The following is a 252,005-nucleotide window of genomic DNA, read 5'->3' on the forward strand; positions in this document are numbered from 1 at the left end:
CCCTTGTCTGAGGTATCATTGGAAAATATGTTTTCCCATACAGTTGGTTCTCTTTTTATTTTGATACTGTTTTCCTTAGCTCTGCAAAAGCTTTTAATTTTGATGAGGTCCCATTTGTTTATTCTTTCCTTTATGTCCCTTGCTCTAGGAGACAAGTCAGTAAAAAAGTTTCTGCATGAAATATCTGATTTTCCTACCTACTTTCTCTTCTAGGACTTTAATGGTGTCACGCTTTATATTTAAGTCTTTTATCCACCTTGAATCTATTTTTGTATAAGGTGTAAGTTGGTGCTTGAGTTTCATTTTTTTGCATGTAGCTGTCCAGTTCTCCCAACACCATTTGTTGAAGAGGCTATTTTTATTCCATTTTATGTTGCTGCTTCCTTTGTCAAATATTAATTGACCGTAGAGGCTTGGGTTTATTTCTGGGCTCTCTGTTCTGTTCCATTGGTCCATGTGCCTGTTTTTATGCCAGTACCAGGCTGTTTTGATTACAGTGGCCTTGTAGTATAGTTTAGTGTCAGGTATTGTGATCCCTCCTACTTTACTCTTCTTTCTCAAAATTGCAGCAGCAAGTTGGGGTTGTTTATGGTTCCATACAAATGTTTGAAGTGTTTGTTCTATGTCTGTGAAATATATCATTGGTACTTTAATAGGTATTGCATTGAATGTGTAAATTGCTTTTGGTAGTATGGACATTTTGATGATGTTAATTCTTCCAATCCATGAACACGGTATATGTTTCCATTTGTTTGTGTCTTCCTTGATTTCTTTCCTCAGTGTTATATAGTTTTCTGAATACAGGTCTTTTACCTGTTTGGTTAGGTTTATTCCTAGGTATTTTATTTTTCTTTTTGCTATATCAAATGGGATTTTTTTCTTGATTTCTGCTTCTGCTGTTTCATTGTTGATGTACAGAAATGCCTTTCATTTGTGGATATTGAGTTTATACCCCACTGTTTTGCCAAACTCACTTATTATGTGAAGCAGTTTTTTTTTGCCAATTCTATAGGATTTTCTATGGACACTATGATGTCATCTGCAAACAGTGACAGTTTTGTTTCCTCCTTTCTGATTTGGATGCCTTTTATTTCTTTTTCTTGTCTGATTGCTGTGGCTAGAACTTCCAGTACTATATTGAATAGAAGTGGTGAAAGTGTACAATCTTGTCTTGTTCCTGATCTTAGTGGAAAAGATTTTAGTTTTTTTTCCATTGAGTATGAGGTTGGCTGTAGTTGTCTCATATATGCCCTTTTTATGTTGAGGAATGCTCCCTCTATTCCCACTTTGCTGAGTGTTTTTATCATAAATTGGTGCTGTACCTTATCAAATGCTTTTTCTGCATCTATTGATATGATCATGTGAATTTTATGTTTGCTTTTGATTATGTGATGTACTACAATTATTTATTTGTGAATATAGTACCATCCTTGCATCCCTGGGATGAATCCAACTTGGTCATGGTGTATGATCATTTTAATGTATTGTTGGATGCGATTTGACAATATTTTGTTGAGGATTTTAGTGTCTATGTTCATCAGCAATATTGGCCTGAAGTTTTCTTTCTTTGATGTGTCTTTATCTGGTTTTGGGAGTAGAATGATGTTGGCCTCATAGAAAGAGTTTGGGAGTCTTCCATGTGTTTGGATTTTTTGGAATAGTCTGTGAAGGATAGTGGTTAGGCCTTCCTTAAATGATTTATAGAATTGTTCTGTAAAACCATCCAGATCCAGGCTTTTGTGTGTCAGGAGCTTTTTTGATTACTGCTTCAAATTTATTTGCTGTTATTGGTCTGTTCAGGCTTTCTGCTTCTTCTTCATTCAGTTCTGGAAGATTATATTTTTCTAGAAATTTGTCCATTTCACCTAGATTCTTAAATTACATGGCATATAGTTCTTCATAGTAATTTTGTACAATTCTTTGTAATCTGTGGTATGAGTTGTAATCTCTCCTCTTTTGTTTCCGATTTTGTTTATTTGGTTCTTCTCCTTTTTTTCTTGATGAGTCTGCTTAAAGGCTTGTCAATTTTGTTTATCTTTTCAAAGAACCAGTTCCTGGATTCATTGATCCTTAGAATTGTGCTTTTAGTCTCTATGTCATCTAATTCTGCTCTGATCTTGGTTACTTACTTCCTTCTCCTTGCTCTTGGCTGTCTTTGTTGTTGTTCCTTGGGTTCTTTTAGGTGTAGGGTTAGGTTGTTTGTGTGAAACGTTTCTATCTTCTTTAGGTAGGCCTGTATTTGTATGAACTGCCCTCTCAGAACTGCATTCACGGTGTCCCATAAATTTTAGGTTGTTGTGAGTTCATTTTTATTTGTTTCCAGAATCTGTTTGATTTCTTCCCTAATTTCTTTCTGTACTCATTAATTGTTTAATAGCATGCTATTTAATCTCCATGATTTTGAGTGTTTTGGGTTTTTTTCTTTGGGGTTGGTTTCTAGCTTCAGTCCCCTGTGATCTGAGAAAATGCTTGGTATGATTTCAATTTTCTTGATATCGTTGAGGCTTGTTTTATGTTCTGTCATGTGGTCTATCTTTGAAAATGTTTCATGTTTATTTGAGAAGAATGTGTATTTAGCTTCTTTGGGGTGGAGAGCTCTATATATATCAGTTAAGTCCATCTGACCTAGGGCATTGCTCAATGCCACAATATCTTTGTTGATATTTTGTTTGGAAGATCTGTCCATTTTTGACAGTGGGGTGTTAACATCCCCTCCTATAATTGTGTTGTTGTCAATACCTTTCTTGAAGTCCTCCAAGATTTTCTTTATGTATTTTGGTGCTCCTATGTTGGGTGCATGTATATTTACAATGTTTATATCTTCTTGGTGGATTCTTCCCTTGAGTAGTAAGAAGTGACCTCCTGGGTCTCTCTTTATGGCCTGTTTTTTGAAGTGTATTTTATCTGATATGAGTATTGCTACCCTGTCTTTTTTTTCCCCTGTCTGTTTGCATGGAAAATTTGTTTCCAGCCCTTCACTTTCAGCTGTGTAGGTCTTTTGTTCGGAGTTGGGTCTATATAAGGCAGCATATGTGTGGTTCATGCTTTCTTACCAATTCAGCTATTCTCTGTCTTTTAATTGGAGCATTTAATGCACTTATGTTTATGGTTATTATTGATAGGTACTTATTCATTGACATTTATTTGTCTGTTTTCCTCTCTCTCTCTTTCTCTCTCTCTCTCTTTCCTTCCTTTCCTTAAAGCAGTCCCTTTAGCATCTCTTGCAGAGCTGGTTTGGTGGAGGTGTATTCTTTCAGACTTCTTTTGTCCGGAAAGCTCCTTTTTTTGGCCTTGTATCTTGGTTGAGAGCCTTGCTGGGTAAAGTAGCCTTGGCTGCAGACCTGTGATTCTCATTACTTGGAATATTTCTTGCCATTCTCTTCTGGCATGGAGCGTTTCCCTTGAGAAATCAGCTGCTAGGCTTATTGGGGCTCCCTTGTATGTTACTTCCTGTTTCTCCCTTGCTGCCTTTAAGATTCTCTCTTTGTCTTGAAATTTTGTCATTTTAATTATGATGTGTCTTGAGGTGGGCCTCTTTGGATTCGTTTTGATTGGAACTCTGTGTTTCCTGGATTTGTGTGACTTTTTCTCTCATCACATTAGGGAAGTTTTCCATCATTACTTTTTCAAATAGGTTTTCTATCCCTTGCTCTTCTTCTTCTCTTTCTGGTATCCCTATTATATAGATATTATTACATTTCATATTGTCTTGCATTTCTCTTAATCCCTCTTCATTCTTTCTGAGCCTCTTTTCCTTTTCTTGCTCTGTCTGGGTGTTTTCTTCTACTTTGTCCTCTAGCTTGCCGATCCAATCTTCTGCTTTATCAGTTCTGCTTTTCATTTCTTCTACTGTGTTCTTCAGTTCAAAAATTGTATCCTTTATTTCTTCTTGGCCCTTGTTGATAGTTTCTGTTTTCTTTTTCATGCTGATATAGTTTTCAGTGAGTTCATTGTAGCTTCCTTGTAGTTTCTGGTAGCTCATTGTGATCTCACTGAGCTTCCTGACAATCATTGCTTTGAATTCAATAACTGATAGTTGAGTTGCCTGTATTTCATTTAGCATTCCTTCTGAGGCTTCCTCCTTTTCTTTCATTTGGGGATTGTTTCTTTGTCTTCCCATTATTCATAGACTCTTCTTGTTAGCCTCTGATTCTTAAATTGACCTGTTCTGGCTCCCTGGGTTTATGGTGTGAACTTCTGTGGTAGAATACCTGTGAGATTCTGTGGTGCAGTCTCCTTCATGTATCCTGGTGTTCATAGCTTCCACCTACTCTTTTTTGTGATCAGTTGGAGGGGTAAGGCAAAATGGTTTAAGACAGCAAGAGAGTATTCTTTTATATTTACAGTAACATCTAGTAGAGAAAAGATAGGAGATCTTTTCAGTATCTATTGTGTTAACTGTTATCTTCCACCCCACTAGCCACTTTTTAGAAAGGATAGAAAGAAGATAAGACTCTTGTTGGGGAAGAAAGGATTGTGAGTTGGATGTAGAAAGCAGTGAGGCAGATTCTGAGGTACGGTGAGAGTAAAGAATAGGAAATAGGTGTAGTGTGTGAGAGAATAGAGTTAACCACTACAGTAATAAAGTTGGGGAAACCTCGAAGTGCGCTGAGATCTGGGAGGAATGTTGTGTAGTATTTACAATTGTTTGGAATAGGTCTTATTTACAGTAATATTAGAGCAACAATCATATGACAGATCTATGAGATCTAGATAACAAGAATAGGGAATATAGAACCTTGAGTAGTATACTGATGGAACACAAATGAAGGACAGTAAATTAGCAATACACTATGAGTGAAATAACAGGGGAAACCTATCAAATGATACAGTATAACCAGCCAAGCATAGAAGACTATACAGGCCGAAGAGGAATACCAAAATACTATTAAAATAAAAAATGTAAGAATAATGAAAAAAGATAAAACAAATATGCAATAATTTGCAGGTTCAAAGAAATAGAAAGAAAAAGCAAAAGGTGTAATGAAGAAGATATAAATTTGGAAAGGAAGAAATAACACTAGAGGGAAAGAAAGAGAAGCATAAGAAATTGAGAAATATAAAAATAATAAAAATTAAAAAATAAAAAGTTACTTAAAAAAAGATAAAATCAAACACACAAACAAACAAACAAACAAACAAACAAAAAAAACTCTTGTTGGTTCCTAACTGGCCAAACCAGTTTTTTTTGGTCTTGCTGGCTTTAGTAGGCATTGGAATCCCTTCCCAGTCAGAACACAGTCTCTTGCGTACTGACCCACATAAGGGCTAGCCTTGTGTTCTCCCAGGAGCCAGTCTGGTGCCTCTCCACAGGTCCCTGTGTGGGGGTCTAGGTGCTCCTAAGCATCCTCTCTGGAGCTCACCTTCGCAGACTCCAGGATCCTGCGCGGAGCCCCCATGCTTTTCTGGGTTCACGGTGTAAGTTCCAGGGATCCCAAGAGGCGCGCACTTCTTTGATTTCTTGGCCATGGGCACTGGGGAAACTGCGGAGTGCCAGTGCCTTTTCTGTGTCCAGGGTTGTGGGGTCTGGTTCTTCCACTAAACCACACTCTCTCTGGGTTGGGGGTGCGAGAGCACGGTCAGGCTGCCCTTGATCGCACAGGCTGGGGTGCACACTCTTCCCAGGGCTGTGTGTGGGTGCTCACAGCCCCTGTGTGATTGTCTCTCAGTTCTCACTCCCCTCTCTGTGCCTTCAAGCAACAAAACCTACGGCCCTGTGCTGCTCAATCCTTGTTTGGCTGGGGAGGGAGCCCTTGACCCAGCTCTCTCCTGAGTGCCCTGAGGCAAACCCGGGAGCACCAGGCCTAGTCCCCTCGCTGATCCCTGGACCCTTATTGTCCTGCAGCAATCTCCTTACCGTCTGGTTTTTCATGTCCACCATAATGTTTGACCTCCTACTTTCATAAATGTTGTGATATTCTTGGCTTTTTGCTCTGTTTCTCTGTACATTGGTTAGTTTTTCAACCATGTGTAGGGGAAAGTAGAATCTGCTCCCTCCTACCATGCTGCCATCTTCCTCCTCTGATTCAGCCCCAGAGTTTTTCCCTCAGCCATTGGCACCAACCATACTATATTATTATTGTCTGATCCCTTGACTGTCTTCTGTATTAGCCAGGGAATTGTTTGAGGACACAGATTGATTGGCTTTTAAATCCATGGTCCTCAATAACCTTTGGCCTAGATGAATGTTTAAGTATAATAATAACCATGTATTGAGCACCATGCCATGTATTTTACATAAATAATTTTATTAATCCTTCTAATAATACTACAAGATGGGTACAATTATTGTGTACCTTTTTTAAAGAGGAAAGAGAGTCTCAGGGAGGTTAAGCAACTTGCCAAAGCCCACATAGCTAAGAAAGAGGCAGAGCTTAGGTTTGAACTCAGCCCTAACTTTTGATACTTTTCCCTTAATCACAATTCTTACTTTTTCCCCAGTAAGTTAATAAATGAATAGATGAGAAGAATGATGGGGGTGCCTCCTTCAGTCTCCAGCTGGTACAGAAAGATCTTCTGGGGTTCCTCATGTTTGGGAGAGGTTTGAGTACCAAGCCTGACACTTCTGTGTCTCCATAAGCATGATGGTTAGCACTGAGCTACCTAGAAGCCAAGGCACAAAGGAACTGCATGAATATCAGCATTTTAGGTTGCAGATCAGTGCTTAGTCCACTGAGCCACACCAGCCAGAGGGATATCAGCATTTTAGTTCATGAAACCTGACCATAGATATTAATGAAAGTGTCTTCAATAAGCAGTTCCTCAGGAAATATAGTGTTTTCACTCCAACATAGTGAGGTCCATGTTGTATTTTTGGGTCTCTCCAGCTGTCCTTGGCAGCAATAATGTGCTAGGGGATCAGAGTATAGTAAGCCCATCACAGGGGCTACTATCCTTGGATTGCCCTTACTAATTCAGGCAATTTGAGAGATGGGTTAAGGGTTTTTTTTTTTAAATATTTTATTTATTTGTTTTTAGAGAGAGTGGAAGGGAAGGAGAAAGAGAGGGAAACATCATTGTATGGTTGACTCTTGAGTGCCCCTCACTGGGGACCTGGCTTGCAACCCAGGCATGTTCCCTGACTGGAAATCAAACCGGCAAACCTTTGGTTCACAGACAAGCACTCAGTCCACTGAGCCAAACCAGCCAGGGCTAAGCTAAGACTTTGCCATGGGCCCAAGGAGTGACCAGGTAGCTCTGATTCCTCAGAGATCACTGCATCTCCATCTACCCCAGCAGCCTGCCTTCCCTCCCCAATCCCAATTTTGACAACACATGGACTGTGAGCCTTTAGCCTAGGAATTCCTGAAGGTGGGGGCAAGTCCCCCCAAAGACCCATCCTTGGGTCCTGGACTTAGGCTGCAAAAGCCCAGTTAAAGCTGTGTCTTCAACCTAAGGCTATACAGCTTTTGTTATGATTGGGAGGTACCAGACCTAAGAGTCAGGGGCTTGTGCTATGAGAATGGTCTATAGCCTAAGGACAATCATGTGTGGGAGGGAAGGTTCCCCCCTCTATAGCAACATCTGTCTGATATTGCTATGGAAAATAGCTATGTCTTGTCCAGAGGCCCTGAAATATTATTGGGGGAGATAATTTTACCTCAAGCCTAAGCTACATATTCCCTGCAATTGCAAATAAGCATTATGGTTAGCACTGAGCTCCCTAGAAGCCAAGGCATAAGGGAACTGCACAGATATCAGCATTTTAGGTTGCAGGTCATTGCTCATTCCACTGAACCACACCAGCCAGAGGGATATCAGCATTTTAGTTCATGAAACCTGATCATAGGTGTTAATAAAAGTGTCTTCAATAAGCAGTTCCTGAGTCAAATACACCTGAGAACACTTCTTATACTACTCCCCACATACTGTTTGAAGATTCTTAAAGGCATTCAATATTGAAGGCACAGAGGCATCTTGCAACAAAATTCTTTTTAATTAGAATTTCCCAAGTTTAACTGATCGTGGAGACCCTATTTCATAGAAAATTTATTAACACTTTGCAAGAAATCAGCGTTTTTTGGTAGATTAGTTTGGGAAATGCTATTTATACAGTTTTGCAGGTCAGGCAAGCATTCTTTCCTGTTCACAGGAAATTCTGTGTTCATGTTAAATTCTAAGGATGGACCAAGTATATCTGTTTCCCTGACAGTTTGTAACTGTCCATCTGTCTGAACCTCTATCAGTGACCATGACTCTTTATCAGTATCGATGTTCTCAAAATTGTAGGTTTTGGGGCCCAGGGGAAATATCCCTGGTGAACATCCACCTATGGTGATTGAACAAGGTTAGCCAGGTGAAGCCAAATCAAAGCTTTGGAGGTGAGCACAACTTCTTCAAGGGTTGTCTGGGAAGTACAATGAAAAGGCATTAGAAAGTGTAGCAAGGTCTTGAGAGCCTTACCTGAGTCCAAGGTGGGTTTATACTCAGAGACAGCCATGGGTTTAGCCAGCTGCCTTTAGTGACCTCCTTCCACATTTCCCTGTTCAGTGCTCTGGGGAAGATGGGCTTGAGGAGCAGAAAGGATTATGCCAAGAGATGCAAAGATTAAAGGCCTGCAGGTCATCCTGGACATGGGTTTAGCCTCTACCTTTTCAGGGCTGAACAGCTGGGTCCTGGGAACAGGCTAATGGTAACAGCAGGTGTTTCCTTGACTCCTCCAGGCACACAGTCCCCATCCCATTCCATCCATATTTGCCTGAAGCATGACAGTCTCTCCCATGAGAATGGAGCTCCTCAAGGGCAGGGGGCAGGGTCAGTTTCTTGTATCTTCCCTTCTAGCACCCAGCATGGTGGGGAAGGGGCATCAGAAAGTGCTTGGCCATTAACACTTGTGGTGTAGCTCAGTTTTCTAAAACTTCCACAGGTGTGATTTCATTTGGAATACACAGCAATAGTGTGAAACATGGCAGGGATCATCACCCCATTTTATTGCCAAGGAAACAGGCTCAGAGAGGTGCTGATGTATCCAACCTCCATGTGGCTGATGAATGGCCATCTACATGCTACAATGTACTGCAGGGATTCCCACTGAGGCTAGTGTTTTCCCACTGTGGGACACTCTGCATGGGGGTGTTTCTGCCCTGGGTGTGTAGACAGGGAGCTCTGTCTGGTCTAGCATCCTGTGAATCTCTTCCAGTGGTCTCTGCCTATTTTAGCCAGCAAGGGAAAAATCGAAATACAGAACTTTGTAAAGCCCAGGACTCATTTGGGTTCACCCTCACTTTACACCAGAGCCTCAGAAGAGTTCCAGCAAATTTAATGACCACCATTTACTGAATACCAACTGTGTGCCACAATTATTTTTATTTTTAATGTTTAAAACAACTGTGCATGGAAGTGATGGCTGTCTATCCCCATTTTCCAGCCAGAGAAACTAGGTCATTTGCTTGAAGGCATGGAGTTAGTAAATGGTATATTAGGGATTTGAACCAGGTCTGCTGGTTCCAAAGGATTGGTGCATCAACCTTAGCAGATCCAGGACAAATATCAGCAGAATGAACTTGTTGAGTGAAGTCAAGGCACATACCCTTGGTCTTTGTGTTGGTTTTAAGTGTGTCTGCAAATTCTGTGATACTCTTCTTATCAAGGAGTCTAACTCCCCTCCCCACACCTTGTGAGCAGGAATTAGTGATTCATTCCTGGTAAACAGAATGAGGTGGAGGTGATGCTGCTGGGAACCTGAGGCTGGATCCTACAAGATCTTGGCATTTCTGTCAGGCTCCCTCTCTGGAAGCTTGGTTTTGGAAGGGAGCTGCTGTGTTGTGAGGAGGCCCAGGCCACTCACAGAGGCTATGTGCCATGTTTTGCCAGCAGCCCCAGCTGAAGTCCAAGGGTCATGTGAATGGCATGTGAATGAAGAAGCCCTTGAGAGGACTCGAACCCCAGCTACTGCCCGACTGCCACCACTCTATGTCCCGGGAGTGCTGTCCTCTTTCTTGGCTGCTTGGTTCCACACATATCATTGTCCTTCCTTCTTCAGACTCATGCAGCACCACAAGTATGAGGCTAGTGTGTGGGGGGGCAAGGGAGGTGATGTTGAAGATCAGGAGCCGCAGAGGGAAGCTGCATCAAACCAGACAAATGAGGACTTAAACTTGAGTAGTATTGAACTCACTTTGGCCAATTTCACAGGTATTCCATACCACAGGAGATTTTTGCTGGTCCTACACACCCTTGGCCTGAAGCTTCCTGCCATCATCTTGGGCCTTTCTGTCTGCCCCAACCCCGTTCTCCTCACCCTCTTTATTTATATTAATTCTTGTTTTCATAAGAGCCACCCAACAAAGAGATGAAATGTTATTTCCCTACATTTAAAGTTATTTACTTTTTCCAACATTCTTCCCACAGGAGGCAGAAATGTACTCACCTCAGTCACTTCAGGGTCTCCTTGCTCCCTCTGCCAGGTGTGTGCCAAGTCTATGAGTCACTGTAATGCTACTGAGGCTAGGTGTGGGGGGTCTGTCCTCAGGGCCATGCCTGGAGCTGTTAGTGGCTCTGTTTCACACTTACTGTGAGAACATGGGTTTGGCTACTCTGTTTTCCTCACTACCAACCATAAGTTCTCTCCAGGATCAACTCCCTCCCAGCCACACCTGAACCCCACCTGGGTGTGCAGAACACTCATTTGCTCCTGTGCTATGAGGGTGTGAAGACCCATCAGCCCAGAAGCATCATGCTGCTCCTTCTTCACCAACTTTCCAGAGCCACATGGGTGTTGTTGCTTTCTTGAGCTTGACCCTGGGGAGCACATATCCTTTTTCAGCTCTCTGGGTCCTCAGCACAGGTAACAGGAGGACCTTTGTCAGGGACTTGTCAGAATCATATTTTTCCCATGACTTTGTTCCTCATTCAGTTCAGTTCTGATCTCAGCTGTGGGAAAGTCGCCCTGGTTGATCATGTGTTTCTTCAAAGCTATTTTTAATGTTATAGAGGGTATGCTCCAAATCCTTCAGGGATTTTTGAGCCCAACTTTTGGAACTCAAGGTCTGGGCTTTTGAATCCCCAAATCAAGAATTTAACTCTGATTGCTAAGAGCTGCAGGTCTAGCTTCCTGAGTGTGGACTGGGAAGGGAGGAGACCCAGAGGGAAAGGAGAGCAGTGCACAGAGATAGCAGAGTACTGGGAAGTAGCATCTTACACAGAGATTTTTTTTTAAAGATTTTATTTATTTTGAGAGAGGGAAGGGAGGGAGAGAGAGGTCAATGTGCAGTTGCTGGGGGCCATGGCCTACAACCCACGCATGTACCCTGGCTGGGAATTGAACCTGCGACACTTTGGTTCACAGCCCGCACTCAATCCACTGAGCTACACCAGCCAGGGCTTACAAAGAGATTTAAAGTGTCTTTGTCCACTCAGCTTGCATCTAACCTGTATCTAGGAGAATTTCATCAAAGGATGCTTTTTATTGTCTTTCTCCAATCTAAAATATGTTCTTTCCTTGACAACTCTTTTACCTTTTTCCTAAGCCAAGATTGCAGATAACTTTTTAAAATAGCACTTTCCCCTTCCTGTTATATAATTATAAAACTGTGTAACCAGAGCTATGGTGGAAGCCAGCACTGGAGACCTAGGGCAGAGTATAGAAAGAGACTAGTTGCAGGGTGCACTATGGAAAACTTCCCAGAAGTGACATGTGAGCTAGCAAGAGCATTCCAAGAAGAGAGAACAACACAAGAAGCTACACAGGTTGTCCTGGGGACGATGAGCATGGGATGTGGAGGGACCTACAGGGTGCAGGCAGGAAGGGAACACCAGAGTGACTTGCAGGAATCAGCTTGTGCCAGGCCTGGGTAGCCAAGGGTTTGGCTTTCAACCTGAGGTTAAGAGGTGCAATTTCATTGCTAGCTTCTAGATAAAGTAGTGCCATGATTCAAATAGTTTTCTCTCTGTTCCTTCTCCTGTTATTTGCTCATTCCACTCTCTGCATCTGAAGGAGCCAGTGCCATTCTCTTCCTTGTATGTGGTGGGTTTCTGGTCTTGTTCAGTCCCTACATTCTATCTGTTTCCCCTTTACTCCTAAACCCTGCCTCTCCTGGGAGCTTCATTACACCTACCCTGAACTTGCAACTTGTGAATAGCACCTTTATTCTTCTACCTTTAGGTCTTTGGTTTTCTGTTCCCTCAGCCTGAAACACCCTTCTCTGACCCCTCTCTGTTTGGTTATCTTCTACTTATCCTTCAGGCCTCGGCTCTGTAGCTGCCTCCCTAGACTGAATCAAACCTTCTTCCCACAGATGTTTCTGATCTGTGTCTTCTCTGGTGCCTCAGAGGGGAGCCTGGCCTAATGCTTGGCCTGTAGGCTCAGTCCCAGCCCATGTCTGTCTGGGCAAGGTGGCTGAGTTGTTTCCTGGGGTGGATTTCTTTGGCAGAGGGAGCAGGGAGGTGGGGGTGGACAGTGTTCTCAGGCCCTGAAGAAAGTTTCTGCCCCAAGTTCAGGGCACATAGTATACAATAATTGATGTTTTTCTATCACATTGATGTTTCTCTCTCTCTCCTCTCACTCCTTTCTCTCTCTCTCTCTCAAAGAAATAAACATATCCTGTGTTGTGGATTAAAAATAAAATCAACATGTCTAAAGAACTTGGTGCTCCATGCATTGTTGAAGGAATTGCAATTATCAAGAGAGGCCTGTGGGAGGTCTCAGAAGGGAGGGATTCACTCTGCTAGGAATGAGCAGGTCCTCCCAGTGGACCAGTGCTGGCCACAGGACCCAGTTTTCTACCCAAGCTGGCATAGTCCTCACTGACTCTGCCCCCCCTGCTCTGACCAGATCTGCTCTCCTTCAGCTCCCCCAGTATGCTGGGTCCCAGCCCTGCCCCAAGTCCCTTCTGACTGCTCCCATGACTCTCTGGAAGGCCACCATTTCCTACTGAACTCTCTTACTTGGGGCAGCTGCCTCTCTGCCCTCAAACTCTCCTGCCTGAGGAGGATCCAGCAGTGTCCCCCTCTGCATCCCAACCCCACTTCATGACCCTTCTCCCCTGGGCATGGCCAAACCTGCACTGAAATTCTCTCTTCCTACATGCATGGCACCTGGGTCCACCTCTTACGCCCCCTCTGTTTTGCATTCTTAACCTTGTTCTCTACCAGCATCTTCCCTTCAGGATTAAAAATTCTCAGTCTCCCCACCTTAAAAGCCAAATACTCTCAGGGGTTCACTGTTAACTTTCACTGTTTACATTCCCCACCTCCCACTCCCTCCTCCATCCACTGTGTTCTGTGCTCTGGCCTCTGAGTCATTTCTCTGAAGTGTCTCTGGCCCAGGTTAGCAAGGCACTGTCCACTCTCCATCCCTGCTCAATCCACAGCATATTTGTCCGAGCACATCTTTTTTCTTCAAACTATTTAGCTCCAAATCAGAAGGCCTGAGTGTCCCTCTGTGTTTGCTGGCCCCAGAAATAGAAACTTTCCCAGGTCAGGGCAGGAGGCTGAGCAGGTAGCCAAGGTACTGACTGAGTGAGCTCTCAAACATTATGGAAGCTGTCCTAACCCTAAGTACTCTCTAATTGTTTTAACCCATGCACAGGGTGGTGTTACTGTAACCTGACCCAGGCCACTTGATCACTTGCTCTGACCGGCACCTGCCCAACATCCTTGGTTGTCCTTGCTTGAGAAGGGGCCACCCTTGGACCTATTGTGCTGAAGTGAAGCTCTGTTCCCTGAATTAGAGAGGAAGGAGTTTCTGAGGACATTGATTCAACCCCTCTTCCTTTACCCCAATGTCTGGAACCCCAGCTCTGCTTGCTCAGTTCCTGTTATGGGGAGCTCACCATCTCATAGCTCAGAGGTATCTACCCAGTAGGCTGGTTGTATAATGGGCCTGGCATGGTAAGAGCTCTGTAACAGTGAGTTCCTGTTCTCTTGTTTCTTCCATCTCTCCAAGCAGTGCTTGCTGCATGTTGGAGAGGTTTTCCTTGCAGTGTGTCTGATACCATGCCTTTTTTAAAAAATTTTATTTTAGTCATTATTCAAGTACAGTCTTTTGTCCTTACTTCCATTCCAGCCCACCCACCCATCCCTCCCCACCTCCCTCCCATTTCCATGCCTTTTTGATGAGTCCCTGGAGTTGACTTCCATAAAGCCCAAGAGAAACCCAATGAAAGATCCATTCAGCTTCCTGGAGCACCTTCTTTCTATGCATATGCAAATAAAATCTTAGCATCTGATCTTCACAGGCACACTGGCTGGAATGGGTGATATGTTTTGGAGGTTGAGTGGGGATATGTAGAGTGCTTGTTTTGTGCACTTACATAACAAGTACTTTACTTTTCACTTACTTGTACTTTTGAAGGACATGTTTGTAGGAGACTCTTGGAGACTATTCAGCAATGGGGGTGGGCTAAGATGCCCTAATTGCTTCTTGGGCACTGTCACCAAAAGTGTCTTCAGTGTGCACTGAATTGTTCCCCACACTCCCCTGCTCAGCCATCTCCTGGAAGGTGCAACACTGCCCCCTCCAGTGCCCTCCCCCATGGGGTCATATCATCTTTCTTCCATTTTGTTTAGTGCTTTCTAGTCTTTATTTCTATAAAAGATGTGTTTTCTCAGTTTTTCTATGTTTATTTTTATTTTCATTTTTGCTATTATTTAGATTAATTGAACATTTCCTCTGATTTTCCAGCTACAAGTTTAAAATTTGTTAAATTATATTCTTAAGTGGCTCCCTACACATTTTAATATGTATACTTTACATATCAAAGTTCACAGTTAAAGTAAAATTAAGACTTTCCCATCCCAAATAATTCAAGGTCCTTTGAACACTTACTTTCTCCTTCTGTCCACATTACTAGCAGTTAGTTTAGTCATATATATTTTTTAACATTTCACAAGGCCTTATGATTGTTATTTTACACAGCCAATGTTTATTTAGATTTAGCCATGTGTCTGCCACTTTCTACTCACTATTGCTACTCAGAGCTTCCTTGTGGGATTTACCTTCCTCAGCTGTGAAGTGTATTTTTTCAACTTTTCTTCAGGTAGAGTCTGCTGGTGACAAACCCTCAGCTTCTCCTTGTCTGAAAACGTCTTTATTTCCTCCTCATATTTGGAAGATCATTTGTCATGGCATACAAATCTAGGTTGAAAGTTGTTTTTTCTTAGGCTTTGAAGGTATTAACCTACATCTTCTGGCTTCAAGGTTGCTGTAGATAAGAAAGTCTTTAATTGAATTTCTTTCTTGGTCATCACCTTTGTCTTTGCTATTCTGTAGACTCACCATGACGTTTTGAGATGTGGATTTTTTTCACTTATCCCACATAGAATTTATTACCTTCTTCATCCTAAAAAATTATTGTCTTTCATCAGCTCTACAAATTTCTACTTAGTAATAATAAAAAAATAATTTCCTCAAATTGTCTCTCCTCTGAGCTCTCTTTCTTCCTATTGTAGATTCGAATCAAGTATAGGTTAGAGCTTTTCACTAATTTCTCCCTGTTTGTATAGCTTATATTTTTAATCTTTAAAAAGTTTGTTTAATCTTAATGGATTCATGTAGGTAAGGAGCCCATTGCAGGGAGATGGCAGGGACCAGGAACCCTCAGCGCCATCTATCCCAGGGTTAGCCTCCACAGTGTTTGCTCTTAGTTCCATTTCATGAGGTGCCAATATTTTTTTTTAAAGGAGTGATTTCATATAAAAGGAAAATGTGACTGTGTGTTTAAAATTCCAGAGATCTGGCAGCCCAGGTTGCAGGGAACTGAGAGAGTGATCATTGGCCATAGAGCTGGGAGTCAGGATGGGGCATTCTCCCGTGCTACTGGAGGCAGAGCACACTGGTGGAGGGTTCTTCCATCCTGAAGAACACTGCCAGGGCTTCATGGCTGAGACAGCTGTCTTTGCTTCTTAGCGCTGACCTGTCAACTCTAGTCAACAATCCCTCCCCAATGAAAAACTGGAACCTTTCTGATTCTGGGAACTGTAGGTTGCTGGGTACTTGATGAGCTTGCAGCAGTGAGTCAGCTGGGAGCCAGGACTCTGAGCTCTATTCCCAGCTCTGCCCAGGCACCTCTGGGTTATCTCAGCCTGAGAAAGTGGTTCTCAGCCAGGGGCCCTGAATCCAGGAGTGGGATCTTCCAAGAAATTTCCACTCAAACAGCCAAGTAGAAGTAACATTACTCTCTTTATATCTCCTTGAATATTTCAATGAATGGCAGGACTAACTTCTTAGTCTCTGAGAATGCCCTTTGCTAGTCTCTGGGCTTCCTGCTACTGTGACCATCTCAGGAAATCCCCAGGAGCTGGCTGGGGTCAAAAGATCACGTCTGGTTGAGTTTAGCTCAGGTGGGCCACTCCTGGAGCCAGGACGACACCATAATTATCATCAGAAGCTCAAGGGAACACCTGCTGCTGCCATCGCCCGCACCAGGAACACCTGTTTCTGAACCTGTCAGGGCATCGAGTCCCATCTGAGGCTGCTCTTGCAGGGCCACAGCCCTGCTACAGAGCTAGTGCACACATCATCCCTGCCAAGGTGACTCTTTCAATTTAGTTTTGAAATTATGAGACCAAGGTTCAAAGTGGAAATACAGAAAAGAATAGAACAGAACTGTGGAAGATACCGGCCAGCAATATCCACCTTGGCTGTGGATGTTCATCAAAATGTGCTAAAAACGTACACAGAGACAACCAGGTCCTGTGCGGGAATAGGAACAGAAGGGCCACTCCTCACATGAGGAGCGCCTTTGGCCACCCTCTCTCTGGTGGGGAGAGCCCACATGGCCCTCTCCAGAGAGGCTTATGATTGGTTTCGTTTGCATAGGAATTCAGGTAAAGCTCATTAAACATTGCCGGGAAGTAAGGATCAAGCAATAGATTGCAAGGAAGTCTGAGGGCCTATTTTGAGTAGGATCAAAGAGCTGTAAAACTTTAAAGAACAAACTTACTTCTTCCTTGGACCCTTATCATTCAACTGAGAGCATTCTAAACAAAGCAGGTTTCACAGGATTTTACATATTCTTTCTTAGGCCTGATCACCCAGGGAACCTGCCGGTTTTTCAGCACAGGGCTGCACCACCCTGGCATTGTTTCAGGCTTTCAAGCAAGGAAAGTAAGGCAGCCAAGGGATAAGGAGATTTTCTCCCAGACAATGAGGAATCAGGCTATATCACAGCCAAGGAGCAAGGGCTCATCACCCGCTTTTGCTGTAGCCCCCAATGTTGGGAACCGCCCTGCCTGGTATCAGAAGCTGAAACCCCCGCCTAGGCTAAGGCTAAGGGAATGCCCTTGGAACCATAAGCCAGCAAGGAGACAAAAGCTTATCTCCCTGGCAGGAATGCTGGTTCTGCTGCTTTATTCATAAATGAACCCCAAAAAGCTTGGTCAGTTAGCCAAAGATGGGTAAGATTCCCCAAGGGGGGAATGACCTAAGACAGGCACGATCACTTGGGAGGCCCCCCAAATAAAGGACTTGGGGGGCTGCAGCAAAAGGGGGTGATGGACCCTCGCTCCTCGGCTTTGACATAGCCTGAGTTCTCATCGTCTGGGAGAAAATCTCCTTATCTCTTGGTTGCCTTTATTCCCTTGCTCCACCTAAGCCTGAAACAATGACAGGGTGGTGCAGCTCTGTGCTGAAAAGGGCGGATTCCCTGGGTGATCAGGCCTAAGAAAGAACATGTAAATTACTGTGAAACCTTCTTTGTTTAGAATGCTCTCAGTTGAATGAGAGGGGTCCAAGGAGGAAGTTAGTTTGTTCCTCAAAGTCTTACAGCTCTTTGACCTCGACTCAAAATACACCCTCCGACTTCCTTGTTTTCTATGGTTCCTTACTTCCCCCTAATGAGTACTGTACTTTACCTGAATTATTATACAAAATAAGCCCAATAAAAGCAGGTATGGACGGTAAATTGGCACGTTCCTCACTAGAGGGGGTGGCCATTTCGTCCCTACTTCTCCACAGAAACTAGTTTGTCTCTGTGCATGTTTTTTCTTGCGTGTTTTCGTCGAGCCATCTGCAGTGTTCCGTGATCACTGCTGGCCGGTGGCCCACACATCACCCCAAAGTCCTTTCTTGGGGGCCTCCCACGGGATCATGCCTGTCTTAAGTCATTCCCCCCTTGGGGAATCTTACCCATCATTGGCTAACCGATCAAGCATTGGGGTTCAGTTATGAATGAAGCAGGAGAAGCAGCCCTTCTGCCAGGGAGATAAGCTTTTGTCTCCTGGCTGGCTTATGGTTCAAGGCCACTCCCTCAGCCTTAGCCTTGGCGGGGGTTACAGCTTCTGATACCAGGCAGGGCAGTTCCCAACACAAAACCTATGTACCTACCTCCCAGATTTGATGTAACAAATGTGAATATTTTGCCATAATTGTTTCAGATGATTTTTTTCTCTTTTAAAAGCAATTAAATATTAGATACAGCTAAAATTCTACCCTGATCATCCCTCTCCCTTTTCTTTCTCCACAACAGCCTAACCTGAAATGAGCGTGCTTCCATGCAGGTTTTATAGTCTTTAGAAATATGGTGTGTGTGTAAAACTTACCATTGCTTTTCATGTTTCAGCAATATTGAAATGCCATAGATGATAATAGCAGAATTACAAATCCATAGGGATAAATGAAATATTTAGATGGTGATGTGACTATTGACTGTCCACGTGGAAAAGGGAAAATTAAGCCCTGGCTGGCATAGCTCAGTGGATTGAGTGGGAGCTGCGAACCAAAGTGTTTCAGGTTTGATTCTCAGTCAGGGCACGTGCCTGGGTTGCAGGCCACAGACCCCAGCAACCACACATTGATGTTTCTCTCTCTCTCTCTTCCTCCCATCCCTCTCTAAAAATAAATAAATAAATAAATCTTAAAAAAAAAAAGAAAAGGGAAAATTAGGCCTCCACCTTATTTCCTGCACCAAATTTCAAATGTATCAAAGACCTGCCCTCCTCAAACTGCTTCTTCCAGGACCTGCTCCTGACCCCTCAGCTAAAGGCCCTCAGGACACCTGAGGCAGAAGTTTGGCTTGCCTTTCTGGGTAGTTCCTGAATGGAACAAATTTGCCTTATGGGCCTCCTGATCCCACATTACCCAGCCAGAGCCTCCTCTCTCCATTGTACATACCCAGGCTGAGGTACAATATGAGCCAGAGGCAGCTGGGATTATTCTAAAGCAACTGTATTTCAGTGAGGCAGGTTATTTGGAAAAGAAAGAAACCCCAGAATCTAGGCTAGAGGTTATCTCACCCATTCTCCTCTTATTGCTCATTGCTCATCCAAAAATAGCTACGTGACTATTTAGTTCAATTGTGATGAACATCCCATGTGGAAGCTGGGTGCTTTACACATATTAATTCATTTAATTTTCTGAACATCCTTATGATATAGATACTAATATAGCCTGTGTTGGACAGGTTATCAGCAGAGATTCAGAGAGGTTAAGCAACTTGTCCTGAATTAAGCGTGTATCTCAGGACAGTTATGTCCAATTACCATTTCCTAGGCTAGCCTTAGTCTCTTCCCAAGTGAATTCTCAATGGTTTTTGCCAGGAGCCATGGCTCCTTCGTCAGGTAGGAACTCCCTCAGGATCTCCCTGAACATTCCATGATTCCATCAGGCTGAGTCGACACTAAAAAATAAACTTACCATAAACTATGAAAGTCTTCTGATAGCAGTTCCTGCAGCCTTACTCTCTGACATCAATGACTTGCATTTTTTTTATTGATTTTTGTTTTTTTGGAGGGAGAGAGAGTGCCATTGATTTGTTGTCCCACTTATTTATGCATTCATTGGTTGTCTCTTTTATGCGCCCTGCCTTGGTATCAAAACCCAGACCTTCGTGTATTAGCATGACCCTTTAACCACCTGGGGTACTGGACCAGGGCCTTGCATAATTTGCACATTAAGTGGAGGACTCCATGATGTGATCCAATGCACAGAAACACAAATGTGCAATTTCAGAACTCTCTAGGGTTTCCTTTATTGTACTGCCACCTTGCTTTCCCTGCCTCAGGGAGGACTGGGTAGGGTATTTCCCCAGCATAGGATTTGGAGGCCATGTTGGCATTGTAACACTCTCTGAGTCAGCACCTGCAATCTGAATTCAGAGATCAGAGTTCCAGTTCCTTCTGTTTTCTGGTTTTCCCCCTGCCATCTCCATGCCAGACCCAGCCTTTGCTCTTCTCTGCCCTGCTGGCAGGCTGATTGCTGCATGCTGACTCCCCCAGGCTCCCTTGCCATCTAGCTTGTGCTTGGGTTTGGCTGAAAGGAGACACCACTGGGAGTTTGGAGGGTGGGAGGGGAAAGGGGCTGGGGCATTTCTTCTCTGCTCCTTCCCTTCCAGCATCATTTCTCTGGCAATATTTGCCCCTCCCAGGCTTCCAGATGCTGTCTTCTCCCATTTGTCCTTCAGCTTAGTAATGTCAGTGGGTTTTCCACTGTTGCCAGTCTCTGGAAGCCATACCATTTGACTCCTTAATTCTGTTGTCTCTCTAGAAAGAGCTGTGCATGCATATCTCTTCATCTGAAACATCTGCAGTGAATTGTTTCCTGTGGGACCCTGAGTGTTACAACCCAGGACAAGAGGGAGGAATAGACTCTTCCCAGGCAAGGCTGGGGCCTGGGCAAACCTGGTTCTTTCAGAGAACTTGGGCTGTGCAATTGAGGGCTACACCTGCCACGCTGTGAGGCTTTGGACAATTCCTGACATTCTCTGGGCCCAAGTGGCTTGTTCCATGAATCCAGGAGGAACTGAATTTGATGATCCTCCTCATCACCCTGAAAGTAGTATTGTATATTGTTTAGCGTCAAGTTTGTACTAAGGTCCTGGGGTGAAGTTGGCCCCTTTCTGACCCAGGATGTCCCTTCTGGGGCTAGAACCTTGTTTGTGACAGTGCCTATCAAAAAGGACTCAAAGCATCATGTGCCTGATATAAGTGGAAGCCTCCCGCCTGTATTGAAAGGGAAAGTGGAAATCTCAGGCAAAACTGAGCCTCAGTTTCATGATGTGGAACATGGTATAAAGTGAGTATCTATGACCGCTTCGTTTGGGTTAAATGAGACAGTGTGTTGAAGCCTCCTGAAACAAGAAGATACTTACAGGAAAAGACAGATGTTATTCCAGTGATTATACCAAGGATTGCCTGTGTTTGTTCCTTTAGGGAACCAAGGCATGATACCATTTTTTGATTTCTGTGAAGCCCAAAACCTGGTTTCTCTCCAGCTCGTTGGGATGAGTGAGCCAGGCTGTGTCTGCTGTAGTTTGTGACTTTTGGGGCTGCTGTCTCTGCCTTATGAAGCTCTGCCCAGTCTGTGCTGTTGCTGCTGGTTTGGCTGGGGGAAGGATCAGGCAAGGTGCCAGCATGTAGAGTATAAGTGAGCCAGAAAGCAGCAGGAGGAGCCTGGGTGGCTGCAACTCCAGCCATGGGGCCTGTCTTACTTTCCCTGAGCCTCCCCACCTGGGTCTGTGGGCTTCTGGACTGATCTTGGTCTTAGGCTTCCTGAAGCTCATTGGTCTGCTGATGCGGAGGCAGTTTCTCACCAGGGCTGTGGACAGCTTCCCAGGGCCCCCTACCCACTAGCTCTTTTGGCATGCCCTCGAGGTATGTGGTGGGTGGTATGCAGAGTGAGTGATTGAGAAAGAAAATGGCCTGTTTTTCTTTAGATATCCATCCAGTCTTCTGGGGTCCAAGGAAGGAGACTCTATTAGGGCAGGGAAATGATATCCTGGAAGCCACGGTTTCCATACAACTTCGCCACCCGATCTGCCCTTCAGTCCATCTTCTGAGCTGGCCTGGGTGGGGACAATTTAAAGTTGGAGCCCAAGCATGCCACAGACTCCTTCCCATTGTTTTGAGGTCCAAGGTTCAGCCAAAGGCTCTGCTAAGGGCTTGGCGATAGTAACAGAGCAAAAATCCTGGACAGTCTGATAAAATCAGACAATTTCATTTAAAGCTTAATCAACATTCTCTTTGTTTTGTGCAGTGTAAAAATTTCAAATTTAAGGCAGAAAATGAAAGTGAAGGCAGAGATGAGTACTGTCACCCAGAGACCACCCAGGCCATCTGAGCTGTTTGTGCCCCCAAAGTTGGGGATCTCCTGGCCATGCCTAAGGGCTGGCTCAGGAATTGTGGCATCTTTGTTTCAGATCCTCACTTGCTCTGCCCAGTTACCTCAGGGTGGGGAGACCTCCTTAACACCCATTGTCAGGAACACCTCTTAGCTCCCTACCTTCATGGGGATCTAGACCAGAAGTTTATGATTTAGACCAGAAATTTATGATCTAAACCAGAGAGAGTAGTTTCCTTGGCCGAAAGCCCCTAGACATCCTACTTAGCATATTGCAAGTAGAAGCCTGAATTAAAAAACTTCTATGATAGTACTGCTCTGCAGCCAGGTTTCAGAGCCCAGGTGTAGATGCCAGAGATTAAGGCTCAGAGAGAGGCATAGTTACTTCTTCTACCTCCTGAGTACCTTCCCTGATTCACAGCCTGGGGAATTGCTTCTCCTCCATGATTGATGCTAGAAATGAACTTGACCTTCAGATGAGGATTTCTCTGACTAATCTTGCCCCTATATAAACTCCTCTCTGAAGAAGGCTAAGTAACCTGTGTGCACCTTGAGGCACCCAGAAAAAGAAAGGGTGCATCAGAAAGGTGAATCAGACCCAGGCCCGGTTCTCATGCTCTCAAGAAGCTTACTGTGTAGAGGGGAAAGCTGAGACCAGAGCCTTCCCTCCCTAGGCTCGGTTTGGTGCCTAACCAGGAGTTCGCATCAGCCTCTTGCTCTGTATCTCAGCAGTTGTTTCATGGGGGTGTCATTTTCTGTTTATTTGTTCATCTTTCCCAATATTGACTATGACCCCTGTACCCTCAAGGTCTAGTACAAAACCTGGCACATAGTACGCATCACTGAATGAACAAAGAGTGGACGGTGGAGCGTAGGGACGGGTATTGGTAGAGGAAAGAGAGTGATGGAGAGGATAAGTGGAGGAACCAGGAGGGGTTTGAGAGAGGCTTTGCTAAGTACAGAAGGAGGTAATGGAAAAGTTGAGGTTGGACCCTAATGGTGGTATGTGAGGCTTTTGGGAGACCTTCAATCCCTATTCTTTCACAGCTCCTCTACTTTCTCTTGCCTCCAGTGTGAAGCTGAGTATTCTAGGATGAGCACCTTGCTCCCCTACCCTCACATCAGAGTTTGCTCTTTTTCATCCCCAAATTCTACCTTCCCACTCTCCCTCCAGCCACTGTGACCCACTTTGAAAGTATGTGGAAGGCCTAAAACATGGCTTAGCTCTGGCTATTGCCTCCAACACAAATATGTGAAGGGTCTTCACACCAAGAGGGATATGCAGGGGTAGATGATCTCTGGCACTACTAAGGTTTCCTGAGGAACTGTGGCAGGCTCAACAACTCTGCACTCCCCTAGAGCTTGGCACTTCTGCTCTGGTTTGATCCATGCCACAACTTGAGAAGCAGGAAGGAGAGGGGAGGGATTATTTTCCCTAATGTGTATATGAGAAAATTGAGGCTCAGAGAGGGCAAGGAATTTGCCTATGTTTGTGTTGTAGCTCAGGAATTGAGTTGAGGGTAGACTCATGACTCTTGCCTTTTGATTCAGGATAAAATCAAGCCATAAAACGTGAATACAGCCCTGGCCCCATTGTTTGGAGCATTGGACCATACACCTAAAACTGTTTCAGGTTTGATTCCTGCTCAAGGCACATACCTAGGTTCAAGAGTTCAGTCCCCTGGTCAGGACATGTATAGGAGGCAACCAATTAATGTTTCTGTCTAACATCAATGTTTCTCTCTCTGTATAAAAATCAATAAATGTATTCTTGGGTGAGGTTAAAAAACAGTGATTCCTAGGCCATGTGATAATGGGATTAAGAAAGGAGGAGAAGGACTGTGGTGGAAGGAAGGGCCAGCTGCCTGCCCAGAAAAGACCATCCCTTGAAACTGCCTCTCCTAACCTCAGCCCAGTGGAGAAGGGCATGAAGGTGGCATCTGGCCATGTTCTTAGTGCAACAGCACAGGTAGTCAAAATGTGAGAGGACAGGCCTTACTTAAAAACCTGCCCGTTCCAGGGGGAGGGGGGTCTCCACAGGATCCCATTAGACTTGTGGGCCCAGGGATAGGGTACTGTGTGGTTGGACCACACTGCATTTTTTTATGAGGGCATAGGTGTGCAGAGGGAGTAGGCTGCCTGTGGGTAGACCAAAGGGTGGGTGACCAGTTGTGTAACTTAGAGGAGCTGATGAGGCAGCCATGTGAACCCCCAGACAGAGGACACACCAGGGCTTTGAATGGGACTGCAGTTCCACTAGTGGAGCCAGGTGCTGGGAACCCTCCTCACTCCTACCAGGCTCCTGGGGCACTCAAAATCACATAGGAGAAAGCTGGGCATGGGAGGCAGGGGCTGGATCAAGCTGTGGACATGGTCAGCATGAGGTCAGGGCCTCCTGTCCTGGGTAGGCATGCTGCAGAGGGGCAGACTCATGACTGAGGAGGAAGGGAGTGGGCTGAGATGAGCCAGACCAGCCCAGGCCACCTTCCACCCTTGAGATTCTGTGAGTCTGGTTTCTCTGTGACTTAAGTCTCTCCCTGCACCTGTCCAGTTGGGCTCCCTGCCCCTGTCCTGCTGGACTTGGGAGGGATGGAGAGGAGCAGAGTGGTCATGGTGATTAGAAGTTAAGTTGGCAAGGAAAACCCAGGAGATCAGGTGGAAAACTGAGTGACACTCAAGATGAAGAGAGCACTTCTAGGAATGCCAACCAGCAGGGAGGAAGATAAGGGGTCAAGGACAGCAGAAGTTCCCTCTTACTGGTAGATAGAAATGATGTTTATCACTTTGTGTAGTGATAAGCATTTTGACATTGTGTGCACCAGGGCAGTAAGACACTTACAACAACCCTACCTCAGCCTCTGGGTTAAACTCATGGTGGTAATTCCAAGGCAATGAGTGAGAAGATCAATGGAGAGATTTCACTGGACTGTGCAGAGGGCCTAGGAAGAGAAGAGCCCCAGGGAAGGCAAAAGATAGGTGGTTGGAGGACAAAGTAGCCAGGTTCCATGTCCAGGGCCCTTGGGGAAAGTGGCTTGGGTGAGACATTATCAGATTTTCAGTGTCCTTCTTCAAGGCTGTTTCCTGGAAGACACATGGATTTTTTGCATGGGTAAGGATCATGCAAGGGAACTTTACTTGAAGGAAAAGCTGGGCCAGTACTTGCACAGATCTCAACATGGTTGTGCATAAATCTAGGGGATTATGCTCCTGAACGTAGCAGCCCTGACAGACTTCAATGTGCAGTAGGATGGGTGGGAGCTCTCACCTGAGTCAGAGCAGTAGTAACCTACAAGCAATAGACAAGTCTGTTAATAGCTCTGAGCCTCAGTTTTCTCATCTGTAAAATGGGAATAATTATCTGTTCTGCATGAGGCAATCTATGAATTTACTTACATAACACCTGATGTATATGAAGTACTGAATACATATCTGTTCCCTTCATTTCCTATGTCAAGTGATAGAATGCAACTATAACTGGTGAGGCTCATTTGCTGGGCATGGTCCTACAAAGGAAAAGGTGAACAGTTCAATTCCTGGTCTAGGTACCTGAGTGGGTTGGCTGGTCCTTGTTTGAGGTGCATATGACAGGCAAGAAATCAATGTTTTCCCCTCACATCAATGTATCTCTCCTTCTCTTTCTCTTCCTTCTCCCCTCTCTCTAACATAAATAAATCTAAAATTAAAAAAAAGAGAGCCCTGGGTGGTATGATCAGTAGATTGAGGGCTGACCTGTGAACCAAAGGGTCTTTGGTTTGATTCCCAGTCAGGCCATATGCCAGGTCCCCAAAAAGGGGCACATGAGAGGCAACTGTACATTGATGTTTCTCTCCTTCTCTCTCCCCTTCCCTTATGCTCTCTAAAATAAATAAATGAAATATTTTAAAAAGAGAGAGATAGAATATAGAAATGAGCAGCAAATGTGGATTAGCCAGAGCAGGCATTTAGAGCCAGCTGGGGCAAACAAATAAACATCTGCAATGCTGTTTGAGGAAGACTTCAGTCTGGTGCCTCATGAGACTTACTATCCCTGGCCAGTGTTTTCAATAGCCAGATGCTTTGTGTGCTCTCTCCCTTCCTTTCTTGTCTTCCTTGTTTTCATTTCCTGTATTCAGTCCATTTGTTCCATGCACACTTTATGAAGTACATAGTGTTTCTGAGGCCCTGTTCTGAGCTCCACAGTGACCTGAACATGCCGCAGATGTGATCTATGTGCTTGGAACTCATGGCCCAGAGGGGAGTCAGGGGTCCTGGGTGTGAATCCCACTTTTATTGCTAACATTGCTAATGTTACAGGGTTTTCCTGCCTCATCTATGAAGTGGGAATTATGATAGTGTCTGTCTTATAGGATTTTCTGAGGATTAAGTGAAAGAATTTGTATACCAGCATTAGTGCAGTGTCTGATGACATTAAATGCTTAATGAATACCAATATTAACATTATTAATAGTTTTGGTCATCTAAGCAAGCAATTATAACACCAAGAAGAGCATGGATAAGGTACTAACAGTACTGGAGAGGCCTGGAAGAGGCAGATTTCACTCAGTTGAAGATAGAGAGTTTCCTGGAGTGGGGCATTCAGGCTGAATGTCCTATAACAGGCAGTACTCAGCTAGAGGGTGTATGGGGAACAAGGAATGGTATCATCAAAGGTACAGACATTGTGCCACACCCCAGGAGACCATCTTAGTTTCAGACATTCACACACACAAGGCTGCCATAGACACAGTTAGCATCAGACATCTCCAAGGATATGGGCAGCTTTCCAGCAAGGGCTCTTCAGGCATTCCTCATAACATCCACATCAGCCATCTACCTGCTCCTAAGGGGCTGGCCAAGGGCAGGGAAATGAGACCCACTTTAGCAGGTATGTGTCCACCTTGTCTTAGAATCCCCAAATCCCATGGAGTCTCACTGACTGTCCCAGGGTTTCTGCAAGAGCCATGCACTCACACTCAAGAACCCAAAGCCTATGATACTATCAAGTATTTATTGTTCACTCATGGTTCTTCCTAGTCTGGATTTTATTTACCAACCAAAGTTCATTTTTGTTATAGCCATGTTGCCTAGAAACACAGTTGACATATTACAGGTATCAAGTGTCTAATAAAACAAAATTAGAGAGTAAGACAAAGTCAGCTTTCATGTGACAGGGGAGAAGTTTTGGTTAGTCCTTTACTCATAGGTATAAGTATGTTAGGGCATGTTCAGAGCATGTTCTTCAGTGTCGTTGGCACATTTGGGAGTAGGATGTGTCAGGAGATGCAGGGAGGAGGCTTGAAGGAAGAATTTGGGGAGAGGTAGGCTTGAAGGGGAGGAAACTATTTGTCAAGGGCTCAGCTTGTGCAGAATCCTGCTCTAGGTCCTTTCATGCATATTTTATCCCTTAAGGGCCTTGAATGCCACCTGACAAACCTAGTAACACACACACCCTGCATGATTTCTCTAATACCAAAGCAATCCTGTAAGCTAAATATTTTGTCCCCCATTTTACAGATGAGGAGAGTAAGATTCAGAAAGCCTAGAGAACTTGCTGAAGTTCATACATCTAAACAACAGGGGAAATTTATATTCAAACCAGTTTGTCAAACTCTGATGGTTGCTGACCATAGGGTAAACTTTCCTGGTTCCCATCCCACTTTTCTTAAAAGCTATGTGGTCCTTGGCAAGGAACCTCAGATCTCTGTACTTTAGGCTCCTCTTCCCTAAAAAGGGGCTTCATAGAGTTGTTGTAACCATTGGATGAGCTCAAGGTGTAAGGTGCTGAGAAGAAGGCCTGACACACAGCAAGCACTTAATAAGTGTTAGGTGTTCTTCCTCACAAATGATGAAGCTCAGGCTTCATTCTGAGACCCATGGGGAGGTCACTGAAGGGTATTAAAGACCCTGTCAAAATAGAGAAAAATGGATAAATACACAATGGTATGTCCATATAGTGGAATGGTATGTAATTGTTAAAAAATATTGAAAGTTAAATGCACTAGTTTGAAAAATAATACAAGATTTCAGGAAAAAAGGGGAAGGGTTTACAAAAAGAAGTATAAAGGACACATGGATAAAAACTAGGGGTGGGTGTAAATGGGAGGGAGGAGGAGAGGGCTGGGTGGGTGCGTTGGGATGGGAGTGAAAGATAGAAACTTGTACTGCAACAATAATTAAAATAAAAAAATGTATAAAGATATGTTAATTTGTTAAAAGGCAGGTTTGGAAAGGTATTTATAGTGTACTATAGTTTTATATGAACCTCTCTAGGTGTGTAGGTGTGGTTTAAAAAACTCCCAGAGGGCACACACCACCCCTGGAATGATCTCTCCAACCTCAACTCAGGCCACTGTCCCACCATGAGGCCTTTCCTGGAAGACCCAATACTGTTTCCCACCCCAGAGCCTCTGTACCTGCTATTGCCTCCACCCAGAATGCCCTTCTCTTACTCTTCACATGACCAGACTCATCATCCTTCAGGTTTCACCTTAAATGTTACCCCCAACAAGAAGCCATGTGGATCACTCTTATCTAGGCAGGTTCCCCTGTTAGTCTCTCATAGCACAGTGCTTATTTCCTTCTTAGAACTTACTATGGTCTCAATGATTTTACTTAAGTGTTTGTGTGTCTTATCATCTTCCCCATAGAATGAAAGGGCAGGACCATGTCTGTTTCATTGTCTTGAGATATCAAATAATGCCCTGCACATAGTAAGTCATCAAAAAAATGTGTCAAATGATTTAACAAGATGGAATCATAGTGGTTTTCCTTTTAAAGAATAAGCTGGGACTATCCTTCTAATGAACAGTTTAATGCTGAAAAGAAATCTTTTTTTTTGGCTACAGTGTAGATAGAGGGTTAGTGGCAGGAACCAGAAGGCAGCAGGTTAACAATTTGGGGGTTGTTGAGCCAACTCAGGTGCAATAAGAGAGTGGCTTGGATGCAAGGCAGTGGCTCTGTGACTGGAGAGGGGACTGAACCAAAGATGGATAGGACTGGGTGATAGGCTGGGAATGGGGTGTAGGAGAAAGGATGTATCCCTCTTGGGCCTTCCTGGGCAGGCTGAGGGACTCACTGTGGCTGGTAATGCTGGGTTCCTGACTGGTTTGCCCTTCTGTCACAATTACAGATCCAACAGACAGGGAGCCTGGACAAGATAGTGTCCTGGGCCCACCAGTTCTCCTACGCCCACCTACTCTGGTTTGCACAGCCACTTGGATTCCTGAACATCTATGAACCTGAATATGTGAAAGCCATTTACAGCAGAGGTGGTGAGCATTCTTCAGAGAGGGCAGGACATACTGAGAGCGAAGGGATCGTACTGCCATGTGGGGAGGTGTCCTGGGCCTGTACCTTATGTAGGGCAGCAGAGGTTCACATCCTACTTATCAATGAGCCTTTTTTGGAAATCCTCCAATCCTGTCTGAATCAGATCTTCTGTTTCCTACAGACCCCAAGGCCTCAGATGTGTATGACTTTTCCCTCCCATGGATTGGTGAGTGGTCACCTTCGTGCTCCTGGTTCTGGGTGATAGGATCCTTCCCTGGCCTGTCCACACTCAGTCAGTTATCCAGGGAAGTGGGGCCCTGGTACCTTCTCCTGCTGGGTGTGTCTTCAGCCCAGGACAGGTAGGGCAAGGGGTGTGGAAAATGTGTGAGTGTGAGGAGTAGCTTGTTGGAGGAGTTGGCTCTAGAATTGATCCTAGGAGATATTACAGGTGGTGCTGCCCAGGGCAAGGGCTTAAGCAAAGGTATGGTCATGGGCTCAAGGCTGGTGTCACCAGAGGCTGTGTGGCTGGAAGGTAGAGGTGGGATGGGATGTGATGCTGGGTGGGGAGTTCTAGGGTAGGGTTGGTTAAGACGGGCCTACTTAACCTTGGACTTCCAGAGATGGGGCAGAACTTTGTGTACTGACTAGTCCTCCCTGTCCCATCCCTTCCCAGGTAAAGGCCTGTTGGTCCTCTAAGGACCCAAGTGGTTCCAGCACTGCAAGCTTCCATTACGATGTGCTAAAGCCCTACATAATGGTGTTTGCTGAATCCACAAATGCCATGCTTGTGAGCTCCCAGTGCCAAGATCTTGGAGGCCATGGCTACTGGCCAGCCCCTCTCTGCCCAGTTTTCCCACAGGGAGGGCAGTGAAGGGATCGCTGAGGCCTTGAAGTCCTTCCTGCCATAGCAATGCCAAGCCTTGCTATGCCTGATACCTGCTGCCTGCTGGGAGCTGACTAGGTGTGGAGCTCCAAGTCGCCAGGCATCCTTGGCCCTTGTCTGCCCCAGGAGACCCAGGCATTTCCCACAGAACAATGGGCCTCTTGGGGCCCAATAAGGCTCCTACTGGAGCAGATTTGAGGGATGCTTATATTTGAGAATATGAGGAAGGCCATTCATGTCTAGAAAGTGTCTCTTCACTATCTACAACAACTGCCAAAACAGTGCCATTGGCAACTCTTCCTCTAAAAGGGTTGCCAGGGGTCAGGGTCAGGCTCCACATCTCAGGCCCAGATAATCTCCACAGTTTATTCAGGGTGGTCTTTGCCCTTGCAGGGCACTCTTCTGCCTCATTATTGCAGGCCTGACTTACACACACAGTGTGCTGGGCAGCTCACTACCTCTTGGCCCATCAATTTCCTTATATACAGGCAGCCCTGACAGGGAGGAAGTGTCTGTGAGTGCTGTGGAAGGCCTGCCTCCTCATCCTGCCCTCTGATCCTGAAGTCCTGCCTGCCCCCACCCCACAGTCCAGCAGGACAGAGGTCAGGCCAGGGACTGGGTGCCTGGGACAGGTTGCCTCTTGGCCCTGCCACATTACTCACCCTCTCTGGGCTCTAGGACAAGTGGGAGGAAAAGGCTTGTGAGAATAAGAACTTTGACATCTTTGGTGATGTGGGTCACATGGCACTGGACACACTCATGAAGTGCACCTTTGGCAAAGGACACAGCGGCCTGAGCCACAGGTCAGGAGGAATTTGGGGCTGATGGTAGTCTCAACCCAGGCTAGCTCAGAAGGGACACTTGGCAGGACTCCTGGGACCTGGTCTGAAAGGAGACAGGGTCTTGCCCCAGAAAACCCCTGCTGAGGGGAGCTGGACTTGTCCAAGTTGGGGAGACAGATTCTTGCTTAATGGCAGAGAGAGGAAAGGAGAAAGAGCTGACTTGAGGCTGGATTCCTGATATGAAGGAGAGAGGGGCTGTGCTGTGGGTCAGGGTCTGAGTGCCCCTCGCCCTCCATCTCTGTGCAGGGACAGTGACTACTATGAGGGGGTCAAGGATCTCACTCTGCTGATGCAGCAGCGCATAGAGTCCTTCCAGTACCATAATGACTTCATCTACTTCATAATGACTCCATGTACCTTACTGCACATGGCTGCTGCTTCCTGCGAGCCTGCCAGGTGGCCCATGACCTCACAGGTGGGCCTTTCCCACGCTGCCCACCCGCAGGACGTCAGGGCTCTAATGCCACTCCTTTGGACCAGTCTGGTTCATTGCCATTGTAGAACTTCTGTTCCCCTGTGGGCAGATATTGGGCCAGTGGGGAGTGATACCCTGTTCCCCTGGCCTAGACGAAGTCACCTGGGAATGGAAGGCAGTCCTGTAAGATGAGAAGGAATAGGAGAAAATCCAGAATCGAAGGCACCTGGATTTCCTGGGCATTCTCCTGGGGGCTCAGGTGAATGCACAGTTGCCCACTACCTCCTGAGAACTGGTTCAAACGTGATCCTCAAACTGCCCTTTAGGGGTAGGGATCACTGCACAGCAGCAGGGTGGTTAAGAATTTCTCTTTCTTTCTCCAGCAAATATGGTCTGTTCTTTATCCATGACACATTAGCAAAGGGTTGTAGGTGGGATGGTGCAAGGTGTGGCTGGCTGTGGCTGTGGAGAGAGATATAGTAGGAGGAATCCTGGTAACAAGCCAGACAGCCATAGAACAATTCCAGATGTCTAAGACTCTGAAGAGTCTCAGTGCCCTAAATTTTAGAATCACAGACTTCATTCATTTATTTATTCATTCATTTACTCACATAGCCCATAGACTGACAGAGCACTTCCCTGGGTTAGTTCCTGTGGTAGGGATGCAGAAGAGGAGAAAGACCTGGCACTGCCCTCCAGATGCTTACAGTCTAGTAGACAGAACAGGAGGTGGATTCTGACAAAATCTCTCCCTGTGCCTGGGGGCATTCTGTGTGTCATAAATGAGCAGAATCAAGAGTCCATTCTGGGAAATGTCATAGGTCACTTGGTCAGAGGATCAGGGAAGAGTTTTTGGAGTAGGAGGCATCCAAGCTGAGTTTGGGAGATCAGATAGGAATCTGGGGGAAGGTCCTAACCTCCCATCTGAAACAGAGCTTTCTCTACCTCCCTCGGACCTTCATTTTACAATTGCTGTTATTAGCACTTCTTCACCCCTACCCTGAATGCCTTAGCTTGCTCCATTATGCCTACCCTAACCCAGGATGAAAGTGGGATCAAGCTGTCTGACAGAGACCTCCGGGCTGAGGTGGACACATTCATGTTTGAAGGATATGACACCACCACCAGTGGCATCTCCTGGTTCCTCTACTGCATGGCCCTGTACCCGGAGCACCAGCATTGTTGCCGGGAGGAAATCTGTCAGATCCTTGGGGGCAGGGACTCCTTCCAGTGGTGAGTGAGGCTGTGGGTAGCCCAGGCTGTCCTGCTCAGCTGTGGGGACAGGCTGTGCCCATGTTGTCTTGTGTCATCCCTGATGACACAGTGCCATGCTGGAAACAGGTGAGGACAGCAACTGCTGTCCTGTTACCTCCAGTGTAACAGGATGCACCCCCGAGCCCATTCTCCCACAACAGAACATTTTCAGGTGCCAGTAACATAGAAAAGCTCTTGAACAGATGGCTGATTTCCTGTGTTTTGACTCTAATAGTAGAACCTGACCACCCTTCTTACCTCCTGGACAGAGCAGGGAATGCTGGCAGACAAAGAAGTGGAAACTGAGTATGAGCAGATTTGGCAAAGCCAAAGGAGCTGATCCCTTCCCACCTGCCTTTGGGTGGTCATGTGCAGCTCCCAGACCCCTCTGGAGAAGGAGAAAAGGCCTTTTTCCAAACTCCATCACTCAGAAACTTTGAATTATTCTGTCTCTCAGTTCACGTTTAACTCATTATCACAACACCACTGATGGTGACCTTTCTTTGCAACAGGCTCTCTAGCAACCTCCCACAGCTCTGCCCTGACATCCCTGTCTCCCTGCCTTCTCTCATATTGGCAGTATCCGGGCCAGGCACCTGGCCGGGGTGCAGAAAATGTTCAGTTGGTGGCAGGAAGCTTAGATTCATTTGAAAGAGACACGCATAATTCCAGGGTCCTAGACTTGGAAGATGAAGTCTCCCTAACTTATTTTTAAGGTTTGGATGTTGGAAGTCTTCTGGAGTGTCCAGCCAGCTGTCAGATGCTATTGGGTATATGGGTGGGAATTTGAGGAGGAGGAGCCAATTTGCTGCCCTGGGAGTTTTTAGAGAGATTAACTCACATAATTAAGAAGCTAGAGAAAACTAAAGAGTGAGAAATCCCAGGATGGAGGCAGAGAAATCAGAAGGAGTGGGTCTTAAGTTGGCTTTCTAAGGAGAGGTAAAAGTCAGGTGAAGGGAGAGAAAGCCAGACATTCTAGGTTGGGTAATAATTTAAACAGAACCTGGAGGTAAGGAGTTGAAATTTTAATTTTCATTTCATTCTATCTAGAATGTGAAGCATCTTAATGGATATTTATTCAATAAAACAATAAACCAACATGAAAAATGAGGACCTGGGGCAAACCTAGGGGCTATGGATTAAGGTATTGCCCAGTCGTTATAGTTGAATCTCACTTTTGGGTCTGAGCTTCCTAGTGGCAAATGAGAATAGAGGGGGAAAAATTATATATATGTATATATATAATTATATATATAATATTATATATATTATATATTATGTATAATATTATATTATATACAAATATATATTATATAGTTATATATAAATATATATTTAATATTATATATATAATTATATATATATAAATATATATATTTACCTGAGCTTGTCATTGCTCATGCATTTATTACTGCATTCAGCAATGAATATTAGCCCCTGATCCTTTCCATCCACTCTACAGGGGAAACAGAGCAGAACTCAAGGGACTGTCTCTTGCAGGGCTTCTGTGGGGCTCTCAGAGACACAGGAGTGACCTTGTTTCTGATGTCTGGGTGCACTCACACCTCTAGGGTCCTATGCTTTCCCTTCCTAGCAGTGAGGAGGGAAGGATGGAGAAAAGAGGAGTCAGAGTCCCTGGTCTGAGTGAACACCTTAGTCCAGTGTGTCCTGAACACTTGGTGCATTTGTGTTTCTATGAGCCTTGGGTGTGTGATGGTGGTGAAAGGGAATATGGGGCTGGAGCCTGTCCTCCCACAGCACCCTGTTGCTGCCCATCTTCAGAAAAGGCTGATTGTGTTACTGGCAGGGATGATCTAGCCAAGATGACCTGCTTGACCATGTGCATCAAGGAGAGCCTCCTCCTCTACCCGCCTGTGCCTCAGGTGTCCCACCACCTCATCAAGCCTGTCACCTTTGTGGATGGCCACACTCTACCTGCAGGTGGGAGAGGGTGCATTTGGGGCTGAAACCTGGGTCTTTGAGGATGCTTCTCTGACACTCTCTGTGCCTTTGGCTGAATCTTTGCACCCATGGCAAAGAACTCATGCTTTGTGCTGGCCTGGGTCCAATCCTGGCTCTACAACATGGGTAAACCCCTCTACCCCTAAATTCTTTTTCCTCTTCTTTAAAATGACGTTGAGGAAAGACCTGCCTTACAAGGTTGCTGCCAGGAGTAAATCATTAGGACTGTCCTGTATCACTATGCAAGTTGTTCCCTGAAAAACTTCAGGGGGCATCATTCATATAGACTATGGTGTGTGCAGTGTCAACCTGTACAACTCTTCTTGCGGGCTTCATAAAGAAAGTTCAGCTCTGGGCACATGGTCCACACACAATGACTGGTAGCTGTCACTATTGATAGCATAATGCTTTGAATAACTTGCCTCGAGAATCAGTTCACTGAGAGCTGAAAGCATGTAATGGCCCTTGCATGTCCTGCCTTTTGGTGGGGTGGATTCAGTGTCTTCTTGTTCCATTTCACAAATGTCTGTGTCAGGTGCTGTGCCCAGTGCTGGCCTACAGGAAGTAGGCATGGTGATGATCAAAAGCACTTGATGTGTTGAGAGTTGTCACGAACCTTCTGTCACTAGCAGTGTTGAGGCAGAGGCTGGTGTCTAGTTAGGCAGACACGATGGGATCCTGGGCAGCCAGGGCCACCTGGTCACCTTCCCTCTGCTCTGCCCACAGGCAGCCTGATCTCTATGCACATCTATGCCCTCCATAGGAACAGTGCTGTGTGGCCTGACCCTGAGGTATCCTATTCCTGGGCCTGGAGCTCAGAGGGGGAGGGAGGCTGTGGGGAGTCACCCTGCTCTGGACCTGGCATGTATTTAAGCCTGGCCTGTCCCCCAAGTCTTTGATCCCCTGTGCTTTTCCCCTGAGAATGTGGTGGGATGCCATCCCCTTGCTTTCATACTCTTCTCTGCTGGACCCAGATAAGTGGAAGCCCCACATTTCCAGTCCCTGAGGTCTGGGGAGGTGGGGTGGAGTCTGTTGTGGGGGAATCATCACTTTGGGGAACTCTGTGATGAGGGGGACCTTGCTGGGCTGTGGTGATTCTAACACAGGGTAAGTTCCAAGGACTTTCTGCAATTATCACATTCATGTCCCTAGTAGGGGTTTGGTTTGGTGAGTCATTGCAAGAGGGACCCCCAAGCCTGAATCCTCAATGGGAATCTACTTACCAGTAGTCTGGGACCCTACCTTATGATCTGTTTCTTAAGCCCTGGTCGATCACTCAATTAGCCAATTAGTCTTGCAGAAATAGTTATTGATTTTTCTTGGCCACTGACAGCACTGGATTTCACCACTTCTGACATCCCATTCCTGATGTCTCTTTGTGTTGCTCACTGCAGGAACTGCATTGGTCAGCAGTTTGCAATGAATGAGATGAAGATGGTCACAGCCCTCTGCTTGCTCCACTTTTAGTTTGCCCTGGACCCCTTGTGGCCACCCATCAAGCTGCCACAGCCAGTCCTGTGCTCCAGGTAGAATGGCATCTACTTTCACCTGAGGCCACTGGGGCCAGGCTCTGGGAAGTAGCTCTGCCAAGAGTAGGGCCCCAGACAGCCAAGGCTGTGGCCTGTCCTTGGGCACAGCCCCCTCCAAGATGGGTTGTGGAGCAGCTGTGGCTCCCTGTCCTTGGGAGGCTTGTATGATAGAAGGGGAGTTGGTATCCCCTAGACAGTCACCTTGAGGATGGTGCCAGAAAACAGGTGTGTCTATGAATGCTTACTGTGCATGTATCCTAGAGCTGACTCATTCACTCAGCAAACATGTGGTGAGAACCCACTTGCTTCTAGTCTCCTCCTTTTCTTTTTGTAATAGACAATCTTTTTAAAATGTAAAAGAAACTTACATTCCAGTCTCAGTGATACAGTGAAGACAATGGAAGCTGTGCCTTGGGATTCCTGTTTATGACAAGGCACTTGCCCAGTCCACATGACAGAGGGGTGGCTTTGGGGCTTGGCCCTTCACTGAGATGGGTATCTCTTTTAACTTTGCATATGTGTTTGGAAAATAGCATAAAAATATTTACCTAAAGCAAAAGTGTACAAAACAATGAATTTCTAAAGCACACACCCAGGTAACCACTGTCAAGGTGAAGGATCATGGAATATGAACTCACAGATATCATTTCTACCCTCCCAAGATGGGACTCTGTGGCTCTACTGCCATCATCCATGTCTGTGTAAGAGCCACCCAGTGCCCTGGGTGTATTGGTTTTGGCTGGGAAGGTGGCAGAATGACACTAGAGGGGAGCTTTAGGGAAGGGTGGTGCCTGAGTCACACCTTGAGGCAGGGTGTGGCATGAGGTACAAAAGAGTTTTGGGGCAAAGTTCAGCTTAGGCCCACATGATGAAACAGGGGTCCTTATCCAGTCGACTCTGCATCATCTCTTTGATGGGTACCTATACGAGTAGGGTTCAAGGTCTGTGGGAGGAACTGTGGTTGCAGAATCCTCCTGTCTGCCACGGATGGTGAATAAGTCATCCAGGAAACATTGTTGCTTCTCCAGCGGGAAAAGGGGTGGCGATTCCCTCTAGTGGAGAATGCTCCAAGTCCAAATGGCTTTTATTGGGAATTTCATGTGTAGGTGTATACAGCATACATGGGTAGCTCACGTATCAATGTGAAAAGGCTATAGTCATACAAAACAGGTAGTATTTACAGAGAACAATTGAAGGAACACAGAGATCTGTCATAGGTCACGGTCTATTGGTACTATTGACTCGTGAGCTAAAGAATTTATTCCTTATGCCTTGAACTTAAACATCTGGTTTGTATCCACAGGGCTATACAAAGCAGAACAAGCTTCAAAGAATACAATGTATTTATCAGGCCCGAACCCACAGTGACCCTCAGTGTTAGAGTCACGACATATCTGCCACCTGCATTTTTACTTGATTTTCCAGGGAGGCTTACTAGCCTCTTTCAGGCCTTGCTATAGCATGGCTACAGTCTTGGGAACCACACAGCGTGGTCTCTGACAAATGTCTAAGGCAATTAGTGAGCTGCAGTCCGGGAATGAGACAGGCACAGAGGGAGGGCACCAGACATCAGGGGAGGGTCAAGAGAGGAGAATTCCAGCCCTGGGACATGGGGACATTTCTATGTTGCTCTGAGGAGGAACCACCTGTAGATACATCCTTCTCCCTCTTGATTCCATGGCCCTGGAAGCTTGGCCCTGGGCCCCTGCTCACTTCTACAAAGTCCTGTTAAGACCTAGAACTCACTGCCCACCTAAGTCTGGGATTTGGAAACCTTAGTCAGAGTGTTCACCATGCCACCAACATTCCCTTATGTCCTGACCCTGGACAGACCTCTCTGCACAAGTGAAGAAATTGGTTCAACAGCTCTTACCTGGGAACTGAGTCCAGTCATCATAACTAACTTTGGCCCATGGGTTGTGCCCAAGTCTCCTTTTTGGACTGTCAGGAGGCCTGTAAGGCAGAATTGGAGGAGGCCATTATCCCTCTTCAACAATAAGGGAAGGAACCTGCCAAGATGCTCATCAGGGAGGAGCCTGAGTGATCTCCTGATTCTGGGCCCTTTTGACCAAGGCTCCATAGGTAGTATTGACTCTGTCTGAGGGCTTGTGTTGCTGAGAAACAGAGCTGACAGGTCTGGAGCCTGAGGGAATGGGGAGGCTCCATGTGGGAGGGGAGGACAGAGGCTGGGGACCTGAGATGAGTCCACTTCAATCTTCCAGCTCTCTAGCACACCCTTCTGTCTCCCCTGATCCTAAGCTCCGGTGCATGTGTGTGGTACAGTGTGGTGTTGTGACCCAACCTGTGGGGTGGGTCCTTCTGCTCACTGTCTATGAGGCAAAACTGCAGACAGAGTTTGGTGGGAAAGAAAGGAATCTTTTATTTAACAATTAAGAAAAGGCTATTTAAATATTTGTCATGGCAACTGCTACATAAACAATAATGGAAAATAACTCAAGAACAAGAATCTGTACAACTAAAGAAGGCATATTAACTCTTGTCTAAGTCACACTAAGAAAAAACTCCCTGTCACCCTCTTCCAGCTCAGTTTTTGGTTGTGTCAGGAACCTCTTCTTCCACCCAATCCATCATAAATGTAGGTGGGTTAGCTGGTCTCTAGTCACTGCTTACCTTCAGGCATCTTTCAGAGTGTGTGCCTCTGGGTTTCCCACTCCTGGTGTGCATGCCACTTCCTGCTGCCATTGAAAGGGCTTGAACAGGCAACTCTTGCCAGGCACTGGACAACTCCCCACCCACCTACCCCACTACAGGACTGGTGTTGGGCCTGAAGCCTTTGATGAGGGAGGGGTGGTGAGTTGGTTTGTGAGGCTGAAGGTCTGCCCTTGACAGTACTGTGCTGTGTTGTAATGAGCTATAAATGTTGAATTTGGGGGTCTGAGGTCCTGCTCCTAATAGGTGGAGACTCTTCCCCTCCTCTCCTACAGTCCCTAAGGTCCAGGGCCCAGGACTTCCTCCCTGTCCAGGAAGGAGGAGAGATGAAAGGAGGAAGCTGGGTTTCTGGGCCCTGCCCCTTATTAAAAATGAATCTCCAGCAAGCACCAGCATGCAACTCCCATGTTGCCAGGGCAACACAAGTGTGTGCAACTCAATCCATCCCCTATTTCTGGAATGGGGTCCCAGTTACCCCCTTTATCTCATTACAGTGTGCAAGGGCACATACAGGAGTAACTGCACAGGAGTGTATGTAAGCATCAGGCATCTGTGCATGTGAGTTCAGCCTGGGGTTTTCCCCTTGCCTCAAGCCAGTAGGGTCACTCCCTGGCCCTTCTCACCCCCCTGGAGTGCTGTGGTGAGGGCCCGTGCACATGGCTGACCAACCAGTGTTCCAAGTTCCTATTGTCTTGTGCTCTCTGATCATGGCCACCAAGCCCTTCTGTACCACCTGATATCAGGGGACCTGCCAAACATCCTACTCAGGATGTTCCCAGCTCCCTTTCCTGCTCTAAATCTCTGTCAAGAACTTATGCCCACCATGCCCACACCTTAAAGCAGAGCTAAAGTAGCCCAGGAAGCCAGGGGACTGGGGTGTGAGATCATGGCTGCAGGTACAGGGTTGGGGAGAAGCCCTTTGGGGAGGCAGAAGGAGGTGCCTCCACAATAGGCAGAGGGGTGCCTGGAGAGGTCTGTGTATGCATCCAGGACCCTAAGTTAGGAATGGCTAGGCTTGGACAGGAGGAGAACCAGTGTTTGGAGTCAGCAAGAGGACAGGGCTGGGCTGAGAGAGGCTGGTGGAGGAACACAAAAAGAACAGAGTCCAGAGTCAGAGGACCAGGACCCACTTAGTCACCAAATGTGGCAGGATTGAAGAACCCCCCCTGCCCTTAGGATAGCTGGCCAGAGATGCAGGGAACTACCAGGGCCAGTCCTGTGGGGAAGGCATTGCCAGCTGTTTGCTGGCATCCTCTCTGATGGGCCATATGTGTCTGCCCACCTGAGCTCCCCCTATCCTTCCTGGACAGCTGTCTCCTCTGTGGCCTCTGTGGTGATGGGTCCTGGCATCTCACAGCAGATATTATCTCCCTGCTTTGTCTCACCTCTCTTCCCCACACCATCTCCCTCACTTCCTAGCTCCTTTCAAGGCACATGACATTGTGGACTGTATTCCAGGAAGGAAGAAAGAGCTGAAAGGGTGTGAGGTTGACAAATGGGTGTACAGGAACACACAGAAGGGAACTGGGAATATGGACCGATGGAAGTCACTAGGGACCCATCAGGCAGAATGACAGCTCACAAGATGTCCACAGTCTAATCCCTGCAAGATGTGACTATGTTCCCTTTTATCTGAGTGAATCCATGTAATTACAAGTGTCCTCATAAAACAGAAGGTAATGTGACATTGAAGGTGCTGCTATATTTGTACATAGAGGAAGGGTCCAGGAGACAAGGGATGTGATAAGGCAGCTCTAGATGCTGGAAAGACCAGGACAGGGATTTTCTCCTAGAGCCCTGGAGGTGGCATGTCCATGTCAACACCTCAGTGGTGATCCTGTGTAACCCATTTCAGACTTATGAATCCAGATGCTAAGAGAAAATTTGTGGTGTGTTCTGTCACTGAGGCTATAGTAATTTATTCTAGCATGTAAGGGAAACTATACAGGGAAGACGAGCAGGCATAGGGTGAAGATGACAGGCTAGAGGGGCAGTCAGAGGACCAGAGGGAGAGGTCAGGTAGAATGGCATGTGGGAAGCAGGACTTGGTTAGATAGACAGAAGATGGCCCCACATAACAGGGAGACAGGATGGCAGGAAGGAGATCTTCAGAGCTTGCTCTTGTCCCAAAATGGATTAGAGCAACTTCCTCAGCTGCAGGTGGATTCCGTTCTTGGAACTCAAAACAATTTTTGATACTGGGATGGGGACTCTAAATGGATCCACAGCCAGCTCAAAGCGAAGCAGGGTCAATGCCACGGCCACCTTTAGCTCCATCATGGCAAAATTCTTCCCAATGCAGTTCCTGGGTCAGGGAGGAGAAATGACATGAGAAGTGGCCTCAAACCCTGTTTTGAGTTGGGCAGCCTTTGACCATACAGTCCTTGCTAGGAACAGGACATTTGTTTTTAGGACATGCACACTTCTATCCCTCTGGTCTTGTTTCACATTCTGTACTTGAACTTTCACAAAGCCTCTCTATGAGGAGTAGTTTCTAACTCCTACTTCTGTACTCAGTAGGTATGAAATTCTAGTACGGGAAGGTCATTGCACTAACTCACCAAGTGAAGTTAAGTGAATAATTGAAAAGTTATTAATTTGTTTTCTCCTACCACAACCAGTTTATGATTTCACAATTTGGAGGCCAGGTCAGGGTGTGATATGGAGTGGGGTGGGTCACACTCTTAGGTCCTCACTATATAGTTGGACATCAGTGACCACCATCCTCACAGAGAAGGAGAGATGGGTTTGCATAATGAAATCAAAATGGCAACGAGGAAGCTGCAGGGACAACCAGGGATTAGCGACATTCAACCAGTTGTACCACCTGCCTCCCAATGAATGTTCCAGACTCCTGCCACTCCCTCATCTCTTCAGTCCACCAGATTCTGTAGCCTTTTAGTCCTACTGCAGAAATGTCCCTCCTTGACATTTTTCAGTCTCTACACCTGGACTTCTCTGTCTCCTGACTCCCCTCCCCTCTGCTCTGAAGCCCCTTCCCTGCCCCCATCATAGGTAGAACATGTCCAAATGCTTCAGCTGGCATCTAACCCCAATGGGTTGTTGCTTCACTCACCTCTCACCTGTCTGGCTCCACTTCCTAAGTGAGCTCATATTGTTGAATCACAGAGAGGCCTTCCCTCCACCCCTGCCTACCACATGCTCAAGGTTAAGTCCAAGGACATCCTGACCTCACACCCTCGCTGCCTGTACCTCTTCTTCTCCAGACTCCCAAGGAGCCATCAGTGATTTATTCAAGTCCAATGCCCAGGTCAGTGCAGGAAACATAGAACATTCAACACTCTGCTCACTGAGTGAATAAGTGAGTGAAGGAAAGAAGGAATGAATGAAGTGTCTTCAGTAGAAGATTTGTTTCTTGACTGGGAACACCTGGAGGCAGGGACGGTGTCTTTCCCATCTCCTGGTACAAGACTTTGCACACAGAGACATACTTAAGAAAAACATTTATATTCAAATGAAGTTAATTGAATTGTAAAAGTAAATGAAAATTGGGGCGGGGGGGAATACAAGTTCTGAACTGGGAATTGACCAGCCTTATTCTCTCCTTCCCTTTAGTGGCAGGCATATGACTTGCAGCCATGGTCTAGGGGGAAAAGACTCAATTCTGGGAGAAACCAAAGGCTAGAGCCAATCAAATCTTGGAAGAATGATTTGTTTAGAGCCTATTCTGTGCAAGTTGATTCAGCATTTGAAGAATTACAAAAAAGCTTGTTGCTGAGCAAGTACAAAAAGGTTAAGGACCTTACTACTCTACAGGAAGATTTCTTTAGTCAGCAGATTTTCCAACAGCAGCCCTTCTGGGGTATAATTGTCCAGCTGAACAGCTATTTCAAGGATGCTTTATATTTTACACACCAGGAACCTTTCAAATGCTGTGTGTCATATACAAAATCATGGATTTTCTCTCAAAAGGAGTCATTGTCCTTAGTTTTATGCTTTTTGCTAATGTTGGACTGTGTAGATGTTGGAGTTCTGTAAATAATCCCACTGTGCATAAACAATTTTTCAACTGGAAGCAGTCATGCTTATGTGAATATTAATGTTCAGTACATTTTTTATGAGGGTAGATTGTAAAAGCAATGAGGCATATGTTGGTGTAAAACACTTTGCTGTGCACCATTCATGAACAGGGCTCGAACCATGGAGACAGAGAGGTGGCTGGAAATCTGAACACAAGCAAATATCACAGACACAGTGAGTGGCAGATCAGTGATGTAAGCAAGGCAGTGGCTGCCCTGCCCTGTGAGAAGAGAGGGAAAATTCTCTTTTTAATGCTACTGGTAATCGAAAAATACACGTGGAAATTTAATTTTTATAAAAAAATTTACCCTTGAGAAGTTGTATTCCTGAACTGAGAAAGACACCAGAATAACTGAAGTTTAGAAGAACCACTGACACTGAATTGTGGGTGGCAAGTAGGGAAAGGAACTGTTTGAAGATTTTCTGACCAATATAAGCCTCTGTGTTTTTGCAGTCTATCCCAGCAAAGGTTTGACTGCATATTAATATTCACATAACCTTTGTATGGAACTGCTTCACCAGATGTAGAAATATAGCTCAGCACCCACATGGAAAACCAGTGGGGGGCATGTCAGCATGCAGGACCATGCCTGTGTAGAAGTTCTCCTGTGGGAAATCAGGCCTACATTATACCTAGGCTGCTTTGTGACTTGCTCTTGCTAAAACTCTCTCACCCCGAGTTCAGGCAGCAAACGTTTGCTGCATATCTTTGAAGTAACTTTCTGAGGTCTGTGCTAATTCTCTCAAGGATTGAAGTGTAACCAGACCTGTTACTTTTATCATTCCCTTGCATTTGCAACATTTTTTCCTTGCTAATCCATAAGATGTAATCAGTAACATCCCTTCCATTGCTATCTGTAAAAAGTAATTACCTAAAGCAAACCTGAGTATAATGAATGAAAACCTTCTTTGTTGTATGCTATTAGAAAGCCAATAAAAGCTTGTCAAGGCAAGGGTCCGGGCACTCTCCCCTGGAGAGAGTAGCCGTGCCATTCCTTTTCTTCCACAGGACTTGGTAGTCTGTGTGAACATCTTATCTCATTCATAACACCATGGACACTGTGAGCCGGTGTCCACATCAAAGTTGGCAAAATTCTTTGTATGAAGTGGGATATTTATACCATAGGTGCACTGTCTACATAGTCCAACATTGGCAAAAATCATAAAATTAAAGACAATGAACTGCTTGGGAGAAAATCAGCGAGTAAAGTGTCTGTGTGGTGGCCTGAAATGTCACCTTTCTTTTGTACATATAGACAAGTGCCACCTTCACAACACACCAGCATACAAAGGTATATGTATGGGCACCACATATGAAAGTAGGAAGTCACAAACATCGGGCTTTGCATGTGCTGGTGAGCCCTCCCCAAGTACAGGATGCCTCACCTTGGTCCTCCTGAGAAGGGCAGGAAAGCATGGCTGTGTAGATCAGAACCTGGTGCAAAACGGGAAGGGTCAAACACCTGCAGAAAGAGCACCAGGGTCAGGACAGGTAGGGTAAGACCCTCCTTCCAATGCAAGAGGGCACAGGACTCCTGGGGCTGGAAACTGGAGGAGGTGTTGGTCTAGAGAAATCATCCCATCCTCCCTCCCACAGCCATCCTACCTCTGGGTTGGGCCACACCTTCGGATTGTGGTGAAGACCATAAAAAGAAAGTGAGAGTTTGATTCCTGCAGGACAGGGAGAAGAGGGAAGACTGATCATATACATGACACTAGGGGGCATGTGATTGCCTCAAAAGTCGGGAGCTGTAATGAGTGTCAGAGTGGAATGATCCTATAGCAATACTGCAGGGTGGACTTGGCAAAGCACACATGCACATATTAAGAGTAGATAACCATGTCCTAGGACTAAGAAGCAAGAGAGAATTGAACGCTTACTTTCTGAAGCAACTCAAGATAAAACTCACATTTTTTAGGTGCCCTTAATGGGTCTTTGGGGATTATCCATGAACTCATTCAGTCCTTACAACAGCCCTCCAAGGTGGGCATTCATGTTCCTGTTGTTCAGATAAGGCACCTGAGCTTCAGAGAGGCTGAGCACATTGCCTATGATCACACAGCTAGGATGTGGCAAGGTTGGGATTCAGACCAAAGGTGAACCATGAGGTGGCCTCCACCATGGCAGGGTCTCAGATCTGATCAACATCCACTCTCTGTCATCAATGTGAGGGCTCTGGGGAGATTGGACCATCTGACTCATGGGAGTGGATTTGCTGATTTTCCCCCTCTGCCTAGATCCCAGAGGAAAGAAACCATATGTACCCCTTCCCTGTGTCTGGTTATTGGGCCAAATCTCATGCTTCAGAAAACTAGAGTTTTAAAGTGAAATTCTGGAAGCTGCATCCAGAGTCCAACATCTCCTTGTGAAGAACATGCCATGGACTGAGTCATTATTATGTTATCTGGTATGTCTAGAGTGATTTGCATTTGTTACAGAAGAATTATGCACACATTACATCAAATACAGAGGATATTCAAATAGACATGATAATGCAGACAAAATTGCCCCTAGAGTCTTATAACTTGGAGATGGGACTGAAGAATGAAGTGTTAGGACCATAGAACATCAATGTTATCAAATGGAATTACTGTGGTATCATCAAACCATGGATTCTAAATGTGATGGAATACTAGACTAGAGAATGATAGCAGCTTGGGATTCCATTCATGTGAGATGTCAGATTGAGATGGACGCTATTGAGGTAAATGTACTGATGTGATTCATGCTCTATGATTAGAAAGGGGGACTGATGTGGTCAAACTGTGTAATAGGCATTTCATATTCCTAATATAAACAACAAAGTAAATTTATACTTAATGATGAAGAAACAAGACCAGAGAGGTCAGGACTACTCTAGGACATGTGGATCTGATCTGCCATGTGTTCTTGCAGAGTGCCCAGGTTAGTGAGTGTGGTGAAGTAAAGACCTCTGGGTAAGGAGCGTCCATCAGGGAAGGTGACTGGCTTGCTGAGCTCTCTTCTAATAACTGGTATAGGTGGATAGAATCGCAGTGCCTCCTTGATGCACATGGTGGTGTAGGGCATCTGATCCAGCTGATCCCTGAAATGAAAGCAGCCCAACCTGAGGGCAGGCAGGGCCCAGGCAGTCCCAAGGGTCTTGTCTAGCTGAGTGGGCAGGGCACTCCCATGTCTTGAATGCTCACCAGGTGATGGAGGTGCCATCCCCCAGGAGGCTTTGGATCTCCTTACGGCACCTATGCTGATGCTCAGGGTGTACAGCCAGAGAGTAGAGGATCCAGGAGATGCCACTGGCTGTGGTGTCATGGCCCCCAAACATGAATGTGTCCACCTCGGCACGGATGTCCTTGCCAGACAAGCAGCTCCCATCCTCCATCTGGGGAAGGCACAGTGAGAATGCAGGGTTTGTTCCTTCTTCTGCCCCTCTGGGTGAAGCCTCAGGGCCCTCCCACACACACTCACTCTGGCAAAGAGGAGGATGTCCAGGAAGTCCAGGTGCCTCTTTCTCCTGACCTCCTCCATCTCTCCCTCCTCTTGAAGATGTACCTTCCTCAACTCGATCACTCGGTCTGTCCCAGCAAACAGTGGACCCCAGACAGAGCTCAGGGCTTTGGGAATCCAGAAACAGCAATTCACAGAGGACCCACCTGCTCTCAACCCTGTTTCAGTCTGGGTGCCATGAATCAGAATGAGTGTGGGAGTTGGGGTACACATCAGGAGGGAGAGCTCCAACACCATCTGATTGGAGGTCAGGCCTCTGCTCAATAGCATACCCATGGAGGAGATTCTGCCTGAATTTCACTTGCAGGAGGTGACATCACCAGTATGGTGACACACGTCAATCCCAGCACAAGCCGTGGTACCCCAACATCTTGGCTCCCAAGCCCTGCACCAGGAGAGTACCCAGTGTGGGTGTGTTATATCTCCCAAAGAGCACCAGGGGGTCTTTCTGAGGGTCAGGGTCAGTTTCCTCAAGATGTGCCTGATGAGGGACAGGAGCAGCCCAGGAGGTGGATCTAACCTGTGTGCTGATGGGCAAGCTGGCAGGCCCAGCGGTTCCTGCGGCCCTCAGGAGTCAGCCCATAGATGATGTCGTTCTGGTAGAAGAAACTCCTGACTCGAGAAAAAGTGAGTTTTTTCATATCCCCGATGGCCTGAAGATAGGACTGGGAGTTCCTGAAAGAGAGATACAGAAAAGACTAGGGCATTGAGAGGCCTCTGTCCTTGGGGTTGTAGGTGGGAGTGTCCACAAACCATGGGGACACGGGGCACTTAGGCATTCACTTCTTGAGTCTTATGGTCCTTGAGACCCTCAGTCCTTTAGAGGTGATATGAACAAGGAGGAAAGATGGCAGTGAGATAGGTGGGAGCACAGTCCACTTCCCCCTGTACATGGGTGGAACACCTAGCTGATGTTCTGAGGAACAGACTGAACAGCCACCAGTATCCCAGCATAGATGAAGATTGGAGGCCAAAGCTGTAGAGAACATTGAAAAACCAGATGATAAGGAGAGTGCTTTGGGTAATAAGGTTTCTGGGACCTGCATGGGGACCAAGGCAGCTTCAGGTGCAGGCCCGGTGCCCGCCAGGCCTGCCATAGGATTCTTGGGAGAGAACCAAGTTAATGGCTCCCTCTCCTGTCAAACAAGGTTTGAGCAGCACCAGGATGGACCTGGATACTTAAAGTTGCAAGGGGGAATAGGAACGAAATGGCAAACACACAGGGGCAGTGTGCACCCACTGAAACTCTGGATGCCAGCAGGGAAGAGGTGGCCCATGGTGACCCCTGACCTGGATAGTCCCTAGTATGGTTGGAGAGTTGGGCTGTGTGAATAGCCAGGTGCTTGTTTAGAGTGGCAGACTTGAATAGGAGGAAATTTTCTAAAAGAAAAAGAAAACAGGAGGCACTCAGCAGCTGCTTAAGGAATTATCCCACAGCAGCCATCACCACCCCCCTTGGCTGTACCCCTGTGGCCTCTGCAGCCTCACATGTGGGCCCACCTGTGCTGTCAGGATGCTGGCTGCATCCCTATCCCCGGCTGAAGTGGTGAAGGGTGCCCAACTGTGCCTGCGAACCCAGTGGTGTGCCACTGATCCAGACACCCCCCCACATCCCCGTAGCTGCCACCTTAGCAGTGGAGACTGACGTGTGGCCAACATTGCCACCAGTGGACTATGCTCCTGCTGGAGAAGCGGAGGCTGAGACCTCATGCCCAAGCTCAGGAATGGGCACGCCTGACCCTGCTGCCTGCCCAGAGGCATCTTGTGCCTGACCCCACCACTCTGTGTCAGCATCCTCAATGGCAGCTATGACCAGAACCCCCACCCTGCAGGGTCAACTGTTCTCTAAGAGGAAGGTGGAGACACTTCTGCCCAGGAGAGTAACAGGGCTCAGGGAGTCAGCTGTCTCCAAAAAGAATTAACCTAGTGTGGGGGCTGAACTACCTTGAAGAGTCTCTGAGAGTTCCTAGCATTTAGGACAGCAAAGAGTGAGAAGGTGGTGTATGAGTAGCCCCTAAATGGTACACCTCAAGGGTAGCACAACTGGTGGACTGTAGGCATAGGCCTGGCTCAGATAGACACTGGGGGCCCAGCAGCAAACTGAGGAATTAAGCTGGAGGCTGGACAACTGTGAAGAATGTGGCTCAGGCCTGGCCACCATCCCTGCAAAAACACAGGTAGGGAGAAAAGGGAAATCAATCCTCCTTAGCCTGCTGTAGTCAGGAAGACCAGGAGAACTAGTTTGGCTTGTTTAAAGCCAGCAGGAGGCTTTTTAAAAAAATTCTTTCTTTTTTTCTTCCCTTCTTTTTTTTTTAAATCCTTCCTTCCTTCTTTCCTTCCTTCTTCTTTCCTTTTTTCTTTTATTCTCACAAGTGAGACAGTAAAACCAGGAGTTGTGAAAGAACCAGAGTTAGACACAAAGAAGGGACATCTCAACAACTGAGACAGTGAGACTAATTTCACTTTGCTACTCCAGAGAAGTTGCAAGTTATTGTATATTTGTATTATTATTATTCCTTTGTACATCTTTTATTCTATTAATATTTTTTAATTTGTCCTCTGTTTAGTTTTCTTTACTTGGTTTGTTAATTTGCATGGTTTGACTGATTTCCCTTTTTGCTCTTTCACAGTGTATTTTTAATTTTCTGTCTTTCGCTTCATGTGTGTTCCAATATCACACTACTCTAGGTCCAGTACATCCTATTCTTGTTATTCAGATCACATAGATTCTGTTGTATGATTGTTGATCCATTAGTATTGTAAATAATTGCTGTTCTATACAGTTATAAATACCACACAGCACCCCTCCTGGATCTCAGCTCACTTCACTGTTTCTGGAACTTTATTACTGTTGTGGTTAACTCTATTCTCTCACCCACTACACCTGTTCTCTATTCTTTACTCTCACTTTACCTCATAATCTGAGCTCCCACAACCACACTGAATTCTAGATCAACCTCGCAATCCTCCCCCCACACCCTAAGAAGAATCTCATCTTTTTTCCACCCTTTCTAAAAAGTGGCTAATTGGGGGAAATTTCATGGTTAACACTATACATACCGAAAGGATCTGCTATCTCTGTTCTAGGGGTTGGTTTCTTAAACGCCATGGAATACACATTCACTGTCTTAACCACTTTGCCTTCCCCATCCAAGTGATCACAAAGAAGAGTAGGCTGGGGTGTGAACAACAGTATACTGGCTAGAAGAGGAAACACACCAACAAAGGAACCACCAACAGATAACAATGAAAGAAAGTGAAGGAGGGAGTGGAAGACACATTAAACTCAACCCAGGAACAATCTGGAAATACAACTAAATGGTGGAGAAATTCTCCTGAACAAACAACTGAACAAGAACAAGACAGAAGCCTCAAAACCTCATACACACAGAAGAACCAGTTTCAATACAACCTGTCCACATCTCCACAACATAATACAAGATGTGGTGGATGGAGTGACCCTCAGTTCACCCCAGCTGGAGGGAAGAGCCCACCAAAGAGGCACCCAGCAACAATCAAACCCTAAAGACATACAGAGAGCCAACATAAACACAAGCCCAAGACCAGTGAGCTCATGAGATCAAGCAGACTGTACCACTGAATCCCACAGGTCTTCTATGACAGAAGTTCACACCATAAACCCAGGGAGCCAGAACAGATCAATTTAAAAAGCAGAGGCTAACAAGATGAGTCTCAAAAACAATGGAAGACAAAGAAACAATCCCCAAATGAAAGTAAATGCAGAAGCCTCAGAAAGAATGCTAAATGAAATAGAGGCAACTCAACTATCAGATATTGAGTTCAAAGGAATGGTTATCAGGAAGCTCAATGAGCTCATAGAGAATTACCAAAAACTACAGGGAAACTACAATGCACTCACTGAAAACTATATCAACATGAAAAAGGAAATATAAACTATCAACAGGGCAAAGAGGAAATGAAGAATACAATTTCTGAACTAAAGAATACAGTAAAAGGAATGAAAAACAGGCTCGATAAAGCAGAGGATCCGATCAGTGAGCTGGAGGACAAGGTAGAAAAAAACACCCAGAAAGAGCAAGAAAAGGAAAAGAGACTCAGAAAGAATGAGGAGGGGTTAAGGGAAATCCAGGACAACATTAAAAATAATACTATCCATATAATAGGGATACTAGAAGGAGAAGAAGAAGAGCAAGGAATAGAAAACCTCTTTGAAAATGTAATGCTGGAAAACTTTCCTGATTTAATGAGAGAAAAAGTCACAAAAATCCAGGAAATTCAGTCTCAATCAAGACGAACCCAAAGAGGCCCACTTCAAGACACATCATAATTAAAATGGTAAAATTCCAAAACAAAGAGAGAATCTTAAAGGCAACAAGGAAGAAACAGGAAGTAACATACAAGGGAGCCCCAATAAGGCTAGCAGCTGACTTCTCAATGGAAACCAACAAGTCAGAAAGGAATGACAGGAAATATTCAAAGTAATGAAAACCAAGGACCTGCAACTGAGACTACCTTTTCCAGAAAGGCTCTCAATTAAAATAAAAGGCCAAATAAGGAGCTTCCCAGACAAAAGAAGCCTCAAGGAATATACCACCTCCAAACCAGCTCTGCAAGAGATGCTATGGGGTCTGCTTGAAGAACAGGAAGAAAAACAGTGACAGAGAGAGGAACACAGGTACAAAAAACTGGCTATGAATACATACCTATCATAATACCTTAAATGAAATGGAAATTCCCCAATCAAAAGATATAGAATAGCTGAATGGTTAAGAAATCATCACCCACATATATGCTGTCTACAAGAGACCCACCTCAGAACAAAGGACATACATAGACTGAAGTGAAGGGCTGGAAACAAATATTCCAAGCAAATAGACAGGGAAAAAAAGCTGGGGTAGCACTACTCATATCTGACAAAATAGACTTCCAAAAAATAGCCATAAAACAAGACACAGAAGGTCATTTCATAATACTCAAGGGAAGAATCCATCAAGAAGTCATAAACATTGTAAATATATATGCACCCAACATAGGAGCACCCAAATACATAAAGAAAATTTTGGAGGACTTCAAGAAAGATACTGACAGCAACACAATTACAATAGGGGATTTTAACACCCCACTGTCAAAAACAAACAGATCTTCCAAACAAAATATCATCAGAGACATTGTGGCATTGAACAATGCCCTAGATCAAAGGGACTTAACTGATATATATATCCTTTCATCCCAATGAAGTAAAATACACATTTTTTAAATGCACATGGAATATTTTCAAAGATAGACCACATGATAGGACACAAAACAAGTCTCAAGAATTTCAAGAAAACTGAAATCATACAAAGCATTTTCTCAGATCACAAGGGACTGAAACTAGAAACAAACCTCAAGGAAAAAAAAAACAAAACACTCAAACTCATGGACATAGAATAGCATGCTATTAAACAATAAATGGGTCAATAACGAGATTAAGGAAGAAATCAGGAAGTTTTGGGAAAGAAATGAAAATAAACTCAAAATAATAAAAAACTTATGGGACACAGTGAAGGCAATTCTGAGAGGGAAGTTCATAGTGATACAGGCCTTCCCCCAAAAGATGGAAACATTTCAAATAAATGACTTAATTCTATGCCTACAAGAACCTGAGGAACAGCAACAAAGACAGCCCAGAGCAAGCAGAAGGAAAGAAATAACCATGATCAGAGCAGAATTAAATGACATACAGTTTATTTTTTTTTAACTTTGTGAGTATTTTTCTTTTATTTATTTGTTCTATTTTGGTTTTTGATTAGCAAACCTTTTAGAAACTGGCCTTAGTAACTTTTCTTTTTTTTTCTTTTTTTAAAATTTTATTTTAATCATTGTTTTTTAATATATTTTATTGATTATGCTATTACAGTTGTCCCCTTCCCCTCTTCTCTCCCCCCCACCCTGTACTCCCTCTCCCACCCACATTCCTCCCGCTTTAGTTCATGTCCATGTGTCATACTTATGAGTTCTTTAGCTTCTACATTTCCTGTACTATTCTTGCCCTCTCCCTATCTATTTTCAACCTACATTCTATGCTACTTATTCTCTATACCTTTTCCCCCTCTCTCCTCCTCCCACCCCCCCTGTTGCTAACCTTCCATGTGACCCCCATTTCTGTGGTTCTGTTCCTGTTCTAGTTGTTTGCTTAGTTTCTTTTGGTTTTGCTTTAGGTGTGGTTGTTAATAATTGTGAGTTTGCTGTCTTTTACTATACATGTTTTTTCTTTATCTTCTTTTCTTAGATAAGTCCCTTTAGCATTTCATAAAATAAGGGCTTGGTGATGATGAACTCCTTTAACTTGACCTTATCTGAAAAGCACTTTATCTGCCCTTCCATTCTAAATGAGAGCTTTGCTGGATAGAGCAATCTGGGATGTAGGTCCTTGTCTTTCATGACTTGGAATATTTCTTTCCAGCCCCTTCTTGCCTGTAAGGTTTCTTTTGAGAAATCAGCTGACAGTCTGATGGGAACTCCTTTGTAGGTTACTGTCCCCTTATCTCTTGCTTTTGTAGGATTCTCTCCTTTGTTTTTTACCTTGGCTAATGTAATTATGATGTGCCTTGGTGTGTTTCTTCTTGGGTCCAACTTCTTTGGGGCTCTCTGAGCTTCCTGGATTTTTTGGAAGACTATTTCTTTTGCCAGATTGGGGAAGTTCTCCTTTATTATTTGTTCAAATACGTGCTCAATTTGTTGCTTTTCCCCTTCCCCTTCTGGTACCCCTATAATTTGGATGTTGGAATGTTTAAAGATGTCCTGGAGGTCCCTAAGCTTCTCCTCATTTTTTTGAATTCTTATATCATCATGCTTTCCTACTTGGTTGATTCTATCTTCCTTCTGGTCCACTGTATTGTTTTGAGACCCAGTTTCCTTCCCTTCACTATTGGCTCTCCTCCATATATCTTCCTGAATCTCTTTTATGGTAACCTGCATCTTTTCATCTAATTTGCGCCTAAAATCAATCAATTCCGTGAGCTTTCTGATCACCAGTGGTTTGAACTGTGCATCTGATAGGTTAGCTATTTCTTGGTTGCTCAAAAGGATGAGTTCTGGGGCACTGATTTGTTCTTCTATTTGAGCCATTGCTCCCCCTTTTATTTTTTTTTTTTGGTCTGGTCGCTCTTGTTACGGTGAGGGGCGGAGCCTTAGGTGTGCACCAGGGCTGGGCACCCCAGTAGCTAGATTGTGACATTATATGTGGGGGCGAGGGTGGGAGTGGCAATGGGAGGAAACACTGATGGTAGTTCCGTTCTCCTGGGATCTCAGTCGCTTCTCTGTGACCCTGGGATGCGAGCTCTGCCCTGGTCCACAATCACAGCTTCAATGGATCCACCAGCTGCAGCTTGCTTACTCAGGGACCCCCGCTGCATTCTTGCATGTTGAATGGCTTTCGCGCCGATTTCATGCCAAGTTTTCCCCAACCTCCGCGCGCCGCTGACATGCGCCCACCCTGTCCTCTCCTACCAGTCTGGATGAACTGAACGGGTCTACTTCAACTTCTTGGCTGTCCGACTTCCATTCAGATAAATCCTCTGTCAGTTCTGAGTGTTATTCTAGTTGTAAATTGTTGTTGTTCTAATCTTAGTTGTGTGAGGAGCTATGGTGCGTCCACCTATTCCTCCATCTTGCCGGAAGTCCGACATACAGTTTAAAAGCACAATTCTAAGGATCAATGAATCCAGGAGCAGGTTCTTTGTGAGGATAAACAAAATTGACAAGTCTTTAAGCAGACTCATCAAGAAAAAAAGAGAGGGGACCCAAATAAAAACAATCAGAAATGAAAGAGGAAAGATCACAACTAATACCACAGAAATATAAAGGATTGTAAGAAATTACTATGAAGAACTATATGCCAAGAAATTGAAAACCTAGGTGAAATGGTCAAATTTCTACAAAAATATAATCTTCCAAAACTGAATGAAGAACAAGCAGAAAGCCTGAACAGACCAATACCAGGTGACAAAATTGAAGCAGTAATCAAAAACTTCCAACAGAGAAAAGTCCTGAAAAGGACAGTTTCACAGGAGAATTTTACAAAGCATTTAAGGAAGAGCTAACCCCTATCCTTCACATATTATTACAAAAAAATTTCAAGAAGATGGAAGACTCCCAAACTCTTGTTATGAAGCCAGAATCATCCTAACCCCAAAACCAGATAAAGATATAACAAAGAAAGAAAACTTCAGGTGAATATCGCTGATGAACATAGACACTAAAATCCTCAACAACATATTGGCAAACTGCATCCAGCAATACGCTGTAGAGATCACACACCATGATCAAGTGGGGTTCATCCCAGGGATGCAAGCATGATACAATATTTGCAAACCAATAAATGTAATACATCCCACAAACAAAATGAAAGAAATATCACATGATCATATCAATAGATGTGGAAAAAGCATTTGATAAGGTACAGCACCTATTTATGTTAAAAACACTTAGCAAAGTGGGAATAGAGTGAGAATTCCTTGATATAATAAAGTCCTTATATGAGAGAACTACAGCCAACATTAAACTCAATGGGCACAAATTTAGAGCTTTCCCACTAAGATCAGGAAGAAGATAAGGATGCCCACTTTCACCACTCCTAATCAACATAGTATTGGAAGTCCTAGCCACAGCAATCTGACAAGAAAAAGAAATAAAAGGCATTGAAACATGATAGTGTACATAGAAAATCCTATAGACCCCACCAAAAAATTACGTGTCCTAATAAGTGAATTTGGCAAAACAGCAGGATACAAAGTCAATATTCATAAATCAAAGGCATTTTTGTACATGAACAATGAAATATCAGAAATAGAAACCAGGAAAAAAATCCCATTTGATATAGCAACAAGAAAAATAAAGTACCTAAGAATAAACCTAACCAAGGAGGTAAAAGACTGGTACTCAGAAAACTTAACAACACTGAAGAAAGCAATTAAGGAAGACACAAACAAATGGAAGCATGTACCATGCTCATAGACTAGAAGAATTAACATCATCAAAATGGCCATACTACCCAAAGTAATTTATAGATTCAATGCAATCCCTATTAAAGTACCAATGACATATTTTACAGATACAGAACAAACATTTCATAAATTTATATGGAACCATAAACAACCCTAAGTAGCTGAAGCAATTTTGAGAAAGAGGAGCAAAGTAGGAGGGATTACAATACCTGACATCAAAGTGTATCCCAAGGCCACTGTAATGAAAACAGCCTGGTGCTGGCATAAGAACAGACACATAGACTAATGGAAAAGAACAGAGAGCCCAGAAATAAACCCAAGTCTGGACAGTCAATTAATATTTCACAAAGGGGGAAGAAGCATAAAATGGAGTAAAAATAGCTCCTTCAACAAATGGTGTTAGGAGAACTGGACACATACATACAAAAAAATGAAACTTGATCACCAACTTACACCATACACAAAAATAAATTCAAGGTGGATAAAAGACTTAAATATAAGTTCTGGCACCAGGAAAGTCCTAGACAAAAACAACAACAGGGATATCTCAGACATTCAATGCAGCAACATCTTCATTGATATGTTCCTTAAAGCAAGGGACATAAAGGAAAGAATAAACAAATGGGACCTCATCAAATTAAAAAGCTTCTGCATGGCTAAAGAAAACAGCATTAAAATGAAAATACAACCAACTATGTGGGAAAACATATCTGCCAATGATGCCACAGACAAGGGTTTGATCTCCAAAATATATAAACAACTCACATGACTCCATTCCAGGAAGACAAAATATCCAATTAAAAATCGGGGAAAAGATTTGAACAGACACTTCTCCAAGGAGGACATACAGAGGGCCCAGAGACATATGAAAAGATGCTCAGCATCACGAGCCATCAGAGAGATGCGAATTAAAACCACAATGAGACACCACTTCACACAGGTCAGAATAGTGACCATAAACAAGTCAACAAACAAGTGTTGGAGAGCATGAGAAGAAAAGGGAACCCTAGTGCACTGTTAGTGGGAATGCAGACTGGTGCAGCCACTGTGGAAAACAGTATGGAATTTCTTCAGAAAACTAAAAATGGAACTGCCTTTTGACCCAGCAATTCTACTGCTGGTATTATATCCTAAGAACCCTGAAACGCCAATCCAGAAAGACCTATGCACCCCAATGTTCATAGCAGCAGAATTTACAATAGCCAAGGGGTGGAAGCAACCTAAGTGCCTATCAGTAAATGAGTGGATCAAACCATGGTACATTTACACATTGGAATACTACACAGAAGAAAGGAAGAAGGAGCTCCTACGTCTTACAACAGCATGGATAGAACTGGAGAGCATTGTGCTAAGTGAAATAAGCCAGGTGTTGAGAGACAAATATCGTATGATCTCACCTTTGACTGCAATATCAACAAAAGAGAAAAGCAAGCAAAATATAACCAGAGACATTGAAATTAAGAATAATCTGATAGTAAACAGAGGGGAGGGTGGAGGGTATAAAGGGGGTAAGGGGTTTTAGGAACTACTATAAGGGACACACAGACAAAACCGAAGCGGAGGGTGGAAGCAAGGGAGGGAGATGGGTTTGGCTATGGTGGTGGGGAGTGGTGGGGGGAAAATGCAGGCAACTGTAATTAAACAACAATAATATAATTAAAAATAAACGAAGAAAGAAGTGATATGAACAACCGGGAATGAGCCTTTGCCAGGTGTCAGGGATATGTGGTTGAGTCAAGCATTGGTCTGGACCGAAATTTGTCCATGGTCAGCAGCTCTGCACAGATTCTTGCTTTTTGAGCTGGTGAGCATTGTACCTGCCTAAACTGCCTCCCACTGAGTCCATATCAGTTGACAGAAACAAAAAGCCTGCAGCTCAAGGATCATGACAGACCTGTTTGTCTGGATGCTGCCTTGCTGGCTGAAGGCGCACTTCATGATGGTGTCCAGGGTCATCAAGGAGACGTGTTCAAATATCTCCAGATGGGAGTCCTGGCTGATGAGCTCCTCCCATTTGTCCTGTAGTGTAAGGGAGACATTGATCCAAGTCTACTGCTCCAGAGGGCCTCAGCTGACATAGCTAGTTTGTCTCTCTGTCTCTTCAGACACCTGTTTGGAACCCTTCACTTTCCAGAACAGAGGCATTATAGCACTTTTAGACTGTAATGCAAACAATGATAAAGTTAGAGCTATATTCTCACAACCTTTTATTATAAAATTAAAGATGTTTTCTCATAATGACGTGAAGTATTTTTGAAACTTAGAAATTAGTTATGGTAATCACTTTTAAGCAGACCAGAAAACATTGTTTCTCAGGGGACAAAGAGGGAATTTTTTGTGGGGTTAAGCTAGACTCAAGGGACACCTGGTGCCCTTTAGCTCTAGGTAGCAAATATGTCAAGGCAAGAGGACACCTAAGTGACCAGTACTAGGGCTCCTGAGGAAGGGACACCAGGGACTTTTTAATTCTTTTCCTTCATGAAATGAGCATAGCTGTTGAGATCAGAGACTAGGTAACATGTGATGCAATGGCAGGACCTGGCTCTGTGAGTGAGGATGTAATCTCCATTTTCTTCCACACAGTGACTCAATTTCATGTTGAAGCCTGTGCTCCAAGCCAGAGTCCCCCTGAATGTCATCCTGGGATGTCCACCCTGTCACTGAAGCTTTCACTGCTCAGGTGTGCTAGTGGAAGTCTGTCTTATTGTGAAGAGGAAGAACTGTTCCTCTAGTCCACTGTGCTGAAGATATGCAGATGAGTGGTGAGTGCACCCTGGTCCTTCCATGGCCCTCCTTTCCCTCGGCAGTAACCAAAGTCATGTGGATTCAAGCTGCTGCCTAGGTACTTCCTGTCCCATCCACTTTGGGAAGCTCTGTCACATGGTAAGTTCTGATTGGCTGATTTATTCTGCTTGGCTCTATCTGGTGGATGTCTGAAGGATCCATATATCCTAGAGTGAACCACATGTGTTGTGCTGAGATTGGGTGTGTGCAGATAAAAAAGGGATGGACTTACCAGCATCACTCGGACAGAGTTGGCCATAATACCCACATAAGGCTTCAGGATGTCATAGTGGAAGGCTGGGGTCAGCATCCTCCGGTGCTGGAACCATGTCTGTCCATTCAACAGGAGCAAACCATACCCTGGCCACAGATAGGAGTATGGGGTGGGGATATGGAAGCAGAAGGATGACAGGGGACAATTTGTAAGGAACCAGGGATCTCAGAAGAAGGTACATCATGGGCAAAGGAAGGAAAGGCCACTGTATTTCAGGAATGTGAATTTCCCAAAGTGAAAGCTACATGGAATATTACTATGACAGCTGTGAGTTAAAGGGTGAGATAGAGTAGGGGGACTGGTAATAGAAGGTTGTAAGTAAATGTCACTCTGAAAACATTGAAGAGCACTGAGAGGTGATGGGAAGAAGCTGAGTTTCAGAGGAGCTCTTACCATGACCTAGAAGCAGTGAGGTTTTATTAGAAGAGAAATAAGGCTTGATTCATTGATGATGGCAGTGATATGGTGCTGGTTACCTGTTGTTCTCTGTGAGTCAAAGAGACAGCTGTTGGTAAGGCAGGTGGACCTCACAGTACTGGTTAGACATACTTACCAATCCACGGAGCCAGGAACCTGCAGTCATCATGAACCTTTGGGTCTGAAAGTTAATAGAAAGGCATTATAGTAAACTGGGGGTGTTCAAACAAGGGAGGGAATCCCCAAGAGGCAGCTGTTGTCCAGACCATAGGCTGTCATCCCTTCCTGAGATTGTAGCTGGAAGTTTGTCTCAGGTTTGTCTCCAACATGCCTCCCATCTCCAAGTCTCTCTTTCCCAACAGTTGCTGTGGGCTCAGGAAGGCAGACTCAGTGTCCCAGCAGCAGAATGTCCACAGGATTAGAATGGTCAATCAGCAAGAAACATAGGCACTGTATTCAGTGCTACAGAAAATGCAGCAGTCTGTGGTCTTCCTGCAGTTTGTGGGAGCTTCACGTCTCCAGGACAGGCAACAATTAGAAGTGAGACACCAAAGTCAGGGTTGGTAGAAATTGTTTTTAAGATCTGGGGACTTTATATAACATACCATCACAATCTGATTAAAAGAGAAAGGAAGAAATTGAAGGAAGGAAGGAAAGGAAACAACAAATAAAGAAGATAGAAAAAATATTGGCCCAGCAGGATGTTTCAGCATTCAGTTACAGCAGATATTGTTGACCTTAAGCTGGCTTGTGGTCTGGGACAGTGGTTGGTAGAGGGTTCAGGGAATGCTGGCAGAACTAAAGTCTCCACTGAAATGTCATAACACAGAGGAAAGAGCTGCTCCAGATGAAATTCAGGGTTCACTCTCACCTGATCTTCCTAGAATTATCTTCATGTAGTCAGGGTCATAAACCAGGAATGTGGCCTCACACCCCCACAGCCAGCGAGGACAGGCACATGGAAATTTCTCTACCCTTTTTTGAAGCTGTTGTAGCTCCTGGTCATTCTGGAACTATAAGCAAGGGAAAGACAAATCAACAAAACCTTTCTCTTTAGGTCTAGTGCTTGGAATGGTGGTGAAGGTTAAGATAGCTAGAGGGAGATAATTCTGGATCTAAGTAGTGATCAGGAGCTTAGAACTGGTTTTGATGAACCAGGTTGTGATCTGGATTCTTGCTCTTCATCAAAACTTGATCTAAAGTCAGATTCTGGCTTCTGGTTGAGCCCTCACTCAGAACTGCCCTCAGAAACTTTCACTTAGTACGTGTTTGATAAATGTTCAGTTACAGATTGAATGGTGCACATGCCTTTTTCATAGACTTATGTTTGAGGTATTTGTTAAATTTTGTCCCTTTAAAATTCATATGTTGAAAGGTTTAATCCCTAGTATATCAGAATGTGACTTTCTTTCCAGATAGAACCTTTATAGTAGTAATTAAGTTAAAAAGATGTCATTAGAGTGAGTCCTAATCTACTATAACTGTGTTTATGAAAAAGGGGAAGTGTGGACAGAGAAACCATCACTCACAGACAGAAGATGATATGAAGAGACATGTGGAGAAGATTGTGGTTTACTAGCCAAGGAGAGAAGACTTGAGCATATGGTTCTTTCACAGTCTTCAGGAAGAGCCAACCCTACCAACACCTTGATTTTGATTTTCTAGTCTCCAGAACTGTGAGACAATTAATCTTGCTATTTTAGCCACCCTTTTTCTTAAGCACCCTAACAAGTAGTGCAATTGTGTAATAAACAAGGCACATCTGTGAGTGGGGATGGATTATTACATTCTCCTATTTCACTGAAGAATGAGGAAACCTTGAAAGGCTATGCTCAGGTGAGCCAATTTTCATCCAAGCCTGCTGACCTCAGTGTTCCCACAGCAACCTGGGTGTCTCCTTTATCATATCTTAACTCAGTGTTCTAATTGCAGGGTCCTGTGTTGGCAAACTTACCTTTAATATCTGTAATCTCTGTATTCTTAGAGCATGGCTTTTAGAAATTATGCCTTATTTTTATAAGAATAAAGAATTGTGAGAAGGAATGAATGAGCATGTGTAGGAGAGTGAATGAGTGAGTCTTGTTAAAAATTCTTGTTGCAATTGACAGATATCATCTGGAGCTAATGTAAGAAAGAGAAAAGGGACAATGAGAAGGCTGTGGGCTCCATGGTGTTTCACAGGGCATAGGCCAAGAGTCAATCAGGGTGTGGAAGGGGCAGAACCAGGGACCGGAGGGCAGTTAGGGCTGAGTCTCTCATTCTTCTTCTCTGCACATAAATGTTTTCATTCTCTTAGCAAGTGTTTACTGGGGTCTATGCAAAAATTTTCTATAAGCTGGCAATATGGTCATAGATAAACAGACAATAGTCCCTGACTTCACAGAGCTGAGGGCATGTGGAGGAAAGAACACTTATACCCTTCCGAATTGGAACTATTCTACCACATGTCATGTCTGAGGGGTACTGGGAATCCTGTTGGAGATGGACTGTAATATGGCCAAGGTGTTCACCTGCTACAACCAACTGTGACTGGAGTTGTATAGGGTATTCAGGGGCCCACCCTTTGTGGGGAAAGAAATCTCAGAGCAGATGGGCTGCAAAGACATCCCAAAAGGTTTTCTTCATAGTGATGAGCAAATACACAAGTGAGTAGATGAGTAGATGGATTCAGTCATTCACTTATTTCATAACTGTGTATTGAGCTCTTTGTGTCAGTCATCATCCTAGTTGCTGGAGGTCCCTGCTCTCATGGAGCTTATGTTCAACAGGTGGTGCAGATGTGGAGACAATCTGTCAGCACAGTAGCGTGACTTCTTTCCGACTGCTTGGTGCCCAAGCCTCCTGAAAATTCTGCTCCTGGGCACTCTCCTTAGATCCCTCTGGGACAGAGAGGAGCTACACTTTGTTGTGCCTTTCCATTCTTCTCTCTAGCCCATTTGGGCATCCACTAGTGTGTCTGCCCTCCTGACCACCAGTTGGGACTCCCAGGTGTCCCTGAGTGTCTGTGGCCAGAGCCAGTAGAGACTGTTGTAGAGGGGATGTTGCCCATGGTGGCAGGGGTTACAAACCTGTAGGCAAATACCCAGTGTCCATCTGACCCCTGCGCTTCAGCCACTCCACACAGGTGGTGCTGCCCTGGAGTTGTCCTCACCTGGCTGATCCTGGGAACTGCAACCACAAAGCAATTTCCCCAAAGGGAGATACAAAAAGTGTAGATGGACAGATAATGGTTTGGCCACACAAGCAATAGTCAGATGTGGGCTCTGCTGAAATGGCAGGTATGCCTGTATTGGTGAGAGGACAAGGAAGGAAATGGCACAATTTGGGTTATGTGAATCCCTAAGACATTAGTTCCCTTTTCTATAGTCCCCATTGGATTCTACTTAATGCAGAGAGGTTGTACCTTCCACATGGTTGTCCTTCTTAGGCATTAAAATTATTTTAAATTCAGAGTGAGTGTAATGGTGGCCCTTGGTCTGTGTCCACAAGCTGCAGAGGAGGAGTGATAGAGAAGGCATTTGAAGTATGTAGTAGAGCTGGGATATGAATCTAGGTATCTCAGCAATAGAGCCCATAGGTTAACTGCCCACCTTGTCAGTCGTCATGTAGTCTGAAAGATTATCTTCAATGTGAATGGAACATCTGGCATTCAATTCATGACTTAGCCAATAACAGAGGTATTGTATATGTGAAAATCTCAGGCAGTATTATAAAAGCAATAAAATTTGGCTGCATGAAGTTTATTTGTTATATAAATATATAAACATTCTGTTTCTGAGTCTATATGTCATCTAAGGGCCTCAGTATAATGGGTAAGTCACAGGAGTAAAGTGTAGTTGTGCCCTCCATCAAATCCTATCTCACAACAGTGAGAACTGCATCAACACAAGTCACAATTTCTCCAAATCACCAAATAATCTGGAAGTCATTAGTACCACATTTGCATGAACAAACTGGGCTTTGGCTGTCTCTCTGTGGTTGACCTGAAGAGTTCCAATTTTTGGCTCCACTCTGTTGATAATCACTTGTCCTCCTTTTCTTTTCAGGCTTGTTCAATCCACAAACCCTAGGGTAGTCTCCCTCCAAGCAAGCCCCTCACCTTGCTCTGCACCCTTCCCCTAAGGACTAGTGCTAACAGAGCTGGCAGGGTAGCGCTGTTTGTCACCCAACCTGCAAGCTGCTCCTTTCCTGTTAGTCTGCATACCTGAGTCAAGCATCCCTTTGTGTCAGGCACTGTGCCGGGTCTGAGGATACAGAAAGAAGTATGATATCCTCAGCCAAAAGGAGCTCACAGGGCAGGAGTTTGGGGTATGAGAGCTGGGAGGGAAAGACATTCTTTTTACTGGTGTAACTCCAATGCCAGTACTCCTTACCTTGGACCATCCTGGAAGCATTCCTGATCATATGTGCCAGTACCTTGTCAGGGATTTAGCACTGCCATCACCAGTCTGAAAAATCCCATAGTCGCAGGCCTACCTAGCTGGTGTGTCCCCTACACCTGAGCTTATCCACAGCCACCCTGTGAGTGAGCCTCTCTTCCTATGACCTGACACCTTCTTTAAATCCCTGTCCATCTTCTCCGCAGATTGTGAACCCCCACAGGCAGGGATCCATGAGACCCATGTTTAAGTCCCAGGAAGCTTAGGACCTGGCAGAGGGGATAGAAATGAGTGGACATAGGCAGGGAAGCATCTAGAAGCTCTGTTCTGTGATCCTGCAGCAGGGAGACTCAGGAACAGCCATTGTTCTCACAGTGCTGGGCTGCCAATATACCCTGCAGATCTCCCTAAGGAAGGGGGATCTGACAGATTGAGCACACCAGCACATTGGATGAGGAGCCATCCCCTGAGGGGTAAACTGGGTTTTGTCCCCAATACCATGTGCTTCTCATACAACAAGGCTTTGTCCCACAGACCTGTTAACCATGACCCTGTTGGCGATCCCCTACCCTCCTTGCTTGCCCACTCCCCTGTCTCACTTGCTTTTACCTCCTGTTGGTGCCCAAGCAGCCAGTGGGAAGGAGGACACGGGAACTGCTGGAGGGCTTTGAGCAGCCACTTTCTGCGCAGGTAGAGCTGGGCTGCCTTCAGTAGCAGCAGCAGAACCAGACAGAGCAGGGAGGCCACCTGCAGAATCCCAGAGATGCTCCCCAGGGCTCTGGTGGAGCTCAGCACAGACACACTCATGGTGCAGTGGCTTCTGGATGGTTGACTGTCTCTGACCACATAAGGCCAGTCTGGAAATATTGTCCCTCCCACCTGTGGGGAGGGTGGAGAATGAGGGTAGAGCTTAGAGCCACCAGAGCTGATTAACTGTGTTTGCTCCACCTTGGGGAATACGAAGAAAAGGTTTTTTAGCTGACAGTGACAATGGTTGTGTACATTTCAACTTTCTACTCATTAGTTTCCTTAAAAATGTACAATGAGCACCTTTTATGTGCCAGCCAGCATGCTAGGTGTCATGTCACAGCTGCAAGCAAAACACACATGAATCCCGAGTTTCAGAAATCACAGTTAGTTCACCAAATGTTCTGTAGGTGTGGTTATTTCCTTATTATTTTTATTGCAGATACAAAGTAGTTACAGATAGGGAAGGTGGTCATTGAGAGTTTGGGCTGGGGTTAGGATCCTTCTCTGTTTTCTCTAAAACTGCCTGCCTAACTGCCTTGGAAGTTTCCCCACACTTGTCCTAGTCCACCTTTCAGTTATGATGCACGGTGAATGTGCTGGTCCGCAGAGCGCTAAACTTGCACTCAGGAGGTTCAGCCCCAGGTATGTCCCACTGCATATGAAATCAGCAACTTATACTCACTCAGCCTCAGTTTCTCCTTTAGTAGGTGGAAAAATAATCTTTTTCCCAAGAATGTCATAGGAATGCTCATTCTTTCATTCATTCAGTCACTCAACAAATACTTTTTACAGTACACATTTAGCACGTAAGGTCAGAAAACAGTACAATAAAATATGATAAGGTCTTTACTGGAGGAATGAACGGTGGTATGTGTCTACTCAGATGAGGAGAAAACTAAAGGAAGAGAATGGGGTCTTCAGGAATGAGTAGGAATTCATCAGGTGGAGAGTGCCAGAGAGGGGGATGGGCACTGAAGCAATCATGGAGATTATGTATACAAGAGAAAGGCGTTGGGCAAGTTAACCTGTTACCCTCACTGTTTTTATAATTCTCTCCCTCAATATCAAATCCAAGACCCACAATTGGGGTAGTAAAACAAAATATATTTGGAAAATTCCTTGGCAGCCAGCCTCCTAAAGGGCGTCATTTCCTCCTGACCAGCTCCTTTACATGTCTACACTCTTACTCCCAACACCCGCCTCCCCTGCCCTACCTTGTGACAGGTGACTCTTCACACAACACAAGTTGTTTACTTTCTCCCCTAAATCCTGGGCTCTTATCCAGACCCAAGGGCCCATGTATGTAACCTTTTACACCCATTCCTCCCAATCTTCCCCCAATTCTGTGGTTATTTTCTGCCCCTCTGGTTACAACCTCAGGGACCCTTGTACCCCAAATCTCTCTTACTTGGCTCACTACGGGCTTTTCACCATCAGCATGAGGGGCAGAAGTGGCATTCAGAGTCAGAAAGCCTGGGTGTAAATTTTGTTTGTAACTCTTTCTATTTCGGTCTGAGTCCTCTGTTTCTTCTATATAGGTGGCCTGATAATGCTTGGTAATAGCTAACATTTACTGAGCACTTACCATGTTCTTGGCACTGAGCAAAGGATTTGTGTTTTCTCCTATAACAATCCCATAAAATATTTTTTAAATCCCACTACTCCAGGTGAGCAAAAAGGGCACAGAGAGGTCAGCTGCCTGCCCAAGGTCACCCAGTTGGTAAGGGGTGGAGTCAGTATTCACAGCCAGGCAGCCTGACTTCAGAGATTTGCTGTCAACCATTAACATAAAGAGATGATTTGGGGGTTGAGATATCAGACCATACTGGTGGTCCCCAAACTTTCCAGGATGCATGTCATGTTTGATGTGTTTTATCCAGTGTTTCTGAGTAGCAGATGAGTATTTCATGAACTCCACATAGTGGCATAAATGCAAGCCTTACTATCCAGGGCAGCTTTTGTGGGAAAGGGTTGGGGAAACCATGTGGCTAGTTGTAGCAGTCATCAAAATGGTATTCATGGAGAATTTTTAATAATGCGAGAGAAGCTTATAACAAAGTGATCAAAGCGGAATGCACAACTGTCTGTTGATTGTCAGCTTTCCTCTTAGAAAGTTGTGCTTGCCTTGGTTCTTATTTATTAACTAATAAATATCTTTTTCACTCATTTGATATCCTGCCACTCTGACCAAGGTCTCCATGAAAGTGGTAACTAGGTATTTTATGTCCTCATGCTTCCCATAGCCTGGACCAGAGGACTGTGCCCACTCACAAGGCCTGATGAACACTGACTAATGAATGAAGGAAGGAGGGACCAAGGAAAACCTTGGACTGGATAAGTCACCACATTAAACAGACTAGAGACAGTTTTGGCTGCCATATTTTGAAGGACAGTACTATTTTTATTTGTACATTTTTTTCTGGTTCAGCTTATAGGCAACAGAAAAGCAGAGGAGGTGGTGTGGTGTCAATCTCCCCAGCAGCCTCTTGAAGCATTAGTTCTGTGGGTCAGTGGCGCTAAGAACCCCTTGTTTTCTGCATTTGATAAACTTGGGTTTGATGCTGATGCAATTTATTATGTTTATTTTGCTTCTCCATAAAGACTGTATCTACCAAGGAAAAGCTTTTTACACCTAAATATTTCCCTTTTTTTTTCCATGTAAGGGATCACACAAAACTATCAGGTTTATTTTCAGTTGGCAATGTTCTGTGTCACTACCTTCCGCCTGAAATGAAGTATACAGACAACTTTGAGTAAGTACTCAGGCCCCTGCACAGTGCTATCCTACAGCTGAACTTTCAAGAAATATCTCCCTAATATTTGCCTAATGCTTATACGTTTCCAAAGCACAATCACAACTACTCCTCACTCTACCAAGTGGTATTAACCTTATTTTACAGAAAGAAAGTTGAGCCCTAGTGAAGCTGGTTGGCTTTTTCAAGGTCACAAAGCAAGTAAGAGCTATAGTTAGGACCATCACCTCAAATTTCTAACTCCAGATTTCCTGCAATTTGACTATCATTTATTTCTATAATATTTACTATGTGCTGACATGGTGCCAAGAGCTTTCATATATTATCTACTTTCATCTTTACAATAACCCTGTCAAAGTGTCATAGCACACATCACCCTCTGAATGATTTCCCCAGCATCCTCTCAGGCCACTGTCCTACCATGAGGCAGCTCCTGGAAGACACCATACTGTTTCCCATCCCAGAGCCTCCGTACTTTCTGTTTCCTCGACCTAGAATGTTCTTCCCTTACTCTTCACATAACCAGCTCCTTATTATTCTTTGGGTTTCATATTAAAAGTCATCTCCAACAAGAGGCCATGTAGATCACTCTTATCCAAGCAGGTCTTCCCTGTTAGTGTCTCTTATAAAACAGAGTTTATTTCCTTTGTAGAACTTACTAGCATTATTTTACTTAACTGTTTACTTGTTTCTTATCAGTCTTCTCCACAGAATGAAAGGGCAGGCTAATGTCTGTCTCACTCCCTTGAGACATGTAGATAATAAATTGCACTTATTAGGTCTTCAATAAACACGTGTGGAATGACTTAACTGTGGTAGAATTGAGGTGTTTTATAAAATTTCACAACAAGTTGTTATTACCTTTTTAACAAAACATTTTAATTCCAAAAAGGAATTTTTTTTTGGCTAAAGCGTAGATAGAGGGCCATTGGCAGGCACTAGGTGGCTGCAGGCTGGCCAGTTTGGGGTTGTTGAGCTAACCCAGGTGCAGTGAGGGTGGCTTGTACATAAAGCAGTGACTCTGTGGCTGGAGAGGGAACTGAGCCCAGAGATGGATAGGACTGGCTGACAGGCTGGGATGGAGAAGTAGGAGGAGGGAGGTTCCCTGGGTCTTTCTGGGCAGCCTGAGGGACTCAGGGCATGGCTGGTAATGTTAGGTTACTGAGTGGTCTGGCTATCTGTCACCATTACAGATCCAGAGAACAGGGAGTCTGGACAAGACAGTAACCTGGGCCCACCAGTTCCCCTATGCTCACCCACTGTGGTATGGACAGTTCCTTGGCTTCCTGAACATCTATGAGTCTGATTTTCCCAAGCAGTGTACAGCCGAGTGGTAAGCATTCTTGGGAGTGGGCTGGCCCTCTAGAGAACAAAGGGCTCAGAGCACTATGTCAGGAGGGGTCCTGGGCTTGCACCATAAATCTGGGTAGCTGATGCCCACACCCCATTTATCTGTAAGTGTCTTCTGGGAATCCCATAGTCTGTGCTTAACAAAATGTTCTCTTCTTTGTGAAGATCTGAAGGTTCCAAAAGTGCATGACGTTTTCCTCCAGTAAATTGGTGAGTAGACACCTGCCTCTCCTCCCCTTTTCATTCCAGACCTTTGCTGGGAATCCTTTTCAGCTCTGTTCTACTCAGTCAGCTTCTCAATCACCTGCACTGCCTGACTTACATGTGCGCCTCCTAAGCTTAGCTGTTCCAAGGGGAGATAACTGATGAGGTAGGAGAGCTGCCAGCTGGCTCAATGAGCACCCCCTTCTGGGTGTGTCTTTTTCCCTCCACCAGTATATATTCTGCTGCTTCTGTTTTTCTGATAGGACCCTGACAAAAAAAATGCAAGCAAAATATAACCAGAGACATTGAAATTAAGAACAATCTGACAGCAACCAGAGGGAAGGTGGGAGAGGATAATGGGGAGAAGGGTTTTCAGAAACAACTACAAAGGACACATGGACAAAACCAAGGTGGAGAGGTGGAAGCAAGGAAGGGAGGTGGGTTTGGCTGGGTTGGGGGGGACAGTGGTGAGCAGTAAATGCAGACAACTATAATTGAACAATAATAAAATAAATAAAAAGAAAAGAGTACTTTACCCAGTTTCCTTATCTTTTCTAAACCAAGGGTAAGAGTCTGAAATTCCTGCAAGGAGAGAGCCTGTCTGTTGAGCATTTTAACATTAACATGAAATCTATGTGGATGTTTTCCTTCAAATAGTAACTATAGTGCCTACATGTGTACATTTTCTGAATCGTGTTTTTATTAAATGAATCCTTAAAAAATAGCCATAGTGGTAATTATAGAAAATATCAGGGAGAAACTGTGTATATAATTCAGACCCTGTTCTTTTTCAAAGGAACAAATAAAATGTATCTTGGGAGTATATTTGAAAAAAGAGAAGAAGGGAACAAATTGACAGTAATCAGAGGGGAGAGGGGAGGGGACAATGGGGGGAAAGGGGAAAGGGTTTTCAGGAACATCTATAAAGGACACATGCACAAAACCAGGGGGGTGTGGGATGCGGGGGAAGGTGGGGATGACTGGGGTAGGGGGAGTGGTGGGGGGAAATGGAGGCAACTGTACTTGAACAACAACAGAAAGGAAAAGAAAAAGAAAGAGAAGAAAAAAGAAATTGAGCCTCACATAGCTGTTTAAGCATCCAGTTTATTAAATATTGGTAGTTTTGTGTTGGTTTGTGGGGTTGGTAGAGAGTTCAGGTAATGATGGCAGAACTGTATCTCTTCCAGAATTTCACAACTCAAGGGCATGTACCTAGGAGAAAAGAGCTTCCCCTGCCAGGGATTTATGATTCTGGTTTAGCTATCACCTAATCTTCCCAGGATCATCTTCATGTAGTCAGGGTCAAGTATGACCCTTCTCCCCACAGGGGAACTTCTCTATGCTTTTCTCAAGCTGTTGTTGCTCCTTGTCCTTTTGGAACTGTTTAGAACTGTTTCTGATGAGCCAGGCTCTGATCTGGATTCTTGGCTCTCTTGTCAAGGCTTGGTTTAAGGAAAGAAGGAAGAGCAAAGACAAAGAGCTTGAAGTATGGTATTTTAGGGAATGGTGACAAGTTCAGTGTAGATGAGGAGTAAAATGAAAGGTGAATGGTGAAAGGCAAAAATGATAGTAAAGGGAGGTTTGTAAACTTCTAGTGAGCAGTGCATTCCATAAGGAGCAAGAGGATGTTTTAAGGCAGTGCCTATTTAAAACCCATGGTAGTTTTGAAGCAAGTTATTGACATTATCCCACAGGCCACCTAGTGAGATTTTTTGGTGGCAGAGTGACTAGCTAGAATGTGTGACTCATAACTGTGGCAGCAGCATGACTTAGGAGAAGGGATCAGATGTGAAACAGGTTTCAAAGGTAGAGTCAGTACTTTGTTAGGCAAACAAGAAGCATAAGGACCTGTCAACACTTCAGAGAAGTTGCCAGCAACTTCTCAGGGACCATAGTGTCAGTTAAATCTAGGCACCACTAGACTCATTAAAATGTCTGAGTCAGTTCATGTGTAGAGCCTAAGTTTCTTTAAAAATACCAAGTCCTTTATAGGAAGTATCTATATTGGGGTGGGGCAGGGGAAGAATAATGCATTCTGAGCCCCCAAAATAAACAGGATTGACTTAGGAATTTCCATCTGGAATTTAAAATATGGGTTAATGACAGGACTTTGGAACATGCAAATTCCATTTCTACGTGTCTATTGCACCCTGGAACGTGGGAGACTGAGGTCTACCTTCATCACAACATCCTAACTTTCTGCACTGGCCCTTGATTCACACCCTGACCGTGACTCCCTCTTCTGGGCCCAGATGTCAGCACCCTTTGTGCTTCTTCAGCTGGGTCTCTCTGACTTGTGTGACTTAGCCCCTATCCCAGACATTGAAGTTTTTCTTGTTTCTCAGCTTAGTCCACTTAAGACCAGCTGGTCATTTGATCTCCACTCTCTCCTTTCCAATACCCTCCTTTTTTTTGGCAGCTCCCACATGCCATACAACCAGTTCTGAGAAAATTCTGGCCAGAAAGGGCTGGCACAAATGTGAAACAATACTATTGACCTTAAACAATTGCAATTTTGGATATGTGGTCTAATGGTGAACCACACACAAGTCCTGGAAACAAAGGAAACTTTTTCAAAAAGAAGAGGAAGTCAGGAGAGTCATTAGAAACACAGAGTTCTTCCTGTTGGGCTCCAGAATCCATGTACTGCATACAGCTCCCTCTTCTGGCTTCCTGAATTCATTTCATGTGAGAATTTTGTTTATACATTTTTACAACCTGCATGCCAGTCCTTTTGTAATGACTGCCAAGAGACCCAGCTGAGACCAGGGACATGAATTTAATCTCACTTTCATGTTTGGTTCACTCTGGGAGCTCTCTGTATCTCCATGTCCTTATCTGTGAAATAAATCTGTTGCCCTACATTTCAGAATGGTCAGTAGGATCAAGCAAGGGACTATTTCTGAAAGTGATGTATTCCTGCCAGCTCTTATTATTTCTACTTCCTTGTGTACCAGTTGTGGGTTATTCATTTTTTAAATATTTTTTATTTTTCATACAACATTATGTTAATTTCAGGTATACAATCCAGTGATTAGACATTTATATAACTTAATAAGTAATCATTCCAATAAATCTAGTACCCATCTAACCCCATACATAGTTATTACAATATCATTGACTATATTTTCTGTGCTGCACTGTACATCCCCATGACTATTCTGTCACTACCAATTTGTACTTCTTAATCCTTCACTTTCTTCTCCCAGCCCCCATCCTCTTCCCACCTTGCAACCATCAAAATGTTCTCTGTATCTCCGAGTCCATTTGTGTTCTGTTGTTCATTTATTTTGTGTTTTATGTTCCAAACAGGAGTGAAGTCATGTGGCATTTTCCTTTTTGTATATGACTTATTTCACTAAGTACAGTAACCTCTAGGTCCATCCATGTTGTTGTAGATGGCAATATTTCATTCTTTTTAATGGCTGAGTCATATTCCATTGTATATAGGCACCATTTATTTTTTATCCATTAATCTATTAATAGACTCATTGCTTCCATATCTTGGCTATTTTATTGTTTTTCTTTTTTAATTATATTTTATTGACTATGATAAAAGTTTGTCCTAATTTTCCCCACTTAGACCCACTCTCCCCAGTACCCCCTACCCCCTCAGACAATCCTCCCACCATTTTTCATGTCTTTGGAATATGTGTACATGTTCTTTGGCTACTCCATTTCCTATGCTGTACTTTATATCCCCATGGCTATTCTGTAACTCCCTATTTGTACTACTTAGTCCACTCCCTTGTTCACCCATTTCCCCAAACCCCCATCCCATCTAGCAATCAACAAAATGCTCTCTGTATTGATGATTCTGTCTCTGTCTTCTTGTTGGTCTAGTTTGTTTTTTTAGATTCAATTGTTGATAGATATGTATTTTTGTCATTTTCTTGTTCATAGTTTTGATTTTTCCTTAAATTAGTCCTTTTAACATTCCATATACTAGTGGTTTGGTGATAATGAACTCCTTTACTTTTTTCTTGTCTGGGAAGCTTTTTATCTGCCCTTCAATTCTAAATGATAGCTTTGCTGGGTAGAGCAATTTTGGCTGTAGGTCTCTGCATTTCATGACTTTGAATATTTCTTGCCAATCCCTTCTAGCCTGCAAAGTTTCTTTTGAGAAATCAGCTGACAGTCTTATAAGAACTCCCCTGTAGGTAAATAACTTATCTTCTCTTGCTGCTTCTTAGATTCTCTCTTTATCTTGAAACTTTGGCATTTAATTATGATGTATTTTGCAGTGGGCCTCTTTGGATCCATCTTGTTTGGGACTCTCTGTGCTTCCTGGACTTGCATGTCTATTTCCTTTACCAAATTAGGGAAGTTTCTTTCCATTATTTTTTTTAAATAGACTTCCAATTTCTTGCTCTTTCTCTTCTTCTTCTGGGACCCCTGTGATGTGAATTTTGGACCTCTTGATGTTGTCCAGAGGCTGCCTATATTATCCTCATTTTTGGGATTCTCTTTTCTTCTTGTTCTGATTGGTTGCTTTTGCTTCCTTATATCCCAAATCATTGATTTGATTCTCAGCTTCATCCACTCTACAGTTGTTTCCCTGAAAATTGATCTTTATTTCCATTAGTATACCCTTTGATTCTGACTGGATGTTTTTTAAGCTGTTGAGGTCCTTACCAAATTCCTTGAGCATCTTTATAACCAGTGTTTTGAACTCTATATCTGATAGATTGCTTGTGTCCATTTCATTTAGCTCTTTTTCTGGAAGTTTGATCTGTTCTTTCATTTGGGCCATATTGCTTTATGTCTTTGTTTTGGCAGCCTCTCTGTATTTGTTTCTATGTATTAGGTGGAGCTACTATGACTCTGTGTCTTGGTAGTGTGGCCTAATGTAGTAGGTGTCCTGTAGGGTCCAGTGGCACAGCCTCTGCTATCACCCAAGCTGGGTACTTCAGGTACACCCTTAGTGTGGGCTGAGTACACCTTGCCCTTGTAGTTGAGATTTGATTTCTGTTGGCAGGTCAATGGGAGGGATTTACTCAGGCCAGTCAGCTACAAGGATTGGCAGTGATCACTTACCACCAACATCCATCCTGTGTCTCTACACCATCTTGATCCACCATCTTGATGGATCAGCTATGCAGGAGCTGGGTGTTGGTGCTTCAACATGGTCTGTAGTTGTCCACTGGGTGTGTGGGCCCTGGAGTTTCCTGGGTGGTGCAGGCCATGGTTATGCCCCATCTGTATTTTGTGTGGGACCACCGTACCTGAGCTCTAAAGCAATCTGAGATGGGGGCTACTTGTGCTGGGACTAGAGAATCCCAGGCAAAGCCAAGCTGTGAATCTAGACTGACTGCTGTTAGTGCTCCCTGAAGCCAGTTGTTGCTTGTTTGAGAGAATTTAGAAAGTGGTGAAGTGTGAATCAAAACAGTCATTCATATTGAAAAGCAGCTTGGGTGGGCCTGTAAGTTGGGTAGGGTGAAGTCTCTGGAGATTTCCAAGGCAGGTCAAAAAGTGTTATTGGGCTGATGGAATTTCAGATATGGCACCAGCTTGCTGGCTTTGTGGCTCCGTGGCTCTGTGGAAATGGGAGGGTTTAGAAAAGGAACAAGGGCCTCATCTTACCTTGATGCTAGACACTTCAGTTTCTCCCTGTGTGCCACTGGTACCTTTCAAGCTGCCACCCCAGTGCTTGAGCTCAGAGGGAGTGAGTCTGAATAGGTGAATTCATGTGTGAGTTCTTTAAGAGGAACTCCTTGGATCTCCAGAAGTTTCTTCCACTGACTCAATCCCCACTGGTTTTTGCAGCCAGAAGTTGTGGGGACTTACCTTCCTGGCACTGGAACCCTGAGCTGGGGGCGGGGGGGGGGGGCATGGCTGGTGTAGGACTGGGACTCCTCACTCCCAAGGTATACTTCCTAAATTTTATCCACCACACATGGGTGAGGGATAAGCCCTTTCCACATCTGTGCCCTTCCTATCAGTGTGGGTGTGTTTTTTAAAATTCCATAGTTGTCAGACTTCCATTCAACTCAATTTCTGACAGTTCTGAGTGATGGTTGTTCTATATTTTAGTTGTAATTTTGATGTGGTTGTGCAAAGAGGCAAGCTATGTCTGCCTATGTCACCATCTTGACTGGAAGTCTCTTGGTTATTTTAAATAATACTGCAATGAGTATATAAATGTTTATGTCTTTTTAATTTAGTTTTTGGGTTTTTTAAAGAAAATATTCCAAAATGGAATTGCTGGGTCCTTCTTTATCTCTTGTTATTTCCTTAGTTTTAAATTCTGTTTTATCTGGCACAAGTATTGCTACCCCAGGCTTTCTTTTGTTTCCATATTCATAAAATATTTTTTCCATTCCTTTACCTTCAGTCTGCATGTGTCTTTCAATCTGAAATGAATATCTTGCCAACACCATACATAAAGGTCTTGTTTTGTTATCCCTTCAGCAACCATATGTGTTTTTTTAAAAATTTTTATATTGTATTTTTCCCATTATCACTTCTGTATGTCTTTTGATTAGAGCACTTAATCCTTATGTATTTAAACTAATTGTTCATAGATAAGTTTTTATTATTCACATTTTTAATCTTTCTTGTTTTTCTTAAAGAAGACCTTGTAACATTACTTGTAATACAGATTTGGTGATGATGAATGCTTTTACCTTTTCCTCATCTGGGAAACTTGTTGTCCTATGATTGTAAATGATAGCTTTGCTTGGTAATCTTGGTTATATGCCCTTGCTTTACATTACATTGTATTTTTGTGTGTGTGCCAGTCCCTTCTAATGGCAAAGTTTCTGTTGAAAATCAGCTCACAGTCTTGTGGGAGCTATCTCATAGGTGACTAACTGCTGCTTTCAAGAATCTTTCTTTGTCTTTAACCTTTGGCCTTTTAATTATGATGTGTTTTGGTGTGAGCCTTCTTGGGTTCATCTTGTCTGAGAATCTCTTCACATCCTTGGCTGTATGTCTATTTCCTTCACCAGGTTAAGGAAGATTTCCATCATCATGTTTCAAATAGGTTTTCAATGCTTTGCTCTCTCTGTTCTCTTTCTAGTACAGCATGATGGGAATGTTGGTGTGCTTGAAGTTTTCCCAGAGAGTCCATCAACTATGGTCATTTTTTTGCTTTCTTTTTTCTTTTTCCTGTTTGGATTGGGTATTTTCTGCTTCCTTATCTTCTAAATCACTGTTTCAGTCCTCTGCTTTGTCTCCTTGACTGTTGACCCCTGTAATGTATTCTTCATTTCAGTTAGCATATTCTTCATTTCTGAATACACTCTGTCTTCTATCTTCATTTTTATGTTTCCTATCTCTTTGTTGAAGTTCTCACTGTTTATGTTCTCTTCATCTAAGTTCATTGAGCATCATTATAACCATTGTTTTGAACTTTGCATCTGGTAGATTACTGATGTGGACACCGACCTGCAGTGTCCACAGTGTTATGGATGAGACGAGATAAATTCACATGGACTACCGAGTCCTGTGGAGGAAAAGGGATGGCATGGCTACTCTCTCAAGGGGAAAACACCCCGACCCTTGCCTTGACAGCCTTTTATTGGCTTTCTAATAGCATACAACAAGGAAGGTTTTCATTCATTATACTTAGGTTTGCTTTAGGTAATTACTTTTTACAAATAGCAACAGAAGGGATGTTACTGATTACTTCTTACAGATTAACAAAGAAAAAATGTTGCAAATGCAAGGGAATGATAAGAATAACAGGTCTGATTACACTTTAACCCTTGGGAGAATTAGCATAGACTTCAGGAAGTTACTTTAAAGATATGCAGCAAGCATTTGCTGCCTGAACTTGGGGTGAGAGAGTTTTAGCAAGAGCAAGTCACAAAGCAGCCTGGGTATAGTGGAGGCCTGATTTTTCACAGGAGAACTTCTTCAAGGGTGTGGTGCTGTGTGCCAACTTGAACCCCCACTGGTTTTCCATGTGGGTGCTGAGCTACATTTCTACGCTTTGCAAAGGGGTTCCCTAAAGATTAGTCTCCCTTCTGTTTAGTTATTTCCTAAAGTTGTCCTGTTCTTTCATTTGGAACATGTTTCTTTGTCTCCACATTTTGTATGCCTCCTTGCGTCTGCTTCTATATATTAGGTAAGGTAGAGTTGCTTTAGGTAGAGTTTCTATGTCTTTTGGTTTTAGTAGCATGGCCTAATGTAGTAGGTGTTCTATAGGGCCCAGTGATACAGTTTCATTGGTCACATGAGCTGAGCACTCCAGGTTCATCTTTGTATAATCTGTGTGCACCTACTTGTTATAGTTGAGACTCGATTGTTCTTGGCAAATTAATGGAAGGAATTTTTGCCCAAGCTGATCAGCTTCAAGCACTGGCCAAGACCAAAGTGGAGGATCTGCTGTGCAGTACTGATACCTAGAAAAGGACTTGCTTCAGAAGTGCTCTTCATCCCAATGAATCTACTCCTTGAGTGTGTCACTTGTGAAGGTTGTTGGTGATGCTCAGGTGTCGTGTGAAGTTTTCCATTGTGTGTGTGTGCTGCCTCAGGAGTCTCCCAAAAGTTGTAGGCCAAGGTCAGCCACTGCCTGTGTACTGCCCAGAGCAACCAGGCATGAGCTACAGAGTGATGTGCTGATAGCTGCTATGTGTGCTGGGCTTGGAGGTGCCCAGGAGAGGCCTAGCTTGGAATCAAGGCCAGCTGCCAATAGCGTGATGTGTTGGACCACATAGCAAAATGTACAGGACACACCAAGGCCAGATGCTGCTTGTATGGGGTGTGTGAACTTTTGAGAGATTTTAGGAAAGTTCACAGCTTGAGGCAAGACATTATATGTATATGAAAAGCCACTGGTGAGTCCTCAATTTAGCAAGGTGAGGTTTTAGGGTATTACTAAGGTGAGGTGAACAGTGTTAGCCAGGTTGATGGGTGCTCAGATGTGGCACCTATCTGCTGGTTCTGTCAATGTAGGGCTCAGCAAAGAAACAGTGACCTCTGCTAGAACTTCTGTCTTGGAGAAAACTGTGCCTCCAGCTTATACCCTGGAGCCGGACCACTAAGTTTCTCCCCATATATACCTAAAGCCTTTCAAACTGCTGCACCAACCTGGAGCTCAGAGTGAGTGAGGTCAAGTAAGTCCAGGCATCGGCCCTTTAAGTGGGACTGCCTAAGACTCCAGTGGACCTCCATCTCACTCACCCACTATCCTCACTCATTTTCACAGTGAAAACTTATGGGGGATTCTCTTCCCAGCACTGAAAACCTGGGGTGGGGGCCTGGTGTGGAGCTGGGACCCTTTGTTCCTCATGGGGGCACTCCTCAGCCAAGATATCCCTTCCCATTTTTACCACCACAGGTGGGTGTGGGGCCAGCTCATTCTGCATCTCTGCCCCCTCATACCAGTTTGGATGTGGCTTCTTATGTATATCTTGAGTCACAAGACTTCTGTTTAGCTAGAATTTAGGCAGTTCTGAATGATGGTTCTTCTGTAGTTTAACTGTAATTTTGTTGTAGTTATGAAAGGGTATGAGTACCATTTTACCTACTTAGTCATTTTGACCAGATGCCCCCCAGGTATGGATTTTTAAAAAAATTGCAACAGTCTGAAAGTCCATTTGTTCCCAAAGTAAGTCACTTCGTCTGAAACAAAAAGTAATTAAAGCCTTTACTCGTTCTGTTTCTTAACCCACTTTTGTACCTTTGAACATCTTTCTTTCTGTCAAAAAGATTTTGACTATAACTTTTAGTTCTTTAGAAGCACATAAAATAATTTCAAGCTTTCAGCTTCCTTCTGGAGGGAAAGCCACCTTGTCATTTTCTCAATGGTGGTTTGTTGTAGCTGGTTCATTCAGAGTTTTGGAAAATGTAGAGAGGAAGGCATTTAAGGAAAGACTTTGAACCATAGTTAATCATTCACTTAATATACACTCACGTGGTGGGAAATATGTGGTAGATAGTAAGCTGTGTGACAGTGTCTCTAGCTCTTTACACATATGGTTTTTTGATGGAATATAGTTGTTTAGTATACATATTATTTGTTTAATGTATGTTTGTTTGTGACTGAATGGGTGAATGACATACCCCTCATTTCACTTCCCCAAGTGTTCCTGGCTGGAGCACTTGTTTCTCTGATAATTACAGTATTGAAAAACATGTGTGCACTCACTGTTTCAGCACAGCGCTCAGTGTTATGCATTTTTTTACCTCATTTAATTCTCACAATAACTGATGGTGGTAGGTGCTATTGTCATTTCCATTTTTTGGAACTGAGTGAACTGGGCTTTAGAGAAGTTATCACTTGCTTAAATACCACAAGTCCAGGACTTATGTTCTATTCACAAAGGCAGCACATGTCAGAAAATTGACCACAGGTTTGATCTGTGAGTTGATCCAAAACAAAGAAGGATAATTTTTGCAGATATTAATCCACACTTTTTCCTGCTCTGATTATTGGCTCAGTGATCTCTTGTCTTGGGAAGAGTTAATGCAGAACAGGGGTAGGGCAGAAAGGCCATTTCTCCCACTGGATGAGCATTTCCAGATTGATATGCTCCCAACCCATAGCAGGTTATTGGCAAAAAGATTTTAAACATCATTTTTGTCATGCAGTTGACAGAGAGATTACTTAGCAGTTAAAGCATTTCAAAACTAAACTACAGATGCTGACATACTTGCATTTCTTCCTCCAAACCAGTTATTTCAAGTGGGTGAAAATCTGTTGTAAAAAATATATAAAAGTTGTGAAAAAATCAAGTGACCATCAGAACTATTACCAATGCAATTAATTATTTGAATAAATAAATATAAAATTGAACAATTAATACTTCTGCAAATATGCTGAGATCATTATCATAAATACAATCAATATACATGTAAGTTTTGCAAAACTGGTTCTTCACTCATTTTGTTTTTATAATCCCCATTTTTATTGTTATAGTAGAATATCTTTCTTCATAGTAATAATTTAAAAAATTGAAGTAACATGACCATGATTAACAGAGCTAGTGCTATTAACCATGGAAATTCAAGCAACTGAAGAAATGGAATTATTTATAATTTGGCTAATATCAAATCACAAAGAGGAATATATTAAGTTTATTAAAAATTTTTAAATGTGCCTGGAAATACAGAGCATTTCCTTTCTTTTATTTTTGTCAAGTTTCATCTTAAAGTTTTAAGGTTCCATATTTGTTTACACATGGTTTGGGTTTGTCAGAATGGATACTATTTTATTATTAAAGTTATGTGGTATTTGCATTTAGAAAAATAGTGTCTTTTGTTGTCCACAGAGAAGTTTGGGTCCTGTTTCACAAAAATGTTGGGACTTGGGTATATTTCTTAAATTTTGAGTAATGTCCAGAATTTGTTTTAGCTGGAGCAGGTAACTCTATTCTAAGCTTCAGAAGTTTAAGTCATTTAAAGAAATATGAATAGTGGTCATGTGCAAAACTACTTAGAAATAGATGATCTAAATTTGGTAATAGTGAACACTTCAAAATGCATAATTCAGGCTTATTTCCCTTTTGCATTTCTTCAGGGAAAGATGTTTATATTTAGTCAATAATGAATGTAGATTCATACTATCAAGTTTTGGTAAATTTATGACTCACTTGTGTGTCTGTGTAGTGAGAAGGACTGGTGGGAGAGGGGATGTATGATAGCTTAGAAATACCATGAGGTACAGAGGACAGACCTAGGCCAAGTTACTTAGCTTCCTTAGGCTTCAATATGTTTATCTATAACATGGGTCTAGTAATGCCTACCTGGGAAAGTGAAGATATATATCTATTGGCTCAATATTATTTTGATGTCATTATTATTATTCCTAATGAGAGTGTAGCTTAGCAAAGGCCATTATACCCAATGGTTATGTTACTTATTGCTACTCAAGTAAAACTATCATTTTCTGCATTGCACCCAATACAAACAAATATAATGGATGAATGAAGACATTTATTTAACTTATTGAGATTTACTTAACTTAATATTATACAAGTTGAGAAATAAAGTGCAGAAATAAAGGGAAGTCACTGTTTAGTCAAGCTACTAAATTACTAAAATCAAGTAGGTTAAGGCATAAAGAAATAATTCTGTTCCTGCTTTAGCTTGACTAGGAACTTAAACTTTTGAACTCTGTATATCCATATCCATATCATTATATCTATCCATATCTATACCTGTAATATCCATATGCCCTATATATAACCCTCTGATTACCCTCTGAAGGATTAAGAAAAGAATGTTTATAACTCCAGATCACCTAACATCCATTATCCAGACCATTGGACAACCAAAAATCTGTTGTCTCAGAAAATCCAAAGGCTAAGAATGCAAGACTGATTCTTCCCAAAAATGTATTTTGGAACACAGTAGGTATTGTCTATTTGCAATTCTGCTTTGCAAACCCTGTGACCCTTGAATTAATTTTTGTAGAAATCATTATTTCTAGCCAAAACCTAATGATTAATTTATGCTCCATCAGCAAAGTATGTTCTTGATCAGATAACTTCAATGTACTTTAAAAAATTTATTTGTATTATATGTTATTGAATATGCTATTACAGTTGTTTCAATTTTCCCCCCTTCACCTGCCTCCACCCAGATGCTTCACTCCACTCCCTCAGGCAATCTCCACATTTTTGTCAATGTCCACATGTCATGCATATATGTCCTTTGGCCACTCTCTTTCCTATGCTGTACTTTACATCCCCATGACTATTCTGTAACTACCAATTAGTACTTAATCCCATCATAATTTTCACCCCCTCATCTGCGAACCATCAAAATGTTCTCTGTATCTATGATTCTGTTTCTGTTCTACTTGAGTTTTCATTTTGGTTTTTAAGTATTATACATTTAAAAGATTTTATTTATTTATTTATTTATTTATTTATTTATTTATTTATTTATGTTTAGACAGAGGGGAAGGGAGGGAGAAAGAGAGTGAGAGAAGCATCAATGTGTGATTGCCTCTCATGTACCCCTCACTGGGAACCTGGCCCACAACTCAAGCATGTGCCCCAACCGGGAATTGAACCGACAACCCTTTGGTTAGAGGCCAACACTCAATCTACTGAGCCACAGAGGTCAGTGTTATTTTATTTTATTATTTTATTTTATATTTTAATTGTAGTTCTAATACAGTTTTCTGCCTTTTACCCCCATTCCAGCCCACCCCAGAGCCCTCCCCACCTCCCTCCCACTTCCACCCACGCCTTGTTATTTTACATGTGGCCTTCATACTTGTACCTGTAAACCCTTCCCCTTTTCCCTTGAAATTCCCTTCCCTCTCCCCTCTGGTCACTGTGAGCCTGTTTTCAATTTCAGTGTCTTTGGTTATATTTTGCTTGTTTGTTTGTTTTGTTGATTAGGTTCCTGTTAAAGGTGAGATCATATGGTATTTGTCTTTCACTGCCTGGCTTATTTTGCTTAGCATAATACTTTCCAGTTCTATCCATGCTGTCACAAAGGGTAGGAACTCCTTCTTTCTTTCTGCTGTATAGAATTCCATTGTGTAAATGGACCACAGTTTTTTGATCCACTCATTTACTGATGGGCACCTGGGTTGCTTCCAACACTTGGATATTGTAAATTGTGCTACTATGAACATTGGGGTGCCTATGTTCTTTTGGACTGATGTTTCAGTGTTCTTAGGATATAATCCTAGCAGTGGAATTGCTGGGTAAAAAGGCTGTTTTGGTTTTTAGATTCAATTGTTGATTGATATGTATTTGTTGCCATTTTATTCTTTATATTTTTGATCATCTTCTTCTTAAAGAAGACCCTTTAGCATTTGATATAACACCAGTTTAATGGTGGTGAACTCCTTTACCTTTTTCTTGTCTGGGAAGCTCTTTATCTGCCCTTCTATTCTAAGTGACAGCTTTGCTGGGTAGCATTCTTGTTGGTAAGTCCTTGCTTTTCATCATCTGAATATTTCTTGTCAGTCCTTGCTAGGCTGCAAAGTTTCTTTTGAGAATTCTGATGACAGTATTATGGGAACTCACAAGGAAACTAATTGCTTTTCTTTTCCTGCTTTTAAGGTTCTCTCTTTGTGTTTAATATTTGGCATTTTAATTATGATTGTCTTGGTGTGGGCATCCTTGTGTTCAACTTGTTTAGGATTATCTACACCATCAGGACTTGTATGTCTATTTCCTATACCAAGTTAGGGAAGTTTTCTGTCATTATGTTTTCAAACAGGTTTTCATTTTTGCTCTCTCTTTTCTCCTTCCATCAACCCCATGATGTAATTGTTGGTTCACCTGAACTTGTCCCAGAGGCTCCCTCATTTTTCTATACATTTTTCTTTTTGAGAATCTGATTGGTTTTTTGTTTCTGTATATTACAGATGGCTGATTTGTTTCTTGATTTTATCCACTCTATTGTTGAATCCCTGCAAAGTGTCATTTATTTTGATTAGTGTATCCTTAGTTCCTGACTGGATCTTTTTTATGCTATTGAGGTTCTCACTAAGTTCCTTGAGCAACCTTATAACATTGTTTTGAACTATGTATCTAGTATGATCCTTGTCTCTATTTTTGTTTATATCTTTTTCTGGAGTTTTGTTCTGTTAATTAATTTGTGCCACATTTCTTTGCCTGCTCATTTTGGCAGTTTCCCTGTGTTTGTTTCTATGTATTAGGTAGAGCTCCTACATCTCCTGGGCTTGGTAGAGTGGCCTAATGTAGTAGGTTTCCTGTAAGGTTCAGTGACACAGCCTCCCAAATCTCCCTGGCAGGATACACATTACTGTGTGGGCTGTGCACACTCTCTTATTGTAGTTGAGCCTTGACCGCTGTTGGTACACCCAAGGTCAGGCACCACCTGAGTTCTCTCCAAAGTCACACAGCATAAACTACAAAGTGATCTGCAGATGACTGCTGCTTGGGCAGAGGAAGAGCAAAAAGTCACACAATAAAAAAAAATACTCACTTTTTAGCCATAGCTTTAAGTCCTACAGCACCTCAAGGTCACTCAGCCCCCAGATTACAACAAACATTAAAAGGGCAATGTAATTCCTGCAGACAAAGACACATAAAGAAGGACAGCCCACAACTGACTTGTGCTCAACTGCATTTGGAACCATGCCCCTTCTGCAAGAGGGAAGGCCATTGCAAAAGTGAGTGTCCTAGGCTCTGAAGGGAACCTAGTGGCTCCAAACCAATGATAGCTGAAACACCTGAGAATTGATGGGGACTGCGGCCTCCTATTGCCTCCCACTGATCATCTGACCATTATGCCAGAGGAACCTCATATAATCCTTGATGTGGCAAGTAAGCCCATTACATTTTTATTACAAATGAAACTATTTACTCTGCTCTGACTCACTCACCAGGGCCACTTTCTTCCAAAGTCTGTTTGATCACTGGAGTAAATGGGCATCTTCAACACTATCATTTCACTCAAGCCCTTGACTGCAGTCACAGAAATCTGACTTTTAGTCATGCCTTTTTTGTAGTTCCAGGGTGCCACATCCCCTTGTTAGTGAGGAACAGCTTGTCTAGTCTAGGTACTACCATAGACCTAGGAGCGAGCATTTGCCATGGGAGATAATGAACCCTCATTATTATTCTTGGTGGCCAATCTAACTTCTCACCCTGAACCAGAAAATAATATTAATAATTCAGAATCTGTCCTCTTCACATCAACCTTGAGGCATTAGAAACTAGAATACTGGCAGGGCATCAAATATACCCCCTGTCAAGATATCTCTAAAATCAGGGGTAGGGAGCTAACAAAAGACAATACCTCTAAAACCTGAGGCCATAAAAAGGGGTTGAGCTTCTCATCAAAAAATATTTAAAGCATGGGCTCTTCAGGACCTGCCAGTCAGTCCCCATGCAGTACCCATATTCTCCCAATACAAAAGCCAAATGGAGAATGCCAGTTAGCACAAGACCTAAGGGCAGTGAATAAGGCTCTATCTAGTACATCCTGTAGTTTCAAACCCCTACACTATCTTAACTTACATTCCAGGAGGAGCCAAATATTTTACTGTGTTAGAGTTAAAGGATGATTTTCTGTATCCCCCTTCATCCTGACTTCTAGTACTGGCTCGTACTTGAATGGACTAACCCCCAAACTAGGAAAACTTGCAGTATACATGTCTGTGCTCCCTTGGGGCTTTAGGGAGAGTCCCCACTTGTTTAGAAATGCTTCAGCCAAGGGTTTAAGAGAACTGTAGTTAACCAATGGGACCCTTCTACCATATGTTGACGACATTAATTTCTACTACTAACAAAGAGTACGCAGATAAAAATTCTATTCTGGTTTTAAACTTCCTCACAGATAGTGGATATAAAGTGTCTTCCAAAACAACCTCCCAGCAGGTACAATAGCTATCACACTTAGGTACCACAGGAGCCTAGACTCTGTCACCAAAAAAACAATGGGCCACACTGGCTCTCAGAGTCCCACAGAGTAAATGACAACTTGAGGATTTTTAGGAAAAGCCTGCTTCTGCCAACAATGGATACCAGGTTTTGGGATAATTGCTAAATCTCTATATGAGGCTTTAAAGAGAGCTGACAAAGGACCTATAGCCTGGATCCCTGAATACCACCATGCATTTGAGGGATTAAAAGTCAAGCTCAGCAGTGCACCTACATTGGGGCTGCCAAATCTACAGAAAAAAAATCAACTCTACATATAGCAGGAAAACAAGAAATAGCACTGGGAATTTTCACCAGAAATTAGCCCTGACTTCAAGGCCAGAGCTTACTTTCAAAACAATTAGCTCCTATAGGAGCCAACTGCCCACATTATTTAAAAGCCAGAGATGCCACTGCTCTCCTTGCAGGAGGGGTCAATAGTCTTACCCTGGGGCATCCATGAGAATACAAATCCCCCATCAACTACAAGCTCTGTTAGAAATAGAGGGACATCAATGGCTCACAGGGTGAAGGCTAAGTAAAAACTAGGCTCTCCTCCCCAACTCTCCTGAATTAACCCGGAAGGTTTGTCAACTCTCAATCCTGGCACCCAACTACCAACAAACACACAAATCCAGGCCACATGCCAGTGCATGGGAACTATTGAACAAGTATATTTAAGCAGGCCTGACCTAAAAGATGAAACTTTACTTAACCCTGCAGCAAAAGGATAATGAATGGTAGCTGTTTCATACAAGGTGGGGCCAGAAAGGCCAGGTACCTCACAGTTAGTCTTCAGGAAGTAATAGAGGTAAAACTCCTACCCCTACTACTTCAACCCCAAAAGCTGAACTCATAGCACTCACTAGGGCCTTATAATTATGAAAAAACCTCAGAGTTAATATCTACACTAACTCAAACTATGGGTATCTAATATGTGCTCATGCTGCTACTTAGAGAGATAGAGGACTTTTAGCCCTGGCTGGCGTAGCTCAGTGGATTGAGTGCAGGCTGCGAACCAAAGTGTCGCAGGTTCAATTTCCAGTCAGGGTCCATGCCTGGGGTGTAGGCCATGACCTCCAGCAACCCCACATTGATGTTTCTCTCTCTCTCTCTCTCTGTCTCCCTCCCTTCTCTCTCTAAAAATAAAAATAAATGAAATCTTAAAAAAAAAAAGAAAGAGGACTTTTAACAGCAAAAAAGTTCCTCCATAAAAGATCATAAAGAAATTTTAGAACTCCTGACAGCTGTGCACTCCCCCAAGAAGTACCAGTAGTACACTCTCAAGGCCACCAAGAGGGGAATGAAGATAGAATCCCAGGCAATACTCTGGCAATTCAGGCAACTAAGATAGTGGCTCAGTCTTCATCAATCATCCTAGAGACAGCTCTGTTCCCCAACCTCCCCCAGCCCCTCGAAGGCCCCTCTACCCCACTGAGGTCACATGGGCCTTAGAGAATGGGTTTTCTAGAGCATGGGATCTCTAGAGACAAGGCAGGCTGATGTCAAAGAATACACTTTTATTAACATGGAAATACATCAAAATGCTCCACAATGACATCCACTTGGGGAGAGATGCTCTGAATACCCTTGTCTCCTGGCTGTTTGTGACACAAAATTTCATAAAACCATAAAGAAAGTAACCCTAGGGTGTATGCTCTGCTCTAAAAATAATCCACAGAGTGACCTCCCTTCCTCTTCCCCCTCAGACATCAATAGAACTGCCAGGGACATACCCTGGAGAGAATAAGCAAATTGGTTTCACCCAAATGTCACCTGAAGCTGGATTTAAATATTTGCTAGTATTTGCAGACACTTTCACCAGATGGACTGAAGCCTTTCTTACCAGGACAGAAAGAGCTACTGAGGTGGCCAACTACTTAGTAAAAGAACTCTCACCTAGGCTGGTCTACCAAGAAGCTTATGAAATGACAATGGAACTCCTGTAGTACCCAAGGTTATACAAGAGCCAGCTGAAGCTTTAGGAATCAACTATCACACTCATCATGGACACCTCAATCCTTAGATAAGGTAGAAAGAGCTAATCAAACCTGAAAAAGGACTCTAGTCTAGCTATGCCAAGAAACCTCAAAGTCATCAGTGTCTGTGTCACCTTTAGGTCTCATGAGAATGAAAGCTGCACCTAAAGGAAAGTTTCAGGTTAGCCCCTTTGAACTCACCCATGGCAGGCTCTTTCTCAGATCTGGCCTGCTAATAGATGAGGAAATCCTCCAGTTGTGGTCTTACACCACGAATCTAAGATGGGTGCAAAAACATTACAGGAATATGGAAATGAAATTCTGCCTGCCCCCAATAAAGACTATCAACACAAACAATTTAAACCTGGAGACATGATCTACTTAAAAACTGGGAAGGAAAACTGTCCTGAGTCCCAACTACAACTCAGATGGAAAGTCAATATTAGGTCCTAATAAGCACCCAACTGCAATAAAGCTCAAAGGGATAACCAGGTGGGTTCACTTATCTCAACTTAAACCTGGTTCTGGTGAGGCCCCATAGAAACCATAATCTGAGAACTATTCTTGTGAACCCATTCAGGACCTCAGACTCCTCTTTGAAAACAACAATCTGCCCAGGCCAGTGTGGCTCAATTGGTTGGAGCACCATCCCATACCTGAAAGGGTGTGGATTCAATTCCTGGTCAGGGCACATGCTTAGACTGCAGGCTTGATCCAGGTGTGTATAATCCCCAGTTTGGGCACATACTGGAGGCAACCAATCATGCTTCTCTCTCACATCAATGTTTCTTTCCCTTTCTATCTCTCTAAAGAGCAATGAAAAAATGTCCTTGGGTGAGGATTAAAAAAAAAAAAAAACACCCTGTTACCGATAAGTAATTTAATAGATAGGTCTTAATATAATTGTCTTTCTCATATTTCTGATACTCTTCCTATTAGCCTGTTCATACATTCAGCCTCCTCTCCCAGGAAAGAATTCTTTCTGTCCATGTTAGATTTAATGCTTATCACATAAAATCCCAGGTATTCCGCTCCACTAACTACCTTGTCAAATTTGTCACCTCTAGGATACAACAAATCCAAGTCAAGATGGTGACACTTCAGGGATTCCAGCCCATCCCTGCTTTAGAAGAGTCAGCCAATAGCCTCTCTGCTCCAGTCTCAGATCCCATTCCCTTGTCCCCCTTGGATCAGGCAGGGAGAGACGTCCATATCCTACATAAGAGGAAGCCATGACCTTGTTAGCATAAATCAGTTGCTGAAGTCAAACTGTCCTCCCTCATCAACTCTAAAAGATTTTAGGGATTGAAGTCTCTAATGGGGCAATGAAGCAGGATAGTAAGACGGTAGGGAAATTCGTTGAGAAATGAAATAAGGGACACAGAGAAAAAAATAATTAAACAAGGCCAAATAATTTGAGCAATTTATAGCCAGTGAATGGATCACAAGGCTTCATTTTCCCTGACAAAGGACACTTAGGAACAAATGGCTTACACAATTCAGACCCTCCTGGGAGGCCCAGCCTTGGTCCTGGTCCCTCTTCAAAGATGTTCTTTGAAAGTGCAGCTGACCAAAATAACCCCTGACCCCTCTATACCCATTGTGATAAACAGTATATTGAAGGAAATATCTGAAAATCTGATGAATATTCTGTTAAAACCCTCCTGAGACCTGTGCTAGAAACCCTGTTGGCCAAAGAAAGATAAAAAGCCTCAACACAAAGCAGCCATGCTGCACTCTCTCTGGAGCACACCCATTCCTGATATTTCTGCTGTCTTTCCCCTGAATTCTAAGTGACCCCATGAGACTTGCAACCAGAGGAGCAGTGGGTAGCAGCAGTTCTTACTGGGCTAGCCCCCTAAACCTGTCTCCAGGGCCCCCTTTTCTCTGACTGTCTCTCTCCTGTTGCTTCTTCTACCTTAAGTCCTTCCTTTGTTTCACTGTCCCCAGCTTTAATAAACAACTCTCAAAATAAGCTGAACTTATGTTGTGAAATGTTTCCTACATGAGGTCAGGAACCCAAAACTACCTGTGGGCCTGAGGCACACAGCACATCCAGTCTGGACCCACAACCCATCCAGTGACAGTGACATGAAGAAAGGAGAAAGGACCTTAGAATTCTCAGTCTGGAGGGAAGGGGCTTCCCTCCAGACTGAGACAAAGAGATAGCTTGCTCTCTGTCCCCTCCACCAGATTGTGAACCTCCCAAGGAAAGGCTTACCCTGGATCCTTGTTTGCTTCCTGGCAGGGCCCAGCACTGGCCAGTGTCCAGGATGCAGCAGTGAGAGTAGAGACTGGCTCTATGCCTCCTTCCTGAACATTTACATTCTCTTTCCTCCAGGCTATCAAGGAAGAAAATAAAGGAACTATAGGCTCTTGGACCTCTGCAATGAACTCTGCTTTGCAAATTTCACAGTTCCTCATATTTTAAAAAATTTCTTTGCCAGTGTCCTGTGCATTAATTGTATAAACAATTATTTTGAGTTGCTATCAAATAACTTCTAGCTGATGGATGGAGGCAGAAAGAGGTGGAACAGTCTAGGGAAAAAAGGACTGAAGCAAGGGGTGGCACAAAATGGAACATTCAAGGGGCCAGTACTTGTTCCAGAAAAATCATCACCATTTAATTCTGTCTTAAGCATTAACCTGACAAATAAAATCTGGTCCAGAGACTGGGACAGGTGCCTGAGGAGTGGGAGCCAGTGACAGGGAGGGGAACAGGAAATAGTAACAGGAATTGGATTTATTTTTCATGCCTGAACCTATGTTAGCATAAATAAGTGAATGAATGAATGAATTTTGGACAATTCCTATAAAGAAGGTTGGGAGTGAGGGATAGCAGCTTAGGGGGCCGAGTTTGTTGGATCCTACTTCACTGCTGAGTAAGTAATTTAAAAAAACTCGAAATAAACTCTAACTACTTTACTACATTTACTATTACCTATGCTCTTGAAGTCATGTCTCTTGTGTCCAGGGCTGAGTTCATGAGTGTGGAACCTGAGCAGTAACACAGGATCTTGCACTGAGACTCTGAGCCACTACAGGGAGGGATCCATGAAACCCATGTTTTTCTCCCAGGAAGCTTAGGGCCTGGCAGAGGGGATGGAAATGAGTGGACACAGGCTGGGAAGCATCTAGAAGCTCTGTTCTGTAATCCTGTAGCAAGGATACTCAAAACAGCCATTGTCCTCAAAGTGCTAGGCTACCAAAATAGCCTACAGAGCTACCTAAGGAAGGGGGATCTGACAGAATGAGCACATCAGCACATTGGATGAGGAGCCATCACCTGAGGGGTAAACTGGGTTTTGTCCCCATGACCACATGCTTCTCACACAAGACTTTGTTTCACAGACTTGCTGACCATGACCGAGCTTGGAGACCCCCCACCCTCCTGGCCTTCCCACTCCTCTGTCTTGCTTGCTTTTACCTCTTCTGGTGCCTGAACAGCCAGTGGGAAGGAGGGCATGGGAATTGCTGGAGGGCTTTGAGCAGCCACTGTCTGTGCAGGTAAAGCTGGGCTGCCTTGAGCAGCAGCAGAACCAGACAGAGCATGGAGGCCACCTGCAGGAGCCCAGAGATGCTGCCCAGGGCTCTGGTGAGGCTCAGCACAGACCCACTCATGGTACAGTGGCTTCTGGATGGCTGACTGTCTCTGACCACATTAGGCCAGTCTGGAAGTATTGTCCTTCCTATCTGTCTGGAGGGTAGAAACTAAGGGCAGAGATTAGAGTTTAGCTACCAGAGCTGATTAACTGGGCTGGTTCCACCTTGGAGAATAGGAAGAAAAGCTTTTTAGCTGACAGTGACAATGGTTGTGTACACTTCAACTTTCTCCTCATCAGTTTCCTAACAAACATGTAAAAGCATCTATTATGAGCCAGCCAGTATGCTGGGTTTCAGGACACAGCTGCAGGCAAAACACACACAAACCCTGAGTTCTAGATGTCACAGTTAGTGTACCAAATGTTCTGTAGGTGTGATTGTTTCATTATTATTTTCATTTCAGAGATGTGAACAAAATACAGATAGGTAAGTGGCTATTGAAAGTTTGAGGTGGGGTTAGAATCCTTCTCTATTGTTTCCAAAACTACCTGCCTACATGCATCACAAGTTTTCCCCAGTACTTTTTCCAGTCCACCATTCAGTTATGATGCAAGGTGAATGTGCTGGTCAGCACAGCACTGAACTTGCACTCAGGAGGTTCAGCCCCAGGTCTGGCCCACTGCACATGAAGTCAGCAACTGATACTCTTTCAGCCTGAGTTTCTCCTTTTGTAGGTGGAAAAATAATCTTTTTCCCAAGAGTGTCATAGGAATGTTCATTCTTTTATTCATTCATTCAGTCACTGAACAAATATTTTGTAGAGTACACAACCTAGTACGTAAGGTCAGAAAATAGTACAATAAAACATGATTTAAGACCTTTATTGGAGGAATGAGTGGTGGTCTGGGTCTACCCAGAGCAGGAGAAAACTAAAGGAAGAGAATGTGGTCTTCATTGATGAAAAGGAGTTCATCAGAAGTTGGAGAGTGTCAGAAAGGAGGTTGGGCACTGAAACTGTCAGGGAGACATCTGTCAAGAGAAAGGCGTGGGGGCAAGTTAACCTGTTTTCCTCACTTACAATTCTCTCCCTCAATATGAAATCCAAGGCCCACAATTTGGGTACTAAAACAAAATATATTTGGAAAAATTCCTTGGCAGCCAGTATCCCAGAGGGCCCCATTATCTCCTGACCTGCTCCTTCACCCATTTACACTCTTACTCCCTACACCTTCCTCCCCTGCCCTACCTCGTGAGAGGTGACTCCACACAACACAAGTTGTTCACTTTTTGCCCTAAATCCTGGGCCCCTGTCCAGATTGAGACCAGGGCTTGTAATCTTTTACACTCATTCCTCCCAACCTCCCCCCAATTCTGTGGTTATTTTCCACCCCTCTGGCTCTAATCCCAGGGAACCTTGGACCCTGACTCTCCCTTACTTGGCTCAGCACTGGCTTTTCACCATCAGCATGAGGGGGCAGTAGTGGACTTTGGAGTCACAAAGTCTGGGTGTAAATTTTGGTGGTAATTCTTTCTTTCTCAGTCTCAGTCCCCTGTTTCTTCTACATAGGTGGGCTCATAATGCTTGGTGATAGCTAACATTTATTGAGCACTTACTGTGTTCTTGGCACTGAGCAAAGGATTTATGTTTTCCCCTATAACAATTCCATAAAATACTTTTTTAAAATCCCACAACTCCAGGTGAGCAAAGAAGGGCACAGAGAGGTCAGCTGCCTGCCCAAGGTCACCCAGTTGGTAAGGGTGGAGTCAGTATTCACAGCCAGGCAGCCTGACTTCAGAGATTTGCTGTCAACCATTACCATAAAGAGATGATTTGGGGGTTGAGATATCAGACCATACTGGTGGTCCCCAAACTTCCCAGAATGCATTTCATGTTTGATGTGCTTTATCCAGTGTTTCTGAGTAGCAAATGAGTATTTCATGAACTCCACATAGTGGCATAAATGCAAGCCTTACTATCGAGGGCAGCTTTTGTGGGAAAGGGTTGGGTAAACCATGTGACTAGATGTAAGAGTCATTGAAATGGTATTCATGGAGAATTTTTAATAATGCGAGAGAAGCTTATAACAAAGTGATCAAAGCGGAATGCACAACTGTCTGTTGATTGTCAGCTTACCTCGTAGAAAGTTGTGCTTGCCTTGGTTCTTATTTATTAACTAATAAATATCTTTTTCACTCATTTGATATCCTGCCACTCTGACCAAGGTCTCCATGAAAGTGATAACTAGGTATTCTATGTCCTCATGCTTCCCATAGCCTGGACCAGAGGACTGTGCCCACTCATGAGGCCTGATGAACAATGACTAATGAATGAAGGAAGGAGGGACTAAGGAAAACCTTAGACTGGATAAGTCACCCCATTAAACTGACTAGAGACAGTTTTGGCTGTCATATTTTAGAAGCACATTACTATTTTTATTCCTAGATTTTTTCTGATTCAGCTTATAGGCAACAGAAAGGCAGAGGAGATGGTGTGGTGTCAATTCACACAGCGACCTCTTGAAGCATTAGTCCTGTAGGTTAGTGGCCCTAGGAACCCCTTGATTTTTATGTTTGATAAACTTGGGTTTGATGCTGATGCAACTTATCATGTTTATTTTTGCTCCTCCAGAAAGACTCTATCTACCAAGGAAACACCTTTTAAAATTAAATATTTGGTTGTTTTTTTCCATCTAAGGGATCACACAAAACTATTGTATTTATTTTTGGCTGAGGATGTTCTGTATCACTACCTTCTACCTGAAGTGAAATATACAGACAACCTTGAGAAAATACTCAGGACTCTGCACAGTGTTATTCTGTAGCTAAACTTTTAAGGAATGTCTCCTTAACATTTGCATAATGCATATACTTTTCCAAAGCATGATCACAACTACTTTTCACTCCACCAAGTGGTATTAACCTTATTTTACAGACAGAACATTGAGCCCCAGTGAAGTTGGTTAACTTTATCAAGGTCACAAAGCAAGTAAGTGTTATAGTTAAGACCATCACCTCAAGTTTCTAACTCCAGACTTCCTACAATTTGACTATCATGTATTTCTATAATATTTACTAAGTGTTGACATGGTGCCAAGTGCTTTCATGTATCATCTACGTTTATCCTTAGAATAACCCTGTCAAAGTGTCATAGCACACACCACCCTCTGAATGATCTCTCCAATGTCCTCCCAGGCCACTCTCCTACCATGAGGCAGCTCCTGGAAGATATCACATTGTTTCTCACCCCAGAGCCTCTGTACTTGCTGTTGCCTCAACCTGGGATGCTCTTCCCTTACTCTTCATATAACTAGCTCCTCCTCATCTTTCAGGTTTTACCTTAAAAGTCATCTCCAACAAGAGACTATCTGCATTACTATTATTCCAGCAGGTCTTCCCTGTTAGTGTCTCTTGTAAAACAGTGCTTATTTCCTCCTTAGCACTCACTGTTGTCTGAATCATTTTACTTAACTGTTTGTTTCTTATCAGTCTTCCCATAGAATGAAAGGGTAGGCTAATGTCTGTCTCATTCTCTTGAGATATGTAGATAGTGCCTTGCATTTTAGTAGGTCCTCAACAAAAATGTGTAGAATAACTTAACAGAGGTGGAATTGAGGTGTTTTTTAATTGCACAACAAATTGGTATTATCTTTCTAGTGAACAGATTTAATGCTGAAAAGAAATTTCTTTCTTCTGGCAGTGTAGATAGAGGGTTGGTGGCAGACACCAGAGGGCTACAGGTTGGCCTATTTGGGGTTGTTGAGTCAACTGAAGTGCAATAGAAAAGTTATTTAGACTTAGGACACTGAAACCAAAGCTGGAGAGATGACTGAATTGGAGATGGATAGGACTGGGTGACAGGCTGGCAATGGGGTGTAAGAGTAGAGACTGATGTTCTCAGGGCTTTCCTGTGCAGACTGAGAGACTCAGGGCATGACTGGTAATGCTGGGTTCCTGAGTGGCCTGGCCTTCTTCATTATTACAGATCCAGCAGACAGGGAGTATGGACAAGGTGTTGTCCTGGGCCCATGACCCTACACCCACCCACTGTGGTTTGGAGAGTTTCTTTGCTTCCTGAGCATCTATGAGCCTGACTATGCCAAAGCCATGGACATCCAAAGAGGTGAGCATTCTCAGGAGAGGGCTAGACCTACCAAAAGAAAAGGTTTCTTGGCACCATGAGGGGAGGAGTCCTGGACTGCACCCTAAGTCTTGGTCTGCACCCTAAGTCTGGGCAGCTGATATTTACATCCTGTTAACCAATAAGTCTGCTCTGGGAATCTCACAGTCCCTGCTTAAATTGATCTTCTCTCGTTCTGCAGATTTGAAGGCCCCAAATGTACATGACTTTTTCTTCCAGTGCAGTGGTGAGTGGTCACCCTCCCTGTCCTTATGCTAGATGACGGGATCCTTCTGTTTCTTCTTCCTCTCAGTCAGTAATCCAGGGATGTAGGGCTCAGGTACCTTCTCCTGCTGGGTGTGTCTTCCCCCCAGGACAGGCAGGACAAGGGATCTGTGAAGTGTGCAAGTGTGAGAAATAGCAATAACTACTGGGAATACCTTAATCCATAGCCCCTTGCTTTCCCCCCTCAGCCCGCATTTTTCATGTGTGGCTTACTGTTTCATTGAATACATATTAGTTAAGTTTCTTCAAGTTCTAGATGGAATGAAGTAAAAATAAAATGAAAATTTTAACTCCCTGCCTCCAGGCTCTGTTCACATTGTTACCCAACCTAGAATGTCCAGGTCTTTCTCTCTTCACCTGACTTTAGCCTCTCCTCAGAAAGCCAACTTATGCCCCACCTCCTCTGATTTCTCTGCCTGCAACCTGGGGTCATTCATTCTTTACTTTTCTCTAGCTTTTTAGTTATGTGACTTAATCTTTCTAAAAACTCTCAAGGCAGAAAATTGGCTCCATCCCCTCCTATTCCCACCCTGACAGCACCTTAAAAATTAGGTGGACATCCTAGAAGGCTTCCAACATCCAACCCATACAAACAAGTAATGGAGACTTCATCCACCATATTGTAGACCCTTAAATTATGTGTGTCTCCCTCAAATGAATCTAAATTTCCTCCCACCAACACTGCATTTTCTGTACTGCAGCTGGGTGTCTAACCTAGGTACTGATGAGAGGGGAAAAGGCAGGGAGACAGGGATGTGAGGGCAGAGTTGTAGGAGGTTTCAAGAGAGACTGCTGCAAAGAAAGGTCACCATCAGTGGTGTTGTGGTAATGAGTTCAACGTGAACCAGAAGACAGAATAATTGAAAGTTTTTGAGTGATGGAGTTTGTAAAAAAGCCTTTTCTTCTCCAGAGGGGTCCGGAGGCTGCACATGACCACCCAAGGCAGGTTGGAAGGGATCAGCTCCTTTGGCTTTGCAACTCTGTTCATCCTCAGTTTCCAACTCTTTGACTGCCTGCATTCCCTGCTCTGTCCAGGAGGAAAGAAGGGTGGTCAGGTTCTACTGTCAGAGTCAACACACAGGAAATCAGCCATCTGTTCATGACCTTCTCTATGTTACTAACATCTGAAAATGCTCTGTTGTGGGACAATGGGCTCAGGAGTGCATCCTGTTATGTTGTAGGTAACAGAACAGTGGTTGCTGTACTCACCTGTTTCCAGGATGGCACTGTGTCATCAGTGATGGCACCAGACAACATGGGAACAGTCTTTCCCCAGAGCTGAGCAGGACAGCCTGGACTACCTGCAGCCTCACTCACCACTGGAAGGGGTCCCTGCCCCCAAGGATCTGACAGACCTCCTGTGGACAAAGATGCTGGTGCTCCAGGTATAGGTCCATGCAATAGAGAAACCAGGAGATGCCACTGTCACCTTGTGCTCTGGGTGTATGAGTTTTGGCTGAGGAAGGAGGAAGAATGGCCTTAGAGGGGAGTTTTCTGGAAAGGATGTGCTTGAATCTGGCCTTGAGGCAGGGTGAGGTGTGAGTTGCAAAGAAGGTGTTTAGAGGGAACCTGAGCTGGGCCCACCTGATGAGTCTGAATTTCTTTCCCAATAACTTTGTAGCAGCAGCCTAGTGCCTACATATACCTCTAGGGTTCAAGGCCTAAGGCAATTAGTGAGCTCCAGTGGGCACCTGACACTGCAGGAGGGCAAGAGAGGAGAATTCTAGACCTGGGACATCAGGGTGTTCCTATGTTGCTCTGCAGGTGGACCACTGATGGACACATCCTTCCTGCTAGTGATGCTTCCCCTCATCAAAGAAGGCCACAGCCCTGGAAGATTGGCCATGGGAACCTGCTAACTCCTGAAAAGCCCTGATAAGACCTAGACCTCACTGCCCACCTAAGGTTGGGGTGTGGAAACATTAGCCAGAGTGTTCACCATGTCACCGAATGGGTAGACAGTAAACAGACAGAAGGGAGACTCAAAGAAGGATCCATATCAGTCACATAGGGACCAATTAGGATGAATGATGGCTCCCAAGATGTCCATGGTCTAATCCCTGCAAGGTGTGACTATGTCTTGTTTTACCTGAGTTGGCCATGTAATCACAACTGTCCTTCTAAGAGACAAGGTAATGTGAAGACAGAAGCAGAGAGACATTTGAAGGTGCTGCCAGATTTTTATAGAGAGAATGGCTCTATGAGCTAAGGGATGTAATAAGGCATCTCTAGATGTTAGAAAGACAAGGGGATTCTCTCCTAGAGCCCTGGAGGTAGCATGGCCCTGCCAATACCTTGGTTGTGGCCCTATGAAACCCATTTCAGACTTATGACTCCCAAATCCTAAGAGAAGAAATTTGTGGTGTTTTTCATCCCTGAGGCTATAGTAAATTACTACAGCATCTAAATGAAACCATTACAGGGGAAAACAAGAAGACAAAGTGAAAAAAAATAAAAAAGGGGCAAAGGACCACAGGGAAGAGATCAACTAGAATGGCACGTAGGCAGATGGGAAACAGGAATGACTAAGATAGGCAGGGAATAGTAGTTTGTAATAGGGAGACATGATGGCAGGAAGAGGTTCCCAGAGCTTGCTGTTTTCCCAACAAGGAACAGAGGAGCTTCTTGAGCTGCAGGAGGATTCCACAGTCCACTCCATGAGTCAATGAGTGAGTGAAAGACAATGAATGAATGAAGTTTGTCTTCAGTAGAAGAATTTGTTTCTTGACTGTGAACACCTGGAGGCAGGGATGGTGTCTTTCTCATCCCTTGGCACAAAACTTGGTTCATAGAAACAGTCTTAAGAAATAGATTTATCCTTGAATGAAGTTAATTGAATTGTAAAAGAAAATTAAAATTGAAAAAATAATAGGAGTAACTGTGAGCTCTGACATAGGAATTGAGCTGCCTAGTGCTCTCCTGCCTTCTAGTGGCAGCCACATGACTTGCAGCCATGTGTGTATGAAGAAGGACTGAGTCCTGGGAGAAACCAAAGGCTAGAACCAATCAACCTGTGGAAGAACAATTTGCTTAAAGCTTATTCTGTGAAAGTTGACTCACCATTTGAGGAATTCAGACTTATGGATTCAGAAAAAGCTTGTTTCTGTTCACCAAGTACAAAGGTTTCAGAATTACTGTTTCACAGGAGGATTTCTGTAACTTTTGCAGATTTTCCAAAGCAGCCCTTCTGGGATGTAATTGTCCAGCTCAAGGTGAAACACCTTGGTGTGCACCATTAATGAATAGGAGCTGAATAATAAGAACAGGAAGGTTGCTGGAGTTCCAAACACATGCAAATATCACAGATACAATGAGTGGCAGATCAGTAAAGTAGAACATGTGTGGCCTGGCCTGTGCTGTGGGAAGAGGAAAGAAACTGCACACCTTTGAATAATATTGATAATTAAAAAAAGGAATCCAATGTTTAATTTTCATGAAAAATTTTAGCTTTCAGAAGTTGTATTCCTGAAGTGAGGAAAACACCAGAGTAACTGATGTTTAGAAGAACCACTGGCACTGTCATGCTGGTGGGAAAATGGAAGGTCACTGATTGCACAGTTTCTGAACAATGTGTGCCTCTCTGCTTTTGCAGCCTATCCCACCAAAAGTTTGACTGCATATTATTATTCCTATAACCATGACAACTTTTCCAGTTGGCAACTTCTTTATTTGAAGTGGGATTTATATACCATAGTCCCACTGTCTACATAGCCCAACATTGACAAATGTCATAAAAGTAAGGACACTCAGCTGCACTTGAGAGGAAATCAGTGGTTAAATTGTCTGTGTTGTGCATGAAATGCCAGCTTTCATTTGTACATATAGACAAATGCCTCCTTCCTAACACTGACATACAAGGGCATAACTGCAGACACACATATAAAAGTAGGAAGTCACAGACATAGGAGTATGCATCCACAGATGCTCCTGGCCCCTCACAGGTACAGAACGTCTCACCCTGATCCTCCTGAGAAGGGCAGGAAAGCATGGCTGAGTAGATCAGAACCTGGTGCAAAACGGGAAGGGTCAAATAGCTGCAGCGAGAAGACCATGGTAAGGACAGGTAGGGTCAAGCCCCTCCTTCCAATCCATGAGGGAACAAGACTCCTGGGCCTGAAAACAGGAGGAGGTGTTGGCCTGGAGAAGTCAGCCCATCCTCCCTCCCACAGCCATCCTACCTCTGGGTTGGGGCACACCTTCTGATTGTGGGGAAGACCAAGACAAGAAAGGGAGATTTTGATTCTTGTAGGGCAGGGAGAAGTGAGAAGACTGATTATACACGTGGCAGCAGGGGGCCGGTGAGTGCCCCAAAAGCTTGGGAGCCACAATGAGTGTCAATCAGAGTGGAATGATTCTTGCAGTAGAGGAGGGTATTCATGGCAAAGCACATGTGAACACATTAAGAGTAGATAACAATGTCCCAGGGCTGAGAAGCAAGACAGAATTAAAGGCTTACTTTTTGGAGCAACTCAAGATAACACTCACATTTATCAGGTGCCATCCAAGGGACCTTTGGGATTGTGCATTAACTCACTGAACCCTCACAACACCCCTCAAAGGAGGGCACTCATGTTCCCATTATTCAGATGAGGCACCTGAGCTCCAGAGAGACTGAGCACATTGCCTATGATCATAGAGCTTGGATGTGGCAGAATCGGGATTCAGACCACAGGTGAATTATGAGGTGGCCTCCAGCCATGGCAAGATCTCAGATCTAGTCATCAGCTGCTCTCTGCTATCTACCTGGCAGCTCCTTTGACACAGATCATCTGACTCATTGCAGTGGAGTTGCTGATCTTCCTCATTTGCCTAGACCCCAGAGGAAAGTAATTGCATATACTCCCACCTGTCTAATTGTCTCTGCAACCCTCACGTCTCACAGAAGTAGAATTTTAGAGTGATGTTCTGCAGTCCTCATCTGGAGTTCAACATTTCCTTCTGAAGATTCGAAGGACTGAGTCATTATTATATTAACTTGCATGTATACAGTTCTTTGCATTTGTCACGAAGCTGTTACACATATTACATGAAATATGGGGGATATTCAAATAGATGGGACAATGCAGACAGAATTGCCCCCAGAGTCTTGTAACCTGAAGTCGGGATTGGAGGGTGGAGTAGTGGTTTTGATGGAGTCTCACTGGCTAGACAGAATGAGAACTGGAAGAACCTGACCTAGTCAGGTTCTTTTCCCTACCCCACCCCTATGATTGAGCTGTTGCATGTGGCTCAGGATCTGCATATTTCTTTAGTGTTTTTTCTCATAGTGACCCAGTTCCCTTTCTGCTCAACAGTTATCCTTAGCAACTGTATGCCCAAACTTTCTGGTCTTTTGACTTTGAATGTTCACTTTTTTTCTGAAAAGCCCTTATATGCCTCTTTTACCTGGGTAAATCCTGGGTGCTCTTCAATGCTCAGCTTAGGTGTACTTGATTCTGGAAAGCCTTCCCTGATCTCTCCCATGTTGCTTAGGTGTCTTTTCTTATTCCTCCACCTCCTCCTCATAATTAATACCAGTTGCCCAAAATTGGTTTATCTGCAATCTTGACTCATTACAATGTCTTCATTAGTCCTTGCACAACCTCTTTCCCTCTCTCTCTCCTTCCCTCTTCCTATCTCTCCCTCTCTCTCTCTCACACACACACACTTACAACCCAACCCAAGAAGTATATCAGTAAAAATTATATTTAAGTATCAATTTCCTTTTTTTATCTTTAGTACCACCATTGTAAAATTTGTACTTATTATTTCTTTGATTTTCAACACACACATACCATGTTTCAAGTTTTTTTGAAATTTATAAAAAGTGTCATGCTGTATGCAATCTTCTGAAACATTTTTTTCTTTCAATATAAATGTTTCCATGTTTCATCCAAACTGTAATATGGGTATAGTAAACTCACTTTTGCTGGCATGCCTAAGATATACTTTTGTGCAAATAAATCACAAGTCATTTATCCATTTTCCTGTCAGTGGGAACTGGAGTTGTTTTCAGATTATAAAGAATTAAAATATTGCTAAAAATATTGTGGTAGTTGTCTCTTGATGCATGTCTCCTTGGATACACACTAACACACACATATGTACATTCTCAAGGAGTAATTTCTTGGTTGTGGAGTATATGAAAATTCAACTTTACAAGATAATAATAAATTGTTTTTCAAAATATTTGTGCCTATTTACAGTCCCACCAATAATGTATACTAGAATGATTGACTTGCCTTTTTTAATATTTGCTATTAGAATTTTTACTCTTTGTAAACTGAATAGGGGTCATTAGGATAACATGGTATTGTTCAGTTTTGTCGACCTGATTACTAATGAGTTTGAGAGAATGTGAATTGAAGGTATGTTTTTTTTTTCTGTGAAAAGCCTAATCATGACTTTTGCTCCTCTTTAAGTGTTTTTCTTTCTCTAAGTACTTGAAGCATTGTGTAGATTTTTGGTTTAAATCCTTTGTTAGTTATCTGTTATGATTATTCCCCCAGTATGTAAATTATTGCTTATATTTCTTTAAAATGTCTTATGAACAGAAGTATTTTAATGTAGTCCAACTTATTTTTTTCTTTTTAAAAAATCATTTTATTATTGTTCAGTTATAGTTGTCTGCATTTTACCCCCACAACTCTCCCATCCCAGTGTAACCCACCTCCCTCCCTTGCTTCCACACTTTCCTTTGGTTTTGTCCATGTGTCCTTTATAGTAGTTCCTGAAAACCCTTCCCCTCTTCCCCCTCCTCTCTGGCTATTGTTAGATTGTTCTTAATTTCAACATCTCTGGTTATATTGTGTTTATTTTTTTCTTTTGTTGATTATGTTCCAGTTAAAGGTGAGATCATACGGTATTTATCTCTCACTGCCTGGCATAGTTCACTTAGCATAATACTCTCCAGTTCCATCCATGCTGTTGCATAGGGTAGGAGCTCCTTTTTCTCTTTGCTACATAGCATTCCATTGTGTAAATGTACCATGGTTTTTGATCCACTCATTTACTGATGGGCACTTAGGTTGCTTCCACCCCTTGGCTATTGCAAATTGTGCTGCTATGAACATTGGGGTGCATAGGTTCTTTTGGACTGGTGTTTCAGGGTTCTTAGGATATAATCCCAGCAGTGGAATTGCTGGGTCAAAAGGCAGTTCCATTTTTAGTTCTCTGAAGAAATTCCATACTGTTTTCCACAGTGACTGTACCAGTCTGCATTCCCACCAAGAGTGCAGTAGGAATCCCTTTTCTCTGCTTCCTCCCCAACATTTGTTTGTTGATTTGTTTATGGTCACTATTCTGACCTGTGTGAAGTGGTATCTCATTGTGGTTTTAATTCGCATCTCTCTGATGGCTAGTGATGCTGAGCAACTTTTCATGTCTCTGGGTTCTCTGTATGTCCTCCTTGGAGAAGTATCCATTCAAGTCTTTTGCCCAGTTTTTAATTAGGTTGCTTGTCCTCCTGCAGTGAGGTCATGTAAGTTCTTTATATATTTTGGAGATCAAACCTTTGTACAAGGTGTCATTGGCAAACATATCTTCCCATATGGTTGGTTCTATTTTCATTTTAATGCTGTTTTCTTTAGCCATGCAGAAGCTTTTTAATTTGATGAGGTCCCATTTGTTTATTCTTTCCTTTATGTCCCTTGCTTTAAGGGACATATCAATGATGATGTTGCTGCATTGAATGTCTGAAATATTCCTGTTGTTTTTTGTCTAGGACTTTCATGGTGTCACAATTTATACTTAAGTCTTTTATCCACTTTGAATTTGTCTTTGTGTATGGTGAAAGTTGGTGATCGAGTATCATTTTTCTGTATGTATGTGTCCAGATCTCCCAACACCATTTGTTGAAGAGGCTATTTTTACTCCATTTTATGCTTCTTCCCCCTTTGTCAAATATTAATTGACCATCCAGACTTGGGTTTATTTCTGGGCTCTCTGTTCTGTTCCATTGGTCTATGTGTCTGTTCTTATGCCAGTACCAGACTGTTTTGATTAGAGTGGCCTTGGGATATACTTTGATGTCAGGTATTGTGATCCCCCTACTTTGCTCTTCTTTCTCAAAATTGCTTCAGCTACTTAGGGTTGTTTATGGTTCCATATAAATTTCTGAAATGTTTGTTCTGTATCTGTGAAATATGTCATTGGTACTTTAATGGGGATTGGATTGAATCTATAAATCACTATGGGTAGTATGGCCATCTTGATAATGTTAATTCTTCCAGTCCATGAACATGGTACATGCCTCCATTTGTTTGTGTCTTCCTTAATTGCTTTCTTCAGTGTTGTTAAGTTTTCTGAGTACAGGTCTTTTACCTCCTCAGTTAGGTTTATTCTTAGGTACTTTATTTTTTTTGTTGCTATATCAAATGGGATTTTTTTCTTGTTTCTGTTTCTGATATTTTATTGTTGGTGTACAAAAATGCCTTTGATTTATTAATATTGACTTTGTATCCCACTGTTTTGCCAAATTCACTTATTAGGTCAAGTCGGTTTTTGGTGGCGTCTATAGGATTTTCTATGTACACATCATGCCATCTGCAAACAATGACAGTTGTGCTTCCTCCTTTCCAATTTGGATGCCTTTTATTTCTCTTTGTTGTCTGATTGCTCTTGCTAGGACTTTCAATACTATGTTCAATAAGAGTGGTGAAAGCAGGCACCCTTATCTTGTTCCTGTTCTTAGTGGGAAAGCTCTAAGTTTTGCCCATTGAGTTTGATGTTGGCTTTAGATCTCTCAGATATGGCTTTTATTAGGTTGAGGAAAACTCCCTATATTCTCACTTTGCTAAGAGTTTTTAACATAAATGGGTGCTGTACCTTATCAAATGCTTTTTCTGCATCTATTGATTTGATCATGTGATTTTTGTCTTTCATTTTGTTTGTGCGATAGATTACGTTATTGTTTTGGGAATATTGTACCATCCTTGCATCCCTGGGATGAATCCCACTTGATCATGGTGTATGACCTTTTTAACATATTTCTGGTTGTGGTTTGCTAATATTTTGTTTGGGATTTTAGTGTCTATGTTCATAAGTGATATTGGCCTGAAGTTTTCTTTCATTGTCATATCTTTATCTGGTTTTGCAATTAGGATGATGCTGGTTTCATAACATGAGTTTGGTAGTTTTCCATCTTCTTCCATTTTTTGGAATAAACTGTGAAGGATGTGGATTAGCTCTTCCTTAAATGCTTTGTAAAATTCTCCTGTGAAGCAATCCTGTTCAAGGCTTTTGTGTGTCAGAAGCTTTTTGATTACTATTTCAATTTCATCAGCTGTTACTGGTCTGTTGAGGCTTTCTGCTTCTTCTTCATCTAGTTTTGGAAGATTATATTTTTGTAGAAATTAGTTCATTTCACCTAGGTTTTCAAATTCTTGGCATATAATTCTTCATAGTAACTTCTTACAATCCTTCATGTTTATTTGGTATCACTGGTAATCTCTCTTCTTTCATTTCTGATTGTATTTATTTGGGTCCTCTTTCTTTTCTTTTTAATGAGTCTGCCTAAAGGCTTGTCTGTTTTTTTATCTTCTCAAAGAACCAACTCCTGGGCTGATTAATCCTTAGAGTTGTGCTTTTAGACTGTATGTCATTTAATTCTGCTCTGATCTTTGTTATTTTCTTCCTTTTTTTTTCAAGTTCAGATCATCACTAACTTTTTTTTTTTATTTTAATCATTGTTCAAGTACAGTTTTCTCCCCCCTACTCCCATTCCCATTCAGTCTCATATTTTCTTCCTTTTACTTACTCTGGGGTGTCTTTGTTGTTCCAAAAATTCTTGTAGGTGTAGGGTTAGGCTGTTTATTTGAAATGTTTCTATCTTTTTTACGTAGGCCTGTATTGCTATGAACTTCCCTTTCAGGACTGCCTTCGCTGTGTCTCATAAGTTTATCATTATTGTGAGTTCATTTTCATTTGTTTCCAGAAACTCTTTGATTTCTTCCCTAATCTCATTCTTGACCCATTCATTGTTTAATAGCAGGGTATTCAATCTGTATGAGTTGGAGTGTTTGGGTTTTTTTTTTTTTTTTTTTCCTTGAGGTTGGTTTCTAGTTTCAGTCCCTTTTGGCTGGAGAAAATTCTTGATATGATTTCAATTTTCTTGAACTTGTTGAAGCTTGTTTTGTGTCCTATCATGTGGTCTATCTTTGAAAATGTTCCATGTGCATTTGAAAAGAATGTTTATTTTGCTTCCTTGGGATGAAAGGATGTATATATATATCAGTTAAGTCCATTTGATCTAGGGCATTGTTCAATGCCACAATGTCTCTATTGACATTTTGTTTGGAGGATCTGTCCATTTTTGACAATGGGGTGTTAACATCCCCTACTATAATTGTGTTGCTGTCAGTATCTTTCTTGAAGTCCTGCAAGATTTTCTTTATGTATTTGGGTACTCCTATGTTGGGTGCATATATATTTACAATATTTATGTCTTCTTGATGAATTCTGCCCTTGAGTATTATGAAGTGACCTTCTGGGTTTCTTTTTATGGTTCTTTTTTTGAAGTCTATTTTCTGTGATATGAGTATTGCTACCCTGGCCTTTTTTTCCCTGTTTGTTTGCTTGGAATATTTGTTTACAGCCCTTCACTTCAGTCTATGTATGTCCTTTGTTCTGAATTGGATCTCTTGTAGGCAGCATATATGTGGGTCATGATTTCTTATCCATTCAGCTATTCTATGCCTTTTGATTAGGGTATTTAATCCATTTCATTTAAGGTTATTATTGATAATACATATTTATTCATTGCCAATATTTTGTACCTGTGTTCCTCTCTCTGTCACTGTTTTCTTCCTGTCCTTCAAGCATAGCCTGTAGCATTTCTTGCAGAGCTGGTTTGGAGGAGGCATATTCTTTGAGGCTTCTTTTTTCTGGGAAGCTCCTTATTTGGCCTTCCATTTTAATTGAGAGCCTTGCTGGAAAGTGCAGTCTCAGTTGCAGGCTTTTGGTTTTCATGACTTCACATATTTCTTGCCATTACCTTCTGGCTTGGAGTGTTTTCATGGAGAGGTCAGCTGCTGGTCTTATTAGGGTCCCTTGTATGTTACTTCCTGTTTGTGCCTTACTGCCTTTAAGATTCTCTCTTTGTCTTGGAATTTTGCCAATTTAATTATGATGTGTCTTGAAGTGGGCTTCTTTTGGTTCATCTTGATTGGGACTATCTTTGTTTTCTGGATTTGTGTGAGTTTTTCACTCATCAAGTTAGGGAAGTATTTCATCATTACTTTTTAAAACAGGTTTTCTATCCCTTTCTCTTCTTCTCCTCCTTCTGGTATCCCTATTATATGGATATTATTATGTTTCATATTGTCCTGGATTTCCCTTAACCCCTCCTCATTTTTTCTGAGTTCCTTTTCCTTTTCTTGCTCTTTCTGGGTGTTTTTTTTTCTACCCTGTACTCCAGCTCACTAATCCAATCCTCTGCTTTATCAAGCCTGCTTTTCATTCCTTCTACTGTGTTCTTCAGTTCAGAAATTACATACTTCATTTCCTCTAGGCCCTTGTTGATAGTTTGTATTTCCTTTTTCATGTTGATATAGTTTTCAGTGACTGCATTGTAGTTCCCCTGTAGTTTTTGCTAATTCTCTGTGAGCTCATTGAGCTTCCTGATAACCATTCCTTTGAACTCAATATCTGATAGTTGAGTTTCCTTTATTTCATTTAGCATTCTTTCTGAGGCTTCTGCCTTTCCTTTCATTTGGAGATTGTTTCTTTGTCTTCGCATTGTTTGTGAGACTCATCTTCTTAGCCTCATCTTCTTAAATTGGTGTGTTCTGACTCCCTGGGTTTATGGTGTGAACTTTTTTGGTAGAATACCTGTGAGATTCAGTGGTGCAGCATGCTTGATCTCCTGAGCTTGCTGGTCTTGGGCTATTGTTTATGTTGGCTCTCTGTATATCTTTGGGTTTTGATTCTTGTTGGGTCTTTCTTTGGTGGGCCCTTCCCTCCAGCTGGTGAACTGAGGGTCACTCCATCCACCAATTCTTGTATTCTGTTGTGGAGGTGTGGACACGTTGTGTTGAAGCTGGTTTCTGTGTGTGCAAGGTTTTGAGGCTTCTCTCTTGCTCTTCTTCAGTTGTTTGTTCTGGGGAATTTCTCCATCATTTAGTTGTGTTTCCAGATCATTCCTGAGTTGAGTTTAGTGTATCTTCCAGTTCCTCCTTCACTTTCTTTCATTGTTATCTGTTGGTGGTTTCTTTGTTGGTTTGTTTCCTCTTCCAGCAGGTATCCTGGTGTTCACAGCTTCAACCTACTCTTTTTTTGTGATCAGTTGGAGGGGGAAGGCAAAATGTTTTAAGGCAGTGGAAATATATTCTATGTATTTAAAGAACCAACCCATAGAGAAGAGATAATAGATCCTTCGATATGTATAGTGTGACTGGGATATTTCACCCAACTAGCCACTTCTTAGAAAGAGTAAGGAACAGATAAGACTCTTGTTGTGGGGGGAGAAATTGTGAGTTGTATCTAGAATGCAGTGAGCTTGTGTAAGGTCAGACTAGGAGGTAAGGTGAGAGTAAATGATAGAAGATAGGTGTAGTGTGCAAGAGAATAGAGTTAACCCCAACAGTAATAAAGTTCTGGAAACCATAAAGTGAGCTAAGATCCTGGAGGGGTGCTGTGTAGTATTTACAATTGTATGGAACAGCAATTATTTGCAATAGTAATGAAGCAACAATCATATGACAGAATCTATATGATCTGAATAACAAGAATAGGAAGTGCAGGACCTAGAATAGTGTGCTATTGGGACACAAGTGAAGTGAAAGTCAGAAAACTAAAAATACGCTATGAAAGAGCTAACAAGGGAAACCAGTCAAACAATGCAATTTAACAAACCAAGTGAGAAAGACTAAATAGAAAGAAGAGATAAACAAAAATACTAATAAAATAAAAGATGTAAGAATAATGAAAAAATAACAATGCAAATATACAATAACTTGCAACTTCTCTGGAGTAGCAAAGTGAAAGCTGTCTCACTGTCTCAGTTGTTGGGATGACCCTTCTTTGGGTCTAACTCTTGTCCTTTCACAGCTCCAGGTTTTATTGTCTCACTTGTGGGAATTAAATAAAAAAGAAAAAGGAATGAAGGAAGAAGAAATAAGAAAGAAAAGAGAGAGGAAGAAAGATGGAATAAATAAAGGAGGAAAGAAAGAAGAAGGAGTTAAATAAGTAAATAAATAAATAAAGTGCCTCCTGCTGGCTTCCAACTGGCCAAGCCAGTTTTGCTGGTCTTCCTGGCTGCAGCAGGCAGAGGGATGTATTGGTTTCTCTTTTCTCCCTTTCTGAGTGGCAGCATCCTTCAAAGTTGTCAGCCTCCTGCCCAGTTCCTCAGTTTGCTGCTACAGGCCCACAGTGCCCTTCTGTGCCCAGCCTATGCTCTCAGTCCACCAGTTGGGCTGCCCTTGCAGTGCTTCAGTTAGGAGCAATTCACATACAACCTTCTCCCTCTTTGCTGTCCTAGATACTAGGGACTCTCAGAATCCCTTCAAAGTATTTGAGACCCACACCCCCTTGCCCCCCACCGCCCCCTCCATAGCCACTGAGTTAAGTCTTTCTGGGAATTGCTGACTCCCTGAGCCCTGCAGCTCTCCTCTACAGGTATGTCTTGGCCTTCCTTAGAGAGCCAGTAGGCCCTGTAGAGCAGGGGCACCACAGTGGGCATAGGCCTCCTCTGCTGCTTACCCCTGGGCACATGGGATGGGTGGGAGGTACTTCTGGGTGGCGGAGTCAGGAGTGAATCATCCCAGGGCTTTGGGCATGGGTGCTAGGCCTCTGCTGCTGGGCAGTTTGGGCAGCTGCTGGGCAGTGGGTTCAGGTGTGCACCATCCCTGGGGCTTGGGGTGTGAGAACGTGGCCTCCACAACCACAGTGGAAGCGCAGCTGTAGGTGGCGGTAGCGGCACAGGAGGCAGGGGTGGCTGCTATAGGAGAATTCCTCAAACAGCAGCTGAGTGCCTCTTTTTTCTCTTTTTCTTTTTGAAAAATTCCTCCATTTCTAGCCTGCTGCTCCAAACAAGCACCTGGCCTCTAACACACCACAATTCTCCAACCAGCCTAGAGACTATCTGGGTCTAGGTCTGTCACTGCACAACTCTTCCCAGCCAGCATTCACAGTCTGAGTGGGTGCACACCACCCCTGTGTGTTTACCACTTTGTCCTTATTCGCCTCTTGTGACTTCAAGCATCCAAGTCCCTTCTGGTGCTGCTCAAACCTTGTTTGCCAGGGGAGGGAGCTGTTGACTTGGCTCTTTCCCAAGAAACCTGCCACAGACCCAGCAGGCCCTGGGCTTGGGGGCTGCAGCCACCCTGGTCCCTGTGCTGGTCCCAGGGACTTTATTGTCCTGAAGCACTCTCCTTACTATCTAATTTTTCAATGTTCTCTACCACTTTTGGTCTCCAATCTGCATATATGCTGGGATACTGTTGGCTGTTCACTCTGTTCCACAGAAGATCAGCTAGGTGTTTCACCCATGCACAGGGGGAAGTGGACTCTGCACCCACCTATCTCGTTGCTGTTTTCCACCAACTCTGAGTCAATCCTTTATAATATAATCATGTATAATGAATAGATAGGTGACAGACAGAGAGATAGTTCTAGATCTAGTCATCTATCTGTCCAGTGTCAGTCTCTCTTTTTCTGTTATTGTTGGCTCTTTTTGTAAATTTGTTCAGGAAGTTATTTCCAGGTCATAATTATAAAGATATTAACCTATATTTTATAGTAAATGTTTTTAAGGTTTCATATGATCTATTTTGGTTCTCAGTCCACCCTGAATATACTAATGTGTGTGTGAGGGGGGATATGGATCCAGTTTCACGTTTTTCATTTTTGTCATATTATATGGTAAGTTTTTGGGGGGAATGCCTATTCTAGTTCATATTGGCTGGTTGTACCACCTCACTGTTTTAATTACCATGATTTCATAATACATTCTGATAAGTAGTAGGGCTAGTGCATCCTCCCTATTCTTCTTTAAGATTATCTAAGATATTCTGGTCCCTTCCTTCTTCCATATCAATTTACAGTAAACTTGGCCAGTGTAATTTTTAAAAGGCTCTCTGGGGATTTTGATTGGGATTGCATTAAATCTACAATTAACCATATTAAGCACTACTTCTATTTAGAAACATGGGAGAGATACTGTCTCTAATATCTCTCAGTAAAGCTTTTTCCCAACTGCTACTTTGGAGTCAGGGTCATAGACAGTATCCACAAGAGTGACAAAGCAATGTTTGCATACCCTCCCCACACGTGTTTCAGCTCTCCATAGTTATGTATTAACACGTTCTTTTATTCTGAACCACCTGAGAGTGACTTACTTTCAAATGATGGAATTTCACCTCCAAATATTTCTGCATATAATTTCCAAATACACCAACATTCTTCTCTATGAGCTCAATGTAACGACCACATTCAGGAAGTTGGACACTAGTACACTAGTTTGCTGTAATAGACAGTCCATATTAAAAATTCTCCAATTGTTCCTTAATGTCTGTCATAGCTGACTTTTTACAAATTTGGATCAAATCAAAGATTTCACACTGTATTTAGGTGACTTGTGTCTTGTTTCTCCTTTCATCTAGAACAGTTTCCAGCCTGTCACTGACCTTTATGAATTGTATCTTTCATGATATTTTTGAAAGTAGAGGTTGGTTGTTTTGCAAAGTGTCCTTCAGTTTAGTTCCAAATTGTTGTGCCAACATACACTTCCACCAGCAATCATTGTGTGAGCATTTCCTCATCATTAGATTCAGTGTAAACATTTTTGTCAGGAATACAATATCACTGAGATGTCCTTCTCAGTGTGTCACATCTGAGGGAACACGATGTCTCTTGTGGAAGTGCTGGTGACATTGAGTTTGGTCACTTGCTTGAGGAAGTATCTCTCAGTAAGTGTTATAATTATTTGCATGTAGATCTTATACAACTTTAGGTACAATTATGCCTAAGTACTATATAATTTGTATGCTATTATAGATAACATCTTTAAAATATTGTGTTTTTAGAGCAATTGTTTGTTGCTGGTGTATAGAAATGCAATGACCTTTGTATTTTAACCTTATATTCAACTGCCTTGTGAACTCACCTAATAATTCTAACAATTTGTCTGTGGAGTTTTTCATTTCATGTGGACAGTCACATCATCTGAAGGTAATGATGGCTTTATCTCTGCCTTTCTGATCATTTATGTCTGAAAGGTTCTTTTCACTTATTAGGGCTGAAATTTCTCCTTTATGCTTCCTCAAGCCCAGAATTTTTCCCTCAGCCATTGGCACCAACCATACTGTATTATTATTGTCTGATCCCTTGCCTGTCTTCTTTATTAGCCAGGGAGTTGTTTGAGGACACAGACTGATTGGCTTTTAAATCCATGGTTCTCAATAAGTCTTGGCCTAGATGAATATTTATGTATAATAATAACTATGTATTGAGCACTGTGCTCTGCATTTTACATAATCCTTCCAATAATACTACAAAATGGGTACAATTATTGTGTGCCTTTTTTAAAGAGGAAAGAGAGTCTCAGGGGGGTTAAGCAACTTGCCAAAGCCCACATAGCTAAGTCAGAGGCAGAGTTTAGGTTTGGACTCAGCCCTAACTTCTGATACTTTTCCCTTAATCACAATTCTTACTGTTTCCCCAGTAAATTAATAAATGAATGGATGAGAAGATGGATAGGGATGCCTCCTTCAGTCTCCAGATGATGTAGAAAGATCTCCAGGGGTTCCTCTGTTTTGGAAGTGGTTTGAGCATCAAGACTACCAGTTCTGGGTCTCCTCAGGAAACTCAGTGTTTTCACTCCAACATAGTGAGGCCCATGTTGCATTCTGGGGTCTCTCCAGGTGTCCTTGGCAGCAGTAATATACTAGGGTTTCAGAATCTAGTAATACCATCACAAGGGCTACTATCCTTTGATGGTCCTTACCAATTCAGGCAATTTGGGAGATGGGCTAAGGCTTTTTTTTTTTTAAGATTTTATTTATTTATTTTTAGAGAGAGGGGAAGGGAGGAAGAAAGAGAGGGAAACATCATTGTATGGTTGACTCTCGAGCGCTCCTCACTGGGGACCTGGCTTGCAACCCAGGCATGTGCCCTGAGTGGGAATCAAACTGGCGACCCTTTGGTTCACAGACCTACACTCAATCCACTGAGCCAAACCAGCCAGGGCTAAGCTAAAACTTTTGCATCGGCCCAAGGAGTGACCAGGTAGCTCTGATTCCTCAGAGATCACTGCATCTCCATCTACCCCAGCAGCCTGCTTTCCCTCCTCAATCCCAACTTTGACAACACATGGACTGTGTACCTTCGGCCTAGGAATTCCTGAAGGTGGGGGCAAGTCCCTCCAAGTACCCATCCTTGGGTCCTGGACTTAGGCTGCAAAAGCCTAGTTAAAGCTGCCTCTTCAGCCTAAGGTTATACAGCTTTTGTTGATTGGGAATAACCAGACCTATGACTTAGGAGCTTGTGCTATGAGAATGGTCTAGAGCCTAAGGACAGTCATGTGTGGAAGGAAAGTTTCCCACCTCTATAGCAACAGCTGTTTGATATTTCTATGGAAAACAGCTATGTCTTGTCCAGAGGCCCTGAAATATTATTGGGGGAGATAATTTTACCTCAAGCCTAAGCCACATACTCCCTGCAATTGCAAATAAGCATTATGGTAAGCACTGAGCTCTCTAGAAGCCAGGGCATAAGGAACTGCACAGGTACCAGCATTTTAGGTTGCAGGTCAGTGCTCAGTCCAATGAGCCACACCAGCCAGAGGGATATCAGCATTTTAGTTCATGAAACCTGACCATAGATGTTAATAAAAGTGTCTTCAATAAGCAGTTCCTGAGTCAAATACACCTGATAAATGCTTCATATATTATACCCCACATCCTCTTTGAAGATTCTTGAAGGCATTCAATATTCAAGGCTCAGAGGCATCTTGCAATAAATTCTTTTTACTCAGAATTTCCCAAGTTTAACAGATCATGGGGATCCTATTTCATAGAAAATTTGTTAACATTTTGCAAGAAATCAGCATTTTTGGTACATCAGTTTGGAAGATGCTCATATATATGGTTTTCTAGGTTAGGCAATCATTCTTTCCTGTTGTTAAATTCTAAGGATGGACCAAATATATCTCTGTTTTCCTGGCAGTTTGTAACTGTCCATCTGTCTGAACCTCTCTCTGTGTCCGTGACTCTTTGTCAATATTAATGTTATCCAAAAGTTTTGTAGGTTTTGAGGCCCAGGATAAATTTCCCCGGTGGAAATTCACCTATGGTGATTAAAAGGTTAGTGAGATGAAGCCAAATCAAAGCTTTGGAGGAGAGCACAGCTCCCTCAGGTGTTGGTCTGGGAATACAGTGAGAAGGTATTAGAAAGTGTAGTGAGGTCTTGAGAGACTTACCTGAGTCCAAGGTGGGTTTATACTCAGAGACAGCCGTGGGTTTAGCCAGCTGCCTTTAGTGACCTCCTTCCACATTTCCCTGTTCACTGCTCTGGGGGAGATGGGCTTGAGGAGCAGAAAGAAGGATTATGCCAAGAGATGCAAAGATTAAAGGCCTGCCGGTCTTCCTGGACCTGGGTTTAGCCTCTGCCTTTTCAGGGCTGAACAGCTGGGTCCTGGGAACAGGCTAATGGTAGCAGCAGGTGTTTCCTTGACTCCTCCAGGCACACAGTCCCCATTCCATTCCACCCGTATTTGCCTGAAGCATGACAGTCGCTCCCACCAGAATGGAGCTCCTCAAGGGCAAGACCAGCTTCTTGTATCTTTTTTCCCAGCACCCAGAATGGTGGGGAAGGGGCAGCAGAAAGTGTTTGGCCATTAACACCTGTGGTGTAGCTCAGGTTTTCTAAAACTTCCACAGATGTGATCTCATTTGGGATTCACAGCAATAGTGTGAAACATGGCAGGGATCATCACCCCATTTTATAGGCAAGGAAACAGGCTCAGAGAGGTGCTGATGTGTCCAGTCTTCATGCTGCTGGTGAGTGGCTCTCTACGTGCTACACTGTACCTGCAGCTTCTGGAGGGATTCCCCCTGAGCCTGGTGTCATCCCTCTGTGGGAAGCTTCACATGGGGGGTTCCTGCCCTCAGTGTGTAGACAGGGAGCTCTGTCTGGTCTAAAATGCTCTGAATCTCTTCTGAGTGGCCTCTGCCTATTTTAGCCAGCAATGGAAGCCTCAAAATACAGAACTTTGTAAAGCCCAGGACTCATTTGAGTTCACCCTCACTTTACATCAGAGCCTCAGAAGAGTTCCAGCAAATATAATGATGGCAATTTACTGAACACTAACTGTGTGCCACAATTATTTTTATTTCTAATGTTTAAAACAACTGTGCATTGAAGGAATGGTCATTTATCCCCATTTTCCAGCCAGAGAAACTAGGTCACTTGCTTGAAGGCATGGCATCAGTAAATGGTATACTAGGGAATGGAACCAGGTCTGCTGGTTCCAAAGGATTGGTGCATCAACCTTAGCAGGTGCAGTGACAACTGTCTGCAGAATTAACTTCTTGAGTGAAGTCAAGGCACATACCCTTGGTCTTTGTGTTGGTTTTAAACATGTGGGCAAATTCTGTGATAGTCTCCTTATCAGGAGGTGGAGTCTAACTCTCCTCCCCTTAGCTTGTGAGCAAGACTTAGTGATTCATTTCTGGTAAACAGAATGAGGTGGAGATGATGCTGCTGGGTGCCTGAGGCTGGATCCTACAATATTTTGGCACTTTTGTCAGGCTCTCTCTCCTGAAGCTTGGTTTTGGAAGGGAGCTGCTGTATTGTGAGAAAGCCCAGGACACTCAGAAAGGCTATTTGCCATGTTCTGGCCAATAGCCCCATCTGAAGTCCAGGGGTCATGTGAATGGCATGTGAGTGAGGAAGCCCTTGAGAGGACTTGAACCCCAGCTACTACCCGACTGCCACCACTCTATGTCCCAGTGGTGCTGTCCTCTTTCTTGGCTGTTTGGTCCTACACACATCACTGCCCTTCCTCCTTCAGCCTCATGCAGCATAACGGATGCAAGAGTAGTGTGTGTGTGTGTGGGGGGCAGGGGGGGGTGATGTTGAAGATCAGGGGCCACAGAGAGATGCTGCATCAAACCAGACAAATGAGGACTTAAACTTGAGTCACATTGAACTCACTTTGGCCAATTTCACAGGTAGTCCATACCATGTGGGATTTTTGCTGGTCCTGGACACCCTTGACCTGAAGCTTTCTGCCATCATTTGGGGCCTTTCTGTCTAGCCCAACCCCGTCCTCCTCACTCTCTTTATTTACATTAATTGTTGTTTTCATAAGAGCCACCCAACAAAGAGATGAAATGTTATTTCCCTACATTTAAAGTTATTTACTTTTTCCAACATTCTTCCTGTAGGACGCAGAAATGTACTCACCTCAGTCACTTCAGGCTCCCCTCGCTCCCTCTGCCAGGTGTGTGCCAAGTCTATGAGTCACTGTAATGCTATTGAGGCTGGGTGTGGGGGGTCTGTTCTCACGGCCACACCCAGACCTCTTAGTGGTTCTGTTTCACACTTACTATCAGAACATGGGTTTGGGTATCCTTCTAATTACCAACCGTAAGGTCTCTCCAGGTTCAACTCTCTCCCAGCCACGTCTGAACCCCACCTGGGTGCACAGAACACTCATTTGCTCCTGTGCTGGGAGGGTGTTAAGACCCATCAGCCCAGATGCATCATGCTGCTCCTTCTTCACCACCTTTCCAGAGCCCCATGGGTGTTGTTGTTTCTGTGGGCTTGACCCTGGGGAGACACCTGTCCTTTCTGGCTCTGAGTCCCCAGCACGAGTAACACGAGGACTTTTGTCACGGACTCATTGGAGTCATCTCTTCCTCATGACTTTGTCTCTCGTTAGATCAGTTCTGGTCTCAGCTGCAGGAGAGTCACTCTGGTTGATCACGTGTTTCTCCAAAACAATGGTCTATGTTATAGAGTGTGTGCTCCAAATCCTTCATGCCTTTGGCTTTTAAAATTCAAAAGCCCAAATTTTTGCAACACAATGACTGGGATTTTGAATTCCCAAATCGAGAATTTAACTCTGATTGCTAAGAGCTGCAGGTCTAGCTTCCTGAGTGTGGACTGAGAAGGGAGGAGACCCAGAAGGAAAGGAGAGCAGTGCACAGAGACAGCAGAGTACTGGGAAGTAGCATCTTACACAAAGATTTAAAGTGTCTTTGTCTACTCAGTGTGCATCTAACCTGTATCCAGGAGAATTTCATCAAAGGATACTTTTTATGGCCTTTCTGCAATCTAAAATATGTTCTTTCCCTGACAACTCTTTTACCTTTTTCCTAAGCCAAGATTGCAAATAACCTTTAAAAATGGCACTTAATCCCTTCCTGTTATACAATTATAAAACTGTGTAACCAGAGCTATGGTGGAAGCCAGCACTGGAGACCTAGGGCAGAGTATAGAAAGAGACTAGTTGCAGGGTGCACCACAGAAAACTTCCTGGAAGAAGTGACATGTGAGCTGGCAAGAGCATTCCAAGAAGAGAGAACAACACAAGAAGCTGCAGAGGTTGTCCTGGGGACGATGAGCAGGAGATGTGGAGGGACCTACAGGGTGCAGGCAGGAAGGGAACACCAGAGTGACCTGAAGGAATCAGCTTGTGCCAGGCCTGGGTGACCAAGGGTTTGGCTTCCAACCTGACGTTAAGAGGTGCAATTCCATTGCTAGCTTCTAGATAAGGCAGTGCCATGATTCAAATAGTTTTCTCTCTGTTCCCTCTCCTGTTATTTGCTCATTCTACTCTCCCCATCTGAAGGAGCCAGTGCCATTCTCTTCCTTGTACAGGGAGGGTTTCTGGTCTTACTCAGTCCCTGCATCCTATCTGTTTCCCCTTTACTCCTAAACCCTGCCTCTCCTGGCAGCTTCATTACACCTACCCTGAACTTGCAACTTGTGAACATCATCTTTAGTCTTCTACCTTCACGTCTTTGGTTTTCTGTTCCCTCCCCCAGAAATACCCTTCCCTGACTCCTTTCTGTCTGATTATCTCTCACTTATCCTTCAGGCCTCCCCAGATTGTGTCAAGCCTTCTTCCCACAGATGTTTCTGATCTGTATCTTATCTGGATCCTCAGAGGGGAGCCTGGCCTAATGCTTGGCCTGTAGGCTCAGCACCCAGCCCATGTCTGTCTTGGCTTGGTGGCTGAGTTGTTTCCTGGGGTGGATTTCTTTGGCAGAGGGAGCAGGGAGGTGGGGGTGGACAGTGTTCTCAGGCCCTGAAGGCGGTTTCTGCCTCAAGGTTCAGGGCACAATGTATACAATATTTGATGTTTCTCTATCACATTGATGTTTCTTTCTCTCTTTCTCTACCTCAAGTCAATAAACATATCCTTTGGTGCAGATTGAAATTGAAAAAAAATCAACATGTCTAAAGAACTTGGTGTTCCAGGCATTGTTGAAGGAATTGCAATGATCAAGAGAGTCCTGTGGGAGGTCTCTAAAGGGAGGGATTCACTCTGGTAGGGTTGAGAGGGCCCTCCCAGTGGACCAGTGCTGGCCACAGGACCCAGTTTTCTGTCCAAGCTGGTGTAGTCCTCACTGACTCTGCCCTCCCTGCTCTGACTGGCTCTGCTCTCCTCAGCTCCCCCAGTATGCTGGGTCCCAGCCCTGCCCCAAGTCCCTTCTGACTGCTCTTATGCCTCTCTGGAAGGCCACCATTTCCTACTCAACTCTCCTACTTGGGGCAGCCACCCCTCTGCCCTCAAACTGTCTCCTCCTGCCTGAGGAGGATCCAGCAATGTCCTTCTTGTCCCCCTCCACATCCCAACCCCACTTCATGTCCCTTCTCCCCTGGGCACAGCCAACCCTACACTGAAGTTCTCACCTCCTACATGCTTGGTACCTGGGCCCACCTCTTATGCTCCCCCTGCCCTGCAATCTCAACCTTGTCCTCTACCAGCATCTTCCCTTCAGCATTAAAAAATGCTCAGTCTCCCCACCTTAAAAGCCAAACACTCTCAGGGGTTCACTGTTGACTTTCACTGTTTACTTTCCTCACCTCCCACTCCTTCCCCCATCCACTGTATTCTGTGCTCTGGCCTCTGAGTTGTTTCCCTGAAGTATGTCTGAAGCAAGTCACTGCCCGCCTCCATTCCTTCTCAATCCACAGGACCTTTATTCTGACCACTTCTCATTTCCTCAACCCACTCAGCTCCCCATCAGTAGGCCTGAGGGCCTCTCTGTGTTTGCTGGTGCCAGAAATGGAAGCCTTCCCATGGTAGGGAAGGAGGCTGAGCAGGGAGCCAAGGTACTGACTGAGTGAGCTCTCAAACGTCTTGGAAGCTGTCCTAATCCTAAATAGTATCTAACTGGTTGAGCCCACCCCCAGGGTGGTGTTACTGTAACCAGATCCAGGCCACTTGATCACTTCCCCTGACCTGCACCTGTTCCAGTGTCCTTGGTTGTCCTTCCAGGAGATGGGGCCACCTTTGGGCCTGTTCTGCTGAAGTGAAGCTCTTCCCTGAATTAGAGAGTAAAGAGTTTCTGAGGACATTGATTCAACCCCTCTTCCTCTACTCCCATGTCGGGAACCATGGCTCTGCTTACTCACTTCCTGTGATGGGGAGCTCACCATCTCATAGCTCAGAGGTATCTGCCCAGCAGGATGGTTGTGTAATGGGCCTGGCATGGTAAGAGCTCTGTAACTGTGAGCTCCTGTTCTCTTATTCCTTCCCTCTCTCCAGGCAGTGCTTCCTGCATGTTGATTTTTTTCCCCACAGTGGGTCTGATACCATGCCTTTTTGTTGAGCCTCTGCAGCTGGCTCCACGTTTTCCTAAGGACCAAGAGAAACCCAATGAAAGATCCACTCAGCTTCATGAAGCACCTTCTTCCTATGCATATGCAAATAAAATCTTAGGATCTTATCTTCACAGGCACAATGGCTGGAGTGGGTGATATGTTTTGGAGGTTGAGTGGGGATACCTTGAGTATTTGTTTTCTTCATTTACATAACAAGTCCTTTACTTTTCACTTAAATTGTACTTTTGAAGGACATGTTTGTGGGAGACTCTTGGAAACTATTCAACATTGTGGGGTGGGCTAAGATGCCCTAAATGCTTCTCAGGCACTGTTACCAAAAGTGTCTTCAGTGTGCACTGAATTGTTCCCCACACTCCCCTGCTCAGCCATCTCCTGGAAGGTGCAACAATGCCCCCTCCAGTGCCCTCCCCCATGGGGTCATATCATCTTTCTTCCATTTTGTTTAGTGCTTTCTAGTCTTTATTTCTGTAAACGATGTGTTTTCTCAGTTTTTCTATATTTATTTTTCTTTCCATTCTTCCTATTGTTTAGATTAATTGAACATTTCCTCTGATTTCCCAGCTACAAGTTTAAAATTTGTTAAATTACATTCTTAAGTCCCTCCCCACACATTTTAATATGTATACTTTACGTATCAAAGTTCACAGTTAAAGTAAAATTAAGACTTTCCCATCCTGAATAATTCAAGGTCCTTTGAACACTCTTACCTTCTCCTTCTGTCCACATTACTAGCAGTTAGTTTAGTCATATATATTTTTAAACATTTGACAAGACCTTATGATTGTTATTTTACACAGCCAATGCTTATTTAGATTTACCCATGTGTCTGCCGCTTTCTACTCACTATTGCTACTCAGAGCTTCCTTGTGGGATTTACCTTCCTCAGCTGTGAAGTGTATTTTTTCAGCTTTTCTTCAGGTACAGTCTGCTGGTGAAAACCCTCAGCTTCTCCTTGTCTGAAAACGTCTTTATTTTCTCCTCATATTTGGAAGATCATTTGTCATGGCATACAAATCTAGGTTGAAAGTTGTTTTTTCTTAGGCTTTGAGGTATTAACCTACATCTTCTGGCTTCAAGGTTGCTGTAGGTAAGAAAGTCTTTAATTGTCTTCCTTTCATGGTTGTCACCTTTGTCTTTGCTGTTCTGCAGAGTCAGCATGATGTTTTGAGATGTGGATTTTTTTCAGTTATCCGACGTAGAATTTATTACCTTCTTCATCCTAAAAAAGTATTGTCTTTCATCAGCTCTACACATTCCCACTTATTAATAATTAAAAAATAATTTCCTCCTAGTTCTCTCTCTTCCTATTGTAGAATTCTGATCAAGTATAGGTTAGACCTTTACACTAATTTCCCCCTGTTTATATAGCTTATATTTTTTATCTTTAAAAGGTTTGTTTAATCTTAATGGAGTCATGTAGGTAAGGAGCCTGTGGCAGGGAGATGGCAGGGACCAGGCACCCTCAGCACCATCTGTCCCAGGGTTAGCCTCCACAGTGTTTGCACTTTGTTCCATTTCATGAGGTGCCAATATTTTAAAAATGGGGTGATTTCATATAAAAGGAAAATGTGGCAGTCTGTTTAGAATTCTGGAGATCTGGCAGCCCTGGTTCCAGAGAACTGAGAGAGTGATCATTGGCCATGGAGCTGGGGGTCAGGATGAGACATTCTCCCCTGTGCTACTGGAGGCAGAGCACACTGGTGGAGGGTTCTCCCATCCTAAAGAACACTGCCAGTGCTTCATGGCTGAGGGAGCTTTCTTTGTTCCTTAGTGCTGAACTGTCAACTCTAGCCAACAATCCCTCCCCAATGAAAAACTGGAACCTTTCTTATTCTGGGAACTGGGTTTCTGGGTACTTGATGAGCTGGCAGCAGTGAGTCAGCTGGGAGCCAGGACTCTGAGCTCTATTCCCAGCTCTGCCCAGGCCCCTCTGGGTCATCTCAGCCTGAGAAAGTGGTTCTCAGCCAGGGGCCCTGAATCCAGGAATGGGATCTTCTAAGCAATTTCCACTCAAAGAGCCAAGTAGAAGTAGCATTACTTTCTTTATATCTCCTTGAATGTTTCAGTGACTGGCAGGATTTCCCAACTTCCCAGTCTGTGAGAATGTCCTTTGCTGCTCTCTGGGCTTCCTGGTACTGTGACCATCTCAGATAATCCCCAGGAGCTGGCTGGGGTCAAAAGATCACTTCTGGTTGAGTTTAGCTCAGGTGGGCCCCTCCTGGAGCCAGGAAGACACCATAACTATCATCAGAAGCTTAAGGGAACACCTGCTGCTGCCATTGCCAGCACAGGAACACCTGTTTCTGAACCTGTCAGGGCATCAAGTCCCATCTGAGGCTGCTCTCGCACTGCCCCAGCCCTGCCACGGAGCTAGTGCACATGTCATCCCTGCCAAGGTGACTCTTTCAATTTAGCTTTAAAATGATGAGACCAAAGTTCAAACAAACTGAAAATACAGAAAACAATAGAAAAGGACCCGTGAACCTACCTTCCAGATTTTATTTAATAGATGTGAATATTTTGGCATAATTGTTTCAGATGATTTTTTTCTCTTTTAAAAGCAATTAAATGTTTGATACAGCTAAAATCCTTCCCTGATCATCTCTCTTCCTTTCCTCTCTCCACAACAGCCTAACCTGAAATGAGCATGCTTCCATACAGGTTTTATAGTTTTTAGAAATATGGTGTGTGTGTAATACCTAGCATTGCTTTTTGTGTTTCAGTGATATTGAAATGTCATAGATGATAACTGCAGAATTACAGATCACTAGGGAGAAATGAAATACTCAGTTGGTGATGTGACTATTGGCTGTTCACGTGGAAAAGGGAAAATTAGGTCTCCACCTTACATCCTGCACCAAATTTCAAATGTATCAAAGACCTGCCCTCCCCAAACTGCTTCTTCCAGGGACCTGATCCTGATCCCTCAGCTAAAGGCCTTCAGGACACCACCAAGGCAGAAGTTTTGCTTGCATTACTAGGTAATGCCTGAGTGGAACAATGTTGGCTCTTGGGCCTCCTGATCCCACTCTGCCCTACCCACATTCCACAGCCAGAGCCTCCTCCCTCCATTGTACATACCCAGGCTGAGGTACAATATGAGCCAGGGCCAGCTGGGATTATTCGAAAGCAATTGTATCTCAGTGACACAGGTTATCTGGAAGACAAAGAAACCCCAGAATCTAGGCTAGAGGTTATCTCACCCATTCTCCTCTTATTGCTCATTGCTCATCCAAAAACAGCTTTGTGAATATTTAGTTTAATTGTATTGAACACCCCATATGGAAGCTGGGTGCTTACACGTTAACTTCTTTAATCTTCTGAGAAACCTTTTGAAGTAGATACTAATATAATCTGTGTTGCACAGGTTAGCAGCAGAGATTTAGAGAGATTAAGCAACTTGTCCTGGGTTAAGTGTGTATCTCAGGACAGTTATGTCCACTTACCATTTTCTAGGCTAGCCCTAGACTCTTCCCAGGTGAATCCTCAATGGTGTTTGCCAGGAGCCATGGCCCCTTCATCAGGTAGGAACTCCCTCAGGACCTCCCCAAACACTGCATGATTCCATCAGGCTGAGTCCACACTAACAAATAAACTCACCATAAACTATGGAAGTCTTCTGATAGCAGTTCCTGCAGCCTTACTCTATGACTTCCATGACTTGCATTTTTTTCAATTGATTTTTTGTTTTTTGGAGGGAGAGAGAGTGCAATTGATTTGTTGTTCCACTTATTTATGCATTCATTGGTTGTCTCTTGTATGTGCTGTGACCAGGCATCAAAACCCAGACCTTGGTGTCCTGGGATGACCCCCTCCCACCACCTGGGGTACTGGGCCAGGGCCTTGCATAATTTGCACATTAAGTGGAGTACTCCATGATCTGATCCAATGCACAGAAACACAAACATGGGATTTCAGAACTCTCTTGGATTTCTTTTTTATTGTACTGCTACCTTGGTTTCTCTATTTCTGGAAGGACTGGTTAGGGTGTTTCCCCAGCATAGGATTTGGAGGCCACGTTGGCATTGCACCACTCTCTGAGTTACCACCTGCAATCTGAGCTCACAGATCCAAGTTCCAGGTCCGCTTGTTTTCTGGTTTGCCCCCTGCCATCTCCATGCCAGACCCAGCCTTTGCTCTTCTCTGCCCTGCTGGGAGGCTGATTGCTGCATGCTGACTCCCCCAGGCTCCCTTGCCATCTCACTTGTTGTTGGGTTTGGCTGAAAGGAGACACCACTGGGAGCTTGGAGGGTGGGAGGGGAAAGGGGCAGGAACATTTCTTCTCTGCTCCTTCCCTTCCAGCATCATTTCTCTGGCAATATTTGCCCCTACCAGGCTTCAGGAATGCTGTTTTCTCCTTTTTTTCCTTCAGCTTAGTAATGTCAGTGGGTTTTCCACTGTTGCCAGTCTCTGGAAGCCACACCATTTGATTCCTCAGTTTTGTTATGCCTCTAAAAAGAGCCCTGAATGCATGTCTTTTCATCTGAAACATCTGCAGTGAATTGTTTCCCCTGGGACCCTGACTGTTACAATCCAGTACTGGATGGAGAAATAGCAGACTCTCCCCAGGCAAGGCTGGGGCCTGGGCAATCCTTGTTCTTTAACAGAAGGTGGGCTGGGCAACTAAGGGATACACCTGCCTTGTTGTGAGGCTTTGGATTATTCACTGACCTTCTCTGGGCCCAAGTGGCTTGTTCCATCAATCCAGGAGGGACTGAATTTGATGATTCTCCTCATCACCCTGAAAGTAGTGTTGTATGTACTTTAGTTCAAGTTTGTACTATTGTCTTGGGGTGAAGTTGGCCCTTTTCTGACCCAGGATGTCCTTTCTGAGGCTAGAACCTTGTCCCTGACAGTGCCTCTCCAAAAAGGACTCGAAGTATCATGTACTTGGTATAAGTGGAAGCCTCCCAGTGACCTATATTGAAAGGGAAAGTGGAAAGCTCAGGCAAAGCTGAGCCTCAGTTTCATTATCTGGAACATGGGTATAGTGAGTATCTATGACCGCTTTGTTTGGGTTAAATGAGACAGTGTGTAGAAGCCTCCTGAAACAACAAGGTGCTTATATGAAAAGGCAGTTGTTATTTTAGTGATTATACCAAGGATTGCCTGTGTTTGCTCCTCCAAGGAACCAAGGCATGATACCCATTTTCTGATTTTTTTGAAGCCCACCACCTGGTTTCTCTCCAGCTGTGTTGAGATGAGTGAGGCAGGCTGTCTCTGCTGTTGTCTGTGAGTTTGGGGGCTGTTCTTTCTGCCTTATGAAGCTCCGCCCACTCTGGGTTGCTGCTGCTGGTTTGGCTGGGGGAAGGATCAGGCAAGGTGCCAGCATGTAGAATATAAGTGAACCAGAAAGCAGCCAGAGAAGCTTAGGTGGCCGCAACTCCAGCCATGGGGCCTGTCTTGTTCTCCCTGAGCCTCTTTCGCCTGTGTCTATGGGCTTCTGGACTGATTTTGGTCGTTGGCTTCCTCAAGCTCATTGGTCTGCTGATGCGGAGGCAGTTTCTCACCAGGGCTATGGACAGCTTCCCAGGGCCCCCCACTCACTGGCTCTTTGGTCATGCCCTTGAGGTATGTGGGGGGTGTGGTATGAAAGGGGAGGAATGGAGGAAGAAAATGGCCTCTTCAGAGAATCGATCCCAGTCTCCTGGGGACCAAGGAAGGAGACCCTAGTAGGTCTCCTAATAGGGCAGGGAACTGATATCCTGGGAGCCATGGTTTTCATTCAGCTTTGCCACCTGATCTCCCCCTCAATCCACCTTCTGAGCGGGCCTGGGATGGGGCAATTTAAAGTTGGTGCCCAAGCAGGCCACAGATTCCTTCCTATGGTTTTGACGTACAAGGTTCAAAGACTTTGCTAAGGGCTTGGAATTAGAATCAGAGTAAAATTCTTGGACAGTCTGATAGAATTATTCAATCTTGTTTAAAGCTTAATCAGCTTTCTCTTTGTTCTGTCCAATGTAACAATTATACTTTAAGGCAGAAAATGAAAGTGCAGAGATGAGTACTGTCACCCAAGACCACCCAGGCCATCTGAGCTGTTTGTGTCCCCAAAGGTGGGGTTTTCCTGGCCTTGCCTAAGGTCTGGCTCAGGACCTGTGACATCTTCTTGGGTTCAAATCCTCACTTAACTGTGCGCACTCACCTGAGGATGGATAGATCTCCTTCACACCCTTTATCAGGAACACCTCTTAGCGCCCTACCTTCATGGGAATCTAAACCAGAAGTTTCTGATCTAAACCAGAGAGAGTAGATTCCTTGTCCCAAAGCCCCTAGAGACCCTACTTAGCATATTGCAAGTAGAAGCCTGAATTAAAAAACTTCTATGACAGTATTGCTCTGCAGCCAGGTTTGGGGGCCCAGGTGTAGATGCCAGAGATTAAGGCTCAGAGAGAGGCATAATTACTTCTTCTACCTCCTGAGTACCTTCCCTGATTCACAGTCTGGGGAACTGCTTCTCCTCCATGATTGATGCTGGAAATGAACTTGACCTTCAGATGAGGATTGCCCAAGCTTATTCTTGCCCCCACATAAACTCTTCTCTCAGGAAGGCAAAGAAACCTATGTGCACCTTGGAGATACCCAGAAAAGGAAAGGATGTATCAGAAAGATGAATCAGACCCAGGCCCTACTCTCAAGAAGCTTACTGTGTAGAGGGGAAACCTGAGACCAGAGCCTTCCCTGCCCTGAACTGGGTTGGGTGCCTAACCAGGAGTTTGCAACAGCCTCTTGCTCTGTATCTCAGCACTTGTTTCATGGGGGGTGTCATTTTCTGTTTATTTGTTCATCTTTCCCAATATTGACCATAACCCCTAGAGCATAGAGATCTTGTCTGATTGACCCCTGTACACTCAGGGTCTAGCACAAAGCCTGGCACAGAGTAGGCATCACTGAATCAACAAACAGTGGATGGTGAAGAGTATGGAGGGGTATTGATAGAGGAGAAAAAGTGATGGAGAGGACACGTGGTGGAACCAGGAGGGGTTTGGGAGATGCTTTGCTAACTACAGAAGGAGGTGATGGAAAAGTTGAGGTCACACTCTAATGGTGGTATGAGAGGCATTTGGGAGACCTTCAATCCCTATTCTCTCACAGCCCCTCCACTTTCTCCTCCTCCAGTGAAGCTGGGTTTTCTAGGATAGGCACCTTGCTTCCCTACCCTCACATCAGAGTTTTCTCTTTTTCATCCCCAAATTCTACCTTCCCACTCTCCTTCCACCCACTATGACCCACTTTGAGAGTATGTGGAAGGCCTGGAACATGGCTTAACTCTGCCTATTGCCTCCAGCACAAGTATGTGGAGGCACTTGGCATCAGGAAGGGCATGGAGGGGTCAATGAACTCTGGCACTACTAAGGTTTCCTGAGGAACTGTGGCAGGCCCAACAGCTCTGCACTCCCATAGGGCTTGGTCCATCTCCTCTGGTCGGATCCATGCTGCAGCTTGAGAAATAGGAAGGAGAGGGGAGGGATTATTTTCTATAATGTGCATATGAGAAAACTGAGGTTCAGAAAGTGCAAGGAATTTGCCTATGTTCATGTTGTAACTGAGGAATGAGTTGAGGGTAGACCCAGGACTCCTGCCTTTTTGTACAGGATAAAATCAGGCCATCAAATGTGAGTGCAGCCCTGGCCCAGTTGGTTGGGGCATAGGACCATACACCAAAAGGTTTTGGAGGTTCATTTCCTGCTCAGGGCACATACCTAGGTTGCGAGTTTGATCCCTAGACAGGGCATGTATGGGAGGCAACAAATTGATGCTTTTCTCTCACATCAATTTCTCTCTCTCTCTCTCTCTCTCAGAGTCAGTAAACATATTGTTCAGTGAGGATAAAAAAACCGATTCCTATGCCAAGTGACAATAGAAGTAGGAAAAGAGGAGAAGGACTTGTGGTAGAAGGAAGGTCCTGGGACAGGGAGGAACTGTCCATCAGAATTAACTTCTCCCTCTTGGTCTCAGGTGCAGCCTAGAGTTTCAGAAGCATCTACCTGTCATCCTCCTCAATTTTCAGAATGTGTTTCCTTGAGGTGGATTTATGTCCTATTTTTCTAGGGTTCTACCCATTCCACACAGCGGGGCAGGGAGGACTTTGTACAAAATGGGAACTCAGTGACATTACTGGCTTGAGGTTAGGGCCCCTATGATGGACTCACAAATCTGACCTGTGTGTTGGAAGTGGGAGAGGGAATGCCAGTTGCCTGGCCAGGAAAGACCATCCCTTGTGACTGCATGGAGACATTGGGCCTCTCCTTACCTCAGCCCAGTGGAGAAGGGCATGAAGGTGGATGGGTGGTATCAGGTCTTGTACTGAGGGCAAAAGCACAGGCAGTCAAAGAATTGAGAGGATAGGCCTTACTTAAAAACCTGCCCATTACAAGGTGAGGGTGGTCCCCACAGCACTTCATTAGACCTGTGGGCCCAGGGGTGGAGTACTATGTGGTTGGCCACACTGCACTTTTCTGTGAGGGCATAGATGTGCAAAGGGATCAGGCTGTCTGTGGGCAGACCAAAGGGTGTGTGACCAGTTGTGTAATTTAGAAGAGCTGGCCAGACAGTCATGTGAACCCCCAGACAGAGGACACACCAGGGCTTTGAATGGGACTGCAGTTCCAGTAGTGGGGTCAGGTGCTGAGAACCCTCCTCACTCCTACCAGGCTCCTGGGGCAATCAAGGGCACACAGCAGAAAGCTGGGCATGGGGAGATAGGGGCTGGATCAAGCTGTGGACATGGTCACCATGAGGTCAGGGACTCCTGTCCTGGGTGGGGATGCCAAAGAGGAGTACACTCATGACTGAGGAGGAAGGGAGTGGGCTGAGATGAACCAGGTCAGCCCAGAGGTCCTTGTACCTTTGAGATCCTGTGAGTCTGGCTTCTCTGTGACTTAAACCTCTCCTTGCCCCTGTCCAGTGGGGCTTCCTAGACTTGGGAAGGATGGAGAGGAGACCAGCAGTCATGGTGGTTAGAAATTAAGTTGGCAAGGAAAACCCAGGAGGTGAGGTGGGAAAATAAGAGACACTCAGGATGAAGGGGGCACTTCTAGGAACCCCAATCAACAGGGAGGAAGATAAGGGGTCAAGGGCAGCAGAAGGCCCCTCTTAACTGGTAGATGGAAAGGATGTTTATCACTTTGTGTAGTGATAAACATTTTGACATTGTGTGTATCAGGGCAGTGAGAACACTTATAGTGCCCTTACCCCAGCCCCGGGTTAAACTCAGGATGGTAATTTCAAGGCAATGAGTGAGAAGATCAATGGGGAGATTTCAGTGAACCCTACTGAGGGCCTGAAAGGAGAAGAACCCCAGGGAAGGCAAAAGATGGTTGTCTGGGGACCAAAGTGACCAAGCCCAGTGTCCAGGGCCCTTGGGGAAAGTGGCTTGGGTCAGATGTTATCAGATGCTCAGTGTTCTTCTTCAAGGTGGTTTCCTGGAAGACACATGGATTAGTTGAGAGGGTGAGGACCATGCAAGGGAACTTTCCATGATGGAACAGCAAGGCAAGCACTTGCACAGACCTCAAAACCCTGGGACTGTACAGTGCACAATTTATACAGCTGAACACAGCAGCTCTGAGAGACTTCACTGTGCAGTAGGAAATGTGGAGGCTCTCACCTGAGTCACAGCAGTACTAACCTACAAGCAACAGGCAAATCAGTTCTCATCTGAACCTCACTTTTCTCATCTGTAAAATGGGAGTAATTATCCATTCTGTATGAGGCAATCTATGAATTTACTTACATAATACTTGATATATAGGAGATACTGAATACATATCTGTTACCTTCCATTTCCTATGTCGAGAGATAGAATGCAGCCCTGACTGGTGAGGCTGAGTTGCTTGGGTGTCGTCCCACAAAGCAAAAGGTTGACTGTTCCATTCTCAGGCAGGGCACCTGCCTGGGTTGGGGCCAGGCCCCTGTTGAGGTGCACATGATAGGCAACAAAATCATGTTTCTCCCTCACATCAATGTGTCTCTTTTTCTCTTTCTCCCTCCTTTCCCCTCTCTCTAACATAAATAAATCTAATATTCTAAAAAAGAGAGAAAGTAGAAATAAGTAGCAAATGTGGATTAGCCAGTGCAGGCATTTAGAGCCAGCTGGGAAAAACAAATAAACATCTGCAATGCTGTTTGAGGAAGACTTCAGTCTGGTTCCTCATGAGACTGACTATCCCTGGCCAGTGTTTACATTAGCCAGATGCTTTCTGTGCTGTCTCCCCTCCTTTCTTCTTTACCTCTTTTTCATTCCCTCTACTCAGTTCATTTGTTCCACACACACTTTATCAAGTATATACTGTTGCCGAGGCCCAGTGCTGAGCTCCACAGTGACCTGGGCATGCCACAGATGTGATCTGTGCACTTGGAACTCACAGCCCAGAGCAGAGTCTGGGGTCCTAGGTGTGAATCCCACTTCTATTACTAACCAACCATGTGATAGAGCCTTCCTGCCTCATCTATGAAGTGGGAATTATGATAGTGTCTGTCTTGTAGGATATTCTGAGGATTAAATGAAAGAATTCATTTATCAGGATTAGTGCAGTGGTTGACCACATTCAATGCTCAATAAATGCCAATATTAACATTATTAATATTTTGGTTCTGTAAGCAAGCAATTATAACACCAAGCAGAGTATCGGTAAGGTACTAACAGTGCTGGAGAGGCCCAGGGGAGGCAGATTTCACCCAGTTGAGGATAGAGAGGTTCCTGGAGTGGGGCATTCAGGCTGGATGTCGAGGAAGAGGCAGTACTCAGCTACAGGGTATATGTGGAGCAAGGAATGGTATCAGCAAAGGCACAGACATGATGCCACACGCCAGGAGATCTTACTTTCAGACATTCACACACATAAGACTGCCACAGACACAGTTAGCATCAGACATCTCCAAGGATATGGGCAGCTTGGCAGCAAGGGCACTTCAGGCATTCCTCACAACATCCACATCAGCCATCAGACATCCACCTGCTCCTAAGGGACTGACCAGGGGCAGGGAAATGAGACCCACATTGGGGTGTGTGTGTCCACCTTGTCTTAGACTCTCCGAGTCCCACAGACTCTCACTGACTATCCCAGGGTTCCTGCAAGAGCCATGCCTTACATTCAGGAAAACAAAAACCTGTGTCTCCATCAAGTGTTTATTGTTCACTCATGGTTCTTCCTAGTTCAGATGTTATTTACCAACCTGAGTTCATTTTTGTTATAGCCATGTTGCCTAGCAACACCATTGACATCTTACAGGTATCAAGTGTCCAATAAGACAAAGTTAGAGAGTGTAAGCCAAGGTCAGTCTCCATGTGACAGGGGACAAGTTTTGGTTATTCCTCTACCCATAGGTGGAAGTATCTTAGGGCATGTTCAGAGCACATTCTTCAATGTAGCTGGGTGCATTTGGGAGTAGGATGTGTCAGGAGATGCAGGGAGGAGGCGTGGAGGATGAATTTGGGGAGAGGTGGGCTTGAAGGGAAGGGAACTACTTGTCAAGGGCTCAGCTTGTGCAGAATCCTGCTCTAGGTCCTTTCATGCATATTTTATCCCTTAAGGGCCTTGAATGCCACCTGACAAACCTAGTAACACACACACCCTGCATGACTTGTCTAATACTGAAGCAATCCTGTCAGCGAAGTATTATCGCCCCCATTTTACAGACGAGGAGAGTAAGATTCAGAGAGCCTAAAGGACTTGCCCAAGTTCATGCATCTAAACAACAAGGGAAATGTGTATTCGAACCAGGTTGTCAGACTCTGAAGGTTGTTGGCCATGCAGTCATTTTTCATGGTTCTCATCCTACCTCCCTTACAAGCTGTGTGGGCCCTAGATAGGAACTTCAGATCTCTGTACTTTAGGCTCCTCTTCCCTCAAAAGGGGTTTCATAGAGTTATTGTAACCATTGGATGAGGTCAAGATGTAAGGTGCCAAGAAGAAGGCCTGGCACAAAGCAAGCGCTTAATAAGTGTTAGTTGTGCTTCCTGCAAATGGTGAAGTTCAGACTTCATTCTGAGACAAACGGAAAAGTCACTGAAAGGTCTGAAGACCCTGCCAAAATAGAAAAACATGGGTAAATACACAATGATACATACACATAGTGGATTAGTATGTAATTGTTAAAAAAATATTGACAGACAGTTAAATGTACTAGTTTGAAAGTAAGACAAGTTACGTTAATTTTTTAAAAGGCAGGTTTGAAAAGGTATTTATAGTGTACTATATTTTTATATGAACACCTCTAGGTGTGTAGGTGTGGTTAGAACAACTCCCAGAGGGCACACACCACCCTTGGAGTGATCTCTCCAACCTCAACTCAGGCCACTGTCCCACCATGAGGCAGCTGCTGGAAGACCCCACACTTTTCCCCATCCCAGAGCCTCTGTACTTGCTGTTGCCTCAACTTGGAACTTCCTTCCCTTTCTCTTCACATGCCCAGCCTCTTGTCATACTTCAGGCTTCACCTTAAATGTCATCTCCAACAAGAAGCCACATGGATTGCTGTTATTCAAGCAGGTCCCCCTGTTAGTCTCTTTTGTAGCATGGTGTTTATTTCCTTCTTAGAACTTACTATGGTCTCAATGACTTTACTTAACTGTTTACGGGTCTTATCAGTCTTCCCCATAGAACGAAATGATAGGACCATGTCTGTCTCATTCTCTTGAGATGTCTAGACAATGCCTCGCACTTAGTAGGTCCTCAATAAAAATGTGCCAAATGACTTAGGATAGAATCATGGTGATTTCCCTTTTGAACAACAAGCTGGGATTATCTTCCTAATGAAAAGCTTTAATGCTGTAAAGAAATCTCTTTCTGGAGGCACTGTAGATAGAGTGTTAGTGGCAGGCACTAGGTGGCCATAGGTTGGACATATTGGGGTTGTTGCGTCAACCCAAATACAATAAGAGAGTGGTTTGGATGAAAAGCAGTGGCTCTGTGGCTGGAGAGGGGACTGAATGAAAGATGAATAGGAATGGGTGACAGGCTGGGAACGGGGCGTAGGAGGAGGGATATATACTCCCTGGGCCTTCGAGGGCAGGCTGAGGGACTCACTGTGGCTGGTAATTCTGGGTTCCTGACTGACATGCCCTTCTGTCACCATTACAGATCCAGCAGACAAGGAGCTTGGATAAGATAGTGTCCTGGGCCCATGAGTTCCCCTATGCCCACCCACTCTGGTATGGACAGTTCCTTGGCTTCCTGAACATCTATGAACCTGAATATGTGAAAGCCGTGTACAGCCGAGGGGGTAAGCATTCTTGTCAGGGTGCAGGACTTACTGAGAGATCATGCTACCATGTGGGTAGGAGTCTTGGCCTGCAACCTACATCTGGGCAACTGAGATTCTCATCTTATTGATCAATGAGCCTTTTTCGGAAATCTCCCAAGTGTGGCTTAATCTAATCCCCTCTGTCTTCTACAGACCCTAAGGCCTCAGATTTCTATGACTTTTTCCTCCCATGGATTGGTGAGTGGTCACCCTCAGTGCTCCTGGTTCTGGGTGACAGAATCCCTCCCTGGCCTGTTTCTACTCAGTCAGTTATCCAGGGAAGTCGGACCCTGGTACCTTCTCCTGCTGGGTGTGTCTTTAACCCAGGATGGGTAGGGCAAGGGGTGTGGGAAATGTATGAATGTGAGGAAGAGCTTCTTGGAGGAGTTGGCTCTAGAGTTGATCCTAGGAGATATTACAGGTGGTGCTGCCCAGGGTAAGGGCTTGAGGAAGGGTATGGTCATGGGCCCAAGGCTGGTGTCATCAGAGGCTGCGTGGCTGGAAGGTAGAGGTGGGTCGGGACTGAGGTTAGGTGGGGAGGACCAGGGTAGGGTTGGGTGGGACGGGCCTGCTTAGTCCTGGACTGCCAGAGAAGGGGTAGATTGTGTGCACTGACTAGCCCTCCCTCTCCTATCCTTTCCACAGGGAAAGGCCTGCTGGTCCTCCAGGGGCCCAAGTGGTTCCAGCACCGCAAACTGCTCACACCTGGCTTCCATTATGACGTGCTGAAGCCCTACCTGACAGTGTTTGCTGAATCCACAAATGCCATGCTTGTGAGCTCCCTGTCCCAAGATTTTGGAGACGGTGCCTGCCAGACAGCCCCTCTGAGCACAGCTTTCCCTGGGGGAGGACAGTAAGGGGAATCTCTGAGGCCTTGATGTCGTTCCTTCCCGTAGCAATGCCAAACCTTGCCATACCTGACACCTGCTGTCTACTGGGAGCTGAGTAGGTGTGGAGCTCCAAGTGGCCAGACATCTCCGGCCCTCATCTGCCCCAGGAGACCCAGGCATTCCCCACAGAAAAATGGACCTCTGTGAGTCCTAATAAGTCTCCTACTGGAGCAGATTTGAGGGATGCCTATATTTGGGAATATGAGGAAGGCCATTCGTGTCTAAAAAGTGTCTCCTCACTATCTACAACAGCTGCCAAAACAATGCCATTGGCAACTCTTCCTTTAAAAGGGATGCCAGGGGCCGGGGTCAGAGTCCACATCTAAGGCCCAGATAATCTCCACAGTTTATTCAGGGTGGTCTTTGCCCTTGCAGGGCACTCCACTGCTGCATTACTGCAGGCCTAACTTACACACACAGTGTGCTGGGCAGCTCACTACCTCTTGGCCCATCAATTCCTTTATATACAGGCACCCTGCCAGGGAAAAAGTGTCTGGGCATGTTGTCGAAAACCTGCCTCCTGTTCCTGCCTTATGAGCCTAAAGCCCTGACTGCCCCAACCATATTGTCCAGCAAGACAGAGAGCAGGGCAGGGTCTTGGTGCCTGGAACAGGCAGCCTTATGACCCTGCTACATTATTCACCCTCTCTGGGCTCCAGGAAAAATGGGAGGAAAAGGCTTGTGAGAATAAGAGCTTTGACATCTTTGGCGATGTGGGCCACATGGCACTGGACACACTCATGAAGTGCACCTTTGGCAAAGGACACAGCAGTCTGAGCCACAGGTCAGAGGGCATTTGGGGCTGATGGTAGTCTCAACCCAGGCCAGCTCAGAGGGGAGACTTGGCAGGACTCCTGGGCCCTGGGTGAGAGGAGACAGGGTCTTACCCTAGGGAACCCATGCTGGAGGGAGCAGGACTTGCCCAAGGTGGGGAGACAGATACTTGCTTAATGGCAGAGAGAGGAAAGGAGAAAGCATTGACTTGGGGCTGGATTACTGGAATGAAGCAGCAAGGGTCTGTGCTGTGGGTCAGGGTCTGAGTGCCCCTCCTCCTCCATCTCTGTGCAGGGACAGTAACTACTACGAGGCAGTCAAGGATCTCACTCTGCTGATGCAGCAGCGCATAGAGTCCTTCCAGTACCATAATGACTTCATCTACAGGCTTACTGCACAAGGACGCCGCTTCCTGCAGGCCTGCCAGGTGGCCCATGACCACACAGGTGGGCTTTTTCCATTAGGCCCACCCACAAGAAGTCAGGGCTCTAATGTCACTCCTTTGGCCCAGTCTGGGACACTGTCATTATAGAACTTCTCTCCCCTTGTGGGCAGAGGTTGGGTCCCTGTGCAGTGACACCCTGTACTCCTGGCCTAGACCAAGTCATCCAGGAACGGAAGGCAGCCCTGCAAGACAAGAAAGAACAGGAGAAGATCCAGAAACAGAGGCACCTGGATTTCCTGGACATTCTCCTTGGGGCTCGGGTGAGTGCACACTTGCCCACCTCTTCCTGTGAACTGGTTTATTGGGGTGTTCAGGCCACCCTCAGGGTCAGGGAGCACTGCACAGCAGCAGAGTGTTGAACCATTTTCTTCTTGTTTCTCCAACAAATATGGCTTGTTCTTTGTCCATGACACAACAGCAAAGGCTCATGGGTAGGATGGTGCAGGGCGTGGCTGGCTGTGGATGTGGGGAGAGATAATAGCAGGAATCCTAGTAATAAGCCAGATGGCCCATAGGCCAATTCCAGATGTCTAAGACTCTGGAGTCTCAGTGACCTAAATTTTAGAATCATAGGCTTCGTTCATTCATTCATTTATTAATTCATTTCCTCACACAGTCCATTGACTCATAGAGTCCTACGTTGGGTTAGTTCCTGTGGTAGGGATGCAGAAGAGGAGAAAGACCTGGCACTGCCCTCCCCCTTACAGCCTAGTGGACAGGACAGGAGGTGGATTCTGACAAAATCCCTCCCTGTGTCTGGGGGCATTTTGTGTGACAAATGAGCAGAATCAAGAGTCTGTGCTGGGTAATGTCACAGGTCACTTGCTCAGAGGATCAGGGAAGAGTTCCTGGAATAAGAGTCATGCAAGCTGAGTTTGGGAGATTAGATAGGAATCTGGGGGAAGGTCCTAAACTCCCATCTGACACAGAGCTTTCTCTACCTCCCTCGGACCTTCATTTTACAATTGCTGTTATGAGCACTTTTTGGTCCCTACCCCGAAGGCCTTGACTTGCTCCATTATGTCTACCCTAACCCAGGATGAAAGTGGGATCAAGCTGTCTGACAGAGACCTCCGGGCTGAGGTGGACACATTCATGTTTGCAGGACATGACACCACCACCAGTGGCATCTCCTGGTTCCTCTACTGCATGGCCCTGTACCCGGAGCACCAGCAACATTGCCGGGAGGAGGTCTGTCAGATCCTGGAGGACAGGGACTCCTTCCAGTGGTGAGTGAGGCTGTGGGTAGCCGAGGCTGTCCTGCTCAGCTCTAGGAAAAGGTTGTGCCCATGTTGTCTGTTGTCAAGTTACCTAGAACTTGAAGCAACTTGATGGATTCATTAAAACAACAAAGCACAATCGAAAAAAAAAGTACTGGGCAGAAAACCTAGGGGCTATGGAATAAGGTGTTGCCTTGTAGTTATAGTTGGACCTCACATTTGGGTCTGAGCTTCCTAGTGGCAAATGGCAGCAGAGATATATATATATATATATATATATATTTACATGAACTTGTCATTGCTCATGCATTTACTATTGCATTCAGCAATCACTATTAACCCCTATTCCTTTCCATTCCAGCTTAACAGGGGAAACTGAGCAGAACCTAAGGGACTGTCTCTTGCAGGGCTTCTGTGGGGCTCGCAGAGACACAGGAGTGACCTTGTTTCTGATGGCTGGGTGCACTCACACCTCTAGGGTCCTATGCTTTCCCTTCCTAGGAGTGAGGATGAGGGAAGGATGGAGAAAAGCGGAGTCAGAGTCCCTGGTCCCAGTGGCTACCCTATGTCGAGTCTGTCCTGAACATTTGGCTCAGTTGTGTTCCTCTGAGCCTTGGGTGTGTCATGGTGGTGAAGAGGAAGAGGGGGCTGGAGGCTGTCTTCCTACAGGACCCCATTGCTGCCCATCTTCAGAAAAGGCTGGTTGTGTTACTGGCAGGGAAGATCTGGCCAAGATGACTTACTTGACCATGTGCATCAAGGAGAGCCTCCGCCTCTACCCTCCTGTGCCTCATGTGTCCCGCCAGCTCAGCAAGCCTGTCACCTTTGTGGATGGCCGCACCCTACCTGCAGGTGGGAGAGGGTGCATTTGGGGCTGAAATCTGGATCTTTCAGGATGCTTCTCTGACACTTTCTGTGCCTTTGGCTAAATTTTTGCACCCATGGCAAAGAACTCATGCTTTGTGCTGGCCTGGGTCCAATCCTGGCTCTATAATATGGGTAAATCCCTCTACCCCTAAATTCTTTTTCCTCATCTCTAAAATGGGTCTGAGAAGAGACCTGCCTTACAAGGTTGCTTCCAGGAGTACATCTTCAGGGCTATCCTGTCTCACCATGAAAGTTGTTCCCTGAACAAGTTCAGGGGGCATCATTCACATAGACTATGATGTGTGCAGTGCCAACCTGTACAACTCTACTTGGGGGCTTCATAAAGAAAGGTCACGTCTAGGCACATGGTCTGCAAGCAGTGACTGGTAGCTGTCACTATTGATAGCAGAATGCTATGAATAACTTGCCTTGAGAGTCAGTTCATTGAGAGCCGAAAGCGTGTAATGGTCCTTGCATGTCCTGCCTTGTGGTGGGGGTGGGTTCAGTCCCTTTCTGTTCCATTTCACAAATGTCTGTGTCAGGTGCTGTGCTCAGTGCTGGACTATGGGGAGTAGGCATGATGATGATCAAAAGCACTTGATGTGATGGGGGTTGTCACGAACCTTCTGTCACTGGCAGTGCTGAGGCAGAGGCTGGTGTCTAGTTAGGCATACACGACGGGATCCTGGCCCTGTGAGGAGGTGGGCCTGGCTGCCCAGGACCAGCTGGTCACCTTCCTCTGCTCTGCCCACAGGCAGCCTGATCTCTCTGCACAATCTATGCCCTCCATAGGAACAGTGCTGTGTGGCCTGACCCTGAGGTATCCCATTCCTGGGCTTGGAGGTCAGAGGGGAGGGAGGCTGTGGGGAGTCACCCTGCTCTGGACCTGGCATGTATTAAGCCTGGCCTGTTCCTTCAGGTCTTTGACCCCTTGCGCTTTTCCCCCTGAGAATGTGGCAGGACGCCACCCCTTTGCCTTCATACCCTTCTCTGCTGGGCCCAGGTAAGGGAGAAGCCCCACATTTCCAGTCCCTGAGGTCTGGGGAGGTGGAGTGGAGTGTGCTGTGGGGAATCATCACTTGAGGAACTCTGTGATGAGGGGGGCCATGCTGGGTTGTGGTGATTCTAACACAAGGTAAGTTCCAAGGACTTTCTTCTTTCCATTAGCACATTCATGTCCCCAGCAGGGGGAGGGGTTTCTGAGTCATTGCAAGAGGGACCCCAAGCCAGATTCTCAATGGGAATCTACTTACCAGTAGTCTGGGACCCTACCCTATGATCTGTTTCTTAAGCCCAGAGCAATCAATTGATTAGCCATTAGTCATGCAAAAATAGTTATTGATTTTTGTTGGCCACTGACAGCACTGGATTCCACCACTTCAGACACCCCATTCCTGTTGCCCTCTTTGTGTTGCTCACTGCAGAAACTGCATTGGACAGCAGTTTGCCATGAACGAGATGAAGGTGGTCACGGCTCTCTGCCTGCTCCGCTTTGAGTTCGCCCTGGATCCCTTGCGGCCACCTATCAAGCTGCCCCAGCTGGTCCTGCGTTCCAAGAATGGCATCCACCTTCACCTGAGGCCACTGGGCCCAGGCTCTGGGAAGTAGCTCTGCCAAGAGTAAGGCCCCAGACAGCCCAGGCTGTGGCCTGTTCTTGGGCACAGCCCTCCAGGTTGGGGTTGTGGAGCAGCTGTGTCTCCTGTCCTTGAGAGGCTTGTAAGATAGAAGGGGAGTTGTTATCCCCTAGACAGTCACCTCGAGGATGGTCCAGTGAACAGGTGTGTCTGTGAATGCTTACTGTGCATGTATCCTAGAGCTGACTCATTCACTCAGAAAACACATGGGAGAACCCACTTGTTTCTAGTCTCCTCCTTTTCCTTTTGTAGTAGGACAATCTTTCTAAAATGTAAAAGAAACTTACATTCCAGTCTCAGTGATACAGTGAAGACAATGGAAGCTGTGCCTTGGATTCCTGGTTATGACCAGGCACTTGCCCAGTCCACATGACAGAGGGGTGGCTTTGTGTCTTGGCCCTTCACTGAGATGGGTGTCTTTCTGTAACTTTGCATATGTGTTTGGAAATAGCATAAGGAATATTTGCCTAAAGCAAAAGTGTACAAAACCATTAATTTCTAAAGCACACACCCAGGTAACCACTGTCAAGGTGAAGGAATATGGAATATGAACTCTCAGGTATTATTTCTACCCTCCCAAGATGGGACTCTGTGGCTCTACTACCATCATCCATGTCTGTGTCAGAGTCACCTGGTGCCCTGGGTGTATGAACTTTGGCTGGCGAAGGTGGCAGAATGACACTAGAGGGGAGTTTTTGGGAAGGGTGGTGCCTGAATCAGTCCTTGAGGCAGGGTGCAGTATGAGATATAAAAAGGAGTGTTGGGGCAAATTTCAGCTGAGGTACATATGATGAATCAGAGGTCCTTCCCCAGTCATCTCTGCAGCATCTCTTTGATGGGTACATATACCAATAGGGTTCAAGGTCTGTGGGAGGAACTGCAGTCTGCAGAATCCTCCCATCTGGCTCAGATGGTGAATAAGTCGTCCAGGACACAATCTTGCTGTTCAGGCAGGAAAGGGGGTGGCATTCCCTTTAGTGGAGAATGCTTGGAGTCCTTTTCCCAAAAGGCTTTTATTGGGAATGGTATGTGTAGGGTATATACAGCATACATGGATAACTCATGAATCAATGTCAAAAGGCTATAGTCAGACAAAAACAGGTATTATCTATAGGTAACAATTGAAAGAAAGAAAGATCTGTCATAGGTCAGGGTCTGTAGTCGTGCTGACACCAGAGGGTCTTTAAGAGGTATTTCATGAGATAAGGAGTTAACTCCTTATGCCTTGAACTTAGACATCTGGTTTGTATCTACAGGGCTATGCAAAGTAGAACAAGCTTCAAAGGATACAATGTATTTACCAGGCCTAAACCCATGGGAACCCTTCAGTGTTAGAGTGGCATCATGTTTGCCATGTGTGTTTTTACCTGGTTTTCCAGGGAGCCTTACTAGCCCTCTTGCAGGGCTTGCTCTTGCATGGCTACAGTCTCGGGAACCACATAGAGTGGATACACCTGACAAAGGTCTAACTGCCATTAGTGAGATGCAATCTAGGAATGAGACAGGCAGTGGAGAGAGAGCAGCTGACACCAAGGGAAAGGGAAGAGGGGAGAATTCAGGCCTGGGACATGGGGACATTTCTATGTTGCTCTGAGGAGGGACCACCTGCAGACACATCCTTCATCCTATGGATTCCATGGCCCTGGAAGCTTGGCCCTGGGCCCCTGCTCACTCCTGCAAAGTCCTGTTAAGACCTAGAACTCACTGCCCACCTAAGTCTGGGATTTGGAAACCTTAGTCAGAGTGTTCACCATGCCACCAACATTCCCCTATGTCCTGGCCCTGGATAGACCTGTCTGCACAAGTGAAGGAATTGGTTTAACAGCTCTTACCTAGGAACTGAGTCCAGTCATCATAACTAACTTTGGCCCATGGGTTGCACCCAAGTCTCTTTTTTGGATTGTCAGGAGGCCTGTGAGGTAGGATTGGAGGAAGCCATTATTCCTCTTCAACAGTAAGGGAAGGAACCTGCCAAGATGCTCATCAGGGAGGAGCCTGAGTGAGCTCCTGATTCTGGGTCCTTTTGACCAAGGCTCCATAGGTAGTACTGACTCTGTCTGAGGGCTTGTGTTGCTGAGAAACAGAGTTGACAGGTCTGGAGCCTGAGGGAAGGGGGAGGCTCCATGTGGGAGGGGAGGACAGAGGATGAGTACCAGAGATGAGTCCACTTCATGCTTCCAGCTCTCTAGCACACCCTGCTGCCTCCCCTGATCCTAAGCTCTGGTGCATGTGTGTGGTACAGCGTGATGGTGTTACCCAACCCGTGGGGTGGGTCTTCCTGCTCACTGTCTATGAGGCAAAACTGCAGACAGAGTTTGGTGGGAAAGAAAGGAATCTTTTATTTAACAATTAAGAAAAGGCTATTTAAATATTTGTCATGGCAACTACTACATAAATTCAAGAATGGAAAATAACTCAAGAACAAGAATCTGTACAACTAAAGAAGGCATATTAACTCTTGTCTAAGTCACACTAAGAAAAATCTCCCTGTCACCCTCTTCCAGCTCAGTTTTTGGTTGTGCCAGGAACCTCTTCTCCCACCTGAAAGCATCATAAACATAGATGGATTAGTTGGTCTCTAGTCACTGTTTAGCTTCAGGGATCTTTAGGAGTGTGTGCCTTCAGGTCTCCTACTCCTGGAGTGGCTGTCTTCTTCCTGCCACCACTGAAAGGGCTAACACTGGCAACCCTTGCGAAGCACTGGCCAAGCTCCATACCCACCTACTCCACCACGGGACTCACGTTGGGCCCGAGGTCTTTGATGAGGTGGGGGCAATTTGGTGTGGGAGGATGAGGGTCTGCCCTTGACAGTACTGTGCTGTGTTGTAATGAGCGTTAAATGTTGAAGCTGAGGGTCCATGGTCCTGCTCCTAACAGGCGGAGCCTCATCCCCTCCCCTCCTACAGTCCCTAAGGTCCAGGGCCCAGGACTTCCTCCCTGTCCAGGAGGGAGGGGAGATCAAAGGAAGAGGCTGTGTTTCTGTACCCTAACCCTTTCTAAAAATGAATCTCCTACAAGCACCAGTATGCAACTCCCTAGTTGCCAGGGGAACACAAGGGTCTGCAACTCAGCCCCTCCCCTATTTCTGGGGTTCTCACCTTAGAGCATGGCTTTTAGGAATTATGGATTATTTTTATAAGAATAAAAAAGTGTGCCCTGGCTGGCGTAGCTCAGTGGATTGAGCTCGGGCTGGGAACCAAAGTGTCCCAGGTTCAATTCCCAGCCAGGGTACATTCCTAGGTTGCAGTCCAGAACCCCCAGCAACCACATATTGAATCTTTCTCTCTCTCTCTCTCTCCCCTTCCCTCCCTTCCCTCTCTAAAAATAAATAAATAAAATCTTAAAAAAAAAGATTTTAAGATTAAAAAAAAAGTGTGAGAAGGAATGAATGAGCATGTGTAGGAGAGTGAATGAGTGAATCTTGTTTAAAATTCTTGTTGCAAGTGACAGGTATAATCTGGAAGCTAATTTAAGAAAGAGAAAAGGGACAAAGAGAAGGCTGAGGGCCCCAGGTTATTTCACAGAGCTTAGAGCAGCAGGCAGCTAGGTAGTGGAAGGGGCAGAAGTGGGAACTGGACAGTGGCCAGGACTGAGTCTCTCATTCTTCCTGTGTACATACATGCTTTCATTCTCTTACCAAGTGTTTAGTGAGGTCTATGTGAGAATTCTCTAGAAGTTGGCAATACAGTCACAGATAAACAGACAACAGTCCCCTGTCTTCAAGGAGCTGAGGGCATGTGGAGGAAAGAGCACTTGTACCCTTCTTGATAGGCACCATTCTAACACATGTCATGTCTGAGGGGCACTAGGAATCCCATAGGAGAATCTGATTGTAAAATGACCAAGGTGTTCACCTGCTATAACCAACTGTGGCTGGGGTTGTATAGGGTATTCAGGGGCCCACTCTTTGTGGGGAAGAAATCTCAGAGCAGGTGGGCTTCGAAGACATCCCAAAAGGTTTTCTCTATAGTGATGAGCAAATACACAAGTGAGCACATGAGTAGATACATTCACTCATTCACTTATTTCATAACTGTGTATTGAGCACTTTGGGTCAATTGTCATCCGAGTTGCTGGAGGTCTGCTCTCCTGGAGCTTATGTTCAAGTGGCAGTGCCGCTGGGCAGACGGTCCCACCATGAGCTGAGAAATGTCCTGCTTCAAGTATTTAAAGTGGATGCTTTATGTTCCAAATCATGTGCATTATTGGCACTGCCCTTCACCTTTGATTCAAGGTGGGGACTGACCAGTGGGAGCCTCTTACCACCCCAGCTATGCTACTTGGTCTTCTAGGGTCCCCTCCTACTGGCCCAGCAGGGATCTGGGAGACCCTGTTTCAGCACAGTAGCATGCTTTCTTTCCTACTGCTTAGTGCCCAAGCTTCCCAAAAATTCTGCTCCTGGGCTCTCTCCTTTGATCCCTTTGGGGACTGAGAGGGGCTACACTTTGTTCTGCCTTTCCATTCTTCTCTCTAGCCCATTTGGGCATTCACTAGTGTGTCTGTCCTCCTGTCCTACCAGTTGGGACTCCCAGGTGTCCCTGAGTGTCTGTGGCCAGAGCTGGTAGAGACTCTTGTAGAGAGGATGGTGCCCATGGTGACAGGGGTCACAAACCTGTAGGCAAATACCCAGTGTCCATCCTGTCCCCCACGCTTCAGCCACTCCACGCAGTTAGTACTGCTCTTGAGTTTTCCTCACCTGACTGATCCTAGGGAACTGCAGCCACAAAGCAATTTCCCCAAAGGGAGATACAAGAAGGGTAGATGGACAGGTAATGGTTTGGCCACATAAGCAACAGTCAGATGTGGGCTCTGCTGGCATGGCAGGTATGCCTGTGTTGGTGGGAGGACATGGAAGGAAATGAGGCAGTTTGGGTTGTTTGAATCCCAAAGACATTAGTTCCCCTTTCTATGGCCCTTATTGGATTCTACTTAATGCAGAGAGTTTGTACCTTCCACATGGTTGCCCTTCTTAAGCATTAAAATTATTTTAAATTCATACAATTAGAGTGAGTGTAATGGTGGCCCTTGGTCTGTGCCATGCACAATACCACCATTCTAATAACTCACTTGTGTGCTATAAGTATCATTATCATGTGCAACTTACAGATGAGGAAATTGAGTCATAGGGGAGGCATTTGAAATATGTAGTAGAGCTGGGATAGGAATCTAGGTAGCTTGGTAACAGCGTCCATATGTTACCTGCCCACCTTGTCAGTTGTCATCTAGTTAGAAAGATTAGCTTCAGTATGGATGGAACATCTGGCATTCAATTCATGATTTAGCCAATAACAGAGATATTTAATACATGAAAATCTCAGGAAGTATTATAAAGGCAAGGAAAATTTGGCTGCATGAAATGTATTTGTTTTATGACTATGTAAATATTCTCTTTCTGAGTCTATATGTCATCTAAGGCCCTCAGTGTGGTGGGAAAGTCACAGGAGTAAAGTGTATTGGTGGCCTCCATCAAATCCTATCTCAGAAAGGTGAGAACTGCATCAACACAAGTCACAAGTTCTCCAAATCAATAAACAATTTGGAAGTCAGTAGTACAGAGTTTGCGTGAACAAACTGGGCTTTGGTTGTCCCTCTGTGGTTGACATGAAGAGTTCCCGTTTTTGGCTCTACGCTGCTGATAATCACTTGTCCTCCCTTTCTCCTCAGGCTTGTTCAATCCACAAACCCTAGGGTAGTCTCCCTCCAAGCAAGCCCCTCACCTTGCTCTGCACCCTTCCCCCAGGGACTAGTGCTAACAGAGCTGGCTGGGTAGCACTGTCTGTCACCCATCCTGCAAACTGCTCCTTTCTCTGTTAGTCTACACAACTGAGTCAAGCATCCCTTTGTGTCAGGCACTGTCCTGGGTCTGAGGGTACAGAAAGAGGGATGATATCCTCAGTCAAAAGGAGCTCACAGGGCAGGGGGTTGGGGTATGAAAGCTGAGGGGGAAAGACATTCTTTTTACTGGTGCAAATCAAATGTCAGTACTCCTTACCTTGAACTATCCTGGAAGCCTTCCTGCTTATATGTGCCAGTACCTTGTCAGGGGTTTAGCACTGCCATCACCAGCCTGAACAATCACATAGTCGCAGGCCAACCAAGCTGGTGGATCTCCTACCCTGGTCCTATCCACAGCCACCCTGTGGAGTGAGCCTCTCTTCCTATGACCTGACACCTTTTTAAATCCCTGTCTATCCTTTCCACATACTGTGAAACCCCACAGGCAGGGATCCATGAGACCCACGTTTATGTCCCAGGAAGCTTAGCACTTGTCAGAGGGGATGGAAATGAGTGGACACAGGCAGGGAAGCATCTAGAAGCTCTGTTCTGTGATCCTGTAGCAGGAGACTCAGGAACAGATATTGTTCTCAAAGTGCTGGCTGCCAAAATAACCTGCAGATCTCCCTAAGGAAGGGGGATCTGACAGACTGAGCACACCAGCACATGGGATGAAGAGCCACCACCTGAGGGGCAAACTGGGTTTTGTCCTCAATACCACATGCTTCTCACACACCAAGGCTTTGTCCCACAGACTTGCTGACTATTACCATGCTTGGCAACCCCCTGCCCACCTTGCCATCCCACTTGCTTTTACCTCCTGCTGGTGCCCAAACAGCCAGTGGGAAGGAGGACACAGGAACTGCTGGAGGGCTTTGAGCTAGCCACTGTATATGCAGATAGAGCTGAGCTGCCTTGAGCAGCAGCAGAACCAGACTGAGCAGGGAGGCCACCTGCAGGAGCCCAGAGATGCTGCCCAGGGCTCTGGTGGGGCTCAGCACAGACACACTCATGGTGCAGTGACTTCTGGATGGCTGACTGTCTGACCATCAAGCCAGTCTGAAATATTGTCCCTCCCACCTATGGAGGGGGTAGAGAGTGAGGGCAGAACTTAGAGCCACCAGAGCTGATTAACTGGGCTGGTTCCACCTTGGGGAATAGGAAGAAAGCTTTTTTAGCTGACAGTGACAATGGTTGTGTACATTTCAACTTTCTACTCATGAATGTCCTAAAAAATGTGTAATGAGCACCTATTATGTGCCAGCCAGTGTGCTGGGTGTCATGACCCAGCTGCAAGCAAATCACACATGAATCCTGAGTTTCAGAAATCACAGTTCGCCAAATGTTCTGTAGGTGTGGTTATTTCCTTATTATTTTTGTTGCAGAGATACAAAGTAGTTACAGGTAGGGAAGGTGGTCATTGAGAGTTTGGGCTGAGGTTAGGATCCTTCTGTGTTGTCTCTAAAACTGCCTGCCTACCTGCATTGAAAGTTTTCCCCACACTTGTCCTAGTCCACTTTTCAGTTATGACTCAAGGGGAATGTGCTGGTCAGTCTTACACTCAGGAGATTCAGCCCCAGGTCTGGCCCACTGCATATGATGTCAGCAACTGATACTCTTTCAGCCTCGGTTTCTCCTTTCGTAGGTAGGAAAATAATCTTTTTTCCCAAGAACATCATAGGAATGCTCATTTATGCATTCAATCATTTAGTCACTCAACAAATATTTCTTAGAGTACACAATCTAGTAAGTAAGGTCAGAAAACAGTACAATCAAATATCATAAGGCCTTTACTGGAGGAATGAACAGGTGGTCTGGGTCTACTCAGAGGAAGAAAAAAACTAAAGGAAGTGAATGGGGTCTTCAGGAATGAATAAGAGTTCATCAGGTGGAAAGTGCCAGAGAGGGGGATGGGCACTGAAGCTATCATGATCATCTATACAAGAGAAAGGTGTGGGGCAAGTTAATCTGTTTCCCTCACTGTTTTTATAATTCTCTCCCTCAATATCAACTCCAAGGCCTACAATTTGGGTATTAAAACAAAAATATATTTGGAAAAATCCCTTGGCTGCCAGCCTCCTAAGGGGACCCATTTTCTCCTGACCTGCTCCTTCACCTGTCTACACTCTTACTCCCAACACCCTCCTCCCTGCCCTACCTTGTGAGAGGTGACTCTTCACACAACACAACTCATTCACTTTCTCCCCTAGACCCTGGGCTCCTGTCCAGACCCAAGGGCCTGGGTATGTAACCTATTACACCCATTCCTTCCCCCAGTTTTGTGGTTATTTTCCACCCCTCTGGCTCTAACCCCAGGGACCCTTGGACCCTGACTCTCCCTTACTTAGTTCAGCACCAGCTTTTCACCATCAGCATGAGGGGCAGTAGTGGACTTTGGAGTCAGAACATCTGGATGTAAATTTTAGTTGTAACTCTTTTTCAGTGGAGTCCTCTCTCCTTTTACATAGGTGGGCTTGGTGATAGCTAACATTTACTGAGCACATACTATGTTCTCAGCATTGAACAAAGAATTTATGTTTTCTCCTATAACAATTCCATAAAATACTCTTTTATATCCCACAACTCTAGGTGAGCAAACAAGGGCACAGAGAGGTCAGCTGCCTGCCCAAGTCACCAGTTGGCAAGGGGTAGAGGCAGATTCAGAGCCAGGCAGCCTGGCTTCAGAGATCTGCTGTCAACCATTAACATAAAGAGATGATTTGGGGGTTGAGATATCAGACCCTACTGGCAGTCTCCAAAATTCCTAGAATGCATGTCATGTTTGATTTGCTTTATCCAGTGTTTCCATGTAGCAGATGACTCTTTCATGAACTCCCCATAGTGGCATAAATGCAAGCCTTACTATCCAGGGCAGCTTTTGTGGGAAGGGGTTGTGTAGACCATGTGACTAGATGTAAGAGTCATTGAAATAGTATTCATGGAGAATTTTTAATAATGCGAGAGAAACTTATAACAAAGTGATCAAAGCAAAATGTGCAAGTGTCTGTCAATTGTCAGCTTACCTCTTAGAAAGTTGTGCTTGCCTTGGTTCTTATTTATTAACTAGTAAGTATCTTTTTCACTCATTTGATATCCTGCCACTCTGACCAAGGTCTCCATGAAAGTGGCAACTAGGTATTCTATCTCCTCATGCTTCCCATAGCCTGGACCAGAGGACTGTGCCCACTCTTGAGGCCCAGTAAACACTGACTAATGAATGAAGGAGGGACCAGAGAAAACCTTAGACTGGATAAGTCACCACATTAAACAGACTAGAGACAGTTTTGGCTGCCATATTTTAGAAGGACATTACTATTTTTATTCCTAGATTTTTTCTGGTTCAGCTTATAGGCAACAGAAAGGCAGAGGAGCTGGTGTGGTGTCAATACACACAGCAGCTCCTGAAGCATTAGTCCTGTGAGTCAGTAGCCCCAGGAACCTCGTTTTCTACATTTGATAAACTTGGGTCTTATGCTGATGCTATTTATCATATTTTGTTTATTTTTGCTCCTCTACAGGCTATCTACCAGGGAAAAGACCTTTAAAACTAAATGTTTGTTTTTTTTTCTTATACAAGGGAACACACAAAACTATCATGTTTATTTTCAGCTGGGGATATCCTGTATCACTACCTCCTACCTGAAATGAGATACAGAGACAATTTTGAGAAAGTACTCAGGACCACGCACCATGCTGTCCTGCAGCTAAGTTTACAAGAAATGTCTCCTCAAAATTTGCCTAATGCTTGTACTTTTCCAAAAAACAATCACGACTCCTCCTTACTCTGCAAGTGTTATTAACCTCATCTTACAGATGAGAAAACTGAGCCCCAGTGAAGCTGATTGACTTCTTCAAGATCACAAAACAAATAAATGTTATAGTTAGGACCATCACTGCAAATTTCTAACTCCAGATTTCGTACAATTTGACTATCATTTATTTTTTATAATATTTGCTATGTGCTGACATGGTACCAAGAGCTTTCATATATTATCTACTTTCATCCTTACAATAACCCTGTCAAAATGTCATAGCACACACCACCCTCTGAGTGATCTCCCCAATGTCCTCTCAGGCCACTGTCCTACCATGAGGCAACTCCTGGAAGACACCACACTGTTTCTCACCCCAGAGCCTCTGTACTCGCTGTTTCCTCAACCTGGAATGCTCTTCTCTTACTCTTCACATAACCAGCTCCTTGTCATCCTTCAGATTTCACGTTAAAAGTCATCTCCAACAAGAGGCCATGTGGATCACTCATCCAAGCAGGCCCTCCCTATTAGTCTCTCTTATAAAACAGAATTTATTTCCTTCATAGAACGTACTAGCATTATTTTGCTTAACTGTGTACTTGTTTCTTATCAGTCTTCCCCATAGTATGAAAGGGCAGGCTAATGTCTGTCTCATTCCCTTGAGACATGTAGATAGTAAATTGCACTTATTAGGTCTTCAATAAACATGTATGGAATGACTTAACAGTGGTAGAATTGAGGTGTTATAAAATTTCATGACAAGTTGTTATTAAATTTTTAACAAAATATTTTAATTATGAAAAGAATTTTGGGGGGTCCAGTGTAGATAGAGGGCTACTGGTAGGCACTAGGTGGCTACAGGTTGGCCAGTTTGGGGTTGTTGAGCTAACTCAGGTGCAATGAGGTGGCTTGGACATGAAGCAGTGGCTCTGTGGCTAGAGAGGGAACTGAGGCCAGAGATAGATAGGACTGGGTGACAGGCTAGGAAGGGGGAGTAGGAGGAGAGAGGGGGCTCCCTGGGCCTTCCTGGGCAGGCTGAGGGACTCAGGGCATGGTAATGTTGGGTTCCTGAGTGGTCTGGCCATCTGTCACCATTACAGATCCAGCAAATAGGGAGTCTGGACAAGATAGTAACCTGGGCCCACCAGTTCTCCTATACCCACCCACTCTAGTATCAACAGTTCCTTGGCTTCCTGAACATCTGTGAATCTGGTTTTCCCAAGCCATGTATAGCCGAGGGGTGGGCGTTCTCGGGAGTGGGCTGGTCCTCTAGAGAACAAAGGGCTCAGAGCGCTATGTCAGGAGATTTCCTGGGCTCATACCCTAAAGCTGGGTAGCTGAGGCCCACACTCCATTTATCTGTAAGTCTCGTCTGGGAATCCCACAGTCCGTGCTTGACTCAATGTTTTCTTCTTTGTGAAGATCTCAAGGTTCCAAATGCTCATGAGATTTTCCTCTAGTAAATTGATGAGTGGGTACCTGCTTCTCTTCCCCTACTCATTCTAGACCTTTGGTGCTGGGAATCCTTTTCGGCCCTGTTGTACTCAGTCAGTTTTTCCATCAACTGCACTGCCTGACTTCCATGTGTCCCTCCTAAGCTTAGCTGCTTAGCTGGGAGATAAGTGAGGCAGGAGAGCTGCCCACTGGCTCAGTGAGCACCTCCTTCTGGGTGTGTCTTTTTCCCTCCATAGGCATATATACTACTGCTTCTGTTTTTCAGATAAGACACTGACTAATACAGATTTTGGTACCAAGATTGGTTCTAGAGGAACAGAATCTGAAAGATGAGTTTGTGAATTTATTCTGTATTTTCTGGAATTGGTTCTCTAATATTACTAGCTGAAAAGGTCCTGTTGACTCTGTTACCAACAGTATAGAGGGCACAGGAGTCCAGAGCATGATACTGCAATAAGGATACACAGAATATCACCAGTGGATACTACTAACAAAATATTTACAAAAGGCAAGGTTCTCGTGATCATGGTTTTGATACCTTGGAACATTTTAGTTAAACTAAGGAGTATAATAAGACTGGCTCGTTGATCCTAGCTGTGTTGGAGAAGGTGGGGAAAGAGAAAGATGATGATGGGGATTCAAATTTCTAGCCTAAACTACATTTAAATGAACTGAAAGCTTCTATGCCTCCCCTGAAATAACCTTTATGTCCTGTAGCCTCAGGTCTTTGTTCCGAAAAGAGAAATGCTTCCACTGGGAGACACAATAATGATTACATTAAACTAGTAAGTAAGATGGCCACCTGGCCATTTTGGGCTCCTCATACTTCTGAATCAAAATCTGTTACTGTACTGAATTTATCCTGATTACCAAGGTGAAATTACCAATGGAGGTAGTATGTTTGTAATAAAGGTTATATCTGGGGCATCTCTTAGAACTGCCCTGTTCTGCCATGAAACTAAATACAAAAATACTCTTCTGGCCAACATAGAGGAATAGGTAGATACGCTGTGCCTCCTCATGAAACCAGAAGGACAAACAACAAATTTAAAAATGAAAAACAAACAGAAGTGACAGAAAATCGAACCGTATGGAAGTGTGACAACCAAGGAGTTAAAGAAGAAACATTCATTCAAACTGGTAGGAGGGATGGAGATGGGCAATTGTGTGGAGAGGATTCATTGCAAGCTGGCTGGTGGACAGGGTGAGGTGGGGGTGACAGAGCAGGCAGTCCCACATTTGTGTGTGGATGAACTGGGAGGAACAACTAGGGAGTGAGACAGACAGAGCCACCCAGGGTTCCAGCACAGGGAAATGAAGCCTCAAAACATCTGACTGAAAAAAACCTGTGGGGGTTGAGGTGGTGAGAGAAACTCCCAGCTTTACAGGAGAGTATGTTAGAAAGACCCACAGGGTCCTAGAATGTACACAAACCCACCCACCCAGGAATCAGCACCAGAAGGGCCCAATTTGCTTGTGAGTAATGGCAGAAATGATCGAAAGCTGGCAGAGTGCTGAACAGGAGGCATTGTTCCCTCTCAGATCCCTCCCCACAGACAGCACAACAACATGGGTTGTCCTGCCCTGGCAAATACCTAACACTCCTCCCCTTGCTACATAACAGGTGCACTGAGACCAAAAAAAAAGCCCAAATGAAAGAACAGATCAAAGCTACAGAAAAAATACAAATAAGTGATGAAGAGATAGCCACCTATCAGATGTAAAGTTCAAAACACTAGTAATCAGGATGATCACAGAATTGACTGAGTATGGTTGCAAAATAGAGGAAAAAGTGAAGGTTATGAAAAGTGAAATACAGGAAAACGTACTGGGAACCAACAGTGATGGGAAGGAAACCAGGACTCAAATCAATGATTTGGTGAAGGAAGAAATAAACCTTCAACCAGAACAGAAGGAAGAAACAAGAATTCAAAAAACTGAGGAGAGTCTTAGGAAAGTCTGGGGAAACTTGAAATATTTCAACATCTCAATCATAGGGATGCCAGAAAGAGAAGAGGAAGAGCAAGAAATTGAAAACTTATTTGAACAAATAATAAAGGAGAACTTCCCCAATCTGGCAAAGGAAATAGATTTCCAGGAAGTCCAGAAAGCTCAGAGAGTCCCAAAAAAGTTGGACCCAAGGAAGCACACACCAAGGCACATCACAATTACATTAGCCAAGATTAAAGATAAGTAGAGAATCTTAAAAGCAGCAAGAGAAAAGGAGACAGTTGCCTACAAAGGAGTTCCCATAAGGCGATCAGCTGATTTCTTAAAAGAAACCTAGCAGGCAAAAAGGGGCTAAAAAGAAGTATTCAAAGTCATGAAAAGCCAGGACCTACATCCAAGATTACTGTATCTAGCAAAGCTTACATTTATAATAGAAGGGCAGATAAAGTGCTTCCCAGATAAGATCAAATTAAAGAAGTTCATCATCACCAAGACCTTATTATATGAAATGTTAAAGGACATTATTTAAGAGAGAGAATAAGACAAAAATTATGAGCAGTAAAATGACAACAAACTCACAACCATCAACAACCAAACCTAAAAAAACAAAAACAAACTAAGCAAACAGCTATAACAGTAACAGAATCATGGAAACAGAGATCACCTGGAGGGTTATCAATGGGGAAAGGCAGGGCAAGAATGGGGGAAAAGGTACAGGGAATAACTAGCATAAATGATAGGTAGAAAATAGACAGGGGGAGGTTAAGAATAGTATAAGAAATGTAGAAGCCAAAGAACTTACATGTGCGAACCATGGGCATGAACTAAGGGGAGGGAGTGGGTCTGGGTGGGAGGAGGTGTGCAGGGCAGAGAGGAATAAAAGGGGGAAAATGGGACAACTGTAATAGCATAATCAATAAAATACATTAAAAATAAATAAAATAGGAACCAAAAAGGTAAAAACAAAAAAATGCAAAAAAAGAAATCATAAAGCATAATTTTCCAAGAATGTTGCATATTTTCTTCCATCTTCAATATTAAAATGACTTCACAAAAGCTCAAAAGAAAAAAGAATAAAAGAAAAATACTATGACCCAATTCAGTCAAGACTAATAGCCAAGATCCTTCATGAATGAAAATCTGGGTCACACCACCAGGCAAAAAACCATGTCTAGCTGAGGTGCTTGGTGAGGGCAAAGAGAATATGGAATGGGTAGTAGAAGAAGGTGGTAATAAATACAAGCTATGGCCATGTGACCAGTTGCAGAAACAAGGATTGTGATTCTTTTGAGTATTTCTTTTTTAGTTTGTTATAAATATTCTTGCATGTGTGCACTTGTGTTTACCAGTTTTTCTTCCTCCTCTTTTTCCTTTCACATTCACATAAGATGTATTAATATAAGTCAATTTTAGATCACAGTATTTAAGTTACAGAACACTGAACATCATGTAATGACCTTGCATTGTGTAGAGGTGGGGAGGGTTAGAGGCTTTTAATGATACACATGGTAGTGGGCAGAAGTACAACTTTATTGTAGTCTTTAGTTGCACATTAAGTATAGTTGAACGGGATGTGTATAGAAGTCAAGTTGCAAGGGATGGACCGTAACATCAAGTTTTACGTGTCAACTTGGATAGGTGGTAGTACCAGCTGTTAAATTAAACACCAGACTAAGTGTTGCTCTGAAGGTTCTGCAGATGTGGTTAATATCTACAATCTACTGAGTTTAAGAATATTTCCTTGATAATCGAGGAATGCCCAATCCACTCATTAAAAGGCTTAAGAGCAAAGTGTTAGAAGCTAGAAAATGTGAGAAATGAGATTCTTCCTTAGAGTTTCTGTAACACCTTGGTTGTGGCTCAGTGAAACCCATTTCAGATTTCTGAACTCTTTAACTATAAGATTATAAATATGTGTGGTTGTAAGCCACTAAGTTTGTTGTAATTTGCTCTAGCATCAAGAGAATCCTAATAGAGGGACAGAAATGCAGGCAGAAAGTAAAAACACAGGAAGAGAGCAGACAGGCCAAAGGACCAGCAGGTGATTACAAGTTAGGTAGACAGTCAGAGATGCAGGTAGGTAGAGATGGAGATTAGATAAGTAAGTGGGAAGTCTGGAAAAGAGTGGGACAGAGAAAGACAGACAGTCTGATTAGCAGGAGGAAGGGCACAGAAGCTGACGACAGGAAGACAGTATGATAAGCAAGAGTCCTCAGAGCTTGTCCTTGTCCCATCAACAGTTAGAGAAGCTCTTTGAGATGCAGGTGGTTATCCCATTCTTGACTTCATTGCAAATCTTGGTAGAGATATGGGAACCCTGGAGGGATCCGACACTAGCTCAATGCAAAGTTGCGTCAAGATGAAGGCCACCTTCAGTCCCTTCATGGCAAGATGCTTCCAGGGCCAGGGAGAGAAAAGGACATGAGCAAGAGTCTTAAACCTTGTTTTGAGCTGGGTAGGCACTTGCCACAGAGACTTGTCAGAAATAGGGCATTCCAATGTGACTATCCAACCTCTTTTCTTTTAGGTCACACACACTTCTACCTCACAAGCTTTGCTTCACATTCTGCCCCTGAACTTTGACAAAGACTATCTCTCTTCCAGTAGTAGCCCTGAACTTCTACTTCTGTTCTGAGCAGGCATGAAATCCTGTGAATGGAATATCAGCCACCTACACCACCAAGTAGAGTGAATCACCCAAAAGTTAATTGTTAGTTTACTCCTTCTACAAGCAGTTTCTGGTTTCATAATATGGAGGCCAGGTCATGCCATGGCATGGATTGGGGTGGGTCATGCTCTCAGGTGTTCACCATCTAGGGGCACCTCAATCCTCAGAGAGAAAACAAGATGGGGTTGTGTAAGAATGTGAGAATAACAATAGGGAATCTTCCTGGAGAGGCCACAGGTTAGTGCTTCTCAACCTTTTGTACCATCTGCCTCCCAATGTACCATCTTGCCTCTCCCTCGCTGTTAATAATAAATGCAATTATTTATAATTTGGCTAACATCAAATCACAAAGAAGAATATATCAAGTTTATTAAAAATTTTTAAATGTGCTTGTAAATACAGAGTATTTCTTTTCCTTTATTTTTTTTTGTCAAGTTAATTCTTAAAGTTTTAAGTTTCCATGTTTGTTTACACAGGGTTTGGGTTTATCAGAATGAATGCCATTTTATTATTGAAGTTATGTGGTATTTGCATTTAGAAAAATAATCTCTTCTGTTGTCCACAGAGAAGTTTGGGTCCTGTTTTACAAAAATGTTGGGACTTAGGTATATTTTTTAAATTTTGAGTAATATCCAGAATTTGTTTTAGCTGGAGAAGGTAACTCTGTTGTAAGATTCAGCAGTTTAAGTGATTTAAAGAAATATGAATAGTGGTCATGTGCAAAACTACTTAGAAATAGATGATCTAAATTTGGTAATAGCGAACACCGCAAAATGTATAATTCAGGCTTATTTCCCTTTTGCATTTCTTCAGGGAAAGATGTTAATATTTAGTCAATAATGAATGTAGATTCATACTATCAAGTTTTGGTAAATTGATGACTCACTTGTGTGTCTGTGTAGTGAGAAGGACTGGCAGGAAAGGGAATGTATGATGCCTTGGAAACACCATGAGGTACAGAGGACAGACCTAGGCCAAGTTACTTAGCTTCCTTAGGCTTCAATTTATTTATCTATAACATGGGTCTGGTAATGGCTACCTGGGAGAATGAAGATATATATGTATAGGTTCAATATTATTTTGATGACATTATTATTATTACAAATGAGAGTGTAGCTTAGCAAAGGCCATTATACCCAATGGTTGTTACTTATTGCTGCTCAAGTAAAACTATCATTTTTGCATTGCACCCAGTTGAAACAAATATAATGGGTTAATGAAGGCATTTATTTAACTTATTATTGAGAATTTACTTACTATTACACAAGTTGAGGAATAAAGAGCAGAAATAAAGGGAAGTTACTATTTAGTCAAGCTACTAAATTACTAAAATCAAGAAGGTTAAGGCATGAAGAAATAATTCTACTTCTGCTTTAGCTTGCCTAGGAACTTAAACTCTTGAACTCTTTATATCCACATCCATATCAATATATCTATCTATATCTATACCTACAGCATCCATATGCCCTATATATAACCCTCTGAAGGATTAAGAAAAGAATGTTTATAACTCCAGATCACCTGACATTCATTATCCAGACCATTGGATACCCAAAAGACTGTTATCTCAGAAAATCCAAAGGCTAAGAATGCAAGACTGATTCTTCCCAAAAATGTACTTTGGAACACTGGGGGTATTGCCTAGTTGCAATTCTGCTTTATAAACCCTATGACCCTTGAATTAATTTTTGTCATTATTTCTAGCCAAAACCTCCTGATTCATTTATGCTACATCAACAAAGTGTATACTTGATCAGATAACTTCAAAGTACTTTTTAAATTTTATTTTTATTAATTTTATTGAACATGCTATTACAGTTGCCCCAATTTTTTTCCCTTTGCCTCCCTCCACCCAGTTCCCTCACTCCACTCCCTCAGGCAATCTCCACATTTTTGTCAATGTCCACAGGTCATGCATATATGTCCTTTGGCCACTCTCTTTCCTATGCTGTACTTTACATCCCCATGACTATTCTGTAACTACCAATCAATACTTCTTAATCCCATCACAATTTTCACCCCCTTATCTGGCAACCATCAAAATGTTCTCTGTATCTATGATTCTGTTTCTGTTGTGCTTGAGTTTCATTTTCTTTTTTACTTATTATATGTTTTTAAAGATTTTATTTATTTACTTATTTTTAGACAGAGGGGAAGGGAGGAAGAAAGAGAGCGAAAGAAGCATCAATGTGTGATTGCCTCTCATGTGCCCCTCACTGACCCACAACCCAGGCATGTGGCCTGACCAGGAATCGAACAGGCGACCCTTTGGTTAGAGGCTGACACTCAATCCACTGAGCCACAGAAGCCAGGACTATTTTGTTTTTTAGATTCAATTGTTCATTGATATGTATTTATGGCCATTTTATTCTTTATATTTTTGGTCATCTTCTTCTTAAAGAAGACCCTTTAGCATTTGATATAACACCAGTTTGGTGGTGATGAACTCCTTTACCTTTTTCTTGTCTGGGAAACTCTTTATCTGCTCTTCTATTCTAAGTGACAGCTTTGCTGTGTAGAGTTCTCAGTGACAAGTCCTTGCTTTTCATCATTTGAATATTTCTTGCCAGTCCTTGCTAGCCTGCAAAGTTTCTTTTGAGAAATCTGCTGAGAGTCTTATGGGATCTCACTTCTAGGGAAGTAATTGCTTTTCTCTTCTTGATTTTAAGGTTCTCTCTTCGTGTTTAATCTTTGGCATTTCAGTCATGATTGTCTTGGTGTGGGCCTCCTTGTGTTCGTTTGTGATTATCAGCACTTCCTGGACTTGTGTGTCTGTCTCCTTCACCAAGGTAGGGAAGTTTTCTGTCATTATGTTTTCAAACAGGTTTTCATTTTTTGCTCTCTCTATCCTCCTCCCATCAACCCCATAATGCAAATGTTGGTTCACTTGGGGTTGTCCCAGAGGCTCCCTCATTTTTTTTATTCATTTTTCTTTCTGAAGCTCTGATTGGTTGTTTTTTGCTTCGGTATATCACAGATCACTGATTTGTTTCTTGGCTTCATCGCTCCATTGTTGATTCTCTGTAAATTGTCATTTATTTTGATTAGTGTATCATTAGTTCCTGACTGGATCTTTTTTATGCTGTTGAGGTCCTCACTAAGTTCCTTGAGCAAATTTATAACAGTATTTTGAACTCTGTATCTAGTACATTCCTTATCTCTATTTTTGTTTAGATCTTTTTCTAGCGTTTTGTTCTGTTCTTTAATTTGTGCCATATTTCTTTGCCTGCTCATTTTGGCAGTTTCCCTGTGTTTCTATGTATTAGGTAGAACTGCTACATCTCCTGGGCTTGGTAGAGTGCTCTAAAGTAGTAGGTTTCCTATAAGATCCAGTGGCATGGCCTCCTGAATCTCCCTGGCAGGATACTCATTACTGTGTGGACTGTGCACACCCTCTTATTATAGTTGAGCCTTGACCACAGTTGGTACACCCAAGGTCAGGCACCACCTGAGTTCTCTCCAAAGTCACACAGCATAAACTACAAAGTGATCTGCAGATGACTGCTGCTTGGGCAGAGGAAGAGCAAAAAGTCACACAATAAAAAAAAATACTCACTTTTTAGCCATAGCTTTAAGTCCTACAGCACCTCAAGGTCACTCAGCCCCCAGATTACAACGAACATTAAAAGGGCAATGTAATTCCTGCAGACAAAGACACATAAAGAAGGACAGCCCACAACTGACTTGTGCTCAACTGCATTTGGAACCATGCCCCTTCTGCAAGAGGGAAGGCCATTGCAAAAGTGAGTGTCCTAGGCTCTGAAGGGAACCTAGTGCCTCCAAACCAATGATGGCTGAAACACCTGAGAATTGATGGGGACTGCGGCCTCCTATTGCCTCCCACTGATCATCTGACCATTATGCCAGAGGAACCTCATATAACCCTTGATGTGTCAAGTAAGCCCATTACATTTTTATTACAAATGAAACTATTTACTCTGCTCTGACTCACTCACCAGGGCCACTTTCTTCCAAAGTCTGTTTGATCACTGGAGTAAATGGGCATCTTCAACACTATCATTTCACTCAAGCCCTTGACTGCAGTCACAGAAATCTGACTTTTAGTCATGCCTTTTTGTAGTTCCAGAGTGCCACATCCCCTTGTTAGTGAGGAACAGCTTGTCTAGTCTAGGAACTACCATAGACCTAGGAGCAAGCATTTGCCATGGGAGATAATGAACCCTCATTATTATTCTTGGTGGCCAATCTAACTTCTCACCCTGAACCAGAAAATAATAATAATTCAGAATCTGTCCTCTTCACATCAACCTCAAGGCATTGGAAACTAGAATACCAGCCAGGGCATCAAATATACCCTCTGCCAAGATATCTCTAAAATCAGGGGCAGCTAACAAAAGACAATACCTCTAAAACCTGAGGCCATAAAAAGGGGTTGAGCTTCTCATCAAAAAATATTTAAAGCATGGGCTTCTCAGGCCTTGCCAGTTAGTCCCCATGTAGTACCCCTGTTCTCCCAATACAAAAGCCAAATGGAGAATGCCAGTTTGTACAAAACCCAAGGCAGTAAATAAGGCTCTAAATCCGATACATCCTATAGTGCCAAATCCCTACACTCTCTTAACTTACATTCCAGGAGAAGCCAAATATTTTACTGTGTTAGAATTACAGGATTATTTTCTGTATCCCCCTTCATCCTGACTTCTAGTACTAGCTCGTACTTGAATGGTATGAGATTCCCAGTTTCCCAAACTAGGAAAACTTGACACTATACATGTCTGTGCTCCCTTGAGGTTTTCAGGGAAGTCTCATTTGTTTAGACATGCTTCAGCCAAGAGTTTAAGAGAACTCCAGTTAGCCATTGGGACCTTCCTACAATACTTTGATGGCATTAATTTCTAGTACTAATAAAGTATACTCAGATAAAAATTCCATGCTGGTTTTAAACTTCCTCACAGATAGAGGATATAAAGTCTTTTCCAAAAAGCTCCAAATAACCTCCCAGCAGGTCAATGCCTATCATACTTACATACCTCAGAAGTGCAGCTCCTGTCACCCAAAAAACAATGGGCTACAGTAGCTCTCAGAGTCCCACAAAGTAAATGACAACTTGAGGATTTTTAGGAAAAGCCTGCTTCTGCCAACAATGGATACCAGGTTTTGGGATAATTGCTAAATCTCTATATGAGGCTTTAAAGAGACTTGACAAAGGACCTATAGCCTGGATCCCTGAATACCACCATGCATTTGAGGGATTAAAAGTCAAGCTCAGCAGTGCACCTACATTGGGGCTGCCAAATCTACAGAAAAAAATCAACCCTACATATAGCAGGAAAACAAGAAATAGCACTGGGAGTTTTCACCAGAAATTTTCCCTGACTTCAAGACCAGAGCTTACTTTTCAAAATAATTAGCTCCTATAGCAGCCAACTGCCCACATTATTTAAAAGCCAGAGATGCCACTGCTCTCCTTGCAGGAGGGGTCAATATCTTACCCTGGGACAGCCATGAGAATACAAACCCCTCATCAACTACAAGCTCTGTTAGAAATAAAGGGACACCAATGGCTCACAGGGTGAAGGCTAAGTAAATACTAGGCTCTCCTCCCCAACTCTCCTGAATTAACCTGGAAGGTTTGTCAAACTCTCAATTCTGGCACCCAACTACCAACAAACACACAAATCCAGGCGACACACTTGTGCATAGGAACTATTGAACAAGTATATTCAAGCAGGCCTGACCTAAAAGATGAAGCTTTACTTAACCCTGAAGCAAAAGGATAATGAAGGTACCTAGCAGAAAGGCCAGGTACCTCACAGTTAGTCTTCAGGAAGTAGTAGAGGTAAAACTCCTACCCCTACTACTTCAGCCCCAAAAGCTGAACTCATAGCACTCACTAGGGCCTTACAATTATGAAAAAACTCAGAGTTAATATCTACACTGACTCAAACTGTGCGTGTCTAATATGTGCTCATGCCGCTATTTAGAAAGAGGCCTTTTAACAGCAAAAATATCCTCCATAAAAGACCATAAAGAAATTTTAGAACTCCTGACAGCTGTGTACTCCCCCAAGAATTACCAGTAGTACACTACCAAGACCACCAAAAGGGGAACACAGATAGAATCCAAGGCAATACACTGACAAGTCAGGCAACTAAGATAGCTGCTCGGTCTTCATCAATTGCCCTAGAGACACCTCTGTTCCCCAACCTCCCTCAGCCCCTTGAAGGCTCCCCTACTCCACTGAGGTCTCATGGGCCTTAGAGAATGGGTTTTCTAGAGAATGGGATTTCTAGAGACCAGGCAGGCTGATGTCAAAGAATACACTTTTATTAACATGGAAATACATTAAAATGCTCCACAGTGACATCCACTTGGGGAGAGATGCTCTGTATACCCTTGTCTCCTGGCTGTTTGTGACACAAAATTTCATAAAACCATAAAGGAAGTAACCCTAGGGTGTATGCTTTGCTCTAAAAATAACCCACAGAGTCACCTCCCTCCTCTTCCCCTCCAGATACCAATACAACAGCCAGGAACATGCCCTGGTGAGGATAAGCAAATTGGTTTCACCCAGATGTCACCTAAAGCTGGATTTAAATATTTGCTAGTATTTGTAGACACTTTCACCAGATGGACTGAAGCCATTCCTACCAGAAGACAAAGAGCTACTGAGGTGGTCAAGTACTTACTAAAAGAACTCTTACCTAGGCTGGTCTACTAAGAAGCTTATGGAATGACAATGGACCCCCTGTAGTAGCAAAGATTATACAACAGCTGGCTCAAGCTTTAGGAATCAACTATCACACGGATCCTGGAGACCTTAATCCTTGGGTAAGATAGAAAGAGCTAATCAAACCCTAAAGAGGACTCTAGTCTAGCTATGCCAAGAAACCTCAAAGTCATGGGTGTCTATGTCACCTTTAGGTCTCATGTGGATGAAAGCTGCACCTAAAGGAAAGCTTCAAGTTAGCCCCTTTGAACTCACCCATGGCAGGCCCTTTCTCATATCTGACCTGCTAATAGATGAGGAAATCCTCCAGCTGTTGTCTTATACCATGAATCTAGGACAATTACAAAAACATTATAGGAATATGGAAACAAAATTCTGCCTGTCCCCAATTAAGACTATCAACTCAATGAATTTAAACCAGGAGACATGATCTATGTAAAAACTGGAAGGGACAAGTGTCCTGAGTCTCAACTACAACTCAGATGGAAAAGTCAACATTAGGTTCTACTAAGTACCCCAAGTGCAACAAAGTTCAAAGGGATAAATAAATGGGTTCACTTATCTCAACCTGTTCCTTGTGAGTCCCCACAGGAACCACAACTTGAGAACTATTCTTGTGAACCCACTGAGGACCTCAAACTCCTCTTTGAAAGCAACAATCTGCCCAGGCCAGTGTGGCTCAAATGGTTGGAGCACCATCCCATACCTGAAAGGCTGTGGATTCAATTCCTGGTCAGGGCACATGCTTAGACTGCAGGCTTGATCTAGGTGTGTATAATCCCCAGTTTGGGCACATACTGGAGGCAACCAATCATGCTTCTCTCTCACATCAATGTTTCTCTCCCTTTTTATCTCTCTAAAAAGCAATGAAAAAATGTCTTTGGATGAAGATTAAAAAAAACAACACCCTGTTACAGATAAGTAATTTAATAGATAGGTCTTAATGTAATTGTCTTTCTCATATTTCTGATACTCTTCCTACTAGCCTGTTCATACGCTCAGCCTCCTCTCCCAGGAAAGAAATTTTTCTGTCCCCGTTGGATTTAATGCTTCTCAGATAAAATCCCAGGTATTCCGCTACACTAACTATCTTGTCAAATTTGTCACCTCTAGGATACAACAAATCCGAGTCAAGATGGTGACACTTCAGGGATTCCAGCCCATCCCTGCTTTAGTAGAGTCAGCCAATAGCCTCTCTGCTCCAGTCTCAGATCCCATTCCCTTGTCCCCCTTGGGTCAGGCAGGGAGAGATGTCCATATCCTACATAAGTGGGGACCATGACCTTGTTAGCATAAATCAGTTGCTGAAGACAAACTGTCCTCCCTCATCAACTCTAAAAGATTTTAGGGATTGAAGTCTCTAATGGGGCAATGAAGCAGCATAGTAAGAAGCTAAGGAAATTCCTTGACAAGTGGAACAAGGGACAAAGAGAAAAAACAATTAAACAAGGACAAATGATTTGAGCAATTTATAGCCAGCAAATGAATCACAAGGTTTCATTTTTTCTGACAAAGGACACTTAGGAACAAATGGCTTACACAATCCAGACCCTCCTAGGGAAGATGGGCCTTGGTCCTGGCTCCTCTTCAGTCATGTTCTTTAAAAGTGCAGCTGACCAAAATAATCCCTTACCCCTCTATACCCATTGTGATGAACAGTATATTGAAGGAAATATCTGAAAATCTGATGAATATTCTGTTAAAACCCTCCTGAGACCTATGCTAGAAACCTGGCTGGCCAAAGAAATGTAAAAACCCTCAAAACAAAGCAACCATGCTGCTCTCTCTCTGGGGCACCCCCATGCCTCATATTTCTGCTGTCTTTCTTCTGAATTCTAAGTGACCCCATGAGACTTGCAACCAGAGGAGCAGTGGGCAGCAGATTTCTTCCTGGGCTAGCCCCCTAAACCTGTCTCCAGGGCCCCCTTTTCTCTGACTGTCTCTCTCCTGTTGCTTCTTCTACCTTAAGTCCTTCCTTTGTTTCACTGTCCCCAGCTTTAATAAACAACTTTCAAAATCAGCTGCACTCGTGTTGTGAAATGTTTCCTACATGAGGTCAGGAACCCAACACTACCTGTGGGCCTGAGGCACACAGCACACCTACTCTGGACCCACAACCCATCCAGTGACAGTAACATGAAGAAAGAAGATAGGACCTTGGAATTCTCAGTCTGGAGGGAAGGGACTTAGAGCAAGCTGCTTTTCTTTTTTTGGATTTAATGTCCTTTTTTGTAAGAAAGAATAAGTTTTAGATAATCCAAACAGATCCTTCCAATAGTAGCATTTATCCATTGCACTGCATCCCTTTCTTTATCTCTCTGTCCCCTCCACCAGATTTTGAACCTCCCAAGGAAAGGCTTATCCTGAATCCTTCTTTGCTTCCTGGCAGTGCCCAGCAATGGCCAGTGTCCAGGAGGCAGCAGTGAGAGTAGGGACTGGCTCTATGCCTCCTTCCTGAACATTTACATTCTCTTTCCTCCAGGCTATTGAAGAAGAAAGTAATGAAATTATAGATTCTTGGACCTTTGCATGAAGTCTGCTTTGTATATTTCACTAGTTCCTCATATTTAAAAATTTTTTGCCAAGATCCTGTGCATTTATTGTATAAACAATTATTTTGAATTACTGTCAAATAACTTCTAGCTGATGAATGGAGGTAGGCAGAGGTGAAAAGGTCTAGGGAAGGAAGAGCTGAAGCAAGGAGTGGCACAAAATGGAACATTCAAGGGGACAGTACTTGGTCCAGAGAAATCATCACCATTTAATTCTGTCTTAAGCATTAACCTGACAAATAAAAGTTGGTCCAGGGACTAGGATAAGAGTGGGAGCCAGTGACAGGGAGGAGAATAGGAAGTGATAACAGAGATTGGGTTATTGTCCATGCTGTGCCTATCTTAGCATAAATGAATAAATGAATGAATGAGTTTTGGACAATTCCTATAAAGAAGATTGGGAGTGAGGGATGACAGCTTAGGGGCCGAGTCTGTTGGATTCTACTTCACTGTTGAATAAGTAATTTAAAAAAATCTCTAAATAAACTCTAACTACTTTAGTACATTTACTATTGTCTATGCTCTTGAAGTTATGTCTCTTGTGTCCAGGGCTGACTTTTTGAGCATGGAACCTGAGCAGTGACACAAGATCTTGCACTCAAATGGGTATGTGCTTGGTTTAATGCTCTGTTGTCATCTCCTTGCCAGTAAGTTTTTAACAATGGGTCCCACATTTTCGTTTTGCACCGCGTTCCATTAATTGTGTTGTGGGCCCTGATTGTATCTGTGTGGTGGAACTACTATACAATGGTATGCTGCTTAGCGTGACTTCCCAAGTCAGAGTTTAGGGTCCTCTGTTGGCAGCTTGAAATAGGACATGGTGGACATCCTCAAACTTTGGAAATCAAAGGGCACATCAGTTGTAAAACTTTTACAAGCACACCACTGGACAGGCCACACTATATAAATATAATGGTCATTCATGCCCACCAGCAGCCCACAGAACCCTGTGGGTTTTGATAAAATTTCAGAATAGGAAAGAAGGTCTTTGGGCATAGCAGTTTATTTTTATTTGCACAGCAGTTTTGCATAGCATTTACTTGTGGCAATGAAGAAAAAGGGTGACCTCGACCTTGGCATTATTTCAACACCTAGATTCCAATCTCCCTTGATTGAAGTCTGTCCCATTTGAAATGCGTCACTCCAGGACTGTATAAGATGTCTGCCTAAATGGAGGTTTGCATCAGTTGATAAAGGCTTAGAAATCCGGGACCTTGAGCCTGCCTCCTCTGGCCAAGCCTGAGCTGCTACTTCCACCACTCTTCCTCTTGCCCGGGGAAGGAGGGAGCTTCCCGGGGAGCAGAGAGACGCAGTGGCCTGGGTGGTCCTCCCCAACCACCAGGCTTGGAAAGATCACCCTCTCCCGGGATCCCCGGACACTGCCGCCAATCAGCAGTGCCCAGTCATGGAGTTCGCCTGGCTGGACACGCGCTGGGCGAGGCCCTTTTACCTGGCGTTCGTGTTGTTCTTGACCCTGGGGCTGCTGCAGGCCATCAAGCTCTACCTGCGGAGGCAGCAGCTGCTGCGAGATCTGCGCGCCTTTCCCGGTCCAACCCCGCACTGGTTCACCGGGAACCAGAAGGTAGACGGAAGGGCGGAAGGGCGGAAGGGCGGGGGCGAGGGGAGGATGCTGGAAACGCAGAGGGCAGAGAGGTGGCTGTGTCCTTTCCTTTCCCCATCCTCCCCTGCTGCACAGACCTCTCTGACTCAGCCTACGGATCTCTGCATCTTTTCTCTGTGCTAGTCTTGCTCCCCTACAGCCCTACAGGGAAAGGGACACACCCTGGAGCCATTAGACTGGAAGCTTAGGTGGCCCAAGGAGGCATTTCAATAGACTGAATCCGGAAAAAGAAAGCATGGTGTAACTCTGGACTATCTCTGCTTTCATCAATCTCTTGCACATATGTAGTGCATTTTTAAAAAGGTTCTATATGTATTGCTAAATTTTTTAAGTATTATCCTAAATAATATCTGTTCATTGCAGAAAATGTGCAAAATTAGATGCAAAAGTTGCCAACCTTAGTGTTAGGTTTGAGTCCCTCAAGAAGCCAGATGGATCCAGCGAACAAAGGAGACGATTTATTAGTGGGGAATAAGAGGGAAAAGTGGAGCCAACCAAAGGAGGTTAAGGCCCACTCGGTTGTTCTTAGGGCAGGGTTTTTAAGTGCAAAAACCCACAAAGGGTATCTACATTGGGTGTCAGAGTCTGATTTGCTAGAGTTGGTTGCTGGGTGCAGCTTCTGCTGACCATGGTTTTTGATACATCTTGTCAGGTTCAAGTTAAAGTTGCATCCTGTTATGGCGCATAGGTCGACCCCAGACCCCAATCTTAGCAGGACATCTGTTTGTCCTGGGTAGGGTCCGCAGGCAGTTTCCCAGGCAGGCCTTTTCCCAGGCTACAGTTTCCCACAGTACAGTTTTCCTGCCTAGTGACTTTCCATTCTTTCTAGGCCTACCTAGGTCTGTCATTTCTCTGTCCATTCCAACTAGAGAAAAGTAACTTTCTTTTCCTAAGATTCCTGTGAAGCAGGGAACAACCCTAGCCAATCACTAAAAAAATACTGACTGGTTTAAAATTGTAGTGTAGAGGAAGACTGGTACCTTTTGGTTTACCCTGCCTCTAAATCCACCCCCACCCCTAATTCCTTGTTTTATTAAAAATAAACTACTAATTCTTTTCAATGCATTATTTTCTACAAGCATGTAGAAAACAAAAGGTGAGTTACAAAGCACTCTTACACTAATACTAGCTTTTCTAATTGCCCATGCATTTACCTTTATTGAGATCTTTATTTCTTCACATGGTTTTGGATTTCTTCATGTGGCACACAGCTGACACACAGTTGTCTGAACTAGATTAAGATCGATTATGCACATCGAACTACAATAAATCCTGTATTTTACCTTAGGCAGTAATTTGGATGTCTTCCTTTTTGAAACCTTTCACTAGTGTGGACTCTAGTCAAATGTGTTGAGTTTTTTTCCACACCAGCCTGGGGCATTTAGGCTGACTTCAAGGTAGGGAAGACTCATTGGCTAATTGAAATGTTTTCAGTTGTCAACAGTGGGGAGAGATCAGACTGGCCACGATAGAGGTTTTTTTGTTTGTTTGCTTGTTTGTTTTTCTTTATTTGGTTTTAGAGACTGGGGGTGGGGGAGGAGAAAAACAGGTAGAAAAACATAACTAGAACCAGGGACTGAGCTGGCAACCTAGGCATGTGCCCTAACCAGGAATCAAACAGGTGACCTTTCTCTTTGCAGGACAATACCCAACCAGCTGAGCCGCACCAGTCAGGGCTGTGATGCAATTAGTTTAAACAGTCTTCTTCCCTATCGTCCTTCTGTTCATCAGGGTAGAATAGGCATGACAGTTTACTTACTGCGAGGACATGATGCTTGAGTAAGGGCTGCACAGGGGCAGATGGAACAGTTCATAGGAAGAGATGGTAGTAGCTGAGAGTTTTGCATTGGAGTTTCCTTCAAGTTTCACACACTTGTATAACTGAATCTCCTGCTGTTATGTGGCAAAAGAATTGAATTTTCTTCTTAGATGGAGTTGGTGTGTATTTAGAGAGAAGCATTTACTATTAAGTCATTAAGGAAAAAATCACTCACCAATAATTAGAGAGAGGAAAAGGGAGAGGGAATGGTGAGAAGGATGGTGGGTCATGTTCAACCTGCTACTAGTTAGTTTTCCACATGGGAAAAAAATCTTTTGCAGTTTCCATATGCCACTCCTAATCCAAGTGTGTGATCTTGGCAGGTGAGGCAGGGTATGTGACTTGGCTCCCTTCACCCTCTCAGTTGGGAAAACAGCTCACAGTGTATGTCATTTGACAATGACTTGGTCTGGGGATAGGACATGCATTTATATTGGGAAGATAAGTAAACTATCCTTGTTTAGAATTTTTTATATTCCAGGCTTAGAAATCCCAAGGAAAGCATGTTCACCCACTTCCAGAAAAGGGGTCAGGGTCCCCTGCCTGATGACCTTATCTAAGCCCTGAACTCACTTTAGTCTGCACGAGCACATGAGTCTAGACTGGCTGGCATCTCTGATTTCCCTTGCTTTTTCCTTTGCAGTTACTTCTGGAGGATAACTTGGAGGAACTTGAAGAGGTTGTCAGAAAATACCCGTGTGCCTTTCCCATGTGGATTGGGCCTTTTCAGACATTTTTCTATATCTATGACCCAGACTATGCAAGGACATTTCTGAGCAGAACAGGTAAGACAAGGAGTGACTCTAAGGAACCTCATCCTCCTAAGAGTGATATGCACAAGCCACCAGCAGGATTCCAATGGAATTCTGAAGCAATGACTAGTATTGGGCCTCTAAGAGACACTAGAGTAAGTGTGAAGAGGTTTCCCACCAATCCTGAAGGGCATTCCCATGTCATCCCCCTGTCCCTGTCTAGTTCAAATTCTCATAGGCCCTTTTAGGTGACTGTATCTTAAAGCCCAGCTGGCACCACCAGATCACCAGAGGCTTTCTTTCCTTCTTTGGTTTTGTGACTTCAGTGTCAGCCGCAGTCCCCACCCCCAGCCCCTTTCTTGCTCAGGAGTCTTCAGAGGGATTCCAAGGTAGCTCTGCCTGTGCTGGTTCAGTATGTAACCCTGAAGACCAGATCATGACTTTACTCAGTCTAACCTCCTCAAAATGGTCCAAATTTTGTGTTTTGCATATTTCTCAACTGTGTTCCCTTTTGGGGCTGAGTCCTTTGACTCCTGCATCCAATTCTTTTTCAAGGCTTCCATGATACATTATCTCATAGCACAACATTTAAATGTCCAGTCTTTGCTCCATCAACTTTGTAAATTAAGGTCCAATATTTAAACCTTTCTTCCCTGTGCCATTGTCTCCATCACTCTTAGCAAAACCTCATAAAAGAAAACAGGCTTTTCCATGTTTCCTATTTCCCCAGTTCTCTTGGACTGGTCTCATGGTCACCTCTTAAAGGGCTAGAGCTGTAAAACACCTGCATGTTAGATAGAGTTCACGAGAACCCCAATAGGCATTTGTACTTTACTTCCTGCTGTGTCTCCAACCCCTGTGGTAATAGGTAATTTGCTTTCCAAGAAACATATGATAGGTTGTCCCAACTCCTGTTCTGGAACTTTTGTAACCTGTGAATAATCTCTATGTGTGTGGTAGGAAGTGTAAAGGAGGACAAGATCTGGGTTTGTGTACCTGTCTGCCTCATGGACCTCTCCTCTGATTCCTGAACCTAGACTTTGGCCATCTGCTCCAACCCCTGCACCTGCCAAGAGCTGCAGGGAGTAAGCCCTGGGCTTCATTTTGCTATTTTTGGTTAATGCAGGCAAATGACAAGAATCTTCACCAACTTTGATAACTTTCTTCTAATGCTGTCTTTTGTTTCTGCTGGTTTACTCTGCAGATCCCAAGTCCAAGTACATATACAAGTTCTTGATGCCGTTAATCGGTATGTATGTTTAACTGAAAGGAGTGACACACTCTCTTGCTAGAATTCCCCTATCTATAGTAGAGAACTCCATAGGAACTCAAGTCAGAATTCAAAAGCATTAAGAATATGGTAGATCTACACTGCAGGTTATCTAGGGGGGAAGGTCAGAAGGCATGCTAAGGTCAACACAGCTCAACTTCCTAGGACACCTCCTTGTCCATTTCTCCCCCTAAAATCTCATTCTCGAGATACATGTGTGTATGTGTCTCATTTCTGTCTTTCAAATTGCAGCTTCACCATCCACATTCTTTGTTATCCTTTCTTCTCTCTTGTTTTCTTGTCTCCTTCCCTTTCTTTTTGGAGTTTCCTATTTCTGTATGCAAGTCAGTAAAATTTTGCCCCAAGTACAGTTTGGGAATATTCTATGAACAGATAAATTAAAACATTTAGTTATATATTTGATATTTATGTTAGAGGAAAAAAGAATTAAATGATAAAATATGTGTTTTGGAGTTATAGCTACTTGGATTTGAATCCTGTCCCCCTCTTCCCACTGACTAGGTGAATTGGTCTTTGGAAAGTCAATTAATCTCCCTAAGCCTCTGTTTCCTTACCTTTGAAAATAAGGAAGAGAGTCACATCTCCAGAGTGTTGTGAGGATTAAATGAAACACACATTCATGTAAGGCATTGCAAGGCTGGTATGTTGTAAACCCTCAGTGAATCATGGCCTTTATATATCCATAAGCTTTAACGTTCTTTTAAAGCCAAATCTTTAATGACCCTGCTGGTGCAGAAGATTTCAGGCATTAGCCTTAATGAGTGTTTCCACTTTTTGTATCATTTGTGGGTGTGAAGCACAGCCTAGGGCTCAAGGAGGAGATATCTGGGGATATAATGGAAACTCTTGTCTAGTTCCTTGTGAATTTTAAGTTCACTGTGTAGTTTGAATTGGTTTAGAGAGAGAGAAGATGAATATTTTCTGTTTCTATTGTTAGCTGGAGATCAAGCTGGGTGATATATATATATATATATATATATATATATATATCTCAATTTAATAAACAAAACAATGAAGTAGATATTTATCACACTTGATCTTGAGAAAACCAAGCATCAGGAAGTTTAAGTGACTTACCCAATAAATACATGGGTAGTAACTGATGATTTCAGGGTGAGCACTCCATAAGGTTTCATAAAGTGGGGTTTTTCTGGCAATGCTAAATATGTTCATCCCAGATGTAAGCATCAAAATTTACTTTTATCTTAAAATATGAGCACAGTTTGATATTCTACTATGTCATGTTTGAGTATCATGGTCATCCTATGGTGTGTGTTCCTCACCTCTCCTTGACCATACCTTTTAATAAAATGCTTTTGTGCCTTTTATTTCTCAAGGAGAAGGACTACTGAATCTAAATGGACCCATATGGTTCCAGCACCGACGTCTAATAACTCCTGCATTTAATTTTAATATTTTGAAATCCTATGTCAATGTGATGACCCAGTCTGTGAACATAATGCTGGTAAGTGAAGGGATACAGTGTTCTGATGTATTACGAAATACTTCCAATTGCAATAGGATTACACGTGTGTTTAGTGGGTAGTGAAAATCAAAGGAAGATGATTGGTAGAAATTAACCAATGTACAAGTACCCACTAGCAACAGTTTGTATATATGCCTTTGCTATGGTTTGTTGGGTGATAAAAAAAAGATGAAGGTCTGGTTGTCTGTCTTAGATGTATTTTGAGAACCTATGGAAATAAATCAAAGTAGTAAGATTCAAATGGTAAATGCTCTGGGTGACAGGTCAGAAAAATTGGAGGAGCTATAATAGCTTCAGATTCAGAGGAGACTCAGATTTATCATGAAACATGAGCTGGACATGAATACGTGAATAATATGGATGAGGAATTTAGGCAGAGTGAGTTAGCATGAACAAAGTATTGGTGGTTGGAATGAACTGGACAAATGACTAAGTGTCTATATTACAGTCAGAGATGTGAGTTTCCTGTTGTAGATAACAGAGGATCATTAGGAGGTGACCTGCACTCTTCCAAGGGGGCAGGAGGAGGATGCAGAGGAGTGTTCCTATGGGCAGTCCCTGGTGCATACATGAGTTCTATTCTAAAAGCCCCCTTGTACATGATAGCATTTTAGATTGTACTTATTTAAAAATCATACAACGAATGCATTAATATAGCATAGTTTCATCATAAATACTTCCTACAACACAAACAAAGCCAAAGTTTTTTCTGCCTTCATCAGCAAGCCTATTCCTTTCCACAAGAGAAACCTACTGACTGGCTGGGTTCTCAGCCTCCCTCACAAAGGTGAATCTAACCTCAAATCTGCTGGAACTGTGGTGCAAGTGAGTACCAGTGTGAGTTGTCCAGGCAGAGAACTTGAGGTGCAGGTTAGAGTGGGAGAGGGCATGCTCTTTTGATTCAGGTGCTATTAAAGTTAACACACTATTGCGTATCGCCCAGTGGTAGTATTTGAGTTTATCTCCATTTCAATAAACATTTCTGTCTCCCTTACTTCTAGGTCCCACATTTCTCTGAGATTCCTGTCAGAGCTCTTCCCTCTGCTGAATTGTGCCAAAGTGCCTTCAGCTTTGAGTCTTCCCTTTGCTCTCATTTCTTCTAAATTCATTTTTGTACTCAGTAAAACTTACATAATTCAGGGTGAAAGCAATTGACTAACAGTTGACACTTAGGTAAAAGCAAGAAAACCATCTCTTTGCCTTTTCTTGTGTGACCTTCAAATCCTTAGCATGTAGCTGTAGGCAGAGGTGCTCAAATGTCAGTTGATCTGAACTTACACATTGAGATTTATTTGTATTTTTCACTTTAATGCCCCAAGTTTAAGTGTGCTTATGGTGGTTGAGAATAGTGGTGGATGGGTTGTCTGTTTGGAAACTAAAGATGGAGGAAGCCCTGGGAAGCCCCTTGTAATTACAGGTCTTGTACCAGAGATTATCTGTTTTAATGGAACTCTGATCTGTTTCAAAGCAGAGCTATGGTAATAATTGACAGGCCAATGATACTTAACTCAGCCATTTGCTGGGCACCTCTTGTGTTCCATGCTCTTTCTTGCCCAGTGGGATGAGTGTTTTCCCTGTGTTAATAATGCCAAATAAACAGCTTATTTGCCTGTGTGGATTTTGGCTCCTGCTAGGTCAGGTTTGTCTCCATTTCAGCTTAAGGGCGGGGTCAAGGAGAGGTCTTCAGATAAAGACACTTTGATGGTGATGTTCATCTTGACTTTCCATATCAGAGTAAATGGGAGAAGATGTGTGGCACTCAAAATACACTTGTGGAGGTCTTTGGGGACATCAGCTTGATGACTCTGGATACACACATGAAATGTACCTTCAGCAAAGAGACCAACTGCCAGATAAACAGGTCAGTAACAGGAGGGCAAAAAAGACACTTGTTTGCCATCATCTAAGTCACTTATTGATATTTATCCCCACTTTCTCTCCAGCTCCCATGATGAATATGTCAATGCACTATCTGAAGGCTCCAAAATTGTCTTTAAACGCACGTACACTTTCTTGTTTCACCATGACATGATTTTCAAATTCACCACAGCTTACTGCCGCTTACAGAAGATAGCCAACATTCTGCATCAGTACACAGGTATTTCTAGGGATTTGGTTGCCCAAATGTATCCATTGTCATAACTGTGTTGTGTCTGTGTAGAAGAGCAGGCCTCAGTGTGAAAACAGAAAGCATTCTTGTTCTTAATGGAGCTTTGATATGGACATTGCTCCAATGTAATGCAAGTCCTTTAGAAGAGCTTGCTACATCCACAGTTGAGGTCTTATGAGAAGTTTTCAACATTATATAATTTTTGTTTTGCACAACTTTTATTAATACAAATATAATATAACAGGTGGGCACTTACTATTTCAAAACATAAATAGCATTTAGCTTTTTGCACCATGATGGCAGTAGTAATGAAAAGTGAAAAACATTCATGTAACATAGGAATGATTAGGGGAAGAGAATAAATGGGGACATATGTTCAAAAAAGGGGAAAATGAGGAGTAGTCCAATGGGTGTAAAGTTTGAGTCATGGAAGATGACTAAGTTCTAGAGAGCTGCTCTACACCATGGTGCCTATAGTTAACAATACTGTATTGCACACTTAAAAGTGTGTTAAGTGGGTAAATCTCAGCATAAACATTCTTACTAGAATAAAAAAAATGAAGTTAAAAAAAGAATGGTTCAAAATAGCTTTAATGAAACATAAACCTAAAAGTGGAAGAGATTAACCATTCTAAGCAATTCAACATTACTTTTAATGAACACCATAGTACAGAATGTTTACCAAGCAGTTAATTCATCCTACTTTTGCCCCACCACTTACCAGCAGTATGACTTTGGGCAACCTACTTACAACTTTCCCACAGTTTCATCTGTAAAGTGAGGGTAAACAGGACCTAGCTCACAAGGTTTGTGGTGTGATTAAATATGTTAATATATTTAAAGTACTTCAGACAGTTCCTGGAACTGCATAAATGAAACATGAAATATTTTTTTAAAGATTTTATTTATTTATTTTTACAGAGGGAAGGGAAGGAGAAAGAGAGAGAGAAAGATCAATGTGCAGTTGCTGGGGGCCGTGGCCTGCAACCCAGGCTTGTGCCCTGACTGGGAATCAAACCTGTGATGCTTTGGCTCTCAGCCCGCACTCAATCCACTGAGCTATGCCAGCCAGAGGCTTGGGATTATTTCTGGGCTCTCTATTCTGTTCCATGAATCTATGTGTTTGGTTTTGCCAGTATCATGCTGTTTTGATTACTAGAGCATTGTGGTATAGTTTGATATCAGGTACAATGGTAGCCCCAATGTTGTTCTTCCTCAAAATTGTTGTGACTATTTGAGGTCTTTTGTGGTTCCTTATATATTTTGGGATTATTTATTTTAGTTTTATATAAAATGCCATTGATAGCTTGATAAGGATTGCATTAAATCTATAGATTGCTTTGGTCAGCATGAACATTTTAAAGATGCCAATTCTTCCTATCCATGTGCACAATATATGTTTCCATTTATTTGGATCTTCTTCAATTTGTTTCTTCAGTATTTTATTATTTTCCAAGTACATGCATTTTACCTCCCTGGTTAAATTTATTTCTGGGTATATTATCTTTTTTGATAAGTTTTAAATGGGTTTGTTTTCTTAGCTTCTCTTTCTGATAGTTCATTATTGGTATATAAAAATACAACCGATTTCTGAACAGTAATTTTTCATCTCATGATTTTACTGAATTTATTGGTCAGTTCTAAGAGTTTTGTTTCTTTGTGAGTGTGAAATTTTTAGGATTTTTCTATATATGGTATGATGTATTTACAAATAATGGCAGTTTTACTTCTTCCCCTCCATTTAGAATGCCTCTTATTTCTTTTTCTTGTATGATTGCTATAGCTAGGACTTTCAGTGTTATGTTGAATAGAAGTGGTGAAAGTGGGCATCCTCGTCCTGTTTCTGATTTTAAGGAAAATGCTTTTTCACCTTTTCATTGGTGAGTATTATGTTAGTTGTGGGTTTGTCATATTTGGCCTTTATTGCATTAAGGTATGTTTTCTCTGTTCCTACTCTGCTGAGAGTTCTTGTTATAAATGAATGCTGGATTTCATCAAAAAGTTTTTCAGCATCTATTGGTATGATCATATAATTTTTATTTTTCATTTTGTATATGTGGTGTAGGTATTAATTGGTTTGCAAACGTTGTACTGACCTTGCATCCCAGGAATAAATCCCACTTGATCATGGCATATGACCTTTTTAAGGTATTGTTGAATTAAGTTTGCTAATATTTTGTTGAGTATTTTTGTATCTATGTTCATCAGGGATATTGGCCTCTTTTGTAAAGTCTTTGTGTGCTTTTGGAATTCCAGTAATGCTGGCTTCATAAAATGAGCCTGGGTGCCTTCTCTCCTCTTCAGTTTTTAGGAATAGTTCGAGAAAGTTAGGTGTTCTTTTTTGAATGTTTGGTACAATACACATATGAAACCATTTGAGCTTTTGTTTTGGGGGGGAGGGAGTTTGTTTATTACAGCTTTGATTTCATTAGTTGTCATCAGTTTGGTCAGATTCTTACTTCAATCTTGGAAGATTGTATGTTTCGAGGAATTTATGCATTTCTTCTAGGTTGTCCAGTTTGTTGGCATATAACTGTTCATGGTGTTTTCTTATAACCCTTTGTGTTTCTGTGGTGTCAGTTGTCACTTCTCATCTTTTATTTCTGATTTTATTTATTTGAATTCTCTCTTTTTTCTTGATGAGTCTGGCTAAAGGTTTATGAATTTTGTTTATCTTTTCAAAGAATCAGCATTGGTTTCATTGATCTTTCAGATTGTTTTTTAGATTCTATTTCCTTTATTTCCACTCTGATCATTATTATTTCATCCTTCTACTCATTTTGTGCTGTGATAGTTGTTCTTTCTTTTGTTGCTTTGGGTGTAAATTTAGGTTGTTTATTTGATACTTTTCTTGTTTCTTGAGTAAAGCCTATATTGCTATGAGTCTCCTTCTTATAACCACATTGGCTGTGTCCCATAGGTTTGGAGTCATTGTGCTTTCATTATAATTTTCCCCAAGGAATGTTTTGCATTTATCCTTCATCTTGTTGTTAACCCATTCATTTTTCAGTAGCATGTTATTTAACTTCCATGTTGGTGTGATTTTTAGTTTTCTTCTTGTACTTGATTTCTAATTTCATACCATTGTGATCAAAGAAACTGTCCAATATGATTTCACCTTTCTTAAACTTATTGGGAACTGTTTTGTGGTCTAGCATGTGGTCAATCCTGGAAAATATTCCCTGTGTGCTTAAAAACAATGTACAAGAAAAAATATTCTGCTTGCTTTGGGGTGAAATATTTTTAAAATATTTGTTGAATTCCTCTAGCCTAATGTGACATTTAGGGCCACTGTTTCCTTGTTGATTTTCTGTCTGGATGATCTGTCCATTGCTGTCAGTGGGGCATTAAAATCCCCTACTATGACTGTATTACTGTTGGTTACTCCCTTTTATCTGTCATTATTTGCTTTATATTTAGTTGCTCTTGTGTTGTGTACATAAATGTTTACAAGAGTTATATCCTCACGTTGGACTGATCCTTTATCTTTGTCTCATGTTACAGCATTTCTTTCAAAGTCTATTTTGCCTGATACAAATATTGCTACCTCATGTCTGCTTTTGAACTCTGCATCTGGTAGCTTCATTACCTTCATTTTTAGTTCTTTTTCTGAAGATTTCTTTTGTTCTGTCATTTGGAGTGTGTTTCTTTTTCCCCTACTTTGTCTACCTTTTTGTGTGTCTCTCTGTGTATTACATAGATCTGCTATGTCTCCCAATCTTGTTATCATGGTCTTATGTAGTTGATGTCTTGTAGGACTCAGTGGCACACTTTTCCTGATCACCTGAACCGGGTGCACCTGGAATGCTTTTGCGTGGGTTCTGTGAGTTCTCTTGTTGTAACTGAATCTTAGTTGTTATTGGCCCATCCATGTCTTTCCCAGTTCTTAACTACCACCTATGGATGTGGGACCAAGTGTTTCTTGTCTCAACCACTCCAACCAGTCTCCTTTTTTTTTTAACTTTTTTTATTCTTGTTCAAGTATAGTTGTCTCCATTCCCCACCACTACTAACCCCCCTCAAGCCGTCCCCATCTCCCACCCCGATCCCAAACCCCCATGGTTTTATCCATGTGTCTTTTATAGATGTTCCTAAAAACACTTCCCTGTTTTCCTCTCATTATCCCCTCCTACTGCTCCCTTCTGACTGTCACTTTGTTCTTTTTTCTTTTAATTATATATATTTATTTATTTATTTACATTATTTTATTGTTCATTTACAGTTGTCTGCATTTTCCCCCTACCACTCTACCCTACCCCAGACAAAACCACCTCCCTCCCTTGCTTCCACCCTCCCCTTTGATTTTGTCCATGTGTCCTTTATAGTAGTTCCTGAAAACTCTTCCTCCCATTGTCCCCCCTCCTCTGTTCTGGCTATTGTTAGAATGTTCTTAATTTTAATGTCTCTGAGTATATTTTGCTTGCTCCTCCTTTATGTCCTTAGTTATAAGAGTTCTATTCAGCTAGTCTTCAAGTCATTCTCAAAAGTGGTTCTCCTGTAATTTAGTTGTAATTTTGAGGTAGTGATGGGAAGAGGCAAGCACAGGATTTACTTACTCTACCATGTTGACTGGAAGCATCTGTCTCTGGAACTTTGATAAAAACTGTCATTCAGGAAGTAAAAGACAGAAAACTGTACTTGAACAATAATTAGAAGAAAATAACTTTTTAAAAAAAACTGTCATTTGGTGGGAAAATAAACATCTGCAAAAATTTAAATCTCTTTAAATTGGTATACCCACCCTGACCTCAGAAAATTAAGCAAGATTGGAAGCCATATATGATGGGCCATGACTTGCTCTACATTTTATTTTATTTTGATTTACTTTGTTATCACTTTAGTAATGGGGGATTATTATTCTACCACAGAGCTGATAATCCAAGGCCGAAGGCAATCCCTCAAGGATAAGAAGGAACAGGGTAACACCGAGAAGAGGAAGCACCAGGATTTTCTGGATATTATCCTTTCTGCCCAGGTAAATCTTTCAAATTTCTGAGCCTGCTCATTTGTCCAGATAATTGTGTGGGTAGGTGGATGAGTGGAAGGAGAGGAGAGAAAAAGCAAAACTGATCAACTAAATTTAACAATGCTTTGAATTGATGGGTTGGCTCCATAAAATTTGAAGTAAAGATAGAATTCTGCAACTTTGTCACTAGAGAAAATCAGATAAGGCTAAATATTTATATTGATTTGACAGGTTTGGTGACTATCAGAAAGATCCATGATAGTTTAGTAAAATAAGAAAATGTGTCACAGAGTAAGCTGATAAAATATTGATGATGAGGTGCTGGAAAATCTGGATAATTGTGTCAGGATGATTGGAGGAACTCTTTGCAAGACCTGCTTTCCTTACCTAACTTTGGTCCTGTTTTATGCTCTGAGCTCCAAACATCTATAAGCTGAAATTGCATGAAAATATCTCTATTGTACTTTCTAGGCTGAAAATCACAACAGCTTCTCAGATACCGACCTGCATTCTGAGGCGAACACATTCATGGTGGCAGGGCAAGATACCATAGCAGGGGCCATTGCCTGGCTCCTCTACCACCTGGCTCAGAACCCTGAGTATCAGGAGAGATGCCGGGAAGAGATCAGGGGCATCCTGGGGAATGGATCTTCTATCACCTGGTAAGCTCTGCTTCCCTAGACATTTCATCCTGGGTTTCCTTCTGAGATTTTGTTTCATTCTTTCTTCTTCTGGTACATTGCTGACTGTAGTGCTTCAAAGCATGTGTATGTGGCAGCAGAAGAGGCAAGCTACAATTCTGCTCTTTTTCTAAGGGGCTCAAAGTTATCCCTTTGCATTTTGCAAACCAGGTTCATGCATTCATAAGTTATCTGTTTCACTGTTTTTGTATTCACTAGTGTGTGAAAGTCTTAGTTCTTTCTTTCACCCAGTTTCCGGTGCATTGCAAATGGGGACGTGATCCTTAGACTTGCTGCATGTAGAGCGTGAGTGGTAGGACTCAAGTGGGTCTCCTCTTCTGAGAGACCTGAGTGAGCATCTGCATCATTTAAGCCTCACTGTAGACATTCTCTCCCATCTCCTTATTCATTCCTCAGGTTTGGCATTGGGCTGTGAACATAGTACTAAATGATGTACACTGATGTTGAGTGTATAAAATATGTACTGAGGACATGTTAAGTACTGAGGCATTAAAAATACATGCAAGATTTGGTGTGGGTCCTACCCTCAATGAGCTCACACCCTAACACAAGAGACAGAACTCCCATACAGATAATTGCAGAATAGCATGGTAAGGATGAAAGAGATGTGCTGGCTACCACAGAGACTTAGAAGACAGGTTCCTAAGTGGATATGGGGGCTCAGAGAGACTTCCTGGGAGATCTGATGCTTCAGGTGCCTCTTGTAGGATGGGTAAGAGTTAGCCAGGTGGAAAACTTCAACTCCATTTTGCTAGACTTGAGCATATCTTGCTGTTAATGAAGCCCAGGTTTATGAAGCCTCTTAATCATCCTGTTTGCAAAGAACACACATGGCCCTGATATAACCTACATTCTTCATCCTAGGTAGATAATTCATATATCCTTGTTTTTTGGTCAAATGGGAAGGGATATAGATGTGCTAAAGGCAATGCAGTCCCATGGTTAGGGGGGAAATATCACATTTTAAATGCAACACTCAGCTCAATTAGAACATTTGTAAAGGAAAATTTGAATTTATATGAGTATTATTGAAATCTTCCTTTTTATAAGAAAGTAAAAGATATTTCCTAGTATAAATTAAAGGTTTGAACTCTATAGCACAAAATGCAGTGTTGGTTAGTAATTGTTATTCATTCATTGAATTTAAAAAACTGTATAGTATCTCCCAACATTAATTAGATATTTTAACCTTGATTATTGGGGCTATATTTACAACTCAAAGAATGACCTTTCTCATTCTTATTTGGCTTATGTGAAATGTGAAAAACAATAAAGAAATCTTTCCAGGTGAGAATACAAAGTGCAAAGGATCTTTTAAAAATTATTTTATTGTTGTTCAAGTACAGTTGTCTGCATTTACTCCTGACCGCTCCCCAGCCATCCTCATGTCCCTCCTCTGATTCCAGCCATGCTTGGTTTTGCCCATGTGTCCTTTATAGTTGTTCCTGAAACCCTTTCTTCCTTTGCCCCCCTTATTCACTTGCACCTCCCCTCTCGTTACTGTCAGTTTTTTCTTTATTTCAGTGTCTCTTATTATATATTTGCTTGCTTGTTGACTAGGTTCCAGTTAAAGGTGAGATCATATGGTATTTGTCTTTCACAGGCTGGCTTATTTCACTTAGCATAATGCTCTCCAGTTCCACCCATGATGTTGCAAAGGGTAGGAGCTCCTTCTTTCTTTGTGCTGTGTAGTATTACATTTTATAAATGTACCATCGTTTTTTGATCCATTAATTTACTGATGGGCACTTAACCCTCCTCTCTTCAATTCTTAAGCCATCCCTTACACATTCTTCATTTGTATGATAAGCTAAGTGTTGCAAAACTGGTTTTCAGAAATCTCTGGAGTAAATCCTTTACCAGTGCCTTAGCACCTCACTTTATTTTTATTTTTAAATATATTTTATTGATTATTCTATTACAGTTGTCCAATTTTCTTTTCTCCTTTTATTCCCCTCCATCCTGCACCCCTCCTCCCACCATCATTCCCCCACTTTAGCTCATGTCCATGTGTCACACATATAAGTTCTTTGGCTTCTCCATTTCCTATACTATTGTTACCACCACCCCCTCTGTCTATTTTTTGTACCTACCATGTATGCTTCTTATTCCCTGTACCTTTCCCAACCTTTATTCTCCCTCTTCCCCTCCCTGTTGACAACCCTCTATGTAATCTCCATTTCTGTGATTCTGTTCCTGTTCTAGTTGTTTGCTTAATTGTTTTGTTGAGGTTTCTTTAGGTTCAGTTGTTGATAGTTGTGAGTTTGTTGTCATTTTACTGTTCATACTTTCGATCATCTTCTTTTTCTTAGATAATTCCCTTTAATATTTCATGTAATAAAGGGTTGGTGATGATGAACTCCTTTAACTTGACCTTATCTGTAAAGCATTTTACCTACCCTCCCAATTCTAAATGATAGCTTTTCTGGATAGAGTAATCTTGGATGTAGGTCCTTGCCTTTCATTGCTTTGAATATTTCTTTCCAGTCCCTTCTTGCCTGCAAAGTTTCTTTTGAGAAATCAGCTGATAGTCTTATTGAAACTCCTTTGTAAGTAACTATCTCCTTTTCTCTTGCTGCTTTTAAGGTTCTCTCCTTCTCTTTAATCTTGGGTAATGCAATTATGATGTGTCTTGATGTGTGCTTCCTTGGATCCAACTTCTTTGGGAATCTCTGAGCTTCCTACACTCTCCAGAAGTGTATTTCCTTTGCCAGATTAGGTAAGCTCTCTTTCATTTTTATTTTCAAATAAGTTTTCACTTTCTTGGTCTTCCTCTTCTTCTTCTGGTACCCCTATGACTTGGATGTTGGGATGTTTAAAGTTGTCCTGGAGGTTCCTAAGCCTCTCCTCATTTTTTGTTTTTGTTACTTCATTGTGTTCCGGTTGAATGTTTGCTTTTTCCTTCTGGTCCAAACTGTTGATTTGAGTCCCAGTTTCCTTACCATCACTGTTGGTTCCCTGTACATTTTCCTTTATTTCACTTTGCATAGGCTTCACTTCATCCTCTATCTTGTGACCATGCTCAACTATTCTGTGAACACCCTGATTACCAGGGTTGTGAACACTGCATCTGATAGGTTGGCTATCCCTTCATCATTTAGTTCTATTTTTGGACCTTTGATCTGTTCTTTCACTTGGGCCATATTTTTTTTATTTACATTTGTTGTGACATTGATTTAATTTCTTTAGAAAATAAGCAAACTAAAGAAAGCTTGGGGGATGGATTTTTATGTTACTGAAAGGGGGCATGGGTTTTAAAACTTGAAAAATACTGTTGTACAGCCTTCTGCCAGGTCCACTATGTAATGCTTTAAGAGTTGGGGGTTTTCATATAAATATTCCAGTTGAGGCATATTTTTTTGTCTAAAGGTGCCTGTTATGTAGGAGGGGTGAAGCCTAGGTATTCGCCAGGGAGGCACAACCCACATTGCTGTGTTGTGGTGCTATTTGTGGGAGAGGGATCAGAGAGGGAACAAAACTGCTTGCCTGGCTCTTGGCTGGCTTTCAGTCTCTTCCACTCATTCTGACAGGCAAATTGTGCCCATCTGGTGCTGGTCCTGCTGGTGGGTGGGTTTCTGTACATTATATGACCCTGTGGGTCTCTCCAACAAACTCTCCTGTGAGGCTTGGAGTTTCTCCTGCAGCCACAACCCCCACAGCTTTTTACAGTCAAAGGTTTTCAGGCTTTATTTCCTCAAGCTAGAAGCCTGGATTGTGTAGCCTGTCTCTCTCCCTAGTTTTTCTCCCAGTTTATCCCTATGCAAATGTTGGGCCACCTAGCCCACCAACCACCTCCTTACCTTCCCTGGTCCACCAACAGCCACCTTGCTGGGAATCCTCTATGACCTGGCTTCCTGTCTTCACCCCTCCTACCAATCTGGATGAATGTTTCTTCTTTAACTCCTTGGTTGTTGGACTTTTATACAGTTTGCTTTTCTGGCAGCTCTGGTTATTTCTTATTTTTAAATTTGTTGTGGCCCTTCAATTGGTTGTGCAAGGAGGAAAAGTATATGTACCTAACCTCCATCTTGTTGAGAGTACCTCACTTTATAATGAGGGTATTTGGCACCTGTCTGGTTCTTCTTCCTCTGGGACCTCAGTTGACCCTAAGGCAGGGGTCCCATTTTAACATTCTGTCACATAACCAGATGGAAAAATAGTTTTAAGCTGAGGATGATATTGACCAGGGACAATTATAAAGGAGAAAAATTAGCATTTATAAACTGGATATGGAGTCTGAGTTTCTTCCTCCTTCCCTTGTATTCACAGGGACCAGCTGGGTGAGATGTCATATACCACAATGTGTATCAAGGAGTCACTCCGACTGATACCTACAGTCACAGCCATTTCCAGAGAACTTAGGAAGCCCATAACCTTCCCAGATGGACGCTCCTTGCCTGCAGGTCTTTGCATTCTTTCCTTAAGCAGTTCCTAGAGATGGTGGGATCCTAGGAATCACAGTAAAAGACCAGTGGGTTTTACAGCTCTTGGAGAAGCCAAATGACAATCCTAAAGACACTGGTTAAGGTTGGTCACCTATTCAGTAAGAGCTCAGTGGGCATTGCCTTGATCACATGGTGGTTGCAGAGACTTTCCCAAAGGCACATAACCATTTGCAGCAAGTTATACCCAGAACCTGTGTTCCCAGAATCCGAACCCAGGGTTTTTCCCTTCTGGGACATTGTTTTTAATATAATGCTTGTTTGGCTGAGTTTGAGACCCAGGTGAGACTTCATGGGAGAGGAACATCATTATTTATCTAGAAGACCCAAGGAAAGTTTTTGGCTTCTTCATCATCATCATATCACCCTAATAAATGAGCATCACTTAATAGTTTACACAGAGTCTTCAAACATTTTATCTCATTTTTCCTTGGAACATGATCTTAGCAAACACTTTTATAGTCTTTCCTCTTTCAAATACTTTTGCAATAGCCAAAATCCCACTGGGGTGGGGGGCTGCAGCACGCAATGAGCAGAGCTAGAATTCATGCCGAGGTCCCCTGCCCAGACACGAGGGTTCTCCAGGACAACACAGGTTTCTGTGCAGGGTGAGTGGGAGGCAGAATGTCACATGAGACATGCTTCACACATCTTCTTTTGTGTTCTATTTATTCTTTCCCTTGGAAACAAGCCCACAGAGTTGCTTGTAGTAGACACCAACAATCTGTTACTTACTGGGATGTTGTTGACAGATCAAAAATCAATTTACCAGAATACTTCTGGTAGCCAAATAATCCTAAATTCTCTCTCTTCTGTCTTTTTTCTTTTAATCCCCCAACTACATAAATATTTGCCAAAATTCCCCACCCTCTGTATAGGAACAGCACCAACAGAAATTGTCCTTGGATGTGTATGAGGGAGTTCCAGTTCTGTTCTTATGTCCCCAAACTGTCTCCACTGGGTGCTTTATAATTCTCTTAGTCCCTTTCTATGAATGATTTCATTTTCCCTACTTCACTCACCTGCAATCATCTGGGGTCTGAAACTCTTAATTTACTAAATGGCCCTAAAGCACAAGAGTAGTAATGCTGTCAATTTGGTTATGCACAAAGGAAACTGTAAAGTACTTCTTTTAAGAGAAAATGTGAGAGTTTCAGAACCTGAATTTGCTATGATCTTCCATAAACATAAATATTTTATTTGTGGAATTGTGAAGATGGAAAAAGAAATTTGTGCTAGATTTTCTGTTGCACTTCAAACTGCAAAAGTTATGGCCACAATGCATAAGCCGTGCTAGTTAAGACGGACAAGACTTTAAATTTGTGGGTAAAAGACGTGAACAGAAAACAAGTTCTGATTGATGGTAATGTGGTGTACCAGAAAGCATGAGCCTATATGGAGACTTCTCCAAGGTGTCCCCTGAAATGAGTGACATTCAGCCATTTTCTGAAAGTAAAAGATGGTTATACCAATTCAGGAATAAGTTTGGCATTTTTAATCTCATATCATCAGAAGAAGTGTGAGTACAGTACAAGGAGATATTTTGAGGGAGAGAGAAACCACATTCACATAACATCTATTATAATATATTGTTACAATTGTCCTATTTATTGTTAGTTGTTAATCTCTTACTATGCCTCACTTGTAAATTAAACTTTATCATAGGTATGTATGTACAGATATATCATGGTACAATGTAGGGTTCAGTGCTATCCTCAGGTTCAGGGTTTCACTAGGGAGTCTTGGAGCATATCCCTATTGGGAAGGAAGGACTAGAGTATAAACAATTTTCAGAACTAACAGAAAACATAAGCATGCTTGACACAATACCAATTGCTCTTTAACACAGAATCGCATATTAAGTCATTGCTTTGAAAACTAAGGTGCCATCAAGCCTGATCTTTCCATCGGTCCTTCACTACTGGCATCAGCTACAGCACACAGATCTCTGCCAGGAGCCAGCTCCTTCCCTTCTAGAAGAAAAGTCTTAGTGAAGAGACTTTAGGTATAACAATAGCCCACTTCTTGCTCTTCTTTCTGCAATCAATTCTATCTTTTTGCTTCTCAGGAATTACAATGGTGCTCAGTATTTGGGGTCTTCACCGCAACCCTGCCATCTGGGAAAACCCCAAGGTATGACTGTCTTACACATAAATACTTCAGAGAACTAGTGCTATACAATTGACTTTCTGTTAGCTAGGAGTGGAAGTGGCAAATGATACAGCAAACAAAAATAAACATAAAAACCAAAAATGTAAAAGTTTTCCACTAAAGGAAAACATGTCCTTTCCCCCATTCCTACTTTATCTCTGCTTTGAATGAACAAATTGGCATAATGTCACACAGGCTGCCCTAAATGGCCACAGCCAGTTACTTAACAGGCTCTAGCAAGCACTTACCTAGATGTCTACAAGAGTGTAGATGGTCAGCAGTAATTTAGGTGACTCAAACTCCCTTTTGCTGGAGGTAACAATCCCGAATCTGGCAGGTAATCAATGATCCCCTCAAGTTGGACATTTGAGGCGAGTTTTATGAAGGAACTATTGATAAAAGTATGGGTCAGGGTTTGGGAAAAGCAAAATGGAGCAAATAACTGCCACAGTGCTTACCAGTGCTAGGCCTGATGAGATGTGGGAAAGAGGATTACAAACCTGGAGAAAGAGAGCTCCCAGGGAAGGCCATCAGACAGGAGTGGTAGCTGTCAGTAGAGTATGCAGCCAACCTGAGACAGCCTGGCAGAGAAGGACCCAGGGAATAACTACCCCAAATGCTCTCTCCTCCCACCCTCCTATCAATGCCTTTTCTAACCCTAACCCAACAGGATGACACATGGGTTAGCTTCCTAGAGCCCACAGCAGGGAGGAGAGAGGACCTAGAGAGGCAAAAAGCAGATGGGTAGCATACCTGAGTTCCTTGAATCAATGTTCTAAAAAACTTGAAACACAACCTGTGTGAATGCTTCCTCTTATACAACTGCTGGGGTTAAAGTTGGGTTACATGTAATGGGAAGTTGAACTGCATAGCTCAGTAACAACTGATCACATACTCATTTTCACTTGACTTCTCAGTAGGTGCTCTCTTACCTCTGAAGTGAAAAATAATACCACTGGACATAGTGTTTGTGCTTTCCCTTGACTTAGTCTGGGTAACACACTAGTGAATTGGAAAGCCAGGCAGGGTCATAGTTCTAGAGTTGCACTGTCCAGGGTGGTAGCCATTAGTCACATGGCTACTGAACACTTGAAATGTGTGTAGTCCAAACTGAGACGTGCTAGAAAAATTCACACTGGAGTTTGAACATGCACAAAAAAACATGAAATATTTCTTTAATAATTCTTTATATTAAGTAGATGTTAGAATGATAATATTTTATATTAAATAAATTCTATTATTAGTTCATTTTCCCCTTCAAAACTGTGACTGCTTGGACATTTGAAATTATACCTGTGGTTCACAGCATATTTTCTTTGAATTTCTTTGAATGTTGTTAATGGTGCTGGGGGTGCCCTCTCATTTCAGGTTTTTGACCCCTCGAGGTTCTCTCCAGAGAATTATAGTAAGAGACACACCCACTCCTTCTTGCCATTCTCAGCTGGACCAAGGTGAGGACAACTCAAAACTATTAAAAAATACACAAAATGTTTACTTGGACACAGCATTTTTCCTTTAGTCCCTCAGCTCTATACATTCTTCCATGGATCCCCTTTTTCTCACCTGACCATGAACAGGTCTTGGTTCCTTGCTGAGCCTCTGAGATGGCCAGTCAGTCTCACAAAGCATACCTCATTCTCTATCATATCCTGTATGGCTTTGCCTCTGCAAGCCTTCCCATGATACAAGCTGTTGCTTGTAGACTTAATGCAGTCCACCCCCTATGCAGATGGGCTGCCTTTATTCTTTTCTAAAAATAGAAATTTTTTAAATCTCAGCTTGATTGATGTATAATAACATGTTGATATTGTAAGATCTTTAAAGTGTACATCATACTGTTTTCATATAGATATACACTGTGGAAAGATTCCTCCCTATCCAGATAATTATCACATCCTTCACCTCACATATTTATCTTTGTGTCTGTGTGTGTGTGAAATATGCACTATTGTACAATCATAGTTTACCTCCTTAGCAAATTACAATTATACAATACAGTGCTACCATTGTAGTCACTATGTTTTACATCAGGTCCTCCCAAGAGAAACAATTCCATGAGCAAGTCCAGGTACCACCTGGTTTAGGGAGGTTGTCACATTGAGGCCTCCAAGGTCACATTCTTACAGGAAACAAGTAAACACAAAGCACTGAAGTCCATATGGCATTTGGAATGAAAATGTTCCTTTATTGTGAACATCAGACTTGTTATTCCATGATCTTATAGATTTTCTCTTGGTGTCCACAGGAACTGCATTGGGCAGCACTTTGCCATGACTGAGTTAAAGGTGGCCATTGCCTTGATTCTGCTCCGCTTCAAAGTGGCTCTGGACCCCACCAGGCATCCTTCACCCTCAGTTCAGGTTCTCCTGAAACCCAAGAATGGGATCCACTTGTACCTGAAAAAAATTTCCTAATATTAGAGCCCAGGGTACAATGATTATGTGTATTTTATTTTAAAGTAAATTATGACTAATGCTATAAGAACATTAATGGAATCAAAGTGGTGTGAGAGGGCTATGGATTGGTGGGATGCTGGTCTCTGTGGAGCTGCATGGTATTGAGAGACATTCTTAGATCTGTTTCTGTATGACTTTGGAAGATTTTCAGGTCTATTCTACTTGATTTTGGCTACTATTAATGCTACATACCAAGAATTCTGCTTGGGACGTTCGGACACGTTCTGTTGTTTTTTCAGAATTACACAGTAATAGGTGAATGTATTCTCACTACAATAATTTCTAACACTAAAACAAGCTTGTAAAGAATAAAATTCCCATTTTACACACCACAACTGTCCCTGCCCTGATCAATCATACTGCCTTTTCTGAAAACAGAATAGTTTGATGTGCATTCTTTTAGACTTTTTCTGTACATTTCATATTTACATATGTATGTATGTATGTACATATGCATGTATTCATTCTTATAGATGGAATCATATCCATGCTGTTCTTGCTTTTTTTCACTTAATAAAAATACATCTCATTCTTAAATCTGGCTCATGATATTTTGTAGTACACATGTATTGTAATTTATTTAACCATTTCCTTATTATTGGATATTTCCCTCATTTTGTAGTTTTAAAAACATGCTTTTTTGGCCATTTGTGTTTGTTTTTGTTTTTTTCTCTATGATTTGTACCTCAACTTGTTTCTTTTTCTGTGGAGTTGACTTTTTCTTACTAATTCATATGAGTTCCTTAAATATTGTGGATAATAATCCTTGGTTGTAACTTTTCTTTGTAATTTTCCCCATTCTTTTTTTTTTTGGAAAATGGTACTTATGGTGTCAGTTACCATATGAAAGTTCTAAAGTTTCATGAAGTAAGAGATATATAAACTTTTCTCTAGGTGCCTGGATTTTGAGTCTAGCTAGCAATCCTTCATTTGAATATTATCAAGATAATTTTACATGTTTTCCTGGTACTAACAACTCTGCAAATGGGGATTCTTCATAATTTTCAGATTCATCCCTCATTTGATATTTAAGTGGTTACTACATGTCAGATACTTAGATAAGCATTAAAGATTCAGAGTATCAATAGTCATAGTCCCTGCCCTCATGGAACTCCTATTCTAAAGTGGAAGATGGGTCACGGACAGTTACAAGTTGAAGTGGGCTGAGCTAGACAGTCATCGAGAGTGACTTACTTTGAGTTGGGTTATCTAGAGTTTAGGAGCATTATCTAGAAAATGATCCTAAAGAAGGTGACATATAAGATGAGACCTAAAAGAAAGTGGTGGAAGTGGCCCCTGCTTTTTTCTCATGAGCTTCTTGGCAGCAAAATCATGGCCTTTGAAAGAGCAGGGGTGAAATCATGTGTCACTGCTGCACATCTAAGAGAGAGAAATGGACTGGGATCAGGGGCTCAGTGCAGAGTTCCATTTTGTGCACTTTGAATAGGAAGTGCCTGCTGGGCCACAGCAGAACAGACATCCAGGAGCCAATGAAAACTCATGAGAAAGACCTGAATTGGAGAAGGTTTTACCAAGTCACTTTATAATTTGTTGCTTAACAAGTATCTTTGGAAACTTGCCTGAATGTTTTGTAAGCTAAATCTGAGAAATGGTTTTCTGAATTCAAGTTTGTGAGGGCCCTGAATCTCCAACGTAAGAAGAAGTTAGACTTCTCTGTGCTCCCAAGGCAGGTCAAACTTAATCCCCTCCATTCAACACGCCCCCACACAAAAAAAGTGTTCAGTTCCTTGGGGAAAACTGAATCAACAACCTTGTGTTCATGTTTTCCACTAGTCAAATGCCCTGCAATTTTTTTCATTAATAGTGGCAGTAATAGTAGTTACCACTTTGCATTGGTAATCTCACTTATTTTCCACAATACCCCAATGGCATGGGAGCTAATAAATATTCATCAAAATATTGAATGAATCATCTAGTGGATTTCTTGATCTTCCTCACTTGCCTAGAGCCCAGAAAAATAAAAACACATCTACCCCTGCCCCTGTCTGATTATCTCTGCAGGCCTCACATCTCAGGGTATTAGAATTTTAGGACTAAATTATAAGGCCACATGCAAAGGATCAGCATTTGTTTATTGAGCTTTTACTAGGGTCAAGTTCTGTGCCAAGCATTTTATATTCCTCATCCAAACTACAAACTAAAATGTAGGCATCCACTTAATGACAAAGAAACAGGACCAGAGATGTGGGTCTGACCTTCCATGTGTTTTTGCACAGTGCTTAGGTTAGTGAGTGTGGTAGAGTTCAGACCTCTGGGTAAGGAGTGTCCATCAGGGATGGTGGTAGGCTTGCTAAGCCCTGCTGACACCTAGTGCAGGCAGACAGAGTCACAGTGCCTCCTTGATCCAGGTGATCCTTGAAAGGGTGCAGCCCAAACTGAGGGCAGGCAGGGCCCAGGCAGACTCGGGCTTTTTGTCCAGCTGAGTGGGCAGGGCTCTCCCATCTCCTGAGTTCTCACCAGGTAATAGAGGCACCATCCCCCAGGAGGCTCTGGACCTTGTCTTGGTACTTCTGCTGATGGGCCAGCTGGCAGACCCAGTGGCTCCAGGAGCCATCAAAGGTGAACCTGAAGTGTTGTTCTGATAGAAGACATTTTTGGCCCTGCAACAAAACAGATTGTTCAGGTTCCCCATGGCCTGAATATAGGACTGAAAGTTCCTGAAGAGAAGGCACAGAAGAGACTGGAGGATTGGGAGGCCTCTGTCCTGGAGGTGGAGTGGGGCTCTAGGCAGGAGTTTCCACAAACAGCAGGGATGAAATAGGAAGGCCACTGAGTGCGGAACTCATGTTGCCTGTAACTGGTCAGACAAAAAGAAGAGATAGGAATTGGATTACAATTGAACTTTTATTTATATCAGAGGCTGGCATCTGAGAAGGTGGTGGGTAAAAACCCTAACATCCACCTTGCCTTAAGATTTCACAGCTAGAAATTGGAGGATGGGAAGATGGCGGCTTTACTCTAGGCAGCGTTTTTCTTGGCTTCTGTGAAGAGGAGGGAAACTCGCGGATCGGTGGAGAAACAGAGCAAGTGGACTAGGTTACCGAATCACTTTTGAAAGCAGGACATCAAAAATTATAGTGATCACGGAAAAACCAGACGGTAAGGAGACTTCTTCAGGACAAAAGGGGCCCAGGGATCAGCGCGGGGACTAGGGGTGTGCAGTCTCCAGGCCCGGTGCTCAGGGCTCCCAGGAGAGGGGAGTCGCTGCTCCCTCCCCCGAATACGGGGGGGTGAGCAACTCCAGGGGAGGACGTGTTGCTAGAAGGAACAGATTGGCCAGTTGGACTGGGAAAAAATCACCCAGGGACTATGAACACTCACCCAGAGACTTGGGAGAAGTGAGGGCCTCTAGCCGACAGGACCAGGGGCAGACTGGAAGAGTGCCCGCACCCCTAGCCCGGAGGAAGTGCAGATTGGTGGAGAACACAGTCGGGACAAGCTGGGTTCGCGCCCCATAGGGGGGCCTGAATCTCGCACCGTGATCCTGGGAGGGACATGGCGCTTGGTGCGTTCCCACAGTAGTGGCTCAGAAATTTCCAGCCAGCCCAACCGGGGGAGCCGGGAAAGGCACCAACACCCGGTTGGAGTGCGGTTCGGCTGGGACCATGGAGCTGGAAAGGGCTCGGCTCGCTCACCATCGGGAAGACTGTCTCGCGCTCGCTGTGAACCCAGAACGGGTACGGCGAGGCACTTAGGGCGATCCTAGACCCCAAATTTCAAAAGTTTGGGGGAGGAGCACGCCCTTTTATGATTCCCAGGGAGGGCGCAGTGAATCCCAAAATGTCTCGGGTGCCTCCTGAGATCATAGAGCTGCAGGACCCCAGAGTCCGGAAGAACGTGGAAGTGAGATACAGAGAGCCAGTGTGCTCGGGAGTGCCCAGGGTACCTGACAGACTTGCTGAGATTTGGGCTGGGAGAGAGAGAAGCATTTCAAAGTTCCCTCAGACAGCTGAAGCCAGCAACATCAGAAAAACTGGTCTGGCCAGTTAGAAACCAACAAGAGGTGTTTTTTTTTTTTTTTCTTTTTTTCTCTTTTTTTGTTTTGTTTGGTTTGTTTGGTTTGGTTTTGGTTTTGTGGTTGTTGTTAGTTGATTGATTTTATCTTGTGTTTTATGTGACATTTTATTTTTCAATTCTTATTATTTTTATCTCGCAATTCCTTATGTTTCTCTTCCATTCATCCTAATATTATTCTTTCCACTCCAAATTTATCTCTCCTGCACTACATCTTCTGCTTTTCTTTCCTTTTTCTTTTTTCTTTTTTTTTTTGTATCTTGCAAGTTACTGTAAATTTGTATTATCTTTTTCTCGCTTTTCCGACATTTTTTATTTTAATAATATTTTGGTATTCTTTTTCTTTCTGTATAATCTTCTTTGCTTGGCTGGTTATACTGTTATTTGATAGGTTCCCCCTGGTATCTCAGTCACAAGGTGTTGATAAGTTACTATCCTTCATCTGTGTTCCATTAATACACCTCTCAAGGTTCTATACTCTTTATTCTTGTTATCTAGGCCTCATCGATTCCGCCACAAGACTGTCACTTTACTATTACTGTTAGTAAGACCTAGTCTATACAATTGTAAATGCTTCTCAATACCCCTACCTGATCTCAGCCCACTTTGCAATTTTCTGAACTATACTATTGTGGGGGTTGTCTCTATTCTTATACACACTACTCCTATATACTAATCTTTAATCCAACCCTACCTTAGAATCTGACCTCCCACAGCCTCACAGCTTTCTAGATCCAACTAACAATCCTCTCATCCCCAATAAGAGTCTTACCTTCTTTCCATCCTTTCTAAAACGTGGATAGTGGGGTGGAGGATCACATGTAACACTGTAAGGAACCAAAGGATAACCCATCTCTTCTCTACTGGCTGCTAATGTAAATACCATAGTATACTGTCTTGCTGTGTTAAACCATTTTGCCTTATTCCTCCAACTGATCACAAAAAAGAGGAGGGGGAAGCTGTGAACACCAGGATACACAAAGGAGATTGTACCACTGAATCTCACAAATATTCTACCACAGGAGTTCACACCATAATTACACGGAATCAGAACAGATCAAATTAACAAACAAGAAGAAAAAAGAAGAAACCCACAAACAATGAGAAAACAAAGAAACAACCCCCAACTGAAGGGAAACGAGTAAGCCTCAGGAAAAATGCTAAATGAAATAGAGGCAACTCAACTATCAGATAGTGAGTTCAAAATAATGATTACCAGGAAGTTCCATGAACTCACATTGAGCTTTCAAAAATTAGAGGGAAACTACATCAATCTCACTGCAAACTATATAAACATGAAAAAAGAAAATAGAAACTTTCAACAAAGGTCAAGAGGAAATGAAGAATACAATTTCTGAACTGAAGAACACAGTAGAAAGAATGAAAAGCAGGATCGATGAAGCAGAAGATTGGATTAGTGAGCTGGAGGACAAAGTAGAAAACAACATCCAGAAAGAGCAAGAAAAGGAAAAGAGGCTCAGAAAGAATGAAGAGGGACTAAGAGAAATGCAAGACAATATGAAACATAATAATATCCGTATAATAGGGATACCAGAAGGAGAAGAAGAAGAGCAAGGGATCGAAAACCTAGTTGAACAGGTAATGAAGGAGAACTTCCCTAATTTGATGAGAGAAAAAGTCACACAAATCCAGGAAACACAGAGTCCCAATTAAGAGGAACCCAAAGAGGCCCACCTCAAGACACATCATCATTAAAATGGCAAAATTTCAAGACAAAGAGAGAATCTTAAAGGCAGCAAGGGAGAAAAAGGAAGTAACATGCAAGGGAGCCCCAATAAGGCTAACAGCTGACTTCTCAATGGAAACACTTCAAGCCAGAAGAGAATGGCAAGAAATACTCCAGGTAATGAGAACCAGAGGTCTGCAACCAAGGCTACTATATCCAGCAAGGCTCTCGATCAAGATAGAAGGCCAAATAAGAAGCTCCCCAGACAAAAGAAGTCTGAAAGAATACACCTCCACCAAACCAGCTCTGCAAGAGATCCTAAAGGGACTGCTTTAAGGAAGGGAAGGAAAAGAGAGAGAGAGAGAGGAACACATGTACATAAAAGATAATTAATAAGTACCTATCAATAATAACCTTAAATGTTAATGGATTAAAAGCTCCAATCAAAAGACACAGAATAGCTGAATGGATAAGAAAAAATGACCCACATATCTGCTGTCTACAAGAGACCCACCTCAGGATAAAAGACCTACACAGGCTGAAAGTGAAGGGCTGGAAACAAATCTTCCAAGCAAATGCACAGGAAAAAAAAGCCGGGGTAGCAATACTCATATCAGACAAAACAGACTTCCAAAAAAGGTCCATAAAGAGATACCCAGAAGGTCACTTCATAATACTCAAGGGAAGAATACATCAAGAAGACATAAATATTATAAATATATATGCACCCAACATAGGAGCACCCAAATACATAAAGAAAATCTTAGAGGACTTCAAGAAAGATATGGACAGAAACACAATTATAGTGGGAGATTTTAACACCCCACTATCAAAATGGACAGATCTTCTAAACAAAATATCAACAAAGACATTGTGGCATTGAACAATACCCTTGAGGAAATGGACTTTACTGATATATACAGAGCCCTCCATCCAAAAGAAGCAAAATATACATTCTTTTCAAATGTACATGGAACATTCTCAAAGACAGACCACATGATAGGACACAAAACAAACCTCAAGAATTTCAAGAAAATTGAAATCATACCAAGTATTTTCTCAGACCACAAGGGACTGAAGCTACAAACCAACCCCAAGGAAAAAACCAAAAACACTCAAAATCATGGAGATTAAATAGCATGCTGTTAAACAATGAATGGGTCAAGAATGATATTAGGGAAGAAATCAAAAGGTTTCTGGAAACAAATGAAAATGAATTCACAACAACCCAAAACTTATGGGACACGGCCAAGGCAGTCCTAAGAGGGAAGATCATAGTGATACAGGCTCACCTAAAAAGGTTAGAAACATTCCCAACAAACAACCTTACCCTACATCTACAAGAACTCGAGGAACAACAACAAAGGCAGCCCAGAGCAAGCAGAAGGAAGGAAATAACCAAGATCAGAGCAAAATTAAATGCCATAGAGACTAAAAGCACAATTCTAAGGATCAATGAATCCAAGAGCTGGTTCTTCAAAAAGATAAACAAAATCAACAAGCCTTTAAGCAGACTCATCAAGAAAAAAAAGAGAGAAGACCCAAATAAACACAATCAGAAATGAAAGAGGAGAGATTACAACAGATACCACAGAAATACGAAGGATTGTAAGAAATTACTACAAAGAACTGTATGCCAAGAAATTTGAAAACCTAGGTGAAATGGACAAATTTCTAGAAAAATATAATCTTCCAAAACTCAATGAAAAAGAAGCAGAAAGCCTGAACAGACCAATAACAACAAAAGAAATTGAAGCAGTAATCAAAAAACTCCGCAAACACAAAAGCCCAGAGCCAGATGGTTTCATAGGAGAATTCTACAAAGCATTTAAGGAAGAGCTAACCCCTATCCTTCACAGACTATTCAAAAAAATCCAAAAAGATGGGAGTCTCTGAAACTCTTTTTATGAGGCCAACATCATCCTAATTCCAAAACCAGATAAAGACACAATAAAGAAAGAAAACCTCAGGCCAATATCACTGATGAAAATTGACGCTAAAATCCTCAACAAAATACTGGCAAACCGCATCCAACAGTACATTAAAAAGATCATACATGGCCCTGGCTGGCGTAGCTCAGTGGATTGAGCGCGAGCTGGGAACCAAAGTGTCCCAGGTTCGATTCCCAGCCAGGGTACATGCCTGGGTTGCAGGCCATAACCCCCAGCAACCTCACATTGATGTTTCTCTCTCTCTATCCCCCTCCCTTCCCTCTCTAAAATAAATAAATAAATAAATAAACAAATAAATAAAATCTTAAAAAAAAAAAAAAAGATTATACACCATGACCAAGTGGGATTCATTCCAGACATGCAAGGATGGTTCAATATTGGCAAGTCAGTAAATGTAATACATCACATAAACAAAAGCAAAGACAAAAACCACATGATCATATCAATAGATGCAGAAAAAGCATTTGATAAGGTACAGCACCCATTCATGATAAAAACGCTCAGCAAGATGGGAATAAAGGGAGCATTCCTCAACATAATAAAGGCCATATATGAGAGACCTACAGCCAGCATCATACTCAATGGGAAAAAATTAAAATCTTTTCCACTAAGATCAGGAACAAGACAAGGCTGTCCACTTTCACCACTTCTATTCAATATACTACTGGAAGTTTTAGCCACAGCAATCAGACAAGAAAAAGAAATAAAAGGCATCCAAATCAGAAAGGAGGAAACAAAACCGTCACTGTTTGCAGATGACATGATAGTATACATAGAAAATCCTATAGACTCTACCAAAAAACTGCTTGACCTAATAAATGAATTTGGGAAAACAGCGGGATACAAAGTCAATATCCAGAAATCCAAGGCATTTCTGTACACCAACAATGAAACAGTAGAAGCAGAGATCAAGGAAAACATTCCATTTGAAATAGCAAAAAGAAAAATAAAATATCTAGGAATAAACCTAACCAAAGAGGTAAAAGACCTGTATTCAGAAAACTATATAACACTGAGGAAAGAAATCAAGGAAGACACAAACAAATGGAAACATATACCGTGTTCATGGATTCGAAGAATTAATATCATCAAAATGTCCATACTACCCAAAGCAATTTACACATTCAATGCAATTCCTATCAAAGTACCAATGGCATATTTCACAGACATAGAACAAACACTTCAAAATTTATATGGAATTATAAACAACCCCGAATAGCTGCTGTACTTTTGAGAAAGAAGAGTAAAGTAGGAGGGATCACAATACCTGACACTAAACTATACTACAAGGCCACTGTAATCAAAACAGCCTGGTACTGGCATAAAAACAGGCACATAGACCAATGGAACAGAACAGAGAGCCCAGAAATAAACCCAAGCCTCTACGGTCAATTAATATTTGACAAAAGAGGCAGCAACATAAAATGGAGTAAAAATAGCCTCTTTAACAAATGGTGTTGGGAGAGCCACGTGCAATAAAATGAAACTTGAGCACCAACTTACACCTTATACAAAAATAGATTTAAGGTGGATAAAAGACTTAAATATAAAACGTGACAGCATTAAAGTCCTAGAGGAGAACATAGGTAGGAAAATCTCAGATATTTCACGAAGAAACTTTTTTATTGACTTGTCCCCTAGAGCAAAGGACATAAAGGAAAGAATAAACAAATGGGACCTCATCAAAATTAAAAGCTTCTGCACAGCCAAAGGAAACAGTATCAAAATTAAAAGAGAACCAACTGTATGGGAAAACATATTTGCCAATGATACCTCAGACAAGGGTTTAATCTCCAAAATATATAAAGAACTTACAAGACTGTATTCTAACAAGACAAGGAATCCAATTAAAAAGTGGGCAAAGGACTTGAACAGACACTTCTCCAAGGAGGACATACAGAAAATCCAAAGACACATGAAACGATGTTCAATATCGCTAGCTATCAGGGAGATGCAAATTAAAACCACAATGAGATACCACTTCACACCAGTCAGAATGGCCATCATAAAGAAAGCAACAAACAACAAGTGTTGGAGAGGTTGTGGAGAAAAGGGATCCCTAGTGTACTGATGGTGGGACTGCAGACTGGTACAAACACTATGGAAAGCAGTATGGAACTTACTCAGAAAACTAAAAATGGATCTGCCTTTTGACCCTGCAATTCCACTGCTGGGACTCTATCCTAAGAATACTAAAACACCAATACAAAAGAACCTTTGCACCCCGATGTTCATAGCAGCACAATTTACAATAGCTAGGTGCTGGAAGCAACCTAGGTGCCCATCAGTAAATGAATGGATCAAAAAACTATGGTACATTTACACAATGGAATTCTATGCAGCAGAAAGAAAGAAGGAGCTCCTACCCTATGCAACAGCATGGATGGAGCTGGAATACATTATGTTAAGCGAAACAAGCCAGGCAGTGAAAGACAAATACCATATGATCTCACCTTTAACAGGGACCTAAATAACAAAACAAAGAAACAAGCAAAATATAACCAAAGATACTAAAATAGAGGACAGGCTGACAGTGACTGGAGGGGAGAGAAGAGGGAATTTAAGGGGACAGTGGGAAGGGTTCACAGGAACAAACTTAAAGGACACATGGTCATAAACTAAGGGGAGGGTGGTAATGGGAGGGAAGTGGGGAGGGGGGAGGGGGACTGGATTGGGAGTAAAAAGGAGAAAACTGTATTTGAACAATGACTAAAAGAAAAATAAATAAATAAATAAATAAATTAAAATAAATAAAAATAAATAAAAATAAAAAGCTTCTGTTCAACGTAAAAAAAAAGATTTCACAAAGAAGTTTATAGAGGGAAACTTCCTCTGAAATAGAGGGAAATGTGGGAATTTGGGAAGTTGAAATTTCTAGGAAGAGTAGGGACATCCCCTTTCATTTGGAAGTAAAAGGAGGGGGAACTGAAAAGGGAGTGCCACAGCTAACTGTCAGGCTTGCTCCCTTTGTTCAGGTGTTAATCCTCCCTTTGTATTAGCATTCCTGTCTTTCCTGCACACCTGTGGTTTATGGCCAGGGCCAGCCAGTGTATCTTGCCATTGTAAGGAGAAATACTGAGGAAGTTCCCAGACCAAGGTGATTTAAGCTAAGTATTCTCTGGTTAAGGAGAAGTATAAAACATTTGCTTGGACGTGTCCTAGGTTAGAAGAGATAAGATCTTGGATTCACCAGCTGGCTACAAGTGGCTCAAAATATTTGGCCTAGGGTAATTTTCTAGTCTCAGTTTCCCCATACTACTTGCCCAGGAATTTTCTTAACTTCTTACAACCCTTCCTGAGGGACAGGTGGCACTGAAGGATTCATTGCTCCTGTCTTACAGTCCTTGAGATCCCCAGTCCTTTACAAGTGATATGAGAAATCAGGCTTCTCCCCGTCCCAGGGATAAGGAATCTGTGCCTGAGTCAAGGTTTGGTCTGAACTGGAATTTGTCCATGGTCTGCAGCTCTCAAATACTCTAGTTTTTTGAGCTGGTGAGCATCCCAGCTGCCTGAACTGCCTCTCCACTGAGAGCATATCAATTGATAGAAACAAAAACCCTGCAGCTCAAGGATGATCACAGACTTGTCTGTCTGGATGCTGCCTTACTGGCTGAAGGTGAACTTCATGACGGTGTCCAGGTTCATCAAGGAGACATGTTCAAAGTCTCCAGATGGCAGTGCTGGCTAATGAGTTTCTCGCATTTGTCCTATGGTGGGAGAGGGACATTGACCAATTCTACTGCCCCAGAGGGCCTCTGCTGACAAAGCTAGTTTTTCTCTCTGTCTCTCCAGACACCTGTTTAGAATTCCCCACTTTCCAGAACAGAGGCATTATAACATATTGAGACTGTAAAGCAAATATTTATAAATTGAGGACTATATTCTCAGAAACTTTGATTATATAATTACACAGGTTCTCTCATAATGGCCTGAAATATTTTTGAATTTTGGGAATAAGTTATGGTGGTAACTATGTTTAGGCAGACCAGGAAACATTGTTTCTCAATGGATGAAGGGGGAATCTTCTCCATCCTGGAATTGAGCTAGACCTGAGGGACAGGTGCACTCTAACTCCAGGTAGCAAATGTGTGAAGATAAGAGAAAAAACAAGTGACCAGTACTGGGGGTCCTAAGGAAGGGCCATCTGGGACTTTATTCATGAAGGGCCATCAAAGACTTTATTATTCATTTCATTCATGAAATGTTGGCTGAGCATTGCTGGTAAGATCACAGACTAGATGGGAGGGTCTGCCTCTGTGAGTGCAAGCCTATTCTCCATTTCCTTCCACAGAATGTCTCCATTTCATGCCGAAGTCCTAATCCCCAGGCCAGAGCCCACTTGAGTGATATTCTGGGATGTCCAAGAGCCACTGAAGCTGTCACTGCCCATGCCAGCTAGTGGCAGTTTGTCCTGTTGTCCAGGAGAATGACCATTGCTCTTGACTTGGAGATGGGAGGAGAACAGAACTTGTTTCTACCATGGCTCTGCTTTCCCTTGGCAATAACCAATGTAGTATGGATTCAAGCTGCTGACAGGGTACTTCTTCTCATATCCACTTTTGGGAAGCTATAAAAGAAATACCTACAAGACAAAAGGCTGTTGTTAATGAAATGGTTTCTTGAGCCATGTGGTAGCCAGAAAAGAACCAGGTCCTGGGGCATGAGTCTAAACCAGCAGCAGCAGCAGCTTTGGGTAGATAAGACAGCTTGTTAGTCATTGGAGTTGACAGGCTTTTTTCACATATCAGGTAAGAGGAAGAAAGATTTGTGTTGTTTTGAAAGGATTTACATTGGCTACAGATAATGTGGGTGGGAGAAGGTGAAGCTTAGCTAGTTCTGGGATAGGTGCAGAGTTCATAAGGAAGAAATGTTTGTTCCTCTAGGTGGTATGGACAATAGTCTGGAAAGTTCATGAGTAAGTAAGCAAGAAGCATAGGTTCCCAGAGGTCAGTGGCATCTAGCCATTCTCCTTAGGTAATCCAAGAAACAGCCACTTGGATTTTAATTCAAAGTTTCAACATACCCTGAGGAACATAGGCATTCTTTTTTAGTTCTGCTCTGTAGTTGTTAACAGATTAACATCCCTTGTCTTATCATTTCATACTCTGGGTTGCTGTAATTAATTTAGGGCATCTCAGAAATTTCTCCTTTTTAGTAGAGACCATAAGATTTTGAGACTGAAAAAAAAAAAGGAAGGGCATTTCAGGAAACTAGAGGGGTCCAAACAAGGCACTCAGCCTCCCAGAGGGGACAGCCATGGTCCAGGTCATGGGCTGCCATCTCTTTCCTAGGTTGTCAGCTAGCAATTTTTTTCAAGGGGCCTCCCACATGCCTCCCATCTCCAAGTGTCTCTGTCTTAATAGTCACTGTGGGCTCAGGAAGGCAGACTCAGTGTCCCAGCAGCAGAATACCCATAGGACTAGGATGGTCAACAAGCCAGAAATATAGACTCTATTCTCAATGCCAGAAAAAACACAGAAGTTTACTGTTTCCCTCCAATCAGTGGGGGCTTAGTCCTCCCATGACACAGGATAGGTGCCAAACCCAGGTCAGGAAATTGTCTTTTTGATCTGGGGAAATGTACATTACAGATCACCTCAATCTGGTTAAAAGAGGAAGGAAGAAAGAAGGAAAAAAAGAAGGAAGGAAAAAAGAAGAGAGGAGAGAAGGAAGGAAGGAAGGAAGGAAGGAAGGAAGGAAGGAAGGAAGGAAGGAAGGAAGGAAGGGGAGAGAAAGAGAGAAAGAAAAATAAATGAATGAATGAATGAATGGGATAGGGGAGGAAGGAAGGAAGTTAGCAAGGAAGGAAGGAAGGAAAGGAGAAAGGAAGGAGGGAAGTTAGAAAGAAAAAAACAAAAAAGGAATTGGGCCCTAAAGGTGTTTAAACATTCAGTATATATAAATATAAGTGGCCTTAGGCTGGTTGGTGGGCTGGGAGTGTAATTAGTAGAGGGTTCAGGTAATTATGGCAGAACTACGTCTGTTCTAGAATTTCACAACCCAAGGGCATGTACCCATGAGAGAAGAGCTGCTCCTGCAAGCGATTAGAGGATTCATGATTCTGGTTTAGCTCTCACCCGATCTTCCCAAGAACACCTTCATGTTCTCAGGGTCAAGTCTGACTTTGCTGCACATAGCCAGGGAGAAAAGGCACAAGGAATTTTTATACCATTTTCTGAAGCTGTTGTAGCTCCTGGTCCTTTTGGAACTGTAACCAAGGGAAAGATAAATCAATAAATCCTTCCTCTTTAGGTCCAGATCTTGGAGTGGCAGTGAAGAGAAGGCTGGTCAGAATTTGGAATTGTTTCTGATTAGCAGGGCTCTGATCTGGATTCTTGCTCTCTTGCCAATAATTAGTCTAAGAAAGGAAGAAAAAGCAAAGGCAAAGGGCATGAAGGCATGGTGTTTTAGGGAATGGTGACAAGTTCAGTGTAGATGAGGAGTGATGACAGACGAGCAGTGGAAGACAAAAATGAAAGAAGGATAGGTGTCTAACTCCTCATGAGCCAGGCATTCCATAATGAGCAAGAGTGAAAGATTTTTTTGAAGGTCTGACCTGTAACCATGGCATAAGCAAGAATTGAGAAGAAAGATCAGATGTGAAATAGGTTTCAAGGTAGAATCAGTAGTTTGTTAGGCAGAACAGGAAGAGAAAGGACCTGTCAACACTTCAGAGAAGTTACTGGTAACCCCTCAGAGACTGTAGTGTCAATTAAATCCACTGAACACCATTAGTCTCATTAAAATGTTTGAGTCAGACCCTGGGTAGAGTCTAAGTTTCTTTTAAAAATACCAAGTCCTGCCCTTTCCCCAGTTACCGCTAAGGTGCTCGGTTCTTCCGAGGAAGCTAAGGCCGCGTTGGGGTGAGGCCCTCACTTCATCCTGTGACTAGCACCACTCCAGGCAGCGCTTTCCCAGCTTTCACCTACACCATGGCCTCCGTCTTGGAGCTCGCCTGTATCTACTCGGCCCTTATCCTGTACAACGATGAGGTCATGGTGACGGAGGATAAGATCAATGCCCTTATTAAAGCAGCTGGTGTAAATGTTGAACCTTTCTGGCCAGGCCTGTTTGCAAAGGCTCTGGCCAATGTTAACATTGGAAGCCTCATCTGCAATGTAGGGACTGGTGGACCTGCCCCAGCAGCTAGTGCGGCACCCTCAGGAGGTCCTGCCCCCTCAACTGCTGCTGCTCCAGCCAAGGAAAAGAAAGTGTAAGCAAGGAAAGAAGAATCTGAGGAGTCTGATGATACATGGGCTTTGGACTATTTGACTAGACCTCTTTTGTAACCCAGTCAATAAAAATCTGAACTTCAAAAAAATAAAAATAAAAAATTTTTTTTAAAAAATATGAAGTCCTTTACAAAAAGTATCCATGCTGGGGTGGGGCAGGGGATGAACAATGCATTCTGAGCCCCCAAAATAAACAGAATTGACATAGGAATTTCCATCTGGAATTTAAAATATGGGCTAATGACAGGACTTTGAACATGTGAGTTCCATGTGTCTATTCCACCCTGGAACGTGGGAGACTGAGGTCTACCTTTATCACAACACCCTAACTTTCTGCACTGGCCCTTAATTTACACCCTGACCATGACTTCCTCTTCTGGGCCTAGATATCAGTACCCTTTGTGCTTCCTCAGCTGGGTCTCTCTGACTTACATGATGTAGCCCCTATCCCAGACATTGGATTTTGTTCTGGTTTCTCAGCTTAGACCATTTAAGACCAGCTGGTCATCTGATCTTCACTCTCTCCTTCCCTACATACTCTTTTTTCTGGCAGCTTCCTCATGCCATGCAACCAGTTCTGAGTAAATTCTGGCCATAGAGGGTTGGCACAAATGTGAAACAGTACTGTTGACCTTAAACAAATAGGAAGCCAGGTATTTCTCCAGCAAAATTAGTTCATTCAGGAACAACAGAGAATCGCAATTTTGGACATGTGGTCTAATGGTGAACCACACACAAGTCCTGGAAATGAAGGAAACTTTTTCAAAGACCTGTAGAAGAGAAGAGGAAGTCAGGAGAGCCATTAGAAACACAGAGTTCTTCCTGTTGGGCTCCAGAATCCATGTACTGCATAGAGCTCCCTCTCTGGCCTCCTGAGTTCATTTTATATGAGGATTTTGTTTATAAATTTTTATGATACTCATGCCAGTCTCTTTACAAGGACTGCCAAAAGCCAAGCTGGGACCAGACGCTTTCATGTTTGGCTCACTCTGGGAACTCTCTGTATCTCCGTGGCCTTATCTGTGAAAAAATCTTATGTTGCCCCTCATATCAGAGTGGCCAGGAATATTAAGCAAGAAACTATTTCTGAAAGTGATGTATTCCTGCCAGCTCTTACTATTTCCACTTCCTTGGGTCCCAGGTGTGGGTTACTTATTTTTTAAATAACTTTTTATTTTTCAATTACAGTTTCTGTACAATATTACATTAATTTCAGGTGTACAACCGAGTCATTAGACATTTATATAACTTATGAATTGATTACCCCAATAAATCTAGTACTGTATGACACCATACATAGTTATTATAAATTATTGACTATATAATCTATGCTGTACTTTACATCCCCATGACTTTTCTGTCACTACCAATTTCTACTTCCTAATCCTACACCTTCTTCACCTAGCCCCTGTCCCCCTCCCAACTAGCAACCATCAAAATGTTTTCTGTATCTATGAGTCTGTTTCTTGTGTTGCTTGCTAGTTTGTTTGTGTTTTAGATTCCACATAGTAGTGATATTTGTCTTTTCTACATGATTTACTTCACTCAGCACAATAACTACTAGGTCCATCCATGTTGTTGCAGATAGTAAGATTTCATTATTTTTTATGACTAAGTCATATTCCATTGTGTACAGGCACCACTCATTCTTTATGCATTCATCTATTGATGAACACTTAGTTTGCTTCCACATCTTGGCTGTTGTAAAATATGCAGCACTGAACATATATATGCATATGTTTTTTCAAATTAGCATTTTGAGTTTCTGTGGATAAATACTCAGAAGTGGAATTATTGGGTGCTGCTTTGTCTCTTGTTAGAACCTTTGTTTTAAAGTCTATTTTGTGTAAGTATTACTACCCCAGCTTTTCTTTTGTTTCCATTTTCTTGAGATATTATTTTCCTCCCTTTTCTTTCATTTTGCATGTGTCTTTCGATCAGAAGTGAGTATCTTGTAGACACCATATGTGAAGGTTTTGTTATCCCTTCGGTCACCATTTGTCTTTTGATTAGAGCATTTAATCCATTTTTATTTAAACTAATTGTTGATAGATACGTATTTATTGCCATTTTATTATTCATATTTTTGTTGGGAACCACCCTGCTTGGTTTCAGGAGCTGTAATTTCCCATGGCTAAGGCTGAGTGAGAGACCTCCAGACCAGAAGCCACTAAGGAGACAAGCTTATCTCCCTGGCAGGAGCGCTGCTTCTGACCCTTGCCTGGCCCCCAGTGCTTGATCAGTTAGCCAATGACAGGTAAGATTCTCCAAGGGGGGAACCACCTAAGACAGGCATGATCATGTGGAGGCCCCAGGGAAGGATTTGGGGGGCTATGGAAAAAGGGAGTGATCGACCCTCACCCCTCGGCTTTGAAAAAGCCTAAGTCCTCATTCTGCCTGCGAGAAGTCTCAAGTCTCTCAGCTGACTTGTCTCCTCTGGCTGACTCAGGCCTGTAACAATGACAAGGGGCGGTGCAACCCTGTGCTGGGAGCGTGGTCTTCCCAGGGTGATTAGGCCTGAGAAAGGATATGTAAAATCCTGTGAAACCTGCCTTGCTGAGGATGCTCTTAATTAGATTATAAAGTCCCAGGCAGGAAATGAGTTTAGTCCCTTAAGTTTTGTAACTTTTTAGGTGATAAACCCTGACTCAGTGTGAGACCTTTCAGTTCTTTAAACATTATCTATTCGTTACTGTCTGGCAATGATTAATGAACTTTACCTGTATTCCTGTGCAATTTAGAAGCCAATAGAAACCCTGTGAAGGGAAGGATTGAGGTGCTCTCCCCTAGAGAGAGTGGCCAGGCTTCTCTGAGGCACCCTCCCCTTGAGAGGGTAGCTGTGCCATCCCTTTTCCTCCACAGGACTCAGTAGTCCGTGTGAATATCTCATATTTCATCCATCATGCCTCGGACACTGCAGGCCAGTGTCTGCGTCATATTTTTGTGGTGGATACCGGCCAGCAGTATCCATCCCTGCTGCGGATGCTCATCAAAACACGAGAAAAACATACACAGAGACAACCAGGTCCTGTCGGGAAATAGGGACGGAACGGCCACTCTCTCTAGTGGAGAGCGCCTCGAGTCCTCATCTCAGTAGGTTTTTATTAAGAATACAGACTCAGTTTGTGGATTCACAGTCTGGCAGAAAAGATCAAAAGGAATAGGTAACTTTCAAAGGTTCTGACAGAACTCCCGCTGTGATTCTGGGCAAAGTTTGGAGTTTTATCATTTGAAAGCACTACAGGGCTCAAAGGGCTAGTTTTGGTTTCCTGTCTGTACCTTCAAATTCTAATCTAATCATCCTCCAGCAAACAGATCTCACAGGATCTTGCATATTCTATGTCCTAGGCCTGATTACCCCGGGGGTCCGCCGTCTCTGGTCTGGACTGCACTGCCCCTGCTATTTCTGCAGGCCTGAGTTGGGCAGAGGAAACAAAGGCAGTCAGGAGACTTGGAATTCTTACAACTAAGAACAAGGACTCGGGCTTTGACAAAGCCGAGGGGGCAGGGGTTGATGTCGATCACCCCTTCATTTCCACAGCCCCCAAATCTCTTCCCAGAGGCCTTCTCGTGATCATGCCTGTCTTAGGCTATTCCCTCCATGGGAAATCTTACCTGTCATGGGCTAACTGATCAAGCCTAGGAGGCCTAGCACAGAACAGGCAGCGTTCATGCCAGGGGAATAAGTTTTGTCTCCTTAGTGGCTCCTGGTATGGAGATCTCTCACTCAGCCTACGTCACAGGGGGTTACAACTTCCTGAGACCAGGCAGAGCAGTCCCCAACATACTTTTATTTTTTTTTCTTCTTTTTCTCAAAGAAAACCTTTTAACATTTTGTATGATGTAGATTTGGTGGTGATGAATGTCATTAGCTTTTCCTTTTCTGAGAAACTCTTTGTCCTCTGATTCTAAATGATAGCCTTGCTTGGTAATCTTAGTTATATGTCCTTGCTTTCTATTGCTTTGAACATTTCTTGCAAATCCCCTGTGGCTTGAGAAGTTTCTGCTGAGAAATCAGCCCACAGTCTTATGGGAGATCCCTTAGAGAGAGCAAACTGATTTTCTCTTGTAGCTTTTAAGATTCTGTATTTGTCTTTAATCTTAGGCATTTTAATTATAATGTGCCTTGGTGTGGGCCTTTTGGGGTTCATCTTGTTTTGGACTCTACACTTTCTGGACTCTATTCCTTGCACCATGGAATATGAGTATGTCTATTCCTTGCACCAAGTTAGGGAAGTTTTCTGTTATATTTTCAACTAGGTTTTCAATGCTAAACTCTCTTTTCTCTTTCTGTTACCCTCATTATGCAAATGTTGGTGTATGCTTGACATTATCCCAGAAACTCCTTAATTATCTTCATTTTTTTCAGATTCTTCTTGCTTTTTGTTTTTCAGAATGGGTGTTTTCTGCCTCCTTATCTTCCAAATGGCTGATTTGTTCTTTGCTTTGTCTGCTCTATTGTTTTTTTAAAGATTTTATTTATTTATTTTTAAAGAGAGGGGAAGGGAAGAAGAAGAGAGGGAGAGAAATATCAATGTGAGAGACAAACATTGATCGGTTGTCTTTTGCACATGCCTTAACTGGGACTTGCCTGCAACCCAGACATGTGCCCTGACCAGGAATTGAACTGGTAATTTTCATTTTGCTGGATGATGCCCAATGAATAGGGAGACATACCAGTCAGGGCTATCTATGGTACTGATGATTCCCTGCAATGTGTTTCTCATTTCAGTTAGTATATTCTTCATTTCTGACTTGTTCTTTTTAATGTCTTTTTAATCTTCATTTTTATGTTTCCTGTCTCTTTGTTGAAGTCCTCTCTAAGTTCATCTATTCTTACCATAAGTTTATGAAGTATCCTTATAACCATTGTTATAAGGTACATTGGTTGGCTCCATTTTGTTTAATTCTTTTACTGAAGTTTTGTTTGGTTCTTACAGTTGGGACAAGTTTCTGTATCTCCTAATTTTGGCTGCCTCCCTGTGTTTTGTTTCTATGTATTAGGTAGAGCACTACATCTTCTGGTTTTGGTAGAGTGGCCTTATGTACTATACATTCTCCCAGGCCCAGTGGCACATTTTCCTAGGTCACCCAAGCTGGGCACTCCAGGTGCACCTTTTGTGTGGGCTATGTGAACCCACCTATTGTAGTTGAGCCCTGGTTGCTGTTGGCACGTTAATGGAAAGAGTTTACAAATAGAACAATTAGCTGCAAGCACTGGCCATGATCACAGTGGAAGATCTGTCATGAAGGGCCAACACCACACAGCAGGGCTTGCTTCAGCAGGACTCTGGTGCCTGATGCGTCTACCCCTTGTGTGTGTGTGTATATGTTGCTTGTGAAGGTGGCTGGTAGTCATTGGACATTGTCTGAAGGTTTCTAGTGAGGGTGCTGGCTGGGAGGCCTCCTAAAAGATATAGGCCAAGGTGAGCCACTGCCTGTTCTCTGCTGGACATGAGCTAAAGAATAATCTACAGATGACTGTTACTTATGTTAGGCTTGGAGGTGCCCAAGAAAGGCCAAGTTTTGAACCAAAGCTTGGGGCCATTTGGCAAAAGGTATAGGGCACACCAAGGCCAGATGCTGCTTGTTTGTTTGTGAACTTTTGAGATATTTTAGGAAAGTCCAAAGCATGAGCCAAGACAGGCTGTTTATATGAAAAAAAATCACTGGTAGGCCTGCAAGTTGGGAGTGGGGTAAGGGTCTCAAGGAATCACATAGTGAACAAATACTGTAAAGTTTATGGAGACTCAGATATGGCAGCAGTCTGCCTGCTCTGTTGTGGGAGGGATCAGCAAAGAATCAATTGCCTATGCCATCACTACCATCTGGGAGAAAGCTGCCCCTCAAGCCCTAGCCCTGAAGCCAGACAATTCAGTTTCTCCCCACGTGTCCCTGGAGCTTTCAAGCTGCTGCACCAGCTGTGGAATTCAGAGCGACTATGTCTGAGTAAGTCCCTGAGTGGGCCCTTTAAGATGAACTGTTTGGTACCCTAGTAGCCCTCTGTCTCACTCAGCCACAATCCTCAGTGGTTTTCACAGCCAAAAGTTTTGGGGGTTTCTCTTCCTGGCACTGGAACCTTGAGCTGGAGGGTCTAGTGTGGGTCTGGGATCCCTCGCTCTTCAGGGGAGGCCTGTGCAGCTAAGATATCCCTCCTATTTCTAAACACCACAAGTGGGTGGTAGGACCAGCCTGTATTGTATCTCCATAGTTGCTATCAGTCTCAATATGGCTTCTTCTGTATATCCTTAGTTACAGGACTTTTGTTCAGCTAGGCCTGAGGCAATTCTGAGTGATGTTTGTTCTGTAATTTAGTTGTAATTTTGATGTGGTTGTAGAAGGATGCAAGTACCGTTTTACCTACTTGGCGATTTTGACAGGAAGGCTACCAGATGTTGATTTTCTTTTTAAAGTACAAGAATCTGAAAGTCCAATTGTCCCCAAAGTAAGTCAGTTTGTCTGAATCAAAAAGCATTAAACCTTCTACTTGATCTTGTTACCTAACTCATTTCTACATATTTGAACATCCTTCTTTCTGTAAAAAAAGATTTTGACTATGTTTTTTACTTGTTTAGCAGAACATAAAATAATTTCAAACTTTCAGTTTCATTCCAGGGGAAAGGCCACCATGCCATTTTTCCAATGATGGGCTGTTGTAGCTGGTTCTTTCAGAGTTTTGGAAAACATAGGGATTAAAGGATTTAAGAAAAGAATTGATCCATGGTTAATCATTCACTTAATGTACATTTGCTAGGTGGGAACTATGTGGAAGATAGCAGCATGACAGTGTCTTTCCATATTTGCTTTTTGATGGAATATATTTGTTTAACATACACATTATTTGTTTTTTTTTAATATTTTATTTATTTATTTTTAGAGAGAGGGAAAGGAAAAAGAAAGAGGAGAGAAACATCAATGTGTGGTTGCTTCTCATGCACCCCGTACTGGGGGCACAACTTGGGTCACAACCCAGGCATGTGCCCTGACTGGGAATTGAGCCAGCGACCCTTTAGTTCACAGGCCAGTGCTCAATCCACTGAGCCACACCAGCCAAGGCTCACATTATTTATATAATGTACATTTGTTTATTGACGGAAGGGATGAATCACATACTCCTCGTTTCAATTCCCTGACTGTCACTGGCTGGAACCCTTGTTTCTCTGCTATCTACAATATTGAAAAACTTGTGTGCACTTACTTCTTCAATGCAGTGCTCATTGCTGTGCATTCATTACTTCATTTATCTCACAATAGCTGAGGGTGGTAGGTGCTATTGTTAGCCTCACTTTTTACAATTGGGAGAACTAACACTTAGAGAAGTTTCTACTTGCTTAAATACCACAAGCCCAGGACTGATGTTCCATTCACAAAGGCAGTGTATTGCAGGAAACAAGTCAGAGGTTTGATTTGTAAGGAGATCTGAAACAAAGCAGGATAATTTTTGCCGACATCAAGCTACATTTGCCTTTTTCCTGCTCTGATTTATTGGCTCAGTGATTTCTTCTCTTGGGAAGATTTAATGTAGAACAGGGGCAGAAAAGTCAGTTCTCCCAGTGGCCATGCCTATCCAGATTGATATGCTCCCAATTTATAGCAGATTATTTGACAAAAAGGATCTAAACATCATTTTTGTTATGCAGTTAACCGAGAGATTACTTAGCAATTATAATATTCCAAAACCCAAACTATGGATGCAAATATATTGGCATTTGTTTTTCCAACTCCATTATTTCAAGAGGTTGAAAAATCTACTGCAAAAAAAAAGTGGCCCATTAAAGCTATTACCAACACAATTAGTTCTGTGAATAAAATTTATACAAATAAAATTTAAAGATTAGGATTTCCAGGCAAGATGGAGGTGAAGGTACATACACTTTGACTCCTCACACAACCAAAAAGACAGCAACAAATTTGAAAACAAAAAATAACCAGAACTGCCAGAAAATTGAACTGCATAGAAGTCAGAAGCTGAGTAGTTAAAGAAGAAACATTTATCCAGACTGATAGGAGGAGCAGAGACAGGCAGCTGGGCCAGAGAGGACTCATGGCAAGGTGGTGGCTGGAGAACTAGCAGGGGTGATGGAAAGAATTGCAGAAAAGGCATTCCTACATTTGCAGGTGAATAAAGTGGAAGTAACAACTGGGGAGTGAGACAGACCAAGCAACCCAGAGTTCTAGAGCAGGGAAATAAAGCCACCAAATCTCTGACTGTAAAAACCTGTGGGGGTTGTGGTAGTGGGAGAAATGCCCAGCCTCAAAAGAAAGTTTGTTAGAGACCCACAGCATCCTAGAACACACACAAACCCACCCACCAGAAGATCTAGGACCAGAAGAGCCAAATTTACTTGTGGGTAGCAGGGGAAATGACTGAAAGCCAGCTGAGAGCCAAGCAAGTGGTACTGTTCCCTGGCTGGCCCTTCCTCCACAGACAGCACCACAATGCAATGACATAGGTTTCCTGGCCCTGTCAAATGCATAAGGCTCTGCCCTCTACTATATAACAGGTGCACCAAGATGAAGAAATATGGCCCAAATGAAAGAACAGATCAAAGCTTCAAAAATAGAAATGAACAATAAAGAACAGCCAACCTATCAGATGCAGAGTTCAAAACATTGGTAATCAGGATGCTCACAAAAATGGTTGAGTATGGTCGCAAAATAGAGGAAGAAGTGAAGACTATGCAAAGTGAAATAAAGGAAAATGTACAGGGAACCAACAGTGATGGGAAGGAAACCAGGACTCAGATAAACAGTTTAGAGAAGGAAGAAATAAACACTCAACCAGAACAGAATGAATAAACAAGAATTCAGAAAAATGAGGAGAGCCTTATCATCCTCTGGGACAGCTTTGAATGTTCCAAAATGCAAAACATAGGGGTGCCAGCAGGAAAGAGAAAGAGCAAGAAACTGAAAACTTATTTGAAAAAATAATGAAGGAGAACTTCCCCAGTCTGGTGAAAGATGTAGACTTCCAGGGAGTCCTGGAAGCTCAGAGAGTCCCAAAGACGTTGGACCCAAGGAAGCAGACTCCAAGGCATATCATAATTCATTACCCAAATTAAAGAGAAGGAGAGAACCTTACAAGCAACAAGAGAAAAGGAGACAGTTACCTACAAAGGACTTCCCGTAAGACTATCAGCTGATTTCTCAAAAGAAACCTTGCAGGTGAGAAGGGGCTGGAAATAAGTCTTCAAAGTCATGAAAATAAGTATTCAAAGTCAATTTCCCTCCCATCTGGCAAAGGAAATAGACTTCTAGGAAGTTCAGGAAGCCCAGAGAGTCCCAAAGAAGTTGGACCCAAAGACAAACACACCAAGGTGCATCATCATTAAGGCACCCAAGATTAAAGACAAAGACACAATCTTCAAAGCAGCAAGAGGGAAGGAAGGAGTTACCTACAAAGGAGTTCCCATAAGACTGTCAGCTGATTTCTCAAAAGAAATCTTGCAGGCAAGAAGGGTCTGAAAAGTACTCAAAGTCATGAAAAGCAAGGACATACATTCAAGATTACTCTGTTGAGCAAAGCTATCATTTAGAATGGAAGCGCAGATAAATTGCTTCCCAGATAAGCACTTCATTTAATTTTAATTTTAATTTTTTCCATTACCACTTAGTCCCCTTATACCTCCCTTGCTACCCAAGCAATCACCACACTGTTTTCCATGTCTATGAGTCCTTTTTCCTTTTTGCTCAATCACTCCACCCCCTAACTTCCCTCCCCATGCTTAGCTGTCATCCTGTTCTCCATATATGAGTCTCTCTCTGTTTTGCTTGTTAATTCAGGTTGTTCATTAGATTCCACACATGAATGAAATCATATGGTACTTGTCTTTCTCTGACTGGCTTATTTCACTTAGCATAATTTTCTCCAAGCTCACCCATACTGCAGCAAAGGGTAACATTTTCTTTTTTCCTTTTTTTTTTACAGCCAAGTACTATTCCATTATGTAAATGTGCCATACTTGTTTTATCCAGTCAATCATTGATGAACACTTGGGCTGCTTACATATCTTGGCAATTATAAATAATGTTGCAATCAACATAGGGGTGCTTATATCCCTTCAAATTAGTTTTTGGGTTCCTCCGGATATATTCCCATAAGTGGGATTTCTGGGTCAAAAGGCAGACCGATTTTTAATTCGTAGACCTATCTCAATATTCTTTCCACAGAGGCTGCACCAATCTGCATTCCCACCAACAGTGCAAACAGTTTCCTCTTTATCCACATCCTTGCCAGCACTTGTTGCTTGTTGATTTATTTATTTTTTAATTTTTTATTGTTGTTCAAATACAGTTGTCTCCATTTTCCCATCACCACTCTCCCTCCCACCCACCCTCCCCCACCTCCCATCCTCAATATTATCCCCATTTGGCTTTGTCCATGGTCCTTCATACGTGTTCTTTGATGACCTTTTCCCATCATTCCCCCATTATTTCCCTCGCCCTCCCTTCAGGTTCCTGTCGGTTTGTTCTTTCATTAATGTCTCTGGTTGTATTTTGCTTGCTTGTTGGTTTTGTTGATTAGGTTCCACTTATAGGTGAGATCATATGGTATTTGTCTTTCACAGCCTGGCTCACTTCACTTAGCACAATCTCTCTAGTTCCATCCATGATGTCATGAAGGGTAGGAACTCCTTCTTTCTCTCTGCTGTATAGTATTCCATTGTGTAAATGTACCATAATTTTTTGATCCATTCATTTACTGATGGGCACCTAGGCTGCTTCCAGCACTTGATTATTTTAAGTTCTACTGCTCTGAATGTTGGAGTGCATAGATTCTTTTTGAACTAGTGTTTCAGGTTCTTAGGATATAATCCCAGCAGTGGAATTGGTGGACAAAATGCACTTCCATTTTTAGTTTTTTGAGGAAATGTTCATACTACCCAAATCAATTTATAGATTCAGTGCAATCCCTATTAAATTACCAATGGCATATTTCACACATATAGAACAAACATTTCAAAAATTTACATGGAACCATAAATGACCCCAAATAACTGTAGCAATTTTGAGAAGGAAGAACAAAGTAGGAGGGGTCACCATACCTGATATCAAACTATATTACAAGGCCACCATAATAAAAAACAGTCTGGTACTAATATAAGAACAGACACATAGAGCAGTGGAACAGAACAGAAAGTTCAGAAATAAACCCAAATCTCTATGGTTAAATAATATTCAACAAAGGAGCAGAAGTATAAAATGGAGTAAAAATAACCTCATCAACAAATGGTGTTGGGACATTTGTTGACTTATTGATGATAGCCATTTTATCATTCTGATAGGTGTGGGATGGTATCTCATTGTGGTTTTAATTCGCATATCTCTGATGACTAGTGACATTGACCATATTTTAATATGTCTATAGGCCTTCTGTATGTTCTCTTTGGAGAAGTGTCTATTAAGGTCCTTTACCCATTTTTTAATTGGGTTGTCTGTACTTGTAAAGACAAAGCATTTTCCTCACTTTATTCTTTGTCAAATTTTACCTTAAACACAGACCTAGAACAAATATTCAAAAAAAGTTTATAGAACCAAAAAAGACCCCACACAGCTTCAGCAATCTTGAGGAAGAAGAAGAAAGTTGGTGGTTCACAATGCCTGATATCAAACTGCTACAAGGCCACAGTAATCAAAACAGTCTGGAACTGGCATAAGAAACTTCACACAGATCAATGGAACAGAATGCAGAACCCAGAAATAAACCCACATCTTTATGGTCAATTGATATTTGACGAAGGAGACAAGAGCATACAATGGAGTAAAGACAGTCTCTTCAATAAGTGGTGCTGGGAGAACTGGACTGGCACATGCAGAAAAATGAAACTAGACCACAAAATTATACCATACAGCAGAATAAATGCAAAATGGGTAAAAGACTTAAATATAAGGTGCAATACCATAAAAATCCTAGAAGAAATCATATGCAATAAAATTTCAGATATCTTGTGTAGCAATATTGTTGTCAATACATCTTCTAAGGCAACAGAAACAAAGGAAAAATTGGGACTGCATCAAGTTAAAAAAGCTCCTGCATAGCTAAAGAAACCATCATCAAAATGAATAAGGAAATCACTGTATGGGAGAACATATTTGTCAATGATATATTGGACAAGGGTTTAATATATAAGGAACTTATATATTTAATATATAAGGAACTTACACAACTCAACACCAGGAAGACAAACAATCTGATAAAAAAAAAAGTGGGCAAAGGACCTGAGTAGACAGTTATCCAAGGAGAACATACACATGGCCCACTGACATATGAAAAAATGCTCAACATCACAGCCAGCAGATAGGTACAATTTAAAACCACAATGAGATATAACCTCCCACTCACTGAAATGGCTATCATTAATAAAGCAACAAACAAAAAGTGCTGGTGAGGATATGGAGAAAAGGAAACCCTAGTGCACTGTTGCTGGGAAGACTGGTACAGTTACTGTGGAAAACAGTATGGAGTTCCTTCAAAAATTAAAAATTGAACTGCTTTTTGACCCAGTGATTCCACTTCTGCGAGTATATCCTAAGAATCCCAAAACACAAATTCAAAAAGAATATATGTACCCTGATGTTCATAGCAGTGTTATTTACAATAGCCAAGATTTGGAAACAGCCAAAAGATCCATCAGTAGATGAGTGGATAAAAAAGGAGTGGTACATTTACACAATGGAATATTATGCTGATGCGGACTCCAGCTCGTGGGGTCTGTCACATTGTGGATGAGGCATGAGAAATTCACATGGACTACCGGGTCCTGTGGAGGAAAAGGGATGGCATGACTTCTCTCTCAAGAGGAGGGAAACTCCTCGGCCCTTGCCTTGAGCAGCCTTTATTGCTTTTCTGGGCATATTACATGATGGTCCTCATTTACTATGCACAGGTTCGCTTTAGGTGGTTACCTTTTACAGAAAACAAAGGAGAGGATGACACTAATCACATCACAAAAGAAGGGTATTTGCAAATACAAAGGGAAAAGTGGTTGAACTGGTTACACTCATTCTTGGAAGGTTTAGCATGGATTTTAAGAAGTTACGGTAAGCACTTGCTGTCTCAATCCAGGGTGAGGGAGTTTTAGCAAAAGCAAGTCTCATGGCAGTCTAGGTACAATGCAGGCCTGATTCCCCACAGGAGAACCTATCTGTGTGCTTGGGTCCTGTGCATCTCCAAGTGGGAGCTGGGCCCATGCCATGCAGAATGGTCTCCTATACTATGCAGCAGTAAAAAAAAAAAAAAAAGGGAATTCTTATCTTTTATGACAGCATGGATGGAACTGGAGACTATTATGCTAAGTGAAATAAGCTAGTTGGTGAAAAACAAATACCATATATACCATATGATCTTACTTATAAGTGGAATCTAATGAACAAAATAGAATCAGAGGAATAGAAACATGGAAAAGACTGACAGCTGTAAGGGGGTAGAGGAGAGGTGGGGACTGGTTGAAAGAAGGTGAAGGGATTAGTCAACGAAGATGTATGCATGACCCATAGACATGAACAATGGATTGACTGTGGGAGTGGGGTATGCTGGGAGGAGGGGAGCAAAGGGGGAAAATAGGGACAACTGTAATAGCATAAACAATAAAATAATTTTTAAAAGTTTTATCTTCAAGGTTTAACTTCCCATATTTGTTTACATAGGGTTTGGGTTGATCAGAATGGATGCCATTTTGTTAATAAAGTTATGTGATATTTACATGTAGAAAAATAAGCTCTTTTGTCATCCACAGGGAAATTTGGGTCCTGTTTTACAAAAAGTTAGGGACCTGGGTATATTTCTCTAATGTTGAGTAAGGTCCAGAGTTCATTTTAGCTGGAGTAGGGCACTCTACTCTAAGCTTCAGAAGTTTAAGAAATTTAAGGAGATATGAATAGTGGTCATGTGGAAAACTACATAGAAATAGATTATCTGAATTTGGAATATTGAACACTTCAAAATGTATAATTCAGGCTGATTTTCCTTATGTATTTCCTACCAGGGTAAGAAGTTCATATTTAGTCAATAATGAATGTAGATTCATATTATCAATTTTTGGTAAATTTATGACTTGTGTCTCTGTGAAATGAGAAAGATTGGCAGGAGAGTGGACTTATGATACTGTGGAGGCACCATGAGAGACAGAGGATAGATCTAGGCCAACTTACTCTCAGCTTCCTTAGGCTTCAATTTGTTTATCTATGTCAGTCTTATTATGCCTACCTGGGGGAATGGAGATATATGTGTTTGGGTTCAATATTATTTTGATGCTGCTATTATTCTAGATGAGAATCTAGCTTAATAGAGGCTGTTATACCCAATAGTTATGTTACTTATCAATGCTGAGATAAATTATTTTTGAATTGCACCCAATTCAAACAAATGTGAGGGATTATTGAAGGCATCTGTTTAACTTACTATGGAGAATTTATTTAACTTAATATTATACAACTGAGGAAAGGAGTGAAGAACTAAAATAAAGTTACTACAGTAAAGCTACTAAATTCCTAAAATCAAGTGAAGGCATGAGAAAATAATTCTTCTCCTGTTTCAGCTTGCCAAGGAACTTAAAATTCTAAATTCTGTATATCTAACTCTGTCTGTGTCTCTGTCTCTGTCTCTAATATCCTATAGAACTCTCTGATTTCCCTCTGAAGGACTAAGAAAAGAATGTTCATATCTCTGGACCATCAGACATCCATTATCCAGACCATTGGGCATCTGAAAGATTATCGTCTCAGACCAATCCAGAGGCTAAGAATGCAGGACTGATTCTTCCAAAAAGTGTAATTTTTACTATAAGAACTCTCATATTTTCTCTCTGCTTTGGTACATCTGCTCTGGTATTGAGTAGTTGAAACTTTGATTTGTAAACTCTAAGACCCTTGAATTAATTTGTCCTTTATTTCTAGCTAAAACCTCCAGATTCATTTATGCTTCCATGAACAAAGTGTATTATTGGTCAGATGACTTCAATGTATTCTTAATTTCAACTATTTTGAGTTGGTACATTTATATTAAAAAGAGGAAGACTGGATCTTGAAGTTGTAAAACTGAGTTAATATAATTCAAAACTGTCTATAAAAGGAAGATTTTTTAAAGGTTTTATTTATTTACTTTTAGAGAGAGGGGAAGGGAGGTAGCAAGAGAGGGAGAGAAACATCGATGTGTGGTTGCCTCTCACGTGGCCCCCACTGGTGACCTGGTCTGCAACCCAGCCATATGCCCTGACTGGGAATCAAATCAGTGGTTCTTTGGTTTGCAGCCCATGCTGAGCTACACCAGCCAGGGCAAAAGGAAGATTTTAACAGGGTTTACATTTTGAGCTGTTCTCTGTTGTATTATGAAATACCACAAAATGTGAAACTCTACCTCTGTCCCAACCTTTCCTTCTTCCCTCTACTTTGAAGGCCAGTGAGTGTCCTGCAGATTCCAACCTCTCTCACTCTTCCAGAAATGGGAGAGGGAAAGAAAGAGAGTCCTTAACTTCTTTTCACTCTCCAATCCCATCTGGATAACATCCTAACTCTCCTGTTTTCATAGCCATACTTCTCAGAGTTCTTAATACTTTCTCCACAGTCTTAGTTAATTGCCATCATATTCACCTCTCAATGCACCTTATTTTGGCTTCTATATCTATCATTTCAGCAGCTCTTCCTATGGTTACAGCTCATTTCCATGACATTGTTTCCAAAAAAACATGTTTTAAATTTGATCCTTCTTTCAGGAGCACTTGACATTCATCTTTCATCTCAAAAGTCTGTGTCTCCACTTGCATAAACATAATGCTTGGTGCTCCTGGTTTCTCCCATACTTCTCTGCTTGCTGCTTTTCTTCCTCCAGAGGCTCACACTTGAAGCCTCTTCACATGTGAAGAACCCACACACCACCAGTGGGCCTGAGGCATACAGCACACCTGCCCTGAGTCTAGACCCCATCCAGTGACAGTGACAATGAGGAAAGGAGAAGCACCCTGGAATTCTCAGTCTGGAGGAAAGGGGCTTAGGGCAAGCTGCTTTTGTTTTCTGGATTTAATATCCTTATGTGTAAAATAGTACAAGTTCTAGATAATCTACATGAGACCTTCCAATTGTAACATTTATCCATTGTACTGTATCCCTTTATCTCTCTGTCCCCTCCACCAGATTATGAACATCCCAAGGAAAGACTTGCCCTTGATTTTTCTTGGCTTACTGGCAGTGCCAGCACTGGCCAGTGTCCAGGAGGCAGCAGTGAGAGTAGGGACTGGCTCTGTGCCTCCTTCCTGAACATTTCCATTCTCTTTCCTCCAGGCTGTGGAGAAAGAAAATGCTGGAACTATATGTTCTTGGACCTCTGCAGGAACCTGCTATGTACATTTCACTGCTTTCTCAATATTTTAACAATCTATTTACCAGTGCCGTCTGCATCAATTGTATAAACCATTAGATTCCGAGACTTTGTCAATTAACTTCTAGCTGAGGGATACAGGTAGGCAAGAAAACAGAAGGCTGAGGAAGGAGGGATCTGAAACAAGGAGTGACACAAAATGGCACATTCAAAAGGCTAGATGAAACCATCACCCCTAGCTTCTGTCTTAACCATTAACCTGCCAAATAAAACCTGGGCCAAGACTGAGGTAGGTGCTTGAGGAGTGGGGGCCAGTGACAGGGAGGAGAATAGGAAGTGGTAACAGAGATTGGGTTTATTGTTCATGGATGTAAATCTATCACCTACTATGTGCCTATCTCAGCATAAATAAATGAATGAGTAAATGAATTGTGGACAATGTCTATTAAAAAGGCTGGGAGTGGGGGGCAGCAGCCCAAGGAGCTAGGTCTGTTAGATCCTACATCATCACAGAATAGATAATAAAACACTCTAACTACTCCACTATGTTTACTATCATCTATGCTCTTGAGGTTATTTGTGTTTCTGGTTTCCAGGGCTGGCTTCATGGGAATAGTAAGTTCAGAGGCCATGAGTGAGACCTATAGGGAGATTACATTAGGCTCTGCAAAGGCCTTGGAGAAGAGCCCCAAGAAGGCAAAAGAAGGTGACTAGAGACTACAGTAGCCAGGCACAGTCCCCCGTGACTTGGGGAAAGTGGCTTGAGTCAGACATTCGATGCTCAGTGTCCCTCTTCAAGACTATTTCCTGGAAGGCACATGGATTTGTTGTGTGGGTGAGGACCATTAAAGGGAAAAGCAGGGCCAGAACTTGCACAGACTTCAACATGATTGGCACACCCTGGGACTGTGCAGCACACAATTTATGCAGCTGAACACAGCAGCCCTGACAGACTTCACTGTACAGTATGGAATGTGGGGGCTTTCACCAGAGTCAAAGCAGTACTAACCTATAAGCAAAAGACAAGTCATTTATATCTCTGAACCTCAGCCTTTGTCATCTGTACAATGGGAGTAATTATCCATTCTGCATGAGGCAATCTATGAATTCACTCACATAACACCTGACATGTAGGAGATACTCAATACATATCTGTTCCCTTCTATATCCTATGTCAAGAAATAGAATGCAAGCCCTGGCTGGCATAGCTCAGTGGATTGAGCACGGGCTGCGAACCAAAGTGTCGCAGGTTCGATTCCCAGCCAGGGTACATGCTTGGGTTGCAGGCCATAACCCCCAGCAACCGCACATTGATGTTTCTCTCTCTCTCTCTGTCTCCCTCCCTTCCCTCTCTAAAAGTGAATAAATTAAAAATCTTAAAAAAAAAAAAAAAAGAAATAGAATGCAGCAACAAGCAGCAAATGTGGATTAGCCAGACAGCACAGGATAGGGCCAGCTGGGAAAGACAAATGAACAGCTTCAATGTTGTTTGTCAAATTGACTCCCCCATTTGAGTAAGACTTTGGGCTGCTTCCTCATGATACTGACTATCCCAGGCCAGTGTCCACATTAGCCAGATGGTTTGTGAGCTCTCTCTGTTGCTTTCTTGTCTTCCTTCTTTTTCATTTCTTCTATTCAGTCCATTTGTTCCACACACACTTTATCAAGTACGTACTGTTTCTGAGGCCCTGTATTGAGACCCACAGTGACCTGGAGGTGCCACAGACGTGAGCTGTCCACTTGGAACTCATGATCTGTTGGGAACTGCCCTGCCTGGTATCAGAAGCTGTAGCCCCCCGCCCCGCCACGGCTAAGGCTGAGGGAGTGGCCTTGGACCATAAGCCAGCAGGAGACAAAAGCTTATCTCCCTGGCAGGAGCACTGCTTCTGCTGCTTCATTCATAACTGAACCCCAATGTTTGGTTGGTTAGCCAATGACGGGTAAGATTCCCCAAGGGGGGATGACTTAAGACAGGCATGATCATGTGGGAGGCCCCCAAGAAAGGACTTTGGGGGCTACAGCAAAAGGGGGTGATGGCCCTCGCTCCTTGGCTGTGTTATAGCCTGAGTCCTCATCATCTGGGAGAAAATCTCCTTATCCCTTGGCTGCCTTACTTTCCTTGCTCCACCTAAGCCTGAAAGAATGACAGGGTGGTGCATCTCTGTGCTGAAAAGGGCAGGTTCCCGGGTGATCAGGCCTAAGAAAGAATTCGTAAAATCCTCTGAAACCTGCTTTGTTTAGAATGATCTCAGTTGAATGATAAGGGTCCAAGGAAGAAGTAAATTTGTTCCTCAAAGTTTTACAGCTCTTTGACCCTGACTCATAATAGGCCCTCAGACTTCCTAGCAATGAGTAATGAGCTTTGCCTGAATTCTTATTTAAATGAAACCAATAAAAAGCCTCTCTGGAGGGGAAACTGGGCGCTCTCCCCTCCAGGAGAGAGGGTGGCCAAGGTGCTCCCCATGTGAGGAGTGGCCCTGCTGTTCCTATTCCCCCACAGGACCTGGTTGTCTCAGTGTATGTTTTTTAGCATGTTTTGACAAACATCTGCAGCCGAGATGGATACTGCAGGCTGGTATCCTCCACAACGGCCCAGAGGGGAGTCAGGGGTTTTGGGTAATCCCACTTCTATTGCTAACTAACCATGTGACAGAGCTTCCCTGCCTCATCTATGAAGTGGGAATTATGATTGTGTCTGTCTTGTAGGATTTTCTGAAGATTAAATGAAAGAATTTGTATATCAGGATTAGCTCAGTGTCCAACCACATTAAATGCTCAATGAATGCCAATATTAACATTATTACTTTTTGGTCATGGAAGCAAGCAATTATAATACAAAGCAGAGCATGGGTAAGGTACTAACAGTGCTGGAGAGGCCTGGAGGAGGCAGATTTCACTCGGTGGAAGATAGTTTCCTGGAGCAGGGCATTCAGGCTGGATGTTGAGGAACAGGCAGTACTCGGCTATAGGGTGTATGTGGAGCAAGGAATGGTATCAGCAAAGGCACAGACATGATGCCACACCCCTGGAGATCTTTTTAGTTTCAGACATTCACACACATAAAACTGCCATAGACACAATTAGTATCAGACACCTCTGAGGATATGGGCAGCTTGGCAGCAAGGGCACTTCAGGCATTCCTCACAATATCATATCAGCCATCAGCCATCCACTTGCTTCTAAGGGGATAGCCAGGGGCAGGGAAATGAGACCTACATTGGGGGGTATGCATTCACCTTGTCTTCGAATCCCCAAGCCCCACAGAGTCTCACTGACTGTCCCAGGGTTTATGCAACAGCCATGCACGCACACTCAAGAAACCCAAAGCCTATGTCTCCATCAGGTGTTTATCATTCACTCACGGTTCTTCCCAGTCCAGATGTATTTACCAACCAAAGTTCATTTTTATTATAGCCATTTTGCCTAGCAGCACAGTTGCCATCCTGTAGGGATCAAATGTCCAGGAAAACAGGGTTGGATAGTGTTAGAGAAGGTCAGCTTCCCATGTCACAGGTGACAAGGCTTTTTAATCCTTTACCTGTAGGTAGAAGTATCTTAGGGCATGTTCAGAGCATATTCTTCAGCGTAGCTGGGGGCATTTGGGAGTAAGATGTGTCAGAAGATGCAGGAAGGAGGCTTGTAGGAAGAGCTGAGGAGAGGTGAGCTTAAGGGGAGGGAACTACTTATCAAGGGATCACCTTGTGAAGCATCAAACCCTGGGTCCTTTTAAGCATATTTTATTATTGAAGGGCATTAAATGCCACCCAACTCAATTCATAACACACACACCCTACATAATTTTTCTAATGTCAAAGCAGTCCTATCAGCTAAGTATCATCATCCCTATTTTTCCAATGAGGAGAGTCAGTTTCAAATGAAATTGCCCAGGTTCACACATCTAACAAAGAGGGGAAATCCATATTCAAAGCAGGTCTGCCAAGCTTTGAAGATAGCCTGCCACAGAGTCAAATTTCTTGATTTACATCCCACCTCCTTTACAAGCTATGCAGTCCTTGGCAAGGAACCTCAGATCTCTGTGGCTCCTCTTCCCTTAAATGGGACTTCATAGAGTTGTTGTAATGACTGAGCGAGGTCAAGATGTAAGGTGTTTAGAAGAAGGCTTGGCACACAGCAAGCCCTTAATAAAGATTATCACTTATTTATTCCTCCTCACAAATGATGAAGGTCAGACTTTATTCTGAGACCCATAAGCAGGCCACTGAAGGTTCTGAGAGACCCTCTCAAAGTAGGAATAAAATACATAATAGTACATCACTATATTTGCATAATTAGTAAAAATATTGAAGGACAGTTAAATACAGTACTTTGAGAAGAATGATGAGATACATTAAATGAAAAAAGGTCAGGCTTGGAAAGGTATTTATTGTGTACTCTATTTTTATATAAACACTTCTGAGTGCATACATGTAGTTAGAAAAACTCCCAGAGGGCACACAGCACCTCGGAATGACCTCTGCATCCTCATGTCGGGCCTCTGTCCCACCATGAGGCAGCTCCTGGAAGATACCACACTGTTTCCCACTCCAGGGCCTCTGTACCTACTGTTTGCTAGACCTGGAATGCCCTTCCCTTACTCTTCACACAACCAGCTCCTTATCATCCTCTGGGTTTCACCTTAAATGTCATTTCCAACAAGAGGGCATGTGGATCATTCCTACCCAAGCAGGTCATCCCTGTTAATCTCCTTTGTAGCACAGTGCTTATTTCCTTCTTAGAACTTACTATAGTCTGTATCATTTTTACTTAACTTGTTTACTTGTTTTTTATCAGTTTTCCCCACAGAATGAAAGGACAGTCTTCCCCCATAGAATAAAAGACATCGCATTCTCTTGAGATGGCTAGACAATGCCCTGCACATAGTAAGTCTTCAATAAAAACCGTGTCAGATGTTAACAGGATGGACTCGAGGTGCTTCTCTTTTGCACAACAGGCTAGTGTTATCTTTCTAATGGAAAGTTTTAATGCTGAAAATGAATCTTTTTCTGGATGCAGTGTAGACAGAGGGTTAGTGGCAAGCACTAGAAGGCAGCAAGTTGGCCAGTGTGAGGTGGTTGAGCTAACCCAGGTGCAGTAAGAGAGTGGCTTGGACTAAAAGCAGTGGCTCTGTGGCTGGAGGGGGGACTGACCCCAGAGATGGATAGCACTGGGTGACAGGCTGGTAATGGTGTATAGGAGGACAGAGGGATGCTCCCAGGGCCTTCCTGGGTAAGCCAAGGGACTCAGGGCATGGCAGATAATGTCAGGTTCCTGAATGGCCAGGCCTTAGCGAGTCTGGACAAGATGGTATCCTGGGCCCACAAGTTCCCCTATGCCCACCCACTCTGGTATGGACAGTTCCTTGGCTCCCTGAACATCTATGACCCTGACTTTGCCAAAACTGTGTACAGCCAAGGAGGTGAACATTCTCTGGAGAGGGCAGGACTTTCTGAGAGCAAAGAGCTCAGGGCACCATGTGGGGTGGAGTCCTGGGCCAGCACACTAAATCTGAGCAGTAGAGGTTCACATCCTATTTATCAATTAGCCTTTCTTGGGAATCTCCCAATCCAGTAGGCCCAGTGTGTCCAGCAGCCCTCAAGAGTCAGCCCATTGATGACACCTTTCTGGTAGAGAAATTCCTCATTCAAGAATAAAAGAGTTTTTTCACATCCTTAATGGCCCCGGAGGTAGGACTGGGAGTTCTTGAAGGGAAAAGATACAGAAAAGACTAGGGTGTTGAGAGGCCTCTGTCTCTGAAGTGGAGGGAGGTTCTAGGTGGGAGTTAGCACAAACAGTGGGAACAGGTGACACTGAAGCATTTATTGCTTCTGTCTTACAGCCCTTGAGACCCTCAGTATTTTACAAGTGATATGAGTAACCAGGATTCTCCCCGTGCCAGGTATCAGGGATCTGTGGCTGAGTCAAGATTTGGTCTGAACTGGAATTTGTCCATGGTCTGCAGCTCTCAAATACTCTTGCTTTTTGAGCTGGTGAGCATCCCACCTGCCTGAACTGCCTCTCCACTGAGTGCATATCAGTTGATAGAAACAAAATTCTGCAGCTGAAGGATTATCTGTGACCTGTCGGTCTGGACACTGCCCTGCTGGCTGAAGGAGCACTTCATGATGGTGTCTAGAGTCATCAAGGAGACATGTTCAAAGATCTCCAGATGGGAGTTGGCTGATGAGGTCCCCCCATTTGTCCTGTGGTGGGAGGGGGACATTGACTCAACACTACTGTGCCAGCAGGCCTCTGCTGACAAAGCTAAGTTGTCTCTCCAGACACCTGTCTGGAATCCCCCCACTAACCAGAACACAGTCATTATAGCATATTGAGACTGTAAAGCAAATGTTTTTATAGTGAGAACTATATTCTTAGAAGTTTTCATTATGTAATTAAACAGATTCTCTTATAATGGTCTGAATTAGGTTTGAATTTTAGGAATAATTTATGATGGTAACCACCTTCAGGCAGACCAGAAAATATTGTTCCTCTAGGGAAAAAAAAAGGGAATCTCCTCTAGAGAAACTTGTGCACTCCAGCTCTACGTCATATTTGTGTGATGGCAAGAGGAAACCTAAGTGACAAATACTGTGGCTAAGGAAGGGACATCAGGGACTTTAATTCTTTTCATTCATCAAATGAGCATAGCTGTTGAGTTCAGAGACCAGGTAACAGACAATGTAATGTCAGGACCTAGTTCTGTGAGTGATTGTAATCTCCATTCCCTTCCACACAGTGACTCAATTTCATGTCAAGCCCTGTGCTCTGAGCCAGAGTCCACCTGAAAGACACCCTGGGATGTCCACCCTGCCACTGAAGCTATCACTGCTCAGGTGTGCTAGTGGCAGTTTGTCTTGTTTTCCACGGGAAAGACCATTGCTCTAGTCCACTGTGCTGAAGATGTGGAGGTGAGAGGTGAGTGGACCCTGTTCCTTCCATGGCCCTCCTTTCCCTTGACGATGACCAAAGTCATATGGATCCAAGTGGAGCCCAGATACTTCCTGTTCCATTCACTTTGGGAAGCTCTATCACATGATAAGTTCTGATTGGCTGAGTTATTCTGGTTGGATGTATCCAGTGGATATCTGAAGGATCCACATACTCTAGTGTGAACCATGTGAATTGTGCTGAGAGTGGGTGTGTGCAAATGAGAGAGGGATGGACTTACCAGCATCACTCGGACAGAGTCAGCCATGATCCCCACATAGGGCTTCGGGATGTCATAGTGGAAGGCTAGGGTCAGCATCCACCAGTGCTGGAACCAGGTCTGTCCATTCAACAGGAGCATACCATACCTTGGCCACAGATAGGTGTGTGGGGACAGGGAGATGGAATCAGAAGGATGACTGGGGACAGTTTGGAAGGAACCGGGAATGCCGGAAGACGGCAAATCATGGGCAAAGGCAGGAAAGTCCAGTGTTTTCAGAAACGTGAATTTCTCAAAGTGGAAGGTACATGGGATATTACTATGACAGCTGTGATTTAAAGGGTGAGATAGAGTAGGGGGGCTGGTAATAGAGGATTATAGGTAAATGTCACTCTTAAAACACTAAGGAGCACTGAGAGTTGATGTAAGAAGCTGAGTTTCAGAGGAGCTCTCACCATGACCTGGAAGTGGTTTTGTTGGAAGAGAAATGAGGCTCAATGAGAACAGTGATATGGTGCTGGTTATCTATTGTTCTCTGTGAGCCAAAGAGATAGCTCTTGGTAAGGCAGGTGGACCCTACAGTCCTGGTTGGACATATTTACCAATCCAGGAAGCCAGGAATCTGTAGATACTATGAGACTCTGGGTCTGAAAGATAAGGAAGGGCATTACAGGAAACTGGAGGGGACAAAACAAGGCAAGCAGCCCCCAGGAGGCAGCTGTGGTCCAGACCATGAGCTGCCATCCCTCCCTGATCATTGTCAGCTAGTAGTTTGTCTCAAGTGGCCTCTACAGGCCTCCTAGCCCCAACTCTCTCTGTCCTAATAGTCACTGTGGGCTCAGGAAGGCAGACTCAGTATCCCAGCAGCAGAACACCCATGGGACCAGGGTAGTCATTCACTCAGAAATATAAGCTCTATCCTCAGTGCCAGAGAAAACACAGAAGTTCCTGGTCTTCCTACAGTTTGTTGGAGCTTAGTCATCCTATTACCTCGGATAGGCACCAAACCCAGATGGGGATGGATATGAAATTGTCTTTCTGATTGGAGAAATGTACATAACAGATCATCTCAATCTAGTTAATATGGGAAGAGAGAAAGAATAAAAGAAAACAATGGCCTCACACAGCTGTTTAAACATTCAGTTAGAGCAGATATTGTTGGCCTTAGGCTCCTTTTTGGGCTGGGAGGGTGGCTGGTAGATGTTTCTGTTAATGGTAGCAGAACCACAAGTCTCTTCTGGAATTTCATGACCCAAGGCCATGTACCAAAAGAGGGGATAGCTGCTCCGGTCACAATTAAGATTTTGCTCTCACCTGATCTTCCTAGGATCACCTTCATGTAGTCGGGATCATAAACCACCAGGTTGACATTGCTCTCCACAGCCAGCCAGGACAGGCACATGGGAATTTTTCTACCTATTTCTGAAGCTGTTGTAGCTCCTGGTCATTTTGGAACTGTAAACAAGGGAAAGACAAATCATCAAAAACTCTCCCTTTAGGTCTGGTGCTTGAAGTGCTGGTGGAAAGTAGAGCAACCTGAGCTAGATAATTCTGGATCAGCCATGATTAGGAACTTGGAACTGGTTCTGATGAGCTAGGCTGTGATCTGGATTCTTGATCTAAGGTCAGATTCTGGCTTCTGGTTGAGCCCTCACTCAGAACTGCCTTTAGAAGCTACATATAGTACATGTTTGATAAATGCTCAGTTATGAACAGAATGGTGCACAAGCTTTTTTTCCCAGACTTAGAGTTATTGGCTGAATTATGGCCCTTTCAAATTTGTATGTTGAATATTTAATCCCTAGTGCCTTAGAATGTGACTTTCTTTGAAATAATGTACTTAAATGAGTAATTAAGTTAAAATAAAGTTATTAGAGTGGGCACTGATCCAACATAACTCTCTATTAAAGAGGAGAAGTGTGGACACAGTAAGAGTCACTCACAGAGAGATGATTTAAAGATAAATGTGGAGAAGATTGTGGTTTACTAGCCAGGAAGAAAGACCTTGAGCACATGGTTCCTTCACAGTCTTCAGAAGGTGCCAACCCTACAAACATCTTGATTTTGAACTTCCAGTCTCCAGAACTGTGAGATCTCAACTTTGCTGTTTTAGCCACCCCATTTGTTAAGTACTCCAACAAAGTGATACAATTCTGTAATGATCAAGACATGCCTATGAGTGGGGACAGATTATTACATTCTCCTGTTTCACTGAAGATTGAGGAAACCTTGAAAGGCTATGTCCAGGTGAGTCAATTTACACCCAAGCCTGCTGACCCCAGTGTTTCCACAGTGACCTGGGTGTCTCTATTATCATATCTCAACTCAATGTTCTAATTGCTGGGCTTCGTGTTGGCAAATTTACCTTTAATATCTGTAATCTCTGTATTCTTAGAGCATGGCTTTTAGGAATTATGGCTTATTTTTATAAGAATAAAATAGTGTGAGAAGGAATGAATGAGCATGTGTAGGAAAGTGAATGAGTGAGTCTTGTTTAAAATTCTTGTTGCAATTGACAGATATAATCTGGAGCTAATATAAGAAAGACAAAATGGACAAAGAGAAGGCTGAGGGCTGCAGGGTGTTTCACAGAGTTTAGGGCAGGAGGCATCCAGGGTGTAGAGGAGAGAGAAACAGGGACTGGAGAGCAGCCAGGACTGAATTCCTCATTCTTCCTCTCTCTATGTGCATGCTTTCATTTCTTACCTTGTGTTTACTGGGGTCCACCTGGCAATTTTCTAGAAGCTGGCAATATGGTCACAAATAAACAGACAACAGTCCCTGTCCTCATGGAGCTGTGGTCACATGGAAGAAAGAGCACTAGTACCCTTCCCAGTTGGAACCATTCTACCACATGTTGTGTCTGACGGGCACTGGGAATCCTATTTGAGAATCTGATTATAATATGGCCAAGGTGTTCACCTGCTACAATCAACTGTGGCTGGGGTTGAGTAAGACACTGCCAAGCAGGTGGTGGGCCCTGGGAGAGGGTCACTCAAGGGACCACGCTTTTTGGCTGAAGAAATCTCAGAGCAGGTGGGCTGGGAAGACATCCAAAAAGGTTTCCTATAGTGGATGAGCAAATACACACATGAGTAGAGGAGTAGATGGTTTCACAAACCCATTTATTTGATAATTATGCACTGAGCACTTACTTTGGGTCCATTGACATCCTTGTTGCTAAAGATTCAGCAGTGAACACCAAAAGTCCCTGCTATCATGCAGCTTATGTTTGAGTAGGGGTGCAGGTAGGCAGACAAACCCACCATGACTTGAGAAGTATTCTGCTTGAAGTACTTAAAGAGGATGCCTTATGTTCCTAGATCATGTGCATTATTGGGGCTGCCCTTCTCTTTTGATCCAAGGTGAAGACTGACCAGTGGGAGCCTCTTACTACCCCAGCTTTGTGACTGGTGCTCTAGGGTTCCCTCCTGCTGGCCCAGCAGAGGCCCAGCAGACCTGTTTCAGCACAGTAGCATGCCTTTTATTCAGACTGCTTGGTGCCCAAGCTTGTTAACTTCTCAAAAATTCTGCTTCTGGGCACTGTCCAAGATCCCTTAGGGGTCCAAGGGAGCTTAACTGTGTTCTGCCTTTCCATTACTCTCTCTAAGCCATTTTGGGCGTTCACTGGTCTGTCAACCCTCAGGTCAAGCAATTGGGACTGCCCTCTGTCCCTGAGCATGTGTGGCCAGAGCCAGTAGAGACTCTTGTAGAGAGGGTGTCCATGGTGGCAGGGGTCACAACCCTGTAGGCAAATACCCAGTGCCCACCTGGCCCCCAGGCTTTGGCCACAGGCAGTACTGCTCTGGAGTTGTCTTCACCTGGCTGATCCTGGGAACTGCTGCCACAAAGAGAGTAGCTGGACTGGTGAAAAATGTAGCCACACAAGCAATCATCAGATGTGAGCTCTGCTAGCATGGCAGGTACTCCTGTTTTGGATGGAGGAAAAGGAAGGAAATGGGAAAGTTTGGGTTTTTTGACTCCCAGAGACATTACTTCCTCTTTCCATAGTCCTACTGAATTCCATCTTTACTGAATGCAGTGAGTTTGTACCTTCTACCTGGTTGTCCTCCATAGGCACTAAAATTATTTTACATTCATACAATTTTGAGTGAATGTAATGGTGGTTCTTGGTCTGTACCATGCATAATTCTAATATAACAATAACACACTTAAGTGCTATAATTATCATCATTCTTAACTTACAGACAAGCAAACTGAGTCATAGACAGGGCATTTAAAATATATGGCAGAACTGGGATATGAGTCTAGGTAGGTCAGCAACAGAGCACATATACTTATGCCTGCTTTGTCATTTATCATCTTGTCTGAAGGATTAGTTTCAATGTGGATGCAACATGTTGTATTCAATTCCCAACTTAGCTAGTAACAGAGGTATTGAATATGTGAAAATCTCAGGCAGTATTATAAAAGCAAGGAAAATTTGGCTCCAGAACTTGAGAGATGATTCACACCATCAGTAATATTAGTTAGTTATATATAAAAGTGAGTATCTATATGTGTTTGTGTATATATATGTTTGTATATATACTCACTTACTGAGTGTACATGTCATCTAAGGCCATCTGTGTAATGGGAAAGTCCTTCATGGGCATTAAAACATTTTTTTAATTGTTGCTCAGTTACAGTTGTCCCTATTTTTCCTCCTGTTGCTAAATCCGGCTCCATTCAACTCCCACTCCCAGGGACAATCCTCACTCCATTGTCCCACTGGAGGACTTTTTAGTGATTCCTTCTGTCAAATTCTAGCTCAGAAATGTGACAAACACATCAATAAAAGTCACAATTTTTCCACATCAACAAATAATCTGGAAGTCAGTACCACAGTTTGCATGCACATATTGGGCCTTTCTGTCTCTCTCTGGTTGACCTAAACAGTTCCCATTTTGACTCCACTCTACTGATAATCACTTGGCCTCTACCTCTGAGAAAGAGAGGCCTCAGATTTCTGCAGCACCCATCTCCTCAGGCTTTTTCAATCCACAGACCCTGGGTGAGTCCCTCTCTCTGTGGCCTGCTCATCTTTCTCTGCACCATTCCCCCAGGGACTATTCTAACAGAGATGGCTGCATAGCACTGCCTGTCACCCAACCTGCAAGCTGCTCCTTTCTCTGTTAGTCCACACACCTGAGTCAAGCATCCCTTTGTGTCAGGCACTGTGCTGGGTCTGAGGGTTCAGAAAGGGGGATGATACCCTCCAAAGAGCTCACAGGACAAGGGTTTGGGGAATGAGAGCTGGGAGGGAAAGAAATTCTTTTTACTGGTGCAACTCAAATGCCAGTATTCCTTACCTTGGACCATTCTGGAAGCCTTCCTGCCCATATGTGCCAGTACCTTGTGAGGGTTTTAGCACTGCCATCACCAGTCTGAAAAAAGAGTAAAGTGGTCAGCAGAAAACAGTCATTGAGAGTTTCTTTTGGTGTTAGGATCCTTCTCTGTTTTCTCCAAACTGCCTGCCTACCTGCCTGGGAAGTTTTCCCCAGCGCTTGTCCCAATCCACCATTCAGTTGTGATGCAAGGTGCATGTGCTGGTGCAAAGAACACCGACCTTTGACACATGGGGTTCAGCCCCAGGTGTGGCCCACTACATATGAAGTCAGCAAATGATACTATCTGAGTCTCAGTTTCTCTGTTTAAAGGTGGGATAATAATCTTTTCCCCAAGAAGGGCAAGGGATACTCATTCATTCATTCATTCACTCATCAAATATTTCTTGAGTGCACAATCTAGTAGGTAAAGTCAGAAAATACTTAGTGCAATAAAATATGATAAGGCCTTTACTGGAGGAATGAATGGTGGGCTAGGTCGACCCAAAGAAGGAGAAAACTAAAGGAAGAGAATGGGGTCTTCATGGATGAAAGGAGTTCATCAGGTGGAGAGTGCCAGGGTGGGGGTTGGGCACTGAAAACCTCATGGAGATCATCTGTACAAGAGAAAGACAGAAGGCAAGTTAATCTCTTTCCTTTACTCTTTTCACAACTCTCTCCCATAACATCAAATCTAAGGCCCATAATTTGGGTGCAAAAACAAAATGTATTTGGAAAAATTTCATTGGCAAACAACCTTCCAAAGGGCCACTTCTCCTGACCTGCTCCTTCACCCATCTACACTCTTACTCCAAACACCCTCCTCCCCTGCCCTACCTCGTGACAGGTGGCTCCTCACACAACACAAGTTTTTCCCCTAAATTCTGGGCTCCTGTCCAGACCCAAGGGCTTGGGTATGTAACCTTTTACACTCATTCCTCCCAACCTTCCCCCAGTTTTGTGGTTATTTTCCACCCCTCTGGCTCTAACCCCAGGAACCCTTGGACCCTGACTCTCCCTTACATGGCTCAGCACCAGCTTTTCACCATCAGCATAAGGGGCAATAGCAATCTTTGGAGTCAGGAAGCTTGGTTTTAAATCTCAGTTTAACTCTTTTTTCTCTGTCAGTCCTGTTTCTTCTGCATAGTCGGGCTTATCATGCTTGGTGATAGCTAACATTTAATGACCACAATGTGTTCTACTCACTGAGAAAAAAATTATTTTTCTCTCACAACAACTTTGCAAAACTGATTTTTTAAAATTCCAAGGGAATGGACATTGCTCTAGACATGGAGATGGGAGGAGAGCAGAACCTGTTTCTGCCATGGCCCTGCTTTCCCTGGGCAATGGCCAAATTGGTGTGGATTCAAGCTGGTGAATGGGTACCTCCTGTCCTATCCACTTTTGTAAATCTATTAAAGAAATACCTGCAAGACAAAAATTGTTTTGAAAGAAAAGTTTAATTGGGCAATTGTTTTATTGGTAACTAGAGAAATGATCAGATTCTGGGGCATGAGTCTAAACCCCCAGCAGCAGTGTTGAGTAGAGAATGCAACATGTTTGCTTTTGGAGTTCATGGGGGTTTTTTACACATCAAGTAGGGGGAAGAAAGTTGTGAGTTGTTTTGAAAGGATTTACATTGGTTACTGATAAAGATAAAGGTGGCACAAGAAGGTGAAACAGAACTAGTTCTGGGATAGTGCACAGGTCATAAGGAAGAAATGTTTGTTTCTCTAGATAGTGTGGGCAACAGTCTGGAAAGTTCATAATTAAGCAAAGCAGAGGTTCCCAGATGTTGGTGGCACCTAGCTCTTCTCCTTAGTGAACTGAGGAAATAGCCACTTGAAAGTTAAGGCAAAGTTTGAACATACACTCAGGAACATAAATAGTCTTTGCTAGTTTTGCCTTGCAGTTGTTAACAGATTAACCTCTCCTGTCTTACCATTTCACACTCTGGCCTGCTGTACTTAATTTAGCACATCTCACAAATTACTATTTTTCAGTAGAGACCATAAGACTTTGAGACTGAAAGGCAAAAAAGGGCATTACAGGAAACTGGAGGGGACACAAACAAAGCGGGCAGCCCCCAGCAGGCATCTGTGGTCCAGACCATGAGCTGCCATCCCTTCCTGAGATTGTCAGCTGGCAGTTTGTCTCAAGTGACCTTCCACCTGCCTCCCACCTCCAAGTCTCTCTGTCCTAATAATCACTGAGGCCCAGGAAGGCAGACTCAGTGTCCCAGCAGCAGAACACCCATAAGACTAGAATGGTCAACCAGCCAGAAATATGGAGTCTATCTCAGTGCCAGGGAAAACACAGAAGCCTGTGGTCTTCCTGTAATTTGTAGGGGCTTAGTCATCTTATGATCCAGGAAAAGCAACAATTAGAGGTGCAAAACTTAAGACCAGGTAGATAAATTGTGTTTTAAATCTGGGGAAATTTACATAACAGATAATCCCAATTTGGTTGAAATATGAAGGAAGGGAGGAAGGGAGGAAGGAAGGAAAGGAGGCAAGGAGGGAGGGAGGGAGGGAGGGAGGGAGGGAGGGAAATAAGAAAGAATAATGAGTAGTCAAGGAACCTATGCCAGACCTATAGACATGAACAATGGTGTGGGGATTGCCTGAGGGAGAGAGGGGTGCTTGGCTGAGGGGGATCATGGGGAAAAAATTGGGACAACTGTAATAGCATAATCAATAAAATATAATTTTAAAAAGGAAAATACTCAGAAGTGGTATTTCTGGGCTCTTCCTTGTCTCTTGCTAAGACTTTGTTTTAATATCTATTTTGTCTGGTATAAGCTTTGTTACTCAGCTTTTATTTTGTTTCCATTTTCATGATATATTTTTTCCATCCCTTTACTTTCAGTCTGCATGTATCTTTTGATCTGAAGTAAGTATCTTGCAGACACCATATGTAAAGGTCTTGTTTTTTTATCACTTCTGTCACTGTATGTCTTTTGATTAGAGCATTTAATCTATTTTCATTTCTAGTAATTGTTGATAGATATGTAATTACTGACATTTTATTCTTTATATTTTTAACCTTTTCTCCTTCTTCTTAAAGAAGAACTTTTTGTAATGCATTGATTCTTTCTTTCTTTATTTTATTATTATTAAATACTTTTGAATTTTATTGTTGTTCTTAAATAAGAACTCTTAATATTACTTGCAATATTGATTTGCTGGTGAGGAACTCCTTTAGCTTTTTCTTGTCTGTGAAACTCTTTGTCCTTGGATTGTAAATAATAGCATTGCCGTGTTTTCTTGGTTGTGCAACCTTGCTCTTAATATTTCATGCCAATCCTTTCTTCCTGCAAAGTTTCTGTTGAAAAATCAGCTCACAGTCTTGTTGGAGCTCCCTCATAGGAGACTAACTGCTTTTCTCTTTCTGCTTTTAAGATTCTCTTTAACCTTTGGCATTTTAATTATGATGTGTCTTGCTATGGGCCTCTTTGGGTTCATCTTTTTGAGATTCTCTGCACTTCCTGGACTTATATGTCTATTTCCTTCACCAGGTTAGGGAAGATTCCCATCATTATGATTTCAAATACGTTTTCACTGCTTTGCTCTCTCTATTCTTTTTCTAGCACCCCATGATGGGAATGATGGTATGCTTGAAGTCTTCCCATAGACTCCTTAAACTGTGCTCATTTTTTGTATTCTTTTTTCTTTTTGCTGTTTGGATTGGGTATTTTCTGATATATTATCTTCCAAATCACTGATTTGATCCTCTGCTTTGTCAACTCGACTGTTCATTCCCTGTAATGTACTCTTCCTTTCAGTACATTATAGGGAATTAACAATACATTTCAGTACATTTCAGTACATTTTCAGTACATTACAGTGCTTCTCTTCCCAGCACTGAAAGCCTGGGCTGGGGGCCTGGTGTGGAGCTGGGACCCTTTGTTCCTCACGGGGGACCTCCTCAGCCAAGATATCTCTCCCCACTTTTAACCACTGTAGGTGGGTGTGGGACCAGCTAATTCTGCATCTCTGCCCCTCATACCAGTCTAGATGTGACGTCTTATGCATATCTTGAGTCACAAGACTTCTGTTCAGCTAGAATTTAGGCAGTTCTGAATGATAGTCCTTCTGTAGTTTAACTGTAATTTTGATGCGGTTGTGGAAGGATGTGAGTACCATTTTACCTACTTGGCTATTTTGACTGGAAGCCCCCCAGGTATGGATTTTTTTTTAAAAAATTGCAAGAGTCTTAAAGTCCATTGGTCCCCAAAGGAAGTCAGTTTGTCTGAAGTAAAAAGTAAATGAAAATCTTTTACTTAGTCTTGTTACCTAACTCATTTCTGCACACTTGAAAATCCTTCTTTCTGCCCTGGCTGGCATAGCTCAGTGGATTGAGCATGGGCTGTGAACCAAAGAGTTGCAGGTTCGATTCCAGTCAGGGTACATGCCTGGGTTGCAGGCCACAGCCCCCAGCAACTGCACATTGATGTTTCTCTCTCCCTCTCTATCTCCTTCCCTTCCCTCTCTAAAAATAAATAAAATCTTTTTAAAAATCCTTCTTTCTGTCAAAAAGATTTTAAATATGTTTTGTAGTTCTTTAGTAGCACATAAAATAATTTCAAGCTTTCAGCCTCATTCTAGGGGAACAGGCACCTCGCTGTTTTCTCAGTGGTAGGCTGTGGTAGCTGGTTCTTTCAGAGTTTTGGAAAATGGAGGGATTAAGGCATGTAAGGAAGGACTTTGAATCCTGGTTAATCATTCACTTAATACACATTCACTTGGTGGGAAATATGTGGTAGATAGTAAGCTGCATGACAGTGTCTCTAGCTTTTTGCATATATGCTTATCGGTGGAATATAGTTGTTTATATACATATTATTTGTTTAAGGTACATTTGTTTGTGACTGAATGGGTGAATGACATACCCCTCATTTCACTTCCCTGAGTGGAGCACTTGTTTCTCTGATGATTACAGTATTGAGAAACGTGTGCACTCACTGCTTCAGCATAGTGCTCAGTGTTATGCATTTGTTACCTCACTTAATTCTCATAATAACTAAGGGTGGTAGGTGCTGTTGTCATTTCTGTTTATTGTAATTGGGAGAACTGAGCTTTAGAGAAGTTGCCACTTTCTCAAACACCACAAGTCCAGGAGTTATATTTCATTCACAAAAGCAACACATTGCAGGAAACTGGTCAGAGGTTAGATTTGCAAGCAGATCCAAAACAAAGCAGGATAATTTTTGCAGACATTAATCCACATTTGCCCTTCCTGCGCTGATATATTTGCTTAATATTTCTCATCTTGGGAAGACTTAATACAGAGCAGGGGCTTAAAGGCTGTTCTCGCAGTGGCTAACCATATCCAGATTCATATGGTCCCAACTCATAGCCGATTGTTAGGCAATATGGTTCTAAACATCATTTTTGTTATGTGGTTGACAGAGAGATTACTTGGTGATTGTAATATTACAAAAGCTAAACTACAGATGTTGACACACTTGCATTTCTTCCTCCAGCTCAGTTATTTCAAGTCGATGAAAATCTATTGTAAAATATATAAAATTTGCAATAAAAATCAAGTGACACATCAAACTATTACCAATACAACTGATTATTTGAAAAAATAAATAAAATTGAAATTGAACAATTAGTGCTTCTACAAATCTACTGAGATCATTATCATGAATACAATCAACATACATGCAAGTTTTGCAACACAGCTTCTTCGCTAATTTTATTTTGATAATCCCCACTTTTGTTGCTATAGTAGAATGTCTTTCTGCATAGTAAGTATTAAAATTTTTAATTAACACAACCCTAATTAATAGAGATAGTGCCATTAACCATGGAAGTTCAAGCAACTGAAAAAAATGGAATTATTTGTAATTTGACTAATGTCAAGTCATAGAGGAATATTTTAAGTGTATCAAACATTATAAAATGTGCTTGTAAATACAAAGCACTTCCTTTACCTTGTTCTTTGTCAAGTTTTACCTTAAAGTTTTAAGGTTTCATGTTTGTTTACATAGGGTTTGGGTTTATCAGAATGGATACCATTTTATTAATAAAGTTATGTGATATTTACATTTAGAAAAATAAGTTCTTTTGTTGTGTGCAGAGAAGTTTGGGTTTTGTTTTATAAAAATGTTGGAAGCTGGGCATATATTTTTTATGCTGAGTAGAGACGAATTCATTTCAGCTGGAGTATGGAACTCTGCTCCAAGCTTCATAAAGTTTAAGTCATTTAAGGAGATATGAATAGTGATCATGTGGAAAACAGAAATAGATTATCTAAATTTGGTAATGCTGAACATTTCAAAATGTGTAATTCAGGTGATTGTCCTTTTGTATTTTTTACTCTGGTAAGATGTTAATATATAGTCAAGAGTGAATGTAGATAAATATTATGAAATTTTGGTAAATTTATGACTCACGTGTGTCTCTGTGAAATGAGAAGGATTGGCAGGAGAGGGGACTTATGATGCTGTGGAGGCACCATGAGATATAGAGGACAGACCTAGGCCAAGTCACTCTCAGTTTCCTTAGGCTTCCATTTGTTTATCTATAATGAGGATCTGGTAGTGCCTACCTGGGGAGAATGGAATATGTATAAATATTCAGTATCAATTTGATGTTGTTATTATTATTCCAAATGAGAGTCTAGCCCAGCAGAAGCTATTACATCTAATAGCTATGTTACTTATTGATGCTCAGGTAAAACTATCATTTTTTGAATTGCATACAATTCAAACAAATATAATGGATCACTGAAGGCATTTGTTTAACTTATTATTGACAATTTATTGTTTTTAATATTATACAAATTGAGGAATAGAGAGTATGAAAATAAAATGAAGCCACTGTATAGTCAAGCTACTAAATTACTAAAATCAAGTAGGTTAAGGCATGAGAAAATATTTCTACTTCTGCTTTAGTTTGCCTAGGAACTTAAAACTTTCAACCCTATACATCTTTGTCTATATCTCTATATATATATCTATAGATATATATATCTCTCTATATATCTATAGATATATATGTGTGTGTGTGTGTCTATATCTATATTATCCATATCTCCTATAGATAACCCTATGATTTCCCTCTGAAGGACAAAGAAAAGAACATTCATGTGTCCAGATCATCTGACATGCATTATCCATACCACTGGACATCTAAAAGATTATCATTTCAGATCATCCAGAGGCTAAGAATGCAGGACAGATTCTTCCCAAAAATGTACTTTTTAGTGTAAGAACTCTCAGCTTTTCTTTCTTCTTTGGAATACTCTGGGTATTGCCTAGTTGCAATGTTGGTTTGTAAACCCTATGACCCTTGAATTAATCTTTATCATTTATTTCTAGCCAAACCCTCCTGATTCATTTACACATCCACCAACAAAGTGTATCCTTGATCAGATGACTTGAATGTACTTTTAATATTTATTTCTTATAATATTTATTGCTTATGCTATTACAGTTTTCATAATTCCCCCTTTTGCCTCCCTCCACCCAGCATGCCCTCTACTCCCTCAGGCAATCCCAACATTATTGTCCATGACCATGGGCCATGCATATATGTTGTATGGCTGCTCTATTTCCTATGCTGTACTGGACATCCCCATGACTATTCTGTAACTCCCAATTTGTGTTTGTTAATTCCATCACCTTTTCCACTCTTCTATCTGGCTATCATCAAAATGTTTTCTCTATCTATGATTATGTTTCTGTTCTGTTTGTTTTATTTTTGTTTTTGAAATTCGATTGTTGATAGATATGTAATTATTGCCATTTTACTCTTCATATTTGATCTTCTTCTTCTTCTTCTTTTTAAAGAAGACCCTTTAACATTTCATACACTACTGGTTTGGTGATGATGAACTCCTTCAGCTTTTTCTTGTCAGGAAGCTCTTTATCTGTCTTTCAATTCTAAATGACAGCTTTGCTGGGCAGAGATATCTTGGTTGTAGGTTTTTGCTCTACATCACTTTGAATGTTTCCTGCCAATCCCTTCTGGCTTGCAAAGTTTCTTTTGAGAAATCAGCTGACAGTCTTATGGGAGCTCCCTCATAGGTAAAAAACTACTTTTCTCCTGTTCTTTTAATATTCTCACTTTGTCTTTAACCTTTGGCATTTAATTATGATGTGTCTTGGGGTTGGACTCTTTGGGTTCTTCTTTTTTAGGACTCTCTGTGCTTCCTGGACTGTATGTCTATTTCCTTCACCAAGTTACAGAAGTTTTCTGTCATATTTAAAAATAGGTTTCCAGTTTCATGTTCTCTTTCCTCTTTCCAGAATCACCATGATGTGAATGTTGCTATACTTGAAGTTGTCTCAGACCTCAGTTGTCTCAGTGGCTTCTTTCACTGACCTCATCTTTTTTTATTCTTTTTTCTTCTTGCTGTTCTGATTGGTTGCCTCGTCCTTATATTCAAAATCACTGATTTGTTTCTTGGCTTCATGCACTCTCTTGTTGATTCCCTGTAAAATGTTCTTTATTTTAATTAGTATATCCTCACTTCTGACTGAATTCTTTTATGCTGTTGAGGTCCTCATCAAGTTCCTTGAGCAACCTTACAACCAGTGTTTTGAACTCTGCATCTAGTAGATTACTTGTCTTAATTTTGTTTAGTACTTTTTCTGGAGTTTTGCTCTATTCTTTCATTTGGGCCAAATTTCTTTGCCTCCTCATTTTGGCAGCCTCCCTGTGTTTGTTTCTATGTATTAGGTAGAGCTGCTAATGTCTGACAGGCTTGGTAAAGTGGCCTTCTAGTAGTTGTCCTGTAGGGTCCAGTGGCATAGCCTTTTCTATCACCCAAGCTGTGTTCTCGAGTTGTGCCCCATGTATGGGCTGTGTACACTCTCTTCTTGTAGTTGAGACTTTCTTTCTTTTTTTTCCCTCTCTCTTTTTTAAATTGTTGTTTCCATTCAAGTGTAAGTGCAATGTGTCTATTCAAGTGTGTCCATTCTCCTCCCACCACACTCACCCACCGCAGCCATCCCCACCTCACACTCTTGAGTGTACCCCCATTTGGCTTTGTCCATGTGCCCTTTATACAGGTTCCTTGAGGAGCCTTCCCCATTTCCTCCCCATTATCCCTTCTCAACTCCCCTCTAGTTACTGTCAGTTTGTTCTTTATTTCAATGTCTTTGGTTATATTTTGCTTGCTCATTGGTTTTGTTGATTAGGTCTTACTTACAGGTGAGATCATATGGTATTTGTTTTTCATGATTTAGCTTACTTCACTTAGGATAATGTTCTCCAGTTTCATCCATGCTGTTGCAAAGGGTAGGAGCTCCTTCTTCTTCTTCTTTTTGCTGCATAGTATTCCATTGTGTAAATGTACCACAGTTTTTTGATCCACTCATTTAGTGATGGGCATCTGAGCTCCTTCCAGCACTTGGCTATTGTAAAATATGCTGCTATGGACATTGGGGTGCATAGGTTCTTTTGAATTGGTGTTTCAGGATTCTTAGGGTAAAATCCCAGCAGTGGAATTGCCAGGTCAAGAGGCAGTTCCATTTTTAGTTTTCTGAGGAAATTCCATACTGTTTTCCACAGTGGCTGCACCAGTCTGCATTCCCACCAACAGTGCACTAGAGTTCTCTTTTCTCCACAACCTCCTAGCACTTGTTGGTTGTCGATTTGGTTATGATGGCCATTCTGACCTGTGTGAAGTGGTATCTCATTGTGCTTTTAATTTTCATCTCTCTGATGGCTAGTGATGTTGAGCATCCTTTCATATGTCTCTGGGTCCTCTGTATGTCCTCCTTGGAGGAGTGTCTGTTCAGGTCCTTTGCCTATTTTTTAACTGGATTGTTTCTCTTCCTGGAGTGGAGTTGTGTGGGTTCTTTATATATTTTGGAGATCAAACCCTTGTCCAAGGTATCATTTGCAAATATATTTTCCAATATGGTTGGTCTATTTTGCTGATGCATTTTTTAACCATGCAGGAGCTTTTTATTTTGATGAAGTCTCATTTGTTCATTCTTTCCTTTATGTCCCTTGCTCTAGGAGACACATCAGTGAAAATACTGCTGTGTGGAATATCTGAGATTTTCCTCCCTATGTTCTCATCTAGGACTTTCATGGTGTCATGACTTATATATAAGTCTTTTATCCATCTTGAGTTTATTTTTGTATATGGTGTAAGCTGGTGGTCAAGTTTTATTTTTTTGCATGTATCTGTCCAGATCTCCCAACACTATTTGTTGAAGAAGTTATTTTTACTCCATTGTATGCTTCTGCCCCCTTTGTTGAATATTAATCGACCATGAAGACTTGGGTTTATTTTTGGGCTCTCTATTCTGTTCTATTGTTCTATGCATCTGTTCTTATGCCAGTACCAGACTGATTTAATTACTGTGGCCTTGTAATATACTTTGATGTCAGGTATTGTGATCCCTCCTACTTTGTTCTTCTTTCTCAAAATTGCTGTGGCTATTTTGGGTCGTTTGTGGTTCCATATAAATTTTTGAAGTGTTTGTTCTATATCTGTGAAATATGTCATTGGTCTTTTAATGCAGATGGCATTCAATCTATAAATTGCTTTGGGTAGTATGGACATCTTGATGATGTTATTCTTCCAATCCATGAACACAGTATATGATTCCATTTATTTGCATCTTCCTTAATTTCTTTCTTTAGTGTTGCATAGTTTTCTAAATACAGGCTTTTTACCTCCTTGGTTATGTTTATTCCTACATACATTATTTTTTCTTGTTGCTATATCAAATCAGACTTTTTTCCTGATTTCTGTTTCTGATATTTCCTTGTTGGTGTACAAAAATGCCTTCGATTTCTGAATATTGGCTTTGTATCTTGTTTCCTTTTGCCAAATCAACTTATTAGGTCGGGTAGTTTTTTGGTGCAGTTTATAGGATTTTCTATGTACACTATCATGTCATCTGAAAACAGTGACAGTTGTGCTTCCTTCTTTTCAATTTGGATGCCTTTTATTTCCTTTTCCTGTCTGATTGCTGCAGCTAAGACTTCCAATATTGTGTTGAATAGAAGTGGTCAAAGAGGACAACCTTGTCTTGTTCCTGATCTCAGTGGGAAAGATTTTACTTTTTGCCCACTGAATATGATGTTGGCTGTAAGTCTCTCATATATGACCTTTATTATGTTGAGGAATGCTCCCTCTATTTCTACTTTCCTGAGTGTCTTTATCATAAATGATATGGTGCCTTATCAAATGCTTTCTCCCCATCTATTGATATGACCATTTGATTTTTGTCTTTCCTTTTGATTATGTGATGTATTACAATTATTCATTTGCGAATATCGTACCAGCCCTGCATCCCTGGAATGAATCCTACCTGATCGTCATGAATGATCTTTTTAATTTATTATTGGAAGCTCTTTGTCAATACATTGTTGACGATTTTAGTGTCTATCTTCATCAGTGTTATTGGCCTGTAGTTTTCTTTCTTTGTTGTGTCTTTTTTCTGTCTTTGCGATTAGGATGATGCTGACTTCATAAAAGGAGTTTGGTAGTCTTCCATCTTTTTGGATTTTTTGGAATAGTCTGTGAAGAGTAGGGCTTAGCTCTTCCTTAAATGTTTTGTAAAATTCTCCGTGAAAATGTGCAGTCCAGGGTTTTTGTGTGCCAAGATTTGTTTTATTACTGCTTCAATTTCATCAGCTATTATTGGTCTGTTTATCCTTTCAGCTTCTTATTCATTCAGTTTTGGAAGATTATATTTTTCTAGAAATTTGTCCATTTCACCCAGGTTTTCAAATTTCTTGGCATATAGTTCTTCATAGTAATTTTTTACAATCCTTCATATTTCTGTGTTATCAGTTGTAATCTCTCTGTTTCATTTCTGATTGTGTTTATTTGGATCTTCTCTCTTTTTTCTTGATGAGTCTGCTTAAAGGCTTGTTGATTTTGTTTATCTTTTTACAGAATCAGCTCCTGGATTTATTGATCCTTAGAATTGTGCTTTTAGTCTCTATGTCATTTAATTATGCTCTGATCTTGGTTATTTCCTTCCTTATACTTGCTCTAGGCTGTCATTGTTGCTTTTCCTCAAGTTCTTGTGGGTGTAGAGTTAGGATGTTTACTTGAAATGTTTCTATCATTTTTATATAAGCCAGTATCCCTATGAACTTCCCTCTCAGGACTGCATTCGCTGTGTCTCATAAGTTTTGGATTATTGTGAATTCATTTTCATATATTTCCAGAAACTTTTTGATTTCTTCCTTAATCTCATTCTTAACCCATTCATTGTTTAATAGCATGCTTTTCCATCTCCCTGAATTTCAGTGTTTTTAAGGTGTTTCCTTGAGGTTGGTTTCTAGTTTCAGTTCCTTGTGGTCAGAGAAAATGCTTGACATAGTTTCAATATTCTTGAATTTGTTGAGGCTTCTTTTGTGTCTTATTATGTGGTCTATCTTTGAAAATGTTTCATGTGCATTTGAAAAGAATGTGTATTTAGCTTCTTTGGAATGAAAGGTTTGATATATATATATATATATATATATATATATATATATCAGTTATGTCTATTTGTCCAGGACATTATTCAATGCTTCAATATTGTTGTTAATATTTGGTTTGGAAGATCTAACCATTTTCGACAGAGGGGTGTTAAAATCCCCTATGATATGATAATTGTGTTGCTGTCAATATATTTTTTGATGTCCTCCAAGATTTTCCCTACATATGTGGATGCTCCTACATTGGGTGCATATATGTTTACAATATTTATGTCTTCTTGATGGATTCTTCCCAAGAGTATTATGAAGTATCCTTCTTTGTCTCTTTTTATGACCTTTGTTTTGAAGTGTATTTTGTCTGATATAAGTATTGCTACCCCAGCTTTTTTTCCCTGTCCATTTGCTTGGAATATTTTTATCCAACCCTTCACTTTCAGTCTGTGTAGGTCTTTTGTTCTGTGGTGGGTCTCTTATAGGCATTATATGTAGGTGTCATGTTGTCTTACCCATTCTGTTACCCTATGTCTTTTGATTGCAGCATTTAATCCTTTCACATTTAAGATTATTATTGATAGGTGCTTATTCATTGCTATTTTACCCCTTTGTACCTGAGTTCCTCTCTCTCTCACTCCTTTTTTCTTTCTTTTCTTAAGACAGACCCTTTAGCATCTCTTGCAGAGCTGGTTTGGAGGAGGTTTATTCTTTGAGGCTTCTAGTGTCAGGGAATCTCCTTATTTGACCTTCCATTTTAATTGAGAGCCTTGCTGGATAAAGTAGTCTTGGTTGCTCTGTGGCATCCTGTCTGTGGCTGTTTCCTTCACTTGTTAATCTAGTCATTCTGCACTCAGCAGTCAGGCTTAAGCCCCACAAGGTGGGGAGAATCAGTCCTTTAGTTGGGTATTGTTTCTCCTCAGGCTGTTGCTGCTTGGAGGCAAATGGTCTGCCTGAGCAGGATGGCTGCTGCTGTAGGGGTGATGACTCAGCACCAGGATCCTGGCAGCTACTCTCTTAGTTCTCTCCCCAAAGCCTCTGTCCACAGCCTCTCTTCAAGCGTCTCTAGTTCACTCTGCCCCACCTTTGCCAGGGATCTACTGTCTGTGGATGACTCCCTCAGTTGTTCATCTAGTCACTCTGCACTTAGCAGTCAGGTTTAAGCAGGACAGAACCAGAGCATAGTCTTTTATGGGGGTGGGGCTGTTGTTTTCCCTAAGGCTGCTGCTACTCTAGGGGAGTGGTCTGCCTGAGCAGGATGCCTAGTGCAGAATGTGGGATGACTCAGCACTGGAATCCCAGTGGCTACTCTCTCAGCTCTCTCCCCAAAGCTTACATCCTCAGTCTTTCCTCAAGCATCGCCAGTGCACTCTGACCCCACCGTTGCCTAAGCCCTGGGTAAGTGGCTACAGATGAGAATTTGTGCATTGGCTTCTTAAATGCCTCTTTGTATCTACAGTCATTCTTCTCTGGCAGAGAGCAACCCTGCCAATTTTCACTGTCAGTTGTTATGTGTGTATTCTGGGCTCTTTGGGCTCTGGTGCTCTAAGCTGGGAATCCCACCTTAGGGTTTAGACCCCACACTTTTGAGGGGGATCCAAACAGTTGCTTAATGATCCCTCTGGTGCTGCTGTCTGTGGGCACCCAGCCAGCCCTCACAAGTCTCCACAGCACTCTTTACTGGTCAGTTAGCACTGAAGCTGATTCTTTTGTCTGTTCAAGGTTATAAAGTTTCTCTCACTCTATTGTTCAGGTTTTTGTCCAGGTAATCTCTCCACAATTTAGTTGTATTTCCAGACTGGGCCTGGGAGAAGGTTAGTGTGGCTTCCATTTATTCCCCCACCATCTTGCCTCCCCCTATTTGTAGTTGAGCCTTGATTACTGGTGGCACATCTGATGTCAGCCACCACCTATGTTCTCTCTAGGGTCATACAGCATAAGATACAAAGTGATCTGCAGATGGCTTCATCTTGGGCAGAGAAAGAGCAAACAGCCACCCAATAAAGATGAAAGGCTCACTTACTAGCTACAGCTTTACGTCCTACACTACCTCAAGGTCATTCAGCCCCTGTATTACAACAAACATCAAAGAGGCAATGCTATACTAACAGACAGGAAGGACACCAAAAGAAAGAGTGCCCACAACTGACTCAAGCTCTACTGCCTCCTACACCATGCCTCCTCTACAAGAGAGAAAGCCATTGGAAAAATGAGTGTCCTGAACTCTGAATGGAATTTAGCACCTCAAAACCAATGATGGTTGAAAAACCTGAGAACTGACAGTGTCTGAGGCCTCCTACCACCCCCATTGATCATCCAACCACCACAACAGAGGACACTCTGGTGACCCTTGATGTGGCATGTAAGCCCAATACATTCTTTTTAAAGATTTTATTTATTTTTAGACAGAGGGGAAGGCAGGGAGAGATGGATGGGAAGAAACATCAATGTGTGGTTGCTCCTTGTACACACCCAACTAGGGATCTGACCCACAACATAGGCATGTTCTCTGACTGGGAGCCCAACCAGCAACCCCTGGGTTTGCAGGCTGGTGCTCAATACACTGAGCTGCACCAGCCACGGCACCTATTACATTTTAATTGGACACGAGCCTGTTTACTCTTCCCTGACTCACTCGCAAGGTACACTTTCTACCAAAATCTGTTTGGTCACTGGGGTTAATGGGCATCCTCAACACTGCCATTCCACTCAACACCTTGACTGCAGTCACAGGAATCTGACTTTCAGTCATGCCCTTCTGGTAGCTCTAGGGTGACACATCCCCTTGTTAGGGAGGGACAACTTGTCTAGTCTAGCAACTACCATAGCCCTATGAGTATTTGCCAAGGAAGATAATGAACCATCATTGTTTGTTTAAATTTTATTCATTATAGTATTAAAGTTATCCTGACTTTTTCCCCTTTGCACAGCTCAGCCCAGCACCCCCTCCCCACTCCATCCAGCAATCTCCACACCTTTGTTCATGTCCATGGGTCACACATATAAGTTCTTTGGCTACTCCATTTCCTATTCTGTACTTTACATCCCTATGGATATTCTGTAACTACCAATTTGTACTTCTTAATCCTCTACCTCCTCATTCCTTCTCCCAACCTCCCTCCCATCTGGGAACCATCAAAATGCTCTCTGTATCCATGATTGTGTCTCTGTTATTTTTGTCTGCTTAGTTTGTTCTTTAGATTCAATTTTTGATAAACATGTTTTATTGCCATTTTATTTTTTCTTTCCTTTTTTTAAAATTTTATTTTAATCATTGTTCAAATACAGTTTTCTCCCTTTTACTCCCATTCCAGCCCAACCATCCATCCCTCCCTACTTCTCTCCCATTACCATCCACCCCTACTTTTTGTCCATGTGTCCTTTAAATTTGTTCCTGTAAACCCTACCAATTCCCCCCCTGAAATTCCCTCTTCTCTCCACTCTGGTCACTGTCAGTCTGTCCCCTATTTCAGTGTCTTTGGTTATATTTGCTTGTTTCTTTGTTTTGTTGTTTAGGTTCCTGTTAAAGGTGAGATCATATGGTATTTGTCTTTCACTGCCTGGCTTGTTTCACTTAGCATAATTCTTTCCAGCTCCATCCATGCTGTTGCAAAGGGAAGGAGCTCCTTCTTTCTTTCTGCTGCATAGAATTCCATTGTGTAAATGTACCATAGTTTTTTGATCCATTCATTTACTGATGGGCATCTTGGTTGCTTCCAGCATCTAGCTATTGTAAATTGTGCTGCTATGAACATCGGGGTGCAAAGGTTCTTTTGTATTGGTGTTTCAGGGTTCTTAGGATATAGTCCCAGCAGTGGACTCGCAGGGTCAAAAGGCAGATCCATTTTTAGTTTTCTGAGGAAGTTCCATACTGCTTTCTATAGTGGTTGTACCAGTCTGCAGTCCCACCAACAGTGCACTAGGGTCCTCTTTTCTCCACAACCCCTCCAACACTTGTTGTTTGTTGCTTTGTTTATGATGGCCATTCTGACTGGTGTGAAGTGGTATCTCATTGTGGTTTTAATCTGCATCTCTCTGATGGCTAGTGATATTGAGCATCGTTTCATTTGTCTTTGGATTTTCTGTATGCCCTCCTTGGAGAAGTGTCTGTTCAAGTCCTTTGCCCACTTTTTAACTGGATTCCTTGTCTTCTTAGAGTGGAGTCGTGTAAGTTCTTCATATATTTTGGAGATTAAACTCTTGTCTGAGGTATCATTGGCAAATATGTTTTCCCATACAGTTGGTTCTCTTTTTATTTTGATACTGTTTTCTTTAGCTATGCAAAAGCTTTTTATTTTGATGAGGTCCCATTTGTTTATTCTTTCCTTTATGTCCCTTGCTCTAGGAGACAAGTCAGTAAAAAAGTTTCTCAGTGAAATATATGAGATTTTCCTACCTACCTTCTCTTCTAGGACTTTAATGGTGTCACGCTTTATATTTAAGTCTTTTATCCACCTTGAATCTATTTTTGTATAAGGTGTAAGTTGGTGCTCAAGTTTCATTTTTTTGCATGTAGCTGTCCAGTTCTCCCAACACCATTTGTTGAAGAGGCTATTTTTATTCCATTTTATGTTGCTGCTTCCTTTGTCAAATATTAATTGACCATAGAGACCTGGGTTTATTTCTGGGCTCTCTGTTCTGTTCCATTGGTCCATGTGCCTGTTTTCATGCCAGTACCCGGCTGTTTTGATTACAGTGGACTTGTAGTATAGTTTAGTGTCAGGTATTGTGATCCTTCCTACTTTACTCTTCTTTCTCAAAATTACAGCAGCTATTCGGGGTTGTTTATGATTCCATATAAATTGCTGAAGTGTTTGTTCTATGTCTGTGAAATATGCCATTGGTACTGTAATAGGAATTGCATTGAATGTGTAAATTGCTTTTGGTAGTGTGGACATTTTGATGATATTAATTCTTCAAATTCATGAACACGATATATGTTTCCATTTGTTTGTGTCTTCCTTGATTTCTTTCTTCAGTGTTATGTAGTTTTCTGAATACAGGTCTTTTACCTCTTTGGTTAGGTTTATTCCTAGATATTTTATTTTTCTTTTTGCTATTTCAAATGGGATTTTTTCTTTGATCTCTGCTTCTGCTGTTTCATTTTTGGTGTATAGAAATGCCTTTGATTTCTGGATATTGACTTTGTATCCCGCTGTTTTGCCAAATTCATTTATTAGGTCAAGCAGCTTTTTGGTGGAGTCTATAGGATTTTCTATGTATACTATCATGCCATCTGCAAACAGTGACAGTTTTGTTTCCTCCTTTCTGATTTGGATTCCTTTTATTTCTTTTTCTTGTCTGATTGCTGTGGCTAAAACTTCCAGTAGTATAGTGAATAGAAGTGGTGAAAGTGGACAGCCTTGTCTTGTTCCTGACCTTAGTGGAAAAGATTTTAATTTTTGCCCAGTGAGTATGATGTTGGCTGTAGGTCTCTCATATATGGCCTTTATTATGTTGAGGAATGCTCCCTCTATTCCCACTTTGCTGAGTGTTTTTATCATAAATGGGTGCTGTACCTTATCAAATGCTTTTTCTGCATCTATTGATATGATCATGTGGTTTTTGTCTTTGCTTTTGTTTATGTGATGTATTACATTTACTGATTTGCAAATATTGTACCATCCTTGCATCCCTGGAATGAATCCCACTTGGTCATGGTGTATGATCTTTTTAATGTACTGTTGGATGCGGTTTGCCAGTATTTTGTTAAGGATTTTATCATCCATGTTCATCAGCAATATTGGCCTGAAGTTTTCTTTCTTTGTTGTGTCTTTATATGGTTTTGGAATTAGGATGATGTTGGCCTCATAAAAAGTTTGGGAGACTTCCATCTTTTTGGATTTTTTGAAATAGTCTGTGAAGGATAGGTGTTAGCTCTTCCTTAAATGCTTTGTAGAATTCTCCTGTGAAACCATCTGGTCCAGGGCTTTTGTGTTTTGGGAGTTTTTTGATTACTGCTTCAATTTCTTTTGCTGTTATTGGTTTGTTCAGGCTTTCTTCTTCTATTCCATTGAGTTTTGGAAGATTATATTTTGCTAGAAATTTGTCCATTTCATCTAGGTTTTCAAATTTCTTGGCATACAGTTCTTCGTAGTAATTTTTTACAATCCTTTGTATTTCTGTGGTATCTGTTGTAATCTCTCCTCTTTCGTTTCTGATTGTGTTTATTTGGGTCTTCTCTCTTTTTTTCTTGATGAGTCTGCTTAAAGGCTTGTTGATTTTGTTTACCTTTTCAAAGAACCAGCTCTTGGATTCATTGATCCTTAGAACTGTGCCTTTAGTTTCTATGTCATTTAATTCTGCTCTGATCTTGGTTATTTCCTTCCTTCTGCTTGCTCTGGGATGTCTTTGTTGTTGTTCCTCGAGTTCTTGTAGATGTAGGGTTAGGTTGTTTGTTTGGAATGTTTCTAACTTTTTTAGGTGGGCCTGTATCGCTATGAACTTCTCTGTCAGAAGTGCCTTGGCTGTGTGCCATAAGTTGTTGTGAGTTCATTTTCATTTGTTTCCAGGAAGTATTTGATTTCTTCCCTAATATCATTCTTGGCCCATTCATTGTTTAATAGCATGCTATTTAATCTCCATGAATTTGAGTGTTTGGGGGTTTTTTTCCTTGGGGTTGGTTTCTAGTTTCAGTCCCTTGTGATCCAAGAAAATGCTTGGTATGATTTCAATTTTTTTGAAATTCTTGAGGCTTGTTTTGTGTCCTATCATGTGGTCAATCTTTGAAAATGTTTCATGTACATTTGAAAAGAATGTGTATTTAGCTTCTTTGGGATAGAGGGTTCTGTATATGTCAGTAAGGCCCATTTCATCTAGGGTATTGTTCAATGCCACAATATCTTTGTTGATATTTTGTTTGGAAGATCTGTCCATTTTTGACAGTGGGGTGTTAAAATCCCTCACAATAATTGTGTTGCTGTCCATATCTTTCTTGAAGTCCTCTAAGATTTTCTTTATGTATTTGGATGCTCCTATGTTGGGTGCATATATATTTACAATATTTATGTCTTCTTTGTGAATTCTTCCTGTGAGTATTATGGAATGACCTTCTGGGTCTCTCTTTATGGTTTTTTTTTTTTTTTGGAAGTCTATTTTGCCAGATATGAGTATTGCTACCCCAGCTTTTTTTTCCTCTCCATTTGCTTGGAAAATTTGTTTCCAGCCCTTTACTTTCAGCCTGTGCAGATCTTTTATCCTGAGGTGTGTCTCTTGTAGGCAGCATATGTGTAGGTCATGTTTTCTTATCCAATCAGCTATTCTATGTCTTTTGATGGGAGCATTTAATCCATTTACATTTAAGGTTATTATTGATAGGTACTTATTCATTGCATTTTATGTACGTGTGTTCGTCTCTCACTCTCTCTTTTCCTTTCTTTCCTTAAAGCAGTCCCTTGAGCATCTCTTGCAGAGCTGGTTTAGTGGAGGTGTATTCTTTTAGACTTCTTTTGTCTGAGAAGCTTCTTATTTGGCCATCTATATTGATTGAGAGGCTTGCTGGGTAAAGTAGTAGTGGTTGCAGGCCTCTGGTTCTCATTACTTGGAATATTTCTTGCCATTCTCTTCTGGCTTGGAGTGTTTCCATTGAGAAGTCAGCTGTTAGCCTTATTGGGGCTCCCTTGTATGTTACTTCCTTTTTCTCTCTTGCTGCCTTTAAGATTCTCTCTTTGTCTTGGAATTTTGCCATTTTAATTATGATGTGTCTTGAGGTGGGTCACTTTGGGTTCCTCTTGATTGGGTCTCTCTGTTTCTTTGATTTGTGTGACTTTTTCTCTCATCAAATTAGGGAAGTTTTCCTTCATTACTTTTTCAACTAGGTTTTCGATCCCTTGCTCTTCTTCTTTTCCTTCTGGTATCCCTATTATATGGATATTATTACGTTTCATATTGTCTTGAATTTCTCATAATCCCTCTTCATTCTTTCTGAGCCTCTTTTCCTTTTCTTGCTCTTTCTGGGTGTTTTCTTCTACTTTGTACTCTAGCTTGCTGATCTGATCTTCTGCTTCATTGATCCTGCTTTTCATTCCTTCTACTGTGTTCTTCAGTTCAGAAATTGTATTTTTCATTTCCTCTTGGCCCTTGGTGAGAGTTTCTATTTCCTTTTTCATGCTGATGTAGTTTTCAGTGAGTTCATTGTAGCTTCCCTGTAGTTTCTGGTAGCTCACTGTGAGCTCATTGAGCTTCCTGACAATCATTCCTTTGAACTCAATATCTGATAGTTGAATTGCCTCTATTTCTTTTAGCATTCTTTCTGAGCCTTCCTCCTTTCCTTTCATTTGGGGATTTTTTTTTTTGTCTTCCCATTGTTTGTGAGACTCTTCTTGTTAGTCTCAGCTTCTTATATTGATCTGTTCTGGCTCCCTGGGTTTGTGGTGTGAACTTCTGTAGTAGAATAGCAGTGAGTTTCAGTGGTGCAGTTTCCTTGATCTCCCAAGCTCACTGGTCTTGGGCTGTCATTTAAGTTGGTTTTGTGTTTGCCTTTGGATTTTGATTCTTGTTGAGTCTTTCTTTGGTGGTTCCTTTCCACCAGCTGGTTAAATGAGGGTCACTCTGTCCACCACCTCCTGTATTTTGTTGTGCTGGTGAGGTCAGGTTGTGTTGAAGCTGGTTCTTCCATGTGTATATGGTTTAAAGAATTCTTGTTCAGTTGTTTGTACTGGGTACTGTCTCTACTGTTTAGTTGTATTTCCAGATAGGTCCTGGATTGAGGTTTGTGTGGTTACTACTCCCTCCTTCACCTTCTTCTGTTGTTATCTGTTAATGGTTCCTTTGTTGTTGGGTTTCCTCTTCTAGTGAGTATCCTGGTGTTCACTGCCTCCACCTATTCTTTTTTGTCATCAGTTGGAGGGGGAAGGCAAAATGGTTTAAGACAGCAACAGAGAATTCTATCCTTTTTACAGTAGTAGCAAGTAGGGAAGAGATAGGAGATCCTTTGATTATATATAGTGTTTACCGTGATCTTCCACCCAGCTAGCTGATTTTTAGAAAGGATGGAAAGAAGATAAGGCTCTTGTTGGGGAAGAAAGGATTGTGAGCTGGATCTATAAAGCAGGGAGATTGTGGGAGGTCAGATTCTGAGGTAAGGTTAGAGTAAAGGATAGTAAATAGGTGTAGTGTGTGAGAGAATAGAGTTAGCCACTACAGTAATAGAGTTCAGGAAACTTTGAAATGGGCTAAGATCTGGGTGGGGGGGTTTGTAAAGTAATTACAATTGCATGGAACAGCAGTTATTTACAATAATATTATGGCAACAATCATATGACAAAATCTATGAGGTCTAGGTAGCAAGAATAGGGAGTACAGAACCTCGAGTAGTGTGCTAATGGGACACAGGTGAGTTAAAGAACAGTAGATTAGCAATACAGTATGGAAAGAGAGATCAGGGGAAAGCTGTCTGGTCATACAATATATCCAGTCTAACAAAGCAGACTATACAAAAAGAAGAGGGATATAAAAATACTATTTAAAAAAGATGTAGGAATACTGGAAAAATAATAATAATACAAATATGCAATAACTTGCAGGTTTTCTGTAATAGCAGAGTAAAATTTATCTCACTGTCCCAGCTGTTGTGGTGCCCCTTCTTTGGGTTCAACTTTGGTCTTTTCACAGATCCAGGATTTTGTCTCATTTGTAGGTATTTAGAAAAAATTTTAAAAAGTAAAAATAGAAAAGGCAGATGAAGGAAGGAAGAAGAGATAAAATTGGAGGACAGGAATGAGGAAGGAATAAAACAAGACATCAGATAAGAGAGGAAAAAGAAATCAAAAGAGAATAAAACAATAAAAATTAAAAAATTAAAAATTGTTAAAAAAAATAGAATCAAATTAAAAAGTCTCTTGGTTTCAAAGTGGCCAAACCAGTTTTTCTGCTCTTGCTGGCTGAGGCAGGCTGAAGAGTGATTGGTATGGCTTTTCTTCCTTGGCCAGCAGAGCTCACACTGGCTCCTCAGCCTTGCACCCTGGGTGTGGGAATCAGGTCTTTCCCCAGG

At 42.8% G+C, this 252,005-nt stretch overlaps 3 protein-coding genes, 4 long non-coding RNA genes and 1 pseudogene across 11 annotated transcripts in view; 4 read left to right on the forward strand and 4 right to left on the reverse strand.

Annotated features, from left to right (window-relative positions):
* Positions 1–21,389: 21,389 nt before the first annotated feature.
* Positions 21,390–29,183, reverse strand: LOC118500603. The gene is made up of 3 exons (XR_004903177.1): positions 29,101–29,183; positions 23,096–23,099; positions 21,390–21,522 (listed from the first exon to the last, which is right to left on the reverse strand). It is a non-coding gene; the product is annotated as an uncharacterized LOC118500603 (long non-coding RNA).
* A 2,370-nt stretch (positions 29,184–31,553) lies between these two features.
* On the forward strand, positions 31,554–34,882 carry LOC114497566. Its single transcript, XR_004903175.1, has 3 exons — positions 31,554–31,641; positions 32,425–32,615; positions 34,444–34,882. It is a non-coding gene; the product is annotated as an uncharacterized LOC114497566 (long non-coding RNA).
* A 5,710-nt stretch (positions 34,883–40,592) lies between these two features.
* LOC114496696 (cytochrome P450 4A11-like) lies at positions 40,593–229,847 on the reverse strand. Of its 4 annotated transcripts, none has more exons than XM_036026035.1 (12): positions 229,599–229,847; positions 59,638–59,779; positions 58,903–58,947; positions 58,308–58,435; positions 57,186–57,310; positions 46,843–46,997; positions 46,284–46,390; positions 46,007–46,197; positions 45,770–45,903; positions 44,445–44,509; positions 44,225–44,301; positions 40,593–41,102 (listed from the first exon to the last, which is right to left on the reverse strand). In XM_036026035.1, exons 1-12 carry the CDS (start codon positions 229,830–229,832, stop codon positions 40,934–40,936), a joined length of 1,572 nt encoding a protein of 523 aa, XP_035881928.1. In that variant the 5' UTR covers positions 229,833–229,847; the 3' UTR covers positions 40,593–40,933. The 4 variants fall into 4 exon arrangements, with proteins under 4 accessions (XP_035881928.1, XP_028368188.1, XP_035881929.1 ...); XM_028512387.2 differs by lacking the exon at positions 229,599–229,847 and adding an exon at positions 63,755–63,967; XM_036026036.1 differs by lacking the exon at positions 229,599–229,847 and adding an exon at positions 63,140–63,266.
* LOC118500604 lies at positions 97,154–98,618 on the reverse strand. The gene is made up of 3 exons (XR_004903178.1): positions 98,609–98,618; positions 98,388–98,464; positions 97,154–97,168 (listed from the first exon to the last, which is right to left on the reverse strand). It is a non-coding gene; the product is annotated as an uncharacterized LOC118500604 (long non-coding RNA).
* LOC114496556 lies at positions 123,571–137,502 on the forward strand (annotated as a pseudogene).
* On the forward strand, positions 163,109–186,228 carry LOC114496555 (cytochrome P450 4X1). 2 transcript variants are annotated; one of them, XM_036026039.1, is made up of 12 exons: positions 163,109–163,708; positions 166,210–166,351; positions 167,523–167,567; positions 168,947–169,074; positions 170,829–170,956; positions 171,039–171,193; positions 176,047–176,180; positions 176,643–176,833; positions 181,142–181,275; positions 183,383–183,447; positions 184,834–184,916; positions 185,711–186,228. In XM_036026039.1, the coding sequence occupies exons 1-12, from the start codon at positions 163,532–163,534 to the stop codon at positions 185,877–185,879; spliced, it is 1,551 nt and encodes a 516-aa protein (XP_035881932.1). In that variant the 5' UTR covers positions 163,109–163,531; the 3' UTR covers positions 185,880–186,228. The 2 variants fall into 2 exon arrangements, with proteins under 2 accessions (XP_035881932.1, XP_028367918.1); XM_028512117.2 differs by having other exon boundaries at positions 163,111–163,708; positions 176,074–176,180.
* Positions 200,513–200,816, forward strand: LOC114496558 (60S acidic ribosomal protein P1-like). Its single transcript, XM_036026041.1, has one exon. It carries the CDS (start codon positions 200,528–200,530, stop codon positions 200,810–200,812), a length of 285 nt encoding a protein of 94 aa, XP_035881934.1. The 5' UTR covers positions 200,513–200,527; the 3' UTR covers positions 200,813–200,816.
* An 8,608-nt stretch (positions 229,848–238,455) lies between the features above and the next one.
* Positions 238,456–252,005, reverse strand: part of LOC118500606 — an 18,452-nt gene continuing 4,902 nt past the window's right edge. Inside the window, exon 3 of the long non-coding RNA XR_004903180.1 lies at positions 238,456–238,466. This is a non-coding gene — a long non-coding RNA (uncharacterized LOC118500606). The remainder of the gene's footprint in view (positions 238,467–252,005) is intronic.

The sequence above is a fragment of the Phyllostomus discolor genome, chromosome 5 (assembly GCF_004126475.2).
Source record: "Phyllostomus discolor isolate MPI-MPIP mPhyDis1 chromosome 5, mPhyDis1.pri.v3, whole genome shotgun sequence".
Taxonomy (NCBI): domain Eukaryota; kingdom Metazoa; phylum Chordata; class Mammalia; order Chiroptera; family Phyllostomidae; genus Phyllostomus; species Phyllostomus discolor.

What these genes read in the sequence shown, in the direction of transcription:
- LOC114496558 (XM_036026041.1), top strand. Translation starts at nt 200,528, where the DNA reads ATGGCCTCCGTCTTGGAGCTCGCCTGTATCTACTCGGCCCTTATCCTG.
- LOC114496555 (XM_036026039.1), top strand. Translation starts at nt 163,532, where the DNA reads ATGGAGTTCGCCTGGCTGGACACGCGCTGGGCGAGGCCCTTTTACCTG. An exon ending in AATGGATCTTCTATCACCTG is followed by an intron (nt 176,834 to 181,141) that starts GTAAGCTCTGCT and finishes TTGTATTCACAG; the next exon opens with GGACCAGCTGGGTGAGATGT. An exon ending in CCATTCTCAGCTGGACCAAG is followed by an intron (nt 184,917 to 185,710) that starts GTGAGGACAACT and finishes TGGTGTCCACAG; the next exon opens with GAACTGCATTGGGCAGCACT.
- LOC114496696 (XM_036026035.1), bottom strand. Translation starts at nt 229,832, where the DNA reads ATGCACCTTGCATCACAACTGAATGGTGGATTGGGACAAGCGCTGGGG. An exon ending in ACTCTGTCCGAGTGATGCTG is followed by an intron (nt 57,311 to 58,307) that starts GTAAGTCCATCC and finishes CTTACACTACAG; the next exon opens with GACAAATGGGAGGAGCTCAT. An exon ending in GGCAGCATCCAGACAAACAG is followed by an intron (nt 46,998 to 57,185) that starts GTCTGTCATGAT and finishes TCTCTCTTTCAG; the next exon opens with GAACTCCCAGTCCTATCTTC.